This window comes from Podarcis pityusensis, assembly GCF_964106645.2.
Source record: "Podarcis pityusensis genome assembly, chromosome: 3".
Classification (NCBI taxonomy): Eukaryota; Metazoa; Chordata; class Lepidosauria; order Squamata; family Lacertidae; genus Podarcis; species Podarcis pityusensis.
Window position 1 is genome coordinate 75,067,435 of NC_138026.1, and position 288,358 is coordinate 75,355,792.

At 43.1% G+C, this 288,358-nt stretch overlaps 7 protein-coding genes and 3 long non-coding RNA genes across 18 annotated transcripts; 6 read left to right on the forward strand and 4 right to left on the reverse strand.

Moving 5' to 3' along the window:
- Positions 1–14,948: 14,948 nt before the first annotated feature.
- Positions 14,949–33,458, reverse strand: URB2 (URB2 ribosome biogenesis homolog). Of its 2 annotated transcripts, none has more exons than XM_080997635.1 (10): positions 33,326–33,458; positions 32,184–32,320; positions 31,085–31,261; positions 26,405–29,768; positions 23,158–23,318; positions 22,037–22,147; positions 20,415–20,648; positions 19,837–19,927; positions 18,935–19,074; positions 14,949–15,464 (listed from the first exon to the last, which is right to left on the reverse strand). In XM_080997635.1, the coding sequence occupies exons 2-10, from the start codon at positions 32,307–32,309 to the stop codon at positions 15,267–15,269; spliced, it is 4,602 nt and encodes a 1,533-aa protein (XP_080853761.1). In that variant the 5' UTR covers positions 32,310–32,320; positions 33,326–33,458; the 3' UTR covers positions 14,949–15,266. The 2 variants fall into 2 exon arrangements, with proteins under 2 accessions (XP_080853761.1, XP_080853760.1); XM_080997634.1 differs by lacking the exon at positions 33,326–33,458 and adding an exon at positions 33,188–33,314.
- A 219-nt stretch (positions 33,459–33,677) lies between these two features.
- Positions 33,678–45,741, forward strand: TAF5L (TATA-box binding protein associated factor 5 like). Of its 2 annotated transcripts, XM_080997731.1 has the most exons (6): positions 33,719–33,832; positions 35,217–35,324; positions 36,065–36,209; positions 39,395–39,499; positions 40,248–40,972; positions 43,777–45,741. In XM_080997731.1, the coding sequence occupies exons 3-6, from the start codon at positions 36,068–36,070 to the stop codon at positions 44,575–44,577; spliced, it is 1,773 nt and encodes a 590-aa protein (XP_080853857.1). In that variant the 5' UTR covers positions 33,719–33,832; positions 35,217–35,324; positions 36,065–36,067; the 3' UTR covers positions 44,578–45,741. The 2 variants fall into 2 exon arrangements, with proteins under 2 accessions (XP_080853858.1, XP_080853857.1); XM_080997732.1 differs by lacking the exon at positions 35,217–35,324 and having other exon boundaries at positions 33,678–33,832.
- On the reverse strand, positions 44,444–52,663 carry LOC308472703. Its single transcript, XR_013983645.1, has 3 exons — positions 52,274–52,663; positions 45,810–45,924; positions 44,444–44,578 (listed from the first exon to the last, which is right to left on the reverse strand). It is a non-coding gene; the product is annotated as an uncharacterized lncRNA (long non-coding RNA).
- A 396-nt stretch (positions 52,664–53,059) lies between these two features.
- ABCB10 (ATP binding cassette subfamily B member 10) lies at positions 53,060–68,270 on the forward strand (the record flags this gene model as incomplete). Of its 2 annotated transcripts, none has more annotated exons than XM_080997707.1 (13): positions 53,060–53,429; positions 55,079–55,279; positions 56,147–56,349; positions 56,911–57,045; positions 58,281–58,427; positions 59,672–59,807; positions 60,644–60,739; positions 61,944–62,153; positions 62,532–62,611; positions 62,895–63,075; positions 64,174–64,217; positions 65,166–65,200; positions 65,840–68,270. In XM_080997707.1, 13 exons carry the CDS (start codon positions 53,060–53,062, stop codon positions 66,099–66,101), a joined length of 2,100 nt encoding a protein of 699 aa, XP_080853833.1. In that variant the 3' UTR covers positions 66,102–68,270. The 2 variants fall into 2 exon arrangements, with proteins under 2 accessions (XP_080853833.1, XP_080853834.1); XM_080997708.1 differs by lacking the exon at positions 53,060–53,429 and adding an exon at positions 53,487–53,950.
- Positions 68,271–71,727: 3,457 nt separating this feature from the next.
- Positions 71,728–98,399, forward strand: NUP133 (nucleoporin 133). Of its 2 annotated transcripts, none has more exons than XM_080997652.1 (26): positions 71,728–71,976; positions 73,042–73,160; positions 74,210–74,313; positions 75,054–75,161; positions 75,865–75,996; positions 76,255–76,425; positions 76,810–76,965; positions 77,044–77,114; positions 77,589–77,736; positions 78,144–78,288; positions 78,812–78,969; positions 79,148–79,239; positions 81,447–81,610; positions 81,725–81,816; positions 81,899–82,123; positions 82,711–82,833; positions 83,333–83,432; positions 84,742–84,984; positions 85,978–86,111; positions 86,894–87,052; positions 88,493–88,628; positions 89,546–89,664; positions 92,131–92,211; positions 93,707–93,771; positions 97,755–97,843; positions 98,167–98,399. In XM_080997652.1, exons 1-26 carry the CDS (start codon positions 71,804–71,806, stop codon positions 98,301–98,303), a joined length of 3,444 nt encoding a protein of 1,147 aa, XP_080853778.1. In that variant the 5' UTR covers positions 71,728–71,803; the 3' UTR covers positions 98,304–98,399. The 2 variants fall into 2 exon arrangements, with proteins under 2 accessions (XP_080853778.1, XP_080853779.1); XM_080997653.1 differs by having other exon boundaries at positions 81,728–81,816.
- Positions 98,400–106,671: 8,272 nt separating this feature from the next.
- On the forward strand, positions 106,672–112,615 carry ACTA1 (actin alpha 1, skeletal muscle). The gene is made up of 7 exons (XM_080997787.1): positions 106,672–106,831; positions 108,709–108,849; positions 109,577–109,901; positions 110,533–110,694; positions 111,158–111,349; positions 111,473–111,654; positions 112,171–112,615. The coding sequence occupies exons 2-7, from the start codon at positions 108,721–108,723 to the stop codon at positions 112,312–112,314; spliced, it is 1,134 nt and encodes a 377-aa protein (XP_080853913.1). The 5' UTR covers positions 106,672–106,831; positions 108,709–108,720; the 3' UTR covers positions 112,315–112,615.
- A 13,787-nt stretch (positions 112,616–126,402) lies between these two features.
- CCSAP (centriole, cilia and spindle associated protein) lies at positions 126,403–145,660 on the forward strand. 2 transcript variants are annotated; one of them, XR_013984087.1, is made up of 4 exons: positions 126,403–127,941; positions 132,252–132,538; positions 133,980–134,105; positions 135,206–135,334. XR_013984087.1 is itself a non-coding variant. In XM_080998887.1 (3 exons), the coding sequence occupies exons 1-3, from the start codon at positions 127,599–127,601 to the stop codon at positions 135,377–135,379; spliced, it is 804 nt and encodes a 267-aa protein (XP_080855013.1). In that variant the 5' UTR covers positions 126,813–127,598; the 3' UTR covers positions 135,380–145,660. The 2 variants fall into 2 exon arrangements, 1 of the variants encoding a protein (XP_080855013.1); XM_080998887.1 differs by lacking the exon at positions 133,980–134,105 and having other exon boundaries at positions 126,813–127,941; positions 135,206–145,660.
- On the reverse strand, positions 142,109–157,453 carry RAB4A (RAB4A, member RAS oncogene family). The gene is made up of 8 exons (XM_080998888.1): positions 157,198–157,453; positions 152,204–152,284; positions 151,021–151,135; positions 150,593–150,655; positions 149,265–149,419; positions 147,597–147,692; positions 146,610–146,764; positions 142,109–146,053 (listed from the first exon to the last, which is right to left on the reverse strand). Exons 1-7 carry the CDS (start codon positions 157,226–157,228, stop codon positions 146,649–146,651), a joined length of 657 nt encoding a protein of 218 aa, XP_080855014.1. The 5' UTR covers positions 157,229–157,453; the 3' UTR covers positions 142,109–146,053; positions 146,610–146,648.
- Positions 157,454–254,359: 96,906 nt separating this feature from the next.
- LOC308472709 lies at positions 254,360–262,066 on the reverse strand. Its single transcript, XR_013983653.1, has 4 exons — positions 261,979–262,066; positions 256,565–256,692; positions 255,418–255,460; positions 254,360–254,565 (listed from the first exon to the last, which is right to left on the reverse strand). It is a non-coding gene; the product is annotated as an uncharacterized lncRNA (long non-coding RNA).
- A 12-nt stretch (positions 262,067–262,078) lies between these two features.
- On the forward strand, positions 262,079–277,139 carry LOC308472690. Of its 4 annotated transcripts, none has more exons than XR_013983614.1 (5): positions 262,079–262,126; positions 262,628–262,719; positions 264,286–264,382; positions 275,203–275,292; positions 276,948–277,139. It is a non-coding gene; the product is annotated as an uncharacterized lncRNA (long non-coding RNA). The 4 variants fall into 4 exon arrangements; XR_013983615.1 differs by having other exon boundaries at positions 262,085–262,354; XR_013983616.1 differs by lacking the exons at positions 262,079–262,126; positions 262,628–262,719 and adding exons at positions 263,175–263,330; positions 274,591–274,777.
- The last annotated feature ends 11,219 nt before the right edge of the window (positions 277,140–288,358 follow it).

Here is a 288,358-nt window from a genome sequence, read left to right on the forward strand (position 1 = left end):
CCAGCTGCAAGCAAACATATTTAAAATGGATAATGAGGTAAAGGAACAGAGAGCTGTAGCATTCGTTCAAAAAACATGATGTAATTTTTGAACCTCTGGCACACACACACACACACACTACTCACCCCCCCCCCAGCATTTGTCAACTACAGTTCTACAAAAAGTTGTGGGTCTAATTAACAAAGTAGACCACAAAGATCTGGAGCCCAAATTCATGCTCCATTTATAAATTCTCAGTCTGGGTAGACTTGAGCAAGCAACGCTCCCTCAGCCTCAGTTGCCCTCTTGTAAATTGGCTGTACTCATAGGGCTTTTGTGGGAATACAGTGGTTTCTCGGGTTACAGACGCTTCAGGTTACAAACTCCGCTAACCCGGAAGTAGTACCTCAGGTTGAGAACTTCACCTCAGGATGAGAATGGAAATCATGCACTGGTGGTGCGCCGGAGGATTGAATGTGAATTCGGACATTGTACAGTGGGCTCATTTCTACACAAACTTACACATCCCAGTCCATCCCCTGTCTAGGCATGCAAGAAGAATGAATAGAGTTCAAGGGCACATTCTAACCAGGCAATTCTGCCCCATTATCAACTACTACCCCCCTTTAGATTTTTCTTTTAATACATAGCTTTCAAAGCAAACAGCACTTTTCTGTCAGTCTTCCAGTTATTTGAACTTTTTCTTTCTCTTTGGAGCAGGCCTTAAGCCTCTCCTTGTAAAAGACTTTTTGGCAGCCGAGTCTCTAATCAAAACCGCACATGTGCTGCAATCAGCCCGAAAAAACTGATTAATTTATATATGTGCTTATGCCGAGCTGGCAACAGTTCAGTGAGTGTCTGATCCTGCCTCTCTTTTTCTCCCCTCCAACGTTTCATAAAACAGTTTTATCCTATGCTTAGAAAGGGAAGGGGGAGCCATACTGTACATAATAGGAAATTCAGGAGAACAGCCAGGCAATTGCCATCATAAAATAAGATGGCCCACTAGGATATAATACAATGGACTGATGGGATGTGGAAATTCCTGCTTTTACTGCATGTGTCTTCATCTGTTTTATTATTGAGAACATTTCTAGTCAGAGGCAAGTTGCCTCAGTATTTCACTGGTGTGGTTTCCCTCCCTCTACGCTTCTTAATGGTATTTTTTGCCCTTCCTTTGGACAAAGTAGTAGAAGAGAAACTGCTGATACCAAAGCTCTTGCTGTTTCCATATTTAAAAGATATGAATCTCAAAAGAATAGGATTAAGATATGCTTTCAACGCTACATCTAAATATTTGATTGTTATTATCTGTTTCTCTGTATCCTGCTTTTTTTTCACTGACAGGGACTCAAGGCAGCTTATAGATTATAAGGGTGGGGGGCAAACATTTAAAAAAAAACATTTGAACATTACTGGAATTAAAACAGTATCTAAATATAAAAGATGTGTTAAAAGTTTGCTCAACCGAGACAGGCAGTCTCCCCTCCTCCCTGGGCCTGGCTCCAACCCACCCCCCTCTTATGGGGTGTCCCTCCATGGGCATAGCCAGGCTTCATGTTAGGGGGGGCAGAACCTCAGTCAAGTATTTTTATTGATTTATTTGATTTGGGGGGGGCAGCTGCCTCCCCTGCCCCCCTTGGCTACACCCATGTGTCCCTCCTCCCCGCCAGGGCTCTCTCGGGCTTCTCCCGCCTGCTTAGCAATGCAACATATGGATTTTCTTTCTGACTTGGATGGATGTCACCAAAAGAGCACATCACAAAGGCAATTTCATTTCACTCTGCAGCTTGACAGCAACAAAATGCAGCATTTATGTAGTGCACATCATGCCCCGGAATGCTCCTTATGCATTCTCTCTGTGATCTTAACAGCAGCCCAGAAAGGAGAGATTGGACCCCCAAATGGCAACTGCATTTTAATTCTTTGATTATTAGGAATATGTGTTCCTCCCACCCCAGCCAGGTCGTGAAAAGGTTCCAGGGCAGGATAAGCGAAGAATAAAATTGCAGCCGCCTCTAAAATATGAAAGAATAAAAATGCCAGTGCAAACAAAAGCAATGCAGGTTCCCTGCTGTGATTGAACCCATTTTCTTGACATAGAAAGCTGTCTTATATGGAGTCAGACCATTCGTCTGTCTAGCTCAGTGTTTCCCAGGTTTGAGACAGAAGTCCTTCTCAGCCCTAACTGGTGATGCCAGGGAACGAACCAGGGACCTTTTGCACGTAAGGGCAGATGATCTGTCACTGAGCTAAGGCTTTTCAGCACCGCGTTCTGTGTTTTCCTGCCACCTGCCTGCGTCATGGGCCGCTTGTGGTGGGGGATAATGCCACAAAACCGCAAGACGTATGCTAGAGACATGATGGGGGGAAGGGGAGCCAATATGGTGGCAGGTGCATGCTTAGAATAATGGCTTATTGGGCTCTTACTATTCCCATTTTGCAGATGGAAAAACCGAGGAGGAAAAAAATAGACGTTTGTCTCAGACCACCTGGCAAGCTGGTGGTTGAGGTAAACATTGAAAAGGGGGTGGCACAGTCAAGCTGTAGGGATGTGAAGCTGATCACAGGACTGACTGAATCAAAATAAAGACTAATGCCATATACAGTAACTGAAACTTTTCAAGAAAGTCCAGCCCAGCCCTGCCCTGCCCACTCCTGGCATCAGTGCCCAAAATTCCTGTTCTAGAAGGAAAATATCTGTGTGCTCTCTGAGTGCCATCTTTGTTTGTATGTTAGTGTTTCTTTTCTGATGAGATGCTAATGCCTGCTGATTCGACCTTTGCACTCCGTGTGCTCCTAGTTCCTACAATGCTATGAAAGCTCTACTGTCTGCAGGGCGATTCTTGGAGCAGGCAGGCCTTGACTGTCTGCCAGGGCATTCATTGCTCTTGCTCATTCCACAGCTGGTTTTCTTTCTCAGGCAAGCCAAGGAGTGGAGGGAGAGAGAAGGAAGGGCCTTCATCTTTACAATCTGTCCGCCTTGCTGGCTTAGCACCAGATAGCTTCAGTCTCTCTGCAGAACACAGCGGGCTTATCTGCAGCGGTGCCTCTCTTTTGCCTCGCTGTTGATCGCAGGCTCTGGCATGAACACATTTCTCCTGTGATCCCTAACCTGGTGCCTTCCTGCTCCCATCGGCTCCAGCCAGGATGACCAATGGTCGGGGTGGTGGTGCAATGGGTCAATGCGTTTGGCTGTTAACCAGAAGGTTGGTGGTTCGAGCCCACCGAGGGACAACTGCAAGCAGGATTCTTGCATTGCAGAGAGTTGGGCTAGATGACCCTCGAGGTCATTTCCAAATCTACAATTCTGAAACTGTAGTCCTGTCTGTAGCATTGACCCAAGGCTTTGCCTGGACTTTGGAAAAGAGTATGACTCAGTTTAAAGCACCTCAGAGGCTGCCTGATTCAGCTCAGGATCCAAAATTGAACTCTGATTCAGAAAAAAACAAAGTTGCATGCCTCCTATTTCCCTACTATTCCCCCATCCCCTTTTAATGACAGCTGTGTACATGCCATCCATTTAGGGCAAATGACTTCACCCAAAAACCCCTGGGAACTGTAGTTTGTTAAGGGAGCTGGGGCATGTAGCTATGTGAGGGGTAAACTACAGTTCCCATGATTCTGTGCACCTCCACTTAAGAGGGAGCACATTTGTTTCTGTGCTACGGTCAGCTAGATGTCTTGGATATGCCCTGGCTGTTGAATGTCTCTCTACTTGAGTTGGATAGCAGCCTTTTAGCACCAGATTATGTGTACACAGGAAATTGACTAAGCCCATGTGAATTAGAGATCTCAGTGGAAACATGATCACTGATTTAAATGTAGCCAAGACTGTTTGGCCAGATAAAAGTATTTCTGTCTCATGTGAATAATGCTGTTGCACACAAACCAGTCTCTGAGGGTTGAGAGGTTTCAGGAGTTCCAGTGCAGAAACTGGGTGGGTTTCCTTTGAATGAGGTCACGGGAGGCTTGCTGGTGTTTATGATAAAAACTTCCTTTGTTTTACCAATATATAGAGGCAGGTCATGCAGTTTAAGTCCAACAGGTGTCCCGAATGTACATCAGATTTCCAGGGGGACATAAGGTCAGCCTCCCAAATGTTCTTAGCTTCCAGAGTCTAAAGCTCAGGCTTTCTGTGTGTCTCCCAAACCTGCCATTCTGTTGTTCTTTGAATCCAGACACCCAGATTATATCCTCTCCAGTCAGGGGGAAGAAAGACAAACCAGCCTCTTCCAGAATGAATCTCTGGCCAATTCCTTAGGCCAACCATTCAGACCCATCGATGCCTTTCCACTCTCTCAAAAAGGGGGGAATGAGCCAAAACCCTGGGTTCTAGAACTCTCGGCTTCTCTTTAGCCATCTTCCCTACCCATTCCTATGGCAGAGGTGGGGAATCTCCAGCCCACTGGCCAAATTAGGCCAGGCAGGGGTCTCAGTTGTCCCATAAGGCTGTTTCCTCAAACCGCTTTTACTTCCTCACACCTACAGGGCTGGCTCAAGACCTTTTGCTGCCTGAGGCAAAGGACAAGATGGCCCCTGCCATGCCATGTACAGAAACTGAGTGGAATGCCAGTTGAATCTTGCAGCAGGCTAGTTTAAGGGGGCATATGGCAGGCCTGTGGTACACATAGCTTTGATCACCAGAATGGAATATCCAGGGGCTCAAGAGAAGGGAAGGGAGGGGAATGCTGCTGCTGCTGCCGCCTTCCAGCATCTGTTGCCTGAGGCAATTGCCCCACTCTTCCTAATGGTAGAGCCAGCCATACCCACCTGACATCTGCAGTGTCAAGTGAATGGCAGGTAGAGATATGGCTGCAAAGGAGCGATTGGGAGCCTTAAAGCACACTCCCAACTGTTCCTTAGAAAGTGATGCTTGCTGTCAGCACCAGTCAGCTGAATGGTGCTGACAGCAAGCCCTGGTGGGATCAGCTGCACTATGGCATTTGCAATCCACAACCACATTTTTCTTGCAGTCGTGTGGCAACCCTGTGTGGACTTAATGAACCTCCTGTTTTCACTGATTGCTTGTAGGGGTGGCAGCGTTGACAGGCATCTGGCAAACCGCCATGCATCACTGGTGAAGTACTTTCTGTCTGGAAAGTCACAAACTGTTGAGGCCTATTTTATAGCGGGCAACGGGATCGGCTCTCCTGATTTCTGCGACCAGGAGGACTCGGCTCTATGGTGTCAATATCCCAGCTTGAACTACCCGCAGTTGCTTCATACCACCAGTAGTAGTGCTATTGAGTACAGGTAGTGGGAAATATGCCTGTTTGGCAGTACTCACAGTTCAACTTTTGACAGTGTCTGACAACCCCTGACTAGTAGGAGAACACCATGGCAGGTTATTATATCGTGAAAAGCTAGGCAGTAAATATTGATTTTCAGATTTGGCTTGTAATTAAGAACCTTGATAATAAAACCTTGCATTTAATAGCATCTTCCAACCCACAAGAGCCTGAATGTTATAGAGTGTAAACAGCAATCACTTCACCCGTCATTAAATAAACAAATGCAGTTACCTTTGTCATCACAGGCGGATGCCTAACAGTAATGCTCAGAGTGAGGAACAAATACACCACTTCACAGACCAACAAAGACCTCTGCAGGCACAAACATCGTACAAATAGCAGGTGATCGGCTTTCATTTACATTTTGTGCTTCTTTGGCAGGTAGTCAAAACATTACAAATAAACTTGTCCAAGGAGAGGGGAGACAAAAATCCAAATAATACGAAATACAGAAAACTGGAAAGATGTGTGAACTTCAAAAAACAAACAAACCCTGAAGCTCACAGCTTAAATTTGAACACATGAACTATGCTATGGTTTGGTTGCACCCAGACTATGGTTACCAGTTTTTTTTTCAATGAATCCAAGGACACTGTTGTTGTTGTTGTTGTTGTTGTTGTTTTTGTTTTTGTGTGTTTTTTTGAAGCTGAGTAGCAACAGGGAGTCAGTAGTGGGGTTGGTGATGCAAAAGACCCTGGGCCGAAGCACACATGCATATTGTATAAAGGTGCAAAGCCCTTCTTACGCACCCTGTGAAACATAAATGCACAGTTTTCTAAAAAAACTTGGCAATGGCACACTGCCCGCCCATGACTCCCGAGCCTTCCCCCTTTGTTTTGACAGATCAGGGGAGGCTTGGGAGTCACGGGCAGGTGGACGTTGCCCAGGAGGGGCCAGCCTGGTAGTGCAGTTGGCTCTGGCTGGCTTCAGGAGATGCTCGCTGCCGTGGCGCAGGAAAAATGGCGCAGGAAAAATGGCGGGCACCACGACAGCAAGCAGTGCTAACAGGCTGGCTCTGGGCTGCTGAGGCTGCTGCCACATTTCCTGGGGACAGATTTGCAAATCCAAGGACTGCCCCCAGGAACCGGGAACCCTAACCCAGATGGCAGCAGCCTTCCACACCTGCCCCTTGTATGATTTACTGAGCTCCAAATATAGCAAAGTTATATAGGGAGTTGTGCACATGAATAGCTGGACAGGGTGCATTTGCAGGATCAAACATCACCCATGATAACATCCTGGCCCTCTAGGTCTCTGGTTAAGGAGCTCTTGGAAGGACAGTAGCCAAAAAAAATCACCGTATGCTAATGGAATCAAGGCAACATGCTACCGGCTAGTCCTGAAACCCACCCACCAAGAGTCAAGCACCCGTGTAATGAGGAAAAGAGCACTCCTTTTGTTCACCTGGAAATTCCTGCTTTTAGTTGCCAACATGTAATTCTGTGAAGGAATAGGAATCTAACCACCCTCAGCACCTTTAAACTACAGCTCCCAAGAATCTTTGGGAGAAGCTATGGCCGTTTAAAGTGTCGTGATACTGCTTTAAATATATAGTGCAGGTGGGACCTTAATCTAGGAGAAAACCCCACAGAGTAGGGTTGGATTTGCTTCTGAACATGCATAGGATTAATGGGGTTGGATGACAGAAGGGTAACAAGGGCAGCCCAGGAACTTCTCCGACAGCAGCCGATTGCCATTTGTCTTCGCCTCTTCCTGTCAGCTCCTGCTCCTCTTTGCAACTCAGCTATTAAATTTAGAAATAAATTTATTCATTTGATTGCTCATCAGAGATGCCCACAGGAGAGAAAAAATGTGTTCAGCTTAATAAACCTTGTTAGCAGGAAGGAAGGAGGGAGCGTTTAATTAATGTCATTAATGTTTGTAAGCACTTTGAAGATTAAAAAGGCCACAAGAGCCAAGGGTGAAATTCTGGCCTTAGAAGTTGATGGAAGCCAGCAGCAGAGCTTGCTTTTAATTTATGGTGATGTTCCTTAAGACTCACTCCTCAGGGTGAAGGAATGTCTAAACCGGCGGTGTCTTCAACAGCAGGGGGGAGGGTTGATTTGGGGCTGTTGCTTTCTTTTAAAAAAAGAAGTAGTAGTTAATTAATAAATAAATATTATCTGGTTTTGGTGTCCAGGTGATAAGACTTCACAAGTAGCCCAAGAATTTAGACTTTTGAGGGTTGCCAGTGGTGTTGTCAAGCAGAAATGGGCAAATTACAAAGTCACATGACAACTATTCAGAAGTTTCTTATGTTAACCCATTTCTCTTGATGAAACTCTGAATTATGTTACTGCACCACCCAATCAAGCAGCCTGTGGCGTATCTCCTCTGGGTTCATTCTCTTTATTGCTTTTTGCAGATGTTTTATGTGGTTTTCGTCCGCACATTTCCTTTTGGATGAGGGATCTAAATGGACAGTGCTGTCTGCCTTCCTCAAGCAGTTTCCTCTCCCAAAGCAAGCAGCATCTACTGGGGAATCCCACAAAGCTTCTGGACCTGTTTATCTTGGCAGGTTAGATGGAACATCTTCCAGGCAACTGATGCCAACTGATTGTGAATCATGGTCAATAAGCAGCAGAGTAGGCAAAAGACGATGACTGCTGTTTCAGAGCAAAGTGGTATGGAGGTTTTGCGGAATTCACATGGTTCTCTTTTATTAGGAGACTGCATAATAGCCTTTGCATGCCTCATGCTGGAGTCTGGTTGTAGAGTACGCCTAAACAAAAACCCCACACATGCGAGAAGAAAAATACCTTGTGCAGACATGATCCAAAAATAGACGGAGGTGTAAAGACCTGATATGCCCCAAAGCAGCAGCAAAAGAACTTGTTTTAAAACTGAGAAAGAAAACAAATGGGCTTTAAAAATCACTCTGACATTACAGCATGGCTCACCACAATGCAATTGGCGTTGTGTGTGTGTGTGCTTATTCCCTAGGATGCATCCCCGAGAGGCACATACTGTATCTTCTCCTCTCTGTGTTAGGCTATTAAATAATTAGTTGCCAAAGTTGAAAATGTCAGCATATGGAAATTAGCTAATAGCTATTCTCATCTGCATACCTGTCCTCCCTTGGAAACACTCGCACGTTCTGGAAAGGCCTCAGCCAGAGGCTAAGGCAGCTTTAAGTAAGTGGGAAGATGAATGCGCATGTCGAGGAGGGCAAGGAGTCAATGAATGCATTTTAATGAGAAAACGTGAGGTAGGAAACTTGAGAAAGGATGTGTGCTGGGGCCCCTGCTTGGCCATTGCCAACACTCTGGGTGTGGGGAGCTCTGTAAAAGCAATGCAAGTGCAATGGACAGAGGTACTGTGGAACAAGTGTGTACACCCACGAAAACCTGGTGATTCACACCCATATTTCACAAAGTACTGTTTCTGGTAGTTCAAACACCGCACAGTCACTGAAAGCTCTAGCTCATTTACCTTCCGCTGATAACCTTACTAGGCCTATTTAGACGTTCTCCACATTGCCCCATGGCTTGCCATCATTGCCCTGACACCCTCCATATGTTGGGAAGGTGAACTTTTGCAGCAGGAAGCCTTCTCTGCTTCTGAAGGTGCCCTGCACAATTTAGAGCCCTGGAAGATCAGGAAGGATAAATTATGCAGATGCTTTTTATCCCAGAACCTTATGTCCTGAGCCAGGATGTAGCAAGCAAGAGGAAGTTTGGGTGGGTGGAGCCAAGGGAAGGTGCAGTGGGCGTGGCTTGGCAGGATAGGTGGGGTCTTGAGGCATCCTCAGAGGGGTCTGGCTAGCCACTGTGGGGTGCAGTGCTGAACTAGATGGAGACTAGCAGTCTCCCCAGGATATAACTTACACGACAGAGGTGAAGGCTAAAGGACAAATGCCCAACCTGCTTTGGGATAATCTTAGTTGTTTTGTTATTGGGTTGTTGCTTTTCTTTTAATTATATATATTGTTCCTTGAACCGCCCTGAGATCTCCGGGTATAGGGCAGTATATAAATTCAGCAAAACAAAACAAATACTGTACAGGCAGGTCAGGAACAAGCCCTTTGTGTGCTTCAGTGCACAAATCCTAGAGCCTTAATAAAACAAACACCAAATTGCCATCTTGCAGATAAAAACAAAATGGTGGTTGCATGAATCTCCCCCTTAAGATGTCAGTTTGGTATGCTGGGTGCTTGGGATGATAAATCTTCAGGACCCGGTCCAGTGTTGCTCTCAGAAAACAGCACTTTGAATTGGCCCTGAATTTTGTGCACAAGTGCATTTGATACACACATTTGGTTACTTATAACTGCACCTTGTGCAGAGCAGCGGTATACCAGATCAGACAAATTTCACTCCACTCCGTAGGTGAAACCCATCCCCAATGGGCATAGTAGGCAAAGAAATAGATTTCTCTAGTTCATATGATTTGGAAGTCAGCTGCTTGCCTAAACTAGGCATTGGCCATTATCTGCAAATTCTGTTTGCACAGTCACAAAACAATATGGACAGCTCCAGTCAGGTCCCATCTGCGCTATATATTTAAAGGGGAATATAGGTCTCCTAGCAACTCTTGGCAGCCATAACAAACTACAGTTCCTATGATTCCTTGGGAGAAGTCATGACCATTTAAAGAGGCGTGATACTGCCACCTGCCCAGATTTTAACTTGTCTGAATTAATTTTAAGATGTATTTTAATTAATTGATGTCTGTTTTTATGCATATTGGGTTGTTTTTATGATGTTAGCCGCTCTGAGCCCTGCCTCGGCCGGGGAGGGTGGGATACAAATAAAAGTATTATTATTATTATTATTATTATTATTAAATGTATAGTGCAGATGGGGTCTCAAATGAGCCTGGGCTCCCTATATTTTTTTTGCTGAGCAACTGTGCCATGAATTTGTTTTGTATTTTTCCGGTTCAAGTGGCTTGTTTTTCTCTGCTTCCTTGCCCATGGAACACCCACTGTTCATCTGGGTATAAGAATCCAAAATGGGTAACCACTCACATATGTCACTTGAAAACTCCCTCGCAAAACCCATCTCACGTTGCCTTTCTCACTCCAGGGCTGGCTGTATAAGGAGTCAACACACGCTGACAACATGAAAAAGGTCCCCTCCTTCTTCTCCCTCCGTCTGCTCTCCTGTGGACCTAAAAAGGCCACACACACCCCTCCATCAGTGCTACAGGGAAGGAATCTGCAATCCACTAAACTACACAAGATTTTGTGGGTCATGTAGCTTCGCCCTTAAGTGCTGCTTTGGTTTTGGTGTTAAACGTAGCCAGTGAGGAGATCAGGAACCCAGCATGCTGGTTGTGTGAGGGGGGGGGGGTTATATTAAAAAACATTTTGCCTGTACTGTGAGCCTTCTCACAGTACAACTGGTTCTCAACTGGTTAAGCCCAGTTAAAGGCAACTATGGGGTTGAAGCTCTCATCTTGCTTTCAGGCCGAGGGAGCCGGCGTTTGTCCACAGACAGCTTTCCAGGTCATGTGGCCAGCAGGACTAAACTGCTTCTGGTGCAACAAAACACTGTGATGGAAACCAGAGCACCCGGAAACACCGTTTACCTTCCCGCCACAGCAGTACCTATTTATCTACTTGCACTGGTGTGCTTTCGAACTGCTAGGTTGGCAGGAGCTGGGACAGAGCAACGGGAGCTCACCCTGTTGCAGGGATTCGAACCACCGACCTTCTGATTGGCAAGCCCAAGAGGCTCAGTGGTTTAGACCCTTACCTACAGGGATGCAGTCCTCTTCTCCCGCCCCCCTGAAAATCTGTGAAGTGTTTTGAAGCCTTTCAGAGTGGTCTGTGAAAAAGCGCAGATAAGGACTGCGTGTGTTTAACGAGGGGTGAAAATGTTCTTAACGAGGGGTGAAAATGTTCTTCATGGCAACCCAAAGGGACAGACCTTCTCACAGAAATCTGAGAGGAACCCCTTAACAAAGCAGTCTTGTTTTCTGTTTTTATGTTGTTAGCCCTTAGTGAAAGAAAAGTGGATTGTAAACTTTAAAAACAAATAAAAATCCAAAACGTTATCCTCTTCTTGTTGATATGGAGCTGAGGCCAAGATGACAGCAGCTTGCCTAAGGACACTTTGTGAGCTTGTGACACAGGCCAGGTTTCAGCCAGGGATTTTCTGGCTCATACTTGAGGCTCATAGCCATGATTTCCCAGTCACTGCATCTCAGTGAAGAAGGAATTGCCTTTCTCTGCAGAGCAACTTAACCGCAACTTCAAAGAAATCTGCCTGTGAAAGGAATTCTTGAACACTTGAAAGAGTCACATGCCCGCCACCACTCACATGATTTGAAATCCGGGAGGGAAAGCACGGCTGTTTTGCCAGATTTATCCAAATGTATCACACACACCCTTTCAAGGTCCCTTCAAATGGGTATTGTCATTCAGCTGGAATTTTAGGGAATGATTAAACAAAATCAGGTCATCTATCAGTCTCTTGATGTTTTAAGAATAAATGTGTGTGTGCTTTTTTAAGGACAAAAAAAAAAGAAATGTCCTTTGGCGGCTGTAAGGCTGCAGCCGGACAGTGAACTTTTGACAATGGCTCCCTCTTGTGATAAAATTGCTATATTGCAATGGCCACCCAACATGAAGGTTCTACAGAAGAGGAAATATCAGCTGTGTGACTCTTATTTTGTTTCCATTTGCCCTGTGTTGTCCTAGAACAGCTCCTCTATGGCCCTCTGCCAATCTTCTGTAGTTCTCAATTACCCACACAAAGACCAATGTAGGAATTAATTTTCCCTACAAGTCGATGCCAAGAGGACCCAGAATTCGATCACAGAACAGCTAAAGTGACTGTATGCTGCCTCAAGGTAGCCAGCCAACCATATTGCTATGATTAGCAGCACATCACCAAATTAAAAACAGTATCAATGCAACGTGATGAAGACTGCAATGAGGTAGCCCATAACACAAGCTCAGAGTAGACTGGAATGAATGAGTGCTCTCCTGTGTACCCACAAGATGAGAACATACACAGCACCTTCCAGTATGATGGTTCATCCTCAGATGTCTCCCTTATAAAGAGCAGTGTGAAACAGGGCTGTGTTCTCACCCCAACTCTATTTGGCACCTTCTTCTTCCTGTTGCTCTCCATGCCTTCAAGGAGCAATGGGGTTTGTTCAACTTGGCACGTCTCCATGGCAAGACAAACGCAGCGGGTTCTTATCCAAGAGATGCTGTTTTGCAGATGACGCAGCCTCGACACCACACTCCAAGAAAGCTCCACAAAGACTCATCGGCCATTTTGCCCAAGCCTGCATGGAATTCAGCCTTCCCATCAGACTGACAAAGACCAACATCCTGGGCCAGGATGTTGCCAGCACTCTATGCATCAGCACTTGGTGACCACATGCTTGAAGTGGTAGGTGATTTTATCTACCTGGGCTCCATCGTAACCAGCAACTTCTCCATCAACACCGAGCTGGACAAGCGTATTGGCAAGGCAGCTACAACAATGGCTCACATCTCCAAAAGGGTATGGAAAAACATGATGCTAATGATCAGTGCCAAGATAAAAGTCTACCAGGCTTGAAGCATTGAGCACACTGCTTTATGCAAGCAAGTCGTGAGCAACTTGCAGCCACCAAAAATGACACCTTAGTGCCTTCCATATATGCTGCATCAGGAAGATTTTGGGCATTGCATGGCAGCACAGAGTTTCAAACAGAGATGTGTTCTCCCAATCCCACATTCCCAGCATGTTTGCACTCCTATCTCAGTGATGCCTAGACACACTGGCTTGGGTCATGTCCACAGAATGGAAGATGGCAGGATCCCCAAGGATGTGCTCTAAGGGGAGATGGCTTTAAGCACTAGGCCTGTTGGCAGAGCAATTCTTACAAAGATGTCTGCAAACATGACGTGAAGGCTAGCAGCATTAACCCCGCTGTATAGGAATCCCTTGCAGACAACAGCAGTGCCTGGAGGCAGACAGGTCATGTATCCACAGCAGTGACCAGAGGAGTGACCGCTGGGAGAAGCGCAAAGAGAAGGAACGTCATGGTGACGTGTAGCAGCAAAACCAGACACCTTCATCTGCCCCAACTGCAACAAAACTTGTCTCTCCCGCATTAATCTCTGTAGCCACAGCAGGCGCTGTAACTCCCCAACTGTTAGAATTTACCCCCAAAGGCACACTCTTCTGTTGTCTCCTGAGACAGGACTGATGCCAACAATTCCATCTGAAAAGGTCCCAACAAGAAGGTAAGAGCCACCCTTTCTAATGTGCTAGCCTTTCTTGGTTTTATCTAGAAGATAAATAGGGTAAAACATTTTTTTAAATAAGAAAATGGCATTTCTTTCACCTTCAGCCTGCAGTTGTGCAGTCCACTCTAGCACTTCGTGATCTGATCGCTTTGTTTTGCTGTAAGCGTAGAGTGGGCCATGGAGAAAGTGGAAGACCACAAAAACAGTTCCAAGATAAATTAATTGTTGGTATGTATTTGCCTCTTGTCTTTGTCCATGGAGTTTTCTTGGCAGGGCTTGCCGGTTCCTGCTCCAGGTGGATCACATCAAAACTCTCCACTATGACCTGTCCATCCTGGGTGGCCCTGCACAGCATAGCTCATAGCTTCTCTGAGTTATTCAAGCCCCATCACCATGGCAAGGCAGTGAGAGCTGGACCATAAAGAAGGCTGATTGCTGAAGAATTGATGCTTTTGAATTATGGTGCTGGAGGAGACTCTTGAGAGTCCCATGGACTGCAAGAAGATCAAACCTATCCATTCTTAAGGAAATCAGCCCTGAGTGCTCACTGGAAGGACAGATCCTGAAGCTGGGGCTCCAATATTTTGACTACCTCATGAGCAGAGAAGACTCCCTGGAAAAGACCCTGATGTTGGGAAAGATGGAGGGCACAAGGAGAAGGGGACGACAGAGGACGAGATGGTTGGACGGTGTTTTCAAAGCTACCAGCATGAGTTTGACCAAACTGTGGGAGGAAGTGGAAGACAGGAGTGCCTGGCGTGCTCTGGTCCATGGGGTCACGAAGAGTTGGACACGACTAAACGACTAAACAACAAACATATTTGCCTCAGACGTTACACTGTGTAAGGCTATATTTATTTCTCCTTCAGCTGCCCTTTTTCCTTGAACCCTTGGGGTGTGTTACGCTGGTGAGACAGCAACCTCCTGACTCACGTCAGTTCTCTGATTTGTTTATACATTGAGGGGATGACTCAAATGCTGAAGGAGAGGGCAAGCCTTTGTTAAATCCAAGCGTTCTTGACTCGTGTCCTATCCAAGAATAATCAGATATGGAAGCATGAAGAAGATTAGTATCTCTGGTATGCACAGATGGTTAGACTGTGGAGCTGTGTAGAAACATCATTACCATGAATGCTGAGGGATATGCAGAAAGGCTAAGAAAGGTGACTTTCCTACCTGGGAAATTCTGAAGGTGCAGCCACCACAGAGCTATGTTCCCTGGGTAGCACACCAGTCTGAGAGTCCTGTTTATCAGAGAACAACTGCTGCTCACTACAGGCCAGTGGCAAAATTGCATGTAGACAGCAAATAACATCAGAAATATTAAGAGCAGTGTCAAGTGTATTGAAGAGCCACAACTCTTAATTTTTTAAAAAAGAAAGAATTATTAGGTTTATTAATTAATTAAATTAATTAACAAGCTCTCACAATTACAGCACAATGCGGGGAGTGGTTTTCTTGGTCTCAATATAAAAAACATATAAACCAAAAACATGATTTATTTCTACATGAATACCTATTGCCTACAACAAAAGAAGACTGCATTGTGTCTTGAAGGTTCTGACTCCAGCATCTCTTTACCGAGTAAGCAATTTCTTCTTCAAAACATGCTTGCAATCATTAGGAAAGCATACATCTGTCAGTCACCTACGCAGAAGTTGCTATGGGCACCTGTCCAGATGAACACAGCCTCTAGATTTCAGATACTAAGTACACAAACCTTAAGAACAGCAAGTGCTCATCACCTTGAAAGACAGTCCTCTGTGAGATTTCAAAGCGGCAGGTAGACAATAGGTAGCTCATGCTGTGTACTTTTCATCCCCTTGCTTTAGAGCTTTGTGGTAGTGAGAATAATCGTGATACAGTTCCTTGAAAACTTCTCTCACTCCCACTGGTAAGGACGCATTTAAGAACTTGATATCACGCTCCACACAAAGATCTAGGATGTGATAAATCCCCTCAGTTAGATGTTTCTTTACAGCTGGGTGCAAAGTCACCTAGAGGGAACACAATGACTCATTAAAACGTGTTATTAAACACACACAACACTCATAAGTAAAAGCTCTAAGGTAATACAGTAGCTTATTATCTGTCCAGCAGGTTACCTGATGTACAAAAACACAACCTGAAATTTTGTAAGACCTGCTGAAAAACTGAAAAATCTCAACACTAAAATGTAGTACACTTTTATTGTTGCATGTGTTCTTGCCACTGAATTTAAATTTGCTTTTATTCCTTATTGTAAGCCACCCTGACAACTTTGTTACAGGGCAACCTAGCACGTACCTCTCCTATGATACACTTCACTAAGGCAGCCGTCATGTAGCAGTTTGCTTGGCTGACAACAGGTGGCGCTGTGAACTACAGTGGCAGCAGGCCAGGTGAGCCGCGAAGTCACAGCCAGTTGGGGCAGCTTCTCAGCAATAGGCCTGGGTGATATATCGATATATCGCCCAGGACCGTATGAGGAGCAGGCCGTGATGTTGGTTTCACTCAGTGGTATATTTTTTTGAAATCATCCTTCAAATTCAAGACAATATACCCAAAACATGCAGTTCATCAGTATGTAACGAATAATAGAACAAAAATTGAGAACACGGCCGTCCTTTATAGAGAAGACAGTAGATGCAGAAGAGACCATTCACTTCATTAAACCAGCTTTGCTTTACGACGTTACTAGCCCTGAAAGTGATGATGCACATAAACACACACGAACACACTCTTCCTCCACTGTCACCTCCTCAGGCAGGATATGCACTCATCATCTATTATCCTCTTAAGCACTTCTAAGCCTGTCAATCATCAGAACTGGCTATAAAAATCTTCCACACCTGAGCGCTGGCTGTTCCCTTCTAGCCTTCCCCAAAACTGGCACAATCTCTGCACTCAAATGTCACCCTGGAAGCATCTTCCTGCCAAGATTTCTAGCCCCAAGGGGAGATTGTGCTATTTTCTGCCACAGAGAGATCCTCTCCTTTCCTCCCTCCATGCGCCAAAAGCCCAAATTAGCTTCATGCTTCCAGACCTGTCGCACTAAGTTCCTAGAATAATGGAAATTAAACTAGAGGCTGTCATTAAAATCCAGGCTTTCCTTCTCTTCCCCAGGCAAGTAATAAACTCTTTCCTAATGAAGTGAACTTCTAATCGCTGTGACAGTTCATGCAGCTTCAGCACTGCTGCAGAAGTGGAAGCTGCCTTCGAAGAACAAAATGACCAACGCGCATCATCTGAGATGGCCGGGGAATCATTATTACCAAGAAAAACCGTTCATCTTTATATGTACCTGTTATGCCTATCGGTGTGGTTGCTCGAGAGCGATCAGGCAAGATCCCTCACTGGTCTTTTCAAAGGCTTTATTATTGGTGCAAAAACATTTACAATGCAGAACGCCTCTATTCCATGTCCTGCTCAATCACTAGCAGAATCTGAGAGTGGGCGGTCCTTAAACTTTCCCCAGCAGAGCAGTCTCTTGATCCCCAGCCGACGCCTCCCTCTCTGCGCGAAAGCCTACTGCGCAAGGAAGGCTTGGGTAAAGGGGGACCTCCCTCCTCCCCGCTTTGCTCAGGCAAGGTGTCCTGGCACTCCCTTGCATCCTCCAAGCCCTCCAGCTCTTCCTCACTAGAGGCGGGGCTTCCTTCCTCCGCTGAGGAAGTGCTGCTTCCCACGATTTTTGGAGGCTCTCTGTAATCCATCTGCCCTTCCCCCTTCTGCCTCTGAGCCAATGGCAGTTCCTTGACAGTACCTGTTTAATGGGGTTCCAGCAGCCAACAACTGGCCCTTTTTTTGCACCTGAAGCACGACATCCTCCTGAAAAAGCTCCCCCTAAAGCTGGAAAAACTGCAGCAAGCTGCCATGCTGATGCTAAACGTTCGCAGAGCAGACTGTATTTTAAATTGCTGTCACCGCCCTTGGACTTTATGGTGAAAGGCAAGAAAGAAATTGAATAAATGATTACAATGTGCTCCATGGGGGGAGGGGCTGCCCTTAAAACTGTTTCAGGAGCTGCGGCTAGTGGTGAGGTTGCTGAGCAGGGTGACCTAAGATGAGCCTGTGACATGCTTTTTTGGGGAGGAAATAATATTTTCAACAGAATTTTGTTGCATTGCTGTGGACTATCCTGGCAACATTTAATAAGAGCAGTATAGAAATATTTTAAATAAAAATAAATGGGGGAGGGGGAACGGGGGGAAGAGCTTGCTTTCACACAAAATTCAGAATCCTCCTTCATTTCTTATTCCCTGAACTGGAAAAAAGGGTGCTCAAATTAGTATGTAATCTAGGGATGAAACACCTGGTTAATGAACTGTATGTTAAAAGGGATGGGGTTTTTTTGTAGTAGCTTGGACTACTGCAATGTGCTCTACCTTTGAAGGTGACCCGGAAACTACAACTAATCCAGAATGCAGCAGCTACACTGGTGACTGGGAGTGGCTGTCGAGACCATATAACACCGGTCCTGAAAGACCTACATTGGCTCCTGGTACGTTTCCAAGCACAATTTAAAGTGTTGGTGCTGACCTTTAAAGCCCTAAACGGCCTTGGCCCAGTATACCTGAAGGAGTGTCTCCACCCCCATGGCCCAGCTCCGAGGGCCTTCTGGCGGTTCCCTCCCTGCGAGAAGCAAAGTTACAGGGAACCGGCAGAGGGCCTTCTCGGTAGTGGCGCCCGCCCCGTGGAACGCCTTCCCATCAGACGTCAAGGAAATAAACAACCATCCGACTTTTAGAAGACATCTGAAGGCTATAGGGAAGTTTTTAAATGTTTGATGTTTTATCATGTTTTCAATATTCTGCTGTCAGTCGCTCAGAGTGGCTGGGGAAACCCAGCTAGGTAGGTGGGGTATGTATGTATGTATAAATTTTATTTTATTTTATTTTATTTTATTTTGTTAGTTAGTTAGTGAGAGGGGGTGAAGGCAGAGAAAGAAGACAACAGAGCACCTGCCGAGAAGCAGACCCAAAAAACAGCTAGTATATCAGCAACAAAGACACAGGTTCTGACCTCAGGAACAGGCTTCAGCCTTGCAGGGTCCTGATTCCCTTCCCTGCACTGTCTGGTTTGCTGTAACCACACTTTGCCAAGGTCCTGAACCGGTCAAACTATGGTAACTGCACACCATAGTTCACCTCCAAATCAGAATCAGAAACCCCACTTTAAACTGAGGTTTAAGAATGTAAGAAAAGGCCCTGATGGATCAGGCCAAAGGCCCATCTATCCCATCATCCTGTTCTCACGGTGGCAAGCCCTGAGCATAGGCCACCTCCATTAGCGGTGGTACTAGGCAGCCGTCATGGCTGGTGGCTAGTTTCCAAATTCTAATAAAAACCTACCTTAATTGCAAGCATCTCTTAAAGCTCCAGAATATTTTTGCAATCTATTTATGACGTTTGATGCACAAGGAACATATAATCATTATACTCTCCTCTTTTCCATTCTTACAAATAAATAGTAAATAGCTGATTATTACCTTCTGCAGTTCAATTACATACTGGGCCACAATGAAGGAAGATAAGACAGTGAATTCTTCTGTTTTTGCAGCAATGTAAGTATACATCCGCTCCACCAAGTGGGCACACCTCAGTATAACTTCAAATTCATCTGTGATCCCTTGGAAAGCAAAGTTTAAAGTCAGAGTTTTATTTTTTAATCCTTTCGTGATTCTCCCACCCACCCACCCCCGTAAAATACGGGAACAAACCAAAAATCAACCAAACACAACTGTTTCTGCAGCCTGTTATAAAATGTTAACAAAATGAGGGAAATAAGGGGCTGAATAGAAAGTATGCATATGAAAACAATGAGACTGTGTAACAGGAACTCCCTCCTGACCTGTGCAGGACAAATTTTAGTGTGCGGTGAAGGAGAATAGAAAGAAACATGACTTTGCATGTTCACGGAAGGACTTCAGCTGCAGTCCCATACACCAGAGGCAGGCAAGCTTTTTTCCAGTGGAAGGTGATTGACCAATCAGGAAAAGCCAATGAGAGACCAGAGACAAAGGTTGATGTACCATCCCTTCTCTCTATGTTGTGGTCGTTGGGATAGGCTTCTACCCCAAGGAGTGAGGTCTTACTGGTTCTTGGTGTGATCATTGCCTCCACCCACTACCGAATATCATTCACCTTTCCATAAATAAGCACTATCACACAAAGCCACTGCATGACACTAGTTAATTTAGGATGCACACTTTTAGGATGTAAACCCTACTGAGCAAAAATGAGACATATTTTGGAATAAACATTTTCCAGTTTGTGCTGCTAAACTTCGAATCTTGCAAGATGTAGCTGGCTCCACTATGCAAAAGCGTTTTACACACAGGACAGGATCACAGGATAGGAAATAGAATGGGATACAAATAAAATACCAGACCTCTGTCTCCTTTCTGTTTCCCCTCGTGCATAACTGAAATAACCAGTCTATGGAAACTGTTCAAGAAAGATGGAGCTGCTTTGAGCATCACCTGCAAACCAATTAAATACCACACTGAAGCACTGGAACAAAAGGCAATCCGCGTTTTAACTTCAAAACAGATTTATTTGCTAAATTTATCTCCCACCCTTCCATCGCAATATGATCACAGGGCGGGTGACAAGCTACTAGAAAATCAACCATAAAAATATTTAATGGGGCCTAAAACTCACAATCCAGTTTTGGATGCAACATCCCTCCATCTGCCCCTCTCAGTACACAAGCCGGTCACAAAGCTCAAGGGGTGACCTGGGACTAATCACACTCTCTTAGGCGAAGCTACCTCGTAGGTGGTTGCGAGGATAAAATGGGGACGAATGCTATGCATGCCACTTTGATCTCCTTATGGGAAAAGGGGGGCTAGAAATGGAATAAATAAAATCATAATGATGGGAGTTGTTGCCCGGCAACTTCTAGACCTTAGGAAAAAGGATAAAAACACATCAAAATCAACATATGAACTCTGCCCCCTTCGTTACCTTAGGATGACACTGCAGGATGGAAAAGAGAACCTCGTGAATTCCCAGGAAGATGTTCCCATACTCCCTTTGGTCGAGAGGGACAGTCAGAAGAATATTGAACACCAGGGTGACGTGATGCGGGTTAGAGAGAACGCCTTCTCCTTGCCTTAGGAGGGCTGCCACTGTCTCCAGTATAGGTACGACGAGGATGGGTATGCGCTTTGGATCTTGAGATGCCTCTTTCATTTGCATCTGAGTCAAAAAGGAAGGAAAGAAGCAGCAGCTGTAGGAAAGGATGTGTGCCCCTGTTTCTCTACCGTGTCCTTTCCTGGCAAGCTTCTGCTGCCATCAAACAATGAAGCAGAGCTTCCGGAGGCACATGTGGTTTTCTCCAACAGGAGTAACACTGGTATGCGAATGCAGATCCATAGTTCTGTATCCAAGACACCCGAAATCTAATTTTGTAAAAGTTTATGTACGTTTACGGCAGAAGGACGTACCAAGCAATATAGGCAGAAATTGACGGCCCTTCTGTGCTACCATTTCTTTCTAGCTCAATAGAGGTAACTCTGTTTTCTGCACATGCACGCACACACACACACACACACACACACACACACACACACGTCTCAAGGCTGCACATCACCTGCTGGGATACTACATCTCCCTAGCGCTGGATGAGTGATGTTCTGAAATTCGGAAAGATGATGTTTCCCCAGAAGGGACATTTTATTGCTCCTGCAACTTCTGTTTGTACCTGCATCACAGAAACCTATTGAATGACTCTGATGCGGCCAGCAGTTCCCCTCCCCTCTGTACCACTTTGTAAATACTTAACTTTTTCCATTTTTGGTTTATGTTACTGATGGCTATGCACTCCCCTGTTATGGTATCTTAGTTCTGGGGCACTTGAACCATTTTATTTTTTATTTTTTTAAGTGAAAAGGAGGAGGGTTACTATTTTCTGCTGGAATTGCAACTGCTTCATCAATTCATATATATATTCATTGCATACACAATATAATTTCCCCCCTCTCCTCCCTTGACACGTATCCTACCCTGTGCCCAAATCTGCTATGCTCTTGAGGGTTGAGTGGGAGAGTTGTGTGGGGAGAGGGGGTGAAGATTCCTTTGCACAAGGAGAAATCACTGAGCTGACAGAACGTCCCCTTAGTGCTACTTTAACACACTCCAATGTCCGGAGTGGCTTCATATTCTCCCACTGTGTAACCCTAGGTCTGGAACACTCATCCATTCCCCATTTGGAGAAACAATTCCCCCCTCCCTTTATGATTCTTTGGAGGTGGAGTCCTATCACTCCCATGCAGAAGAGTAGAAATCCCAGCCATGTTGCAAAACTAAAGCTTGGAAAGGGCATGGACCCAACAAGTGTAGCTCCTCACTTTCCATCTACTCATGTACACGTCGGGGTGGGGAACCTGTTGCGCTCCAGACACTGCCGAACTCCGGCTCCCATCAGCCCCAGCCAGCTTGGCCAATGATGGGAGTTGGAGTCCAATCGACAACACCAGCTCCCCACCACACACTCCTTGGGAATAAAAGGCACGTGGGGAGTGCATTAGTGTCAGTAGCACAGATAGGCTCCGAAGCACCACAGTTCTGGCTGCAGAGATACTCACAACTAAAGCAGTGATTATCCGGGGACTGGAAAACCAGAACGCTTTCTCTTTCTCTCTGCTTAAAGGGCAGCCAAGCAGCACTTTGACTAGAGTAACAGCCGACAATGCTTCCTGCACAAAATAAAAACAAACATTGCATTTCAAACAGGAGACGTGAAGGTGAAAGGGTGCAACCCCGGGAAAGTTAGGTATAATCACAGTTCCATGGAAATGAATAAAATTTAAGTCCATCAAAATAAGAGTTCAGAGTCTGCGTTATACACTTTTTTCTAGACATGTAAAATATTTTTTAATGTGTCTCTTCCTCAGACCTCCTTTTTCCATTTCCATTTCCCCCTATCTTTCTCCACACAGACACACTGGTTTTCAGGCTTTTCCTTCTGTGGCCACTGAACGCTGTCCTTACTGGGCTCTTTTAGGGCATTATTCCTTTCCCTAAATATATGTTTATTTCTGCAACCCCCACAGGTTACCCCCAACTCTGCCAATACTTTTCTTGTGCATGTGGTTTTAGTAATGCAAGGACAAAGCATTTCAAGAGTTGAGATATTAGCACGTAAACAGAGTAGAATCTGTACTAGAGGTCCAATTCCCCATTTACAGTATTTACAAATGAAAGGCTAAAGCACTTTTGGGAAAGGGCCGTAACTCAATGGGCAGAACATACGTGTCGTCCTCAGCAGGTCCCAGCTTCAATTTCCAGCATCTCCAGAGAAAGCAAACATCAGGCAGTAGATCTGAGAAAAGATCTCAACCTGAGATCTTGGGAGAGCCAGGGCCACACAGAACAGGCAACACTGGTTAAATCAGGAATTGGCCTGCCAGATGTTTGTGAACTACAATCGCTATCATCCCCAATACCAAGGGAAGTTAGAGGAGAGCAACAATATCTGTAAGACCAGAGGTTGTTCCTCATCCTGAGATTAAATAGTTTGATTCTGTAGAAGCCAGCCCAAGATGCCCAAACATGTCAGTTTCAATGCTACACATTCTGATACCTCCTTTCCACATAAGAGTAGTAAAAAAAAGTGCTTGCTGTCATATGGTTGCTATGTAATGGACAACAAACAGTTGTGATGCATATGAGAAGTTTAAAAGAGAAGTAAATAATTTCCCCCTACTTCATGATTTTGTTTCCAAATATTGCGAACATCTAATCCCTCAAGCACCACCCTCAACATGGCACAAAAGTCGTCAGGGGTACAATTCTCCACCAGCTGGGCCATCAGTTCTGTCAGCTGCACTTCCAGATCTCGAATCACTTGGACGGTGACTCCGGGACCTGCAATAATGAAAGACAACACTATCATCCAAACTCCAGGCCTGCTGGAGGCTGCTGGGTTCTGAATCATTTTAAGAACAATTCACAAAATGGGTTTGCATGAATCATAACGCTTTTCTGAACTTCTGCTGAAGTTCTTGGCATCCATCTGTCTCGAGAGACAATGGAGTGCCTCTCTGAGGGTGAAATGAAACTGCTGGAGGATCACTGTGCCTGCTGTGGCTGTAGAGACCCATAACTGCTGCCTCCCACATTGTTTTTGCTGCATTAGCAGCACCAAAATGATCTCTCTGGGACGCAAGCCTGGGCAGTGTATATGGAGGTCCTGGGGTGCTCAGATGGCAAGACTCCCCTCAGCCTCACTGATATGGTCCAAAGGAAAGCAGAACAATACATTTGGCACCAGCTTGGTTGCAGGAGCTGCTGGAAGGAGGAGTACAAGGCACCATCCAACCGTCTTAGGGACTCCACTCTTTATTTATGTAGGGTTTACTCCTTAGCCTTTTCTTTGTATCTTTCATCACACACAAGCTTCCATCAAAGAGAATAAGTGCTTCTAATCACAAGCGGGAGAAGCTTGTGAACCTGGGATTTGGCTGGCACCTATTGAGCCTCCCCTACTCACGGGGAAACCCTGTTTTGGGGATCCAGGGCGACATGGGGTGAGTGGCGCGGTGCTTTGAATCGACTGCTTCTTTCACGGAGTGAAGCTGCATTGCTGTTGCCGGAGAGCGCTGACTTTTTCCTGTGGACAATTGGATTTTAAACAACTACCCGTGAGTAGAACGGAAAATTGGACTTTTAAATACCTTAATTTGGCACTGAAGCGGGAGGTCATAAACAGGAAGTCCGCCTTCCGTTTTTGTAAATAGACTGAAGCAAAGACGTTACTAGCTAAAGTCTTTGAAAGCTTTTGGCAAAGGATTAAATTTCCATCGGTTTAAAATACAAAACCCCCCTTGGAAGCAGGAGAAGAGGGGGAAATTTTGGACCTAGTGAGCCTGCAGGAGAGAGTGAAAAATCAAATTACCACTGCTCTGAACCTGGGAACGGGCTGCCAGATGAAGTTTGGAGAGAGTGCATTGACAGAACGCATTTGACAGCTAGCTAAATAAGAGTAAGATACTGTTTCCATTGTCCTTCTCTGCGTTTAAAAAAGAGGAAAAGTAACTGAAAATTGAAACTATCTTTAATGCTTGAGTTGTGCCTGAAAGAACTGACACAAGTGGAGACTGTTTCCCTCTAGAGGGAGCTTTTGAAACTGTTACAGGAGTGTAACTGGGGGATTTCCAGCTGCAGATAAGGATTCTGAGAACCAGAGATTGACCTTGGACCATTTAAAAATGTTGACAGGAGAGGCCATTGTGACTGTTTTATGTAAGATAAGCTGTTCGCTGGGACAGCTTCACAAGAAGATGGATGACATGACTTTTAAAGTTGATAATTTGGAACAGAAAGTGACTAATTTGAGTCAAAAAGCGAACACCAACACAGAAATAATTCAGGACTTGGTTCAGGAATCCATTTTGGCAGGACAAATGGTGGAGGAGAAGGAGGAGAAGGAGAAAGCTGCTGTTGCTGAACATAAAGTAATACAAGCGGGATCCGTGGCTTTACAGAAGCAAATTGAGGACTATAAGTTGAGGCCTTTTATGATTGAATCTAGGAAAAGTCAGACTTTGAGGAATGGATCCCGGCTTGGATTAAAGAAGGAAAGTTGGAAAGATCCCTCTATGCAGGGATTAACTGACTTTTGGGACATGGACTCGGGCCTGGAGGAGATTGAAGTTTTGGGGGCCTTTGGATTTGGAGGAATCTTGAAATATGCCCTGAAATACTTTATGGACTGTACCTTCAACTATGGAAATTTGGCTGATCTGTTCAGAAGGAAGAAAAGGATTGACAGGTTGGAGTTTCCCCGAGATTTGCTCTTTAGCATTAAAGAAAATGAAGAAGACCTGCAGAAGGGACTTGGAAAAGAGTTAAGAGCCTCGGACATAAGATCACCAGGTTGATGGACTTTATGGAGTTGACGGAAAGGACTGGCAGAATCCGAAACCAGGGAGAGGAGATGGTGGAAGAAGATTGGAAAATTTAAAGTTTATATATAGACATATGGTAAAACTAATGAGTGATAGAAAAATGGTGGAATGATTTTTTATGGCCTTAGCAGAAATGTTATAAGGAGTTAAGCATATATAAGTATTTTAGTTTTAATGGAAAATAAGGTTAAAAAATACGTTATTTACAATATGATAGAAAATGGAGAAAGATGGAAAGGATTTGCTGAAAAAATTAATAGAAGTGGAATACAAAAAGGGAGGTGAGAGGAGGTCGAGGAAACAAGGGAATGAAAGATAGAGTACGGAAAAGGGATGATGTATGTTTTTAAATTGTTTTTGTTTTGTTTTATTTAGGGTTAAGGTTAGGGAGTGGGGTTTGTTTAGTTTAGTTTAATGTCTTTAGTTTTGAGTTTAGGTTGTGTTTTGCATTGTCTATATACTGTACTGTATTGTTTTTTTTTCCTTTTTGCTTTCCTCCTTTGTCTTTTTTTCTGTTTTTCTCTTCCTTTTTGTAATCTATAAAAGTAATAAATATTATTTTTTTAAAAAAAGAGAATAAGTGCTTCTTATGTGGGTAGGATCCCTATTCCTTTCAAAAGCCTGAGGCTAAGGAGAATGGGTGGCCCGGGCTTCTCCTGACACATGACCTTGATTCTGAACTCTCTAAGGGAACATCATCATGATTTTCCTTACCTAGTACAGCAAAGAGATGGGATCTTGCAGAGTGAAGTGGCTCTAAGACAATGCACGACAGCAAGTAAGGCTATGCTATTAAGCAGCAGCTATCATCCAGATAGGGAGCCTGTGGCTCTTTGATGCTGCTGGACTACAATTCCCATCATTACTGACTGTAGACCACAGTGGCTGGAGCTGAGGGGAGTTGTAGTCCATCTACTTTCGGAAGGCTCAAGGTTTCCCATCCCCAAGCTGGATGTCTGTACCAACATTGTAATTCACAGACTCCCTTAAGGCTTCCATGTGTAACAAAGGGTTGAGAGAGTAGGAAGGATAACCCGTTGTTACCTGCAAGTAGTTTTCCGATGGAGTGAAATGCAGCAATGGAAGTTGCTTGTGCAGGATACAGTTCGGGCATGGAACAGAAGGCAGTTAGGAACTGCAGCGCGGAGCGAAGGAACTGGACGTTGCCACCAGCCAAGTCAAGTTCTCTCAAGAGCTGAATGTAGAAACGTTGGTACAATTCGCGGTGAGACAGCTGCTGGCATTTGCTCGGCTGTGCGGGGCTTTTCTGCGCGTTCTCCCCCGTCACCGACTGCGCAAGGAAAGAATCTGCTTTCAGAAGGGTCGTCATGCACGGCAGGAACACCAAAGGCAACGGCTGGCCTTTTGTGTGATTTCTAAGGCAGAGCTGGATGGTTGCTCCCGTCTGCAGCACTGCCTGTTCCAGCAAAACAGGCAGCGTTCCTGAAGCCTGATGGTTCCCCTGCTGCTGGCGGTGCTGGAGGTGCAAAGTCAGAACTTGACACTGTGCTGTTACGGCCACCAAGAGGAGCTGGTCAGCAGCAGGGCTCCAACTCTCAGCATGTTCGCTGCTGGCTGCACACGGCTTGCAAGTGGCTAGGAACGACATGAACTTTTCCAGGTTCAGCTTCACACTTTGCCGCCTCTCGAGAGTGAACTGAAGGTAGTGCTCCAAAAAGACCTGGATCCCACACAGAAATTCATCCCACGGAGCAGCTGCTGAAACGCCGGCCGAAGTCTTGCACGCTGCAAATGCAGAGGAGAGGGCGGCTTCGAGAACATCGCTGGCATGCAGGACCTTGAAGGACGAATTTGCGTTCCTGCCCGTCTGCAGGCAGGCCAGGAGACGGTAGCAGGTTGTCCTGAACTTCAGAGACAAGGCCTCGCTGCAAGCAACGCTTGCCTTGGTGTTGGCAGCCAAAGATAACAGCAAAAGGAAGCACCGTGTGTGGCCCAGAGGAAAGAGGCTGTCCAGATTCAACGCCGAAATTATATCCAGCAAACCCAAAAGCCTATTGAGGTGCTCTTCTTCCAAGGTCACATAATCCCTCCCCTTTGCTGATGATAGTATAACCTGAGCAGCTTTCTCCATTGCTGTCCAGCACATGGAAGGTTCGCTGCTAGGCCCTGTGCTGGCACCGCGACCAGAAGGGTCAAACTCACAGCATGGCACATCTTCTGCAGACAGTTGTTGAAGAGACTGGTTGGCAACGATGCTCGCACAGTGCTGCACTATGTGGCTTAGGAAAGAGGAGTGTATTGCCCGCAGTTCTGGAAGAAGAGGACTATGCAGCAAATCTGTAGACACCTTTCCAACAGCGATTAAGGAGCTGCCGTCACCATCAGGGGCTGCCTGTGTCTGGTTCGCCAACAGTGTTTTCAGGAGCACACCTGCAACGTACCATGTATCACTCATGGATAGATAGGGGGCCAGGATGGGAAGGTTGGAGACTACGAGGTGCCAATGAGCGGTAGGGTAAGTGAGGCTAGTTATTGCGCCTGCATTGCCATCCCAGGGCTCTGACTCTTCTCCATTCGTGCAACATCTTCCAGACTGAAGGATGAAAGCTCCAGCACACTGCAAAGCCTGGTGGGATGCCTCTGTCTGAGAGCTGGATTGCATCAGCATCATCTTCATTTTCTGAAGCACCAGCCATTCTGTACAGTATCTGCTCCCTGAGCAGGAACAGCTTAAGAGCTTTGTGATCTTCTCCCAGCTCTGCGTATCCAAACCAGGGAGGACAGCCGAGAAGTCCCAGTTGCTTACTGTGGAATCAGTAAGAGCCAAGGTTGTTTTGCCTGCCGGGGAGGCATACTTTGGGCAATTTAAACTGAAAAGGGTATTGGCCGCTACCCAAGTGCAAGCAAAGAGGAGAGCAGAGCCACCAACTTTCTCTACCCAAAGCTCCAGCTCCGTTTCTTCTGCCTGGCAATCTGTCAGCAGGTCAAACAAAGTTCGGATCACCTCCCTCTGCATCGTCTCCATCAGATTCTGAGTCCGACGCACAACAGGCAACGGGGTGGAATCATCTAAGCTCCTCATATGGAACAGAACAGAGTGCAGCAATGAGCTCATGGACTGGAGCTTCGAGGCCACGTCAGAGTCTCCTCTGACATCAGGTATAAGGAAAGTCTGGCACTTCTCCAGTATGAGTGCCACAATGTCCAGGATCTGATTGGGTGGCAGATCAAGGAGGCACTCGCAGAGCTTGGCCCGGATGCCTGCAGAAAGAACCGGGAGCCTCAGCTCCTCTGCGGCAGGACGGCAGATGACGGACAAAACCTCTTCAAAGAGCTTTTGGAACTGGCGCAGCTTGGCGTAAGTGTGGAAGAGAGTCGCAACAAGTGTTTCCTGAGCCTTTTTTGTACGCAGCTCAGAGACCTCTGCATCAATCCAAGCAGAGGCCACCAAGTCGTCCAAATCAGGCTCCACAATCAAATGATTTAAGGAGATCAAGGCCTTGAGACACCTGAACCAGGCAGGGATGGCAGGCTGGGAATGACTCACCAGAATCTGTGCCAGCTGGCGGTAAAAGTGAAACTGCACTTCCTTGTGTCGAATCCTATCTGCGGCAACGTTATAGATGCCGTTGCTCAGCACCGAGTTCAAAAGCTGCTCCATGGCCAGGAGTTCCGAGGTCCATTCTGACGGAGAAAACTGGCTGTTCCAAAGATCCTCTTGCAGGTTTGAAATCCTTAGACAGCGATAAAGCCTGGTGAGCATGTGGAAGCAGACAAGGTGGTTTTCAGCCTTATTGTAGGATTCTAGGAACAGCTTAAAGAGCAGAGGCACCGAGTTTGCTACCACTTTCCCATGAAGAGCTGGAGGACAAAAGCTAGCATCTTCTAATCTAGCCTGGATTGTGTTGGCCGGCAGCAGGAGATGTTTCAAACCCCCTTTTCTTACGGCGTGAGGCTCCTTCTCTGGCAGCAACTCTTCACTGTAAGACGGCAAGAGTTCTGGCCGGAAAATACCAGCCACCAGCAGGGCTTCTATGCTGTTCCGGATCTCCTTGCTCTGATGCTGACGCAGATGGCCGTCTTCCGCCTGTGTCCATGCCCCACTAGTGAGCAAATGCCTCAGGAGCAGGCACGGCTGAAGCAGCTGCTTAGTCACTTGCCCAAATACACGGTTCGCATTGGCCTGCTGCCTCTGAATCAGGAGGTACTGCTGGAAGGTCAGCTGGAGGACTTCGAACAACTGGGGTGACACAGCCTCTTCCGATGACAACTGCCAACATGCCAGACAGGACAACTTGCTCAGAAGGTCCACCAGGAGCTCAAATTTTGCAGTGTAAACTATCGAGAGAGGGGGCACAGACAGGATGCCACTACAGCAACTTAGCACAATGCCAATGTCCTTCAAGGTTTTTTGGGCATAAGAGGTGGAAAGCTTTTCATTCATGACCTGGAGCGTAAACAAGAAGCAAAGACAATTCACGGTCAATCTTCTACATGGAAATGATACTCTAATGGTCAATAGCTAGGGGAGCTGAAGGTCAGAAGCTCTCCATCAAGTGTCTTCTTACGTGATGTTTGGTTAGAGTTACAGATATTTACTGCAGCTTATGTATCATGTAATAAATCACCTATTATTATTCTTTGCCCCCCCCCCCGCCATCAGAATTGTTGTCCCTTCCAACAAAAATATTGTTGTCCCTAAGACAAATAATCCACTGAGGCTCCTTGTAAGGCTGGAGCTTAGATCCTGACAAAAGAGGGGCCAGGACCTGCTGACAGCCAAACTAAAGACCCATAACATGTGGATGAGGGGGATACCGTAGTATGCAGTCTTTCTAAAAGTCATATGTGACACTGACTCTAAAAGCTGCATTGTGCTTCTGCAGAATGAAAAAAATCTCTTTTCTAAACGTCATCTAGGCTGTTCTGCAGCATATCCTGTTTCAGTGACCTTTTAGATTAGGTTCTTCAAAAGTGACCAGAAAAGATTTTGTTCTTATAAACATTCTATATTTTAATGTCCTAAATATGTTTGTTCTAAATTGTTCAAAGCAGTATGTTCTCAAAAAATTACAGAGCTAATTTTCCTGCATGATTGCAGAATTTATTGGGCAATAAAAGACTGACAGCACAGTGCTAACCTAGTCAGTGGCAAGTCCTATTGACTTCCCTGGGGCTTACTCCCAAGATTAGTTAGGGCTACAGCCTAAAACTATCTGTTATACAGTTATAATCATAAAACCAGTTATTGGGAGTTAAACCCTATTGTACTGGGAGTTAAATCCCAATGTATTCAGTGGGATTTGCTTCTGAATAAATATACACAAGATGGCCTTGCTTACACATCAAGGTAAGGCTGAATCTTGGCCTAGAGTTTGTGGTTCATAAGGAGAACCTTATGCTAGGTCAAACCTTGTCTTAGCTCAGTACAAAACAGGATTTAAAAAGAACAGGGAGGAACAAAGCAGTTGTGACCTCACTGGAAGCCACACCAAGTTTCTTGCACGCACATGAGGATTATATATACATACAAGCTGCAGCCAATACATATAAACATGGCAGCCTGCACTTTTGCAATATTAGAGGAATACGGCAGTCAGGGTGAGCAACAGCTGCCAACAGTTAGTGGAGGTTACCAGAGAAAATTAGAGGGGAACTTATGACGGAAGAGGTGGGACAGTCAGAAAGGCCCAGCATGGACTATACACTACCCACTGATAAACAGGGTCATACTGTCCTGAACATATCTACACATCAAGTTACCTGTGCAATTGAAAAACGTAGGGTGATTGTCTTTCCATCCTTGAAGAGACTCTGCAGCTTCCTGCTATGAAGGATGTTGTCCAGGTACGTCCAAAGCTTCTCAACAATATCATTGGGCAATTCAAGTTTCTTGTTGGAACAGGAAACCAGGGTATGGCACACCCAATCCAGCAAGACCTGTGTTCACAAATATATTTATACACTAATAATAGCCATTCTACATATTTTAAAGATAATGTGGAGGGAGGGAGGAAAGAAGGGGCGTGAGGACACATAATGCACTGTCCAGATGGGGGAAAATGCCTAGAAACCATGTGTAAGCTACTCTGGAGTTTCATGGAAGTTTCCAAGAGTGCTAACAAGAAGTTCAAGTGCATATGCTCCAGAACTATGGGCAGGATTCACTTAACGAGTCCTGTCAGCAATGACTGGGCAGCAACTTCTGCTTGCGCAATGAGCCTGGTATAAACTCTGAGGGTTCATGGATTTTGATGTCTCAAAGCACTAATCAGGAGCAGTAAAGTTCTTTTCAAGTCCCACTGGTTTCAGTGCAAGAGAATTGAGCACAAGCTTAACTCTCCCACTGAGATCAGAAGGATGTCTAAACTGGGGCTTTTAGGAAATAAAATAGCAATCAAGGTGTGCTAATACTCTGGAAATCCAAATGTAGAATGTACCCCCATTGTGACGTGTAAAAAACATTATTTGGAAAGGCAAGACAGTACAGTTGCTACAAAAACTAGGTGTTACATATTTACTGAAACCCAAATTTCCTTGAGAGAATACACATCTTTACAGTAATGTACCAAAGATGGCATTCTTGTAATAAATCTTATTTGTATGATTGTAAGTTGTTTAAACTGTTTTTAACCCTGAACCTTAGGGTAAAGGGCAGGTAATAACAACAACAGCCTTTTATGAAAAATTGAACAAAATGAAATACCAAAGTATTCCCTGCCACTTCCAGTTAGAGATGGGTATTAGCTAAATATGAAAAAATGCCTTGAATAACATTATCTCTGTTGAACCAAGGCTCTATATACAAAATTAATTTGGAACATTTTTTGTGGGAGGGGGTACATTTATGAAAACACATTACTTGTTCTTTGTTTGGAAGAAAGCACTGGTGAGAAATCCATGCAAACTGAGCCAACTTGAGTTTGTCCTCCCATGATGTCTTTGCACTTTTTAGCTTCAGGTGAATGCCAGAGTAAATTGCAGCCATGAAGACAGTATCTAAAATAAAATAAAAGATTTTGAGAAGGAACACTTGAAGTATGCATTAATTGCGCTACTAGTCCACAATTTATTATTTTATGCAGGTGCACTTCCTTAACACGGGTTCTCTGTATTCATTCTAGTTTGTGCCATCAATGAAGAGTGAGCTAATGTAGGGTTAAGAGTGTGAGTTGTGAACCAGGAAGTTCCTATTTCACATTGCAGCCTTAGATGTCACTAACCGCAACATCTTCCCCAAACATAGCAACTGCTAGCAAGATTGCCTTTCATTCCCCAGGATCACAGAAGCAACACTCCGAACAGGTTATGGGTTGCTTATGGTTCTCAAGGAGCAACTACAAAAGGGTCACCATTAACATCCGGACTTCAATGCAGATCCAGCCCTCACCACCATGATACAACATCCTGCCCGTACCGTATGAAAAATCAAGAAGCAGGCAATGACAGGACTTCCAAGGAAACTTGAAATTTTGGCACCTCTCGTTCAAAATAACATCCTAAATACTTTGACACAGATCCCTCACAACCAAGTGCCACACGTGCTATTAAGGTCGCACGCTTTCTTAACAGTGAAGCCCATTCAGTATAGTCTCAGGCTCGGTATATGAAAGATATTTCACTTGCGATCTGGTCTGGACCTCCTCTCTTCGCTTGCCCCCAACTTCTCCTTTTAAAAATAAGAGTAGCAGTAGCAGCAAAAAAAAGTGTCTCACTAAACTCAACTCCATGAGAATTGCTTATTTAAACAGCCACAGCAACAACGCACGCAGAGGATCGCACCCTCTTGTCCCCGTTCGCTCAGACGCGCATCTTGCGCCGAAAAGCACCACGCGGACGAAAAACTCCCCCTCGCCCGGGACTTACGCGCCGATGGCGACGCTTCTCAAGCGCAGCACCACGCTCTCGCCCTGGCCCCGCCCCCTCTCCCGGTCCCTCCGCGCACGTGCTGCTTCTTCCGGCACATCCTCAGATTCCCCCCCCCTCCTCCTCCTTCGGCATCACCTTTCTCCGAACCAGCGAGTTGCCGGAGCCAGAGAGCGAGAGCGAAAAGAGCTCCGCAGGCGTAACTAGCCGAGCGCCGACAGGGCCAGCCTCCCCATTGGCTGGCAGGCCGCGCCTGCGCGTTCGCCTTCCTCCCCCGGCCCCGCTCTCCTCCTCCTCTGTGTCAGTGCCGTCAGTCATGGAGCGGCTCCTTCGAGCCGCGGCGGCAGCAGCAGGAGCAGCGGCGGCGGCGGCAATAACAGGAGCAAGCCCAGCGCTAGCGGCCTGGGACGCCCAAGGCAGCCTCCTTGGCGGAAGACCCAGCAGCGAGGAGGTGCTGCAGGCGCGCGCGCCGGGGTCCGCACGAGCGGCGGCGGCGGCGTCTCGCGCCACTGGGAGCAAGTGACTGACGGCGCGAGCCCAGGAATTCCGTCTCGTGCCTGCACTGGGAGTCGCTTAAACGCACAGGCACGCGCGCGCGCGCGTACGCAGCGCCTCTCTCTCTCTTCCTCTGCCTGCGATGCTTCAGTGAGTGCTTCTTTCAACCCCCCCTCCCCTCCGACCGGCCCCACTTCCCCGGCATGCAGCAACAAACAGCGGCGGGTGGAGCGGCAGGACGGGCTACGCCAAGTGTGGCGCGCGGAAGGGCCCTCCCTGGGTGGAGGCGTCGCCGTCGTCGTCTTCTCTCCTCTCCCTTCCCTCTCCACCCCCCCCCCATCCCCACGCCGCTTCTGCCTTTCCCATACAGCTGCCGGCAGGAAGACCTTAGGCTCCATCTGCCTCGGTGCATCCTTCCTCCTCAGCTTCCCATTTGCCTCCCTTCTCCCGCCCTGGCAGAAATGGGAAGAGCGGGGTTGGGGCCGAATGCAGCTTGGATGGGGTAAAGTTTGGAGCAAAAGGGGACTTCGAGTTCTTGAAACGCGTGAGGCGTCCTGTATTGAGTTACTCTGAATAGTTTTCGTTTGCTTTACCGTTGTGCCATCGATTGAATATCCGTGCTGTACAGGCTAATGCACAAGGTAGTTTGGTCCATGAGAATTTTAAAAAAGAAAAAGAAATCCCAAATGTTACAAGCTTTCAAGTTCTCCAGAATTTTTCATCAGGCTGGATAAGCAAGATATATCCATCCTTTCCATGCAGAGTTTACAAATGAAATAGCTATGTACTACAGCAATTATCAGCAGCGATTATAGCAGCTATGGTATACTGTATGAGCAAATGTTGTGCCACCTTTGAAAGTACACAATTGAAACATGATTTTAAAAATACAGCTGGTATTATACCATATCTCTGAAGGAGAATGTCAGTCATTGCTGACTTGTCTCTGGTAGTAATCAGATAATTATAACTCGCTTGCATATACACACTTTGGTGGACAAAGATTTTTGTTTTACATTTCCAAAATTGCATGTATTTTTTAGATCCTCAAAGGGAACAGACTGTATTTTCTTAATTATTGCAAATTCAGCCTAAAATCTCTTTTGCCTTTGTAGGGGAGTGCTGAAGGCATAATTATACCTCTCATGGGGTTTCTTCTCCTCCCCTGTCCCCCCATAAGTAATACAATTGGTAGAGTAGTAAATCATTTGTGTGGAACAAAAGTGAACATTAGAACTCTGCAGATGCTACTACCTTAATTGATTTTGCACGAAAAGCTTCAAGGAACCTCTTAATGGTGATGCTTTTAAAATACATTAGGAAGGTCAACTAGTAGTGGTAAAATATGAGTTCTACTGTAAGTTATTTCATTGGAACTTCAAGTTTGTTCAACAATATTTTATGAGCTATTACTTGAAATCAGATTTGCTCCCAATGGGGCTAACAAACCCTCAGCAATTCTGTGTTTTCCTCTTTTACATTAGAACCATGGTCCAAATGTACATATGTAATGCAGATGCCTTTCTGAAATTAGGCAGGTTTGGGTCTGTTGTGCTTCGATGGGATGCTGCCTTGATCTTCCTAAAGAAAATGCAAGATATGCATGTAATAAATCACTCTGAGTGAGCAGAGATTTTAGCAGGTAACAAACACCCAGAATGCTTTTCTATTTCACTTACGCACTTTTTTTTGAGTTTTACTCTGTGCCTTTCAACCATGCTTGAGGCAAAAGTTAAGGTTCTACACTAATGTTCCATTCAACAGGAATGACTGCTTTTATGCACTATTAGATATAAAGGTAGGGCAGAGTGTCAAATAAAATAATGATCTGGAAATAGAAACCTTTAAGCAAGCTGACCTTTGACAGCTAACTAGGAAAAGTGAAACAAAACTGAAATTAAGTTTTCATTTTTCATATGTTTGACAGAGAAAATAGTATTAAGAGTGCACAGTAGAATTTTATAAAATCACATTTGATTATTAACTGCAGTACGCTAATCACTAAGAGGGTTCTATGCAGGATGGCATAGTGCTTCTCCAGTGGGCTTAAGTGTAAAATATTTAAAAACACTGCTGTTGTGCTTGGGGAAAAAAATAGGAAAAGTGAAGGAGAACAGCAGCCATTAGAACCCTGAAGTTGTCACTAATGAAACATGCACCATTTTCACCTAAACCTCTGCAATCCTAAAAGAACCTCAGTCCTTGCAAACTTCTGTGCTTTGATGCTTTATGATCTGAGTGATAAGCTGATATTTCATTGAATAAGTAAGGTGTGCATTTTCTACTGTATCAGCTTTTGGAATGCATAATGAGTGTCAGTTTCCCACAGGTTTTTAATTCAACAACCATGTTTTAAGAAATGTGCTTCCTTTTCTTTTGGAGGTCATGAAACGTGTACGCACAGAACAGATTCAGATGGCAGTTTCCTGCTACCTAAAACGCAGGCAGTATGTAGACTCGGAAGGTCCTCTGAAACAAGGGCTTCGCTTATGCCAGACTGCAGAAGAAATGGCAGCTAATCTAACAGGTACCAACTAAAGTTTCTTAATGAGTTTATTGCAGGTGTCGCCAGCATGGTGCCCTCCAGATATTATTGGATTACAAACCTATCATCCTTAAAATTTGTCCTTGTTGGCGGAGCTGTAGTCAAACAGCATTGGTCAGACACCCTGCTGGCTACTTCTGGTTTATAGTAAAGTGCAAATCTCTAGTTACTAAAGAGTGAAACTTCTAAGCAATCAATTGGGGACAGACTGAAGCATGAATGACTTCATGATACTGTAACACCCACTTGTGTCCAAAGGCTGGGAAGCAAATAAATAAGCAAGCAAGGAGGTGATCTGGCAATTTACCAAATAAGACAAATCAAAATGAAATGTACAGCAGGAATGCTGCCATTTCCAAATATTTTGAAATGATTTGGCTGCCAAATATGTTTGGGAAGTGTTTTTAACGGACATGTTAAAATAAGTAAATTTGGGGTTTTTAAGGAGAACGGCCTTTTCACTGAGATGAAGCTAAATGATTTAGACATTCTCTAGCTCATCTCTGCCAAGACGAGAACTGTAACTGCTAAATAATGAATTCAACTTTTATATATAGAACTCTACAGCCCTGACACTTTTTGTGGTTCTAGATGTTTTACAATAAGCATCAGAGCAATGTGTTATTTTTTGCAGTTTCTTTCGACTAATTGAAAGCCCAGTTAAAGTTAATCAATTCAGGGGAGACCCACAGAGACATAACTGAATTGTTTAGAAGTTATATTTAATACAAATAACTTTAGAAGTACCTAATACCTCAAAGCACAATTGCCCACACAGAATGTAGCATTAAAGCGCTAAGGCTGCAATTCTATAACAATGTTCCATAGAACTCAGTGGGGCCTGCTTCTGAGCAGACCAGCGTATGATTGCACTGTTGGTCTGGTAATTCAGGATTCTGACATTCTATAGAAGTAGGTTCTCATACTGCTTCCTTCTTGGGAGTTACGCTGAACTGTGTATTACGTTTCCATGAAAGAAATGCCCAACCACCTGCTTCTACATCACATGAGGCTTGGACATGTGCCTTTGGAATCACTATTAGCATATGTGTTCATCCAGAAAATCCATTTACTTCATTTGTTTCCTGTGCATCTAGTGAAATAAATCGCAAAAACTGTAAATCTGGACACTGTTTTTCTTGAAGCAATTTGAGGATTTGGTACAAATCAGAGGGTCAAATAAGGACAATCGTTTCTTGTTTAACACACACACACAAAGATTGCTTTGTTAATAGGCCTATATTCTCCTAAATATTATAGAATTGTGGCAAAGAGTGGGAGCTATATGAATGCTACCTTCTTGCACTAAATCATGTTCTATAGTTAAGTTCCAGAACCAGCTTTTGATGCACTTTATTCATTGCATTTGTTTTCCAGGTCTTAGGCCAAAACTGTAACAAATACAGAAGCATTAATGCAGGGGTGAGGAGCCTGTGACCCTCCAAATGGGATTCCAGCTCCCATCAACCCTAGCCAATATGTCCCAACATCAGGGATCATGGGGGTTGTAGTTCAGTAGCATGTGGAAGGCCCCATGTTCTCCTCCACTGAATTTTTGTATTCATGAGGGAAATTAAAGGGATAGATGAAAAAGGAATGTGGGTGATATAGAAGCAAAAGACCTAACTTCAGCTAAAAAAGAAGTACACAGACAGTTGGATAATTCTGATCACATGGACAGAGTTACTTATTACCTTATTTCTAGCGAATTATTGAATACAGTGGTACCTCCAGTTGTGAATGGGATCCGTTCCGGAGGTCCGACCGTACCCAGAGGAATTCACAACCGGAGGTGCCGCTTACGTGTGTGGCGCGTAGAGCGCTTCTGTACATGCGCACATGGCGAAACCCGGAAAAATACTTTCAGGTTTGCCGCGTTCGCATCCTGAAAGATACGCAAACAGAGGTGTGCGTATCTATTTACCTCTAGGAGGAGGGGCTGTCTCTCTGTTTTAACTCATGAAAGAACGAGTTTTTAAAACTAAGACAGTCTTTTAAATCTCATTTATTATTTTACTTACAAGGTAAATTCTGTCAGGCCATGCAAAATGTTGGCTGTATTGATGCGAATTGTAAAATACTAACTGATTTAATGAATAAAATTCTCAGATTCTAAAATGTAGTGCCAAGTTACTTGTAGCAGGCTCACTGGTAATACGCTTTGAGTCTTTTCCATTCTTGCCAGCTTTTAAGTAGCTTTGCCTCAAAAGTTCGCTTCAGAATCCTTTAGATCGCTAGAATGACTTAACAGTGAAATCAATAACTACTCCAGACTTTTAGAGCTTAAGTGACTTGTGGTGGTTCTGAGAACTTGATTGCTGAGAACTTGAATACGCTGAGAAAAGGTGCAAGTGTGAGGGAAACATCACAATTATGAGAAGTATTCTGTGCTGGATTTTTATTTTTTTATTTTTTAAAAAGTAGGAAGGTCTGATTCATGCCAGTCGGTGGCTTTGTATGTTTGATTTCTCCATAATCAAAAACTTTCTCTTCACTGGACTTATGAGTGAACAAAGTCTGAAATAAAGTGTTTTTTTGAAGTGATGCCAGGTGATACAAAATCTCTGTGGCATTGGTTTGTGATTTCACCTACAGGTAATGAATTCACTCCTGTCGCAGCAAAATGCAAGTAGAATGGCAACATATTCACTTGTATCCCCATTTCCAGTGTGTGATTTAAAAGGGAAGATATTTGTCTAGAAATGCCTTTGTCACAAGCATAAAATATTTGAGCAGCTGTAGCCCTATTGCTTGTGGTATTGAGATGAACAAGTGGTTCATCTCCATCATTCACTGATGGAGGAATAATACTTAACATAATAAAAGCCTGCTGGATAAAACCAATAACCCATCTAGTCCAGCATTCTGTTCTCGCACTGGCCAACAAGATGTCTATGGGAGGGAGGGAGGCAAGCAGTACTAGACTGCTTCAGTGACTTCACAAATCTTGTCTTGAATGTAAAAGTTAATATATGTGCAGCAAGTGTAGGATTACTTTTGATCATCTAGCACAAACATTTTATTTGCTCTAATGATGTTGGTGATTTGGCACTTTTTAAAAACTTATCTGTCAATTGTGTGTTTCAATGTAAGAACAAGGGTGTGTTGTGTTGCAGCTTCCAGTGCTTTATAGAAACTATTTTTAAAACCTTTGTTTGTTCCCTTAGTTCAGTCTGAATCAGGTAGTGCCAACATTATCTCTGCTGCACCCTGCCTAGCAGAGCCACAACAATATGAAGTACAGTTTGGGCGATTACGCAACTTTCTTACAGGTGAGTTTCATAAACATATGTGCCATATCTCCCCTGACCCTCACTGGGTCTTTTCAAATGGCTTTTGCGTCATCATTTGTGAAGCTACAAATTCTGCATCCTTGGTGCATGTAACAATGGGAGAGAGGCTCCCATTTTGTACATATAGTGCCTGAAGTTCACTCTCATGAATGGGTTATGCTGGCCCTGATGGTTATTCCTGAATAGAGTCAGAAAATGGTCCCAGGAAGGCGGCCGAATGGGGTATGGTAGTTTTACATTTGACATGGAATAATATATTCAGATGTACTCTTGAAATTACCATTGGGATTCACTTTGGCCAAAAAGCAGAAAACAAGCAAGCCAATACAAAAAAGAAGGAGAACATAGCATGTTATGGTACTTCCCAAACTGCTGGTCTGTGTGTTTTCCTCCACTCCCAGGTCAACACCATGTCCCTAAATGTGTGTGTTCCTAAATGATGCATTAACAGAAATGGGCTAGTTGTATTCTAAAGCTCTTCTTTGATGGAGAGCCCCATGCCTAATTAAGAATGAAGTATGGCTTAGCAAAACAAATGCGGGTTTTTAGGACTTTCAGAGCAGCTGGATATCCTTTCATGAGGTGAAAATTGCACTGAATGGCATGCAATGTGCATTTTTAAAACACAGAAAGAGAAGCCACAAGTGCCTTTAGAATATGTTTTATCTTGCTTTCATAAAAATATCTGCTGAGAAAGTGAACCCTCTCTCTCTTTCCATATGTTTAGATTCAGATTCCCAGCACAGCCATGAAGTGATGCCTCTTCTGTATCCCCTCTTTGTCTACCTCCATCTTAACATGGTCCAAAATGGCCTGAAGAGCACAGTGGACAGCTTCTATAGTCGCTTTCATGGGATGTTCTTGCAGAATGCCAGCCAAAAAGAGATCATTGAGCAGCTACAGACCACACTAACCATGCAAGACATCCTATCCAACTTCCAGCTCCGGGCATTTCTAGACAACAAATATGTCATCCGCCTTCAAGAAGACAGCTACAACTTCCTCCTTCGCTACCTCCAGAGTGACGATAACAATGCTCTTTGCAAAGTCCTCTCCTTGCACATTCACTTAGATGTGCAGCCAGCCAAGAGGATGGACTACCAGCTGTATGGTAGTGGTGGCTCTTCACGCAGTGAGAGCAATGGCCTGGAGCCCACCGACATGCCTGCTTCCATCCTGCAAAACGAGGCAGCCCTGGACATCCTGCAGGATAGCATTAAAAGAGTCAAAGATGGACCGCCCTCACTCACCACCATCTGTTTCTATGCGTTCTATAACACTGAACAGTTGCTGAACACTGCAGAGATCTCGCCAGATAGCAAGCTGCTTGCAGCTGGCTTTGACAATTCCTGTGTAAAGCTGTGGAGCTTGCGGTCCAAGAAGCTGAAATCTGAGCCCCATCTGGTAGACGTCTCCCGAATCCACCTGGCTTGTGATATCTTGGATGAGGAGGTCAGAGTATCTTGCTATCAGTATACATTTGGGTGGAGTTGGTTTATGTTCTTATTGCAATGATTTTTGCTGTAGCCTCCAGCCAGGAAAAAAAACACACCACCACCTTCTGCCCATCAGCTGTAACTGCTAGGTGAAAGTGATAAGGAGCAACAACTTTTGCTGGGTAAAGATTCAGGCAAGGGTTAGTCGCTGTTCTTTGTTCTGATTGCAGTGTGACAGATCAGTCCTTCGTTGCTTCTTACCGTTAGAATAAACATGTATTTACATCTTTGCTAGGAATTTCCAGGGCCTTCCTATGGACAGCTGCTTTATCCTTAATGCACATACATTAATGCACCCTGACTTCCAAGGTGTGTAATCATGGGGTTCAAACTGCATGAGGCAAGGAGAAAACTGTATGTAAGTGCATATAAGCCTCTAATGATAGTAAATGGATGCTGTAAGTGATAGGGCAAGGATAAACCACATTTTTCTGTTTCCTGCCAGCAGGTCAAAAGGTGGAGTGACCCGGCTTTTTACCTTTGGCTTTCTATAGCCATTTGTTGTTGTTTTTAAAAAAACAGTTATCTCCCATTGCTCCCAGGCAGAGGAATGTGAACTGTGGCCCACTCGATACCTTGGCTTAATGCAGATTGTGAACCCCATGTGTATGCTTTAATTACCGTTTTCTCCAACAACTGCTGTCCTACAGTTTCTCCTCTCTAAATCCAGAGATTCTCTGTGCAATTGATGTAGCATTTGGATTTTCAAAGCATAGGAGTCTCTAAATCTATGAAAGGGGAAAAGTGTGGGACAGCCGTAGTTTGGAGGAGAACACCACATGGACAAAGGGCAAGTAAATTCTACTCACTGTAGATGCATTGCAGTTAATAGACCTATGTTGGCAGTGTCCATTAATTTCAGTGGTTTTACTCTGAGGATGACTAGCTTTGGGTACAACCCCCAGTTTTCCTCACTTCTTGGAACATGTTAGCAGAATAGAAGGGCTTTGAATCCAATAATAATAATGATGATGATGATGATGATAATTTATTTATACCCCACCCATCTGACTGGGTTTCCCCATCCGCTCTTGGCGGCTATAGGTTCACATCTTCTACCAGCATGTCTGTGTGCTGTTTCAACATAAAAAACAAATGGGTTGGGGGACTGCTTAATGTAAGCAGAGATAGGAGGCTTGTTCAGTTAGATTTCTCTCTCCAAGAGTAGTTCCCCCAGTCCACTGCTGGAGTCAAAAATCTATATGATTCTGTGGCCCCTGAGAAACCCTCCCAAATATTATATGCTACTGGGCTTCTAGTTGGTATAACAATGTGTTAATATTCTGTAGTACAGTACAGGCAACCCCCAGTTAGCACAGGGATTGCATTCCAAGTCATCATGTGCAATAGCGGAGCACGCATAAGTCCGCTACACCCCACTCCATCCTCTTTTCTGGCCACTTCCGGGTCGCTGTGATGCATTTCTGCACAGTTGTTTGCACTCAAAAAGTTGTTTTTGCAACCTAGTTTGAATAGGGATTGTGTGTGTGTGAGAGAGAGAGAGAGAGAGAGATTTTCCCCTTTTGATCAGTAAGGAGTACATTTCTAAAATTATAATTAGAATGCAGTGCCTGCAGTCAAGACAAGACTTTACCATTTTTAACAGTTTTATCGTCTTGCACCTTTCTAATTTTTAAATGATACAGCGCTATAAAATAACTAACAATAGTATTATAAATTTAAACCATTAACTCTGAAGCTAAGAAAATAACTGAGCCACAGTAACTATAGAAGACAGTTACACTCAATGTTCGGTGATATGTAGTTTTTCCACCAGTTGTACAGTATCTACTGTTTTGAAAAATCACTGAAAGTAAAGGGATCTTTTATTTCACCCTGACTGCTGCAAAGAAACATCAAGTAAATAACATTTTTCTGCCATAGTATTTCCAGCCTGAATCTACAGGCAAAGATACGGGACTATTGCCATTCTGAATGTAATTTAATGCCTATTCATCCAGCTGCTAATCTAATCCAGAAGCAGAATATTAGTTGCTTACTGCTTTTTGTACACAGTTCTCAGTGAATATCAGCTGCAGCTTTTGTGGATGGAGTAAGAAGGCTGCAGCAATCGGAGATGTCTCCTGGAAAAGTTTTAAAAACATTTTTAGAGCAACAGCGCTGGTGGTAAAACTACTATAACCACTGATTTTAGGTGCTTCTGCAGTTGTTCACGGAGTTGAGGACCCCATTAATACCTAAAGGGAGGTTTCAGATCCTAGACTGCTTGTATAAAAAGCAGGACTGCAAGCCTTCCATTGTCCATTAAAATATTAATTGGGTCTTATCTGGTCCTGTTCCTGCTTTTCTGCAGACTGGGAACAGTGTAGAGCAGTCCCAGCAAATTTGCCACTTTTAGTTAGTGTTGTTAACTACTAAGACGATTGTGGTGGGTCGTGGCAGAATTGGCAGGGACCAGCAGCCAATGGTTCACAGAGTGGCACTGCTGTTGATTTTAACTGGTATCTTTTGCCGTCTATACCATCTTGCAATAAGTTTGCCCTTCATTACTTGCAATAGAATATTTACCATATTGGCTAAATTGGTAGTCCTAAACATCTAAATATTGCAATTCCAATTTGTTTCCTATTCTATAGTTTGCTGCTGCCCTTAAAGCTGGTGAAGCCTTGGGGGTCCCAGAAATTTTCCCTCTGTTGACTTGTATGTTCTTATTGCTACTCTTGAGTGTAGATCTCAAATGTTCACCGATATGTCCTCTGAAGAGATGGACAAACTTGACTTCTTTATTCTTCCTTGCAGGGTGAAGATGATGATAATAACGTGGGAACAGAAATGAAGATACTAAGAGGGCACTGCGGACCAGTGTATAGCACAAGGTTTCTGTCGGACAGTTCAGGACTGCTGTCATGTTCCGAAGACACATCCATCCGATACTGGGACCTTGGATGTTTCACAAACACTGTGTTGTACCAAGGGCACGCCTACCCTGTGTGGGATCTGGACATTAGTCCTTGTAGCTTGTACTTTGCCAGCGGCTCCCATGACCGCACAGGAAGACTCTGGTCATTTGATCGGACGTACCCACTGAGGATATATGCAGGCCATTTGGCAGACGTGGACTGCATTAAGTTTCACCCCAATTCTAACTACTTGGCAACAGGATCCACAGATAAAACAGTGCGTCTCTGGAGCACACAGCAAGGAAACACAGTGCGCCTGTTTACTGGTCACCGGGGTCCTGTGTTGTCGCTTGCGTTTTCTCCAAATGGTAAGTATTTGGCTTCAGCAGGTGAAGACCAGCGGTTAAAGCTGTGGGACCTGGCATCTGGCACGCTTTACAAAGAACTAAGAGGGCACACGGATAATATCACCAGCCTTACTTTCAGTCCGGACAGTAGCTTGATTGCTTCTGCATCAATGGATAATTCTGTTCGGGTTTGGGATATTCGAAACACTTACTGCAATGCTCCCGTTGATGGTTCTTCCAGTGAACTGGTAGGTGTATATACTGGACAGATAAATAATGTACTGAGTGTACAGTTCATGGCCTGTAACCTCCTTTTAGTGACCGGAATTGCACAAGAGAATCAGGAACATTAACCTTTTTAAAAAAAATAAGAAAAAAAATGGGTGTGTTGTTGAAATCCAGAGTCTATTATAAACTAAGATTATATATAATTGACTGTGAAAAAAAATGTTTTCTTTCCCATTGGTGGACATGTCCAGAATGATGGAAATACTGTACTTGAAGATGTCTTGTATTGTTGCAAAAAAAAAAAAAAAAAAAGATAGGAAGGGGAGAACAACAGGAGAACTTCACTGCAAGGGCAGGAAGCTATTTGGGGTGGGTGGGAACCAACTACACATAATATTTTTTTGAAGGGATAGCCAAAACTCAGTCCAAGCAACTCAGATCATTGACTTGAATGTGTTGCAATTAATGGGCATGTCCTGCTTAACTGTTACCGGGAGTTTATATGTCTGTCTTTTAGCTATTCAGCTCCATCTACTTACTTCCCCACCGAAGTTTCTGTGGCACAAGAATTTTTGCCATCATCTTGGAAAGAAAAATGTATTTTGTTATAGGGTTGCTCCCAAACATAAGTAACATTAAAATAATGTTTAAAATAACATTGAGGCAGGTTTCCAGCTTGCTAATATAAAAGGCATAGTATTTTTATTTTTATCGTTGAATTATAAAAATGTGATTTGAATGTGACGGTGGCTGCAAAAAGATGCAATTTGGATTTGGTATCTTCCATTAGATATAATGTTTTTAGCTCTTTCTTCATCAGAAATTTGTGGGTTTCCCCCCCAAATCTGGTTGCACTGTGATGGTGATTCACAATACTAGATGGCTGGGGTGATAACTACTAGCTTGCCTTCCGAAAAGAACTAGCAAAATATGGCTGACTTTATAGTAGCATGTTTGGACTCCTAATAGAAAGGGACACATTGCACCTCACCAAAAATACTTTCTGCAGATAAATATGGGCAAAGGTGTGCAGACGATGTGAAAAAAATAGTATTACTAAATTATTAATTGTGAGAAGATGCAGCTTTGCCAACTTCCAATGTTTTCCACTGATTACTGAACTATTAAGTTGTTTCATGAAGTTTTCATACAAGTGTGTGAGCATGCAAAACCTGGGGTTGGAGAAAGCATACTCTTAAATTTTGTCATTCTAAGAAGACTGAATATTTCTGCTTTCCGGAAAGAGATTTTGTATTTTTGTTTTTTTCTATTAAAGCATTTAGTTTAAAGAGGTTTAGTATCTCTGCGTGGAACTGAATGGGTTTTAGACTTCCATAAACAGATAAAAAGTTTTTACCTTGTGGGTTGCACCTGTCTGCTGCATGAGCCAGGCAGGTGAGCTCTCCTGCAGGTGCATGATACTGATGTTCTCAGTCCCCTGAGTTTTTACAGAAGCAGTGTCTGTCTACGGGCTCAAGCATAATTTAAATAGCAGGTAAGTGGTACTCTTAACACATGAATGTGTTAGAGCCAGACATTTCAGTCCCCTTTCTTAGAATGTTAAAACCAAGTTCTCAGTGGACACCAAAAAAATAGGTACTTGAGTTAAAATTTCAGCCTAGAGTGTTTCTGTTCTAAATCAAATTTTGATCAAATGGTCTACATTTATTGTAATTTCTTATATAAACATTTATGTACCACCTTTCTAATGCCTATGCCCTACTCAGGGCAGTTTACAAGAATTTACAAATGCAGTACCACAAGAAAAAAAATACTTACTGTTAAAATATGGGGAAAAACCAGAAGCGGAAACCTGATAAAACACAACCTTTTAACTTGGTGATGTGCAAACACACAGGCCTAATCCAAGCTGTGGCCCCTCTATTTCCAGGCATACCCACCCCACTTGGTTAGGGGAGCAGTCTTCCTTTTTGTGGCACATGGAATGGGGAGGTCAGAGTGCCATAGCAGGGATAAAAATTACCCAAGTCTCAACCATAGCAGATCACCCAGCTCTTAACTGTAAGGTTGGTTAGCAGTATGTTGGTGTTTGCTTTCCTGTTTGGCACTGAGAAGCAAGCTGGTTCAAATCTTGCAAGCCGCTACTAACGTTTTAAAAATAATTCCTTTGGTTGCTGGCTTTAAGAAAAGAAACAACAATATAAATTGCATCACATTATTTCTAACTTCTAATAGAAAGGATCAGGCAAAAGTTACTGGGTAGTATCCAACTGCTGCTCCTCTAACAGCAGGCTTCTATCAACAAAAAGAGGAGGGAGGCCATCTTCAGCAATGCCCTCCCCTATCAGATCCCTACAACCCCCTGTAAATCTGCTCTGGAAAGTTAGACTACCGTTTGTGACATTTCCAAATTATGTTAAAATATTTTCAGTACAATACAAATCTTTATTAAGGTCATAGACAGTCATTTAAAATCTGAAAAGCGTTTTGGAAAGCTAAAAGGTATTAAAACAGAAGGTAAATATAAAAAGCTATAAGAATTTAAAAGAGTCTAAAAGAAGGGATAGGAGCATTGAGTGGGTGTGGAGGAGCATAAAAGGTTTTTATATAAAAGACAATCAATCTACAGAGCACTCTGATATGTTCATTAAATCTGGTTTGTGGCACAGGTCATCCTCCGACAAGTTTTGAGCGCTGCTGTGCAACATCGTATGTTGTAGCAAGATTGGTATCTGAGAGCAGCAGGGAGGTATAGAATTGCCCTGTGTGCCCTGGGTACAGTGGTACCTCGCAAGACGAAAAGAATCCGTTCCGCGGGTTTTTTCGTCTTGCGAAGCAAGCCCATTAGCGGTTTAGCGGATTAGCGCTACAGTATTAGCGGCTTAGCGGGCTTAGCGGATCAGCTGATAAGCGGCTTAGCGATCAGCTGTTAAGCGGCTTAAGGATCAGCTGATAAGCGGCTTAACGATCAGCTGATAAGCGGCTTAGCCGATCAGCTGATAAGCGGTTTAGCGGCTTGGGAAAAAGGGGGGGGAAAGGAAAAAAACCCCGCAGGAACTCGCAAGACATTTTCGTCTTGCGAAGCAAGCACATAGGAAATTCGTTTTGCGAAGCACCTCCAAAACGGAAAACCCTTTCGTCTAGCGGGTTTTCCGTCTTGCGAGGCATTCGTCTTGCGGGGCACCACTGTACTTACGAATGTCTCTGTAATGCAGGCACTGGAGGACATGCTCTACTGCAGGCATACGCAAACTCGGCCCTCCAGATGGTTTGAGACTACAATTCCCATCATCCTTGACCAGTGGTCCTGTTAACTAGGGGTCATGGGAGTTGTAGTCCCAAAACATCTGGAGGACCGAGGTTGCCTATGCCTGCTCTACCGTTTCTATTTGTCCTGAGTCACGGGTATTGTCTCTCCGGGTAGTCAGTCTTCTTGAAGTTTAAAATTGGGGGTCGTTTTATACACAGAATGTTTAAAATATTTATTTCTTAATTTTGGGCTCAAAAAATAGGGGTCGTCTTATACATGGGGGCACCTTATACACAGAAAAATATGGTATTTTCTTCCCCACCCACCTCTCTCTCACACACAAATATTATATGTTCGTCACATTCAAGATATACCTTTTTTGGATACTGAGCTTCATGTTCTGTTTCTTGGAGAAAACATTCTCAAACTATTTAGGGCCTAATTTGACCCCGTTGCAGCTGGGTTGCTAATGCTGTTTTTTTAAAAGGCACATAAAATGGCTGCCATTGTATTGGATGTCACATTGCTTGTACTGAGCCAAGCTCTAAAACTGTACTGTTACGGAACTCCTGTGTGATGGTGTCATTAAATGCATAAATAATCTCTGCCAGGGTCTGTCCCACCAGACTACTCTTCAGCTGCAATTAAAAAAATGTTTTTGGATAGAAGCCACACATAGTAGGAATGGCTGTCAGCTTACTCACAAACTAATAGCCCTCCAGGTACAGAAACTCCTCAGTAGTTGAGGGTGAACATATTTATACTGATAAGAAATGTTTAAGCCAAGTCTCTATGCCAATTATGATTTCCCATCATGCTGATCGCCTGTTTTACATAGAGTTCTACATGCATATCCCTTGGTTGCATGCGAAGATTTGTGGAGCAAGGTAAGCATTTTTCAACAGGCTTTGTAGGTGGGAAATTGATTTCCTTTCCCTTTTAGTTATCACATGTAAAAAATTATGTATTGGTTGATCCATTAGGAAAAAACCTGGCATTTTCAGGTACTGAACAGTTTGTGGTCTACCTAAGACTTTCAAGCAAAAGAAGAAAGCAATTCTAAGCTAAGGGGCTTTATAACTGTTCTTAAATCTGTATAATGTACTATGCTTTATACATACACAAAATCTGCTGTTGTAGCTGGCATAGGTTGACAGTTGCACAATTTTATTACCTTCGTACCAATTTACAACAACCAAGCCTTGGGACCAAACTCCATTCAATACTGTGTAAGTCATGCATCTTTGCATAATCTGTTTTAATATATTGTAGAGTTTATATTTTTTTAAAAACACACTAAAATTTTTAATTGCAATATGGGTGGGGGGAGGTGTTGGTGTCCTTACAGTAGATTGAAAGTAGGGTTGTTAACCAACTATAATTTTACAGCCACTGCCAAGTCTTTGCCATCTAGTTTTCCTGATTAGAAGGTGCAACACACACCCCAAAACAGAAAGTCAAGCTGTTAATTGCAAATGTGCTTTTATAGGGCTTGATTTATTATGCATGTTGCGTACCAAGTTATGCAACTGCTTTCAGAATGACAGTATGTGCTGTTACCACTGATAATATGAAAGCCAAGCCAGGCCATAACAAGAATCTTCCTGGCTTCCCAAAGCATACATTCACCTTCAGGAGAATGTCCTCTGTGACACTGGTCTTCATCTGGTGGGTCAGAACACATTAGTGGGTTGCAGCTTGACCTAAGGTGGGTTGCAACTGGAGCCCTACCACTGTACAAATATATGGGTTTAAAGTGGGTCGTGGATCCGTAAAGGTTGAAGATACCTGCTTTGTTTGCTTTGGATGCAAGACTCTGTCACGGGTGACCCTAAGCATATTGTGAAATGCACACCTCTAGTTCCTTCATTTCTACCCACATTGGCTATTATTGGCATGGGGGCATCATGCTTGAACATGTCTTATGTCCAAACATAATTTTGGCACTACTCTTAAGATGGAAGATTATGACAGTGATTTGTTGGCACATATAAATGCTGATGCAGCAAAGCAAATTATCAGGATAACGTGTTTTTTAAAACCCCTTTAAAAAAATGATGGACACAACTGAGTAGCCCCCTGATGGGCTTCATAAATGGGTTGTTGCCAGTGCTTTTTTCTGGGGGATACGCAGGGGTACGCATACCCCTAAACATTTTGTGAATCTTTGTACTTTTGTCCATTTACTGTATTTATGTTTCCTGATCTGAACTATAAAATGGTGGTTTTCTTGAGTCAAAATGAGAGTACCCCTAAACATTTTTTAGGGGAAAAAGCACTGGTTGTTGCTACATGATTCTCTTCACAAAGGAGCATGTCAGCAGGACCTCTGTTTTGAAACACCTGTTCTCCTTGGAGTAAAACTCTATATATGCTCAGAAGACAAACAGCATATTGAAATAATTTATGGAGTCCAGAAAATATCATCCTTAAAACCATAGAAGGGAAAAGCTGCTAGAATTGTATTCAAATATATATCTCAATTATAATAGACTGGCGGGGAATTTTTAATCAGTGGAACCTAATCTAGTGCTTTCTTCCACAGGCCTTACTCTTTATTACTATGATATTGGCAATATTTCAGAAAGAAAAGGGAAATGTGCCAGATTTTTGGTTTGTCCCTTCCGGTCCAGATGCTTTGAATTAAGACCTCCCATTTCCAGCTTCAAGAGGGTTGTGATTTCTTTATTTGAATTATCAGTTGGCTGCATCTTACTCTTCCAAAGGGGGAAGTACACACAAAAATGCACTAACAAGGGGTAAAGGCTCTAAGAGCATTTCTGTTTCCTGATTCTAGTTGAATGAATTTTCCACGCATGGAATGAGAGTGGTGCAGGCATACAGAGGAACATATATAAAATTCAAAGAAAACAGGCAGGATTAGAAGTGCACCTTTGCTGCGGTGTTTTGAAATAATCATGCCTTCTGCCTCCCCACACAAAAAAAAGGACAATGCTGCTTAACACTAGTATTTATCAGAAATAAATAATGGTGCATGCAAGGAATGCAATCATTTTTTAATTTTTATATAAAGTTAGGCTCTGTGGTTCTCTATTTGTCTTTGAAATTTAATTATTGTCTTCTCTACAATGAACCCAGTTTATACACTGGAAATCTTTTCTGATCCTAATAGCTCCAAGACATAGCCTTAGAAATGTTCGTTCTGGGAACTTGCTGGTAGAGATCAGAGAAGACTGGGAATTTTATAAAGGAGGGGCTAGCCTAAAACAGAGGCTGTATAAAATCTTCAAAATATGACAGCCCAGCTGTCTCGAACAGAGCGGCCATTTAGTTAGCATCCTGTTTCTAACAGTAACTAGACAGACGTTTCTGAAAAGTTCACAAAAGCAGGGCATGAAGGTTAACTTGAGCCTGATGTATGCTTCTCTTTAATTGCTTTCCATCTTTTAAATTGCCTAGGGGCTGGCTGGAACGGAGGAGTTGTACTGTAGTCCAAAACATCTGGAGGGGACCAGGTTGGTGAAACCTGCCCAAAGCTTTAGGTTCAGAAGTAGGCCCAGATGCCCATTTCATACTTTGACAGGAGGCTCTTGTACTCTGAGGGATGCAATCCTCTGCATACCTTGCTTCCCAATAAACATGGATAAAAATGGACTGTCAAAATGGCAATTAAATTTCTGTGACTCGCCAGCCTTAAGTACTGAACTGAGGAAGAACTGAATAAGGGCCTGGATAAGAAAAGACTGAGAGGAGATATGATAGCCATCTTCAAATATCTAAAGGGCTGTCTCATGGAAGATGTAGCAAGCTTGTTTTCTCCTGCTCTAGAGTTTAGGACCTGAACCAATGGATTCAGGTTACAAGAAAGGAGATGCTGACTAAACATCAGGAAGAATTTTCTGACTGTAAGAGCTGTTCGACAGTGGAACCAACTCCCCCAGGTGGTGATACTCTCCTTCCTTGGAGGTGTTTAAGTAGGGGTTGGATGGGCATCTGTCGTGGATGCTTTAGTTGAGATTCCTGCATTGCAGGGTGTTGGACTACAAGGCCCTCAGGGTCCCTTGCAACTTTACAATTCTATGAATCTTCTGTATTGATCTGAATTTATCAGCCAGTTCTTAGGTTGCAGGCATCAGAACACTGAACAAGTTACATACAGTGGTACCTCAGTTCTTGAACGTCTCTGTTGACAAATGTTTCGTAACCCAACCAAACGCCGAAAACCCGGAAATAAATGCTTCTGTTTTTGAACTCGCCTTGGAAGTCGAACAGCTTCCGCTGCATGTTTTTCAATTTTCTCAGTTGAATTGAGGCTTCCGCATTGAGTTTTCAGTTCTCGAACGTTTTGGAACTCGAACGGTCTTCCGAAACCGATTACGTTCGAGAACCAAGGTACCACTGTACCAAATAGAGATAATTTTATTTACCACATTTATATCTCGCTTTTTCTGCAAGGAATTCAAGGCAGCGTACATGGATCTATCATCCGCTTATGCACCTGCTTGGTGTTTTCACAACAAACCTACCAAGTAGGGTAGGCTTAGTAGTACTGTAGTGGTTGGCCCAAGAGCCAAATGGCTGAGTTGAAGATCTGAGCCAAAATGACAGGACATTCCTAAAAAGGAACCTCATCTTAGACGCAGACTTACCTGGAAGTTGTACACAGTGACTGGAAACTCCTTGGCTTTTACAACCTATGTATGCTTACTGGGTTCACTGGAAAGTAGAGATAGGAACACAAAATACATAATAAAAACAAGAAAAAAATCGGAAACCAATAAACCCTCCTACCCTCCTGTTGTGTAAAAAACAACCACCGTGCAGATCAGTTTTATTCCCTGGACTCTCTCACTCCCAAGTGTACATAGGCTTGCAGCCACAAGTCCAAAACCTGGTCTAGTGTAGTTCCGGGGAGAGCAGCACCCTGCACATGTTCCAATAAGCTTTTTGGGGGAGGGGGGGAAAGCCACTTAGCGTGTTTCAGGAACCTTAAATGAAAACCTGGCAGAGTGATAGTGTGTTGTTGTTTTTTCCCCGTTTTCTTTAACAGCGTGGTGATCATGGGGCGCGGGAGGCGGGCTTCTCAGCGAGGCTCCCTGTCTTCCCGGCACAGGCTGGACGAGCGGCGGCGGCGGCCTCTAAGCCCTGGTCCGGGCCGCGAGCGGTAGAGGGCGCCGCCGGACGCCGCGATCGCTCGGGCGGGTCGCTTCTGCCGGCTGGGGATGGTCGGAGGCCGCCTCAGCTGAGAGCCTTATCAGCGCCCAGCAGAAGCAGGCGGGGCCGGGCTGGGCCCCGTTTAGGCGGGCCGCGCTCGATGGGGCAGCGCCGGCGGCGCAGCCTGTGAGGAGGCGCTGCTTTGCTCTCTCCCGCCGGGCGCCGCAGCAAGGAAGCAGCAACAGCAAGCAGCCGCCACCTCCGCGCGGCCCATTTGCTCCATGGCAGGCTTGCTTCCCCGCCTCCCTCTGCTGCTGCTGTGGCGCCAGCAGCGGCGCCGGCGCCTGCATTGCTGGCCCTGGACTCCGGCTCCTCTCAGAGGCGCAGCGGCGGCCGGTGGCGGCGGCGGCGGGTGGGCCGCGTCGCCCTCGGCGGGCAGGTGGCGGGACGCTGCTGTTCCTTCGTCCGGCTCCCTGCCCTCGGCTCCCAGCTCCGCCGCGTCCTCGTGGGCGGCCTCGGCGGGGACCTCACGGAAGAAGGCGGGCGAGCCCCCGGGAGCCGCGCTTCCCCCGGCTGCCGGGCCCGCCGCCGAGGTCTCGGACGCCAAGAGGCTCCTGGCCTTGGCATATCCCGAGCGCTGGAGACTGACAGGTACCTCCTCCTCCTCTGCCGCCCCGGGACCGTCTCCCTGCTCGCCTCCCGGGAGGGCTCTGGGGCGCCAAGGGCGCTCCTTGCTACTACCATGCCCTGCCAAGCTTCGTTGGCTCTTCCTTTTCTCTCTGTTTTCTCTTTTCCTCCCACTTCATTGGCCTCCACCCACTAAATGGCTGAGAGTTGAGAAAATGCTTTCCCCCCCATGAGGTCGTTCTCTTCTACCCCCCTGGTTGCACCTTTGCTGCACCCCACAAATGCCCACCATAAAGAACTGACTCTATGCAGCATTTTATCTCTCCCAAACGCCGGACTTCTGGCGCTTAATCTTTCTTCCCCGCTCCACAGGTGCTACAGTTATGTTCTCTTTCCCTTTCTGACACATCCACAAGGATGTGGTGGTAAATTTTGATGTGCAAGAGCTCATCGTGACAACCCCTCTAGCCATGCACCCAGGGAGAGTCCAGAAATGCAGGAAGCTGGGTCGATCCACTTCTCTATTAGCTGGCCATCCTACAACAGTGAGCTGTCCTCATTCTCTTTCTTCCACCATGGCTGCATATGCATGATGCCTTTAGAGCGCATGCAAAGCACGGTCTGTTCCTCAAAGGTTCCAGATGCTGTAGTTTGGGACGCTTTGCAAAGGGAGGTGGGGAACTCTGAGGGGTAAACGACAGTGCTCAGTATTCCTTGAGGGAAAGAATGTGTTCTGAAGATGCTTTAAAAGTATAGTGTGCCATGGGATGAACATCTGAATACAGTACTGCATTACTTTTAGTGGAACATACTTCTGTGTGTCCATATTCTGTTCCAAGTGGTGATGCAAAAGTGCATGCTACAAAAATTGGATCAATGCAGAAATTTTGCCATGTATTACAAGTGGGCAATGTACTATGCAATATGCTGTAGGAAGGCAGAGAATGTCGGCCTTGTTGTCTAGGCAGCGTCACTGTATTGCCTCTCCCCACCTTCAGTGTGAGCAGCACTGGATTTAGGGTGGTGCGGGCAGTTCCCCAGCACAGGGTGCCAAGCCGAGGGGGAACAATAGCAGCAGCAACAACCACCACCACCTATATTTATACAGGTACCTACTCAAAATTGAGGGGGCGCAAAATGTTGTCCTTGCTCAGGGTGCCATATTACCAAAGTCTGGCCATGAGTGTCAGTGCAACGTAATATTGTGTAGCCTGAGTGATTATATCGTGCAGTGACATGTTGTTACATGTTATCCTGGACTGGCTGTGGTCCATCAGGGTTAACTATGAGGAAACCCTTTCAAAGGCCACTTTATCTTAATTTATATCTGCTGTACAGATTCCCTTTAAATTAGGCACTGTGAAATGCACCTGATGTTAAGCTGATGTCTCATATAAGTATTTCACAAAGTATCCATGTTTATTGTGGACAGAATGCTTCTGAGTACTAGTTTTTGGAAACTCCAGGAGATGGGAGGCCACAGTGAGAACAGGATGCTAGATTAGATGAACAATTGGTCTGATCCAACAGGGCACTTCTTATGTTCTTAATACTAAGAATTCTCCAGTTAGACTGCTAAAATATAAGAAGCTGAAGTATTTTATAAAATGTTAATTTTATAATCCTTGCATCATTTCCCCCCCATTTATTAAACGGCTTATATTTTCCCCTAGCTGCTGTTGGCTTTCTGACAGTTTCCAGTGTCATCACAATGTCTGCCCCTTTTTTCTTGGGGAAAGTAATTGATGTCATCTACACAAATCCCACTGGTGAACTTGCTGACAACCTAACCAACCTCTGTGCCTTGCTGAGTGGAATATTTTTATGTGGTGCTGCTGCCAATGCAATCCGTGTCTACCTCATGCAGATTGCAGGTAATTGGAATGAATACCTAAAATGATCTTCTGGTAGATCAAGAACAAGTGGCTGAAAGAAGCTCCAGACTAATAGTTGCATATTTAAAAGCCAGTGGTTAGGGATGGTGGGAGTTGTAAGCCACAAACATTTGGAGGGCCACAGATTCCCCACCCTTTGGTCTCTGGGTTCCTTTCCTATTATACAAACTGAAAATGTATATGCTCCAGGGTATGAAAACAGCTGTTGGACAGCATCCAGTCTGGAAGCCTGCTACCCTCCACTGGAAGGGGTTAGGAACAGTCGGAGGTCTCCCTCCCCTGGGTTCATCCAAGCCAGCCCAAAGGATTGGTGGTTTGGAAGCAGCCAATGTAAGGCCCCCAAACAGGGCATTGTAGGGTGGAAGCAGAGCAGGGCCATTGATGGATCCACAGACTTTCTGTTGGTGCCAATAAAGGTTTTGCCCAACCCAACTACAGTATAGGTTTTGGAGATTTCCCCCTGTGTGGGTCAGTAGAACTACCTTTGCTTTTCACAATGTACAGTACTCTGAAATGCACAATTAAATTTCTTTGGAACATTGTAATAGTATGAATTGCCTTTCTCTGCCTAATGATAAGCTTCTTCTCCTAAGTTATGCAGAAACTACTCCATCTTCTAAATGAATATTAATTTTTGATCCAAATATTTAACAGTAGCAAACAATACAACCCATATCCTCCATTCTCCCTATATGCACACACACAAGCACACCATTCTGTCCAAGCACATTTTCTTCTCATTATACAAGATCTGTTGCAAAATGACTTGCAATTGGTGAAGTTGCTAATTTGTTTTTTATACGTGAAATCTTTTCAGTGAATTGTCATACTTCTTGACCCTCCTAGGACAAAGAATTGTGAAACGGCTGAGAGCAACAATGTTTTCCTCTCTCATGAAACAAGAAGTAGCTTTTTTTGACAAAACCAGCACTGGAGAGCTGATTAATCGCTTATCTTCAGACACTGCACTCTTGGGTCGTTCAGTCACGGAAAACCTTTCTGATGGGCTAAGAGCTGGCGCTCAGGCTTCAGTTGCAGTTGGGATGATGGTATGTGCCTCTTGTTTCTTTCTCTGTCTCTCTGTTTATTTCTCTGTCTCTCTGTGTGTGTATTCTGCCGGCTCAGAGTGTTTAGGATGAGGTTGCAAAGATCAGGAGTCCACCTGTGAAGCTGTTTTGTTTGATACAGGACACATATACTGTACTAAGAATGCCTTTAAATATATCTGGTGATATATTTTTTGTTTGTTAGGCAATTCTACCTTCTATTGTGACTTGTGATGCAAATGGATCATACAACTTGGGTGGGGTTTGAGTCATTTGTCTGTAGTGAGTGATAACAGTGCAGTACGGCTCCAAATGTATCCCTGAACAGCAGGGATTGAAATCTTTCCCTTCAGTTGTTCCCCATCTTGCTTGTGAATAATCTATATTTCTTTTTGGAGTGGACAGAATTCATTTGTTGCTGTAGTAGAGTGCAGTTAAATGGGGGGGGGGGCAAAATGTTAAAAGGAAATCTCATTGTGTTAACATGTCTTTAATTTATAGATTTAGCAGAGTCTATTTAACTGTACTAAAATATTGATTCAAGGTTACTTCTTTTCCTTCTAGTTTTTTGTGTCTCCCAAACTTGCCACATTTGTTCTGAGTGTGGTGCCACCTCTGGCTTTTGTGGCTGTTATTTATGGAAGATATTTACGAAAACTGACTAGAATGACACAGGATTCCCTTGCAGAATCAACACAGGTCAGTTACGACATGTTAAAATAAAAATACTGAAAGTCAGTGTTGAGGTTATATCACTCTGAACTTTGCCATTATTCAGCCATTTCCCACTCGTTCTCAGCTGTCTCCTGATAAAGGTTCAGTTAAGGAAAATGAGGTAACATCAGGCATGGATTGTGGAAGATGAAGCAACAGGGATGTTGCAAGCTTTCTATTCCCCTTTTTAACTGAGAGTGAAGTCCTTTTTTCTTATTATGGCATACAACAGTTTTCTATGTAACTTTTCTTTGTAGGTGTCATGGTAGGGTTTGTGTATATTGCCTCGTAACAACAAGGTTAAGAAAATGAAAGCCTGCATCAACATTTTGTGTGGGTGGATCTGCACTGAGCTTGTGTTGTTGGCCTGTTTCAGATGCCATGTTAAACTATAGTTGAAAATAAAGGATGGCTTAATAAGAACAAGCAGCATGCTGGGGGATACTGCTCAGTAGTGCCTGCTTGGCTCATTTGACACCTATACTTGTGGCTTGTTTGGAGAGAAACTATCAGTGCTGATTCACACATAATGCAAAACCAGCCTCTGGTTTGCTTCCTTTGTGGGATGGCAAAGACAGAAGCAGGGGAGGAGCAAAGCAGACACTATTGAGCAGGGGGCATCAGCTCACTGCTTGTTCTTGTTAACCTATTTTAAACTACAGCTTAATATGAACTAGGCCATTGTATAACTGCCCTCTGTGGCCTGTGCTACAGTGCTTTTCCCCCCAGCCCCATGTGGTACTGGGGCTTAGCCTTAGATCATGTTCCAGCTCCCTTTTACACAGGAACACGAAGAGGCAAAAGTTCAGGTATGTCTTTTAAACCATGGCATCACATGTGAAATACTTCTAGCATACGTCTAGTACCTTAGTCTAGTACTTAAAAGCAATTAGAGCAATGGTTCCCAACCTTTTTTTGGCCATGCCCCACCTAAGCATCTCTAAAATCCTGATGCACCCCCGCCCCCACGACATAGAATTCTTACTATTCAAAAAGTGAACTTCTATTCATGTGGAGGAAGTCTAAAAGGCCATTCACTGTTAATAATTCATTATTGAATTGCCCCCCCTTAAAAATCAAATTGCCCCCCTGTGGGCCGTGTAGCTCATGTTGGGAACCACGGAATTAGAGGGATCACATTTACTATTATTTTGGTTTGGGGCACTTGAAATTCAAGCCTCCTGGTTTATATCTATATATATTTTAAATGTTAACTGCAGTTAGCAGAAGAACGGATTGGAAATTTGAGAACAGTTCGAGCTTTTGGGCAAGAATTGAAAGAAATGGAGAAATACAGGAGCAAAGTTGACCATGTGTTACAGTTAGCCAAAAAGGAAGCGTTAGCTCGAGCAGGATTCTTTGGAGCAGTAAGTATATGAAGAAGGTGAGGAATCCAAAATGTTTCTGTAATGTCTCTGGGTTTCTCTTGAATATTAAACTGCTACTTTGATATAGGCACCTTCATTCTCAGATTTTCCATCTGTAAATAGCGTATCACAACACCCCTACAGAAAATTATTTGCACATCTAGCTGGGAGTTGCACCTCAGGCCATGTATCACTTTTTTTGTTTTGTTCTGTTCTGTTTACAGAAGGTTTCCTTGTTAGCAGTAACTGTGACCAAGGCACTTTTTGGAGACCTCGGCCACTAACTGCTCCAGAGAATTTCCAATTTATCCTGATTTTAATAGGAACATTGGTGGGGGGAGAGTGGATATCAGAGCTCATTCAGTGGAAATTCAGGATATATACTGCATGAGTATGGCAGCATTTCCCCTTTAAACTACCTTTCTGCCTGTCGTGAGCTTCCTTGTTCGTGTAATGTAAACAGGGACTACAGATATACAGTATTTCCTAAGAAAATTGGTTGAAGACATTTACATGGTTTATGTTTTCCTATCTGATAAGAGAAGACGTAGTCCCAGGGTGGGTAGAGCAGGCAATGGATTGGATCATAAGAAACTGCCTTGTGAGCCAGACAATTGGTCCATCTAACTCTGTGCTTCCTGCACTGACTGGCAGCAGCTCTCCAGGATTTCAGGCAGGAGCTTTTCTGAGGCTTGTCAGGAGACATGTTGGACCTTTTCTGTGCAAGGTAGATGCTCTGCCACTGATCTGTGGTCTCACCAAACTCTTCCTGCAACAGGTCCCAACAACCTCAAAAAGAATAGACCTAGGACTGCAGCGGGGGGGGGGGGGAGGGACAGGGAATCCTTTGCATGAATGGAAGTGCCTTCTGCCAGCACAGGGGCTCCTTTGGCTCAAAGTTAATATTTATTTGGCTTGCTTTGGAGACCGTCTGAAAAGTTTGGAAGTACTGAAGATAATAGCTGCATTCCTAAAGATGCACTCCAAACATAATAGACTTCATGTACTGAATGTTGTACTGACTGTTGCGTGTCCAATTGATTCTCTTAGAAGAATGTGATGAAAGAATTTATGTCTTCACTTTTTTAATTTTGGCAATATGGGTACCGTAGATGCTCCCCCCCCCAATACAATAAATTACTTTAAGATTTTAGATAAATGTTCTCAAACATGAGAGAATTTTAGAAGATGCCGCTATGAAGGTTTGGATTATCTTGGAAGATACGTTACTTTTTCTTTTTCAGACTGGGCTATCTGGGAATTTGATTGTGCTCTCTGTTCTGTACAAAGGAGGATTACTGATGGGCAGTGCCCACATGACTATTGGTGAACTGTCTTCTTTCTTAATGTACGCCTTCTGGGTTGGCATAAGCATTGGAGGTATGGATCATAAAATATATGCTTAAAAATAATGAGTTAGAAATATTATAGGCAAGCTTCAGTTTAGAAGTAGAGACATGATAAGTGTTTATAAAATCATTCATGGTGTTAAGGAAGTGGGTAGAGAATAGTGTTTATCCCTCACCATACCAGAACTTGGGGTTATCCAATGGAACTTATTGGCAGGAAATTCAAGAAAGACAAAGGAAAGCACTTATTTCCATATCACACAAGTAATTTATGGAATTTTGCTGCCACAAAACATGGTGATGGCCACCAGTTGAGACAAATCCATGGAGAATGTGTCTGTCAAGGACTACTAGTCATGTTAACTATATGCAACCTCCATGATCAGACAGAGTATGTTACGAAACACCAACTGTTGGGGAATAGCAAGAATTGCTCTCACGTCTTTCTAGATGGACGCTCGGCCTGATCCAGCAGGGTGATTCTTTTGAAAAGTCCTTTAAAGTATTCTTTAAAGTATACTTTACTTAAAAGGAAAAAATAGTTTTCCAGTGCTGGTGTACCATATTCAAAAGACAGGGAAAGGCAGTTCCCTCGCAGAATGACTGCTCTCTGCCAAAAACACCCTAGTCTTAAGATTTCAATTTTATTTAAGTGTACTGTACATGCTAGCTATTTAAAATCTCCTGTTTAGAAGCAGGTTGGCAGAGTTTATTCTGTCAAACATGCAAAACTTGTTTTTCAGGCTGAGCAGCCATGAAGCAGTTAGAATAAGGATTTAGGCATGGAGGTTATGCCACTCTATTTCAAGACAAACTACCTGTCCTACATGTTCCTGTTTGTACATAACAATACTTTTTCTTGTTTAGGTTTAAGCTCTTTCTATTCTGAGCTTATGAAAGGATTAGGTGCAGGAGGGCGTCTGTGGGAACTTATGGATCGAAAGCCACAACTTCCTTTTAATGGTAGGTTCTCTGTTTCATAAATGTTTAAGCTGTGGTGTGAGCTCTCTAACCCGGAACACCATCTTACAGCTGAAGTTCCCATCAGGGCTGGTTTTCAGGCATATATATAGATGACCCGCGGGTCTCTTGCAACTCTATAATTCTGTGACTTGCCCAGAGATGTTGCTGATTACCTTTAGCCTGACTCTGTATGCTCCTTTTTCCCTTGGTGTGTTTGTTCCATTTAGTGGGGGACTGAAATTCCCTCCACATTTTTTCAGAGCTATTTGAACCCCACCTCTAAAAAAAGGGTGGGTTTTCAGTTGCTTTCAGGGAGAGGCAAGAGCAATTCCTGCAAATGTATTAATATGTGTGAGTTTTCCTTACTCTAAGACAAGGTATCTGTGGTTTGTCTTCTGTGTTTCACACTTTTAAAAAAAGCCTTACTGGCTTCTGACTGCAGCCTGCAAAACTTCTAAATTTTCTAGCCATGTTTTCTCTTCCTGCCTGTGCCACATCCCCATAGAAACAACACTATGTGTTTCCATAGGGATCTGGCACAGATGGGAAGAGGATATACTATAGGAAAACATGCAAAAGTCTTGCCAACTGTGATCAGTGAGACCCTTTTCAAAAAGGTAAAAAAACAGAAAATCCTTAGCTATGTTGTGTTTATAGTAAGGGAAGCCACCCACACACAAAATTTGAAGGCATTTTCCCCACCCATGCCTTATGTGTATATTGTCTCTCATCCCTCCAAATATATGAGAAGAATGAACCAAACATATCAGCCCAGCTCTTCTGTTCCTATTGTGTGACCCATTCTCTGTCTTTGGTGCTGCTATTGGTGCTGCTATTCCCTTGGGAGAAAGTGGGAATAACTACCTAGTCCAGCTAGGCCATAAGCAGAATAAGCCACTGGGGATTTTCAGAATGTGCAAATGCTAAGGTACTTAATTCCCAGAGAGGAACACAGCTAAGGCTCATGCCCAATTCCTCTGATCAGACTGGTCCAGGTTGCCTTATAGATAACATTTAAAAATGAGCAAATCTGCAGAACTCTAAGAAGAATCACAGTAGATAACCTGTGCCCCTTATTTTGATTTTTTTGATGGCGCGACTGAATGTAATGCACATAGCTGCATCTTACTTGGACAAATTTTGGGTTCCTCTTTTGTCATAAATGTGTTTATATTACTGCAATTTTAATTTTATTTTTTTTTAGAGGGAATGGTATTAAACCAGGATGCTTTCAAAGGTGCTCTGGAGTTCAGAAATATCCAGTTTGCATATCCAGCTCGTCCAGAAGCATTGGTTTTTCAGGACTTTACCCTTAGCATCCCATCGGGCTCTGTGATGGCATTGGTCGGCCCAAGTGGCTCTGGCAAATCGACTGTTGTCTCTCTCCTGCTAAGGCTTTATGATCCAATCTCAGGTAAGAATGAGGGTGTACTAGGTCAGCAATTGTGTTGGATGCAGTTTTGCATTCAGAATACAATGTGCAGAGTTTGCTTTGCTTCAGCAAGGTGGCGGCCTCCTGGGTCTTCAGACTATTACAAATTATTAAGATCCAGAGCAACCTTATCCAAGACTTCCAAAGCATAGGCAAATAAATGTGATTTTAGTAGGTGACAGGAAGAGACAGTTCCAGTCAGGATACAATTGCCAAGAAGACCATGCATACAGTAACCTCTGTGGCACTTCACTTCTGTGGCACTTAAGCATTCTCTCTGCTATTATTTCTCATTCTCCTGAGCCTCCTATTTCTCCCTCTGTTCCTAGAATATTATCTAACAACCATCTCTTGTTCAAGGAAGCATCACTGTCGATGGTGTTGATGTTCGCCAGTTAAATCCACTCTGGTTCAGGAATAGAATTGGAACAGTAAGTCAGGTAAGAAGAGAAGCAGTGATTCTTTGTATATTTATCCTAATTGTTGCACTCCTTGTGAAAGGTAGATTCTTGTTGCAATGCTCCATTTTAAGCTTTGGACAAAAGTTTGAGAACACTTCCTTCTATATTCCTATAGAATATAGGAATACGTCCTTCTATATTCCTATAGAGGGAATAGATGCACTGCTGTACAAAATGTTTAACCACTGCAATTGGTTGCAAATATTAAGACTTCGGATATTAAAAAAAATCTCATATAATAATGTTGTATTTTACACGTTAGGAACCAGTTCTTTTCTCATGCTCTATTGCTGAAAACATTGCCTATGGTGCAGAGGACCCTTCTACAGTAACTACTGAAGAAATTGAGAGAGTTGCTGAGATAGCAAATGCTGCTAGTTTTATCCAAAACTTTCCAAACGGATTCCACACTTTAGTGGGGGAGAAAGGTGTTCTTCTTTCAGGTATGACTTCAAACTTTTCAAAATGCGTTGTGTAATATATGTGCTTTTAAAATATAATTTTAATTTTGTTAATATCCCAGGGAGGAGCAAAGAGGCCATGATCTCCTCTCCATGGGTCCACATGCTTACACATTTGCACTGACTGATAATTTGGCTTAGCGTGACAAACAAGGCCACTGTCTGTACTTTATGCATTCTATTTCTCTCTGACCTGACTGTTTACAAGTCTCCCTTTATCCAACCTGCAACTTAGGACAGCACTATATTATAAACAAAGAAATAAATTATTCTTACAGCAGGATAGCTTAGTTGGTTAGAGCATAGTGCTGATAGTGCCAAGGTTACAGGTTCAATCCCCTTAAAGGACAGCTGCATGTTTCTTCAAAGCAGGGGGTTGGACTAGATGATCCTCAGGATCCCTTCCAACTCTATGATTCTACGATTCATTTACATTAAATGATGAAGTGAACTCTAGTCCCCAAAACTTACGCTTTTATAAATTTTTTAATCTCTAAGGCAGTGATGGCCAAACTTGGCCCTCCAGCTGTTTTGGAACTACAACTCCCATCATCCCTAGCTAACAGGACCAGTGGTGAGGTATGATGGGAATTGTAGTCCCAAAACAGCTGGAGGGCCAAGTTTGGCCATCACTGCTGTAAGGCATAGGTAGGCAATCTAAGGCCCAGGGGCCGGATCTGGCCCAATCGCCTTCTAAATCCGACCCACGGGTGGTCTGGGAATCAGCGTGTTTTTACATGAGTAGAATGTGTGCTTTTATTTAAAATGCATCTCTGGGTTATTTGTGGAATTCGTTCATCCCCCCCCCCCTTCAAAATATAGTCTGAGCCCCCACAAGGGCTGAGGGACAGTGGACCAGCCCCCTGCTGAAAAAGTTTGCTGACCCCTTCTCTAAGGTGTCACAAGACTGTTGTTTTTGCTGCAACTCACTCATACAGCTACTCCTCTGGAAAGCTTTAAAATGTAGTTCTTCTTGCGGAATTAGTGGAGAGCAATTAATCCTCCTGCGTTTAACTAAGAATTTTCATAAAGAGAAAAAAACAGAAAAAAAATATATTTTAATGTTACATTTTTTAACAGGTGGGCAGAAGCAACGGATTGCAATTGCTCGAGCTCTTCTCAAGGTAAGACAGAAACCAATTGGCTTTTCTCATATCCATATCTTGAAAGAAGAACAAGCGAAAACTTATGTGTCAAATAGACTTTTCTTAACTGAGGTACTAGGAATAGGAAATGTGTTACAGTTGTGGAATTATATGATGCTTACTATAGAGTCAAATTGTCCGGCGCTACTTTTCCATCTGAAACCTGCTCTACAGGTTTGTCTGGAATAGATTGCTCTTCCAGGAGCAGCATTTTCTCTCTGGGAAGATAATAATTTTGATTAGGGTGTCAAAGGTGTAGTACCTTTGCTTAGCACTTTAAGAGGGTTAGCTTGCAGGTTACTTTAGAATAATGTAAAATGCCTTCCTGTTTGTTGGTGATAGCTCTTAATTTAGTTAGATACAAACTCCAGTCCCTACATAAAAATTAAAAAAAAGTTTGAGAAAAGGACTTTTATAGCAGAATCTTTTTTTTCTAGTATGTGATAAAACATTTTTGTTGTTTTAGTACTGAGTACTAATACATTGCCATTTTTGCAATTGTGCTTTAGAGGAATCTTAATAATCTAGTAGTGCATATTAAAAGCTACCATGTTTACTCCAGTTCATCCTTATACGTAAATATGTATTGTTTATGTCAGCTCTGCAAGGAATTTCAAATTTTTGCACAGAATGACATTGGCATGCTGCTCTTCTGAATGTGTTTGCTTCTTCCATATATTCTTCATGTAACTGAAGCAGCAAACTTAGCTGCTTCATATCTATGCTTATGTAGCAATTCCACCAGAAACCAGTGATAAGTTCATTGTTAATAAAGGTGACCTCATAGTTGCTTTCCACTTGTATAGAGGAAGAGAGATCTGAAGTATTCTCCCTAATGTTCCAGTTATTTTTCCATTGTATGTACATTAACGCAACCTTCAACTAAAAAAACTGTCAAAGTAAAACCAAGTTCATTTTGTTCTGTAGAATCCAAAAATTCTTCTTCTTGATGAAGCAACAAGGTAAGTAAAACATTTCCCCCCAGAAGTGATCATTTCTTCTCTACTACTGACCTTTTAATACTTCTATACTACTCACCTTATGCCAGAGCAGGCCATGTATTTTTCCTCAAAGCAGTTTGGAAGGAACTATGACTTGATGTTTCCAACAGTTTCTGACCACATCTGTGGAATGCTTCAGCAAGTCCAGGCCAGGAGATCCCAAAAATCAGCGCAGGATAAGCTGTGCTCATTTGTACAATGAGAGGAGCTGTCTTTCTTTCTGGGACGCTTCCTTCTCTCCTACTGGGAAGCTCCCATTCGGATGTGCTCCTTGCATTTTGAAACTTGATTAAAAATAAATTTGATTAAAAATGAACACATTTAATTAAATTTCAGTAGGAACTGATCTGTCAAAAGGTGCTTTGTGTTGCTGAAGACAAAATGGGTTAAGATGATCTTTTCCAATAAATAATGGGATATTATTTTGCCCACAGAATGTGGACTTTGTGAAATAACAATATTTTAAGTGTATTTGTGGCAGATTTTTAAATGAAATGAAAACAAGTTGGTTAGACAACTAGTCTGTACTAAAGTAATAGCTCTCAGAGTGTAGTGGGGGAATATATCACATCTTTTTCCTTCAATCTATTCCTGAATTAGTGCTTTGGATGCTGAAAATGAATATGTTGTCCAAGAAGCACTAGATCGGCTCATGGAAGGGAGAACTGTCCTCATTATTGCTCATCGTCTGTCCACCATTCAGAATGCTAATTCTGTTGCAGTTCTTGACCAAGGTAGAATTATTGAGTGTGGAAAGCACGAAACACTGCTTGCAAACCCAGATGGACTTTTCAGCAAACTAATGAAGAAACAGTCTTTTATCCAGTCTCCTGAAAGTTTTGCATTAAATGTGAAATCCTGAAAGAAAAATATTTTTTAAAATTATGAAAGAGTATCGAAATGTATCACATTTCCAAGAATTTTAAATTATGTTTCAGTTTATGTACAATAAATGTTATATATATTTTTTCAGCGTGTTTCAAATATTTTAAAACTTGATTGTGCTAAACTTTTTATTCAGAACTAATAACTATATTCTGAAGATACCCAATACTGAGCTGTTTTCAGGTTGTAAATTCTTTGTATTTTGATTGATGACTATCATATGGATGTTCATTGCTTTTAAGTTATGGCATGGCAGCACACAGATTTTTCCATTGTTGGAAATTAAAACGACATTTAGTTCTGAATTTTTTTTAAGTTATGGGGTTGGAAACAGAGATCCATTCATTGAACAAAGTGGATCAGAGCAGAGGGAGTTTCACCAGTTCCCTGTTCCCACCATTGACCCTTGCATCCTCCAAATTTGTTCCGGGGAGTTGGAGAACCCTCTGGTACAGCATAAGATGTAGCACAGGAAGCTGAAGGGGGAATCATAGAAAAGCTGCTACTAGTTGGGCTGGAAGACAGAAACCTATGACAGAGATGGGGGAATTGTGGCTTTCCATATGTTGTTGGACTAAAATTCCTGTCATCCCTAGCCATTGGTCATCCTGGCTAGAACTGATAGGGGTCAAAAGCCCAACAAATGGGGAAGGCAGAAATTCCATCCTAACCTGTTCAAGTGTTTGTTTGTTTTTTAGAATATTTGCCCTACTGACAGGATTTAGACATGTTCTTGAGTGTATCTAAAACTTTCACTCTTCCCAATTGGATAATATTTTTTTAATTAAATCCTGAGGCTAGTAACTGATTAGCCTCTGTCTTCAGTTCTGTCCTGATGCCAACAGGACATTGGATGACAATTTAAACTGCCTTTGTAATCTCTCCTCCACTTTAGGATTGCACTCTAAAAATCATTCTGTCACTTGCTTAAAAAGCAGAACAAGCCGCATTTAAAACCCAGTGTACATTATCTGTTCCAAAGTGCCCCACCCCCATAAAAAAAAACATTCAAAATAGTCCAGGGCAGGGAAGCATTCACCTGGCACCAAAAAAGTCCGGGGTGGGAAGAGTATTCACTTGGCCCAAAAGTATCTTAATGTAGGCTCATTTCATATAAGGCAGCTTCATTTGTTCATATGTTTATAAAGATATGTTTAAGTCACACAGAATAAAACTGTATAAATAAATAAAACCAGTTTACTGTGCATGGGATTGCAGTCATAGCCACTTTACTATTACCCACCATCTATTATATTGAATCAAAACTGGAAATATGTCATGAAATATAAAATGGGTATAACTTAGCAAACATGTTTATGCTTAGGTGTGTGTTAAATATTGGAAACTTTCATGAGGTAAACTATATTTACTCGGTTGTAAACCTTATTGAATTCCATGGGGCTTATTCCCAGGTAAATGGGATTAGGCTTGCAGCCTTAGATTGTCAAAGTAAAGAGAACAAAATTAATAATACTATGCATTCTAAAAACTACAAAAAAATAAACAAAAGCATAGGAATTGACTTCTTTGATTTTTAACTGTATTTATTATTAAAATAGACAGGAGTGCCTGGCGTGCTCTGGTCCATGGGGTTACGAAGAGTCGGACACGACTAAACAACAACATTATTAAAATACTAGTAAACAGTCCTTTTTCTAACTTTGCAAATTTTATCAGATTACATAAAACTGTATACATCACACACTGGTGAAACATAATTGAACTTTCACTTAACTCACTTCTTGGTTTAGAACTTAATGCATTGCTGCATATTTCAACTTTTGAAAAGGAGCATTTTTAACAAACCTTTAGTCTAATGTAAGAGCCTTTGACAAAGTTCTACGTAATACTGAAAGTGAATTCCACTGCAGCTTTGTAGAATAGTTTATAAGTAAATGTATTTGGAACTGCTGCCTTTCTGATCAGCTACACAATATTTTAAAGCTTCTTCAAGATGAGAGATTTATTTATTCTTGTTAGAGCATTTCGTAACATACATCTGTAACGTGACAACAGGGAAGTTTTTCAATAATTTCTCATGGATTTAATGCTACAGGTTACCATGTTGCAATGCTTCTCTTTTAACTGCTGATAAGTGAGCTCTGTGTCCAGCTTTCATGCCAAATATTGTCCCCATTCTTACTGATACTACAGTAATGGTTTGCTTCTTTTTCATAGGAATTGTCTTGTTTGTTTCAAAAAATCTTATGGGAACCAAATTGTTGGTCTCACCTGAAAGGTGATTTAGATCAGTGTTCCCCAACCTTGGGCCTCCAGCTGTTTTTGGACTACAACTCCCATCATCCCTTGCTAGCAAGACCGGTGGTCAAGGATGATGGGAATTGTAGTCCAAAAACAGCTGGAGGCCCAAGGTTGGGGAACACCGATTTAGATCATGGGTAGGCAAACTAAGGCCCAGGGGCTGGATCTGGCCCAATCGCCTTCTAAATCCGGCCCACAGACAGTCTGGGAATCAGCGTGTTTTTATATGAGTAGAATATGTCCTTTTATTTAAAATGCATCTCTGGGTTATGTGTGGGGCCTGCCTGGTGTTTTTACATGAGTAGAATGTGTGCTTTTATTTAAAATGCATCTCTGGGTCATTTGTGGGGCATAGGAATTCATTAATCCCCCCCCCAAAAAAATATAGTTTGGCCCCCCCCCCACAAGTTCTGAGGGACAGTGGATTGGCCCCCTGCTGGAAAAGTTTGCTGACCACTGATTTAGATGGATGTCAAGTCATCACATGAGTTCATTGTCACCTAGTGTCCAAGGCAGGAAATGTTCAGAGTTGAGAACTATGCAGCTACTTCATGTCCTCACTCAGTCCATTTTCTTCCTTCATCCGAGGTGGACCTCTCAGAACTGTACATATGAACAAAGCAAGTTGAAAATCTAAAAATCCTCTTTCTATATTAAACAGATGTCATTTCATTTCCATGTTGGGAACAGACATGGTAGGGGAGATAATGAAGGGCACCCAGGACTAGCTATATAGCACCTATAAAAGTTTCCATCTCCATATATTTTTGCACCTTATTCAGCTTTATTGGAAACATTATTCCCTCAGAACAGCACTTGTGGTGCCTTCTCCAGGGCCTGTGCCACACACTTGCTGTGGGTTAATTTTGTTATAACCCATTAGTTGGGATTGTCATCTACAGCAGTGTGTGCCTGTCTAATAGTTTTTCACATGTATGTACTGTACAAACGTACAGTGCCTTCTACTGTCTGTAATAGGAAAATGAGATGATCTAGAAGCATTTTGGCCTATGGAAAAAAGATTGGGGAAATCAAACCATATTTAGAAGCCATGGTTATCTGCTTTTGAACATGGATACATATTGATCAAAGTACTTCACATAACATGCATTTGCACAGGTATCTCTGAGACCAGACCTGACCTTTTTCTGTATTTGAGTTCTTGAGATGATTTTATATTGCAGTTTGCAAATAACACTATAAAATCCAACAGTGCTTATTAGGACAACATAGAAGTCTCACAATGTCTTTACTACATTGGCATATAAATAGCAATTAATTCTCACAAATTGAAATACTGCAAGGAGCGAATAATGCTGTCAATTTCAAATCAGCAAACTATAAATTATTACAAAATCTTACTATTATTACTATATTCGAAATCTAAATGACAAGCTATTGTACATAGGCTGCTGCAATGTTTCATAATGACTACACCAACTTCTAAATCGTTTACCTTCAAATGTCCTTAGGAGTAGTGTGCATTGTATGATGTTGCTTACTAGCTTTGTAACTTTGAAGTTCATTTCATGCAAGTTTTAACAATGGAGCACAAGAGCACAGCCTCCTAGAACTGCAAACAACTATATAGCTATTACTATCTGTAATTCAGGGGTCTCTGGATGTAACAGTTTTATAATTAAGTAAAGCATTTGACAGTTTAGAGTCTAAAACATGTTTGTCTATCTTCTGTATACCTGACTTCAAGTAAAAAAAAGTTTTTTTCTACATTCTTTGATATTTATTTTTCAACACTATCTGCTTGTCAGTAATATTTTCTATTATGGATTAAAATACATTGATAAACCATGAGCTGTGGTTTTATGTAACTTACCTTTCTTTTTAATGATACCATGCATTTTTGGATCATTATTTTTATTGCTTATTTATATCCTCCTCTCAGGGCAGAACTACACATTTCCAAGGGGCTGCCAAAGATTTGTGTGGCTCCACCCCAGCTCCACATCACTTAACTTTCTTCCATTAAGCAAACCCAGTTTATGACATTACAGGGTACAGGATGTGATACAACATGCCACGGGAGTGAACCCAATAGAGAAATGCCATTTTTTTGGTAACATCACAATGTCTTCCATACTTTGAAGTTTTATCCAGAATGTCAAATTAGGAGTGCTTTTATTTTAAAAAGAAAACAGAGGCACTAGCACAGGCCCTTACAATGCTATTCTAGAGTGAATCTGCTACCTCTCTCTAAGTCACCAACTTTTCTTCACCCCTTCTTCCTTGATTCTTTGTCTTCCCTCTTCTGCAATCTTTTAACTTTTCCTTATTGAAGGGAAGTTCCGTCTCTGCACATGACTGTGGCATTCTGGGAAGTCTTGCTTCTAAGCTTTTCTCTGCTTCTGAACATACTGTACAACCAGTTCTAAATACCAAGACATTCCCTCATTTCCCTAGGATGGTCAGTTCATCTTAAATTCATGAAAACATTATACTCTGACTGACCTGTTCTTAATGCATCGTTGACCACATCTACGGAACACGATTATTGTATTCTTTCATGTTATGATCAATCATTAGTAATTGTTTTAGTCTTGCTATATCAATCATTAGTTATAATTTAATTAGGAGGTTTCATGCCTGTCTAGTTCTGTGCTCCCTTTCCCAGCCTTTAATCTATTGGTGATTAATGCCTATATGCAACCCTTGCCTTGTACTTGTGTTAACCAATCAGCAACAAGTTGCTTTGTGTTTGTATCAACCAATCAGCAACTAGCGCACCTGTGGCAATGTTGTAATATTCAATAAAAGAGTCTTCTCGGGGCTGGCTCCAGAGATGCCTCCCATATGACACTTGCTACTTGTCTGTCGTTACTTCAACCCAACATATTTATTTATTTAATAAATTCTGTACAAGGCTTGATTGTAAAATAAATACAGTAAAATCAAGGGGGGGAATCATAACTATAAAACATACACAAGTAAAAATGCTAAAATAGTTTAAAATTACCCGTTTCAACCCCCACCCGCTAAATGCACCCACATTCCTCTGATTTGCCTTGCTACTTGCCATGCAAACTTAAGTCTTAGAATGAAGATGTGGGGCATAAAACTTTTAAATAAAGTGATAAGCACAGCACTGAGAGAACAGGCGTTTAAAAATATTCTCGAGTCCCCGCCCGCGAATAAACGCTTTTCATACTACCCACGTGATTCCTCCCTCCGCTTTCTCCCATACGTAAATAACGGAACTTCCCGCCTTTCTGAGCCAATCAGGACGCGAAGAAAAAAAGGGCTCTTCAGCCAATCCCCTTCGTTGTGGGGGCATGGATGACGCAAATCCGACGCGCCAGCAAGCCAAGTCAAACGGGGGCGCCCGCAGCGCGCGAGTTCCTTGAGCGCTGCCGCAGCCGCTGTGTTTTGCGAAGCCTTCGGGCTCTTCTTGCCGAGCTCGCGATGTTCCCTTCAACCCCCGGCTCGCCTCACACGGCGGCGGGCGGCGGGTCGGGCCGGAGAGGCCTCCGGAGTGGAAGCCGGAAGGGCCAGCAGGCCTTCGCGACCTCGTCCCTCAGTTCCCCGGCTTTATTCTCGCCGGTGGCCAGGAGGAGCGTCAGTTCTCTGTCTGCGCGGTGAGTGAGGAGGCCGGGCCCGCCCTGCTCAGCCCGGCCGCGGTAGGGAGCCTTCCCTTCCCTGGTCAGGACATTGGCTGCCCGTCTCGCGCGTTGGTTTTCCTCTTGAAGGGCGCCTCGCTGTTTTGTGGGAGGGATTTAAGCGCATCCCGGGACTATGTTTGCTGAGCTGGAGGTGGAAAAAAAGGCTGTGTCGCCCTAAGGCAGCAAATCCACTGTTAAAAAAGAACTTGACTTTGTACCAGTGAAGAGGAAATTCACTGCAAATTATGGGATGAACAAATGACTTGATTGGAAGAGATATAAACAAATTGGGATGGAAGCAAGACGAATGCTTAAGTGTCATATAACTGCCGTCTATTAAATTGCATTGGGGATAAACTGCAGTACACCCTACCGTAACTGCCAGAGGGCTGAAAAGCCCTCTCCCAATTCTATCCATGGTCCAGAAAGTAGGAGAAGAACTGCTGTGGCATAGTGCCCCTGGTTCCCATGCCACAGAGCCAGTTCAGGAGGCTGCCATGGTCAGTGGTATCAGATGCCACAGAGAGGGCAGGAAGTAGGTTGCACTCTTGCTGTTCCGCTCTCTGTGAAAGTTATCTATCGGTGGGGGGTGTAACCAAGGCCAGCTCTTGTGCCATGACCATGCCTGGAAACAGACTGGAATGGATCTAAATAATCTGTCATCCAAGAATGCCTGCAGGTGCGCCATCACAGCTTTCTACATCACCTGCCCCAAGGAGCCGGCTTTTGCGATTGTTTAGTAGTTATTCCAATCCACAGGGTCCAAGGCCAGTTTCTTTAGGAGTGGTTGTGCCACCATCTTTTTCAAGGCACCAGGCACCACTCCCTTGCACAAAAGAAACAATGCAGAAGTGAAGTAAAATGTGGAAGCTGCTATAAACTGAAGAAACATTTGGTTGAATAGCTTTAAAAAGGTACACATTTGTTCAAACAATTACAAGAAAATGAAAAACATAACATGGTATTGGATTAATGCAATTTACTCAGTTGAAACTGAAATATTGGGAATGTTTATGACATTACATACATCTTTTTGCTTAGAGGTACACCCACAAAAGTTGTACATCATCCATCAGGAAGTGAAACCATCAACTATGACGTGAAAAGCTTTGGTTCACCTCTGCCAGTAAAGGTTATGGAGGCATTGAGAATGGCTGATGGTAAGTAGTTTAATTCCTTCTAATGTTCCTAGACTAGATAAATGTTTCAGTCAGCATGCAGTTAAGTTTGAAATATAAAGATGCAAATTAGCCCTTGTACTCATACATGAGATATTGCTTATTCCAGACAAGCAATTGATGGTATGGGGTAATGGCTTAACAAACCAAAGATGCGAAATTTAGCCTGCCTTAGATGGGTTTACACTCCCACTTAATGGGAGGGGAATCAAAGTTTGAGGGTGTTCTTAGATCCATCATTGTGCAGATGGCTTCAGAAATATGTCATGCCTTTTCTAACTTCAGTCAGTGTGCAAGCTTCATTCTGCCTGGAGAGAAATAGTCTGCCCAAAGTTGTCCATGTTCTGATAACATCTATGTCAGGTTAATGTAATGCACTGAACATGGGGCTGCCTTTTAAAAACATCCAGAAGCAATGGGTTCAGAATACAGTTGCCAGAGTGGTACCTGACTGATCACCCACACATAAGGGAAGAACAGACTCAGGGAAACCCCGGGGTATGTAGATATTAAAAATTTAGAAAGAAAGGGGGGAACCCCAAAAAGAGAACTTCTCAATGGCCATGAAATGCAAGTTGACTGTGGGGATGGAACAGAAACCCAGGTGATGTGTGAGAGGAAGCATTCATTGAGTTGGAAAACTGAAAATCAGCTGTTTTATTTTTATTTCAGCTGCTGATTTAATTAGCCTTGTTTATTGTTTTATATGCTGATGTTTTTATTTATTATTAGTTTTTATTGTAAAGTTCTTTGGAACTGCTTTGCAAAAGGTGGGGTAAAAATCACCTAAATACATGTAGGTCATCTGCTAGCATTATTGCTTTTTATTTAACGTTACCCACAAACTGTAAAGGGCCTATTCTATCAAGTCATCATAATGGTAATGGTTTTAAGTAGGCTATGTCCCCAAACAACACTGGGTAAAGTAGGTGCCATTCAATAAAATGTATAGGGCTTCAAATGTACACTTGGGTATCTTATTCTGCTATGCGTCAGGTATGATAAATTTAAAACTTTGTTCATTCTTGTAGCTGAGGACCATTTGAATGTGCATCTAGATGAAAGTGGATGGGCTTGGCTAGTCTACAGAGACAGACTGATTATTTGGAAGATTGGCCAATCTCCGGTTGCTAAGGTAAGATAATAGTACATCAAATATAGAATTGTAGATTTTTGTTGTAATGTACATCTTCAAAATAAAGTGTCGTAGCAAATGAGCAACCTCAAAACAGTGACATTGCTATGAGCCTCATCAACTTAGGGTACTTCTGTGTTGCCACATTTAAAGTCCTCTCTGCAAAAAGTTAAGACCTTACATGAGTTGGTATCTCTGCTAAAGTAAAAACTAGTGTTCACCTTAATAAGTTTCTTATTTTCTGTTGTCTCACTGAGTCTTTAAGTAGCCTCAAAAGACTGTTTTGAGTTCAGTGGAGCTTCCAGGTAAGTGTGGTTAGGATTGGAGCCCTAATATTTTGTCAGAAGCTAGCAATATACTCTAGTGGTGATATTTCCTGCTTTCAACCATTTACCCATGAGTACAGTCAAATCTACATTTCATATGCCATCTCATATGCTGTATACGAGAACTAGGCCTTAGTGCAACTTTGATGTGTTGGTGATGCAGGAGGAAGTACAAAGCACGTGGCTTCTTTTTCGCATGCTTTTCCATTGCATCCAAAACAGAACATTTGTGCTAGCTCATGAATGCAAAAACTGCATTTCAGCTGTGGCAGAAATTTCCACTTCCTGTTACTTCTGCACCATTGCTGTTTCCAAAGTGCCTTTAGTGGACACTGAACTGTTAATATAGACCATTATTCATTTTGTTCAAGAAACTCATAAAAGAAGCATCATAAAAATGTGTGTTTTTTGCAGTTGTCTGCATGTAAGGAACTTCAGTTACCACCTAGCGACTATCTGTGGAATTCAAGCTTAGTGGCAATATCGTCTCTTAATGCCTCTGGTGAAGCACCTTCTTTACAGGTGAGAAACTTAACATTTATTTTGGGAATATCATTTAGGAAAGTAATGAATCCCATCTTTTGTTACAGGATCACAAGTGATGTGGAGCATATTTTAAGTTCATTTGTAACAATCAATGGATGCCAATTTCAAGTACAATATTAGGCAAACTTTGCAGTTTCAAGCTTTTTAAAAAAGCTAAAAAAAAATGAAATACAAGTAAAATGAACATGGTAAATTAAATTATTGTCTTAGGCATGCAATGCAAACTGAAAAATTTCCTATGCAAATTAGACTAATTTACAGAAGAAAGTTTTTCAATTCAGTATTTCCAGAAAACCGACATAGCTGGAGATCATGTAGAAATTACACTCATGATGTAATCCAATGTTCAGTTTGCTAGAGCTGATAGTATTACTTTTACAAATGGATCTTGTTTACAATTTACTTATGAATGAATAAATAGAAAATTAGCCTGTAGCTTGTACTGCATAAATTGTATCAGCCTGTTTATCTTACTACACTGCACTACAGATTTTAAAAAGGTTGAAATAACTTTACATTCTTCAACAGCCTCACAAATGAGTTTTTGTTCCTTCACACAATTAGTTTCTAGAGCTGCTTGTCTAGAAACCATGACATGAGAAGCTTGAAACTGGTGTAAATTTGTTGCTCAGTTTCTGAATAAATACTTAACCATTTTTTTATTTGCTGTGTTTGCAAGTCTCTGTCAATCATGGTTGCCACCTGTGAAGGATTAATACGCTATTGGCCCAGCTTTGTTCATGAAAGCTCTTTTACTGAGACCCATACGGACTTTGGAGGTGCTCTCTGCAGTTTTCTAACAGCTGTAAAGGTAAAATAGAAACTTAAGTATGAGCATGCATTTTATGGGGCATTGTTAACAACTCTGGGAAATCTGGATTGTGTCCTGTCACTGACTATTGTCCATAAGTGATGAAATGCCTTTTTTTCTCACCGTGTGTATGTAAAACAGAATAAAATGTTGCTCTGAGTTGGATTAGCAAGTCTGTATTCTCTTTCTAAAAACTGAATAATAATGCAGTAGCAACAAAAAGCTGGCAGGATTAAATTGGGGTTTCTTTTCTTTTAGGGTGGAAGCTTTATTTTATCATCTTCAAGGAGCCATTTTATTCGACTGACACCAGACGGTAGTGGCAAGATTTATCAGCATGGCCTACCACAAGGACAAGGCATGTTTTCTGGAATAGGCCGAAGAGTTTCTTCTCTGCTGGGAATCTTATCTCCCAGCAATGATGTAGCAGTAAGTCTTTAAAATAGTTTAAACTTAATTATGATGCTGTATTTGGATTTTTTAGTTTCTTTCATATGAGGGAAGCATCTTACAACATCAGCTTTAAAAAGTAATAGAATTACAAAAAGTATCCAATATCTGACCATGATACTGATGGACTTTAGTCTTATCAGTTAGCGCTTGTGTCTTCCAGAACTGGTTTTTTATCTAGCTTGAAATTCTCACATTTGTGAAACACTAAAGCCAATCTGACCAATCTCAGCAAAGCGCAGAGAAACTTGTTTTTAGTTTTTGAGATGTGGCGTTAAACAGTTCTGTTTTATTCTTTAAAACTTTAAATAGAGAACTTTATTGTATCAAACACTAATCCCCTATAATTTATGTTCAATGCAGCTTTCTAGTGTTCTTTGGGACAAAAACGGTTCACGTTTTTATGCTTTGACCAGCTTAAATCTTTACAAATGGGAAATAGATGATACTACAGAGCGTCAAGTTGTCAGCTGGGATGTAAACAGAATACTTAAAGAAAACATCATGGAATCAATATGGGTAAGAGGCAGTACATTTGGAATGTAAAACAAGTGTTTGCTTTCTTGCTAGCATATTTAATAACTATTATTTGCACAGGGTTCTGAAAGCAACTATGAAGAAATTAAAGGAGATGTCAATGTGCAGTATTTGGATTTGCAGCAAAATCGGTGAGTTCTTATGAGAAAGTGAGGAACCTATTATGAACTAGCGTATACATTGTCCTTTTGTGTCAGGGTCAGTTATTTCAAGCTGCAGAACTGTTACGAGAATCGACATTTTAGAAAATACTTAATTTATTCTTGGTTTTTAAGTCTAGCATGAGTTGTCCTTGTTTTAGAAGTTCTCCACACAGAATAAGATGCCAATTTTTGTAATTTAATCACGGATCTTCTGTGAAATGCTGTGGTTTCTCCTCCCTTCAAAAACCAAGGAATATGCAAAGGCTTAGCATATAAATGTAATGAATTTGCTTACATGCAGCATGTAAAAAGATGTGTGTGTACATATTCTTAAGATACTATTTTCTAAGAAAAGCAAAGTGAATGCTGTCAGATAATTAGTAAACTTTGTTTTGCTTCTTGGTATTTCTGATCACAGTTTTGCAAGGCAAATGCTTATCTCTTTTGTCTTCCAATAAATAGTGATGGATTGGTGATTTTAGCTGCAGCCTGGCATCTTGGTGACAGTCCATGCCTCATCTACTATACTTTAATAACAGTAGAGGATAATGGTTACCCCACATGTGATAATGTTATTGTGGAAGTCACCCAGTATAATCCACCATTTCAGGTAACTGACCTTATGCATTACAGGGTTTTTTGTGCCTTATTAGCTATTAGGGCTTGATCCTAAACACACTGTTGGAAATACATCATGCTGACTGTGTTCACCTGTTGCATTAAGGGGGGAAAGGTGGGTATAAAATAAGAACAACAACAACCATCATTTATTTTATACATGAACACTTATGTTAGCAGCCTAGAGGCGGATATCAGCCTAAACATATTATACTATTATGGAAAACTATGTGGAGTTGGCAACACCAACCACAAATGTGTCACTTTCAGCCTGTTTTCCCTGCCCCTTTGGGATCAAGCCGTTAGGCTTCATACAAACGCATAGGTGTCATGCTAACAGGTTGAGGGTAATATGCTTTTATAAATGTCGGTGTTAACCCTTAATGAAACATATTTCAGCCTGAAGAACTGATGTGTCGTTTAGTAGTCCCAAATTTCTCCAGCCATGCTGCCTGTCTTTACACAGAAGAGGAGGTATTTGCTTGCTCAACAGGAACGGGAAGAATTTCTTTGCCCCAGGAGAAAATGATATTCAGTATTCAAGGTCAGAACCTAAAGAAGCCGGAGCTCTTAATAAGCCAATGAGGGTGTTTATAGTGTCTCTCCAGAATGATTATACTTTTAAAATTTACTGTATTTACTTTTTATGGAAATGGTCATAGATATAGCAGTGGTATAGATATAGCAGTGATTATTCATCTTGCCATTGACTCACAGTACAATCCTATACATGTCTACTCGGAAATAAGTCCCATTGAGATCAATTGGCCTTACTTCCAGGTAAGTGTGTATAGAATTGAAGTCTCAATGACTTAAGCAGTAACAGGCCTAACAGTGAAATCTCAGATTTAAGAACAATCCCAATTGTGTTATGTAGAGTTATTATTGTAGGCATAGGAAATAAACTCTGTCTTGTTACTTTTTCACTTGATAACTCTGAAAACCAGGCCTTACAGCCTTTTAACTTGTGCTTATAACATAGCTTAGCAAATCAAACTTAAGCCCACAGTTTGACATTCATTAATGGTGTTGAAGTTGTATTGTGTTGTGTTTATTTCCTACCTTAGGTGATAGAATTTTAGGAGCAGGTTCCTGTGCTGGACTTCCAATTTTTTTCACTAGAAAAAGTGGGCTCGTGGCCATACATTCCAGGGAAAACATTACTGTGCTTCCTGAAGATATTGAGGATTCTTTAGCCTCATCTGTAGCTGAGACAAATGATGAGGTAAGGAGGGAAAGCATTGTCTTAATTATCTTAACAGTAAAGATGTATATTCCTGCACTGGATTTTCTTAGATAATTTAGTTATTTCAAAGTTAGCATTTTTACTATTTCAAACTACTTTTTTGTGGAAGCATTATTCCTCCCTTTACATTTTTCTCTCTTTTTCAATTTTATTTTAGAGCATTGCATTTGATGCTGCTTCCAGGATGGATATTATAGCGCAAGAGGATAAGACCAAAATGTTAAAATCTGCTTTCTTACAGTTTTGCAGGTATAAAATTATGTCATGTTTAATATACAGTATATTTCATTCTGGGAGCATTGTGGGTTTGTAAAACTAAAGAGAAATATTAACATTTTAGCATTACCTTTTATAGAGGATGAAAGCCAACATAATACAAATAGGTATGCCCTGGGTTTTCTTCCTCTCTTCCCTGCAGCCATTTGTGCACTTTCAAAATCTGTAAAAATAGATGGCTTTATGTTCTATGAGATAACAAACAATTGGGTTTTGCAGACTATCAAAAGATCTTGTGCTCCTTTCTGTCCAAGTAGTCTGTAATCCCTCCTGTTGCTTGGAAGCCCTCTCCCTTTGCTGGTCCTTCAATTTGTTTCTTGTCTTCCTTCATTTGGAGCAGAATCCATTTGTTCCTCCTTCAGTGTGCTAATCTTCTCCTTTTAAACCACCTCCCAGCATTAAGCATATCACGGTGGTTAGATGATTACTGCCCACCCCTGCTTCAACCACAAGACAAATTACACCACCGTCCTCCTCTTCCATCACGGCACAAGTTCACAGGAAGCAGATGGAGCACTACCAGCTGAAGCTGTGACTGGGGTTAATCTCCTTTCATGCACCCCTCCAGTAAAGACAGTCACAGCTCCGCTCCTTACATCACCTATGGCAGCTTCTGCCTGTTCCCTATCCGATGTCAATATCATTCTCCCACAGTAGTGCTGCAGTACCAGATGTGGTCCCCCAGAGGGCAGAAGATAACCATGAAATACTTAGAGAACTTGAAGAAAAAGGCAATATTTTGAATACAGCATTAGCATCTACAACCTGCTGCTGTGGATCCAGTTGATTGGTCTTAGGTACCTCTCATCTAGTGCCCTGCTCAGCAGTTTTTCCTGTTTTGTGTTGGAAGCTGCATTTGTCCTCAAGATTGAAGAGGCTGTTGTGGCAGATACAGCTAAAGAGCTAGTTCCCAATAAGCAGTTTTAAGAGTCTCTAGGACCCTCTCCTGCTCTTGAGGGCCATCCTTTAAGTGAAACCCCGAAGTGTTTGGGTTTTTTTTTTAAAATAAGTCAGTCCACCCCAGATTCTGTGATTTCTCAGCACCATCTGTAGAGGAATCTTCTGACCCTATTAGCTCACTAGTAAGCACTTTCATAGAAAAAACACTATTGCATGTACCCTACCCTCAGCCTGTGCAAAGTTGACAGCGTGATAGATTACCCCTTTGCCTTAGAGACCAGCCACCAGACCAAGAGAACGTCTAAAGGTTCCTGATCCAGAGGGCAAAAGCTGTGAATGCCCTCATAACATCATGGCCTCCAGGCCTCGTGTATACATGCCCTCCAACTCCCCTACTGTCACACGTCCTTCATAAAATTCAGTTGGACAGGGTTTAGGTAGTCCTAGCGGCTCTCTGCTGCTGCAGCCAGCCTTGGTTTTCCAAAATTCTCTAGCTGGTAGAGTATCCACCGTAGTTCCTGCCACTGAAGCCAGACCTACTCTCACAGAGACCCCTATTGCAGCCAGGCCTGACCCGCCTCTAGCTGACTGTTTGAAAACTGAACAGAGCGTTTTCCTGAGGGCAGGTTTCCCACCAGAAGTGGCTGCATGGTCCTCAGCAAGCACTTTCGTACACCGTTTCGAACAACTTAGACCTGCTTGCATCAGTAGTAGCTGCTTTAGGGAAGATGAGTGCTGCGGCACATGCTCCCATTTCACCATGCAGCCACCTGATCGCACCCACAAGACAGCAGTTTTGATGCATTCCACTTGACTCACATCCCATGCCCAAGGTAGCCCAGAACCACAGTCTTTATTATGAATGTGGCTTCCAGTTGAGCATTAGCAGGTTCCAATGCCACCCACTTAGCTGTCTGCACATACCAATCACCTGAAGGTTTTTTTGGTCTTGAGCATCCAGTTTCAGTGCACACACAGCTAGCCTTGGCTATGTTTCCGTCTGCCCCTCCCCAGCTCCAGTCCTTTTATGGATGTTCTTCCTGATTCCTGATGTCGTCGTACAGTAGCTTAGCCACAGAACAGAACTGAAGGGCAAGCAGAAGGGGCTTTCTTGAATATGGGCAGGAGGGATGCAATCACAAGCTTCCTGTCTTCCAAGCAGTTGGAGGGATTATGACCCACTTGGACACCCTCAGATGTGCAGTTAAAAGCAACATTCCCAGTCAGGACCAGTGTTCCATTCTAAGAGTCAACTCACCAAGTGTTTCCCTTCATTTCAGTAACAATATGAAAGGTGCACAAATCATCGTTGCTGAGCTCTTTCCACAGCATGGAGATGCATACCCTGACGCAGACCTGGACAGAGCTGTGTTTCAAATTAGTGAGAATTTGGTGGATGATTATCCTACATCTGACCCACGATGGGCTGAATCAGTACCTGAAGGTGAGAAGTCTCATGTGTAAAATGGACATTCTGACTGTACAGCCTTAAGAAAGTAAGACTGTAAGTTATACTAACTTTTAAACCCCTTTCCTTGTCACTTTTTTTGTACTAAAGCAGCTAGTTTTCCAAATTCTTCCATCATTCTTCTTCATCAGCTGGAAAATAAGACAAAGGCCCATTCTCTATTCATTGACTTTCTTCGTCAGGTAGGTACCTAATGTTCTTGTGTAAATGTGGCAATATAGGATGTGGCACGAGTATTTTTATGTACAATTCTCTCTATCCAAGGTGGGTCTATTTGGTCGCCTGGGCAATCTCCCAGTACGGGGCATACCAATGGCAACTCGGTGGTTACTCTGTGAACATGCAGAAAAGTTAGCGGCAGCTATTGCTCTCAAGAACCATCACTACAGATTGCCAGATGTGGTCAATGCTGCAATAGAGACTGCTTTGATGAAAAGAGAAGACGACGTTCCGTCAAGTCTAACTCCTGCAGATGTTTTCTTCAGAGAGGTGATATAAAGAAATAATTTATCTACAACCACATCTATCATTCTCTGTGTGAATAGCATTTCCTAATAAAATGCATGAGAATCCATGTAACATTCTATATTTCTTCTTTTAGATCCATACTTTGGGACGGGGGTGGGAACATGAATACTTTTCCTTTAGGAAAGTGCCTAATGAAAATCTCCCATGCTTATAGATCCATTCTAAGAATGAAAATTAAATGGCAGAAAAGCTATTTATAAGGTTCGCGGAGCAATCTAAGCTCCCAGCTGAGAGCAGATGCTCTACCACCACACCTGAAGCCTTGCTGCTCACACATGGCAGGAGGAGAGGTTTTGTTTTTCCAGCTCCAGGCTAGCGCTTCTAGTGCCTGTGGTAGCTTCCTATGGTAGCTAGTAGATCATCATATCCCCAGCCTTCAGCATCAGGGTGTTTGGTAGGGTGTTTGGTTGGGTGTATGAATGCGCTTTTAACGTGCTAAGTGAAACACTTAAACTGCTCAGTGCATAAAATATCAGGCTGAATCATTGCTTTTATACCTGATCAGCAGTGTTAATTGTCAGTGTTCCTTCTTCTTTTCTGTTTTTCAGGTGTCACAGATAGATACCATTTTTGAATGCTTACTGGAAAAGGAGAAGCAAGTCTTGAAGGATATGTCAGTTCAATCTGAGGAATGGTCTGAAATAGTCGTCAATGTAAACAATATCATAAAGGTATTACATTTCAAAAATTAAGTAACGGTAAAAAGTCCACGACCTAGAAAACTGGACGTAATGCACCCAGCTAAATGTTTTAAAGCCCCATTTGATTTCATAGCTTAAATCCTTCCAGTTCCAATAAATTAAATTCGAAAAGGGGATCATACATTAATTTAGAGTTTTAATAAGAAGTGGGAGGTTGGACAGTTTTAGATCACAGGCTGCAGTAAAACGAAAATGAAGGACAATATTGTTGATTTCCCAAAATCTCTTCCCATCAGATGAAAACAGAAAATTGCAGTAGCAGTAAAATAACTGGTTATTCTCACTACCTGTTGGAAACTACCCAGAATAAAGGAGGGGAAGATACAGTGTGACTTGGAATCATAATACAGGATACAGAAATGTAAAATGTAATAATACTAAAAAATGATGAGTGCTAATATATAGATGAAACTCCCCCAAAATCCTATGTTTGGTAACGTCCTATGTTTTCTGTGTCAATATTCTCTAGGATATGCTGCAAGCTGCTATCCAAGACCGCCAGTCCAAAGCTGCTTTATATAAAATAAGAGAGCCTCCCGAAATGGAACCAGAATATGTTCCATGGACAGGTGAGAATAGAGAAAATCTTATATGAATGGTTTTGTAACACAGTATTTCTCTTTCTACATAAAATCCACTGAAGAGTACTTTATTAGCCTTTCAAATTGTTGCCCTTGCTCTTAAATTTCTAACTCAATAGTGCCATGTTTCATAAATACCTCACTGGTTTTCTTGAACATAAATGTTACATTTTTAGTGTTTAAATATTTCTGTTTATTATATCCTCATCCTGAATGTCTGGGCTAACATGCTTGCCTGCTTATCATCATTATGGCTTATGTAAGGCCATTACTGCTGTCTGTGCATTCAAACATAAGCATTTATTTACTGGTGCAGATAACATTAGGAGGCTAGTAGTGCTGTTAACTTTTAAGATGGTTGCCCTGGAAACTGATGTCAAAACTTACTTGAATTAAATTGTGATTTTTTTTTAATGGCATTTCGAAATAAATGTGATTTCTCAGCCACAATTTAAATTTGCACCTTGTTTTCTTCCTGGAGAGATCAGACAGGAAAGGACAGATGAGAGCTGAGTTAACCTGAGGCACAGTCTCTCTCCTACTCGGTACAACACTTGTTCCTGTGAACAAGCCCTAAGCTTATTATAGACTTACATTCCTGCCTGCAATAACTTGAAATCTACACTTTCGTAAAAATTGCAAGCAACATCACAGTACAGGTGGCTTTGCAGGGGAAATATCTGATACATTCCCTTGTGCTTTTAAGTTGTTTTGCGCATCATAGAATTAAGAGCCTACATGGAAGTTATAACAAATGCTTTCCAATGCATGTGCACATGTATCGTCAAGTAAATCTATGTACCGGATGGCTGTAACATTTTGCTTGGAAATCCCTTCCATGTAGAATTTTGTAATGCAGGCAGTGACCCTGAGAGACTTTTAGAAACCATGGTTTTAAAGCTGTAAAGGAAAGAAGCCTGTGTATTAGGTTTTGGTGTAAAGAACAGGATTTTATCCTATTGTTTCAAAAGTTTTCAGATTATTTCATGAGGGGAAAGGTAGGCATGAGGGCATACTTGACACTGAGCTCAAGCAGTTGTCTTTTCTTCTCAGCCATAGCCTTGGCTCTGCTAGGATTGTTAATGTGGACGCTTTTCTTTTTCTGCTGTGCAGTGCTGCTGTTCCACTAAAAGACTTAGGCGGGGGGTTGCTGCTTTGCTATGGAAAGTAGATACGTTTACTTTTTAACGGCCTTTTGTGTCTAACTTCCCCTTGGTATACTATCATATGTCATTTTTCAAATTCCATATGCCAAATATAATAATGCCTTAATATTTCATTTTCCGGTCTTCTCAAGCATCCGTTGGTGTGCGAACGACTATAATACAGCAACATGAAATCATTCTGAAGAAGGTCTATCCTCAGGTTAATAGTAAGCTTCGTAGCATAGTGACAGAACAGCTGGTGGCACTTCTAGATTGCTTTCTGGATGGTTACGTTTCTCAGCTTAAATCTGTGGACCGGCCAGAGTACCAAGAACGCTATAACAGTCTGGAAATGGAATACATGCAGAAAAGATCTGAACTGTTGTCACCACTACGTAAGTGCTGCGGTTATTATACAGGGTGCCATTTAAGTCTCTGCCATGGGTATAGGAAAGCAGGGGAAGAAGGAAATGCTCTTCTCCTTTCTTTTCTTCTTTTCAATAATGTTTGCCTATTTTTAGCTTTCAACAACATTTCACATTGTGCAGTTTGGTTCTTAGTTTTTCGATTCTAGGCAATGTTGAGTTGCTTTTTCTTAAGGGGAAGATAATTTGCAAGGAATTATTAATGAATGAACGAACAAACGAACGACCGAACGTGTGCTTGTATTATTGTCAGAACCTAATCCTTTGCTTAGGAGTTCCTCCCTGGCACCTTCTCCATGCTAGAGTTTGGCTTGATAGGAATTACAGTCAGGCCCCCTCTGCCCTAACATTAACTTTTCCCTTACTCCTCAGTTATAAGGAACTTTGAAGCCCCCCTGCCAACAGCTGTGTCTCCCCAGGTTGTTCCTTGTCTGTCTTATCAGGCTCCACTGCAGGCAGGAGAAATGGTGTGTTTTGTCTAACTGCAGGCTTGCTTCCCAGCCATTCTCCAGCAGCAAGCTCTGCTTACTGAGGACTTGATCCTGCATCCATGCAGGTGGGAAACACAGCGGGCAACACGGTGGTCCCTGGTGGTTCAAAGCTCTTCTGTAGGAGAAAAATTGTATTGTCCTACTACTCCATTATTTGTTGCTGGGGAGAATGCAGTACCCACCTTCACTCACAGGAACCAAATCCTATTGGTTGAATCAAATTGTCCCCCCACTGACTCTTTGATGTAGCATAGTCTTTCAACTTAATAATATAGAGCCTATGATCTTTCTAATGGCATGTGGAGTATACCCCTTGCAAATTGCTCTAACTTCTTTATAGTTTTTGAAAACAATTATCTAGCGGCAAAATGCCCTTGAAAGCCACACTCATTGATTTTTTTTTAAAAAAAAAGTCTTCACAAAATGGCCATGTTTTTATTGTGGGTGTTTTTCCTTGTTTGTTTTTGTTCAGTTTCTCTTGGACAGTACCAGCTGGCTGCCGCTCTAGCAGAAAAATACTGTGACTTTGACATATTGGTACAATTGTGTGAGCAGACTGATAACCAGACCAGATTGCAACGTTACATGACACAGTTTGCTGATCAGGTAATGTTCTTTATTTACTCCAAACAACAGGCTGTTAAGTAAGTGTATATTGTAGGAGAAACCTCAGACTTGCTGTCAGGTTATTTTTCAGAATTATGTCAGTACAGATTTCTTTTTCTGTTAAGCAGCTATCTTATTACACATACAGATAGTGACTATCCAAGAGCCTCATAAGTTACAGAGAAAATAACCAAGCTTAGCCATTAGGTGGCTGCATCATGCAACAGATGCTAGGGGAGAATTGAGTTGTTGGAGAACAGAACTCTGGGTGCTCCATGACTTATGTGTTGCAGTGAGTTTCATCTGTCAATCTGCTCAACTTTGGTATATGGAATGGTGAAGGGGACCCCATTGTAAACAGCTATTTCTTCACTGATGTGTGAAACAAGTGATAGAACTTTTATAAATCTTTTCTATGCTGAAATGTTAAAACTTGTCCCATTTGGTAAAAATGTTTACATTTTTAGATTATTATTTTTAACACAAGTTGCCAGTGTGGTGTAGTGGTTAAGAGTGGTAGTCTCGTAATCTGGGGAACCGGGTTCGCGTCTCCGCTCCTCCACATGCAACTGCTGGGTGACCTTGGGCCAGTCACACTTCTTTGAAGTCTCTCAGCCCCACTCACCTCACAGAGTGTTTGTTGTGGGGGAGGAAGGGAAAGGAGAATGTTGGCCGCTTTGAGACTCCTTAAAAAAAGGGAGTGAAAGGCGGGATATCAAATCCAAACTCTTCTTCTTCTTCTTGCAGTCTTGCAAGCTTGACCACATTCTTGCTACTTTTAGAATTTTTCAGATTTCCTCTTCCGTTGGTATTTGGAAAAAGGAAAACGGGGAAAGCTGTTATCACAGCCCATTGCTCAGCACGGCCAGTTGGCCAGCTTCTTACAAGCTCATGAGCAACTCAGCTGGCTACACGACATCAACAGCAATGATTTTGAAAAGGTAAGGCTTTATTAAAAAAAGCAAAGTATTTGTAATGGGTAGTTGCTCTGTCCTCGGTAGAGACCCCTTGCAGAGCTAGAGAATGTGACTGACTGTACACAGGTACCCCACTTTGTTAATCTAAGGAACAAGTGGAGACCTCTGTGTATTTGAACCTATCATTTTAGTGGGATTCTGCAAGCAGAACAGCTTTTCCTGACTTGGTGCAAGTTACATGCACAACAAAAGAAAACTGAAAACCAGCAGTGTGCCTCTGATAGTGCATAGCTTTGTTCAGCATCTCGTACGAAGACCTGCACCGCTTCCCACAATGTGTGCTAGCACAATGCATTGCATATCCTTTTGCCTTCTGCTGTGTTGTGCTGAGTTTTCCAATAGTTTTTCCACAACAGTTTGTAGAACAACACTGTTATCAGAGTTTTATTCTGTTCCTGTGTATCTCTGGCTCTTACCCCATGTAAAGTAAAAATAATATGCATAGGAGGCAATTCTGTTCTTTGAAATCTTGACACAGAGGTAATTTGTAATCTCATCAAATATTTCTAGAACTTAATTGACCTAGCATTCTGTAGTTTTCTTTCTTCACTGAGGTTATTCTGATAGCTTTGTAAATATTAAGCTGTTGGGTCCAAGTTAGACAAATGAATGTCTTTGTTTTGTTTTATTTGTTAAAAAGTGCAAAATATAACTTAACTTTTTTTTAAAAAAAGTTTCCCAGCCTAAATACTGGACAAGTTATAAAATCAGATATTTTAGCAAGCAACTGTTTTTGTAATATCTTTCCTCTTTTCCTTTTTCTTATTCTGGTAGATCCAGTCACTATTTTAGTGAGTTTCTCTTCTTTCTTAGCATTATAATTTCAGGAGGCGACCATTTCTTACAGGGTTTCTAATCCTGGCCCCCATGAGAGCCAGTGGAATGAGCATCAACCTGCCCCATTACACCCCCATTCTGCCTTCTTCCTGGTCCAAAAGGACTCACACATTGGTGATTGCATATCAATTGGATGTGCCTAAAATGGTCACCACCATTCACAATACTGGGGTGTGAATTCTCTTTAGAGCTTTGTTTGAAGAAACATAATAGAAATATTTACCTGAAATCAATGTATTCCTAAAATACCATTTTTTCATAATAGACTTGCTTTGATACCATTTCTATTTTCAGTGACTTTTAACGTGTGTCCTGTAGTGCAGCTGTTTAACATCTTCCCTATCTTGCCTTTTGCATATTGTTATTCTCAGAGTTATATAAAATTGTTCACTGTAGAAGAAAATTCTCCTTGGCCATATCAGAATTTGAACATGTTTATGAAATAATAACAATATATAATCATCATGCAAATTACTAATGTCCCTGTTATGTGTGTGTGTGTAAATAAACTTACATGTTGAGCTTTATGTCACTTGAAATATTAAAAGTATTTTTTGTCAATGTTAGGCTAACCGAACACTGCAGAATTTAGCAAATACAGAAACTCGGTACTTTGCAAAGAAGAAAACTCTTCTTGGCCTGTGTAAACTGTCTCTACTGGCTTCTGATGTATCAGAAGTGATGCAGAATGAGAAAATTGAAGGTACTATTTTTTCCATTGTAAAGTTTAAAGTAAGTTTTCTTTATATGGAGATACCCCTTAATTTATTAGATCTACAAGGTCAGTTGTGATCCCAGCAGTATGGTGGTTGAGACACCAATGACAGAGCTTTAGTTTCCAAAGCAGTTTGTCAGTTCCCCACTGAAATTCTTGGCTGCCACACACAACAAATTAATACAGGTATCTATGAACAATTACTGTTGTGGTTGGAATGTAAAAGTTTTCCATCTTTCTGATGTTGCTCCAGTAAGGTGTGCAGCACTTGAAGTAAGGGGTTAATTCAGTGGGTGATGATGCTTAGCTAGTAGATGACACCACCTTGTAATGTAACTATAATGTGTATATTTGCTTTTTAAACAACATTGAGAATGATCACTAGGATATTAAGGAAGTTTCCATAGAACTTTGGTGCGGAAATGTGGGGGGGAAGCAGGTCCGCTATCATGAAAACGTGTCATTTTTGCTGCCTGCTTTCAACATGATTATCAATAACTTGGGAGGTAGCACATGGCAAGGGCTGTCATTTACAAGTCTTTCTGAATACATGGACAGAATTCCCTCCCTTGGGATCTTGTAGGTAGACTTCCCACCACTTTTAGGGATGGTGGTGGTGGCCTTTATGTTCTATGCTAAAGGTCAGAAAATAAAAGCTTCTTGTCAAAATCCTCCCTCCAACCAGCCATCCAGTTGTTTGCCAAGAAGTGAAGGGAATTTGTAGCAAGTGGTCTGTCTGGCTACTAAACATACTGGCAGGTTACAGGTGGAGGTAGAGTTACTGGTCTTCAGGCTCACTGAAAACCTTGAGCATGATGGAATATTCATAATTAGGTAAATAATACTTTCTTTGTACTCGGGAATTATAGTCATTTGTGCTATGCTTTTTATTTCATGTATACAAGAAATTACTGAACAAGAGCGTTTTCTGCTACACCAAGAGACTCTACCTGAGCAGCTGCTGGATGAGAAAAAAATTAATCTCAATGAAATGCCAGTGTTAAGTGCTCCACAGCTGATTGAGGTATGTACTATTAAGTGTCCTACCGGTATTGAATTTCTGAGCTACTCTGTCGAAAGACTCTTCTCTAATGTGGTTTTGTTTTCCTGAATAATATTGGGTAAAATGACTGGATGAAAATGGGTCATGCCTTGATCCCCTGACCCCAGCAGACAACTCGGTAGCCCCATGGCATCACTGTGGCATCACAATTGACGGGTGAATTGCCACGCTCACCGGTCAAAATCACTTGTGCTTACAGTGCTCTTTGCAGCAGTCTTTCTTCAGCGCTGTGTGATGGAGCAGTCTTTCAGAGCCGATGTCTCCATAAAGCAGACATCAGCTCTGGCAGGGACTGCTCCATTGTGCAGCAGTGAAGGAAAAAAACTTGTCTGGAGCTTTCACTGCCTGCTCAAGGCTGAGCTTTTTTAGAGATTGAAGGAATCAGTGGAGGTGGGCTGTCCGAGAAGGTCCTGTCTATCACGTGACATCACCAGTGATGGCAGTTGATGGGCATGGTTTGGAGAAATTGGGCTCTTGGCTCAAATTGGACCCCCTGGCAGGCCCAGATTGGCCCATGTGCTGGAACTTCCACACCCCAGGGAAGGAGGGATGGCTAGAAAATTTGTGTGATAGATACCGAGTGCCCTGCCTTGCTTGAGTAGAAGTGCTTTCTGCTGCCACAGAGTCACTTGGATACAACCCAATGAAGCTGCCCTGAGTCTGTCGTCACTGCTTTGTATTACAAATCTTAGTGACCTTGCCAACACAATCAAAATAAATTCAGGAAATTTTGGCAGGGAGTCTGCTGTGCAGTTTGTGTCAAAAGAGTTAATCTTCAGTGCAAACATACCTCATAGGTTTGCTGTGATAAAATGGGGAGCAAACCATGTATAATGCTCTCAGCTCCTTGGATGAATGGTGGTGTTTGGGTTAAATAATTTTGTGCCTCAAATACCAGGAACGTATCCTGTTTCAGATGAGTTGGCTGTACTCTTCCATAGACGTTGTCCTTCCATATCCTGGATATGCCACCATATCCAGATGCCTTATGCAGTGGGTTTTGATTATACACACAGTTCATGGGTTATTAGAGCACTAATCTGTGCTTGCTTTGTGGCAAGATCTGTGACTAGGAATGTTCAACAAATCCACTTGCACTTTCTTGATGATAGTCGGAGATTGGGACACCATTGAGCCAAGCTTATAAACAGTTTCTTGGTAAATACACTTTTTAGTCCTTTGAATGAAGGAAACTAGAAGGATAGACAGGTGTGGCAAATTGTGTGCATGTTTTTATGAATGAAAACCCCTAGTAAAAGCATTACATATATAAGGGCTTTTTTCCTTTTCTGCCTCTGCATTCTTCGAAGTCCATCCTGGGAGGCAAACAGGAGTCCAAATGTTTTTGTGTTTAGGCATTACAGAAGAAGTCTCTGTAAGCAGAAAGGGGGGAGGAGTTTCTTTAACAGCTGTGCTAAAGCCAGGCAGCTCTGATGCCCCCTAATAATCTTCCAGCCTGGATCACTGCCAGACCCTGCTTTTAATTTCTTCTATCAGCAAGGCCTTTCCTTTCTGACCCTGGTGTCATTCAAGTTTAGGAATTTTTTATTTTTTTTTAAAGAAACAGCTATAATCTGAACAAAGCTGCTCATTGTGCTGAACCATAGCTTAACTTGTGTGACTGCAACTATACTTCTGGATCTTAATTCAAACAGTCCCACAACTTACAGACATTTAGCTTGTGTACATCCAGCTTTATGTTCTTGGCAAATAATAAAAATAAATAGAAAGGGGGCGGGGGGCGGGGGAGTCTTTGGCAATCCCACCCACCATTGCACCCATTGTTTTGTGATTATAAGCAATTTTGGCTTTAGGTGTGATCCCCAGAATGTAACCCCCATGTCAGTTGAGGGCTTACTCTATTAAAGTAAATATGTATGTGTCCTTTGCAGGTATTTATCTTTCCAGAATATTGCAGATGATTTTTTATTTTTATTTTTTGCACATAAGAAGCTGCCTTGTACTGAATTAGACCCTTGGTCCATCTAGCTCAGTGTTGCTTTCAGACAGAAGTCTTTCCCAGCCCTGCCTGGAAATGCTGGGACTGGACCTTGAGCCTCCTGCAGCCCAAACAGATGCTTTGCCACTGAGCTCTTCTATAACAGAGTACTTATTTGTGGAACTATGTTCCTACCACAATAGGCTAGGAATGCCGAAGCCTTAAATGGTTTGTAAATTTGAGCCTATCATATAGCAACCTTATAGGCAGTGTAATCTTTCCATTGTAATATTGGTGGAATGCCTTTCTAAAACCCCGACTCTCTTCCTTACTATAAAAATGCCTACAGCTGAATGAAGGCATATTTCAGTCAACAGTCACATGAGTTAGAATCCAGGGTGGTCTTCCCACAAGGAGTTCTTAACAAGATCAATTACACTGTTTTGGGGTCTAAAAATAATGTTGTCCTTCCATCTTTCATACAATAGTTGTACATATCCCCTGAGAACAGAAGGGCTAATGAATATGACTTCAAGAAGGCACTCGATCTGCTGGAGTATATTGATGAGGTATGAAAATGAGTGAGTTTTGGTGATCTCTGAACCAGGATGTTTTTCAGTCTAACTGAAGTTCCCTCTCCCATCTGTAAAAAAATAAATAAACATAACCTCTTATTTCTCAGCTACCAAAATACTCAAGTCCCATCTAATACCAACTGCTTGACTTCGTGGCCATCTTTAAAAAAAATAATGGAGGGCTAAACCTGTGAAAACATAAAAACTGAAACTGAAGACTATGACTCAGTTTTAGTGATGCCATCAGTCAAATATCGGGACGCAGGTGGCGCTGTGGCTTAAACCACAGAGCCTAGGACTTGCCAATCAGAAGGTCGGTGGTTCGAATCCCCACAACGGGGTGAGCTCCTGTGCTCGGTCCCTGCTCCTGCCAACCTAGCAGTTTGAAAGCACATCAAAGTGCAAGTAGATAAATAGGTACGCTCCGGCGGGAAGGTAAACGGCGTTTCCGTGCACTGCTCTGGTTCGCCAGAAGCAGCTTAGTCATGCTGGCCACATGACCCGGAAGCTGTACGCCGGCTCCCTTCGCCAATAAAGCGAGATGAGCGCTGCAACCCCAGAGTCGACCACGACTGGGCCCTTTACCTTTACAGTCAAATATCAGTTCATATCAGTATGGGAAATTGATCATTTCCCACCTGCCTTCTTTTTAGTTATTGATGTCGCTACCCCAACTGGTATCCTTGTCGGGATCTAGATTCATGATATAGCAATGTCCCAGGACCTCTTCTCAGTCCTCCACCTGCCCCTGTGTTAGGTTTTATTTTCTTAATATTTCTATTAAAATATATCTAACCCATTCTGTATCACTTGATCCCAGCCAAATTGACACTTTCCCTCTCACAAAAACTGAACTGCAAACTGTTAAGTGCTCTGGGTCACATTCTGTGGCATCAGATCAGGTCTGCTCATTTCCCTAAGAACAATAATATACTGATCACCTTAAAGGAGCTTACATGTATGATTACATATCTGTATGGACATTGTGGGTTCATGCAAAACTGAGAACCTCTCTGAAGGTCCCGTTGTTCTTTCTGATCTGTTCTTGTTTAGAAAGCACATGGCTTTGCATCTTCTTGCTTGCCCTCTTCATCCTGCCACAGTTTTCCCAGTCTGGTATTTCTGTCTGTGGCCAAGAGGAAAAACGTTTTTTATTCTTGTTCTTAAGAGACTCTTGTGCAAAGTCTCTATATGCTTGGCTATGCTGGAATAAAAGGCATATTTTAATAAATAAAAGGCCTAAATAAAGTCTTTTTTTATATAGATTCCCCTCCTTTCCCCATAAAGTCATAATCCATTTTCAGACATACTTCAAAAAGCTATTTTCTGGCCCATACCCTTGAAAATTGTCCCTCTTTCTTACTTCTGGTCATGTTTTTAGCTTGTGAACTATTGAATTTGGACATAATCACAATGCATAATGTGTGTTTCTCTAAAATCTCCAATGCAATTTAATATTTCTTTTCTTTCTTTTTTCCTTTGAATGAAGGATGAGGAAGTGGACATAAATGATCTTAAACTTAAAATACTTTGCAAAGCTCTTTTAAGAGATAGGTAAGCAAGCTATTTATTTGTTTGTTTAAAGCATTTTTGTCCCCACTTTTTGGCTGTAAAGAATGCCGCTCACATAAACTCAGTAACAAAGACAGTTCCTACATGTAGGCTTACAGTCTAAAAGACATAACACAAAAGGAAAATGTGATGACAGAGGAAGGGGAAAATAAGCAAACTCAGGTCTTAAATTTACAACAACTATTTTATAACAATCAAACCAGCTTGAATGGAAACAATCAGGGAGAGGAGAAAAATAGAACTCAAATAGAAGAGCTGATGGAGTGGTCCTTCTTCCTATCTCTCCCTTTTTTCTGTAGCCATTGTATAAAAACTTGTTAGTACACTTAATATTCTGTTAAAATTTGTAGTTTTCCCAGCTGCTTATACCAGATTGAATATTTTCTTTGAAACATGTTTATGTCACACTTCACCATATCAGATTTCAGGGTGTTGTACAGCAGGGGAGGGCAGACCTGAGGCTTGCAGGATCTACTTTGTGTGTTACTGGAACCCTGAGATCCACCGTGTAAAAGACATGAGCTTAGAATTGAAGAACACATTGTCTCTAAGCAGCTGTTGAGGACAGGGATTTGTTTTGAGTATTAGAAGTGAGGCTGAGCTCACAATCTTTCCATACAAAAATCTATTCCTAGTTACGAAGTTTTTTCCCCCCCAGGGGGTTATTTTGTTGTGTTATTGTTAAACAGGTTGGAGTCAAAAATCCTTGCTGATCTATTGCAGATCACCCAGAGATCTACCAGAAAATTCTGGTCCACCTTCTGCCCACCCCTGGTGTACAGCATAAAATATTTTTTAAAGTGCAAAAACAAGCTAGCAGATAAAACTTTAAAGTGACTACAATATTATTGGTTAAATCAGTAAATCATAGCAGTGTGAGTGCCAGGCAAAATTCTTAAGGGAGAGCATTCCACAACCAGGGCATCACTGCAAAGAATGCCGAGACTTGATGATGATCTGATGTCTAATTGAGGAGGTGCATGTCAAAGGGTCTTGGCAAATGATGATAAAGAACTGGCAAGTTAATATGGGGTGTGGTGCCTCTCAAATTATACTACAGTGGTACCTCGGGTTACATATGCTTCAGGTTACAGACTCCACTAACCCAGAAATCGTGCTTCAGGTTAAGAACTTTGCTTCAGGATGAGAACAGAAATCGTGCTCCGGTGGTGCGGCAGCAGCAGGAGGCCCCATTAACTAAAGTGGTGCTTCAGATTAAGAACAGTTTCAGGTTAAGAACGGACCTCCGGAATGAATTAAGTACTTAACCTGAGGTACCACTGTAGTAGGTTGTATAGCTATGGGGAAGATGCACTTTAGACAGAACTGTGCTCTATTGAAAACACATCCATAATAGGTTGTCTGTGTAGGCTCATGATTTGTGTCTCTCCAAACAAATTTTGTCCTTACGTTTTAGGCCATAGTTTGTTTCCCAGCAGGAAGCAGAAAGCCTGCAACTTCAGTAGCATGCAAGAGCACACTACACATTCACAGTAAACCATAGTTTAATATGATGTGTGAACCTGGTCATCCTCAGTAGCCCTCAGAGAAGCTAATAATTCCCCTCCTGTTACAGATGGGGGGCTAAATTAAGATTACCTCAGGATACCCAACAGGTTTTGGCAGGGCTGAGACTTGAACTGTGGGCAACTAGAATCTTTTAACTATTATGCCAAGCCAGCTTTTTTTGGTTCTCTGGCCAACGGCACAGCAATGGTACATTTCTTTTACACTTCAGATGATCACTGATTGCATTTTCTTCATGGTAATACGCTACATCACGGGTAGTAAACCTTTCCCAGCCCTAGAGCCACTTTCCATCATGGGGGAATCTGGAGGAACCACAAGCCAGTAGTGGGCGGGGTCAAATATCTTTCTCCATTGACAGCTTGCTTGTGTTCCATACTACATGCTTCGAAATGGGCTTCTTTCTCGAAGGGCACAACATGGAAACACAGCAGGCTTCCGATAGAGAGATTTATTTCTCCCTCAGCAGCAGGCCCCTTTTTCTCGCAACTCAGCCATCACTGATCACTTGGGCACCAGGGGTGAGAACTTGGGTTTTGTGACCTGCCACACCTCACTACTTAGCTGGGCAAGGCATGGGAGGAGAGGCCAGTGGGCCAAAGAGAGTGCCCCGGGAGGCTGTGTGTGGCCTATTCTACATGTTCCATTTAAGGAATTGCCTGCAGTTACAATAGCATTTGAACTAAACGTTATTGGCTCTAAATCAAGAGATAGTTGAAGGTGTGTGTTTTTGTATTTGTGTCAGAAGGTGTTTAGAACATGCCTGTTTGCAGGTTGTTCCAGACAGCCCCTATGACAAATGAAAACCCCCATATTCCACCTTTTAATTTTCAAAAACCAGTCAATACTCGGTCTCTAAAGCATAAATGATGGAATAATTCAACACTGTGTTTCAAACTTGCTTAGCTGGCTAAATCCCTAAGTCCTTGCAAGACTGAGCTGCTGTTTCTACCTTCAGACATTTGAGTGAATATCTGAGGTACACTTATTCCGAACACTAAAGAAATCTGTGGACCCCTTTGAAGCCCAGTCTGTGCAGGTTTACTCAGAAGTCAGTTCTCTTTAGCTTCATGGAATGTTTAGGATTTTGGAGTTAATTATTTCTCCTATACTGAGAACAATTTAAGGATTCACTGAGCAGGGATCACTATGCACAAATAGTATATAAACTCTGAGCGAACAAAGTTAAATATAAATCTGTCAAGGTTTGATATCCAAGTTGGCAGCCGAAACATTTGTTGGAAACTGATCTTCATTTGAATAGCATGTTTAGCATTTCAATAGATATGCCCAATTGATTGAGCTTTAGATAAAATAGCTGTGCAAGAATCATCCTTATTCATGAGAACATGTCATCTTGAGTTTTGGTGCATCTTCAAATCATTGCATTGGACACTTTGAACTACCTGTTCTTCAGGAATGTGCATAATTGTGCATAATCCTTTATGCATCCCTGCTTCATAGCTATATATGGCAACTGAATTCTTGGGTAGTACCCTGAGGCTTGTGGGGAACACTTGGTGACTTCCTAATATGGTAGTGGACTGTGTTTCTCTCTTACATTTTGTGCCCTCCTCATGAAGATGAAGTAGCGAATAGAAATGCAAAGGAAGTTGTAGGGAAATAGATTCTTTTCCCAGCATGCTTAGTTGTTTAACACATCCATTTTCACCTACCTAGGAAATTCTTATTGTAAATGGTAGCGGCAAGGGAAATTAAGGAAGGTCTTCTTTCTGCAAAGGTTTTGACAATGTTTTAAAAGATGCATTACTGAAAGACATGCTAAATGGATTTATTGATTGTATTGAAATGGAACGCTAAACATGATTTCAGAGTTCTCTTGGTCCAGCATCCTGCAAATGAGACACTTCTGAAAACCTGCTTATAGGGCAAATGTAAGGCTGATAGTTGAGTTAATGTGCTAATAGGACATTTCCTCTGTTGACAATGTTTTGGGGCATGGATGCTGTTTGTATAATGCAACAACTCTGAATCGGAAGGTATATTGAAATAAAAAAGCTGATTGTGCAAACTGCACACCATTTCTAATACTTGATAAGTCTCTTTCTGTGGCATAGGCCACTCTGAAAAATTGTTTGCTAATCCCACTACAGGGTACAGCCCAGTACTAACACCTCTATGTATATATCCTGCAGTGTTTGGAAGTGCAGCTTATTAGTTGTAACAAAAATTTTATCCATAGTGAGGCACATATAATTATTATTTTTTACTTTAATCTTTGTCAAGTAGCATATACATTTTAGCATTCTTAATACTGTACGGCCTTGAAAGATGTGAAATTGAGTAAAGGATACACAATAACTGCAAATAATCAAAATACACACAAAGTGACACTGGGGATTCTGATTTAATACCGTACATATTTGTTTTTTTAAATATATATTCTATTTGTACTAACTTTTATTTTTTGGTTACAGTTGGTGTAGTTCAGAAGGCAAAGATGATCCAATTGAAGCATCTAAAGACAGCATATTTGTGAAAATTCTACAAAAACTGTTCAAAGAAGGTAGATATTGTTGTGTGAAATATGCTCAGAAATAAGTTTTTGTGAGTTCGCTGCTTACATATATTTACATCAAATGGCATTAATATCATTAGTAGTCAAGATATAAACATAGCAGGCAAAATTGAAATAAGGCATGGTTGCTAAGGGCAGAAGGGAATTGCCAAATGTAGTTTGAAAATAAAACTTACCCACTGATGATAGTGCTTGGAAAAATTATCACTGTATCCCAGGCCTAGACAAATTATTCTGAAATGTAGGTACGTATTTCAATGATCACTCAACATTTACAGTTTACAGTAGCTAATAACTTCTTTCTGTTTTAGGAATTCAGCTCAGTGAATATCTACCTGGGGTAAAAGACTTAATGCAAGCAGATGAACTTGAACACTTAACATGCAAACCGTACTTAGAATTTGTACTTAAAGCAAATTACGAACTTTATGTCTATAGGCAGACCTGAGAGAATTCTGAATTTTAGAAAGACCATTTCTAAAGAATGAAATTTTTGTACACTGTTTAAATTTTTTTGCAATAAAATCTTTATGTTAAGTAAGAACATGTCCGTCTTTAAAATAGTAAAGAATTCATTGAGTATCTGGAAGGTTTGGTGGCCTTTCCATCTGACAAAGGCAAAAACTTACAAAGCTTAAGATAAGCTTTAAAACAGGGTTTGGAACAGACATCTTCTCTTGCTTCAGTAATCCAACTTCTGACTTATGCTCTGCTTCTGTAAGTAAATGAATATAATCCATCCAATTTTCAATCTTATCCTGAAGAATGCTTTTTATTCAGTTACAAACACACTGCAGGTCCACAGACATTTTATACATAAATAATGAAAGTTTTGGTGCTCACCACATAGCGGTATCACGTTCTACTACCATCTAGGTAATGGCACGGAGACTAGAAAGCTGTTCTCTGCCTGCCTCTCTTGGAAGAGTCTCTTCTCTGTTTGATACCAGGCTGTTTTGAGTTGCTGGGTTGCTGTACAATCCACAGAATTTATACATTCTAATGCTTAAAAGCGTAGATTGCTAACTTTATTAGTCTTAGTGGCTTTAATCTGACAAATGTCATGGGAGAATCTTTCTTACAGACTGCTAAGCATGCACAGATTGACTGCAAAGCAAGTTGCCTCCCCTCACATTTTACTTTATGCCTTGGCTAAATGCCTATTAGAAGAACTCGATCCAACAGCTGAGAAGGTCATAAGTTAAATCAGTTGAAGAGACTCCAATTTCTAGTTTTAAAAGCCCTGCTATCATTCCATGGCTTCCCTTCTTGCTGTGCTAATACGGCGCTAAGAGTGGAGGAGCTGAATGTGTTCGGAAAAATAGACTTATCTGGACATGTTCAAACCAATGTAGAAAATAAATGCATTAGCACCACTGGAAATAGATCCAAAGTTCTGCATAGCAGAGAGGGGCTCAGTGTACTTGATAGCAATAATTAAGCAGAGTATCATGGGTATTTATCTAGAGAATAATGGAGTTAAAAATATAATGGACTTAAAATGGATAGTGATAAAATGAAGCCGTTTCTCTCCCTAGACTTTACTGCTTGGCTTTGTGTCTAGTAATATGGACTGAAGGTTCTGCTAGAATTTCCCTCCTGTTGTCTCTAAAACCCACTTAGCTTGCTTTGTTGTATTTAACACTGACAAGTGCTGCTTAATCCTCATCTGCTGGAAATTCTGTTACTGCTGTCTGAAGACCTCGGAGTCAATTGGAGGTTCCCCCATCCCATGTCGCTGTTTATTGACCAAAATACATTTGGTGAGAGTATGTTGTTCATAGAGTTTTCGTAAGAGATATACAGCCCCATCCTCTGCAAATTTACTCAAAAGCAAGTCTCACATGAGCTTACTCCCATGAAGGTGTGCATAGGGTTACAGTCTTCACAAGTGTGAAATCAGGAAGAGTAATTCCATTATGTTTTAGTGCATCACTGTACAATGACCTGTTGATGTTGATACCCAGGGGGGAGTCACCTTGCTTAAAGACCGCAGGGCTAGGGAGTGGATTTTGTTTGAGAGTTTGGCTTCTGTAAGCATGGGTTTGCAGCCTTCCCATATGAATCTAGTGAATGGCAATTGCAAGAAGTCACTATGTGATGATAAAATGGGTCATCTGAATATACCCACAGAATACCTTTGGAAGATTTAACAATAATATGAATTCCTTTTACTGGAGATTATATGTATTTCTTCAATGTCAATCCACTGATATTACAAAAAAGGGCAACATTTGCAGCACATTATTACTGATTAGCTCTACTGAATTGGGGAAATTCATTTCTACAGGATGTTTCAATCGATAAGTTCTTTAGCTGAGTGGAAAAGTTGGATTAGTATGTGAGATAACTATCAAACGTGGCAGTTTGTTTTAATATTGCACCTTACAAATGACTCTTCTGAAAACATCCTATGATTTAAAGCAATAGGCAAGGGTGTAAAGTTGTTACTTTCATCTAGACAGACTTGAGAACCTACAGCAATTTCTCCTATGGAGATCGGCTTTACTCTTACACCAGCTCTCGTTGCTGGAATTTGACCTGCCTTGTCTCTGTTATAGCTGAGTACTAACAAAATATTAGTTTAATCCTTCATGCCTATCTTCCTACATCCTAATCCCTAAGAATGTTTACAACAGAAATGACCACTTGCTTGGAGAGAGCAGAAAAAATGATGTTTAGTCATTTTTTGCATTTAGTTTATATACTGTTGGTATGGATATTTGTAAAAGGACATGCATCATAAGCCAATATTGTGTCAGAAGTTTGCATAACTCTGAAGATCACAAAGTCTGCTTTTATGTTCTGTAGCTTGGTTGGTATGATCAACGTGAACAATCTGAGAGCAGTTAACAAATTATAATATAGGCAACTCCCCATTTATGCAAGGGTTATGTTCCAAGGCACCGCACATTTAAGTGAAATAGTGTATATTTGAAATGCCATTGGAAAAGCCTGCAAACACCCCATCCCTTTTTGTGATGTTTTTTGGTCACTTCCAGGTTCAGTCCAATCAATGCACATATGCACGGCCATGCACATATTGAAAGCATGTAAATGGGAGGTTGCCTGTAATCCTATATGTTAATAGCAACCTCATTTTCTGAGTGTGGATCCCTGTCCAGTAAAATGTCATCACCCATGCTGAAGAAAGGCATATCAGTCAGCTTGGGGAAATCCCATGGCTTGCCAAAATATATAAAAAATAAGGGACTCAATAAAGCTCTGATCTGAGCATGGACAGTAGCCACAGGATGCTGGCTGACTTGTGGGAAATGAATGGGACAGGGAATGGGGTATCCGAGAAGAGGCACGGCTGGAACCCTAGACAGCAACACTTTCCACTGCAACAGATTCCACTTGTGGCAGGTTCCACATGTTCATTCATTCTTAAGGTCTTGGGGGGGCATAATAAGAGGCTGTATAGAATATAGAACTGAGAACCTCCCTGCAAGTTTAATATCTTAAGATTAGAATTCAATACACAACAGGGGATTTATGCCTCATGTTAAGCTTGGGCTATCCCACATCATGAATCCAAAACTCCAGGGGAGTTGCATCTGTAAGACACCTCAGCAGTGTGCTCTGGGTGCAAGACACTTGCAGGTGTTGCCAAGAACACCCAAAACATGCATAAATGAACAAAATTGGGATTGTGCACCCCAAACTTAGCTTTCGGTCACCCCTGCACCATACATCTACATGTCCAGCAGAGTAGAAGAGGAGGCAGCATATGAACCAATGCACAAGCCACTCTCAAGCATAGTTCTGTAGAAATTAATAATGCGCCAGTCTGAGCTGCCCAAATGTGTCTGCTTGAAGTTTGAGCATGCATGCACTGACATGTATTATGACAAACTTGTAAGACTAGATACGTTCAGAACAAGGTAACTATAATCTCTTAACAACTGAAATTTAGAGGTTTCTTGTGAGATTCGCATTAATGCTGTTAATATAAAGTAAGTTTGCACAGAATGCTGGTTGGGATGTTTCAAATAACTATATCAAAACATACAGTAAAGAGTTCCACCAGGCTGCAGATTTATACCCACTCTCTAGAGAATAGATCCCATTTAATTCAGTGGGTATAAAAATATTCTGAGTAGATATATATTGGATGGCACTGTTAGTAATTTAACAAATTTTTGACACACAGACTATGTGATTGCTGCAGGTTTTATCACCTATTCCCTACTCTCGAGATATAGATGCTTCCAAAAATCATGTTCTGGAATGATATGTAATAAAACGCATGGGAAAAATTTACTGCTTTTAGTGGTATGGCTCAAGAACTGTGGATTGTATCCAAGTCATCCTGTTCCCACCAGGACTTGTTCCCACCATGAGATTTCCCCTCCCCCTTCTCTCACTGCGCACTCTAATATGCTCCATAGGATCAAGGGAACTCCCCAAAACAGATTTGGGAAGCACACGGGGATTGGAGGGAGGAAGTTCCAGCACCAGCAAAAAGACTTTGTAGGATACAACCCTATTTAAACGTTTCCAGATGTGAACATTTAGAAACAAGTGTCTATTTTACACACAGATTAACACAACTGAAGTGCAGTGGATCACAGTGGAATGCAATTCAGATACATAATCCAACCTAATTAGTATATATTGTTGTTTAAAGCAGTTTGGGGTATTATATGGGACCTATACACAGATGGCCTCACTTTCTAACTGGAACTACAAATAAAGTGTTGGGTTTTTTATAGAGAATGAATGTCTTCAGTAAGGTTGAAGGGGATGAAGGTCCAAAGTCCCGTACTTCCTTCACTTTGAAAATGCAAAAGTATATATATGCAAAAGCATATATGTGCATTTCCGTTCTAAAAGACACATGGGAAATCCTGAATTACTATTATTTTGCCTAACACAAGCACAACTAACCATGCAGTGTGCACATATCAAATTAGGCCATGGCATAATTTCAATGTGAGATTATGGTGTCTTTACATCTTTCATATGGGGGTGGGGGACTGCAGGGACAGGGTCCAATGCAGCCCTCCAAGTTTCTCTATCTGGTCTTTCCCCCCCCCCCCATGCCCTCCCCACTAAGACCCTGTCCCTCAGATGTCCTGCTTGGCACTCTCGAGTGTTTTTGCCTTGAACTCCAATAACACTTTTTGCTTGCCTGCATGGAGAACAGAGGTGTATGTGTGTGTGCAGAGATTAGCCTACTGTATAAAAGTAAAATTTACACTGATTGCTCCACCCTCATTTGTCCCTAGCCCCACCCACCACTGCCATGTGGCATTTGGGACATGGAACATGCCCAGGAGGGAATGTAGTCCTTGAGCTGAAAAACATTCCTCACCCCTAAATATATGCGTTTTTTTACATGTACGAGTCCAAATGTACAAAACTGGGTGCATGCCGTGAGAGTGGGTCTTTGTCCTATTGCTGTTGTGAATGCCTATAGTTTAGCCAGTAATGAAAACATGCTACCAGTGTCACCAAATTGCAGCAAGGGACATAATGGTGTGTCATCTGCAATCATGCAGATTGCACTGAGCAGGCAGTAGGACTATAGGATCTCCAAGGTGCCTTACAACTCTTAAAAGGCTATGATTCCATAACCAATTTCCTAGTGAGTCTTTATGATTGTGAAAACAAGTTTAAACAGGCAAGTGCACAACGGCTGATGAAATCTCCAGTTGGATGTGCTGCAGGGGGAGCTTAGAAGTTGCAATGGAGGAATGGGACTAGGCTTCAGTGTTCCATATTGCTCCTTACCTTCACTTGTTGCCTATAACCTGCCAACCTCTGCTATAAAGACGCTGTTAACCTCTCAGCAAAACTCTGATTGCTGCAACACGTTATACTTGGGGCTTCCTTTGAAAAGCGTTCAGAAACTACAGCTAGTGCAGAATTCAGCAGCCAATTGTTGACTGGAACCAGGTGGTCAAAGCATACAGCACAGTTCTAGTCCGACTGCATTGGTTGTCAGTTTGGGACCCCGATATCTTAAGGACTGCATCTCTCCATCGGAACCTACCCAGATCCTGCCAATACCATCAGAGGTCCTTTTCTGTGTGCCCAACCTCTCCCCTACCACAAGGTGTGGTAGGTGGCAAGGCAAGATTTTTTCTGTACATGTATATAAAGCAAAACTCAATAAAAATTATTTAAAAAGAATGGGCTTGTCCAGTGTTGTCGCCATTTGTAGAATGCTTTTACCCGGGAAACATGCCTGGCTTTGGCATTGTCAACTTTCAGACGCTAGGCAAAGCATTGTTCACCTAGGCTTTTAAGTTGTTAAATAGGATCATACTAGAGTCTGATTTAGCGGTTTTATTTGGCAGGGTAGACTCTGTCACAGCAGTATTGTTGGATGAATAGTTTTTACATAAAATGTGCACTTTTGTTGCATTTTCTTGATATATTTTTTTAAATGTTTGTTAATCCTGTTGCTTTGAGTCACTCTTTGTGTAGAAAGTGACAAATAAATGCTGGTGATGATTGTAATATTCCCATGGTTAGCAAGAGCTGGATAAATTAGACAAATACATTTGTTTTCACATAATTTAAAGTTACAGTATTGACTTGGTTCAGTCCTGCCTGCAAAGTTCTTGAAAATAATCAGCGTCTATTCGAAGGGCTGCAAGTATAGCTGTTACTTCCTCTTACTTTTGGCAGGGTGTTTGTACTGTCCTCCTAAGGTATCTGTTCAGTCCAGTCCTCTCCATAAGTGGCTGGTGCCCTGGCTCATCCTAAAGCGGACTGGACTTCCACCCTTTCTCCAATCCCAAAACTGCCATTAACCACCTCCATGACCATAACTAGATATGAATCTCTTTAGATTTTTTTTTTTAAGTCAGTGTACCCAAGCGGTATAAATAGCCTAAAGTGCGGCAGGGCCCATGGTGTATGGTAACTGTTCAGTGTAGTCTGGCAGCTAGCCAGACCCTTAGATATTTATCATCCTCTATATATAAAACTGATTTTGCACAGCATTTTGAATTGTAGAGAAAAAGGTTAGGAGCTCCCCTACCCCAATAACAAATTCCTTTGACGTCTCTCCTGATTTGTTTCAGAGCTGATCTTGTACAAGGCTTTCAATAAGCCTTTCTCATACAATCTTGCATGGAAATAGACTTCACTGTGCTCCAGTCTACCCGACAGCCGCATTTAACTGACATATATCTTGAGAACTGGTGTTGCCAGCCAGAAAGGAGAGGCCTAGGTTATCAGCCCAGTTCAGCCATGATTGTCTAGGGCACACCCTAATTCCTCACGTAAAACTGTTCTTCACATGTAAACGTTGGTAAATATTGATTTAGTTCACACAGCTGGAGCTTAATAAATTGTTAATTAGTACAGATTAGACATGACAATCTATACAAAAGATCACATTTCAATATCCACACAGTCCAGTGAGGAGAGTTGTAAAATGGTTTTAAACTTGTTCCCTTCAATGTATACTGTATATTGTATTTTGTGAACTACGCTGAGCTTTAGCAACCGATTAACACCTTGAACCAGCCTAATTAATATGTTTTTCCTGTGATACCTCCCTGATCCTAATACTTAGAAGCAAATCATTGATTTCAGTTAAAAAAAAAAATCTGATGTCTTTGTTAGTAACGTGGCATTGTTTGCCACTGCAAACACAAGAGGTACAGTAATTCTGGGGTAGACAGAGCAGATCAAGAGATTTTCTGTATGTGCCCTAATCCAATTTTAAACACTTTCCTGTACAATAAACCCATTTGCTTCCATTCCTGCTCCCAATGTGATCTTAGCTTCCTATACTGGAAGAATGCGAGTTCATGAAATGTGCCCTACATCGGATTAAAATTAACCCACAACAAAAGCATGTGATCTTATGAATGAGCCCTAGACCACAATAATTGATCCTGAATGAAGGGATATGATACAAGAGCTCTAAAAAGTAACATTAGTTTGAGATAAAAGGGTGTGCTTGTTTATGTGGTTTTGGACAGGAGAGTTAGTGGCCGGATTTAAGAAAACGAAAAAACCAAAGTTACGCTCCTTAAGGCTGTAATCCTACCACACTAACCAGGGAATGAGTTCCTTCCGAGTAAGCATGCACAGGTTGACCCCAGCCTTATTCACACCTTGCACCGAGCACAGGTACAAGCGTATGTGAAAGAGTGTACACGTGAACAAGTCGGTACAACTGTTTGCGTATGCAGGTTACACACTCACTGAATGCAACCGTGAACACCCTTACAGTAAAAAGTACTTGAGTTTAGCACGGGTCCAAACCTTGTTTTTATCTTGGGCGCCCCGAGCAGCTAAGGCGGCCCTGCTCCGAGTCCTGGCCCGCCCTGACTTACCTGGGAGTAAAGCCTATTGAACAAAGGAGGCCTGTTTGCTGGCCAGTTCCCCTTCCCGCTCCGCAGGCGGGGCGAGGCTGAGCGAGGGGGGTCCCAGAGCCGCCGCTGGCCAGCTCCTTCCCGGCGCGGCCGAGAGGGAAACGCGGCGGGCGGGACAGGCGCGTAGGCCGCAGCCTCGCCTCCCCTCCCGCCCTCAGCCCCGGGCTGTTTCCTTCCTCCCCATTTTCCTTCCTTCCTCCCCTCCTTCCCGGGGCCTGCCTGCCCGGGCACCCCCCTCCCCGAGCCGGGGGCTTCTTTCTCCTTTCAGGGCATGGCGGCTCGGGGGACTATTTGGGACAGGAGCCCTCCTGGCCCGGGGGGCGGAGGAGGTCCCGGCCGGCAGACACTCCTTATACGGCCCGGCCCGTGTTACCTGGGCGCGGGCCAGGCGCTCCTTCTTTGGGCAGCCCCGCGGCAGCGCAAGGGGCCTGGGGGGCTCCGGCCAGGCCGCCCGGGCTCGCTCGGTGCCCGACACCCAAATATGGAGACATTCCTGTGGGTCGGCGGCAAGGGAGGGAAGAGCCCGGCCGGGAGCCTATATAAAACCCACCGGGCTTCCTCGCAAGCCCACCGAGCTGTAAGAGCTGGGAGAAGCAGCAACCGGAGCTAAGAGCCAGGAACCAACCCGAAGGTGAGGAGCGGGCGGGCAAGGGGGATGGATCCGGGCAGGACCACATGATGTGGGGGGAACTCCCAGCCACGCGGCCCGGGGGATACCCGGGAGAGGGAAGGTGGAGACATCGCAAAGCCAGCCCGGAAAGGAGGGAGCCTTCCAACTCCTCTCCGGTGCAAAGCAGAAATGGGCAACAGGGAGCAGAAAACAGCTGCATCCAGCCTTCTCCGCCTGGCGTTCTTCAATTGCCACTGCTATTTTTTTTTAAAAAAAGTTTTTTTACATTAAATTATAAAAGAGATCCTGCCTGCATCCAGCCTTAGTTTAAACCAACCCGGGAGCAAGCTTTCAATTTATGCATAATCTCTCACTTGGCTTAGGCTGCTACTGAGAGTTGTGAAGATTCTGACACACACGCTCATATTGTAAGATGGAATTATCCGTAGTCTGCAGAGTCCCACGGCAAGGATCTCTGAGATGCGGGCTCAGGGTTTGACTCTGCCACCCACGGAACTCTTGTGACTTTCAACAAGTCGCTGCTGGCCACTTGGAGGGGACTCTGAAGGAGAGGGGAGGCTAGAACTGACAGCTGACAAGTTATAAATTGCCTGGGATGAACAAATCCACTTCTCACTTGGAACATAACTGGTTCCATTGGTATTTATCATTAAATTAGAAGGCATTGCCTTGGCTTTGAAGGATCCAGCCCTTTTATTACCGTGTTTTATATTACTGAATGAATGGTAATTTTACTGAGTGTTAGGCACAGGGTGTTGAGCTACAAAGGACAGGAACCATTTTATTTGAAGGATGATTCTGGGTTATTCTTTTTTCATCCTTTGCTTCCCTAATTCCTGAAGGTTTCATACACAGAGAAAGGGCTCACCCAGTTGGAAGCCTCTGTTACACCAAGCCGGATTCTGTAGGGTGTAACTAGTCCTGAAGAAAGTCAGGGGTCCCCTTGTCCCCAGGACAAAGGACAATCCATCATTTGCAGCACTACAGCTCAGAGTGGTTAGTGCTGCCTGGAAGTACAGGTATGGCCAGAAGGTTTCTCAAGGAAGCAAGCCTTCAAGCTTTTCCTTGCAAACCGTATATTCCACAAGGGAAAATATCCCCTATTTTGTGAGCTGTTGCACGCTGTGTCGTGCTGTTCAGATTGTGTGGCAAGGTTTGGGTTATCTCCATTGAGATGTAAAATGGACCAACCTTATTCAACTTTGTCACTCTCTGAAAGTGCTAGTCACTTTAGACATGTGTCAAAAGTTTGGGGGTGATGCCTTTGCTAAAGCTCTTCAGCATACTTCTAATTCCAGGTACAAGAGCATAATACCTTGTATATTAGCATCTTAATATGGGGATCTAGAAGTGGGTGGCCTGCACATGTTTTAAGAGGGAGTTTGATTTAAATTTTATTTTTCAAAGTGTACAGCTCCAACCCTAACCACATTTACTATAGACCAAGTACCACTGAATTCAGTAGAGCTTCCTTATTCAAAATGTGTTGGGTTGCATTGTAAAGCCTAACCTATTACTCTGGAAGTCACTGGAGACAAATGGGACTTCATCCTAAGTAAATGTGATTCAGTTTCTCGACCCCAATAAGTTCATCTAACTGTGCTGAAGATTCAGCTGTTACTTGGTGTTTTAGTTTGCAGATCTTTATTAACAATAAAGTAAGCAGGTAGAAGGGGAACAGAAAATAATCTACTTTGTGGCCAGCGTAAGAACTGCTTTCTCCAGATTGATGGCCTATACTCCCCCACCATGGGGGAGACCCCCCTGTCAGACTTCCATAGATAAGAATTCTGCCTGTAGCCTCTAAGCTTTTGTGAGTGGATGCCTGCTGCCTGGTTGCCTCTTGTGAACTCTTCTTGCTTCTGCTTCATCTCTAGAAAGCCGACACCATGTGTGATGAGGATGAGACCACCGCGCTCGTATGCGACAACGGCTCCGGCCTGGTGAAGGCTGGCTTCGCCGGGGATGATGCCCCCAGGGCTGTGTTCCCCTCCATTGTTGGCCGCCCACGTCATCAGGTATTTTAGCCTCTTCTGCCAGCCATGCCCCTCTCCAGCTATAGGCAGGTTGAGACATGGCGACATCTGTTAGAAAAATTCCCATTCTACTGGACCCTGAGTGGGACTGAGGAAATAATATATATGTGAGATGGGCCACAGCATATCTCTTTTATCTCTTTTCCTTCCCCCACTCCCAATTGGACTTCCTAGGATTAGAAAGATTAAGTCTACAATTCTGTTAATTCTCACTTGGGTGCATGTACCACAGAATTCTACAGAATACAAACGTCAATAGAGCTGTGGCATTCAGTTTGTGGACTTCCCAGGGGCATAAGTCTTTTGAAATAGGGATATCAACAAAATGATTGCCCTAGTAAGCATTTTTTATTTGAAATGTGGGGTGTGTCCATCATAGCCTATGAGCTTATACTATCTCTGAAACAGAATAGGAATACATTAAGGGGAAATCAGCTGTTCTTAGCAGTCTGTTACAATGTTCCCTATTTTCCTAAGAAAAGGATAGAGTTTTGTTTGTTGGTCCCCTAAATATATTCTATACAGCTGCTGCTGGGTGTTTCCTTCCTGCACCTTGTACTTTATTCTCTGTTGTGAAGAAAAGGTCTTAGGGCCTTGGTAGGAATAGCTTATAGCTCTTTGCTTAGTGTAGAGGACAGCAATTAGGTTGTCATGATCCACTTCCTCAGCCCTAAGAAGATGCTGAGAGCTTTTCCCACTTCCTTCCTAGGGTGTCATGGTGGGTATGGGTCAAAAAGACTCCTACGTAGGGGATGAAGCTCAGAGCAAGAGAGGTATCCTGACCCTGAAGTACCCCATTGAGCATGGCATCATCACCAACTGGGATGACATGGAGAAGATCTGGCATCACACCTTCTACAATGAGCTCCGTGTGGCCCCTGAGGAGCACCCCACCCTGCTCACTGAGGCCCCCCTGAACCCAAAGGCCAACCGTGAAAAGATGACCCAAATCATGTTTGAGACCTTCAACGTCCCTGCCATGTATGTGGCTATCCAGGCTGTGCTGTCCCTCTACGCTTCTGGCCGTACCACTGGTGAGTGACAGGACCAGAAATGGAGAAGAGAAAAGGAAGGATGTCCAGGGAACACTGCTAGTGCAAGCAGAGGACGAGAGAGAGAGACAGCTACTTGTAGTCCAACTACGATAGGGAGTGCCCAGTCACTGATGTGGGTTTAGGTACACAGGAGACTGCCTTGTGCTGAATCAGGCCACTGGCTGTTCTCGGTTAGTATCATCTGTGAGAACAAGATGCTGGACCAGATGGGCCTTTGGCCTGATCCAGCAGAGCTCTCTTGATGTTCTTACATAGACTGGCATCAGGATAACAGTCATTGTACAGTAGTCTGCTGCTACAGTAGTCTGCTGCTGAGTCTCCTACATGCCTTTACTGGCACTAAGACCGTCAAGAAAAGAAAGAAACTAGCCACTGGCATGAACAGTTCAGTGATGGAGGCCCCCTACACACCTAGCCATTAGTTAGGATGCTCACTAAGGAGGGAGAACACTTGTCTGCTAGCACTGCCTGTGATGCCTGGCAATCTCTCATCTAGATGTCAGCAAGGTCCCATTCCTCCCTTGCCTGTGTGTCCCGTATCAACCTGACGCAGCAAGCAGGTGTTACAGCCTCCTTTGCTAACTTTCACACCCATTTCTTGTTTCCATAGGTATTGTGCTGGACTCCGGCGATGGTGTCACCCACAACGTGCCCATCTATGAGGGTTATGCTCTGCCCCATGCCATCATGCGTTTGGACCTGGCTGGCCGGGACCTCACTGACTACCTGATGAAGATCCTGACTGAGAGAGGCTACTCTTTTGTCACCACCGGTAAGGAGCGCAGCCTCTCCAGCCCTCAACCTTTGCGCCAGCGTTTGACTTACATCTCCTCGCCCTGATTTAGAACCATCAATGCCCTTTGCTCCGACAGGCCCTTGGCTCCTTAATACACTAGCAGAGGCCTTTGAGTAATTTCTAGGAAGCCAAGCTTTGCTTCTGGTCATCAAGTAGAGGATGAGCATGGAGGCTGATGCCAGGCTCTGATGCCAGGCTTTAAAATCCGCAGCCAGCCCATCTCATGTTATTGGCCTCATTCATAAAAAGTGTAGACTAGACTTTCTAGCCCACATTCTCCCTCTAGTGGCAGATTTTTAAATGTTTGAAAACTGAGCTTCAGTTTGATGTACAAGGTGCTGTGCCCGTAATTTTATTATGTGCCTATTGGCTGTTCTCCCCTCCTGGGCAGGATTCTCCTTTGGCAGGCTGCTAAATTCTTTCTCTTCTCTCTTGCTAGCTGAGCGTGAGATTGTCCGTGACATCAAGGAAAAGCTGTGCTACGTGGCTCTGGACTTTGAGAATGAGATGGCTACCGCTGCCTCCTCCTCCTCCCTGGAAAAGAGCTATGAATTGCCTGATGGGCAGGTCATCACCATTGGCAATGAACGTTTCCGTTGCCCAGAAACCCTTTTCCAGCCATCTTTCATTGGTATGTATCTCTCTGTTGAGTGTCCTCACCACTGACCTCTCTTCTATGAAGAATTCTTTGTGTGCCTGTGGTGCGAGTGGCTTCCTTCACTTTTCTGTTCCTTCACCTTCCCTATGCCACCAGGTATGGAATCCGCTGGTATTCATGAGACAACCTACAACAGCATCATGAAGTGCGATATTGACATCAGAAAGGACCTGTACGCCAACAATGTCATGTCTGGTGGTACCACCATGTATCCCGGTATTGCTGACCGCATGCAGAAGGAAATCACCGCTCTGGCTCCCAGCACAATGAAGATCAAGGTGGGCTTAATTCCATGCATTACTGAATCACAACTCGTATGCATTAGGCATACAGGAGAGGGAGACCTAATGCTTAGGGCAATTGCATGCTTTTAGTCATAGTGCTTTCGAAGGCATCTCCATGCAAGAACATGAGAAATAGGAGAACAGAATATAATCACCTTGAGAGGGCCGCTCTTGCGTGGCTCACCCTGTTCTCTGCTTGTACAATCATTACAATACAAACGATGCCACCTAATTAACTGGGTAACTTTAATACAGTATTAGAGGTGTTGCTAGGAGCTACAACTGGGAATGTGGAGGGCCATGCCTTATTGTATGAGGACTGGATTAGTATTCCTGTATAACTTCAGGTGTAGACCTCTTCCCAGTACCCAAATGGTGGGAGGTGGTGCCACTGCTTATAAAGGATGCTGCTGTCTAGGACACCTTTTGCAGAGTTCTTCTGTCATTATCTAGGGACTCCTGTATCCCTCCCCCCGCTTGCCAACTGAATCATTCCTTTTCTTCTTGCAGATCATTGCCCCACCTGAGCGTAAGTACTCCGTCTGGATCGGTGGCTCCATCCTGGCTTCCCTGTCCACCTTCCAACAGATGTGGATCACAAAACAGGAATATGATGAAGCCGGCCCATCCATTGTCCACCGTAAATGCTTCTAAACATGTTTACAAAAAAAAAGGATCATTATTATTACTTGGTTACTACTCTCAGGATGACGACATTGTGAGTTGCAGGCTGTTGAACACCTGCAACAGCCACCTCAACGTTCTATTTTGTAACAATGTCTTTGTTGCTGTTGCTGCAGACGCCATGTGACACTGAGTGTATGTAAAGTGTACATAAAATTAATTTATTTTACCTCATTTTGTTATTTTTCAAACCAAGCCCTGTGGAAGGAAACCAAAAACAAAAAAATACTTCAAGAAGCATTAAATCATCAGTCATTCTGTCATGCCCCAATGCAGCTGGCTTTGTGTGATTTATTGCTCTCAAATGCTGTGGGTTGTGCTATATCAAGCCTTCTGGCTTTTTTTCTTTCAAGTAGTTGCAATACATAAATGGGATGGGGAGGTGCTTTAAAAAGGGAACCCACGTGATAATGTTTTGGGATTCTATAAAGAGACTTTGATTTCCAGAAATCCACACACACAGGTTTCTGTGAAGAGGGTGTGCTATTATAGATGGCTCGGTCAGACTGAGTGATTAACCCCAGGTCACCCATTGATAGCTAAGCAGGGATTTTAATTCATAATCAAATCTAATGCTCTCAGTCTGTACCACACTGGCTCTCGGGACTGTTGGTGGAAAGAGGAAATTCTTTCTAAATAAGAAAAATAATTTCAGTTGCATTCTTGTGTTTCTAAAGAAATCTAGTTTCTGCCCTCACAATCAAGTTTTACAAAGATGCATAACATTCATAACAGACCCAGTTGTTTCCTTGCATTGTACAAACTCCTTAACGAGATAAAAGTTGTTTTCCTGCAGAATTCAGAGGCACTGTTTAAGGATATCCACAACTGCCTTATTGCTAATTCAGGCTAATGGCCCATATTCTTGCCTATCTGTATTGCTGGAGAGTTTCCACCAAAGATCTGTCCAATAGTCCTGCTATGCGAGATCCTTTAACTAGAGATGCCTGGAATTAAACCTGAGATATTACATATGCAAAACATGTGCTGTGCCACTCAGCTATGGCTCCTTCAATTACTGGGTGTCAAACCTAACTGAGCCAAGGACCTAAAATACCCCAGAGGGCAGGACAGATTAGCACAGCACACTTGGTGTGCAAAGAGACTTGCAGCTCCCAGCTGTTCTTTTCTTTACCATTCCCTCTAAAGGAATTGCATTAGATTCTCGCTAATGTTTGTTGGGCTACCATACAGTTGGAAAGAGTCTGAAGGTCATCTGGTCCATTTTACTTCAACCAAAAGCCTGCCACATCCCAAAGGCTCAGAGCAGGTTACAGTGTGGTATCATAAGACCATTTCCTGTTTGGAAGACCTGCAGTCTAAAGGAGTTTAAAACGGAAATCACTTGCACTTTTGGCTTTACTAAAGGGGAACTCCTTCCTTCCCTGACAGCCCAGCCCTCCATTTCCATCATTCCCATTCTCTGGATTCTTAGAAGCATTTCCATCCTCCCCAAGGCAGCACAAACTTGCCTGTCCTTTGTACCTTTTCATCTCACCCATCTACCTACCTCGCTCTTGCACACACACCCCACTTGGAAAAGCCTGGTATAATCTAAACCTGTCTTGGCTTCCCAAATCACATCCCATACGTGGATCTGTGACTATGGACGTGGATCCATAGATGGCTGGGGCCCATCACTACCTTTAGCATCTTCCAAGCAGGTAAAACAGGCTTTGAAGCATCCACAAGGAAGCACAAGGAAGACTTGTGGAGCCTTCGCAGAAATCCTGCTCCCATCTTCCTTCCAGGGCAAGTGGGCAGTCCTTGCATGGTGATGGGATCCTTGGCAGCTTAGCCCCACTGTATGTCAAATCAGAGAGCAGGTGCAGACCAGAGGCCCCTTGCCAGAGGAGACTAACACAAGGACACATTCAGTAAAACAAGCTCAGATCATCAGGCTTGGTAATGAATCAAGCCAGCTTTCTCAGATGCCTTGCTGGAAATGCTGCAAACGACAGATGTCTCGATGACACAGGGTGAGAAAGCTGATACTTTCGCAAGGCTGCACGCCTTTTGCTCTCTTCAGCAACAGTGGGAGCAGTTGCAGAAGCTGGATGGGATTCTTCCCGTAGAAGCCCCACACAGAACTTCGGGAGAAAGAAACGAGAACAAAAGCCAAGCTCTTCTGCAATTCATAGAATTGTAGAGAGTTGGAAGGGACCCATCTGTTCCATACCCCTGCAAAGCCCCTCCATCGAAACTCATGCAGGAGATGTTTCTAGTGACTTGCATCCTTTATTCTGGGGGTGGGTGTGAAATATGTAGATCTAGCCCATGGGTCCTCCTCATCTGACCTACTTTCTCCAACCCATGGCAATTTAGCTTAAACAACAGCTTCCCATTGGAGCCAGCAGGAATTTTAATGGGGGAGTGGAGCTCAAGAGGAACCCTCCAGTGCTGAAAATAGAATGAAAAAAATAAAAACTCTCCTGGTGGCTTCAACGTGAGGCTGTTTTCAAGCCCAGTTGCGTCAGAGGGGAACATTTGGGAGAGGGAGGGTCACAGCTGGGGAGAAAGTTTATGCATTCTTGGGAAGCAACGTACAGTGTAAACCGATGCCAGTGACAGATAATGGAATGTGATTCTATTAACCGGGCAACACGTACGTCAGACAAGCTGACCTTGGCAAACTGGAAGGGAGCAGAACTGAGGAATTTGGTGCTTCACAATGTTACCAGGAGGCAATATCACCTGAGCAAAGCTGCTCCTTCTGAACTGGTTTCTCGGCACACTCAGAGTAAAGCCTCAAGTTCTCCTCAGGTGCCAAAAGGTCTTGGGCCAGCCCTGTATGGGGATAATACAGGGCAATTGTAAGGATTGCAAGAAGAAAATGTATGGGAAGTGCTTTGAACACTTGAAAGCTCTATACAAATATAACGATAATGCCTGCTGTTACTATTACTACCATTCCTGAGTTTTACTAGGAATTCTCCTATATCACAGGGCTGATATGAGCGCCTAATGTTTCTTCCTAGGCTTCAGAGAATTTATAGGCTGAACTTGGTGAAGACCTATTTATCCAGCTTGGAACAAAACAAATGTTTTCAATTGTTTCTGGGGATGTGCAGAGAGTGGGCACCTGTTGTATGTTGACAGGCCTGCTATTCCACAGAACAGGGGCAGCCCTGCTTCTGAGATCTTTGGAACACTCAGGAGAAACCCTCCCGCAGACCGCAGGGCTCTTCTCTAAAGTATTCCAAGAGTGCTTTGCAAATATATGCCACCGGCTTCCCGTCAACATGCGGAATGCTTATTTCACAAGTCAGATATAGCAAGGCGGCAGGGCTTTAAAAATAGAGAGGCCTGGCTTGCAGACCATAAAATGCAGCTCCCAAGGAAAGCTGCCCGGGAGGTTCTTGCTTGCCTGCCGCCTGCTTTCAAAATTTCATTGTGCAAATCTTCACATTATCCAGATAGTTGCCGTACATCCAGCGCACGTGTAAATCCATCCTATTTCAGGGAGCAGCGTCTTCAGAATCAGACCCTGCTTGCCCCTCTCGGTTTGGCTTGCCCCCTTCTTGTGGCCCCAGACTTCCTTGAAGTCAACCTGTGCTTATTGGTGGACCATAGAACTGCATAATCTTCCTGCTATTCCTATCGCCCTTCCTGAGTCTGGAGGGCATTGCTGGTTGAAGGGATATATATGGAAAGGAAGGAAGGTGCCTTCAGCCCAGTGCTTTTCTCCTTGAAAAAAAAAACGGTGCTGGTACTCACCATGAAGTTGTTACAGTGAGTTCCACACTTTTAACCAGCACTTTGCTTCTGGGGGGGGGGGAGGTGCCAGTACTGCATCCCCCAGAAAAAAAGCACTGCTGGTACTTATTGGGATGGTAGCATGGAATGCTAACAGTGGCTGGAGCCAGAGCGAAAGACAGGCAAGTGAAGTAGTTCTTGGTGGGGGGTTTTTGTCCCCATGCTCCTCCCTGCTGTGTTCTACAAGGAAAATCTGGAGACTAAGAAGGAGCCACCCCTTGGACTGGTTGTGTGTAAGAAGGCAGGCAGGTTGGGGGTGCTTGAGGTTGAACGGATCAGCTTCCACTGTGTGCAACATCTATGGAAGGTCCACAGGTCAGTGGCAGAATGGCCTACTTGTATTCAGAAGGCCCTGAGTTCAGATTCTGACACCTCCAATTGAAATGATCAGAGTTGGCTTCATCAGGACCAGGAGGAGCAAATTGCATCGCCTGTCACAAAATCCATTTAGAAACAAACCAGAGCCCATGCTGAGCCAGTGTACACACAACGAATGAATTCAGCGTAGCACTAAGGAGATTGTTCTGTCAACATAAGAATTCCGCTTGACTGGCAAAACCATCTCCCTTTTCCTCTCTCCTGCACACTGTTCTGGGGGTTCCCACAACCTTCCAGAGCAGATCGGGGGGGGGGGGGCGGCGTGCGGCTGCACCAGGAGAGGAGAGTGAGGGGAAGCTCCATTGTGCTAGGAACAGTCCTTGAGCTAACATTCACTAATGGAACTGAGTAGCTGAATCTGGCCCTATACCTTTAAAGTCTAGTCGAAAGACACTGCCCACCTCAGAGAATTCTGGGCCCTGGGCACACTCCTCTCTTGTTTGCCGAGGCAGTTTGTTCAGGGTTGCTGGGAATTGTAGCTCTATGGGGGATAAGCTACAGTGCCCAGAATTCTTTGCAGGGGAAGAATGTTTCTTGAATGTGCTTTAAAGTTATAGTGCGTATATGCAGCCTGAGTCTCCAGGATAGGGAAACAGCCTCTATGGAAACCAATAGGTTGTAAGTTGAAATCTAAGGCTCTTCTGGGATATTAGCTCGAATAAAAAGGAATTTACCACATACAAAGGCTCTAAGCTCCTGAACTTTCTGCTGGGCCACTGTTTAGCTGGAGGTCTCAAGTCTTCTTTGCACAAGGGAATTCTATATGAAAATCACTTCCCCCTCCTGGAGCGACCACCAAGCTGTTACTGTGTTGATGAGAATCTGAGTGTTGAGAACGTTTCTGTGGCTTAAAACCTTTCAACAACAAAAAAAGATACCTGAGGATTACCAGAAGTTCTCCGTTACATGAAGACCTTTGGCAACATTGCAGTTCATACTGGATTACCATAAGGCTCTGTAGGTTATAGAGGCAGCCTCAAAACTTTTATTTCAGAGTAGTTTAAATATAGTAGCCAAGATATTTGCCTTAAACTAGGACATTAGCCTTCATAGTAGATTGCTCTTTCAGGGCCAAACTAGATGATAATTTTGTACACCACCCCCGTTTCCAACTGGGGCACTATTTCAAGGGTTCCAGGCGCTTACCAAGAATTTGTGTTTCTTTTGGAATGAGGGGCAGCGGAGACTGTGGTGTCTTTATGATATATGGTTTATTTACACATATATACAACTTGAGCCTACAATGGAGGGGCTCATGGCATTAACACCCCAAGATGGCCTTGCTTCTCCCATAGCTACAACCTTGGATTCAAGCAGAAATCAGGCATGGCTCTGTCTCTCGCTCTGGCTTCCCAGCCTGCATCTTTGCTTCTAGCTTCTAGCTCACACACCTTAACTCTGCCCTTTGTCTTTCTAAGTACCAGCAAGTTTTGGGGGAGGAGGGGAGCATTTGTCTTCTGGCTACATCCTTTGTTTCTTAGGTACCTTTGTTAACCATACTAAGGCCATTAACTCATCAGGAAGCTAACCGGGCTATTCCAAGAATTGAATCTGTGCTGGATCCAGGAATTTGTAGGGGGTTCAGGCATACAGCCCACCCACCCCCATTTATAACAATATGTTAGTTCATCTGATGCAGCTACTTGGGGCAGAAAAATGTATTGGCCGAACCAAAGAGTCTGTGTACATGTTCATGCAAGGCAAGGAAGAAAGCAGGTATGTGCCATTGCTAATGCCTGATGATGTATACTTGTTTGATTCAGTTGCCAGTTTTAGCCCTGGCGGAGTTATATCAGAAAAGTGTACATTGCTGTTTGAGGTGCCTAACCCATGAAGCTGAAAGGTTTGCACTCTTCCCAGTAACAAAACAACATTTCAGCCACTCCACTTGGATTAACAACAGCAAAGGTTGTTTTTATCATCATCAAGCCCCACCTCCAAGATAAATTGGGGTGGTGGCCATAGCTAGAAGGGGGCTGGACACCAGGTGAAGGAATACAATGGGAACATTTACTGGGAATCTGTCTTCACTGTGAGCTACCATTAGCGCTTTTCTATTTTGGGAATACAGAGTGAGCTTCATAGGGGGGTGTCCCATACGTGACAGCTGATCAGACAGAGACGCTGAGTGGGGGATGCCATTTAGCATTACAGAGCACTGAGGCCGCAAGCCCAGAAGGGAACAGATGTGCCACATTTGTGGTCATCGCTGATGAATGGCTGGATGTTATACAGACCAAAAAGAACCAGACTGCAAGGTTGCCTGTGCTGGAAAAGGGCAGGGATGACTTAACTCCAAAGAGTGATCCATGTTCCTTTTAACTGCGGCAGTGCCTGCTTTTTCTGACTCTACACTTCCGAGGGTTTGAAGTTTTGGCTTATGGCAGAAGACCTTACAGGCCATAGTCACATTAATAAGAAGAGCTTGCTGCATCAGGCCAATGGCCCATCTGGTCCAGCCTTCTTAAATAAATAAGAACCTCTGCTTTCAAGTTGTACCGGAATGGAGAGGAAAGCAGGTGCTGGTGGAAGGATCCTTGGGTTCAACTGACATCACGGTCACCAGAAAGGAAATGGGTATGGTGATTAGAATGTTGGAGGACAAGTGGAGTGAAGCCATGAAGCTGGGATTGGGACTGCCCATAAAGGTACCCTAAGGCCCTTTTGCTAGGCCACAACAGTGTGCTATGCAATGCCAGAATTATGCTCCAGCGTTCTTTGCGACCATTTGAGTGATCCTCAGTTGCATCTGCTGGACTGCATGCTTCTCCACTGGCACACCTACAAACATGGCCACTTGGGGAAGGCTTGTATTGTCCGGCCAGGGCTTGGATGTGATGCTAATTGGGTGTAGTCATTGGACTAGGTTGGGAGACTCGGATTCAGGTCTGCACTTGGTCATTCAGATATCATACTCAGGTCATTGGCAACAGCCTTTAAAAACAAAAAACAAAAACTTACCAGCTTTTCCACAGACTGGGCAAATCCTGATTAACTGGTGAAAAAATATATATACTGGCATTTTGATGCAAATAAAGTCCCATAGATGCTGGAGAAAACAGAAGCAGTACTGAACCCACAATACATATTCATTTGGAAGGATTCCTAGTAAATAAGCTGTTCTTGATACTGACCAAAAGAGCAATATGATGAAACAACAATAGACTGGGAGAAAATGTTCCATATTGTTTGAACTCCATTTCAGTGGGGAAATTCAGAGTCAAGGGGCAATTCAGGGACAACAGTAATGCAGAGTGGACTGCTACAGAAACTATGAACCCCACTAATACTTTTATTCCTAGCTGTCATAGTACAAGTGGGAGCTGCAACAATGTTTTGCAGTGTCGAACTCTTCTGTTCAAGGTTCCACCCCCTTCCATTCCATCTCCTCCCTCCCAGTTTTTAATCCTTCGCATACCCTCCAACAGACCATCAGCATTCTATGCCCATTGAGCATTCTGTCCCAATCATCTGCTTGTGGAAAAGATATCCAAAGTAGATAGAGTAAAAATACAAGGGGAGGGGGCTCCAATTTTCACCAGAGGGGTTGGACACAATTTCAGGGCCTAACAGTTGGTCATCTGCAGATGATCCAGACAGAACTCAAGGACTATTCTTAGAACAGCACCGGTTTAGACAGGTGGCACATTATATTTCCTTTGAAATCAATTGAACATTCAAGTTTAATAGTACAGTGGATGTGGGTGGCACTGTGGGTTAAACCACAGAGCCTAGGGCTTGCCGATCAGAAGGTCAGTGGTTTGGGGGACTTCCGGGGTGGCGCCATCGGCAATGGTGGACTCCCTCTGAACCGGAGGGACCAGCTCCGCGCGAAACGGGTCTTTTCCGCTGCAGCGAAGCGGGGACCCTTTTAGAAATCACAGGCGGATGAAGCCTGTGACCGTGGGACTCGGCGGGTACCCTTAGCGCCCCCCCAACCCGCAAAGGAACCCACTAACGGGCTCCAAAGCGAAGAGGGGGAAGTGGCGCGGTGCTGTGAGTCAATTGCTTTTTCCGTGGAGCGAAGCCGCATAGCCGTTGCCGGAGAGCGCTGCCTTTTTCCTGGGACAATTTGGCATCTAAAATAATCACCCGTGAGTACTTAAACATTGAACAATTGGACTTCAAATAAGAACTGGTGATTAGAAAGGAATTGGACTTAAAAATTTACCTTAATTTGGTACTGAAACGGGAAGGTCTAAACAGGAAGTCAGCCTTCCGTTTCCTTGTAGTCAGAAGAAAGCAAAGACAACGTAAACTAGAGCTTAGAAAATCACTTTCAAAGGATTGGTTTTCACCATTTAAAATCGTTGAACCCCCCTTCGGTAGCAGGAGAAGAAGGGGGATCTTTTTTTTGGACTGTTTAAACCTGCAGAAGTGAGTTTAAAGTAAAGTAACTTTCCACCGTCCTGATCCTGGAGCGGGGTGTCAGAGTTGACATTTGAAGCTCATTGACCAGAGACAAATGTTTTTGACAGATAGTTAAAAGAAGAGTAACATTGTGATTCCACTGTTTCCTTTCGCATTTTAAAGGAACAAATATTGACAAAATATCTTTAAAAAAAAGAAACTTTGTTGCTATTGTCCTTAAAAGAAAGAACAACCAGAAGTTCTCCCCCTAGAGGGGGACTGTGAAACTGTAACTAATTCTAGGGAGCTTGCAGCTGCCACAGATTACAACCGTGGGAAAGGACTTGTGACCTTGCAGGACAATGTTTTCAGAAGCACTGTTGGGTGCTTTCTGTAAAATAAATGCCCTATTGGATCAGTTAAGCCAGAAGACGGATTTGATGACTAATGCGGCCAGAACATTTGAACAGGTAGTGGGAAACTATATGGAGCCCACCCAGGAACTTAAACAGGAGTGTGCCATGACAGAACAGTTGAGAGAAGAGGATGTTGCTGAATCTTGGGCGCCAGAAAGGGAGGAACCTTTGGCCCTGCAGGAAAATGAGCCTTTGGATCTGACAAATGAACTTGGAAAAAACCAGATTTGGAAAGATAAAGTTTGGATTGATTTGGAAATGGGGGGTTGGACTGACCCCCCTATGCAGAGATGTTTGGACTTTCCGAGTCTGGCAATGGGCCGTCAGATGTTTGGAGCTGTGGGGGCTCTCAATTTTGGAGGGAATTTGAAACATGTCTTAAAATACCACATGGAGTCTAATCTGGACTATGGGAAAGGGGCTGATTTGTTGAAAAGGGTCAAAAACACGACTAAGCTGGAGTTCCCACGAGTGAAAGGAAAATATGAAGAAGAGCTGCGGAAGGGACATGGAAGAGACTTGAAGGCCTCGGATATAAGATCACCAGGTTAATGTGCCAGACTAATGGGATAAAAAGGACTGACAAACCCGGGACCAGGAGGAAGGGACGCTGGAAGAAGATTGGATTGTTCTTATTTCTTTTTTCTATCATTAGGAATGTTTTATAAAATTGATGAATGTTAGAAAAATGTTGAAATGAAATTACTTGGCTCTTGTAAAAATGTTTAAAGAATTAGGTAAAAAGGTAATGGTTATGAGAAGTTGGTAAAAATAAGATTTAAGTTTTAAGCTTTAAGGTTTTTATAAGATAAGATGATAATAGAGTAAGGTAATGTAATGACAGAATACTATGAATTATGGAAAGGATTTGCTGTGACAACTATTAATCAAGATACAAGAAAAGGGAGGAGGAGGAGGTCATAGAAAGAAGGTAATGAAAGTGGAGAATTTGAAAATGATGGTTTTATTTTTTTTTCTTTTTCTTTTTCTGTTTTGTCTTTTTTCTTTGTAATTTTTTAAAAAAACTCTTTTTTCAATAAATATCATTAAAAAAAAAAAAAAGGAGGTCAGTGGTTTGAATCCCCACGATGGGGTGCGCTCCTGTTGCTCGGTCCCAGCTCCTGCCAACCTAGCAGTTCGAAAGCAGGAAGTGCAAGTAGATAAATAGGGACCGCTCCGGCAGTAAGGTAAATGGCGTTTCTATGCGCTACTCTGGTTCGCCAGAAGCGGCTTTATCATGCTGGCCACTTGACCCGGAAGCTGTACGACGGCTCCCATGGCCAGTAAAGCGAGATGAGTGTCGCAACCCCAGAGTTGTCCGTGACTGGACCTAATGGTCAGGGGTCCCTTTACCTTTACCTTGGTTTACGAACAGTCCTGTTTACGAACTATCGGTTTACAAACTCCGCAAAACTGGAAGTAGTGTTCCGGTTAGCAAACTTTACCTCAGTCTATGCATGGAAGCTGGACGGTGGAAGGGCACTGGCGACAGCAGACCTCATTAGGGAAAGCACACCTCAGCTTAAGAACAAATTTGGTTTAAGAACGGACTTCAGGAACAGATTAAGTTTGTAAACCAAGGTTCCACTGTATTTAAACTGAACTTGGGTGTACCAAACATCCTTTGAATGCCACCACCCCCATTGCCCTAATAAAGCCAATTTGTTGTCCCTCTTGGAACATATTTCAAATGGGTCATTCAGGAGTCCCTATTTTAGGCCAACCATCCTTCCCTTTCTGACGCTGCCAGAGACGCAGCCTACGGCTGACAAAATCACACTGACACATAAATTTGCACGCCTCCCTCCCACGCGACGCAGCACACAGCCCAGCTGTTGTCATCTCTTATCCCGGAGGATTGCAGACAGGCAGTGTGGGTAATGACTGCAAGGTAGCACAGGCAAATGTATAATCTTAACATGGCTAACTGAGCCTTCCAAGAAATGTGTGACTCTGAGAAATATGATCTCTGTGCTTATTTTCTCCTGCAGAATGATTTCACCTAGGAGGTGGGGTGTTTGGCTCTACGGGTCTAACAAACTGCCATAGTTGGGGAGGGAAAGGAATGGACCTTAACTGTTGTCTCTAAGAGTTCTTTGCCTTCCACTTTTTGCTGTTGCTTCTTTGTGAGGATTCTTCCAATTACTTTGCACATGATTCAAAACAGAGTGGACTGTGGGGGGTGCTGTAAAACAGAAACAAAAGCAGCCTAGCAGGGGAAAGGCCTGATCTGAACTTTGCAAGTCTTCCACTTGTAGGGAACAATTTTTAAAAACAAACAAGCAAACAGATAAAGGAGCCTTCAGAAATGTGGGACTCACCTCCAGCCTGAAGTGGTAACATCCATTGCATCACCTCAGGAGTGCATTATTTCATTCTGTTATTGGTGTTGACCAGGAATTCCACTGGGCCTTCCTGCATAGAAAGGGCTATAAAAGGCTTTCTAATTGGTCCGGAACTTTGCCTGAGCAACCAAGTCTTCCAGGTTCTGGGCAATTCCTAGGTCCACCTCTAACAGCTATCTAGGGCTCATCCTTGACACATACTCAAGCATATTATTCTAATACAAGCTATAATATTACCCTGATGTTATTTTGCCCCAACAAGTCTAGTTATGGATGCTGTTCAGCTTTAGGAGCATTTAAATAAGTTGTAAAAACCTCATATAATTCAACATTTATTCATAACTGGGTTCCTAGTGGGGAAGGGGGGGGAGTGAAGATTTTAGGGAAAGTGCCAAAACATTAGTTGTTATTCAGCTAAAGCTAATCAGAACTATATCCTATTTGAGTTAATGACACAGCTTTGCTGCCACTAACTTAAATCCCACTGCACCTTAAAACAGGATGAGGCAAATTCATGAAGGATAAAGCTATTCATGGCTACTGACCATGATGGTTGTGTTCTGTCTCCACTGTCAGAAGCAGTATCCTGCAAGTCATAAGTGGGGGGAGTGCTGCTGGGCTCAGGTCCTGCTTGAAGATTTCCCACCAGTATCTGGTTGGCTGCTGTTACAGCAGAGTGCTGGCCTAGATGGGCCTCTGGCCTCATCCAGCAGGGCTCCTAAGTCACTAAACACACACACACACACACACACACACACACACAGAGAGAGAGAGAGACACAGTGGTACTTTGGTTCTTGAACTTAATCCATTTGGTGAGTCTGTTCGACTCCCAAAACCTGTTCAAAAACCAAGGTGTGGCTTCTGATAGGCTGCAGGAGCTTCCTGCACTCAATCGGAAGCTGTGGAAGCCGTGTCAGACGTTCGGCTTCCAAAAAACTTTCGCAAACTGGAACACTCACTTCCAGTTTTGCAGTGTTCGAGAGCCAATTTGTTTGACAACTAAGCCGTTCAAGAACCGAGGTACCATTGTACCAGATTTAACAATATCACTGATGCTGCACAATTTCCTGGGGAAACAAAACATATTTTCCTGGTATTGAAACATTGACAAGGTTTTATTCTGGAGGGCCGCAGGTTCCCCAGGAACAGTCTCCATTTGACTGTCTAAAGTACAGCAAGAATCAGAGACCTCACCCACTCCAATTTCAGCTGCATAGCTCTCAAGGCCAGTAGAGTTATTCTTGACAGGGAGGGGCCACAGCCCAGTGGCAGAGCATCTGTCTTGCATGCAGAAGGTCCCAGGTTCAATCCCAGACATCTCCAGGTAGCACTGGGAGAGACTCCTGCCTCCAACCCTGGAGAGTCACTGCCAATCAGTGTAAACAATACTGAACAAGATGGACCAACGGTCTGATTCAGTAGAAGACATCTTCCTCTGTTCCTATGTATTCTGGCACCTGAGACAGAAAAGCTCTTCTCCCTCCACACATACACACTGCCCCTGGCCATCAAAATACAACAGCAGTAAATTAAATAGCAAATAGTTTTCTGCCCTTTCAAGACAGCTGAAGTGGCTGCATCACTCTGCGTAACAGTTGAGCCAGCCCTGCTTAAAATGAGTTGAGTGGCACAGCACACCCCTTGGTAAATGAACAACTGAAATGTCTGCTTCAGCAAACATGGGTTTTTATTATATTCTAATTGCTTCTTAATGCCATTCACGTAGAAGCATCTTGGCACAGTTAATGTTTTGAGTAACTGATGAACTGTTGACTTTGGCTAAGTGAGTCAGTTCATAAACTGCGGAGAGAAAAAACAGATACCTCCAGCTCACGGTTGTTTTGTAATGCTAACCACCAAGCAACACTATACTGTCTTTAATGTAGAAGTCATTATGGGAAGGAAATAAATACTAAAGTCTCAAGGAGACCTCAAGTGGGCAGATTTGGAAATGAACTTGACTACAGCTACTCTATTTGCCCTGGGAGATGGAGATGATGCGAAAACACTTCTGTCTGGGAAACCTGTCCTTGAACGCCACAAAAAAATTCCTGGGGTCTTTTTGCCTACTGAAAGCCAGAGAGCCTATAATAATACATGACAAGATTTCATCACCTCCCATCGGTAAAGAAGTCACGTTTCATCAAAACATGATTTTCCATTCATCTCTTTTGCAGTATCCCCGGAGGAAAAAATGGTTGTGTCCAGATCTTTTCAAATGTCTGTCCTTATACTGATGGTGGTTAATGATACAATTATTTTGGTTGTTATTTATTTTTATTTATTCTCCGTGTTTATTTTTTAAAAAAACCCTGAACATAACCCCCCTTCAATTGAGCTAAATGAAATGCTCAAATTTAAGTTATGTTTATGTTCATTTGTTGTCGATGAAGTTCACCTTGAATGCTAGTATTTTAGTGCATTTCACTCATTTTAGTTGCTAGTCGTAGGTCCCTATCTTCATCTTCAGTTGCAACCAGATCTAAGTAGGAGGAACTGCATTTGCCTCAATTTGTCCTTTATTACCTTTCGTTTGCTCTTTTGTTTATTTGTGTGTTTTTTAATTTTAAATTTGTTATTGATTTATTTAGGGTTGAGCTTTTTTTTAATTGTGCCCAAAGCTGTTCAGCTTATTGGTCCAAACTGAAGGGGGGAAATGCCTTTTTTTGATTGCCACACATCCAGATTTTCCAGGACATTTTCCTGATTTCCACCTGGACACTGCTGCCAACTGTGGTATTCTGTATATGTCCAGAAAAATCTGGATGTATGCCAATCCTGATTTGGTAACAAAAAATGTGCAAACAGAATAAAAAGAAAGAAAACAAAGAGACAAAAATCTAGTGAGATCTCGTTGGAAGCGGCTGCCACTTCTTACTCTCTGGCTGCATTGGCAGGGGTTGCCTACCAAATGCCCATGAAAATCCTAAATTCGGCACCTGAGCACAACAGTGCTCTCCTCCGTTAAAAATATACAATCTTTTCACGTTACCCTTGAGAACACTGAGGAGCACAATCCCGCCAAAATTAAGTATTTTTAAATCTTAGCTGGATATGTGCTTAATTGCTTTCATGCACACTGCTAAGATATGACTGTGATTAAGTGGTATGCAAATTGTTAACTAAAATGTGAAAAATCGACTGTAGACTTGCTCAGTTCTGGCTGATGCCTCGGGATGTTGCTTTGTTTTAAGAAATCTAGGAAGACAGATTCGAAGGGCACAAGATTTAATTACCGCAATTAATTAGCTCCCCAAGGGGCGCAGCATTGGGGGGGTCACCACAGAAAAGGCTCGTCTCCTCCCCACCGATCGGACTTCCTTAAATGAACCTACATTGAGTGCCCCCTTTAACTCCTCAAAGCGACGCTTTCTCGGGCCGTGTAACTCTCAAGAAGCTAGATTTCAAAGGTCTGCGCAACGTTAACTCTGAATTTGGTTAAATTGACCGGTTCACCGACAGCTAGTCTCCAGCAAAGCGTCAGGCACAGGCGAGCAAGCCTTAGGTGGCCCGCACCGTCTGCGATCACGTGCGATGCCCATCTGGGGTACTTTTTTTTATAGCAGCAGCTGCGTTGGTGGGTGACTAAAACCTGGTGACTAATACCACTGCAGAGACGAAAACCAACAACCGGGCAGGTTCAGAGAAAATCCCGAGTCCACTCCCGCCTCCAGGGACAAGGACAGCCGCAGCCCGAGGCTTCCTGGCGCTTCTCCCCAGCCTCCCCACCCGCTAAGCTCAAGACGTCCCCTCGGCCTCGCCGGCGGGGGACCTCCTTCGAATGTTTCCCCGGAGCCTCGAAGGCTCGCTCGTGACGTAGCCGCAGGACGCCCTCCTCCTCGCGTGCCGATTGGCTGAAGCGCGCGGAGGCGGTTGCAGAACGTCGCTGTTTGTGTTTGAACGTTCCAGCGGGAGGGTGGGGCCAGGAGGGCTCCGTCGGGCAGGCGGCCGATTCGCTGCTTGAGCAGGGCGACCCTCCGCCCCCCCCCGCTGGACGGCGCGGCGCGATGGTGCCGTCTCGGTGCGTGAAGAGCGAGTACATGAAGCGCTTCAAGGAGCCCAAGTGGGAGGCGTGCGGCCCCTGCTACCAGGAGCTGCTGCGCTACCGCCTGAGCCGGCGCCTTTTGGAGCAGGCGCACCGGCCCTGGTTTTGGGACGGCTGGGAGCAGGACAGCAGCCAGAGCGGCGGCGGCAGCGGCGGCTCCCCGTCGCCCCCGGGCACGTCCAGCCCGCCGGGTGGCCAGCAAGGAGAAGCAGCAGCGGCGTCTGGCGAATCTGGCCGGGGCGGGGCGGCGGCAGCAGCGGGGGACGCCGACAGATCCTGCCCCGAGGAGCCCTTGCGCGGGTCGGGTATGTTCCTCCGCCGCCGAGGGGAGAGGAAGAGGACGGCCTGCCGGAATGACCTTGAGCCATTCTCCGGGAAGGCGGGCGGAGGGGGGCGCTGGGAGCCGCGGCTGCAGAGATGAGTCGCTGGGGAAGGAGGGAGGGAGATGCGGTGGCCGGATGTCCCTGCTCTGCAATGGAGCTGCCGCTGGATGTAAATACGGGGCGGGGGCGCGCGGAGGAGAAAGCGGCTTTCCTGGATTTTAAATAAATCTTAACAGCTGGGGCTCCGCGTCCGGCTTGGCTCTTGACGCCGCCCTCCCCTCCGCACGCATCGGGAAATGGAGGGTGCCAGGACCGTGCAGGCGCTTCGGCCTCTTGCCGCCGAGTGGCTTCGCAGCTCCTCCTTACGCGTCTGTTGGGGAACGGGCGAAGGCGGCGCTGCCCTGCCGCCATCGAGTGGTTGCTGCCAATACTCGGCCCCTCCGGCGCCAACCCGGGTCCTTCCGGAGGCGAGAGATCTCCGGCTGGATCGTCCCTGCCGAGAAGCGCTTTCGCCCTCGGGCGGCACTTTCCTAGCTTACGAACGAATAGATTGCTACCGGAGCCTCCGCTGACGTAACAGCGGCATTTTGGAAACCCATCTTTGACCAAGTAGAAAGGGACGATTATTTCTCTCCAGCTTTGCTGGCAGGAAAATAGGCCATGCCCACTTGCATTAAGGCTTTCTTTTGAAATGTATTCGTGTAGGGCCAGAGATGGGCCTGGGGCTTTTTGGCCAATGGAGGACCAGAGCGAACAGGGATGATGTGAGTTGTAGGACAGCGGCATCAGGATGGGGCCACAGGTTCCCCATCTCGGACTTACTAAGGATGATTCGACTTCTGCTTTGTGACTTAAATCCACATCCTTATGATAAATAATATCTATCTAGAGAGCAGATGGATGCCAACAACAACAGTATCTAGAGAGCAGTGCAGAAATTATGCTACCCCATAAGGCAGGTGTGGGGAACCTTTGGCCCTCCAGGTGTTCCTGAACTACAGCTCCTTCATCTCCTGGCATTGACTATGCTTGCTGGGGTTGGTGGGAGTTGTAGTTCAGCAACACCTGGAGGACCAAAGGTTCTCCACACTTGCAGTAAGGATGATGCCATTCTTCCAGCCACTCTTTGGTGGTAATAGCATGATGCCCTGTTCTGCGCAGAATTAGGATTGCTTTAAGACCATGGAAATCTTAGGCACGCAGATAAAAATGAGCCTGTTTCCTCTGGGTTTACTTGCAGACTCTAGAATCTATTTTCCGAAAAAGTGAGACAAAGCTTAATGATCTTACTACGAGTGAAGGGTTAGATCTGCATCCCTGACAACACTTCTTCCAGACTAGTACATTATTATTATTATTATTGCTCTTGAGTATTGCTGTTGGCACCAGTGGAGCCAGCTTCAGAGAATGCAGCTTTGATTTCATCCCCAAAGTGTCTTGATCTTTTATAAGCTTTTTGGAATGACCTCACCAATAGCATTTCAATGGCCCAAACTGAAATACCAGCACAGTACTGAGAATACACCCAACTCAGTAGTATTCTGAATAGAATAACCCTAAAAAACACTCTGAAATTCCTTTGGTTTTTTCTGATTTAACAGAAAGTAAAAGTAGCTTCTTTATTTAGTTACAGTATTTATAGCCTACTCATCACTGAATATTTTCAACCCCAGAATAAGGATCAAAGTAATAAAACCATTACCATCTAATATAAACAGGTCCAACAAACAACAAATCAACAGTTCTTTCATAAGGGAAGCAACAATGCTATAATGATAAACATTAAACTTTCCAGTTTAACCAAATGCCTAGGTAAAAAAAGAAGAAGACATTCAAACAGATTAAACAACCAACAATTCCCACCCCATTTTTCATTTCTGGTGGAGATGCTGAGGTAATCCACTTGCTTCCCACCATCTCTCATACAAAGAAGGCTCCACTCTGAGCCAACAGACTCACTTCGTAGATTTTGAACAGCTTCCATCTCATCCAGGCTCTTGCCCTGAGCATGGGTGTAGCCGGGGGGGGGGCATTTGCCCCCCCAAATCAAGTGAATCAATAAGAATAGTTAACTAATTGAGGTTCTGCCCCTGCCCAACATAAATCCTGGCTACACCCATGGCCCTGAGTGGTATGAATTGTTGCCCACAAGGATCTACAGCAAGAAACTCCTCCTACTTGACCATGGAAGCAACAGTGGTTGGGGGAAAAAAGCACAAAAGAAAAAGAGGGTGGCAATAAGGCCCTGCTAGTGTTTCTCTCCCAATCCTGACAAAACTCCTGGGCCTCCAAGCCGGTAAGGCTACTAGGGAGGAATATGCAGGTGAATTTGCTGGCCTCTCACAACTCTGTCCTCCTTACCAGCTGCCGCAAACCACATTCAGGGTCCTCTAGGGAAATTAATGTGCTTCTCTATATAGACTGTGCCCTAGTTCTCAGAATACACTTAATTAGGATATGTTTTACACAGTACACAGCAGCAAACTCAGATTGGCCATTAAGTGCGTTCACACCGGGGGAGCAGCAACTCATGCAGTCTGCTTGATTGTACCTGCACAATTTATGTATACACAAATGGAAGTTTGGTATGTCACACATAGTCTTTTTTCCCTTTCCAGTGAACCTTTGAAAACATAAATTTGTGAAGTGTCCTATGACATTGGTTGCGTCTAGGAATGTTACCTTGCTGACAGCTGGGATCAAATTTTTAAAATGGATTTTCAAATGCTGAGGATATCAAATGTGGGCAGATACCACCTGCAAATTGAAACAAATGTGCATGACTTATATATGGAATATACTATCGGCAGATACAGCGATGGTTGGCAGGATAACTCCATGCAAGTACCCCTGTACAAATTTGCAATACCACTTCAGGTTTGCTAAGATAATCAAACCTTAATCCGAATGACAGCTTGGAGTTTTCTCTGTGCTGTGCTTCCTGGACAGTATTTATTTGGAACTTAAAAGTATTGTCGCAAATGTGACACTAGCATAGATAACCTAGTCTTCTGATGACACACTGGTACCTTGGGGGCAAAGACATTTCCTCTATAGAAGGTTGGTTTTTATTTTTGACATTGATCTCTTTTCCTCCGTTACTTCCCATTGTATGACGAAAATCGGTATCATGCCTTGACAAGCAAGAGTAATGATGAGCAAGAACACTGTGTGCGTATGCACGCACGGTGTGTTCAGCATTTGCAGAGAGTTATTTAGTTGTCAGTGATTCTCACACGGATTCATAGCTGCTTATGTAAGTTGTTGCCATGGCATCTTGCATCTTTAAAATTGCATAAGCTTTCGTTCTCCAGCCAAAAATAAGGCACTAACAAGAGCAGGGACTATTACATGCTAGGTGCAAGAATTGTAATGTAGCCACAAACGGCATCACTGTGCCAGCCAAGCTGGTGCGTGATGGGAGTTGTGCTTTTTAACAACACAGGCTCCATAGCCGCCTTTGACCCGGCCTCTTATATAGGAGAAGGCATTGCACCTTTCGGTAATACTATGCAGCTCTGATCACTGACACCTGTCCACTGCTGCTGTATCTACTGTCTGATTGGAAACCTTAGTAATGGAGGGCTCTTTTTCCTACTTTACATTGCTGACTCTTGTGTGCACCCAGCAAGAGTTGATTTTTAAAATTTTTATTTATTTTTTAATTGAATTTATATACCACCCTATACCTGGGGGTCTCATGGCGGTTCACAGAATAAAATCAAGATATAAAACCACAAAATACATAATAAAAATAAAAACAACCCCATAGCCCCTCCGCAAAAGAACACATTTTAAAAGGGCATAGAATGTAAATCAGATCAACCAAAGGCCTGGTTAAAAAGGAATGTTATTGCCTGGCGCCTAAAGGTGTATAATGAAGGTGCCAGGCGAACTTCCTTGTAGGGAAGTTTTTCCTACAGCGCAGATAAATCAAAGGAGTTATGGTACACTACCAGTCTGCATTGGTTTGCATAAGATGAGCCCTGCTAGATTAGGCCAGTGGCTCATCTAGTCCAGCATCTTCCTCTCACAGTGTCCAATCAGTGCAACAATGGTCTCCCAGCTTGTATTCCCCAGCAACTAGCATGCATAGGCGTTCTGCCTTCCAACAGTGGAGGTAGAACTTAGCTGTCATGACTGGTAGACACGAAGAGCCTTTGTCTCCATTAATTTGTCTTGTCCAGTGGCAGTGGGTGGGGTGCTCATGGCAGCTGCTTTAGCATGCCTCTCGGGTAGGCCGGCCCTGGGAGGTGGGCAGGCTAAACCTAACCCTCCTTCTTTTCTCCCAGAGGATGAAGACCAAGAGAAAGCCGAGGAGAAAACCGAAGTTGAGAGTGGAGGCAAAAAGTCTGCCCCCAAAGGAGCTGGCGGGTCAGCAAGTTGCCCCCAAGGGCAGCCTTCGAGTCGTGGTGCTTTGGGCAGCCGGGGTGACAGAAGACGGGTGAAAAGTCCTCAAAGGATACATGCAGCAAAGGAGTTGAAACACCCATTTGCCTTGTATGGCTGGGGAGAAAAACAGACTGATACTGGGAGCCAGAAAACACACAATGTTTGTGCATCCGCTTCTGTGAATGAAGTAAGGCAACTTGAAATATATACTTATGGGTTGTGTGTCTAAGTCCTTGCCCTCCTGCCTGACTCCTTCCTTCACACTTGTAAGGTCAGCCCAGGTTTGTGTGGTGCCCACAGTGAACTAGGATGTTGCTGTTTCCTCATTCTTTGTCATCCTATGCTGGGCAAAATAACTACTGACATTTAATATGCTATACAGTGGTACCTCGAGTTACAAACGTCTCAGGTTACAAACTCCACTAACCTGGAAGAGTTACCTTGAGTTGAGAACTTTGCCCCAGGATGAGAACGGAAATCGTGTGCCAGCGGCACTGCGGCAAGAAGCCCCATTAGCAAAAGCACGCCTCTAGTTAAGAACAGTTTCAGGTTAAGAACGGACCTCCGGAACGAATTAAGTTTGTAACTAGAGGTACAACTGTAGTTAAGTTGGCTAATGTTGTCTTAACTTCCTGCCCTTCTGCTACTGTGCCTGTGCTCTGGGGCAGCCAACAGATACCAGCAGACTTTTGACTGTGCCATCCCCAAAGGCAGGGAATACTATTGAACCCATCAGCTGCAAAGCGGCCCCTGTGCCAACTCATGAGGTCCCCTCATAAAATATTAAAAATAGTTTAAGCACACTACAAGCAAGAGTATAGGGTGGGTCCTTCTATATATCAGGTATCAAAAGCCAGGATGAAGAGATGTGTCTTCAGCATATGACAAAAATTACACAATGAAGGTGCCAGGCGCACCTCTGTGGGGAGGGAATTCCACAGCTTAGGGGCTGCCCCAGAGGAGGCACTCTCCTAGGCTGCCACCACCTTAAACTTCCAGCGTGGTGATCCCCAGAGAGCCCCCTCTGCTGATCCTAACACCTGAGGGGGTCTGCAGGGAAGGAGGCAGTCTTTCAAAAATAGTCATCAAGGCTACCTGAGCCTCCAGTGACCATGTTGGGTCCAGGAGCATCCCTAAGCTATGGACCTACTCCTTTCAGGGGAGTGCAGCCCTGTCCAGAAGAAACCATCTCCCCAGACTCAAGAAGTGAAAACAACCTATGTGTTTTCATGGCTTCAGTTTCAGTTTACTTGTGTGGGTATGTCAAAATGGAAGGGAAAGGGGTAGTATCTGATGTCAACATGTTCAAAGCTTCGGATAAATGAATGAGGGAAGAGCCTATAGGAATCCATTTGCCACATACAGGCATCTTCATATTCCCCCATAGTAAGTTGCCCTATTGTACTGAGACACCTACTGGACCTTGTGAATGGAATGTTGGCCATTGATCTTCTGCAATTATATTCCTTGGTTGATGGTAATGGGCTGCGACATTGTCACTGGCATCCTATGCTGTAGTTATGAAGTGGAATCTTCTTCCACCTTGTTTACAGATTATATTGGAACATTATTTGCTAACTCTAATTAATACAAAGCTTTTGTTTGTTTGTTTCTGGCTGCCGTTTCAGTGCTGCTGTGGAGGGAATTCCCGATGCTAGAACGGTTGCCCTGTCAGGATATGAGAGAGAATAATCTTTGTAAAACAGCAGGCAGTTAGCATCAAGTGTCCCAAGGCAGAGTGAGCTCAAGTTTAGGTATGGCATAAAAGGTTGAAAGTACTGACGGTAGGCTCCTGGTACTTGAATGACATTGGGAAGCTGTAAGTTCTTGCAAAAGTGCTGCTGATCTGTGAAATGTTAGATTCAGCATAAAGGATATTAATGTAGTTCTGACAGCAGTATGGAAGAAATACAAGAAAGGCAGCTATTGTGTGTGTGTGTGTGTGTGTGTAAAATAATACAGCACGTACTGGTTAAATTTGCATATCTAGATTTAGTCTAGCTTAGTGCATTGAAATCAGTAAATCTAAGCTTGTTTTAAATGGACATCTGTCATTAAGAGTGAATTACTTAAGTCCCAACAGATACTGGCATTTGCTACTGAATAGAAAAAAATGGCGTTTATAATAGAGCCTACACATATTTATGATTGGATGGCTAACATATCTGTACACAGCCTAACATGCCTTTGTACAACCTCTGCAGGTTAGTGGATGGCTAAATCCTTCAGCCTCTCAGGTTAGCAGCTGAGCTTATTGCATTTGTGCTTCATACCCTAACCCAATGCCATGCATATTCACTCACCTATGAAAAGTTGGTGATTCAATATTGGATGTGCACAGCTAATTAGCACGTTTTTTATTTTACTTAACGTGCACCTGACTTTTCAGTTTGAAGAACTTTTCCCAAGTGGCTTACGAATGAAAGCAAGAATAGATACTATCCAATAGTTTAAAAATGGAAGTGGTAAATAGCAGAACAGTGTTAGCATATGGAAAGCCACAATAAACCTTAAAAGCAGCAGTAAATATCAGTCTCCGTTTAGTTAAAAGAGGCAAAATTTTAATGGTTTTTGCCTGGTGCCAAAACCTGACCGTGCCTTGGTTTTCAAACCATTTTGGGAGTTGAACAGACTCCCATAACGGATGAAATTCGAGAACCAAGGTATGACTGTAGCAAGATAATAACTGGCATATCAAATACGGTAACTAGACAAAGTTTTGGGATTCTGGATGCTAGTTGCTTGAAACTACAGGAGGGGAGACTGCTCTTGAGCTCAAATCCTGCTTGCAGGTTTCTCACAGGCATCTAGATGGCCACCAAGAATCATCTAACACTTAAATATCTCTTGTTAGATCCACGAGTCTGCACTGAGAGCGAAGAACAGAAGGCAAGTGGAAAAAAGGAAGCTGTCTCAGAGGCGGATTCATTCAGCGGAAGTAGAACAAGCCTGGAGAGCAAAATCTGCTGCACCAGACAACCCCTGGATGACAGAATACATGAGGTGCTACTCAGCACGAGCACGGTGATTCCACATTTGCCTGGACCTGTCTTTTTTTAAATTCAGAAATAGTGTACGAAAGCAACGGGTGAAGAATTCCAAACCACTTATGCAAGATTTTTAACAAAAGGATTTTTCCAGCAGTTTGATATACTTGTTTATATTTTGGCTACTTATCCCTGCAGGAGAGGGAATAATTGATTCCATACTGGTGGGAACTATGCTTAGCAGTATAGCTTCTTTACAGTTTTTTTTTTTAAAAGAAGAATATTAAGAGATCTTTCTGTTGACCTTGAGCGGAAAAGCTATGGAATGTTGTAGAATGAACTTTTTAAAATGAAAGACCTCAGAAGGGTTATTTTGACAAATATTTAGTCCCTCCTTAATCATTAAAACATATGGACCATAATCCATGGGAAATTTCTTGCCCTGATGTTGCATAGAACTCAAAACTTTTCCCTATAGGGGAGCCATAAGGCTTTACAAATCAGGTCTGTAAAAATTATTTGTAGGTGCCATTGTATTTTCATGTGATTCTAGTTAAGTTGCTATGATTTTCCTCAGACCTGTACAACTTGAGACCTAGCGAGCCAAATGCAGACTTTCTGCCCTCTGTGGATTCAATCCAGTGACTACAAAAACAGGGGACTGTTATCTATCTATCTTGCTGTGAAGGCCAGATGTGCAGGCTCTTGCAGCCAGATGTGTAGAAGATTGTATAATTGGAAATGCTCCATTTTTAGAATTCTGAAAGCTCTCCCCAACTTTTGGTAAATATATAGTGACTTGTTCAGGTTTACATTCCAGTTTTAGGTTTTGTGACCATCTGGAACTGGAGATTTTGGTGCAATAGATTAGTAATGTGACGTGTTTATGTTTTTAGCTTTTTAAATTTGCTATCATGAGCCTGTGGTACCAAATGGCAGGTGTAGACAATCATTAACTATTAGTTATCAGTACTTTGCAGTAAGTAACATGGACTTGGTGACAGTGAACTGGGATGTAGATTTTTTTTAATGCTTTATTTGGGTGGATTAAATATGCTTTGTAAAGAGTTTTGTTAGGTGAGCTTCTGCATAAGTGAAATGTTACGACTATTTCAGCTCTTGAATTGAACCTACCAGACCAAGTTAGTGTATATTCCAGAGGCATGTTCAGGACTCAGGCAAATTTTGCTATACTTCTCAAGTGTATGACATGCCCCTTATCCCCCCCCCCCCGACCACCAAAAAAAGTTGATTTGTGTAATTCAGAGGATGAAGCCATTGGCAATTATGAGAATGTAACAAATCTGTTACAGTTTAAAGTTTGTATCGCATATTGTGAGACTACCTGCCATTTTTGTGTGTGTATCAAACACCGAACTGGTGGTTAATAAGCTGCTTAAAATAGTCTCCTTATATAGTCAAACCTTTGTTCTCAAGGTTTTTTAACGTTTCGGCTCCCAAACGCCGAAAACCCGGAAGTAAATGCTCCGGTTTTCGAAGGTTTTTCGGAAGCCAAATGTCCGACGTGGCTTCCGCTTGAGTGCAAGAAGCTCTTGCAACCAATCGGAAGCTGCGCCTTGTTTGTCGAACATTTCGGAAGTCAAATGGGATTCCAGAATGGATTACATTTGACAACCGAGGTTTGATTGTATTTCAAATTATGTTGGCTCCATTCATGTAGGGGTGGTTTTATGCAGCTGGCATTAGTCTCAATCATTAAGACTTAAATAACTCAAATTTTGGGAAACAGTTATTGGTAGCCTTTCATTCCAAAGGCTACATCAGGTACTCTCCCCAGAAACTCTGTGGTTACTCAGTGTTTGAGTTCTCTCTTCCATGGTTGCTGCAGGTGGCTTTTGGCTCCTTTGACTTCTGCTTTCTTTCCATCTGTAGGCCTGTGGTTGGAACTATGTTTCCTTCAGTCTTTTTTTAATTTAATCCCTTATCTTCACTTTACAAAATTAAAGGACTTCAATTGTACATGGCTTTAACATAATAATACATTTCTCTATCTTTGTTATACAATATTGACTCCCGTCCTGCTTCCAAGGGATACATGAAGGACTTTTTTTCTTGTGTCCTAAAGACCACTTTTCTTAAACAACTGGCAGCTTTTTGAAAATATTTTGGATTCTCTTTTCAAAGGGCTGTTCATGTTGCCATCTTTTAACTTCACAGAATGTGTTCAGCTCAACTTCTTGTAAGCTAACTGACACATGGATGGACGTTGGAAATTTTGAAGACACTGTTGAAACAAGGATACTAAAAGTCTGGGTTTTCAGTCTTCCACAAGGATGTGTTGGGTGGCTTAAGTCACTTATAATTCTGGTAATTTGCAAATGGGGTGTGTGCATATCGCTGTTGCACTTGGAGCATCTGCTTGCTTCTCTGTGTAGTGTGGTTTTTATCTTAACTTTAAGCGATCCCCTCCTCCCCTTCAACTGGGCATTAATGTGGAGTTAGACATGGAGTCTCTTGGATTGCAATCCTAAACATGTTTACTCAGAAGTCTCATAGAGTTCAGTGACACTTCCAGGCAAATGAGCAAAGGATTGCAGGTGCATTTCCTGACAAAAGCCCTGTTCAGCTGTGATAAAAATCCATAAATATAGCATGTGAGTACCACCCTGTCTCTGTCTCCCTCTGTAAATTGAAGGGCAGGTGTGCAAAGCGAGGAACCTGCTTCTACGGGTGAATATTTCCTGTGCATTTTAGAATCCAGGTTTAACAAGATTCTGCATCACTCAAGGAGCCTCCATGCAGGTCCCCCCCCCCCCATTTCTTGCATTATATTTTCAGATAGTCCCACCTGAAGAGGGCTAAAGTTGGCAGGAAATGGCAAAACTACCATCCTCACTAGGAAATAAAGAAGCTTATTTACAGATGTGTTTACTAAAGCTGGAATTGGTGGTGGTGGGACGACAAATTCTGAGCTGTTCCAGTCTTCTAGGTATAAATAATGCTTTTGCTTTTAATTTTAAAATAGGGACATTCTCATGAGAAAGACCCCTCTTTCCTTGTTGGAACTTGAGAAAAGTCCTATTTATGGCCCATCTGTCTTCACAAAACTGGCATAGTATCACTACCAAATGCATGAAACTGAAATGCACAAATGACACTCATTGTTCCAGCACAGAAAAAAAGAAGAAGTATCTACTGTTCCAATTAGACATTTACTTTTGTGAAACATGTTTATGGTGTGACATTGTGCAAAAAAAGGTATGCTTTGTGTATATTTGTACCACCACGTTTCTTGAATCACTATCCAGTAACTTCAACAACAAGCTATTGTTAGCAAGAGTTGACTTCTCTATTTTTAAATATCATGGTTATGCTTTTTCTTTTCTTTTTACTGTTTACCCTCAGGCATCTTGCTTGTACTGAGCCCTCCTTCACTATTACTGGCAGCTATGTCTTCTGTAAGCATGGAGCAGAATGCATATTCAGCCCTGGGATTAGACTTCCCCTAGAATTGACCAAATTTGGTGAGGGTCCCACATCCTCCCTGCCTTTTGAAGCTTTTGGGGTTGGCACAATGGTAGATGTAGTGCTAGACCTGTTGTATGATGGGAAAATGGCTCTGGCTCAACTTCCCTCAGGGTCTTCTCCCACCTTTGAAATGTGTCTCCCCTGCTTGAGCTGCCAGGGCAGACGGGAATATAAGCAATTGAGACCACTCACATTTTAGCCTACTGAAAACTGTCTATACCAGATTGGCATTAAATATGGCTTCTAGATGAGAAAGTTACCTTCTTGATGTGGGAGGCAGCATCACCTGAAGCACAAACTATCTACTAGTTTATGTTTGCATACTCCTGCCTCCTTGAAATATGTTGGTTTGTGACAGGCTAGGAGTACCAAAACGCTGGTGTAATACAAAGAGCAACATATAGCCTAAAGCCATAAAGTGTGAGTAACCAGACCAAGCATGGCAGTCTTTTGAGCACGACTGTTTAAGGCCCAGATACTTGAACAGGTGGGGGCTATAAACTCTTGACTCTGTTCCTGTATGTAGTTCCTATAATGTAAAGTTAAAGGTACAGGGAAGCTGCCACACTTAGCTTTTGTGAGCACTGAAATCACTTTAGATAAAAGCTTGGGGAAAAATAAGCTTGAAGCAATATGTGACTTAGAATGTGTTTTTAAATAGTGTGTTTTTTTTCTAATGTTCTTGTGTTATTTATATTTAATTGTACTTGCCATGACTTTGTACATGTGAATAAAATCAATTTGGGGGGAAAAACATTTTGAAAAAGCAGTTGTTGTGCTTTCTTGATAATGGTGAAATAAGTCTTATGACTCTTATGTAAGTTTTAGGGGCCTTGTGCCTCTGAGTCCTCTCAGTGAGTTGCCACCTTAAGGCTAGTAACTGCAAAAGACTATAGCAGGAATAGGGAACCTCTGACCTAGAGCCCAAATACAGCCCCCAAGGACACTATTTGGCCTCTGACCAGACCTGCTTGTACCTTCCTTGAGTTGTTTTTGGCTGGTTGTAATGTGTCCTTCCACTTTGACAATCCCTCTCTGTTGCCTGTAAGATAGAGAGGGATGCAAAAGAATGTGTAGAAATTAACCGCCTCCCAATCTTTTTTCTCTCTGCATCATGCATAATTTTATTCATCATGTCTCCTCTTCCCCTTTTCGCAAGCTAAAAACTCCCAATTGGCTTTTTGGAACACAAAAACTTTTCTTCATAGGGTTATTGCTGCACCCTTCCTTGATCATTTTGGTTGCCCTTTCCTGAACCTTCCACCATAGGTTTAGAAAACTATGGTATTTATTCCCACAAAATGCACCACCTTGGATGCCTTTAAGAGATTAGTCAAATTTGTGGTGAATAAGGCTATGTTTTACCTCAGGCCTGTGGGTTGAATGTGGCCCTCCAGGCCTCTCTCCCTCTGGCATCCAGAATTCTTCTCAGGCCAGAACCCTCACTGGAACCACAAGTCATTTTGCGTGGCTGAAATGTGTTCTTAAATTCCACTAATTTCTCTTGTTTTGTCTGGATGGGTAATACGGGTTTTGTGTGTGTTGAAAACTAGCCTGCTGTACAAAGGCAAAGGTTACATTGACTCTGGCCACTTTTGCTTCTGGCTCCATCTACCACTGCAGCATGGGCCCTAAAGGTTGCGCAAACTGGAATGTGGCCATTGGGTTGAAAAATATTCCCCACTATGGACACTAATTTTAAGCTGCTTTCAGACACAACTGAGCGACACTAGACATCTAGACACCTCCCTCATACACTTTATCTTTAGTGGTACGCCCCTTTCCAGTCAGCAAAACAGTAAAAGATTGGATGGGCTAAGAAACTCCAAACATACTGGGAAATGCTTAAATGATTACTACATGTAAATAAGAGGTTTTTAGCTTGTCTATGGGTTTTGAAAATCTTAGGGATAAATTGGACTAAGGGGAATGATCCAAGTACTGCTTCAAACAAGTGATCAAGTTAGTAGACTCTTACTTTCTGTTTTGGCATAGAATACCAGCTGTCTGAATAAACATGCCAAATAGGGGCTGTTAAGCCCCCCACCTTGTGGTTGCCAAGGCTTTGTCCCCTAAGCGAGCAGAGAACTGTAGCCTTGATGTAACACTGCATGTATATCTGACCATATATTAATCACCAAGTCTAGCATCCTAACTTACTACTAAGTAGATACAATAGCTTTGAACACCATTTACACTAAGGGCTTATTCACCCTTCTGTTTGGTCCGTGACTTCTAGGCATTGGTCCGAGAGATTTTTCTTTTCTCCCACTGCTTTCCCAGGCAAAACCTGATGTTTACTGCTGAATCAGAGCAAACATCATTTGGGTTTTCTGCGACTTGGCGTTTTTTCCAATTGAGCAGTAAACAGCAGGTTTTCCCTGAGAAAGTGGCAGAACAAAAGGAAAACCTCTCTGATCCATGCCTGGATGTCATGGGCTAAACAGAAGAAATCACAAGTCAAAGGGAAGTGTGTGGATGAGTCCTAAACTTGAGATGGTATGGATTTTTGGTCTACACTTTATGAGGGAGGCAACACTTCTTTCAAAAAGTAACAAGACCTGGGTTACAGTACATAAGTGTTACAATTTCCTTCCCACCTTAACTACTCATGTTTCCTAAAAAATAGATAAATATTTTATTTTTAATGTTACTTCTGTCCCCAAGATGATAAATGGGTGTCTCATAATGTATTCATTACCTAAAAGCAGGGTAAGAACACATTAAAATTTGGGAAACTGGTGATATTTTTTCAGTTCTCCATAGAATATAGCTGGGTCAGCTTTGTAATATTAACAGGAAACATGCACTGGACAGTTGGTTGCTGGATTATTCAGTAAGAAACATAGAAAATCCAATTATTACTGTCCAGAAATAACCTAAGTAAGACTAAAGCTTAAAATCAGGCATTGCACATGAAACCATTTAAAATCACATAAGCTACCTAGCATACATCCATCCATTAAAAATTGTGTGCTTGTTTCCATGGCAATCATGCCACTTTGTTTTAGCAAGTCATGATTAAGATTCCGAGCTTTTAATGTATGGGGGTGTCAAATGCATGTAGATAAATAAGATTATTGATATTGTTAAAAATTCTGAACATCTCCCTTGGCAGGGTTGAGATTTCATAGAGATGCAACAGTGCACATTGGAGATGTTAACAATGCAGGAAATGGTGGATGTATGAAAAGGCTGATCAGCCAGGGAGCATAGCTTTCCACCCCTTCCACCCACACCCTCCCCAAGCCTGCCGTGATTGAAAAGAAACCTACAGTAAATACATTTAAATAAAACCTTTTATTTAGTAACATTTCTCTGGTGACATTAAGCAGCATAGTAAATTCTTTATACAGTATAGAAGTCATGCATTTAAAGTTTAATGTATACTAACACTGTGTAAAAGCACTTTTATTTTTAGAAGCAATTAAATGCCAAGAGCATTTGTCTTGAGGGCTCAACTGTAATAATACTCCTTAAGCTCTTGCAGTTCCAACTTGTGGAACCAAGCCAATACAGGTAGCAATCTAGCACATTTCAACTGCATGAACTACAGTTCCTCCAACTCGTGTTAACAAGGGTGTACAAGAGTACAGCTACAATTTTCAGAGTCTTGAAGTGTGACACTACACACTGCAAGGGATCCCTTAGAAACAGTAATATAGTGAAGGCAAGCCTTTATAGACAACAATCAATGACCTGGGTGTCTCTAATCATTTCCTGAACCAACTTTCCTCCTCGCAAAGCCTAGCTCTAATATTTAAATAAACCCGGTTTTGGGAAACAACCAGGAAGAAGTGTTGGGGGCAATCTGTGGGCACAGGAGGTATGAACTCTCATGAAATTTTCTGCAGAAACAAAAACTTATTCATGCTAATTTGCAGACACAAAATTTGGAAAGGAGCATACAAATATTAGTTTAGAACTGAAGCCGCGGTACAGTTCTGCCTAAGGTAATTTTAGCCCCATAGAAATTTTAAGTTCCAATTGTCTTTCCCTTTATCAAAGATAAGCAAGTTTGTGAAGTGACATTTATTAGCTAAATCTGGAAACAAACAGCAAGACAGAGAGTTTATCGTGCCTGCATTTGCATTGATGTTAAAAACAAAACAAAAAAACAGATCACTGGAGGGAAGTAGAGGAAACAGAACTCCCTCAGAACACACACAACCCAAAACACCTAAATACAAACAGTAAGGCACAAGGCCTTGAGTTCCCCAACCAACTATAAAGGAGGCTAGCGATAGAGAGAGATCAGTTTTTGTGCTGTAGTACTAACTACCAACCATTTACATCAGTCTACGCTAACCTGGCACCTTCCACATATTTTGGACTACAAGTCCCGCTGGTTGAGGCTGATGGAAGGCGTAGTCCAAAACATCAGTCAGGCACCAGGTTGGCCCAGGGTGATCCATGTAAATGAAAGATGTGTGGAAGATGAAAAGGGATTGTGGGGAAGAACTAAATGCAACAGGAAGATGTACAAAAACCTATGGAGTAAATACCTGAGTTTTCACTACATCATTAATCGGTTCACAATTAATAGTAGCATGGCACCTCCTTTTTTCTGCTATTCCCTCCAGTTTGAGAGAGGGCAGCAGTACAGTAGTTACTGGGTAGGGGGTGGGAGGGAGGAGAAAGGGGAGCTTCAAGTATTATGTAGAAGACTAGGAACAAGTTACAAGTTGGACTTTAGGACTTACTGACCAAACTTCTTTGGAATTGTTGACATTAATATATGTAACATTAGAAAAAGTACATAATAAAAACACACACACACCAAATAATATTCTTTGAAAGTACTTCTGAACCATTATAAGACATCCATGCAGTGCACCTCATATACCCATGCTGTGAACCAAATACGTTAATAGATACTGCATGCTAATCACTTTCTTTACTTTGAGTGGATGTTTAACTAGACTTCAAATTGACTTTTCCCCCAGTACAATGCATGGAAGCATGTTATTTTGTTTACATCAGTCTACTTTATTTTTGGGAATTAACTTTTTGATGAATCAACCCCTTCAAGTTAAAGGTTCTCATTTACCTCAAAGGATTACAGTGTCCATTTTGTATGCTAATGAGTAACGTGCTGGCAATCTGTGTCATTTTACTTTCCCTGAATGGTGGGGGGGAGAGGGGAGGGGAGGATGAAAAATGTACTCAAATGCCAACATTAAAATGTGTTTTTCATCTTGGATTAAAATGCATGAGCTGTCTCCCAACCATTATTTATTTACTGAAATGCAGCAACAGGCCTGCAGAGCTGGAGGACCGCCAGTTCCTGGATGAACTTGCCCATCAGTTAAGAGTCGTAGTCATGGGCCCTGCTCTGGGCACCCCTGCCACTGGAGCCTGACCTGTTTATCTCGGCTTATGGCATTCAGTTTACTTTGCTGACCTGTTCAGTTTTTATCATTCAATGTGATGAGCTTTGGCTTGGCAAAGGACTGCTAAAGTCTTATTTACATTATTTTAACTATTTTACCTGCACTGTAATGAAGCTTTGTTACTTTTATTTGCCATTTTGTATTTATTGCAATTGTTTTTGAGTTGTTCTAGACCACTTATTAAATTGCCTTAAATGCAATTTATGAGAGAAAAGCAGCATAAAAACATCAGAGCAGCTATGTTCTAGAAAGGGTGCTTAAACCATGTCTTGTAGATCCTACCTCCAGTTGCTCTGTATAGTTTCTCCTCAAGAATGTGAAACTAGCTGAGACAGGAGGAGCTGGAAGCAGTGATTTTTATCAGAAAAATGTCTCACAGCTCCAATCAAATTCAGTCTCTCCTGCTGCCTGCATTTTGAGTAAATAAACATTCAAAAAAGAGACTGCTCATGTGTCTTGCCAACTTAGGCTCAATCAAATACTTATTTGACAATAATGTCAATGTTTGCCCTCACTGTGTAACATCCTCAGATATGACCAACCAAAAAGTTTTAAGCAATGTACATCCTTAGGTAAAACTAACACAATCTAGCTCAAATAGCTATATTTACACCTCCCATATACCGCTTCAATGTTTCCATATTTCAGAATTATCTGTGTATCAACAGTCATAAATGTCCATGTTCTGGAGTTTTTAGGCATCAAGAACATTTAAGAGGCCAACTCATTTTACTTTTACATATGCACACCTGTCTCTCTTAGGCAAAGTCAAGGTTTCATATTTCCAAATGTCTCTATAGAACTCTCAGTTAGATACCATGAAGGCAGAGGGCAGTGTTTATCTTTGACTAGTTGCTGCCATTTACTGTATTGTGTTTCTAAATTACAGAGTAAAAGAAGCTGACTGCAATGCATTAAGTACTACAGATTTTGAAGCAGTCTATACAACATATGCTACTTTTCATAACAAATTGCTTCTTTTTAAGGAGGATAACCTGAACAGAGTCTTAGGTATAGAAATTACTTTAATTTTAAAAAAAGAAGTCAGATAACGATGATTCACAACTTCAAACACTGTTCTAGAATGGCGAAACAAGTAGGCATTATCTTTTCCCCGAAACATAAAATTTCAGTTACAATTTCAGATGTAGAAAACAAGGATTCCCCAAGGCAAGATCAGACAGCAGTAAGCTCTTAAGATCACAAATGAATTGTATAGCCTACAGTTGTCAAAGTGATTGAAATACATTTAAGAATTGTCAGGAAACAGTTCAGTTATGCTTCAGTAAAAAACCCACAACATATTAGTAAACTTATGGCCTGTTTTTCAAAAAAATAAATCATATACCTTGTAGAATGTGGCAAATAAAACACTGACAATCAATGCCAGTAGCTTTCAATATCAAATCATAAATAAAAGCTATTGTACAAAAAAACAAACCACCAAACATGATAAAGCCTACCAGTTACATTTCAGTTCTTATTTATAAAACAAACAAATGTTAGTGCAACAATATGTCAGTATATCATGCTTTGGAAATTTAATGACCACATTTTATATACACAGGATACAGCAATGTCTTAAACTGGAAGAAATGAGCAAAAATATGCAACAGAAAATTTTTTACATACTGATATTTTACTCTTGTCCACTGAATTACCAAATTTTATTTTTTGCAATCTTGCTGTGCCAAGTGCACGCTTCTGGAAGCCATTTCATAGTACTTTTAAAAAATACCAGATGTGGTATGCTTTACTGAATAAAAAGCAGTTCTAAAACTGCAGTCTTGAAGCCATGGCAGTTGTTTCATTAATCGTCATTTTCAAGGACAGCTGAAAAAATAAGCAGCATTTCGTGTTAAACAACGTAGGCATCCTATGCACACTTTAGGAACAAACTCCATGCAATTTAGTGTGAAACCACAGAATTAATCTATTTTGTTTTTTGAGACAGAAACACAATTAAGCAGTCATACAACAAGGTCATACAACATACACAGATTCTCCACCTTAGTGGATTTTTGTTATGCACTAAGGAAATGTTCTTGAGGAAAGGAGGGCTATAAATGAAATAAAACAATGTTTCTCAAATTAAGAGGTTCGATATAGATTTGAATTTTCATTTCAGTGGAAATCATTACTCGCAACAGGACTGACTTCTGAGTAGGAATCATGATTACAGTTATGCTGTTACAGATTTACATTGTTTTTACAAGGTGGATATCCAAAACATAAATCCTGACAGTAAAACGAACGAACAAACAAGCCCTTGGGACACATAGAAAATTTGAGAAAAACCACCCCACCTGTGGAGCTGATGTATGGATTTTCCCTCCCTCAATAATCAATGTCTAAACAAAGATGCTGATCTCCAACTGCTAACACTTACCTCTTTCCTTGTTCAAATGAATGTTTCAGTTGTCAGTTCCTAACAGCCACATTCTTGGACACTTTGAGCTTGTGCTCTTCGTGGAGATCTCAGCTGTCTCAGGGCAGCATCTCCATACTGAATACCTGAGCCCATCCTTTCCGGATCCAGTTCACCTGATAAAACAAAACACAATTTGTTCTTACAGACGTTGTAATTACATTTAAATTCAAGGCTGTTGTCTTCATGAACATGTAATGTAATAATTTAAATTTTGTTGAATGTAACAATAACAGTAGTCATGAGAAGTTAATAGGGCTTTACACACAAACACATGTACATATGCACACAAATATAATTTGTACTTTTTTTCTTTTACAGAGGGGTGCCTGTTTTATAAGTATTGTTAAGCAAACTTTTAATGGCCCTATCCATTATATCCATTATACAATAATATATTATATGATTATATCCTCCCCTTCCTACTAGTTGGAAGATGTACAGCAGGTTGGAAGCTAGATGTCAGAGGCTGAGAGGCTTCACACACAAGACGCCAGTTCAGAGTTACAATATTATTAATAACCTAAATGTCAGACATCTCTTTCAATAATCACACATTTAGAAAGATGTTACATTTTTACAGCAACCTGTAAAAAAATGCTTTGACAGCATCCCCTACCATTGGGTGATTATCCAATGATATACCCAAGCCCATCAATTTCAACGGGTCTACCCCACTGAAACTGCTGTTAAAAGGGTGCTAGTGGGGTGTTCAATGAAAACCAGTTACACCTCCTTTTGGATTGTGCTCTTCAGGGTCATTTGTACTTGCATTAAGGTATTTGACAAGTTAAGACACAGGTGAGAATTAGGTGACACTTTATGACAATCGAAGAGCACACCTAGTTTGAGCGCAGTTTATCACATGTCAACATTTCACATACTCTAAAGTGTCTAATACTATAGAGCTGAAAATATTTTGAGATCACAAACATGAACTGTGATTACCTGACTCAATTTTATTAAGTATTTTTCTGGCACACTGTACAAAGGCCTCTTCAACATTCTCCCCTGTCAATGCACTTGTTTCCAAGAACATAAGTTCTGAAACAAATATGAACAAAAAAAATTTGCAATCATTATTATTATTTATTGAAATTATGTACCACCCTATACCCGCAAGTCTCAGGGTGGTTCACAGGATAAAATCAGAATATAAAACCACAAAATACAGAATCAAAATAAAAACAACCAACAACCCAATAATAACCCCAACACATTTTAAAAGGGCATAGGATTGATCGATCAATCAATCAATCAATCAATCAATCAATCAGTTTGAAGTGATATCCTGATTCAGTCTTCCCTGATTAGCTGCCCTCCAGATGTTTCAGCAGAACACAACTCCCATCATTCCCAACCACTGGCTCTACTGGCTAAGGCTGAAGGGTGCTGTAGCCCAAAATATATGTAGGGCACCAGGTTGAGGAAGGCTACCCCAAAGAACAGTCAGGAAAAGCTGGTCCAAAGAATGGTCAAAAAGCACCTGTTCCACTTCTGAAGCTAATTGCCAAATCACCTTCTTTGGCAGAGCACTACCTAGAAACTAATACAGTGGTACCTTGGGTTAAGTACTTAATTCGTTCCCGAGGTCTGTTCTTAACCTGAAATTGTTCTTAACCTGAAGCACCACTTTAGCTAATGGGGCCTCCTGCTGCTGCCGTGCCACCGGAGCACGATTTCTGTTCTCATCCTGAAGCAAAGTTCTTAACCTGAGGTACTATTTCTGGGTTAGTGGAGTCTGTAACCTGAAGCGTATGTAACCTGAAGCGTATGTAACCTGAAGCGTATGTAACCCGAGGTACCACTGTAACTACATTCTACCCTGTTTTTGCCACCCGTCCCCTACTGCACTCCTCCCCTAAGCACCTATTCCAAGCAAGAGAAGGGTTCCCAAACCACAGGAGTGACTTTTCAGGTGAGTTTAATATTGTTCTACTGTAATTTATCAAATATTTGACATGAACTCTCTCATATCTATATCTATATCTATATCTGTCTATCTATCTCCTGCCTTTTTGTACCAGCCTCTACAAAGGCAGCTAACAACAAACCAAGATAAAAAACAATTATACAAAATATTATATATATCAAACAAAAATATGCAATGCATTCCTAGATGTATCTGCCCAGAAGCAAGTGCTGTTAAGTTGAATGGTGCTTACTCCTAGATCTAGGATTGCAGTCTAAATTAAGCAACAGTAAACAGATAAGATGTAGCAGAATAACTTCAACCAGAAGAATACCCAAAGCACTGAACAATTCTAAAACAATGCTGTCATAAACTGGTTTCAAGTTCTCAGATAATTGGTATATGCCCAATGGACATATTACCCAATTACAACCACACCAAAATTGGGGGATGTTTCATAAAGAGTTGTCTTCCAACTTCTTCGTCCCATTTTTGGAGACTGAGGGGGTTGCAGAATGGGGCAAAAATGTTCACCCACTCAGAATGACAGAAGCACTGACCTCACTCTGACTTGACTTTACCCTCCATACTAGTAGCTTCCAATACCTGGGTGGGGAGGTCATAATTCCAAATGATGCGGAGTTGTGGTCCAAAATATCTAGAGGGCACCAGGATGGGTCAGATAGGTCAGGAAAAATACTTACCATTTTCTTGAGCAAACCTGGATGCTTCCAAAAAAGTGACTTCCCGATCTCCATCAAGATCCTTTTTGTTCCCACACAGTATTATAACAATATTCTGACTTGCTAGCATCCTCGCATCTGTTAGCCAGTTAGTAAGCGCATTGTAGGTTTCTCGACTGCATCACAAAAGGACAAATTATTAGATGTTAATAATTATACTTCCCCCTTAAAACTATGTTTTAATTATCCTAGCTAACTAGATGATTTACACAACAATAGTTCATGTTCACTTTGATAGAAGATCAACAAAAAAAACATTGCTGTATTTTCTTTTGTCCATTGTAAAATACTACAGAGAAGTTATTGCCCAGCAATAATGGATTCAGAACACCTGCTGTCCTGACAGGTGGTAGGGTGAAGAGCAGGCAGGCAACACCAAAGAGCATGCAGTGTTAGTCCTACATTTGGACTTGTGCCAGTGCACTGTGGACACTGAAAGCAAGGGCAAGTGTAACCAGTGAAACTTGCCCCTTATACAGTTGAACGGAACATTACAACAGACTTGCTTTTTTTGTAGTGTGTGTGTATTTAAGTCTCTACGAAAATCAGTTTTGAGTTAAAGGAACACCACTCTGTTTCTGAGGCATGCACTCTAAGACAACTGAAAGTAAGGGGACCATTTCTATGAAGGAGTCATTGGTATCCAAGAAAGGTGACAGAAAACACTCTCAGGAGTAAACGAAGCATGGTCCCCAGTGTTTCTTCATCCAGAAAAAAATTGATTCCCAAGATGACTAATGGTGATGGTCTCTCACAATCTCAAGAAGTCCTTGATGTGTAAGACTCCGCACAGGACTCAGAAGAGTCCAAGTTGGGCATCATGGCCTACTGTATGTATATACTGCAATCAGCTGCTAGAACCAGATATAAAAGCTTGGGCATAAATAAATTTTAAGGAAACATGGCTTGTGCATGTTGGGGATGGAGAGGAGAGAGATGAACTAGGAAAGAGGCTAGTCTGGCTCCTAAGCCACTGAAGTCAGATTTTGTACTAGATTGAACTTAAAATATTTTTATATATAGGATGGTTTGAAAGGGGTTCTTTACTGTAAAATTAGACCCCCGTTTAAGATACAGCAGCGCAAATGAAATAGGGCTGGGAGCACACTTGTGTGAATTTTGTGTGCGTAACCTCAAGAAGCTATGAAAGCTGAACTTGTCCCATGATAATTGCTCTTATGTGATTAATTTATCTTGGCTGTAAAGGATTACATGTCTACCTAAGGATAACCACAGGAAAAGCAGAATAGTTTATCTGTACTTATATTTATAGCAGTTTTTCCTTTTACCTGGTGATGTCATAAACAAGTAAGGCACCCGCTGCACCTCTGTAGTAGCTTCGGGTTACAGACCTGTGAAGGAAAACATATACCACTATAAGATGACAATAAGCTATGCTCTACACAGTGCTACAATTACGAACAATACGGAAGCTACTGTGTCCGCTTAACAAGGCAGTACAGTCATGATTGAGCCAAAGTTGAGCAGCTTTAAGCCTCATCAGTTTTGAGGGGGCATATATTAAAACTCTCCAGAAGAAATGAATGATTTAACAATACTTACTTTTGCCTACAAGTTCTCCTATAGTCACAATACAACTGGATGTCACAGAACTAGTGAAACAGTAGCCAGTATCCAACAAACTTGCTAACAAAAAAGTCACATGCCACTTTCTTCAACTAACATGCCAACGAATTTCTGTGCTATGAAAATATACCTGAATCGCTCTTGTCCAGCTGTATCCCATATTTGTAGTTTTACATATTTGCCTCCAACATTTATTATCTTTGAACCAAACTCCACTCCTATAGTATGATTTGAGTCATCTTTGACTAGAATAGAAAAGGTGTCTATTAGTATTCAAGTACAGTTTAAAGTACACAAGGATATTATATTAACAGTGACATTTTTATTATTTATCCATAATTTGTTCTATACAGGCAGCAGTGTATTTGTTAACTTAACCAAGGGGAATTTTTATGATAAATTCACACACACACACACACACACTTACTTTTCAACACATATTCAGGGGTATTAGAATATGCTTCTGTGAACACTTTGTGAATATGCTAGACAAGATATGTTAAAATGAAATGCATTATATAGTTGTGTGAATTCATCCAACATTGGATGGTGGGCTATGTGCATATACATATATATACATATATGCATGCACAAATGTGACAATTCCCAAAATTTACTAGTGGCACTAGTCAAGGGAATTTTCTTATTCAAAGGTTGCTTTGCAACAAAAAAATGTCTCCTTCTCAACCACCCCTAAGTTTTGTTAACTAAGATTTATGAGAACATGCTATCAATACCCATGCCTGAAGTTGTGGCTACCATGTTTTCATTTTGTGTAGGATCAAAATTTGTTATCACAGTGACACATAAATGGAATGTGTGAACTGACCAGAAGAGCCTGAAATCTGCCTTGATGGAGTGCCATTGTACTGGCAAGGGGTATTATGTAGAATGGTAATCTATCAAGTCAGCTCTTAGGGCTATCCTGGGCAGTTCACACACCCCATTTATGTATTACTGTGTTAGCAAATTTTGATCCTACACACAATGAAAACATGGTAGGCATGGTATTAAGGAAGATATTGATAGCATGTTCTCTCAAGCCTACATAGAAAGTGATTTGGGATAGATAATACATACCGAGGAGTAAGCTACACTGAGTACAATGGGATTTACTTCCAAGGAAATACATGGATTGCATTGCACATGTCCCTACTTATTCATACTACTGTCTAAGAAATGCCAGATCACTTCTGTCCAAAAAATGCTGTTAGCCAGTTTTTTATAAGGACCAATGTGGACCAGAGTTCTGTTGAGCAACCCCCACAAAAACCCCACCCCTAAGAACCCCACAACATCTGCATTATACTTACATTTCTTCTCAATAAATTGATGAAGCAAACAGGATTTTCCAGTGCCTGCATTTCCAATTACCAAAAACTTAAACAGGAAATCTGAAAATGATAAGACAACCAAATGAGCATCTTCAAATGCAAAAGAAACATGCTATTACTGCTTTTTCCCTTTGTCATAAAAAGAAATCACAAGGACACAGAACAGATAAACTGTCTGGTTGCTATTCAGTGCCTGGCTTGGCAAGATATTGCAACAGAACAAAGGAATAAGTATGGCTATTTGTATTCTACACATGACATATGAATCTGTCTAAGACAAAAATCAGCATTTCAGATTTGAATTTTTCTCCCAGCCTTTGTAGTACTATTTTGGTAATAAAACAAGAGCTGATTTATTCCAACAATCTAGATTCTAAAAGTGTTGAATCAAACATTAAAAAAAACAACAGGGCAGGTTCTCTGTGAGGCATAAGTAGCAAAGGACAAATAACATCAAGTTGGATTTTTCAGATACATACCCAAGTTTGGCATCTCTGAATACCATGATAAAAAACTAACTGAAGTTATAATCCAATTCAGATGAATCTGCAGAAAAAATATCCCTTTCAAGTTTGCAAGGCACAATATGAAAAAGAGTAGGGCAGGGAGAGGAAGGACACAAACTAGCCAAAGCGAAGCACTTTTAAGTGGGAGATTTATGCTTTTAAAACAGCAAACATTTAGTAACACCTATAGCTGTAGCAGGGAACTTTTTTGCAGCCTGAGAAGTGCATTCCCTCCTATGCAGCCATTCAGGGGCCACATGCCAGTGGTGGATGGGGCCAGAGGAAAAACTGGGAGGCACAAGGAATGTGATTTTTACTATTATATAGTAGGTAATGCTCCTGTACCCAAAAACCAGAGGTTTCTACACACGCCCGCATCTTTTGGTCCTCTATCCAGGTAAGTACTGTAAAAGGAATGTGACCTGAGGAGGAGCATACAGTGGGAGAATTTCGATGGCTGGACAGAGGTTTGGAGGGCTGCATTTGGGCCTGCAGCCTGAGGTTCCCAACCCCTGATCTATGGGATCTTCAGATGTTTCACAGTCTGAAGCTATCTGACCACCAAACTTCTCTATTACGTCACATTCAAAACTGGCTTACTCTATACATACAAAGTAAAGTTTCTCTTGCAAATATGAAAAGGCTATCAGCAATGCCTAAGCAGCAATTTCTAAACTTTCCCAACATGCTGAAATCCACCCTGCTAATAATATATTCCTTTTACAACTGGGGTGGGGGGAGGGAATCATAGTGCTATAAAGCACCATAGGCTCATGTGAATCGGATGTTAACCTGAAACTAGCTATTGTTATTCTAAACAACTGTGGGGCAAATTGTTTGCATGTTTTACTTCTGGCACAGTGTAGTGAAAGCAATTCACACGCCAGTTATTTCTTCAGCTTTACTTGCAGCTTCCTTTTTTCTAGATGAAACAAAAAACTAAAAACAAAGCTATGAAAGGCACTTCATTATAGGGCTGATTTTCTCTTTCTTCCTCGCTGACAAAGAAGCTTTGAGCTCCAAGATTTGTTGAGCTGTCTGGCCTCTCACCCTAGAGAAGTCTGTTGTTACTAGGAATGACCGAAGACAAAAATGCAGCCAAGAAGAGACCCACAGTCACTATTATCATAGCCAATCTTGAAACATTAAGGGCTATATAGAGGCAAGAACCTCATAACACAAATGTGAATGCTATGAAATACATGACTATCAAAGCTTTAAGGATGCAATAAATGAGCATTAAAAGTTATTGATTCAGGGTAGCTTTTATTCTTCAGTTGTTTTGAGAAATTAAAAATCCAACCATTACTCTTCCATGTTGTGTTTGGAGTGGACAAAGGCTCTATTATATTGTAAAGGTAAAGGGACCCCTGACCATTAGGTCCAGTCGTGACCAACTCTATGGTTGCGGCGCTCATCTTGCTTTATTGGCCAAGGGAGCCGGCGTACAGTTTCTGGGTCATGTGGCCAGCATGACTAAGCTGCTTCTGGCGAACCAGAGCAGCACACGGGAATGCCGTTTACCTTCCCGCCAGAGCGGTACCTATTTATCTACTTGCACTTTGACGTGCTTTCGAACTGCTAGGTTGGCAGGAGCAGGGACCATGCAACAGGAGCTCACCCCGTTGTGGGGATTCGAACCACCGACTTTCTGATCGGCAAGTCCTAGGCTCTGTGGTTTAACCCACAGCGCCACCCGCGTCTATCTATTTAGTAATTCTCAAAAATATTCCACTCTGTGGGCAATATAACAATTCCCCTAATAATGATAGAATTAGACTAGATGTGATGGTAGATATAAACTGAAAAATCTATCTTTTGTGCATGTACTATGGATCAACAAACAAGAATGGCATCTAAAAGGGAATGTAGTACAGTACTTCATCTCCTGCAGTATTCTTTCACAGATTTTCTTTATTTGGCATAGATGTATTACTGCTTTTATTCCTATGCACCTACAAAAATATTTTCTACCTGGAATATTTTAAAAGGAAAAACAAAGGCAATTACTATGCAAAAAATACGAAAGAAACTAACAATTTAGTAATCTCATCAGGGAAATTAGGGCAGGAAGATCTCAACAAAAAGTCTCAAAGAAAGGGTAAGTAAAAATATATTTTTAATTGCAGGATAGTGAAGCCCAGAAAACAAGTTATTATGCCTGAGATATTCCAAATCATGGAGGCTCAAAATGGAGTATACTCTTCCTGCATCTCTGCCTCTTCTTTTATGCTGCCCTAAGTTTCTTCCCAGAAGCTCTTCAAGTCATCGTTCAATACATAATGATGTTTATGGGATACTGCCAAAAGATAATGGTTTGGTATACAACAACCAGAATTTTTCACTTTATTTTAAGAAAATGGGTTTGATTCAAGCGAAAAAAAGCACCAACAGTAGAAGTGCAAACAAACTGAGTCCCAGCAGCTACTAGAAAGAAACAAGTTCCTCAATTAAAACAAAGGTGCTGCTAATCAGGAAGTTTAACTACGATGTGTAGCAGAAGAGTAGAGTAAGCCTTCTAGCTAAAACCATACATGCTCTTGATAGCATGACCAGGGACCATCTGCTGCTATGTTGCTAGCATACACTACAGCTTGCGTTCAGTAAGGGGGATGCAACCAGTATGTGGGTGCTAACTCAAGAGAGCTCCCTGAACTTGGTGTCTTTATAGATGAAAATGGTATTACTTTGCCTACCCTTGTTTTTTCACTTGCTCACTGGCTTACTCACACATCTGTAGTATGATTTCTTGTAGCATAGAGTTTCTCATAAACTACAGCTGTTAACTCTCCTAGTTTTGCATTATTTAACCCATTTTCCAGATTTGTAGAAATATGTACATTACTTGCTCCTTTATAAACATGCAGCAATTATTCACTTGGCCCTGGTATAATTCTCTTCATTTTTTTCAGGCTGAATAGCATGCGCTGGCTTCTACAATCTGGAGCTCGACACATAAATTCCCACCAGCTCCAGCTAGCACTGTTGGGGTTGTTGGGAGCTGTAGTCCAAAATACCTCTTGAGTGTCTTTGTAAATGAAATTGTATGCATCAGGCATAGGCAAACTCAGCCCTCCAGATGTTTTGGGACTACAACTCCCATGATCCCTAGCTAACAGGACCAGTGGTCAGGGATGAATGGGAACTGTAGTCTCAAAACATCTAGAGGGCTGAGTTTGCCTATGCCTGGTATACATCATACAACAAATATGGAGCACCACTATGTTTAAGCATGTAGTGAAGCATAAGCTAAGCACTGACAAAGATTGAGAACTGTGATCATTTATCAACAGAGTAGACTGACTGCAGTCTTGAGATAAGAGAGCATATGCTGCCTTGGCTCCAGCTTTTGTCCCCAAGTAAAAAACACTGCTTTTAGAGCATTTAATGTAGATTTGTCACATAGGATAGGCCTTCTTCCTCTTTTCAAAATCTGGGTGCAAGCAGATGTTATTAGTTCAGCAACACTGCTTAATGTTTCCCATGAAATTCCTAGTTTTTTTTGTTTATTTATTCCAGTTGCTATCCACACAGAATAAAATCTCCCACTAATGTTACTTTCCCCATAGCAAAAACCATTACCTCTCAGAAGCAGCCCTACATACAGCACCATAACATGGCTCACTATTGCCTCACAGTCTGGCCTAATACAAGTCATGACAGCACCCCTTGAAAAAGGTATGGTAGAAATTTAAGAAATGGGTTCCAAAATGCATGCTTGGCCTTATGTGGGTATCAGGTTAGAAAATGGTTAGAAACTGCTGATCTATAATAGCACAGACATAAAAATGATAGCCTACCGAACAGGGCTGCTGTGAGTGTTATATAAAGAAGAAAACTATACGAAGGGCTTTAATGTGCCAATTACAATAGCCTAGGTTAAGATATACAGTATGTTTAAAAGGCACACGTAATTCAGCCCTTTCTTGAAAAAAGCCAGTGATCCATGCAGCCGAAAAGCCGAGGACCTGTATGCAACACCACTATACTACCTGGTTTCTCCATTCCTCCTTGTCTACACATGGGTACCAAAAACAGGGGGAAACAAGGAGGGAAGGGGCGAATGCGAAGACATCTGCAAGGGCCTCCCCTGTGCAAGGTGTGCGTACCCACAAGCAATACTGGCTCTGTCCTTGCATTGATTTCTTTGATTTTTAATGCTGCGCGGCCGTTCCCCGCCCTGGGCCCCCAGGGGAAGGGCAGGCAACAAATGCTATGAATTCTGCATAAACGGGGGCGAGAGAAGCAATAACGCCGCGCGCGCTTGTGCCATGTCCGTCTCCACCGCATCACGCCGCAGGTCCGAAGCGGGCCCGCGGGCGCCGTGTGCGGAAAGAGAGCGCCCACCTCCCTGAAAACAACCCCTCCCTTCCCTATCTCTACAGGCACAGCCGCCGCCCGCAGCCCCGCTTCACCTCAGAGCCCGAGTACCACCCACCCAGCCCCGCCAGCCCAGCCCCTCCCTACCGTACGTCTCCGACATGGCTGTCTGCGACATTTTCCGAGCGACGCGGCCGCCCCTTTGCCCGCCACCGCCGTTGCCGTCGCCGCTCGGGGGCAACGCAGGACCTCGAGGCACCTCAGGGAGGCCGCAGCCTTGAGAACGGCAAAACACCTCCGGCGGCGGCAGCGGCGGTGGCGCTGCTCCCCCTCCCCTCGGGCGGGGGAAAAGGGGAGGGGTGAGGAGAGGGAGGGGGAAAGCGCCTCGGCCAGCCACCCAGCGGCTCGAGAGCGCGTCTCACGAGGTCTGCGCCTGCGCAGGCGGCGGCTCCGCCCTCTCCGCCCGGCCCTTTGGCGGCGGAGCGGCCCGCAGCTGTGCGCAGGCGCGTCGGCGCGCCAACGGCTCCCTCACCAAAACAAAGCGCACGTGCGCGGCGGGCTTTGAAAGCCGACGTCTCGGCGGACCTCGCGCCTCGCAGTTGGGCCTGGGCGCCTGCTTTTCGTTGGGTTTTCGAGCGGAAGCCTCTGGCTCCATCTTGGTAGCTGGAAACGAGGGACTGTGAAAGGGATATAGGGCTCCCCAGGTTTGGGATATAGCAATGTGTCCTGCTTTGTAGAGGACAGGCCTCTCTATTTTTGAAGGGCTGTCAGGTGACCGTTTGATAAGGTGCCCTCTGTTTGATAAGGAACCACAGGGAGAGCAGGAGCTCTGTAGTCAACAGGAGCACCTGGTCAACAGACTGTAGGTTACCTGGTGTCTTCCCCACTGTGGTGAGGTGTATTGTACTGTTTAAATTACAGTACATTATTGCAACTACATTAAAAAATGCAAATTGGTGTCCCCCTTTTTTCAGTGATTTTCAACTGTCCACCCTACCCAGGTTCGGTTAACCCTTGGAAAACCAGGAACTCCTCAACTTCATTATGCTATACATTACAATAACTTTATTAACCTACATTAGGTGCTGCAAGACTTGGTTGAGTTGAATGTGCTTTTTTTACTACAAGTTTGCTGTTAGTCCTTTGTAGTCCTGAATTTGTGGGGGTTTTCCTTAATTACTGTTTTTTGTTTCTTGATTGGTTGGTTGTTTAGCAATTTGTTTCCTGCCTTTTCACCACAAGAACCCCAAGCCTTCTTAAAAACACAATAAAAACATGCAAAGTGTAAAATCAAGTAAAAAGGGGCATTTCTTTGTTTAATGATCAAACTGTGGAGTTTGCCACCACATGATGTGATGACTATTGACTTGTATGTCTTGAAAAGGGAATTAAGCTAATGGAGAATGAGGCCATCAGTAGTGTGTACCACTGAAGTCTATATGTTCCTTCCAGTGTCAGAGGTAGTATGTCTCAGAATACCAGTTTTTGGGGAATGTATACAGGAGAGTGATATTGCACTCACATATTGCAATAGGTTACTGGGGACAGAACGTTGGGCTGGATGGATATTTTCTGAGAAGTAAACTAGACAGATCAGTATTATTTAAAGGTGTCATGAAGAGCATAAAAAAGCCCTGCTGGATCAGACCAAAGCTCTGGCCTCCAAATCCAGCCTGAAACCACTCATTCTTGCTCTTTTCACTGCTTTGTTTCCTGATTTTGCCTGCACACCAGCCTCCTTGTTACTGAGGGCTCATTCACACTTCTGCTTGTGTCCCAGAGGTTTTCTGCTTGACCTATGCTTTTTAGGCATGGATCTGATAAGTTTCCCCCTTGCCCCACTCCTTTACAAGGTAAAAACCTCTCTTTAGCAAATAGCAATACATCAGAGCAAATGCCAATCCAGGAAAAACCTGAATTGCCATTTGTTCCTGCTGAGTGCTAAAATGTGGTTTTCCTCAGGGGAATGCAGTGGGAAGAGGAAGTGTGGAGAAGTCCTGCCTCCAGCTAACACTGTAATGGTCATTGTAACTTCTTGCCAACACTGTCGCTACTTTTTATTCCTAAATAATGATAATAATAATAATAATAATAATAATTTATTTGTACCCCGCCCATCTGGCTGGGTTTCCCCAGCCACTCTGGGCGGCTTCCATAGAAACCAAAAATACACTAAAATATCACAGATTAAAAACTTCCCTGAACAGGACTGCCTTAAGATGTCTTCTGAATGTCAGGTAGTTATTTATCGCTTTGACATCTGATGGGAGGGCATTCCACAGGGCAGCCGCCACTACCGAGAAGGCCCTCTGCCTGGTTCCCTGTAGCTTTGCTTCTCGCAATGAGGGAACCGCCAGAAGGCCCTCGGCGCTGGACCTCAGTGTCCGGGCAGAACGATGGGGGTGGAGACGCTCCTTCAAGTATACTGGGCCGAGGCCGTTTAGGGCTTTAAAGGTCAACACCAGCACTTTGAATTGTGCTCGGAAACGTACTGGGAGCCAATGTAGGTCTTTCAAGACCGGTGTTATGTGGTCTCGGCGGCCGCCCCCAGTCACCAGTCTAGCTGCTGCATTCTGGATTAGTTGTAGTTTCCAAGTCACCTTCAAAGGTAGCCCCACGTAGAGCGCATTGCAGTAGTCCAAGCGGGAGATAACTAGAGCATGCACCACTCTGGCGAGACAGTCCGCGGGCAGGTAGGGTCTCAGCCTGCGTACCAGGTGGAGTTGGTAGACAGCTGCCCTGGATACAGAATTGACCTGTGCCTCCATGGACAGCTGTGAGTCCAAAATGACTCCCAAGCTGCGCACCTGGTCCTTCAGGGGCACAGTTACCCTATTCAGGACCAGGGAGTCCTCCACACCAGCCTGCCCCCTGTCCCCCAAAAACAGTACTTCTGTCTTGTCAGGATTCAACTTCAATCTGTTAGCCACCATCCATCCTCCAACCGCCTCCAGGCACTCACACAGGACCTTCACCGCCTTCACTGGTTCTGATTTGAAAGAGAGGTAGAGCTGGGTATTATCTGCATATTGATGGACACCCAGTCCAAACCCCCTGATGATCTCTCCCAGCGGCTTCATATAGATGTTAAAAAGCATGGGGGAGAGGACGGAACCCTGAGGCACCCCACAAGTGAGGGCCCAGGGGTCTGAATACTCATCCCCCACCACCACTTTCTGAACACGGCCCAGGAGGAAGGAGCGAAACCACTGTATAACAGTGCCCCCAGCTCCGAGACCCTCTAGATGGTCCAGAAGGATGTTTTAGTCGATTGTATCAAAGGCCGCTGAGAGATCCAGCAGAACTAGGAAACAACTCTCACCTTTGTCCCTAGCTCGCCGGAGATCATCAACCAGCGCGACCAAGGCAGTTTCAGTCCCGTGATGAGGCCTGAATTCCGATTGGAAGGGATCCAAATGGTCCGCATCCTCCAGGTATGCCTGGAGTTGTTCAGCAACCACGCGCTCAATCACCTTGCCCAAGAATGGAAGATTTGAGACTGGGCAATAGTTGGCCATACTGGCCGGGTCTAAAGATGGTTTTTTAAGAAGCGGTTTAATGACCGCCTCTTTCAGCGGATCTGGGAATGTTCCCTCACAGAGGGAAGCATTCACCACCCCGCAGAGCCCATCGCCCAGCCCTTCCCGGCTTGCTTTTATTAGCCAAGATGGGCAAGGATCAAGGAGACAGGTGGTTGGTTTAACGCGTCCAAGCAGCCTGTCCACATCCTCGGGGGTAACGGATTGAAATTGATTCTATGCAACTTGACCAGACAGAGCTCTAGCACTCTCCCGCCCCAGCCCTGCTCCCACGGTGGTGTCTAGCTCCTTCCGAATATGAGTGATTTTATCTGCAAAAAACTTTGCAAAATCGTTGCAGGAGATCTTGGGGTCTTTACAAGGCCCCGGTGGTAAACGTGGTTCCGTTAAATTGTGAACCACCTGAAAGAGTCTCCTGCTACTATTTTCTGCAGATGCAATAGAGGCGGTGAAGAAAGTCTTCTTCGCCGTCGCTATCGCCACTTGGTAGGCTCGACGTTGAGCTCTAACCTGTGTCCGGTCAGATTCGGAGTGAGTTTTCTGCCACCGACGCTCTAGCCGCCTCAGCGATTGTTTCATTGCCCTCAGCTCCGAAGAAAACCACGGGCCTGTCCGGGCTCCATGCAATCAGAGAGGGAGCTTCGGGCCACCAGGGAATCAGCTGAAAGGCCATCAACATGGGATAAAGCATCCCCTACCACTCTCTGGAAACCATTTGGATCCATTAAGTGGCGGGGGCGGACCATCCGAATTGGTCCCACCTCCCTGGAGAGAGGAAGGGTCGCGGAGAAGTCCAGTTGCACCAGGAAGTGATCTGACCATGGCACTTCTTTTGTTTCACTTTTTCTTAGTGTCAGATATACTGTACTTTCATGCCAGTTTTAGCTTTTATCGCCGAAAAATCTTTGGGACCAGCTATGTGAAGGACCACCTATACCCAAATATGCCTACCAAAGCCTTAAGATCAGCATTTGAGGCCTGCTCTGCTATAAGTTGTAAAGATGTGGATGCAGCAAAAGTTAGGCCTGTCAGTGGTGCTGTCAGGGAAGAACTGTTGACCTAGATTTCCAGGGCCTGCAGAATGAGCAGGAGGGACCCCAAATGCAGCAGGACTGACTTACCTGTTTTGAAGCAAGTATTACCACAGCTTACCATCTAAAAAGGACTTTCCCCAGTCCAGAGTCTAAAAAGATGTAACAGCACTGGAGCTTGGAACAAATGCATTACTGAATAGAACTGTGTTCACTGGGAGCAGGGAGATAGTTTGTGAATGTTTTTGCCAGTAATACAGTTTAGTTCCATACCTCCAGCACACCCCATATTTACTAGTATTCCTTGGGAACAGGCTATTTTTAAAGAGAAAGCTTACTCCATATCTCTGACCATCCTGAGGGTGGCACCATACTGCTGCTTCTGAAAGGCACTCAGGAATTCTCATGAAACTTTTGTGTGTGAGTGCTAAACTAGATATTATGAGGGAAACAGAAGAAGATTACTTGTAATGCTAATGTGGGTGGGTGGGGTAAGTTGCTTACATCAGCTGATGCTCCAGCAAATGCTTCCACGCTGGGGGAAATGGCCTCAGTGGGGCAATTGCAGAGAAGAATCGGTGGACCTAGAACAGGGGTTGGCAAGGTTTATCTTGCCTGGGCGGATTGGTCCTGGGGAGATCCCTCTGTGACTTTGGCACCGCAGAAGCAAGTCCCCGTGCCGCACTGCGCTGGTTTAGTGCAGCGCGCGAGCGGGCAGCTTGGTTTGGGGGCTGCTCATGGCCCGGTCAAACGACCTCCACAGGCCGCTTCTGGCCCATGGGCCTTAGGTTGCTGAGCCCTGATCTAGAAGGAATTGGCCATCCCCTTTGCTTCCTCCCTGCTTCAAGTGCTCCCATCCCTACTTTCCTTGCTATCTCAGCCGAGATAGGGTAAGGTTTGGCTCTGGGACCTTACCTTTTGTGGCATCTGCAGAGATTACTATGGTTAGTGCTCTCTGTACACAAGTGACTGAGCAGATTCAGTCCTGTTTCTCACAAACAGATAATGAGATGGCAAACCCATAACACTTTACTGTGTCATTTCAAACAGGAGGCAGTACCTCAATGTAAAACTCCTGACCTGAGTTAAAAATAAAATAAAACCCCCACACATAGAAACATATGGCCTATTGCCACATGTGTTCATCAAACATGCAAAGAACAATTGTATCACATGGGTAATAAGCGTGTAAGCTGGGAAATAGCAGTTTCAGATGTGATTTCAGCTCTGAACTCTGGGTAGCTTGAGGCTATTGTTGCTGCTCCATCTCAGATTCTCTACCCCAATATTGGGATGATAATACTGACCTACCTTACAGGGTTGGTGTAAGAGTTGCTTAGATAATGTGCATGAAGCACTCTGAACACTCTAATGTGATTTATAAACATTGGATGGTATTATTACTACAAATACTATTCCTATTATTATGAGTTTGGCAAGGAGAAAGTAGGCTCTATGCGAGTTTCTGCTAATTCCTGGACCCAGCATGGATTCAGTTGCTGGAATAGCCAGGCCAGGCCAAGCTCGAAATGACTTAAGTATGGGTCATTAAGGGAAAATGGGAGGGCGTCCCTCCCTCACAGAATCATGGAATTGTAGAGTTGGAAGGGACCCCAAAGGTCATCTAGTCCTGCAGTGCAGGAATCTCAGATAAAGCATCCATGACAGATGACCACTCAACCTTTGCTTAAAAACTTCCAAGGATGGAGAGTCCACCACCTCCCAAGGAAGACCGTTCCACTCGCAAATGGCTCTTACTGTCAAAAAGTTCTTCTTGATTTTTAGTCAGAACCTCCTTTCTTGTAACTTGAAGCCATTGGTTCGGGTCCAGAGCTGGAAAAAAACAAGCTTGCTCCATCTTTCATGTGACAGCCCTTGAGATATTTGAAGATGGCTATCATATCTCCTCTCAGTCTCCCCTTTTCCAGACTAAACATACAGTGGTACCTCGCAAGACGAATGCCTCGCAAGACAAAAAACTCGCTAGACGAAAGGGTTTTTTGTTTTTTGAGCTGCTTCGCAAGACGATTTTCGCTATGGGCTTGCTTCGCAAGACGGAAACGTCTTGCAAGTTTGTTTCCTTTTTCTTAACACCGTTAATACAGTTGCGACTTGACTTCGAGGAACAACTCATAGAACGCGGTGTGGTAGCCTTTTTTGAGGTTTTTAAAGACTTTGGTGATTTTTGAAGCTTTTCCAAAACTTTCCCGACACCGTGCTTCGCAAGACGAAAAAAATCGCAAGACGACAAAACTCGCGGAACGAATTAATTTCGTCTTGCGAGGCACCACTGTACTCAGCTCCTTCAACCACTCCTCATATGGCTTGGTTTCCATGCAAAGCTCAGAATAAGACAAAATTAATCTATATCAGAAATATAGCTGATACAGTTTGTATTCACTTTGCCTATTTATTTTAAAAAGTGCAAAAGAAACGTGGGTGCTTCCAGATGGCTATTTGTTGTAGGAGTCATGCTGCTCGTGCATGCATTTTTCCTCAGTGTCCACACAACATTGTGGTATCAAAATGCCAGCCTGTATTTCCACCACCCACCCCAAACTTGGATTTACTCTTTCCTCAAAAAAATCTAGTAATTAAAAAGAAAAACCTATTACCAGTGATTCATTTGCAATAATACCCCCTCCACACACACCCCTTGGCTTGAAATACCCTCTGTCTTATTAAGTAAATTATTTGGCTACACTCGCCCCTGCCATTCATGCCCCCTCCCCGCAATCCTAAACACATTACAGTGATTAGACCTAATGTCTGGCAAGATCTGAATTTTGGCTGGTAGCCATTTTCCACGTAGAATGTTTATGGATACTCTCCCCCCCCCCCCGCCGCCATGGAGCCTCATGTAACGTGCCCTTTGATTCTTTATAAAGCAAAAGATCGGGTTGATAGGAATACACAGCTGTAGCATAAAAACCTAACACAAAGATAGTTATTAAGAAGTAATGTGTTTGCCACGACACACTGTTGTGTAACTCAGGGTTAGGTTCTGTTGACCTTTACACAGGACATCGGCTAATCCACATTAGGGTAACAGGGTGCAAGTTGCTGGCTAAATTTCAACCTTGACAGACTGCATGTTCTTATCAACATTGTAAACGTCATCTATTGCTTTATTTTATGGGAAGGAAGGGAGAGTATCTTTTTTATTGTGGCTTTTGGGGATACCCTTCTGGAAGGTCTATTTTTTCTTTCCCTTACATATGTACGTTTCCCATTCTGAGCCAAATTTTACCCTAGAGCATCTGTTTAGCTTTTAGAATGCTGTCAATCCTCCAGTATCTACTGGCTTCCATGCTTAGTCTAAACCTAAACAAACAGGCTGGGCAGAAGGAATTGTGTGAAGGCAATAAATGAAAATTCAAACTATTTCAACTGTAATCAGTTGTTCATAGTGATAATGGATACATTAGCATAACTCTTTGGGAGAATAGATAGCAATATCTTATGTCAGGGATGGCCAGTTGTTGGCCCAGGGGCCAAACCCAGCCCTGAAACAGTTCTATTGGAATTTTGGTGCTGCACCAAATTTTAATCAACATATAGTGAATAGTTTTTTCATCATTTCATATAGGGGAAAAGGAAAGTTTTTAGATGGTTAGCTTTATCCCACATTTATTATTGCATTTCTCTTTGGGATTTGTATATAATAATATGCCTGAGTTCCATAACTATAAAGGCCTTAAAACTAGATGGTGTTACCTTTATTATGAAACTTGACCATTCAGTTTGTGCAGCAAAATACATTTAGAGTTTTTAGACCACTGATGGGAGAAAAGAGTGGCTCGTTAGTTCCCATTGCCCCTTTCCCCACCCTACCCTGGTAGCATTTGAAATACCAGTTACTCATTTTTTAGCTATACAAAGCACATGGTAAGTTGGCCCCAGTGACTGCTAATATGATAGTTTTCATGTTAGCTGCCTTAAACTGAAAGAAGACATTTATTTTATATTTTTTCTTGATTTGGCAAATCTCATTTATATTTTAATTTTAAGTCCACTGAAGAGGCTTTGAGTGGAGGGCTCTAGCTATTGAAGATGGAGCCTAATCTGAATGTGAGGATTGTGCTTACAACAAATGAGGTGTCATTAGGTTTCAAGGAGAGACATTATTTAAATTAATCTGAACATCTGCAAATGTTGGAGAGCTAATTAGTAACCATAACCAATATTGCAGTTGGGCTTTTTAGCTGCTGTCAGTTATACCTTATCTTCAGAATGAAAACTTATAGCAGGTCAGTTTCAGGCTTGTTTTGAATGCCTGTTTTCTATAAGCTTTGGTTTAGTGCATGGGTCAGCAAACTAAGGCCCAGGGGCCGGATCTGGCCCAGTTGCCTCTGGATCCGACCTGCAGACAGTCTGGGAATTGCCGCATGGATCGGCGTGGGAATTCTAATCGTTTGGGCTGCTCCATTTCCCGCCCCCCCACACCGTGGTGGTGCCTCCTCCCTTCCTTCTCTTGGCTTCTCCCTGCCCTGCCTAGAGGAGGAAGGGGGCTGGGCTTTGTTGAGCAGCCCCTCTCCGGAGCCAGCCCTTTCACGCCCCTCATCGTCCCTCTGCTGCCGCCGCCAGCCCCTGCCACTCGCAAGGCACAGTTATGCAGCCATTAGGGCTCGTCTAGTGCTGAGTAAGTCTATTGGCTTGTGGGAGTTACTCACAGGTAAGTGGGCTTAGGGTTTCAGGAAATATGTTTCTCAGCCCTGCTAACTGAGATTTCATTTAATTAGAGAGGCTGGATTTTAAACTAGGGACCTTGTGCATGTAAAGTACCGGTATATGCTCTACTGCTGCCTCTCAAACTTAATGAAAGTATGCTTTCTTACGCAGTTACCAGGTCTCCTATGCCCCTGCTCCTGAAACTTGTGATTCCAACATACTTCCTATCGCATCACCTATTTCTTTCCACCCGGCACTAAGTAAGTTGAAAGAAGTCACAAAATGTAGCCTTGCTTCTCTTTCAGTGATCCCAATGGTGTAATAATAAAACCTGGAACATTCACTGCTTAGGTCTATTACCTAACTGCGTCAAACTCTGCTGTGTTCCATTCCAAGTTCAGAAGTGTTTGATACATTTATTTCCTTGAATTATATTTTTGTTTTCCTAGGCAAATTTCTTTCCCCTTCATTTTGAATCTTATCCAAGGTGATAAGTGCCTTTTCTTGAGCTCTATGGCAGTTTGAGAGGGTCTTTAGAAAACATAGTTTCCATTTATTTCCCTAGATCTTCACTTGTTTTTCTGGCTAAAAGAAACTGGTTAAGGATCCCATCCACAGGACCTGCTTATTAAACATTCACCCTGATTTGCTTGCACAAAGTTTATGCAGTGGTTAGACCAGCGCTTTTTGTCTAAAAAAATGTTTAGGGGCACACTCACATTTTCCTACTTGTTTTGAAATACTGCCTCTCAATGAGGCCAAACTTAGATTCACAAAATGTTTAGGGGTATGCATACCCCCAGAAAAAAAGCACTGGTTAGACTATGTCTAGTCTTTATTGAGGATGTGGTCTGATTTGTTTACATGGCAATTATATGACAGTGAGCAGTCATCCTGTTTTGCTTGTGGGGTGTTTGCGCATTTTCCCGTTATACACTAATCCCAGTGCATTTCCTCATTGTTTCCCAAACTTTAAAAGTTACTTTTTTAAAGGGAGCTTTAATCCACTTTACATGCAAAAAGCTCCACTTCCTCTCTCAGACAATGTGGAGTTTTTCTGAAGGCTCTATTTTTTCTTCTTCCCAATGTTAAGCTATTTAGTAACTAGTACATTTTTTCCTATAGGTATTTTGAAGCTTGAAGTTAACAATGCTAATTTTTGATCTGAACATTTTTATTTACCTGGTTTATAAGGCACAGGCTAGAAAACCTATTCTTGGAGAGCATCCAAATAGCATGATTATAAAGCTGAAGCCTTGGCAAATACTGAGTAATAAAGAAATGAAAAAAATATTTTCCATATATATGTAGTATCACAGTAGGTGATCAAGTTATTACTCAATAAATATACAGCTGTTTTTAATCAGTGACCCTTCCTTGTAAGTGGAGCGTCATTTGCAGGCACGCCACATTTCTCCAGCAATATGTTGTTGCTAGAAAATGCCACTCTTCCTCAGCTTCCAGATGTGCTGCCTTTGTTTAATGTGTTTGTGTGAACATCATGGGTTAGTGTAGGGGGCATTAGCAAGGGACAACCTGACTGTGCCATTAAACAAAAAATTGAGAGGTTAAGTGATTCCTAGGCACTAGTGCACTCATGTAACCTTTTCAAAATAAAGAGTAGGGAAACAGCTACTCTTGCTGTCTGCTATTTTGTAAATGTGAACCTTTATTATTATTTTTAATTAAAAAAATTAAGCTTTAATCGGTGTAATTTAATGGGCAGGTTAGTCAGTTAATAAGCTTTAGCTGACCATCGAAAGTAAGTTTTATTTTTGGGGTTTGAGATTTATGGTAATGCATTTTTCTTTTTCGTGGCGCTGTCCCTAACCAAGGTACACAATGTGAACTCATAGAACTGGGTGCCCATAACAGAACTGAATTTGTCACTAGTTGTTGGGGGGGGGGGAGTATGTGTGTACAGGTAGTAAAGGCAGAGGCAGCCGGCTATCAAAGGCTTTTGGTGTCACCTTCACAAGCATCATTCCACATATCGCCTCCCATCACTCATTCTCTATCTCCCACTGTTTATTATGCTGTCACTTCTCTTCCCTGCATCCTGCATCTTTCAAGGAGCCACACAAATAGCAACATTATTGAAAACTATTAGTGCTGTGCAGATGCACATTGTGAAGTAGTATTATCCCCCACTAAGGATATGGCTATCATTAATGTGACTGTTTGGTCTCTGGGAATAAAATAGAGGATAAAACTTCCTTCTCAAAGATCCACTGTAAGGCTAAAGATGAAGTAGGGGAGGAAAGTTAGGAAAAGAGTGCCAAATCAGTTGTGTGGGAATGAAGCCATTCCCATCAATGCCAGTTTTGACACTGTGCAGCTGATGCTCATGAGATGAGTAGCAGCAAACTCAAAACACTCAGCATAAAACTAATCTGAGAAATCCGATAATAAATAGTCAGAAGTAGCAGTATCAACACAAGAGGAGGTGAGCGCCATGTGCATTGTGAGAAGGGAATAAGTGATAATACCACTTGAAAAAAAGCTTAGTGTGGATAGGCCAAGTCTCCCATGTTCATATCTCCTTTTGGCCTTGAGAGAAATCATGATGACAAAACAAATTGGTAATGACAAAAGCATGTCCTATCATTACAATAGGCTGATGAATAAATTGCCTGGATTGCTTGGGATGCTAGATGGAGAAAGAAACTGACTGATTTCACATTTGGGAATGAGATCCAAATGAAATTAATGATATCAGTTTAAAATGCCATACTGTGGGGAGGTTCAGCCTTCTCCCCTGGGCATAGTAAAGTCAACATCATGTCCTGATCTCATTTAGAATTGCCCATTCTTCTTTCTAGCAGTATGTCACAGCTGTGCTACTGTGTGCATCTGGTGAAAGTCAAGGTGTTGTGCAGAATTGCAAACTGGGCAAGTTCTGTGAAGTGTTCCTTTTTGGCATACAGTAGCCAAGACAGATGGCTTGTAGATTTTCAATAGCATGCTGGCCTTGCCTAATCTCATCTTGACAGTCTGCTTCCATATCATTTTGTGTCTTGAGAGATAGAATGCAATTTTGAACAAACCCCTGGGCTTTGTACTTCTACATTTGAACTTGTGAGAATTCACTTCTCATGTTGGGGAGATGGTGTTATCTTCAGTAGGATCAGTGCTATTTTTCTAGAAAAAGGGGTTGCTGGAATTCACTATCAACACCTCCCTCAGTCTCTTAGAAAGGCAATGGTGCCCATTTGAGAGGTGCCAGAACTGAGTCTCAGCGAGTTTCAGCTGGGGAAAAACCCTAAGTGGGGTTGCTAGCAGGAAGGTGTGCGACAACATTGGTGATAAATGAATACAAAGAGATTCAGCTTTCTGACATTTCCATGCTCATACACAGCTTATGTCATGTGGTCGGAGGTCTTGTTTCCCAGCATGCATTGCTCTGCTCATGTGATGCACGCCACCAAGGTCAGCCCATCCCATTCCACCACCTGAGGTGAAATGGGAAGGTACCACCCCTGCCTTGCTTATCAGGGTCACACGGCAGTGGCAGGGATAGGGACGCCACCCCATGGGTTTCTGCAGCGGCGTAGCGTGGGTTGTCAGCACCCGGGGCAAGGCAAGTAATTTGCGCCCCCTAACCCGGGGCAAGGCAAGTAATTTGCGCCCCCTAACCCCTAACCTGCCGCCGCTGCCAGCTTCTTCTTGCTGCTGCCTGGTCTGGTCTGGTGTGGTTCTCTCCCGCGCTCAGCGCTGCGCTGGGCGGCCGCTGCACTGTCCCTCCCCCAGATAGTCCCTCGCTCTCTCTCCGCACCGCACGCCTGGCACCCACCCCCTCCACAGTGGGCGGCGACCCAGCGGCTCGGATCGGATTCGCACAGCCAGCACTGCAGTGAGAGAGAGAGAGTGAGCCAGGTAGGGGCAGAGAGCTGCGAGTGCGAGCGCGCCCCCCCAGATGTTGCGCCCGGTGCGGCCGGCCCCCCCCTGCACCCCCCACGCTACGCCACTGGGTTTCTGCCACCCAAGGCAGCTGTTTCAGTCCACCTCATGGGTGTGCTGGCCCTGCACACCACTGCGGCAGCCAATTAGTGAGTGGTAGTAAGGTTTGGAGTACAAAGGCCTGCCTTGTGCCCCCTAACCTAGCCTCTTGTCTTCTGGTGCAGAAGAGGATGGTGTCCCATTGTCATTTTTGAAGTAAGATTCAAGTGCCAGCCCATTTGGGTTCTCTATACGGAATAGAAGGGGGCCATCATCTTGTCCTTGACTTGGATCAGCCCTGACTGTGGGGCTGAGATAGTGATCTCTCAGCCTGACCTACGTTACTGAGTTGTTTTGAGAACTAAAAGGGATGGAGGGGAGTCACACATGCTGCCTTAAGCCAGAAGGGATAGGATAATAAAAATGTAATAAAACAGTGATAAAGTATCCTTTGAGTAGAAAGTATACCAAAACAATTGTGTGCGTGCAATGCACAAGATGAAAAGCCAAAAGAAATTGGTTCTTGGAAACAGAAACATTTAATCTGATTTTGTATATTTCTTGGCCTAAGTTGCTGCTCATCTTTCCCAGCTCCTTAGCTTTCTTTCTGTATCAGTTGTAGTGTGTGTGTTTTTCCCGGTTGATTTTCCAGTTAAATTTATGTTCTATGTTATTATGTTCTATCAGTTATTATGCTATCCAGCCACATTTGCTGAAGAAATGGCACCATTCTTTTAACATTATTTAGTTACTGACATTCCTTTTGGATTGTTCTACTTTGAGCCAAATTGTTTTATTTAAGCTTCGTTATTATCTATTTATCTATTTAATTAATTTATAATCTCACGCTTCCTCTTGATGCAACAAAAAACATCAAATGCTTAGGTAAACAGGAATGTTTTAAAATTTCTCATGGAAGTCTGTAGTGAGGGAGACACATGAACCAACCACACCAATCAAAGTTTTCCACAAGCAGGGAACGGCTGCTGATTAGGCCTTATCACAATTCAGTGTCAACTAGGCACCCACCAGTGGCAGCACCACTGAAAACAAATTTTGTATCTTATCCCTTCCAACTCTACAGTTCTATGACTCTAGAACACCACAACCTCCACTGTCCCTCCATCATTCCAAGGAAATTGAACTTTGGGTTGTTGTTGTTGTTTAGCTGTTTAGTCGTGTCCGACTCTTTGTAACCCCATGGACCAGAGCACGCCAGGCACTCCTGTCTTCCACGAACTTTGGGTAGGTGCCTCTAACCCCTGGAATCTCATACAACTTGTATGAGATCAGGGTGATCAGGGTGGCAGGCAACAACAAAGCTCTAGATGAGATGTGGGGGTTTGGCCTAGACATCACTATGCAGGTTACTGAAGCAAACAGAAGGGACAAGAGTGAGAAAAATCTTTCAGTGTATGGTGTGAATGTGGTCAGTGCCATCTCTTCACATTGGCTGGCAATGCTTCAGAAACTAAAGTGTGCTATCAGAATAAAAATCAGTAATAGAATATATGAAAGGACAGGGGTTAAACATGTTGGGGGGGAAAGGGTGGGGGGAGACATAAGAGATTCTTCAATGTGTGATACAGTGCAAGGGTATGTATAGAACTTGCTCGCAAGTTCTCCTCTTCAAGTAAAAACATGCTAAATCAGGCATATAACTCTTAACTGTCTTGGATTGCAAACTAGCCAGGCTTCCCTACAGGAACTAGCTATCAACTTTGAAATAGAACTGGCCTGGTTGGAATGAATGTTGGAAGAAATGATAAGGAGAGGTTTTATTTGGGGCATGGCATGAAGCAAGGTGGAGTCTGCAGCTGGGAATTATTTTTGATGGTAATCAGAGTAAATTTTTTGATGATAATCAGAGGGACTTTGAATTCCAAAGTCCTTTTGGTTTTTTATTTTTTGCTGTCTCTCTGGAACACACCCAAACCTCCGGCAGTACAGTGGTGCCCCGCAAGACGAATGCCTCGCAAGACGGAAAACTCGCAAAACGAAAGGGTTTTTTGTTTTTTGAGCTGCTTCGCAAGACGATTTTCCCTATGGGCTTGCTTCGCAAGACGGAAACGTCTTGCAAGTTTGTTTCCTTTTTCTTAACACCGTTAATACAGTTGCGACTTGACTTCGAGGAGCAACTCATAGAACGCGGTGTGGTAGCCTTTTTTGAGGTTTTAAAGACTTTGGTGATTTTTGAAGCTTTTCCAAAACTTTCCCGACACCGTGCTTCGCAAGACGAAAAAAATCGCAAGACGACAAAACTCGCGGGATGAATTAATTTAGTCTTGCGAGGCACCACTGTACAAAAATGTCCCTCTCTGATTTATACACATTTTAAAATAACAGTGGTGTCTCTTTTGCACGCTTTCTAGGGTTTGTAAAGAACTACATTTCAGATCAGCTAGCTTTGCAAAAGCAAAAGATGTAACAAGATAGAATCAATTGACAGACTCAAAAACATTGTATCAGAAACACTGTGGGGGCACTCTAGCAAAAGTCAACCCTAGTTATGTACCACTGAAATCAATGGACTTGAGTTAGACATAATTATGGTGACTGAAGTCCTAATCAAAAGAGCATGTCTCACCAAATGCAATGAAACTAAAGCCCTCACTATACACACAGCTGCTACTATGTGGAAATTACAAATCCATGGGCTGATCCCATGTTACAGGGAGCAGTAAATGGTGCAACATGGGCCCTGCTGATATCTTAGTATGCATGGGTAGCTAATACTGTAGGTCCCATTCCATTGCTTTCAGTGGAAAAGCAACCTGTTGACATCAAGACATGTGCTACTGGGGTTTACCTCTGACTGACTCAGCATTCATAGTATTGTACTATAGTCACACCTAAAATGTGATCAACTCATTTTGGAGAAGGAGTTAGGAACGATATGATCAAATACTAAGATGGCAGAGTGGACTGGACCAGGTACAGGATACCGGGGCTTTTGTTCAGGGTTCACATTGAGAGAAAACAGGGTGCCTGCTCAAGGAGGATCAAGAATACACAATTTATACACAATTAGGAAATAATCCCACTGAACTCAGTAGGAATTACCATATATCTGTGTAAATGTTCACAGGAGAGCCAGTGTGGTGTAGTGGTTAAGAGCGGTAGTCTCGTAATCTGGGGAACCGGGTTCGCGTCTCCGCTCCTCCACATGCAGCTGCTGGGTGACCTTGGGCTAGTCACACTTCTCTGAAGTCTCTCAGCCCCACTCACCCCACAGAGTGTTTGTTGTGGGGGAGGAAGGGAAAGGAGAATGTTAGCCGCTTTGAGACTCCTTAAAGGGAGTGAAAGGCGGGATATCAAATCCAAACTCTTCTTCTTCTTCTTCTACTGTTGGTTTCCTTTCAGAATCTAATTGGAGAAGCTGCATCAAGTGGTGTCCATAGGCATTAAGAAGAGGAACTGCAAGAATGAAAACTGCAAGAAGTTGGAAAGAGGAGGTCTCATTAAACTCATTTGAATGCTTCCAAACTTTTTAAGAAAGCATTAGTAATGGAAAGGCTGACACACAAAGTTAATATCAATGGGGGAATTTAAAAAAACACTTTAGAAGTCCAGTGGAACTTTCTGGCATATAAAGGAAAAATAATAACTGCTAATTCATCATAATGAATCTAGCATAAATTGTATACTGGGTGTGTGTGTATGTGTTTCCCATAGGTGATAAAATAATAGCTACAAAGCAGAGAGGTTCATAAAGCGAAACACAGATGAAAAAGAAAAAGAAGTATAGTATGTAACAGCTTCACTTTGAAACAGAAAGCAAATTACACCTGAGCAAGCATCAGGCAGGCAACAGTTTTAGCATAGTCAGTAAGAGAAATGCACGTTGACCATTTTGAAATCAGTAACTTAAAGGGTGTTGAAATGAAATTTCATGTGTTCTCTCTATGTGTGCAGCTGTACATCCCTAGGGCCACTTTTTCATTAATGCTGAACAAATGGCTGTCAGGTGAAATCCTGGAGCGAAGCCTAATAGAGAAAAAAGAATGCTCCATATTTTTTACATGTAATTATTTTACAGTACACTTGCTCATGATGCATCAATGGAAATGAAAAATGGATGATGTAACAGATAAGTTGGAAAAGGCAATAAATCCCAAGTGAAGATGAAGAACAGCATCAATTTCTTTTGCTAATTCTATAAATTCCTTTCAAGTAATGTACTTTAGTTGGTCCAATAAATAGTATCATCTTACCTGTTTTTTTAAAAAATGTTTTTTTTTAATCAATATATCAACTATTGTATAAAATGTCCTAGCAAGGATCATACAAAACTGAATGTGAGAATGCCACAAAGAACATTCAGAGATCATAACAGAAACTGGCAACCTATGTAGTTTTCATCTTCCATTTGCTAAACAGAATGGATACTGTAATTGTTTATACAAATTAATTAGTTCAAACATGTCTTGTGTCTGAACAAAGGTTATATTTTTAAGAGTCTCATTCCTGCACAAACATGTAGATTCTGGCTTTCTTCTGGTTTAACATGGATGTAAATGACTTGTGTGTTTTCCTTGAGTTGTCTTAGCACAAGAGAGACTCAGAGTATGCTGTCAATAGTGACCATTCAGTTGGTTTGCTGGCAAGATAAGACCACCGCATCCACAGAATTGCAACATGGAGGTGGGAGTCCAATACTCAAGCTTTTATCAGCAGGCATTGTGGGGTGACAACAGAAACACTGGATTTGCTAGGTAACGTTTACATTTTCCCCAGTCTTATGAGAAGGTAAAAAAATCCTGCTGCTCAAGATTGTTTCAAATTGTTTTAAACTGCTTGTGTGTTTTGAAATGTAGGGTTTTTCTTTGTTTATAAATTTTAGAATGTGCCCATTTGCAGTGGTTCCGGGCAAGAGGAGGTGTGGTGGGGGTGGGGCAGGCTGGATAAGGGGCAGATGGCACAGGCATTTAATGTTGGTGCCGTGTGCCAGTCCCTTCTCTAATCTGGGGAATTCCAGTTGTCCTATCAGCCGGGCCCTGGGTCTGTGGCTATTGTTGCTGAATACCAGATTGGCTCTGAGTAGGACCTCCATTACCCACGATTATGGGTTGGATGAATTATGGATGAGGAGGCTAATCTGGCCTATATTACTGAGACCTGGGTGAGTGAGCAAGGTACAGTTGCTCTCACCCTGCTGTGCCCACCTGAGTACAGCATCAGGGCAGACTTGTGGGTTGGGGAGGGGAAGAAAATTATCTCCCTCTCTCCCAACTCTCTGTCTAGTTGGGAGGAATCTAGAGTGTGTGTTTACTTTGTGCAGAATTTGGCAGCCAGGTTGTTCATTGGGGCAAGACGGTTTGAGCGTATGTCACCAATCCTAGCCCAGTAGCACTGTCCGCCAATTAGTTTCCGGGCCCAATGCTGTTTTTGGCCTTTATAGCCTTGAACAGCTCACGACTGTAATACCTCAAGGACCACCTCTCCACATTTGAACAGGCTCTGCAATCATAAGCTGAGACCCTTCTTCATATGCCTCCTCCATAAGAAGTCTGGAGGGTGGCAACATGAGAACGGACCTTTCCTGCAGTGGTGCCTGGTGAAATTGTTTCTCTTTAACCAGGCCTTGGGCTGATTAACATTCTATATCCTTTTTAATGTTTTTGTGGGAGGGGGTTATTGGTTTGTTTTATTTTCGTTTTTGATCTTGTTTCTTTTATGTATTTTGTGTTTTCATTTTGTATTTTTGCATTGTGAATCACCCTGTGATCCTTGGATAAGGGATGGTATGCAAATTTAGTAATTATTATTATTATTAATAATAATAATAACCCTCAAGTCCCAAGCAAGTGGCAACAGGTCAAGACATTTATAGTACTTTAGGATTTCTCACCTCTGTGCTTCAAAGAATAACCAAGTGATATAACAAAGCAATGCATTCAAACACATAGCAATACATATTCCATGCCTGTTTCTCTCTTATGGAAAGATGTATGGGTCTGTAGGTCTGATATATTTTAGGGTAGAGGGACACTCCTCATCACAGCATGGCATTTTACTATAGCCATCTTGAGTCCTCTGCAACAGCTGCAACCACTGTGGAGCTGCCAGAACAGCAGGGAATTCTCCCACAAAGTGCCAAAATAATTGTAGAGCTGAGGTGGGCTTATGCAGATGAAGCAGGTTGATTCTCTAAAAAGGAAATAAGTTCCCTGTTCTTGCCGCTAGGTGGCAAAGTCCAACAGGGCTATCAATAAAAGAGTGGAGAAACCCCATCCTTCCCTATTCCATCCTCTTGATCAGTTTGTGGGATTGTTTGTACAGGTGGTTAAAATAATGTTCAGGACCATCTAATCTGAATTTTAGCTAAACAGCGGTGTATCCAATAATTGCAGTTACTTGTTTGCTAAGAGTGAAATCTTGTCCTCAGGATATGCCTCCCGGATAAAGATAGGATTATTCCTAAATGCATTTGTGCTGGTGGAACCTGAATATATGCCAGTATTGGGGACCTGACATTATGAACTAGTGTGGCTGCTGTGGTTCCTCTGTGACCACCAGATTGTGCACAGCATGTGTGTTGGGGTGAGATGATGCCATGGGGTTAATCTGCCATTGCCATTCATGATTGGTTCCTTCTGTGAATGCATGATATGGTAGTAAGGGTGTCCTTGGCAGGCACACTGTGAATAGTGGTGCCAGTTGTGTTGCTATGGATGCTGTGGGAGTGCCTGTCAATGCTACTACATTATCTCTCATTTACTGTACAGTGATATTGTTTTGCTGTCGACATTGCTGTTGAGGGTGTGCAGAACTGTGATTACATTACTGTGACATGTAGCGATCTGGTATAATGGGACCATTGGATCCAGCTCCCCACGTTTCTCCCTCTCCCCTATCACTTCTGAGGGGCAACAGGAATTCAAAAAATGTTTTCAAGCTGTTCACATTACATAGTTTACATATGGTTAGAGATTACAATTTTTTTTTCTTGCAAAAAAAAAAAAATACCTGTAAATTATCTTTGCACAATGCTACTCAAAGCAAGTGATTATATGTTGCTTTATCTGATCTCCCCCCTTGGCCTTTGGTTAATTAAACAATCTACAGCCTTTGGGGGTTGTTTGCTTTGTTTGTTATTATGTTATGTATTTTTGTGTTTTTATATTGAAAACCACCCTATGATTCTTGGATGAAGGGCGGTATAGAAATTTAATAAATAACAATGAGAAGATGCTTTTCAGTTGTTGCCTGACTTACAGAACAGTCTTCTTATAAGTCTCTCAACCAATGATGAAAATTTTGTTCATTACATTTACGTTTTATTCATGTGTTTTAAGGATGGGATACCATAACTGTTGGAGCTAACAAGCTCCCAGCTCTTAGGAGTTCTTAAAAAGCTCTCCAGAGTATCATAAATGGAAATATCACCCTATGAGGGTGCATTCATGTTCTTGCAATGTAATTTTGTGTGTGTTTTTCGATGCATTTTATTGTTTCCTGGATTTTAACGTTATTGGGAATCAGCAGTCTGTTAAAAGCAACTGTAACACACAAATACAGGGAGAAGGAGAGACCTTTGCTGCATATAGTCATCAACAGTGTTGTGCTCTGAGAAATAGCTAAAACATGGGCAAGGTTTCCTAAGCATATTTCAACAGAAAAGGGCAGGAGAAGGGGTGGGGCTTTTATTCTGTCTATGGGCTCATCTGGCCTTTTCCCTCCCCATCCCCCCACCCATTTGCTGAATTTGGGCATTCTTTTTCAATAGGGTAGTTCTCTGAAACAGTGCAATGTGTTTGCTGGTATCAGGCAGTGGGAAGCTCTGCTTTGCAATGACTTCAGCATGCAGCATTGTGTGGGGGGGAGGGAAGGGGTGAAGATGGGAGGGAACTAGGGCAGGCATTCTCTGAACATTAAGTAAAAGCAGCATCCACACCGATTCTGAAGATTTGATGAGTACACTAAGAAATCTCACTGGGTCCCTCTTGGCTTCCAGAAACTGCAGATGCTGCCCAAGGGGAGAGCATGTTTTCAAGTTAATTCATATAGGAAGGTGCATTGTACCAGATCAGACAATTTGTCCAGATGAAGTCTGGAATTGCCCATTCTGACTGGCAACAACTCTTCAGGGTCTCAGGCTGAGGGAGGTCACCTGGTGCCCAGTGGGAGAGATTGAACAGGGACCTTCTTCATACAAATCGGGTGCTATGGTATATCTCTAATTCCAGCACACATGTTAATATACCGCCAGCCTTCAGTGTACCGTTTTGGGCTCGATACAATCAGCTTGGGGTTTTGGAACAGTCTTCATACAGCTTGCAGGCTCACTGACCTTTAGGCTCACTGACCTAGCATGCCAAACACATGAAAACATTCCATCTAGGAATACATTTATTCCATTTATTTCGTACTATTGTATTGGCTTAATTCAGGACCCCTGAATTCAGGATCACGTTTTGGTGGCCCATGCTGACTCTTAGGTACACAGCCATGGGCTAACAGGGTAATGTGACTGCCAACCAGCAAACTGATGGGGGTTTTGTACTTAAAACCAACTACCCCAAAGTGGCCGTTATGGATTAATGCAAAACCTGCTGTGCACAGAATCTGTATCACAGCACAGCTAAAAATCAGCATGCTTTTTTTAATGAGAACTGACTGGTATGGGCTGAGGCAGTTATATGATTGGGCCTTAATCCCTTTACAAAGGGGTAGAGAAGTGGTAGAACAACTCCTTTAACATGGAACATCCCAGGTAAAATCGCTAGCATCTACAGGTAGGAATGGAAAAGACCCATGTTGGAAACTCTGCCAGTCAGTGTTGACAATACCAAGCTAGATGGATAATGGTCTCACCATTATATGGCTATATGGCAGCTTCCTATGTTCCTGTGTGATACAGACCATACAGAAAAAAGCTTTCTTGCTTTACAGTATTAGAATTCTGTTATATCTGTTGTTGCCAGTTCAGCCATCCACGGTACAGTGGTACCTCAGGTTAAGAACTTAATTCATTCCGGAGGTCCGTTCTTAACCTGAAACTGTTCTTAACCTGAGGTACTACTTTAGCTAATGGGGCCTCCCGCTGCCGCTGCGCTGCCGGAGCACGATTTCTGTTCTCATCCTGAAGCAAAGTTCTTAACCCGAGGTACTATTTCTGGGTTAGTAGAGTCTGTAACCTGAAGCGTCTGTAACCTGAGGTACCACTGTAATTACTGTGAATGGACCTCTTCTTATAGTTTGTCTAAAATATTAGTTGGTGGGTTGTTGGGTTTTAACGTAATAATATTCCTTGATAGTTGGGGGGGTGTCTTTCCAGTCTTTGGAATTTAATGCCCACCAGAGCTTAAAGAGAAGGATGTTCCTCCAGCTAACGAAGAAAAGTTGTCTGCTTTCCTCCTTCCTGACTCCAAACAGAGCGAGCTGCTGGTCATGCATTGTTGGGGTGCAATTTCTCTCCTTAGAGATCCGAAGCAGGAGTTTGCAGCAGCGCTGAGTCTCTCTTCACTGTGGTATCCTTGTATGCTTGTAAATAAAACAAGTATTACAAAAGCACTATATGTTTCTAGTTCCCTCTCACCAAAGGAAGTTAACTGGACCAGCACTATCCCTGTAACACCTCGCCACTCAAGGAAGTGGGAAGCATTGTGAGCAGTATCACTGAACAGTGTGCTGTTTACTAGGGGACTAGATTCTACAGGGATGTGATCTGTGGGCATATAAGCAACACCAGCATCTTGCTGGGACTTGGGAAACCAGTGCTCACTCAGAGGTGTGGGGAAGAACAGCTGATCTTGAGTTGGCGGGGAGGGCTTGGGAGCTCTTTGGGGATTCAACGTGCCACATGGACAGATGGGATTGGTGAAAAGAGGCATCTGGCTCCAGGAGTTGGCATGTATGAGAGACAAAGAGCATTAATATTTCACTCGGAATACTCAACATGACTAAGGTTAGCATTAGGTTTCTTTTTTCCTGCTTGGGAATCACTGCAAGTAGCTGAAGAGGGCAGGGCTTTATTATTCCATGATGGCCACTGAAATTAATTTCAAATTAATCTTGGTCTCAAAATTAACCCTAACACTAACGGCATCATCCTAAATATGTTTTCTCAGGCATAAATCCTATCTACTCCAAAGAAAACTCTGTTGTTCAGAAGTGTGCTTGGCATATTCACTTAGGAGTATGTGCTGTTGGACTTCGTGGAACTCTCTTCTGAGTAAACAAGCACAGAATCAAGCTGCACAAAACTCTTAAGTAAATAGGAATAGACTCAAACCTGCTATTTCCAGATCCAGCCAATCAGGAAGCAAACAAACATTAAACGTAACAGCATCCTAAAGATGTCATGCTTGAGCCATAGTATCATAAATGTTGTGTGCATGTGTCTGTTCACTCGCTTTTTCATTTACTGTCCTGATTATTACTAGCCATTAGCTACAAAAGCTGGTGTTATTCATTTGATTTCCTCTTCCAAATCTGTCCTGGCAGCATTTAAAATATTTTATACCCTTTTTAATGTCCCAATTACCTGCTTTTCTGGTTAGTCCTGAAATAGAATGTTTTCTTGGAAGCCCAATTAAAAATTTCCCAGAAATCTGATCTCCGAATTACCTAACTTACCTCTGGAATAAATTGTATTGTCTCTTTTTGTTGCCAATGCCTTTGAACTTCTCTATTTGTGTTCATGACACAAATTGGGGCATTTCTGTGCACCACTAATCCTTTCCTTCTCATTAGAGACACTTAAAAAATATTAGTGACTGTTTCTTAAAAGCGAAAGAATGCACAACAGAGAGAACAAGGTATTAGGATAATTATTTCAAATTTAACATTCACTTAAATGACGTGACTCTGGTGCCAAGCATCAACTTACTTCAGTTCTTGTTGCTAAATCAGCCTGACTGATACTTGGGCAACTGTTTGTTGTTTTCTGCAATGGTTTTCAAAAAACTATGGGGAAGCTAGTATGGAGCTGTCAGTTAAAATGAACCACCAATGACCACATTCTTATCATTAGTAGATTTACTCTTAAAGCAGAAATAGACTTCTTCAGTATTCTAGTAGCTGTTCTTCAGATACAGTAGTTGTCTTGCTGCCAGAGGTGTGTTTTGCCACATTGCTGAAAGTCCTCATGGATAGTATAATAAATTTGTCCAGTTCTGCCATGTAAAAATTCTGAGTCCATGTGGAAAATGAAAGAACACACATGTAAAACCCAAAGTAAGGTAACATGTAAAATATCTCTACCTCCTTTGGAAATAGTTTCTGTTTCCCTACAAATATACTAGCCAGCAAAATCTTGTGCAAAATTTGGTAGAACTGCTGGTGAAATCCAGAGCAGATGGCACTCTTGCTTCCTCACAGCAGTGTTGCTGCTGCTTACTGGGATAGCGTGGGATAGAGCAGCAGTGAGGGTGGGGTTGTGCAGGTATTGGTTCTGCCATATTGCCATATTGGTTTCTGCTGATGCATCTGCACAGCACTGACCTTGCCACCACTTGGTAACCAACTGCTGTCAGGAGGACAGCGGTGTGACACTGTAGCAGCTGTTTGGGGGTAAAATTACCTCCTTGGCCTACATGACCCGCCAGTTAAAAATCCATGATCTTTACCAAGGAAAAGGCAGATCTAAGGTTTGGTTTGGAGGTGCTATTCCCATGTTTCCTGCTTTAGTTTTTCTTTTCTTTTCTGCGTGCTGCTGAGGCTGACTTCCAGCTGCACCTTGCAGAGAGAATCACTTCCAACTGCATAATTAACAGTAGCCCACCTTGTTATCCGTCCCGGCATTCTTTGGACAGATGTCATAATAAATCAGTTATAATTTGCAGTACAGGTACATCTTTATTAAAAATAATAAAGTGGCTGAGCAGGGTGATACACTCTCAGATTGTGCTTTAAACCTGCAACGGAGAAGAGATTTCAAAAAGTGTAAGGCTGATGGATAATGTTGTTATTTAGTTGTTTAGTCGTGTCTGACTCTTCATGACCCCATGGACCAGAGCACGCCAGGCACCCCTGTCTTCCACTGCCTCTCGCAGTTTGGTCAAACTCATGCTGGTAGCTTTGAGAACACTGTCCAACCATCTCGTCCTCTGTCGTCCCCTTCTCCTTGTGCCCTCCATCTTTCCCAACATCAGGGTCTTTTCCAGGGAGTCTTCTCTTCTCATGAGGTGGCCAAAGTATTGGAGCCTCAGCTTCAGGATCTGTCCTTCCAGTGAGCACTCAGGGCTGATTTCCTTAAGAATGGAGAGGTTTGATCTTCTTGCAGTCCATGGGCCTCTCAAGAGTCTCCTCCAGCACCATAATTCAAAAGCATCAATTGTTCGGCGATCAGCCTTCTTTATGGTCCAGCTTTCACTTCCATACATCACTACTGGGAAAACCATGGCTTTAACTATACGGACCTTTGTTGGCAAAATGATGTCTCTGCTTTTTAAGATGCTGTCTAGGTTTGCCATTGCCTTTCTCCCAAGGAGCAGGCGTCTTTTAATTTCGTGGCTGCTGTCACCATCTGCAGTGATCATGAAGCCCAAGAAAGTAAAATCTCTCACTGCCTCCATTTCTTCCCCTTCTATTTGCCAGGAAGTGATGGGCCTAGTGGCCATGATCTTGGGTCTTTTGATGTTGAACTTCAGACCATATTTTGCGCTCTCCTCTTTCACCCTCAATAAAAGGTTCTTTAATAATAGGGGGATAAATATAGGCAGGATGCCCTGCTGCATTTTCAGCAGTAGCATGCCAAGGGCTGAAGGAGAGGCACCCCAGGGAAGTGTCTTTCTATGGCCTATCTCCATTAGAGATGGGTGAATCATTCTGGTTATGGTTTGTGTCACTTTCACATGTATTTATCCATATATCTGTTCATTCTGTTCCTGCATTGAATACTTTTTTTAAAAAAAGTGCATTGCACTTTTTAAAAATCTACATGAACCTTCACATACCAAAAAAATAATACTAGCGAGCAGTTCTTTAAAACCGAAGAAGAAACAACAGAGGGAATCAGGCATTAGGATAATTAATTAAAATTGAAGTAATGTAAGTTTGTGGGGTCTCTGGACTCCCCTTCTAAATCTAGGGTGCCAGACATTGAATTCAACAAGTTAAAGTACAAGCTAGACATCAGCCTGGTAATGGCCTGCTAAATATGAGTTGTTAACTGGGACAAAGGGAGTGGTTCTGTGGCAGAGAGCAAATAGGAGGGGGCCCCTCCCTCAAAGGTTAGTTAGAAAGACAAAAGGAGAGTTTAGGATGGAGTTTTGACAGTGATGTAATAGTCTCTCAAAGTCAGCAAGCTGGAGAGAGGGTCAGAGTCATGTTTTGGAGACTGTTTGATTTCTGTTTGAATCCTGGACTGTGCCTAGGGGAGAAGCAAGACTCCTATGGGCGACAATGCTCTGAACCCCTCCATGGCAGGCTCAGGTTGTATACATGTGTAAATAAACCATATATCATAAAGACACCACAGTCTCCACTCTACCTCATTCCCAAAAGGCAGTGCTTTTTTTCTTAAAAAAATGTTTAGGGATACTATCCTTTTGACTCAAGAAAATCACTATTTTATAGTTCAAATCGGGGGAAATAAATATAATAAATGGACAAAGTACAAAGTACAAAGATTCACAAAATGTTTAGGGGTATGCGTACCGCTGTGTGTCCCCCCCCCCCCCGAAAAAAGTGCTGCCAAAAGGAAACACGAACCCTGGGTGAATGCCTGGACTCTTGCACTGCTGTGGAAGCTGGTGTGGCGTGTCAAAATACTCTCAGATAACTCGGCTCTCACACATCAACATTTCAGATCTTGCTGACATTTTATTTTCTCTCTTGCCGAAAATTTATTTTCTCTCAGAATTCACATTTTACAACCTATTTGATCTGAGCAAAAAGAAAACTGCACCAGAACACTGGGGAGTGCAAAAGCCAGTGGATAACCGAGTTCCAGTCTAATTAGGCAAGAAGTACAGTTCAGGTCAGTTTGTATCAGAATCCACAAAGATCAAATTCCTGGAGCACCTCTAATCTCCATATGTGGGCAGTGGGGATTAGAAGCATTGTAGTCATGTATCTGATCCTTGCTGTTCTCTGTGAAACAAAGGAGTTATTGTCACACTGCAACAAGAAATAAAATGTTCCAGCTCGTTGTTTATCAGTATTGCCAAAGTCTGTTTGCTCTCTAACTCGGTTGAAATCGTTTTGGGTTTTTACGAGAAAATTTGCGTTTAGATGTGGTGAAGGCTAAACCAGAGCCCATCCTTCTGCAACCTGGAACTCTTCGGGTGTTTTGAATGACAAATCCCAGCAGCCCCATCCAAGGCAACCATGATGTCTGGGGCAGGTGGGAATTTCAGTCAACATCTGGAGATCTTCAGACTGGAGAAGGCTGCCTTATAGACACACAGGGTGCCTGGACACAGGAAGCAGAAAATGAGATGATACGACAATATGTTTGCATTCTTGAGAAGCTGGGAAACATTCTGAGTTCAATTATGATTAAATCAATGCACCAATTCTTGGTTATTTTCCATGAAATATGGTGAGATATGTCAGGCCCCCAATTCTCCCTGGGCCCAATTAGTTAGTGGCAATTTTCTTGGTGACTTTCATGCTGTTCACTTCCTTTGGGCATCAGTCTTACAAATAGGCTAGGATTTCTTTCTCTCCTTTCCCTTCTGAAAAAAAAAGCTGTTATTGCACTGGTTACTCAGAGTTTCTGATTTACTAAAAAGCTATGAATCAGAGAGAAATCAAACTAAGATAGACCCCTATTCAACCATCAATATTGCCACAATAAGAAGTGGCCTTTTGAGTTTCATTATATGTGTATGAAAGTACAGTGGTACCTCGGGTTACAGATGCTTCAGGTTACAGACGCTTCAGGTTACAGACTCTGCTAACCCAGAAATAGTACCTCGGGTTAAGGACTCTGCTTCAGGATGAGAACAGAAATCAAGCCGTGGCGGCAGCAGGAGGCCCCATTAGCTAAAGTGGTGCTTCAGGTTAAGAACAGTTTCAGGTTAAGAACGGACCTCCAGAACGAATTAAGTTCTTAACCCGAGGTACCACTGTACTCCCGTTTAGGCCCCATCTGTATCTGTCTTGTGCTGTGTGTGCAGGAGTTCGACAAGAAGTCATGGGATTCTCCATGTTGGACTTGACAGCTGGGCTTTCAAGGTCAACAGTGTGTTGCATGAATATGACTGAAAATGCCACATTACGTGCATGATATAACACTATTTCTTGGGCATATAGTATTTTCCGCAAGTGCTTGAAGGCTTCCCATAGGCATCTGGTTGGCCACTGTGAGAACAGGATGCTGGTCTAGTTGGGCCACCGGTCTGATTCAGTAACCTCTTGTGATGTTCTTCTGGTTCTTAATCCCTCCCCTGGCAGTGATTTTCTCAACCCCACCTCCCCAGCTGCTTCCTCCCCAGCTGCAATCCAAGAGCAGAAATAATCCCCACAGAGAGAAATGGACCTAGCGGGCAGGTAGTTTCATGGGGGGAAGTTTGGGAAAAAGAAAAAAATGGCATTCCTTTCCTGATCTGTCTGTTTTCTGATCTTTTCAGTGAGACTCTGATCTTTTCAGTAAGACTCATACTGTAACATCCAAGGTGTGCTGCCATCTTGTCTATTTGGGGACGCGGGTGGCACTGTGGTCGAAACCACTGAGCCTCTTGGGCTTGCTGATCGGAAGGTCGGCAGTTCGAATCCCCATGACGGGGTGAGCTCCTGTTGCTCTGTCCTAGCTCCTGCCAACCTAGCAGTTCGAAAGCAAACCAGTGCAAGTAGATAAACAGATACTGCTGCGGCGGGAAGGTAAACGGCATTTCCGTGGACTCTGGTTTCCGTCACGGTGTTCTGTTGCGCCAGAAGAGGTTTAGGCCTGCTAGCCACATAACCCAGAAATCTGTCTGTGGACAAACGCTGGCTCCCTTGGCCTGAAAGTGAGATGAGCGCCTCAACCCCATAGTAGTCTTTGATTGGACTTAACTGTCCAGGGGTCCTTTTCCTTTACCGTACCTATTTGGATCTTTGGGCTATCTAGTAGCTACTTGGCTGAACTGAACCTTTAGCTCACTGTTGGTTGGCACCCTTAGCTCTGATAGTGCACCAGCTCCCAGCATGATAGCATTTATTCACTGCATAGCGTGCAAGAGGGTGGCTTAGATCGTATCCCCTTGTTTATCCATGTGCTCAGGTTTGGTTTCAGCAGCTGCCATGTCAGTATGATTATTCCACTGCTCTGCCAGAGGCCTCAGTTATGACCTCAAGGTAAACACTTGCTGTGAGCACAGCTTTGAAAGGTGTTGTGAATTAAAGCTGACACTTTACCTGGAATACTTAACTACAAATTGCCTGTGAAAAATCAGGGAGCCCTCAGAAGAGCCATCATGGCCTTATCTGGCCATTCATTGTGGTTTGTGACGCTTCACTGCTTGATACATGTGTAGTGTGCCGTTCTTGAGAATGGAGTACATGGCCGATTTATGAATCCCCCATGAAAGGGTGAGATTATGGGACCTCGGGTGAACTTTCCACTTCTGGGCTGGATTACTCTCAGCAAAATAACCAGCTCAAGAGGATTCATCATCAGCACACTACCACAGCATTTAAAATGTCCAAGATTACAAAATTGGTACACTTCCACCTTTGCTAGTTAATTGGGGCCAGCTTTACTGTGAAGCAACATGAAGCTCTTTCTTGCTGACACAGAAATTGGGGCTTTAGATCACAGACCTATGGGGCTTGATAATATGATCATAAGTTAATGAGACCCAGTGATTTTCTCTAGTGGTCCTGCTAAATACTCATGAACTGGATCCTTCCCTCTGATGCATCCATTTGGGGCCAAACTGGAAGCTTAAATTGCTTTCATTTGTGTGTGTATTCAAGGGAATGTGGTCTGCTCATAAGGAACTGGATCAGCTAATTTGCCAGGAGCAAAACTGATCGCATACCAATTCCCATCCATAGTGGGAAGATCCCTAATGAAATATACTCAGAGTCGCAAAGTGATTTCATGCTCTTTATTCAGCTCATAGTGGTGAGGAGGAATGAATAATTGTCCCCTCACAGTATCTGCTTTATATACATTATTTACACAATGGGCTGCACATGATTGGCTAATTCTGGAATTCTACTGTAAGCCAATCAGGTTGTGGATTCACTTCTATCTGGAGCAGGATTGGGTGGTTCCTGCCAACCAATCATACTGCTGCATTGTTCTAGGACCAATCAGACTGCTGCATTCTGAATCCTATTGTTCTAGGACCAATCAGACTGCTGCCTTTTGGATCCTATTGTTCTAGGACCAATCAGACTGCTACAGTTTGGATCCTATTCAACTCAGTACATAACACCCCTCCCCTCTAAGTTCCAGTCCTGCCCGGGAGGTCGCATTCATAGTCCTCAAGGTATGCCGGCGGCCTACGTGTGCGTTGTGGCCTGGGGTGTTCCCTGGTCCGGGCTCCGGGTTCTGGCTCGTGTTCCAAGGATGCTGGCTGTGATGCGGCTGTTTGGTCTGGTGCAACCGGCTCGCTCAGTCGTGGTTCTGGTTCCGGTGTCCTTTCGGCCTCACGGGTCCTCTCTGTATTTACTGATTCTGCCTCTCCTGCTGGCCCCTCCTGCTCTATGGGCCTCACTGCCCCGCTGTTCCCTTGGGACTCCTCTGACCTGTCCTCCTCCTGGTTTTCTCCCGGGAATCGTCGCCGTATCTGGTCGCAGTGGCGGCGCCAGCATTGCCCCCCATCCGTTAGCACCTCGTACGACACGGGGCCAGTGACCCTGGTGATTGTGGCGGGTACCCATGCTGGGCCTGCCCCAAAATTCTTTGCGTACACTGGGTCCTGGGCCTCGAAGGTCCGGGGGTTCCTGCCTTCCCCCACCACTACCTCATCCTGAGCTCTATCGGGGTGAAGGCGGTCCAATCTGATTGCAAGGCGCCGACCCATTAGTAGTTCAGCGGGGCTCCGGCCAGTCGTTGAGCTGGGGGTGCTGTGCTGTGCTAGAAGGAATGTGGCAAGGCGGTACTCCCAGTCCCCTTGCGTCATGCGGCGAAGGGTGTCCTTGGTGGTCCGCACCATGCGTTCTGCTTGGCCATTGGTGGCAGGGTGGAACGGCGCCGAACGGATGTGGCGGATGGCGTTCTGCGCTGTGAAGGTTTGGAATTCTCCTGACGTAAATGCAGTCCCGTTGTCTGAGACGAGAGTGTCAGGGAGCCCGTGGGTTGCAAACAGCCTGCGTAGTACCCGGATGGCTGCGGACGTGGAAGTGGACGGTACCAGTGCGACTTCCAGCCATTTGGTGTAGGAGTCCACCACTATGAAGAATGTTTTCCCCTGAAAGGGGCCAGCGAAATCCACATGCAGGCGTGACCATGGTGCTCGGGCGGACTCCCAGGACTGGACTGGGGCCCTTGGGGGATCTGGGCGGGATTCTTGGCAGGCCTGGCAGTGTTTGACCCAGGCCTCTATCTCTCCATCGATCCCCGGCCACCACACATAACTCCTGGCAAGGGCCTTCATTCTTACTACCCCTGGATGTGTCTCGTGTAGGGCTGTGAGGACCCTTTTGCAGAGGGGCTGGGGAACAACGACTCTGCTTCCCCATAACAGGCACCCCTTGTGGGCCGACAGTTCATGTTTGCGGGTTGTGTAGCCGGCGAATTCTGGCCCGGGGCTGCTGCTGGGCCATCCCCTCCACACCCAGTCCAGGACCCGGGAGATGACCCTATCTTTCTTAGAATGGTGTGCAACTTCTTGTGCCTGAATGGGGCGGTCGGGAAGCAGCTCCAGGCTCATAACCTCTTGTGCAGGTGCTGGGTCAGGGCCTGTTTCCGGTAGTGGTAGCCTGCTGAGGGCGTCCGCATGGCCCATCGCCTTCCCAGGTCGGTGAATCAGTGCATACTGGTAGCTGGCAAGGAAAATTGACCACCTGAGGACGCGAGGAGACAGCACTTGGGGGGTCTGCTTTTCGGGGGCAAACAAGCCAAGCAACGGCTTGTGGTCAGTCACCACGGTGAAGGGCCGCCCGTACAAGAAATCATGGAATTTTTTTACTCCCTTTACGATTGCCAGACCCTCCTTGTCGATTTGCGAGTAGTTCCGCTCGGTTGTGTTGAGTGTCTGGGAAAAGTACGCCACCGGTACCTCTCTTCCATCCGGGAGTTGGTGCCCCAGGACAGCTCCAATGCCATAGGGTGAGGCGTCGCATGCTAGCACCACCGGCAGCCTCTCGTCGAAGTGTGCCAAGACCGAGTTTGAGACAAGCAAGTCCTTGACTGCCTGGAATGCGGCCTCCTGGCGCTGGCCCCACACCCAAGGGGCCCGCTTGTCCAGGAGTCTGTGTAGGGGCTCCGCTACCGCCGCCTTGTGGGGAAGGAAGGAATGGTAAAAGTTCAATAGTCCCAAGAAGGCCTGAAGTTCAGTCTTGCTCTTGGGCGCTGGGGCATCACAAATGGCCCGTACCTTGTCCCCAGTCGGGTGGACCCCTTCTGCGTCCACCATAAATCCCAGAAAGTCCACCTGAGGCACTCCTAGTAGACATTTTTCCCGCTTCACCTTGAGACCCGCCGTCTGGAAACGGTGCAGAACGGTGCGGAGGCGGTCCTCAAACTCCTCTGGTGTGGGGCCGGCAATCAACACATCATCGAAGAAGGGGGTGACGCCAGGAATCCCTTTAAGGAGAGAGTCCATTATATTCTGGAATATGCCTGGTGCCACGCTGACACCGAATTGCAGCCGCTTTACCCTGAACGCTCCTCTGTGCGTCACAATCGTCTGTGCCTCTGCTGTGGCCTCATCTACTGGCAGCTGTTGATATGCTTGGGCCAAGTCCAGCTTGCCAAAAATTTTCGACCCAGCCAGGGTGGCAAGGACATGGCTGACCACTGGCACTGGGTATGCGTGGGCCGTGAGGGCCTTGTTTATGGTACATTTGTAGTCTGCGCAGATGCGGACCGAACCATTAGGCTTGACGGGTGTGACGATTGGGGTTTCCCAGGGAGCATTAGGCACCGGCTCCAGCACTCCTTGCTCTACGAGTCGGTCCAATTCCTCGTCTATACGGGGTTTCAAGGCGAACGGGACCCGGCGGGCCTTGAGCCTGACCGGTCGTACTGCGGGGTCAAGCTGTAGCACAATGGGGGGGCCCGTATACTGTCCCAATTTCCCATCGAAAACCCCTGGAAATTCCTTGCATATGGCGTCCACGTCCACTTGTAAGCTAGTGTGGTTCACCCCGGTGACAGCTAGCCCCAGTGGTCCAAACCATGCCAATCCCAGTAAGCTAATGTAGGGGCCCTTGACCACAAGCAAGTCCAGTTGCCGCGTCCGCCCTCGGTATTGCACCCTGAAGGTCCCCACCCCCATTGTGGGGACCTTACGTTTCTGGAAGTCCCGGAGGGTGAATGGGGCCGGCCTGAGTTTGGGACCCCCAGTGGGACACAGTTTCCTTAAGGTCCTTGCCGAGATTATGGATAGAGTTGAACCCGTGTCAAGCTCCATGCGGCATGGGGCCCCCTCTATCTGTACCTCTACATAAATTTTCTCTACGTTGGGGTGGGGCAACTGGTATACCTGGAAGTCCGTGAGCTCCGTCGAGTTGCCTTGGTGCGTTGGGCCCCGGGACCTGGGGCTCTTGGATTGGTCATCTGATGCCTGGTGTCGGGTGGGCCGAGCCCGACACACCCGGGCGATGTGTCCCGATTTTCTGCACTGCCTGCACTCTGCGTTGCGGAAACGGCAGGTCCTCCTCTCGTGACTCTCCCCGCAGCTTGCGCAGTTCCCTCCGTCTCGTCGAGGCAGCTGTGGTCTGTGCGCTGCTTGAGTGCGCTGCTGTACTCGGTGCACCTCCTCCCTGTCGGATCCTGAGTCGTCGGTGAGGTCTTCATGGTGGACCCTCGGTTGGGATGGCAGGCTCGGCCGTGCCTCTTGGGTAGACCTCTCGGCAGCTTCTGTTGCCAGGGCCTCCTCCAGAGCGACCTGGAACGTTAGGTCCTTCTTAGCGTAGAGGCGTCGTTGCAGCTTCTCATCCTTCAGGCCACCGACGAGGCGGTCACGAAGCATGTTCTCCAGCTCTGAGAAGTTGCAGAACCGGGCGGCTTGGCGGAGAGAGGTCACAAACCCAGTTATGGTTTCCCCAGGGGCTTGCCGCTTTGCGTAGAAGGCATTTCGACGAGCCACCACTGAGGGCTGCGGCGAAAAGTGCCCCTTCAGCTGTTCCATTATTGTTTTGTATGGAACAGTAGCGACGTCTTCAGGCGCAAGGAGAGCCCGGGCGATTTCAAACGTCTCCTCTCCGCAGACGCTGAAGAATATCGCCCTCTTCTTGGCGTCTTCTTCGTCGGTGACCCCTTTGGCTTCTAGGAGGAAGGTGAAACGGGAGGCGTACGCTTCCCAGTCTCCAGATGCTGGGTTGAATGGCGAGAAGCTGCTGTTGGCTGCCATTCTGAGTTCCTTGTGCCCCGGAGCTGAAGCCTGGATACACGGTGCGAGGCAGCGGTGCGGCAGTTGGCGGTGCTGCGGTGCTGTGTGTGGCAGTCAGCTCAGCGGGATCCCAGCCTCGTCGCCAGTGAAATATACTCAGAGTCGCAAAGTGATTTCATGCTCTTTATTCAGCTCATAGTGGTGAGGAGGAATGAATAATTGTCCCCTCACAGTATCTGCTTTATATACATTATTTACACAATGGGCTGCACATGATTGGCTAATTCTGGAATTCTACTGTAAGCCAATCAGGTTGTGGATTCACTTCTATCTGGAGCAGGATTGGGTGGTTCCTGCCAACCAATCATACTGCTGCATTGTTCTAGGACCAATCAGACTGCTGCATTCTGAATCCTATTGTTCTAGGACCAATCAGACTGCTGCCTTTTGGATCCTATTGTTCTAGGACCAATCAGACTGCTACAGTTTGGATCCTATTCAACTCAGTACATAACACCTAAGGTGCAAAAATTCAGCTTCTGTTCATAGTAAGCAAGGCCTCAATCTTGAGATTATAGAGACCTTTGAGGTCAGATGACCCAAATAAAAAAAGAGGAACCAAGAGGAAAATATCTACCACATTTCTTTCTCCTGAACCCTGTGTCAACTTTAATATATTCCGTTACTGTAGTTTTATTTCCTGCAAAGCCATGCGCCCGATGAGCTAAGTCTGAACTGTTGGGGCTTACAAATAAGACAAAGTGGACTGCCATATGAGGAATTCAGCTAAATGAAAGTCACGTTAAAAATTAAAATCCTTCTGTAAAATGTCCTTCTTCCTCTTGACATATGCAATAAAAGCACCAGTTTAACTGCTTTCTGTTTCTCATATCTGTTCTCTTTGTGTGTTCTTGGTTAAATCAGACAGATGAATAGTTTCCCTTTCTGCCCATGTAAAACGATCAGGCACATGAACAATTTCCCTTTGCCTGACGCTATACATAAGCATGAATGAACCCTCTTTGAACTCTGGGGGAGTTTTCCCTTCAACTCCAAGTCCGCATCACATTCTTAAACTCAGGGTATAGAGAACACAGCTTGGAATGGCATCCTGTAATTTACACGTTAGTGCAAACTTCAAATAAATCCATTGAGAGTTGCTTCTGCACAAGCCATATTGAAATGAATGGAAGCTTGCACTATTCCATGCTCCTCCAAGAGTTTGCCAGAAAACTCCCATTCATTTCAATATCCTTTGTTGAGCAAAAGAAGGGATTTTTGGTGGTTTTTGATCCAATGTTTTAATATAGTTCTTACAGGACTGTACCATAGAAGCAGCATGATGATTGTTCTTACTTTTTTGTTGTTGCTTTTATTTTTTTGTTACCCGCTTTGGGAATCCATTTTAAGTTGAAATGCAGACTAAAAGTATGCAAAATAAATACATAAAATAGTGGGAATGAAACAAATGTATGAGTGATATAAGGTGGATCCACTGGGAGGTGCGATTGGTTGCCATTGTGTAATGCGCCTAACTGGTTCAAGGTCTCCAGTAGACCAATATCAGGAAATGGCTTATCTCTCTCTCTCTCTTTTATAATATTTTTTATTAATTTTAACATACAAAAATTTTAGACATACCACACAAATTATTTTACATATATCCTGGAAATGGCTTATCTCGCTCTTGGTTCTCTCCCTAGTTCAGAGGTCTTTCCTCTGCCAAGCCAGCTGCATGGATTTTTAACTTCTTATGTTTAGACCTACGGTAGATGTGACATGCATACCGGTAATTACAAAGTATGTAAGAGGCTGCGTTTTTAAAACAGTAACAGGTATTGGGTGGGAAGGTAAACTTTAAGCACTCCCTCCTTATCCATGAGTCCAATTAAAGTAGCTAGTATTAGTCTGGTGTTGGTGGAGAGCTCCCATTAGCACAAGCGGGAGATTTCTAAGGCTAATAGTACTGAGGTAGGGAATTTTCATCAGAATCATAGCTGGGGAGTTAAGCCTCCCCTCCTCACAAATGTTCCTGATGAAAATCACACCCATCCACCACATGTCTGCTATTATGTTTCCCCCCAAACAAACCTGACATGGTTTTTAGTGATGTACTGTTTATTTTGGGCCTCAGAAGTTGCAAATAAAACACTACCCCTTGCAAATGTAATGGAGGGAAGACCCGTCTTCTTCTTTTGAAGGGTTCTTACACTGTCAATAACTATGCAATAAAAATTCAACAGGTGCAGCTCTACGTTTTGAATTTCTGATTTGTAGCTATTGAATGTGTAGCTATTGAAGGCATGAGAACTTTGTGAAAATCTGTTTACTTGCCTGTTCACATCTGGAAAGGAGGCCCAAGGTGTTAATTTCTATCCTGGTTTACTCATCTATATCAGGGGGCGGCAAGGTTTACCTCGCCTGGGCCAGTTCACTCCAGCGGAGATCCCTCCGTGGGCCGGATTACGTGTGCTATTTCTGGCATCTGAATCTGCGCAGACGCGATTTTCGGCGCTGTGGAAGCGAGTCCCCGCGCCATGCTTTGCCAGTTTAGCGCAGCCTGCGAGGACTCGCCAAGCGGGCAGCTCGGTTCGGGGGTGGCTCGGGGGCCGGTTAAACGACCCCCGTGGGCCGCTTGTGGCCCATGGGCCTTAGGTTGCCTACCCCGATCTATATCCCCCAATCTGCAACATGGATTTAAAATGCATCTATAAATGAGGATAATTTTTGTAGACCTACTGAACAAATACTGTAAGAGATAAAAGGGGGGGGGGGGACTTCATGGCCTTGTACAGTGTGGTAGAAAACAATAGCTTCGTTGATATAAAGCTGTCAGGTGACTGAAAGCTTATTCTGTAGCTGCCATCCCTTCACTTCCCCTGCTGTTACTATGGTTTCTTTGCATTCAAAGAGACACTCAGGCAGGAAGGGCCATTTCCTACAGTTGTCAGTTTTCCAGGCTTTTCAACAATGCTTCCATTGTGACATATGGCCTAATTCTGATGCTACTGCATGCCGGACCCAAATTACCTAATGGCTTTTATCCCAGGTAAGATTGAGCGATTGGGGGGAGGTATATATGTTATTAAATGTTGCTTTCCAATCCACCTTAGTTCTGAGGTGACTTTCTAATCAAATCAATTTATCAACCACACTATATCAGCCTGCTGTGCTACAGATTATATTTCTAAGACAGATAAACCCATTATTATTTCAAGCGTATTAAATGCATGCACACACAAGTCTTCTCAGGCCTTATTATTAGGTATTAACAGGGCAGAGAAACATACAAGCAATTCTTTTGGCTCCAAGAAACAGAAATAAATGTATGTATTTATGTATCCGTGGTATATCTTGAAATGGAGCTTGCAGCCTAGAGTTGTCACTCTTTTCCTGAGTTCTGCTGTTAATAGTAGCTTCGCAAACAGCCATTCAGGAGGAGCACAGTTTCTGGAAGTAGTAGTAGTAGTAATAATAATAATAATAATAATAATTATTATTATTATTATTTATACCCTGCCCATCTGGCTGGGTTTGCCCAGCCACTCTGGGCGGCTCCCAACAGAACATTAATTAAAAAGCGACAACATCAAACATTAAAAACTTCCCTAAACAGGGCTGCCTTCAGATGTCTTCTAAAAGTCAAATAGTTGTTTATTTCCTTGACATCTGAAGGGAGGATGTTCCACAGGGAGAGCATCACTTCCAAGAAGGCCCTCTGCCTGGTTCCCTGTAACCTCACTTCTTGCAGTGTGGGAACCGCCAGAAGGCCCTCGGAGCTGGACCTCAGTGTCCGGGTTGAACGATGGGGGTGGAGATGCTCCTTCAGGGCTTTAAAGGTCGGCATCAACACTTTGAATTGTGCTCGGAAATGTACTGGGACCCAATGTAGATCTTTCAGAACTGGTGTTATGTGGTCTCGGCAGCCACTCCCAGTCATCAGTCTAGCTGTTGCATTCTGGAAGGGATACATACTGTGTCTATTAATAATAATAATAATAATAATGCTGCACCCATCTGACTGGGTCATATTGTAAAAACAACAAACACTAAAATCTTTCCTGAACAGGACTACCTTCAGATGTCCTGCTTCATCAGGACAATAATTTCAGCTTGCTAGATGTTTTCCTATCCCCTTCCACTGTTTCAGGCATTCTCCCGATCCCCCTCAAAGCCAATTTTTGGGGGTGCACAAGTGGAGGGGGAAAACCCCATTCCGCAAGTGGAAGACTTTGTATGGTCTTCTACTGGTGTGACTCATTACTTGAATCCTGCCCTTAGTGATGAAGGCAGTAGGCGCTGATGAATTTTTGCATGTTATACTGCTGTTAATTACACAGCACCTCCATCAGTGTCAAGATGTCTTGGCAAATACTAATTGACATCACAAATATTTTAAGCTGTTTTGGTGCTGGTATATTACAGTACAATCCTATTCAAAAGTCTGTTCCACTCAGTTTAATGAGAATTACTCCCAAGTGTGTATATAGAATTACACCATTAGTCTAAAAAACCATTTTGTTTGTTTAATTTAAATTACAGGTGATTCACCCCGCTAAATGGAACTTGGCCCTAATTTCAAATTTCCCACAAGAGAAACTATGGGAAAGTTTCTGTATTATGTCAGTTTACCTAAATGCCACCAACCAATTAAAAGCCAGATGACTACAGGGGTGGCCAACTCCCAAGAGACTGTGATCTACTTACAGAATTAAAAACTGGCAGTGATCTACCCCCATTTTTGGGTGGTTCAGGTCAAAGTTGTTGATTTCTTTTAGGGAGGAGGAAAGCCCCGCTTTTAAGGGGGGGTTGAGGGGGGGAGAGGAACAACCACTCACCAACAAATTGCTGGGGAAACAAACAGCCTCACTCAGTAAACTTCGTCTTCCATTCTGCAGATCGTGCAACAATGGAAGGCAGGGCAAGGGGGCGGGGCGGGAATCAATTTTAGCACCACTAAGGAAGGGGACCCAGCGATCAACCGTGATCTACTAAAACCTCCCGGGGATCTACCAGTAGATCATGATTGACCTGTTGGACACCCCTGAGTTACAGAATATCAATTTGGGTGATAGCCTCAGATTTTGGCATGTCAGATCTTCATATTCCAAACACATTCAGTAGTCATAGCTGAGCAAATGAATGTGTTTTTAAAAATGCTGTGGACTTGTGCAACAGAATTTGTGCAACCCTCCTCCTGTGTGTGCCCTCCCCCCTCCCCAAATTTGCTCACAACAACAAGGACAGAAAAGAGGGACATTCTGTCACAGAAGCAGAAATCCTTACACTGTTACTTGGATACAACCCTATATTTTCTTTTATGGAGTTTTAACATGGCTTCCACCTTTAAAACATTAATAAATTCTGCTTTTCAAACTCCTATCATCATCAAACTGTAAGAACTTATAGTAAGACTTAACTATAAGGATCAGCTGTCTGAACAGAGAACCTCCTTATTTCTATGTTGATGCCCTTGTGGTTATTGTCCACTTTGAGGCTGCAAACAAGGGGCAGAAGTGTCCCCCACAAGTCTCACCATCTTCTGGACAGAACACTGGACAACCCACAAAAATCTTCTGGGCAGGCCTGGGGCTGGGTAAGAGACAGCATGGTCTCATACTTGTGACCTCCTAGCCTTCTCCAAGTATGGCTGCATCCTGACTCCAGTCCTCTCTGAAGAACAATCTTGGCTCAGACTTTGACCTGCCCATGACTTTTTCTCCTGATTGACCTTCTTGGGGATGTGAAAGTGCCCCTTTCCTCCAATCACCTCGTCTCAACCCTGCCAAAACTTGCATTGTAGCTCCCTTCATGCATGACTGCCTACAATCTGGCACTGATGCTAAATATGTCAACCATTGCAAATTATTGCTTTCATTTTAATTTGCAGAACTAAATTCTGCTCCTCGCCACCCCCCCCCCCCAAAGCTGTTCTGGCCTATATGGAATTCTTTGGGAATTATCAACTGAGAGCAGAGATTGGCCTTTTTGTTGTTTCCATAGCAATGGCTCTAGGAACCTGTTTTCAAATTAAATTTCCATGTGAAAACAATGACATAAACTTCAGGGGAAATGTCAAACCTGTAGCAGCCAAAGACTGGTTCAACCATTGTTCACCCTTATATTTATCTAGATCAAGAATGGCATCTTTCCGAGATAGTGAAGGAAGTGAAGGAACAAAATCAACCATTCAAAGGAAGGTCATCTTTATACCACCCTTTAAATAAACAAGTATCTCTTCAACATCAACACCACAAGTTAATCTGCCAAAGCAGGGGCAGGAAACCTGTGGCCTTCCAGATGTTAACAGACTAACATGTATATAATCCCTGATCACTGGCAGTGCTGCCTTGGTCTGTCGGGAATGTCCATCAACATCTGGAAGCCCACAGGTTCCCCATCATTGTGCTAAGACATAGTTTATTTTTGTCATTTTTGTCATTTTTATTGTATTTTGTGTTTAATTGCATTCGTATGCATTGCTGTGCACCACCATGATATTTTATATGCGTGGGCTATTTCTCAATTTTAAATAATAAATAAATATTGAAGGGGGTTCATACGGGGTGAAATGCTTTCTGAGATCTGCCTCAAGAAATTCTCTGTGTACTGTTTTGTAAAATATTGTCAGAGGAAGAGGAAGAATGAAAAATGAAAAAAAAAATCTGAACAGGGACAGTTAATCCCTTCATCTAGCAATCAGTATTGGACTTAAAATGGCAAAAGAGCTTAGAAGTAATTCAAAATTCAATTTCTGTTCATTCCTTTGAAGTCATGACATAACTCTGCATTGCCACATATGGGCTTCACTTATAATACCCTTCCAGTTTGTTTTACTCAGTTATTAAATATCTAAGTTGCCTGACAACAGTTTAGGTCTTTCCCTCCAGGATTTTTTTTAAAAACAAACAAACAAAAGGAGTCAAGCCTTCAGAATAAAAGAAAAAATTGAATAAATACTTTCATTCATTTTATTTTACTTTTTACAACCCAAAATTGTAGTGTTTCTATTGCACTAGATACCATGCAAATATGCACAATGGCACTCGGCAGCTATTTAGTTGCTGCACAAAGAATTTCAGAGTAACTATACAGCTGGGGAACAATTCTACTCTGAAATGTATTGCTTACACATAGCCATTCAGAATGGTGAACAGGGAACATAATATAAATGCATGTTAATTGACTGATAGAAGACTACAGTACTAATAGGCTTCTCCTCCTTAAGGCAGTGCTCTTTGTATTTTCCATAAGGTAAAGCACCTTTTTGTAGGTACATGCCATTTTATTTTTGTTTGCTGAATGAAAGAGGAAGAAGCCCGAAATTATCAACTAGTTCATGCCTGTTTTTTCAGCATTGTACAACAGGACTTGTGGAGAACCAGCTGACATCAGTGTGATTAAGAGAGAGAGAGCCCCCCCCCCACTTTTTTTAGTTATTCCAGATTCCAAATGACATAATGCCGGAAGGAACAATTTATAATTACCTAGCCTGACCTGCTGTGTGTCACAGGTCACGGAATTTGACCCACCAATTTTTGCCTCTGCTTCAACAATTTCAGTAGGAGCAGCAACAAATATTTTGGAGAAGCAAAGTTTTGTTTTGAGGATTCCTGGTGACCCAAACAAGTTATTTTAATGTATTTTTAATCTTCGTTGGAAGCCACCCAGAGTGGCTGGGGAAACCCAGCCAGATGGGTGGGGTACAAAGAATAAATTATTATTATTATTATTTCATCTTATACTGGAAACACTGTTATGTATATATATACTGTTATGTATATATATGCTACAGTGGTACTTCGGTTTTTGCCTGGCACCTAAAGGTGTATAATGAAGGTGCCAGGTGAACTTCCCTCGGGAGAGCATTCCACAGACGGGGAGCCACTGCAGAGAAGGCCTGTTGGCATCCAGTTGGAACCAGTGGCCTAATCAACCCTGCTCTAGGTGATGTTAACAGCTATGGTTTAGTAAAGTAAAGGTAAAGGGACCCCTGACCATTAGGTCCAGTCGTGGCCGACTCTGGGGTTGCGGTGCTCATCTCGCTTTATTGGCTGAGGGAGCCAGCATACAGCTTCCGGGTCATGTGGCCAGCATGACTAAGCCACTTCTGGCGAACCAGAGCAGCACACGGAAACGCCGTTTACCTTCTTGCCGGAGCGGTACCTATTTATCTACTTGCACTGGTGTGCTTTCAAACTGCTAGGTTAGCAGGAGCAGGGACCGAGCAATAGGAGCTCACCCTGTTGCGGGGATTCGAACCACCAACCTTCTGATCAGCAAGTCCTAGGCTCTGTGGTTTAACCCACAGCGATCATTTAATGCACCAGGAAGTGCACAGTGTGCTTGGAATATATGACGCATCCTCCTATCTCAATGAGTTGCACTTTTTTTAAATCTTAGGTATTACCTTTCAAACTTGAGCTTTTTGCACTCTAGTATGTGTGTGTATCCCTGTCTTCCTAATCCATACCAAGCATTCGATGATGAAGGTTATTGGCTATGAAACCTCACTCAACAATGAACTTGTTTTTTAAACTACATAGGATATGCTGCCTCTTCTGAAATGGGTTAAAACTGCTGTTTTTCAGAATTTGTTCTGAAATTTGTTCTCATTGTGAATGAGAATTTGTTCTCATTGTGTCTTTGGCCAATCTACATAGAAAGCCAAATCAGAAAGAAAAAACAACAACATTTAGATGAGTTCTGAAATAAAAGTTAAATGAGGACCTATGTGAATTTATGATGCTTATGGGCCAGTTGTTTAACCTTAATGTTACATTGACATGATATAAATTGTAGTCTTATGTGTTAATAACAGTATGCTGAAGGGTGCAATGGTACAATCCCATCAATGACTTTTAGTTTTTGCTAAAGAGCTTGACGTGATTGGGGATGACTTCAAATCTGTTGTTATAATTAGGAGTTGGCCTTAAGCTGCAGACCTTTCCCCTGAGAGGAGGGGAGTTTGATAGGAATCCAGGAAGCCTTGCATCTCAGCGTGATATTTCCCAAATCCTCTCCTATTCCTACTGTTAGGTTTACACCAAGCGATTCTAAAGGTTAAGACTGAAGCTGCACAGGAACTGCAAAATCAGAGCCAATCAGACAACAGAGGGGAAAAACAAACAAGAGCAAGACAACTGTCCCAGTGCAAATAACCTTATCTGTTGTTTGTTATTTTTCTACTGCCATAATCACCATCACAGGAATCAATTAATGAATACCATAGTAAGAGTTCCCAGAAATACAGTCTCAAATGCCAGGCGCTTGTCAGCATTCCAGTTTTGTGATTAAGAGACTGAAGAAGAGATGTCTCTCCCAGAAGTGTGAAATATTGGAAGACAGAGATATCATCTTTCTTTCATCCATTGACAGAAATGATTAACTGTCCAGGCAGAAAATCCAAGAGAGAAAGAATGGCAGTTAGCAGCACATCTTATCAACAGGAAGGGATACCATAAGGGGTTTTTCAGGCTGGTCAGGAATGATTTATATGTGGTGTGGGTAGGGGAAAGAAATATGTAATATAAAATTAAATTCAAAGTAATGAAATAGTTCAGAGAACGAAAGAGACCAAGACTAATCCTAAACCCACTTACCTGGGAGTAAGCCCTTTGGAACTTGATGAGACTTGCATCTGAGAAGGCAGGTGTAGGGTGGCACAGTGATAATTGTGTGTGTGTGTTAAATTTGACAATTTATATACTACTTAATTTACATTTTATGTACTACTTAATTTACAGTCCTTTCTCAGTAGTGAAGACTCGGTATAATATAATAGAATTAAAAAGAATTAAAATGATAAAATCAGAATTCAATTGAAAAGGCGGCTGGAATAAAAATGGTCTTCAGCAGACACATGAAATTCAACAGGGAGGGTGTGTGTCTGAGCTCAGCTAGAAGGGAGTTGCACAAAATTGGACCCACAACATCTCAGTAAGGTGGACCCCCAAATACCTCAGCAATCAAGTGAGAACTCAAGGGATTAGGTACTCCCTTAATTATCCTGGACCCAAAACTCTCAAGTCACTGGTAGGTTGGCCCTCAAATTCTGTAGGTCTGCCGTCCTTGATGCTGTGACAGGAAAGGCACAAGGAGAGGCTGCGATAGATGAATCAGGACAGCATTTGTAGTTAATATGAAAATTTGCCTCCTTTGTTTTGGCATCTCATACGTTGGCACTGGCAATGTTAAATTACTGGTTTGCGTAGCAGGAGTTGTCAATCACCATATTGATTCCTTTCCTGGAAATATATCAGGCTACTGCAGTTCTTCCTAAGATCCAGGGTTTGCCTGCCATAGACTTGATCGTAACATGACTGTCTACCTTGGTTTCCATTGTTTCCTTTAAAAGTCACTTATTTTAAGAGTGATAATATGTACTTAACAGGTCGTTTGGCCTCCCAGCATTCATAAATATTAGAATATTAAATAACAAAGTGCTAACTGCTTTGTGAGCAGAGTGTGAATTGTTTAGTTAATTATGTCAATAGCTAGATGAAACTGTAATATTTATCATTGATGGGTTGCCTTACTTACATTTATCAGCACATCTGAAAATGGACTAGTCTGGGTTTCTTTTTTAAGCTCAAGTAAATAAATACAGCAAATGCAAGTGTAAATTGCTGATTATAGTCACTGAGGGACCTTAAATAGCTTTGGGGGATCATTAAATGTTGACTGTTCTTTCATGGAAGGTACTAATTATAATTATTATACTATACTGGCTTTATTAATTATACTTGAAGACACATTGCCCCTTGGTTTTCAAGTATGAGAGCACCAATGCTTTCACAGAGACCCTCTTGAGTCTTCAACCTGCCTCCTTAGGGGTAGGTGGATACAACTCCAGTCTCTGTCAGGATTCAAGAACCACAAGATCTTAGTGACTGCCATCTTAAAGAGGAACAAAATCATTGCACATTACTGTTGTTTCATCATGAGGTTGGGGTCTGCCCTCAAACTGGCAGTTCCATATGCTCTTTGAAAAGACTTGCCAATCCCTTTAAGACAGCCTTCACCAAGCTAGTGCCCTTCAGATGTTTTGGATTGCAACTCCTGCCAGCTGCTGACTGGGTTGGCAATGGCTGCTTGCATGGCCATGCTGAAGTGTTATTTACAGAGCAGCAGCATCTTCTTGGCAGTGGGTGACCCAAGTCTAGTCCAAAACTGATGGAATTTAATTGCCTTTTAGCCAGCTCCAAATAGACTCATTTTCTTCTTCATACCCCATTAGAGTAACACCCAAGAACCAAAACAAATAAACAAGTATGCTTTTCTCTTGCCCAACCAATTTAAATATGCCCTCAGTGTTTAAAATAGTCCCCCACTAATTATTCAAGTAGAATGTTAATTGATTAAATTTACCAACTAAAGCTCGCAAGCCCAGTTTTTTGAAGAGCTATTATCCCTCCTATAGATACCATTCACGTTTTTGCATATATGCGTATGTAGAATATGGTATTTGAATAATCTCTTTGGTTATTGGCAGGAAGGGATGAGTAGAGTTCATTTGTGAAACTTTGCAAAACATACCATAAGATTACCCGATATCTCTTGTGAGCAGTGAATACCTTTCCAGTGACCTTTAAGTGATGTAGCTTTTGTAGACTGCTGAGTACTTAATACAAATAATTATTATTACCAAAAAGGAAAGGGAGAAAAGGAAAAAGAATTTTCAGCTGCTGCTTTTTGTGCAGCTCTACAATGTGAATCTGGCTTTAATAGCAATGGCCTTGCATTTGGAATATTATTTCACACTGACATCAGAGTGAATTTTTTTGTATCCACCTACACACCCTCTGTAATCTTACTGATTGAATCCAGCAGTGGGATTTAAATTAAATCATGGCCAGTTGTGGTCCAACTATTTTCCTACTGAGGGCACAGTGAAAACTCATCAGTTTGTTTCTTTCGCTTTGTCCCACAGTAAGGTGCTTGATTAAATTAACAACTGTTCAATATAGTGAAATGCAAGAGACTACGGCTACACACTGAGTGCTGGAATTTCATTGTAGCAGGAGGTCATGTGGACAAACTGCAGCCAGCTTTCTTTTTTTTCCCTTGCCAAAGGGCAAAAATACGTACTGTGTATGATATGACAAGGGCAATCAAAGTTCAAAGCAGAATTTGAGCACCCACAGAATTCAGGAAATCTTTTCCATATAGCACAGCAACCTCTTTGCCCAGATGTATTGTTCATTTTTAGCAGTGCTTCTCAATGTGTATACAACATAGGGACACAGGAAGCTGTCTTATGCTATCAGAACATTGGTCCATATAGCTCAGTATTGTCTATAGAGGTAGCCAGTGTACCCTCTCAGATGTTCCTCATCCATGTTAGCTGGGGCTGGTGGGGCAGACCCATCTGCACCCCATAGTCACCTTTGACTGGACTTAACCGTCCAGTTGTCCTTTGTTGTTGTTGTAATTCAAAAGCATCAATTCTTCGGCGATCAGCCTTCTTTATGGTCCAGCTCTCACTTCCATACATCGCTAATGGGAAAACCATAGCTTTAACTATACCATAGCTTTAACTATATAGTTGTCCTTTACCGTTTTTACCAATGGGGCTAAGGCATGTTCAGGCAGGAGTTTTCCCCAGTTCTACCTGGTGATGCTGAGGATTGAACCAGTGACTTCTTATATGCAGAGCAGGTGCAATAACCCTTCCTAAAAGGACATGCCAATGAGATGAGGTTTTCACTTGGGCTAATCTGCCCAAACCCTGCACTCTTCCAATGCTCATATGAGTCTCCTTGGAAGCCCCCAGTCATATTTTTAAACTGAGAGTAAAAAAAAATTCTGGCTACGTCAGGGATCTAATATTCGTTATTCATGAGGGGGTTTCTATAGAAGTGCCATTGCACCTCTATAATCGAGAACCAAAGAAACACGTGGCTATGGATCAAGAATAATTTGCCGGGTAGCAAGAAGGCTGATCGCCGAAGAATTGATGCTTTTGAATTATGGTGCTGGAGGAGACTCTTGAGAGTCCCATGGACTGCAAGAAGATCAAAGCTCTCCATTCTGAAGGAAATCAGCCCTGAGTGCTCACTGGAAGGACAGATCGTGAAGCTGAGGCTCCAATACTTTGGCCACCTCATGAGAAGAGAAGACTCCCTGGAAAAGACCCTGATGTTGGGAAAGATGGAGGGCACAAGGAGAAGGGGACAACAGAGGATGAGATGATTGGACAGTGTTCTCGAAGCTACCAGCATGAATCTGACCAAACTGTGGGAGGCAGTGGAAGACAGGAGTGCCTGGCGTGCTCTGGTTCCATGGGGTCATGAAGAGTCGGACACGACTAAACAACAACATTCAGGCTACAGAGATGGTAGGAGGTGTGGCACAGCCCTGCAATGTCAGTAGGTCTGCTCCAATAGGAGGTGACCTGAGAAAGCACTCTCTGTGTGCACACGTGTGCAGCAAGTGCTGGAGAAGTATATTCTCAGCACAGAAGGATTGTGACTGTTCCAGCAGAATGCAGTTAAGATTGGTGAATATAATGGAGAGGGGGCAGGGATGACGTCAGGTTTATGTTGTGTGTGCACCCCTTGCCCCCAAAAGGTACTTGCATCCAGCACTGAATGCACATTATCACACAGTGTGCGCATGCATTCAATCCCAACTGCATTTGGAATGCTTAATATAGGTAGACTGTGGTTTGCATTTCACAACAAGCTGCCTAAACCAGGAGTGCAGTGTGCAGTGTGTACTCTACCCATGCAATTCTGTGTGGCCTGTAATTTATCGTAGGAAACCACTCAAAACATACAATTACTTGAGACAGGTGGTAACAAATGTCTTCGCTAACAGGCAGAAACCAAATGATGGCCTCCAGTTTTACTTTAAAAGGAGAGATGAAGAGCAGTTAATAGGCGGAAGAGGTGGTTCTAACAGCGGCATTTTCTGTAAGGAAATGTTGGCATTTGACAAACTAATTGGGTGTTTTGCGAACACAAAGATACGTTTCTTTTTATAAAGTATTGAGTAGATGACCTTTGTAAACACACACGCAGGGAGAATTCGTGATAACAGCAACCAGCTATGCGGGGGAAGACGGAGGTTGTTTGTGTAATTGAAACATTATTATTGCACTGATACTGTTTTCTAATAAATAAATAAATAAACCAAACAAACTTGCAGTGTTATCCAGTTTCTCATTCTGAAGTAGACCTGCATATATGTCTATTTTCAATGGGGATATCAGAATTGGAAAAAATGACTTCAACTTGCATCCCTTTCCTCATCTCCAGGAGGGGAATGAGACCAAAATGTTGCATTTTACGTTCTCCCTTATCTTGCTTCTCAAAATTTAAGATAAGGCTGTTCTCTTCAAAACCCTCCCTCCACCTCTTCATCTTGATTCTGATGGATTAAGAAGGCCTCCTGAACAATCCTGTTCCTGGCAGTGGGATAAGATGCCTTGATCACTGCTTTCCCAGAAGATCTTTCATACTTGTAACCCACAGCAGGAGGCAATTGGAACAACTGATCCTAGGAAAGCACTGTACGGTGGCATAGATTTGTTTTGGTTTCTTAAACAAAATCTACTTTGGGCAGAAGTATTCCAAGCTGTTGGCTTTCCGCAAAGCTGCTGAGGATTGTGGAGCTCTGCATCCCTCTGACTGGGATTTTCTCCAGACTTTCAGATGAGGATATTGGCAGGGAAACCAAACTAGTAGGGAATAACATACAGCAATCCTATTAGTCTGAATTGTCAATAGGGATCTTCTTTCTCATATTCCTGCCTTGAAAGCAAACCAAGCACCATCCTGGTCATCAGACCATAAAACTAGATTAGGAAGGTGGTCCTTTTATATGAGACAGAGCTGCTGAACAGCTGAAGCTGAAAGAGAAAAGGGACGGGGGTTGTGGAGGGACAGTTATGTAAATGTGTGGCATATAACTCAGTTTGGAGACAATAACTAGACGAGGCTCCCAACTTCAACAGCATAACCTGGGGAAACTCGGACAGATGGGCGGGGTATAAATAATAAATTAACAACAACAACAAGCTGTCAAATAAGGAACACATCTTTCACCTCTGTCAAAAGAGTGTATTAAATGTTGTGATTGGTTTTTAAAAAAATCAAATCAAATAAAAAAAATTCAGATTTACCTTGACATTTAGAAGCTATGTGCAATTTTGATGCATTTTTTTACATAGAATCATAGAATTCTTAAGCTGGAAGGGATCTTGAGGATCATCTAGTCCAACCCCCTGCAATGCAGGAATATGCAGCTGCCCCATATGGGGATCGAGCCTGCAACCTTGGCATTAACAGCACCACGCTCTAACCAACTGAGCTATCCATGAATAAGGCCTTAAGAGGTATATTCTGTTTATGGGCATTAGGGAGGACCAATGGGTGCCATGTTGGCTGCAGCTTTCTCAAATGACTCTAAGCAATAAGGACAAGGTGGGACCTGGAATCCACTGCTTAATGCCCAGGTGGCTTCTAAGTAATTTAGACCTCTAATTTTCACTGCAACCCAAAGTCATTTCGGTAGGGTAACACACGTACCTATTTTTCAGGGAAGAAAGGTTGCTCAGAAATACAGCTTCTACCTTGATTTCATATGGTAGCTTCCTATATTGTGACTGCAGATACCTCAGTTTCTACCTGTTGTTTTTATTTAAAAGTGTCTATAATGCACTTCACATCCGTTATCAAAGAGTTGTAACAATTTCCTATGCAGAGATTCCTGCGTGACTTCCCAGTCAGTGTACTCATGGCCAAAAAAGAACAGCCCCATTGCATCTTGCATAATGTGTCTTTCACACACATGGTTCTGTGGAAGAAAAATATGATGGGCAAAGCATCTTTGACTTATTGACAGTGATGCTGAAATGAAGACATTGCTGGCAAGTGATGTAATATAGGACATTTCTGGAAGTGCAGATGAATTGATTCTTAATTCTATAGCTAATGTTACTAGGTCAGGTAGTAGTATGCTATTATTTTTAAATTCAGATTTTATTTTATGTTTTTACAGTTGCCCCGACAGTAATATTGTCAGAGGAGATAAAAGCATCACAGAGGTGGCTTGGAACAGGCCTGTGGAACAGGATTTTATTCCTGAATATGTATCTTTGTTAGATGGTCTGGATAAACTTCTATTAGGAGGAGACGCATCCTTTTAAAATAGTTGGTTGTGGGTCATTTTAGGAAGTGGCTCAAGTGATTTTAGTAATATAATTAATATTAATTATTTTAGTTGCATTGCATTGCATTGCACTGCATTGTACTGTATATGTGGCTTCAGTAACAGAGAATCAATGTGGTGCAGTGGTTACGAGTGCTGGACTAGGGTTCGAATCACCACTCGGCCATGAAGCTCACTGGGTGATCATAGTCACTAACCTACCTCACAGAGATGTTGCAAGGGAAAAAAGGAGGGGGGGAGTGTGTACAACTACCTTGAATTGTTTGGAGAAAAAGAGGGAACTAAATAAATAAATTACACAGAAGTATATACCTGAATAAGGTAAAGGTAAAAGGTAAAGGACCCCTTGATGGTTGAGTCCAGTCAAAGGCGACTATGGGGTGCGGTGCTCATCTTGCTTCAGGCAGAGGGAGCTGGTATTTGTCCACAGGCAACTTTCCAGGTCATGTGGCCAGCATGACTAAACCGCTTCTGGCTCAACAGAACACTGTGACGGAAGCCAGAGCACACAGAAACGCCATTTACCTTCCCGCCACAGCGGTACCTATTTATCTCTTGCACTGGTATGCTTTTGAACTGCTAGGTTGGCAGGAGCTGGGACAGAGCAACAGGAGCTCACTCAGTCGCGGGGATTCGAACCGCCGACCTTCTGATTGGCAAGCTCAAGAGGCTCAGTGGTTTAGACCACAGCACCACCCGTGCCCCACCTGAATAAGCACATGTCTAACACCTGTTGATTTCTATTAGCCATGTGCATTATACAGAGAGAACACTCACCTTCATGTGCTCAGCAGCTGCAAACTGATGCCTCCCCAACTGCACCCCATAATAAAGATGTTGTTCCTCTTTCTGCCATACAAGTTGACAATGGCTGTTTGCATTGGAAGAAATGTCGGTAATCATGTTGCAATTTACAGGAAGACTACTGCTTCTGCCAGAGATGAAATGGCTTCAGACCAGCTCAGTTGCACATAAGCAGAGGAGAGTGCTAGAGCTGGCTATCAGTATGTGCAGCTTAAATAAATATTATTTCATACCTCAAGACAGCAAGGTGCAGTGTGGTGTTGTATTCACCAGAAGGTTTAAATGAGGGCTATTCACAAGGTAGCGTGCTGATGTGAGCAGGGGACCAAAAGTTGGCAGCAGCAGGAGGAGTTTGCATAGGAAAGAGGAGCAAAATGGGTCAAAGAGGGAAAGCTGATGTTTATCCCAAGTGTGTTTGTCATAACACTCTGATGCTAGCCAGGATGGTGTAGAGGTTAGAGAGGGACTGGGGAGGTTCAGGTTCAAATCTTCACCAAGCCATGATGCTCACTGGGAAGACCCTAGGCTGGTATATCTCTCAGCCTACCTACTTCACAGGGTTCTTGTGAGGATAAAATGGAGAGAGGGAAAGAAAGGTGGGATGTAAGGATAAAACTGGAGGGAATGTGAATGTAATAAATATTACAGAATTTGGAAATAAATTCTTATACAGTGGTACCTCAGGTTAAGAACTTAATTCGTTCTGGAGGTCCGTTCTTAAGCTGAAACTGTTCTTAACCTGAAGCACCACTTTAGCTAATGGGGCCTCCTGCTGCTGCCGTGCCGCCGGAGCACGATTTCTGTTCTCATCCTGAGGTAAAGTTCTTATCCCGAGGTATTATTTCTGGGTTAGCGGAGTCTGTAACCTGAAGCGTATGTAACCTGAGGTACCACTGTATAGCCTAGTTATTTCTTTAAAAAATTTCTCCTCAGCTGAACAGGACTAGAAACAGCATTAATTGACTAGAACAGGCTTCCTCAAACTTGGCCCTCCAGATGTTTTTGGCCTACAACTCCCTAGCTAGCAGGAGCAGTGGTCAGGGATGATGGGAATTGTAGTCTCAAAACATCTGAAGGGCCAAGTTTGAGGCAGCCTGGACTAGAAGGACCTAGAAGCCTGAACTTCAGCTGTTGCTTGTGATACAGTCATGATCTGTTTGGAAGACAACACAGGCATTCATTCCAGCCACTTAAGGAACATCAACAACTCTTCATTACAATAAACCCTTTGGCATAATTTGCAGTTCAGTTTACCATAAATTTTCTTTTTCCTATGTTCACAGTATCCTTTGAAGAATGATTCTATGCTTCTATGTGACAATTTCGGCGTCAGCTGTTTTATTTCCTTCTAGCATGCTCTGTTCCACTGAGCTGTAACTACTTGTGCCCCAATCCTACAAAACAGAGCTCATGATGGGAATGTGCTCTTTTGCATTGGTAAAAAAGGATGTTTCTTTTTAACACAGCACACTAAACAAGGGCTGTTTCATGTTTCCTATGCAGAAAACACATTCGTGTAGAAAATAGCATGGAACATTCCGTTTGTCCCCTCTCCCCTCCTCAATACACCTCACAGGGTTGTTGCGAAATTAAAATGGACATGAGGAGAACCATGTACTTGGAGAAAAGGCAAGGTATAAATGAAATAAATAAATAAACACAAATAATATGGGGAGAGTTTTGCATTAAAACCTCTCATCCTGGCTGAGGCAAACTGAGTTTTGTTTAGCGCAGATGAACATAATAATATTTTCCTTTCCTTTTACTCTTCCTTATTCTGTCAGGCAAATGAACCAATAATTTCAGAGGGTGGGTAATGCATTTTTTAAAAAAATCATACAAATAATGTACTTGGGCCTGCAAATGAAATGCCAAATTAGAAGCTTATTTACTTCCCATGATGTGAAGAGCACTTTGATCATTCACACTCTATGCTAGAACAGGCATTTAGTTCACAATTATCTCTAGCTTCCAGGCAAACAGACAAATGGGTATTTATTAGGCTGCATTTTATGTGTCACCTTCCTATATTTCCCTTTGTGATTCTCTGTTCTAAGCTACTCATTCAAATTCCACAAGGGTATAGAAATTTCCTCTCCAAATTTGGGGGTGCTTTTGCTCTGGCTTTCAAATTCTGACTTTTCTATGGTTGGGAGCTAGCTAGACTAATTTGTTCTTCTGAGGCTATTAAGTGGGGTTTCACTCTAGTTTAGGGGCCTCTGCAGATGACCTCCTGAGCATTCATCCCGATTCGCTTGCACAAAGCTCCCTTGGAGGTTGGACTATGCCCAGCCTTTACTGAATATTCATTCTGATTTGCTTGTGGGGTGTTCATACATCTTTCCATTCATCCATCCCACAATTTTCAGTGCATTTCACCATCACTTTCCGAAGCACAAAATTTATTTATTTTCTTTTTAAAAAAACAAAACCCCGGGATTTGGTGCGTATTATAAGATAGCAAAATGGCACCCATCTGGAAGCATCTCTGGTTCTAACCCTAATCCAAATTTCAATATTTAAAAAATTAGAAAATCCCCAGAAAGAAAAACTGGGAAGCAGAGAGTAATTCTATCCCTTTCTCCAGCTGCTACTCTAGCCAGTGTCAGTAGCTATTAACTCCCACCCTGGGCTGATCTCCACATGGAGCAGAATGAGTTGGGAATGAAGGGAATCCAGAGGTGGTAGAGTGAATTGTACCACTTCAGACTGCAGCTAGGGGTATCTCATTTTTAATGCTTCCCTGAGCGCCGCAACCCTAGAGTCAGTCACAACTGGACCTAATGGTCAGGGGTCCCTTTACCTTTTGTTGTTGTTTAGTCGTTTAGTCATGTCCGACTCTTCGTGACCCCATGGACCAGAGCACACCAGGCACTTCTGTCTTCCACTGCCTCCCACAGTTTGGTCAAACTCATGCTGGTAGCTTTGAGAACACTATCCAACCATTTCGTCCTCTGTTGTCCCCTTCTCCTTGTGCCCTCCATCTTTCCCAACATCAGGGTCTTTTCCAGGGAGTCTTCTCTTCTCATGAGGTGGCCAAAGTCTTGGAGCCTCAGCTTCACGATCTGTCCTTCCAGTGAGCACTCAGGGCTGATTTCCTTCAGAATGGAGAGCTTTGATCTTCTTGCAGTCCATGGGACTCTCAAGAGTCTCCTCCAGCACCATAATTCAAAAGCATCAATTCTAAAACCAAGCAAAACCTATCGGCATGTGGGAAACTAGCACAGTAAGAAAAGGACTGCGCTATAAACTTTCACCTCTGCTTTTAATTTCAGAAAGGATTATTTCTCTCTTTGTTTTTATATAACGGAGGATTCCAAATAGCCCTGTTCACCTGCCATCTGAAGCGGTACATCCACTACAGGCTGTTATCATCTCATTCTGCTTGTGTAGAACAGGATTTGTCTTCTGTGAGGCCTTGCAGGAGAGGGTAGGCAGTGGCAGTGGCGCACCTGCTGCAAGCGATTCCTTTAACAGTGTAACAAGAAGCAATGAAGCAGGTGAAGCATTTTCTGGGTCAAGCTTCAGCTGCCCGATTCCTCATGTGAACCCTCAGCCATGGTGGAAGTTGGTTTGACAACTGTAGTCTGTTTCTGTTGACCTTCACACCCGAGCTGAATAAGCTCTGGTCCTCATTCATCAAAATCCAAACAGAAAACATGCTAACAATAGGAGCCATTCCACAGCTGAACAGACTGCCTTGGAAGATGACAGGTTCTCTCCTTTGCTGGAGGTCTATAAGTTGAGGCTGGTTGGCCATCTGTAAGGGGTGTTGTAGTTGTATCCTGCATTCAGAAGTGGGTTGGACTATATGGCCTCCACATTTCCTTCCAACTCTGTGAGACTCTATTACGCTGCCCCTTAGCCTGCCAGAACTGTCAGGTGCTACCTGCAAGCTGACCAAAAAGTCAGGCCTCACCTTCTAGCCTGGTGGCCCTTGTGGGAAATGACTAATTTAGCAGAGAAATATACCTGTCTGGGTTTTGGAGAGTGGGGTAGTCTCTCAGTACAGTGGTACCTCGGGTTACATACGCTTCAGGTTACATACGCTTCAGGTTACAGCCTCTGCTAACCCAGAAATAGTACCTCAGGTTAAGAACTTTGCTTCAGGATGAGAACAGAAATCGTGCTCCGGCGGCAGGAGGCCCCATTAGCTAAAGTGGTGCTTCAGGTTAAGAACAGTTTCAGGTTAAGAACTGACCTCCAGAACGAATTAAGTACTTAACCCGAGGTACCACTGTATTGTTTTATGCTCCCCAGCAAATATCCTCCTGTTAACTCTTGTTATACAAGTTGAACAGCATATTAATGTGTGTAATGGAGAGCCCCCTCCTATGCTTGCTAATCTGTGGTGTTGGTGTATGGCATCTCAAGGCTAATATACGATGCACGTTCCAAGAACCCCAGTGCTGAAAGAGAGCTCTGTTTGCAACCAGGCCGATCTTTTGCAAACACAAAATCATTTTGTTGTGAAACCTGAAGCCAGCGATGAATGACTCACAGTTGGCATCCTCTGCCCTATCAGTAGGCTTTCTCGAGGGGAACAGGGGGCTGATGTTTGATATCATCTCTGGCCTTTTTGCTCCCAGAATGGTAATGAGTAACATTACACTGGAGTCTCTATTGATCACTGCCTTATTTATTCCAGCTTTTACTGGTCACGGCACAAAATCTGCACGCAAACATGCAGATCACATTATTCCCCAGTCACAAAAATGCTCTCTTTCTTTTCATTATGTTCTTCCCCCTTTCCGAGTTGCTGTTGGTTCTCTTAAAATTTATTTCTCAATTAGCCATACATTTTCTACCACAATAAAGAGCACAATGATTTGGTGCTGTCTGTCTAGGAAAATAGAAAAGGCCGATAAGAGAGACCGCAAACCTCCAGGCCAGAGATTCAAAGCAAAACCTGGGTGTATCTTGCTCAGCCTGGACGTCACCAACATAGGTTCATAAGTCTAAAAAAGATCTGCAGGTCACTGAGCTGAACTCCCCACGTTGATCATTCTCCAACCAGCCAATGCTTTATCAGGCTATTCAGCATTTTGCTCTCTTTTTTTTTGAACCTGTCCTTATCCCATAGCTCAGGATAGATGAAAATGTTATTAAAACATAAAATAGAAATAGAAATGCTTACATTGCTTTTTTGAAATATGTTCAAGCTAAGCCCACAGAGGAACGTTCAATGTACATGTAGAACAAATATTGTTTTGTTTCAGTTCCGGCATACATATTTCCAACCTTAGGCTATGTTCACATTCCTGTTTACTGTGCACTCACTGTGTTTCCAGTGCTGGGTTTCTAATCGGTGTTCATGGCGTCGCCCAAAATGCATGTGCATCCCGACTCTGTTGCTTCTCAAAGCAGCTTCATACCAATTGGAGTCCTTAAGCTAATTCATCTCTAGTTGCCATAGTGTGGAAACTTTGCATATCTTTACAGATTGTTCCCTATTGAAGGAGAACTACATGAAAATGATGTACTACAGATGGTACACAACACCAGTGCAGTTAGGGAAAATGTACAAAACTAGTTCCAACATATGTTGGAAGTGTAAGGAAAAGGAGGGAACATGTTATCATATGTGGTGGGATTGTAAAGTAATTTAAAAAATTTGGGAAATGATATACAATGAACTGAAGAAAATGTTCCATTTAACATTTGTTAAAAAACCCGAGGCATTTTTGTTGGGGATTGTAGGGAAAGACCTGCCAAAAAAGTTGAAAAACATCTTCATGTATGTGACAACGGCCGCGAGAGTTCTGGTAGCACAAGGATGGAAGACTGAAGAAATCCCAACTAAAGAATCATGGCAAGAAAAATTGATGGATTATGCAGAACTGGCAAAATTGACACATAAGCTACGGGACAAGGATAACTGTGACTTTAAGGATGAATGGGAACCTTTCACAAAGTATTTGAAGACGCATCAAAGTGAACTGGACTCCTTGGCAGGTTTTGAATAAACATCCACAATTATTATTTTTTTACTGATAATAATTAACTAAACAGTTGGAGGATCTATACAACTCTGTAACATGCAGAAAATAGCATTATTGGAGAAACCAAAGACTGGAACTGAGGGAAGTCGGGGGGTGGGGTGGGGGGATGGGTTTTGTGGGGGGGAGGAAAAATGGGGGGGGGTAAGGATATGTTTTTGGAAAATATGTTTTGTTATAACTTTGAATAAATTTTTTTTTTATAAAAATTGCATATCCACACCCTGTCAATGCCCCCCCGGTGTGAAGAAACAGAAATGAATCTGATACTAATAAAGTGGTGCTGATGTGAACAACTAGATGGAAGGGAGCTGTGAAACATACGCGATGAGGGGGGCAACTTCAGTGCATTCTAAGGCAGTAATGTGAACGCACCCTTAATTGCACTTCTCCTTACACTCTTGTGTCTTTTAGGAGCCATGTCTGGCAGTAACTGACTTGCCTAAGTTCACTCAATACCTATGGCAGATATGGAGCTTGAACCATCATTTCCCAAATCTGTGTCCACGTCGTGGACTAGGGTCATACAGACACAAGAGCCCTGTTTGATTGGACACATGGTTATTCTGTTTCCCATGGTAACTTCCCAGATGCTTTCGGGAAATCCACAAAGAAGAGAAGACTTCAGGTATAGATTATTCAATTACATGTTTGGAGATCCCAGGTATAGACTATTCAGTTAAGTCAGGCATGGCCAAACATGGCCCTCCAGCTGTTTTGAGACTACAATTCCCATCATCCCTGACCACTGGTTCTGTTAGCTAGGGATGATGGGAGTTGTAGTCCCAAAGCAGCTGGAGGGCCAAGTTTGGCCATGCCTGAATTAGGTGCTAGCTTACTACATGCAGGGAGCTTTTGGATACAAAAGTATCCAGAAATATATCTCCACCTTGTTTACAGTCCAAATTTAAACACATGACAGCTCAGTTGGATAGAGCATGAACGCCAAGGTTGCAGGTTCAATCCCCGTATGGGACAACTGCATATTCATTCCTGCATTGCAGGGGCTTGAACTAATTGAGCCTCAGGGTCCCTTCCAACTCTACAATTCTATGTTTCTGCCATCTCAGCTGGCATTTTATTCCATGTCGTTTGCAGAACACTTCTTGGATGACCTACTCCTGCCACTTGGGGCAGTAAGATACAGTGTACTTTCTGGACCCCAAGTCCCTTAGAGATGTTTCCATGGGACATCCGTTGGCTTCATGCTGAACTCCAGGCTTAGCACCTGCCACTTTTTATGTCTTTGGAAGGCCCTGCCTCTCAGTATGACTGGGCAACTCTGCTGGGCTCTTGGTGTACACAGACTTAATGTGGTTTGCAATTGCCAAGCACCTGGCAGTGGACAGACTTCAAAAGAAGGAATATCACAGCTGATCTACCACTGGTGGTTATTTTTATGAGGCCCCAATCATTGCAGAGGAAGAGAACATTTATTAGCTTCAGCTGCTGGCTTCCCAGCCTAGTAGCAATATTGACATATGGTCTCTGCGCGTTCAATTAATGGAGAATTTTTGGTGTTTCTTTAAGCAGTTTGTCAGTGGGATGCCGGTTGCCTTAATCCAGGTACCTTGTTATCTTAATTAAAACTGAAAATCAGCTTTGATCAAATAAAACTTTACTGCATAAGCTGTTTCAATGCACCATTGTCTGGCTCGCTCACTTTGCCACGGATGAAAAGGATTTGTATTTCACACTGGGCAGGAAGTCTCATTTAAATGTTTCCTGGTTTTGATCTCCTTAGGGGGAATTAATTTGTATTCCTGCTTGAAGAAAAAAAATAACAAGGAGCATGGCAATCAGATTATTAAGTCATTTAAACAGACATAATGTGAGCCACTGGGCTAATGGGTTACACACCACGATTCGGATTCTGAGCTGCTGACCCTTTCCCCCCAGGGCGCTGGGCACATGTAGGACAAAAATAACATGAAAGTGAATTTAAGACATCCTTTTAACTCTCTCTTTAATGGATATTACCAAGCACCAGTCTGGAACTTCTGTTGTAATCGAGTCAGCCTGGAGGTAGAAGTACCTATTATGAGGCAGCCACAATTTAGTTCAGAGGAAGCCCACCAGGTGCCCTCCATATGTTGTTGAACTATAATTCCCATCAGCCACAGCCAGTGTGGGCCACAGATTAAGCAGCTTTAATCTACTGTAGATGGCCCAAAGACCTGCTGACTTGATATGAGCAAAAAGGAAAGGTTATGATGGTCAGAAGGGCTGACATGCCAATAATGGGAAGAGGCAAGATTGATGAGGTGCAGTTACTGCTTCCTTGGTAATAATCTGACATGATTTGTCTCATGGCGTTGTCCCCTATTAATGCTCCTTTGTCAAGTTCAAGACTCTGGCCAGGTGTTGCCTCAGGGTAACCCACAATGGTGGCTATATTCACGGAAATCGAACAGGAAACCTGTAACAATCTTTCAGTTTTGCGTTGCACAGTGAAGAACAGTATTAATTCAGGAAACTGAAATATATTGGGAATTACTTGCCAAACAATACTTGCACTTTGTGGCCTTGCCTCTTTTGAACCTTTCCTGATTCAGTATAAGAAGACTTTCATATGGTTATAATTCTGTGTTTGAGAGGAATCTGAGTGCCTGACACACCGATTCTGTACACATGACAATCAAAAGCATAAAGAGACTACGCCATTCACAATAGTCTTCCCTGCTAGTTCCACTAGTAGACCTGGATAAATCATTCAACCTGAAGGATTGTCACACAAAAGACCAATTCTTCCAGTTTCCTACTGGGAAGAACAACATGGGAATAATTTGTTGGAAGTCGCTCAGAGCAGCTGAGGAAACCCAGCCAGATGGGCAGGGTATAAATTTATTATTATTATTATTATTATTATTATTATTATTATTATTATTATTATTTTGTTTAATCTGGAGATGAGTTTCTTGCTGTGCACATGCTCCTGTTTACTCTGCACCTTGTGTGCTGTTTTGGGAACAATGTACACACAGTTTAGCCACAATCCATATACCTTTGGTATCCTATTGTTTCTTTTGAAATACCAGCTTTGATCCAAATTTGGAAAAACAACAGCCTAGCTGTGTCTTAAGCCAGTAATGTGTGCACAGCCTCTGTGTTTGGAACAAAATATGGGGTTAAAAGTTGTGGGAATGCTCAAATGCGGTGCCGAGTTCAATGGACCTGATGAATCAGGCTAACTCCATTATCAAGATTTACTGCCTTCTAGTGAGGCATCTGGCATTTACATAAGACACATCTATCTGTTAGACAATAGCACAGGTTTAATTGATTTATTTTGGCTGAATCCTATGAGCTGATGGATTTTACGGCTTTGTGCAAGAGAGTTTGCTTGCATCTTATCACCAAGTCTTTGGAGGATTTTGCAGTCTATGATGATTTCACAGTTAGTCACGCTCCTGAGTTGAAAGTCATTTTGAGCAGAAAGATCTGGGGTAGAATGAAACAAAACAGAACATTTGTCAAGGGAGAGAAGCTTGGAGCACCATAGTCTCGCCACTGATAGGATGCAGGTATTCTACACGCTGTCAAGGCTGTGCATCACGATTGCAATTTTCAAAAATCGTATTGTTGGGATCGACATAGATTTCATGTCCTTTTGAGTTGTATAATTCATATGATAAATGCGGGATAATATTGAAGTAGGAGCAATCATGTTAGTCTGGTCATCTGTGAAAGTAATGAATTCTTGAATATAATGATCATTCTTGTACTCCATGCCTGTTGAGCATAATGACCATATTGAGTAATCAAGTCATATTAGAATTTTCTCTTTGTAATCTTTCCTCTTTTTTTTGTAGCCTTTTCAACCTTTGAATAATAATAGTCACCATCTTTTCTCACTTCTATTCTTTTTTTGTACTCTTGGATAATAAAATGTTTTGTTTTTTTTTAAAAATGCCTTTAGTAAACAAGGTGTTGTTGTGTGTAATTGCTAAGTAAGAAAGATTTGCTCGGAAAAAAAAGATGCTCTGAGAGATCAATAATATTAAGCATGTGGCATGCACAACTTAAATGTTTCATGGAAAGGGTCAAATTTGAATCCTTGGATCATATGTTAATTTGATGGCTACCTCTCAGCGAGTTGCCTGCCACTACACAAGAAGCCCCATGTGGGGCCAGCTTGTGAGACAGCATGTAAAATTCAAATTGCTTTTTGGTGCCTACTGTAGCTCAGTGGGCATTGTATTTGCCTCCAGGCTAGAAAGCCCTAGATTAAGCTCCTGCCTGGGAACTTGCATATGCCACTTAAAACTACACTTGGAACTGACTGCATAGCTGGGAGCTTTCAATGGTGTTTCTTACAGAGAAGATGACAGGAGCTGGTTTGCAAAAATCAATGAGCTGCAACCTTTTTATTTTTCCTTTCCTCCCCCCTTCTTCTTCTTTTTTGCTGCAAGGCTGTAAGGAGGTTGGAGTTGCCCAGTGTGGGTATGAGGAGGGTGGTCACAGTAGCTTTGGGGTCAGATCCAGCCTTCCTAGAAATTGATTCAATCCATGGCTTTCAGATTCAATCCATTAGGTGTTCCCTTACACGTGTTTCTTTAACAAGAGGAAGCTGAGGGTATTTGTTGTTAATGGCTATTTTTCTCTAAGCCCCATGTAATACTAGTGACCTTGAGTACTACTGGTATTATTTGTTCATATAGGTAAAGGTAAAGGTAAAGGTAAAGGACCACTGGATGGTTAAGTTCAGTCAAAGGCGACTATGGGGTTGTGATGCTCATCTTGCTTTCAGGCTGAGGTAGCCGGCATTGTCCACAGACAGCTTTCTGGGTCATGGGGCCAGCATGACTAAACCACTTCTGGCACAATGGAACACCGTGACAGAAACCAGAGCGCACGGAAACGCCGTTTACCTTTCCACCACCGCGGTACCTATTTATCTACTTGCACTGGCATGCTTTCAAACTGCTAGGTTGGCAGGAGCTGGGACAGAGCAATGGGAGCTCACCCCATCGTGGGGATCTGAACCACTGACCTTCTAATCAGCAAACCCAAGAGGCTCAGTGGTTTAGACCACAGCACCATGTACACACTCTGATCATAGCTACTGTTGGTGGTGGCACACCAGTGCAGATACCAGTTATCAGGCAGGAAGCATCGACTGTTTTACTGATATATGTCATTTAACTCCATATAATCTTAAGACTACCTTGAAGTTTCAATTAGTACAAGATATAGTTGGCAACATTCAGTGGCAGATCTTGGGTCTCAAATTTCAGCAGCACCCTGTGTGCACTGGCAGAGGCAGAGGAGTGCGGGAGGAGTGCACCACCCCGGCAGCGCAATCCCGGTGGGGTGCCCACGCTGGGCGCCATGCCCCCGCAGGCGGCGTGCCACACCTTCAGGACATGCACCATGCCCCTGTGGGCAGCACACCATGCCCCCAGGATGCATGCCACACCCCTGCAGGAGGCATGCCATGCCCCCAGGATGCGTGCTAGCCCCTCCCCACCTGCTCTCCGACCCCCGGTGTCGGAGCATGAAGCTCCGCCACTGCCTGTGTGGTGCCAAAATTGCCCCCGCTTTTCATACTCCATCCTAAATTATACTATAAATCTATAGTTGTTGCATCCCCTGTGGCACCCCAGAGGTTCAGCACCCAGTGTGACCCAACTGGTTGTGCTCTCCTAATTCCACCTCTGTAACATTCTGATGGTTATAGCCAAGTTCATTCATATTTCACCATTAATGCTTGTATGCATTTCTGTGTGCTTAAATATGATTGGCTGGTGTCTGAATTCTAGAGAGTTCTCTAGTAGTTCTACAGTGGTACCTCAGTTTACGAACAGCCCTGTTTACAAACTATTTGGTTTACCAACTCTGCAAAACTGGAAGTAGTATCCTGGTTTGTGAACTTTACCTTGGTCTAAGAACAGAAGCCGAACAGTGGAAGGGCACCGGCGGTGGGAGGCCTCATTAGGGTTAGGGTTTCAGAACATTTTTGGTTTAAGAACGGACTTCTGGAACGGATTAAGTTCGTAAACCAAGGTACCACTGTAATGTGATTAGCTAACCTTGGTCACAAAGGCGGTATCTAGTGAAGGAGAGACTCCATTTTATTTGAAGCAAAATGAGTGTGTTGTAGAATCCACTGTGAACACTGCTAAGTTGAATAGAATGTTGGAGTGCTACTTCTCTGCTTAAATGAAAGAGGCCAAAGCTGCAGGAGAAGGTAAAAATAGGAGTTGCAAGGCATGGCCTAACTGAGGCACAGAAGGCTGAAAATGCTGAGCTCTGGAAAGAGAGGAAAATACAATTGTTCGGAAGTTAGAAGGAGAAACTGTAAGCCCATGCTTGGAGAAGCGTATGATTGTAAATATTATGTTTTGATTCCACTATAAATATAAGTCCCTGCAAGTAAAGTTTTTGAATGTTAAAAGTCTGGACGTTGGTTTAATTTCCAAATAAGGGTGTTAGCCATAAGTTTTTTAGCTATGATTTTGCTACTCTGACTTCAACAAGATCTTCTACTGAACCTCCAGTCCAGCTTTCACCAACCTGGTGCTCTTCAGATGTTTTGGACAGCCATGCTTGCTAGGGCTGATGGGAGTAGTAGACTAAAACTGACCTTTTTCAACAGCCTTTTCTGTTGGAAGTGTATTCCAAGGGAGATGCCCTTCTCAGCATGCAGGGGAAGGAGAAGAGGGATTGTTTCACCCAGCCAACTGAAATGCTTGCTTGTCATAGTGCAACATTGAATTCCATCCATGTGAAGGCAGGCATTGAGAAGATTGGATGAGAGAGGAGAGAAAGGACAGGTAGAGGCTCTAGGGAGACCCGATAAGAAGATATAAGTATTGCAAAATAAGGAAGAAGCGTGAGGAAAGAAGTGAGATGGACAAGAGCTAGATTGAAGAAAGGAGCCGAAATGTAAGTATCACCCCACTGGGATAATACTTGCTTTGACACAACATCAGCTAATGTCCCCGTAAACAAATCCGAATGAATAATCATTAAACCTTAATCTCTCTGCAAATAATTCAGGATAAATGTTCAATAAACAGGTTGTCTGGAATAGCCCTAGGTTGATGGCTGTGTGAAGGTCTTTTCCCTTCAGTTGTTCACTGTGAATCAGGGTGCTGTCCTTTTTATTTTCTCAGCAGTGATGTGAAGGAATAAGCAATGGTCCTAAGAAACAGACAAGTCAGAAAATTTGAAATCCATCGACATCCAGTACTAATGGCCTGCGAGTATTCTGATAAAAGGCTGTGATGGAGGAACATGGGCCTAGTTAAGTCCTTGAATTCTTCTTAAATCCTTTATGGCACAGAATTCTATGGAAATAAGGCTATGGTGGTGGATCCATCACAAAATGAATACAAAAGAAAAACAAATGAATAGGAAAAACTACCCAAAAGCATCTGAAAGGTTTTGCCAAAGAGTGTTCTGCGCAGGAATAATATTTCTGTCAGCAGAGTAGGGGTAGGGAACCTGTGGTCCTCCAGATGTTGTTGGATTACAACTCCCATCATCCCTGATCATTGGCCATGCTGGCTGGGGCTGATGGGAGCTGGAGTCCAACAACATCTGGATGGTCATAGGTTCCCCACCAGAGTAATGATGAAAAAATGTGTGTATATTTACATGCTGACTTGTCCTGTGAGGCCAGTTCTGTATTATCTCACTCTTCTGAGCAAAATGGCAGCTTTCTTGAGTCACCATGCTAGGGAGGCTTCAAGTAGAACTTTACTCTTTCAGTCACAGTGTTGAGTGTAGTTCTTTATGCACCCCCTTTCTGTGTTCTGAATAGGTGGCATTCTTGTTGGTGTATTATAAATCTCAAAGGGCAAGCTGGCTAAAAAAGATCAATGTAAAAAGCATTAAAATGTTCCTGAGGGGTTGGGGCGAACCATACTAATAAATGGCAGCACCATGAAAGGCTTGGGGAGGAAGGGAGGAAGCCATTTCGGAATAATCAAAAGAAGCTGGGATACGGCTTAGAAATAACAAACAGATGTCATTAGGTAGGAAACAAGGCATTATTTAGCTCATAGAATTCATGTACCAGTCCTGGTTTAGCACAAGGTGCCTATAAACCACCAGTGCACTCTCATAAACCTGTGTGACCCATGTAGAGCCCACATGTGTTGAGTGAACCAATTAAATTGTTATAAATCAAGCCTGTCCGGGCCAATGTGGCAAAGAAGTCTCGGTGCTGCTGCGGTTAGGAGAACAAAGTGATTTTAAAGGCAACAGTTTCACCACAACAAACTTCACTTTTCCTAATGGGGCCATGGCTTAAAAGTGCTTACACATGTGTGGAGAAAGGCACAGTGTACACAAGGTTGGCAGGCGGCTTTGCAAAGGCGGGATTTTGAGGAAATGGGAAACAAGCTTCAGTCATTGCATAAAGTTGGAAGCAACCGTCTTTATCTCACTCCTTAGTTTTTGTAATACTAATTTTAAAAGTCATAATCCAACACAGGTGTGCCTCAGGCAATTAATTTCAGTTAGCTTAAGGATGCCAGATTCAGTTTGGATTGTGGTCAATGGCCCTCATCCAGTTTAAGTTCCCTGCCTGAAAACTAGTGACAGTCTGGAAGGTGTTTATGACTGTGATCTTAGTATACATGCCCACAATGGAAGATCCAGCGTGTTGTTGTTGTTGTTGTTGGTGGTGGTGGTGGTGGTTTTACTTCCCATTATTACTTACATGATCCATAGCACATCAAGATTCCTTGTTTTCTCCAGCATCTGCCTTCACTTCCAACCTCTGGGGTAGGTCACCATTATGCACATTTTGTAGACCCTGGTAACAAAACTGAAGCTCAGATGTTGTTGTTGTTTAGTCGTTTAGTCGTGTCCGACTCTTCGTGACCCCATGGACCAGAGCACGCCAGGCACTCCTGTCTTCCACTGCCTCCTGCAGTTTGGTCAAACTCATGCTGGTAGCTTTGAGAACACTGTCCAACCATCTCGTCCTCTGCCGTCCCCTTCTCCTTGTGCCCTCCATCGTTCCCAACATCAGGGTCTTTTCCAGGGAGTCTTCTCTTCTCATGAGGTGGCCAAAGTATTGGAGCCTCAGCTTCATGATCTGTCCTTCCAGTGAGCACTCAGGGCTGATTTCCTTCAGAATGGATAGGTTTGATCTTCTTGCAGTCCGTGGGACTCTCAAGAGTCTCCTCCAGCACCATAATTCAAAAGCATCAATTTTTCGGCGATCAGCTCAGATGTGGTGCCACAAAATCCATTAATGACCAGGAATCTGAGGTTTCACACAGTTGAGCTTGACCACAGCAGTTCAGGCATTGGGAATTCATTGTTGGATCATTATAGCAATGCTCTCTGCCCAAGGCTTCCTTTCTGCTTGATCCCGAAGCTGCAATTTGTACAGAATGCTGTCGCATGGTTGCCAGGAATGCCAACTTGGCCCTGCGACCGTGGGTGCCTGGGGCTGTGGGTGCCATGCAGTGTGCATGGTCATGGCACCCAAATTTGTGGGTGCCTGGCTCCTTCATGGTGAATTTTGTGGGTGCCTCAGGGAGTTAGCACTTATGATGGTTTCTATGACAGAGTACAAAACTCTGTCAGCATATAACAGCTGTGCTCAGAGAACTGCACTGGTTGCTGATTTGTTACCAGGCCATGTTCGAGGTGTTACTATTGGTGTATAAAGCCCTTAGTGGCCTGGGGCCAGTTTACTTGTAAACCACTTGGAGGTTTTACTGTAATCAAGCAGTATTTAAATATTGTTAAACAAATAAATAACGTTTTGTGGTATTTGTGCAATCAGAGGCTGCAAATACAGGACTGTGGAAATAACCGCTGAGTGTGTGTGTGTGTGTGTGTGTGTGTGTGTGTGTGTATCAAATGTCAACTTTAGATTTAAGTTATAGACATGGGAAATGCAAAAGCTGACTTAAGTCTCATTGTGAGAAAACATCCTCAACTTTAGGCATTCTCCACCAGACCACCATGTCAGTTCAGCTCTATGGAAATACCACTTCCAAATGTCTGATTAGTCAGAAATTAAGGATATCTTCTTCCAGGCTGTTCTGATTAAAGAAGTTGTATTGTATTGTCATGAGATGTGCATGAAACCTTTGAGTCAGGCCCTTAAGCGACGTACACCCACAGCACTAACTTGGGAAGGGAACAACCAAAACATTTTCCTCTCCAGCTTTGGACCGCTGCCCAGTTTAAGGCAACTGCTTATCTGAAGCTGTGGTGTAAAATCATATAGTTGTGTCAGTGTTAAGACTAATTCCTTTTGCATTGCAGCTATGGTATCCACAGTGTTTGTTCAGCTGCAAAGATGGCTGCCGTGTGAGAGGCAAAGACTGTGCTCTAGATGCCATTGGCACCCTGTGCTCCTTCCTGGATGGCATGCTCCATGTTTTGCTCTGACTTTACCCGGCTGATTTCCTTAGGGGATAGGAAAGAGCAACAGGGAAACTCTGGGAATTGTAGCTTAAGGGTGCTGGCAATTGTAGCTCTGTGAGGGGTAAATGACAATTCCCAGGATTCTTGCGGGAGGAGCCATGTGCTTCAGATGTGGCCACAATGTCTGTGACGTGGCGTTGTTCTGGGACATTGTGGAAAGTTAAAATGGCGGCTTCCAGTCACCCAGCACATTTTGTTTAATGGGAGGCTCAAGGAAAGTGACAGCAGTGGGCACTACTTGGGCTTCAGGGGCTCTGTCAATAGCCTGAGGATGCCGGGGCTACTAATGGGAGAAAAATGACTAGATCCTTCACACATGCTTCATCTTGGAACAAACAAACAAAACCACCCCAAATTGCAGGCGAGCCCAGTTTCCAGTCATGCAAAGAAAAAGTGAGGCATTAATGAGGCCCCCCACCTGCTACCTCAGAGTTATGTGGGAAAACCAAGAGATGATAAATGGAACCGACAGCTCCAGAGGAAACCTTGACATCCGTGAAAGTTTGAGGAAACAGAAGAAACAAAAGCTCGCAATTAGTAGCCCATGACAGGTCCAACGTCCCTCCTTCTATTAATGCAATTAGAGTCAATGTCGTGAGAGTGCTGGCGAATGCTGGAACTCGAGGCTTCCATTTTATACCTTCCTCTTTCAGCGAACCTCTAAGCTGAGATCTTTCTCAAATCTGCATCTGTAATGGAATTGTTTTGAAAAACATTTTATTGTTTTATCACTTGCTGTTTGCTGCCACAGGCTCCTTTGGGAGGAAGGGAGCTGGGTGTAAATTTATTTATCAAATAAAACAAATAATAAACACCAAGCAGTTTGTTACTGTCTTACTGCTCCGTTTGACAGCAGGTAAAGGCCAAATGTATGAAAAGTATGGCAGCATCGAAGTCTCTTGTATAACAAAGTGAGGAAGGCTACACACCATTTTAAGTGATTGATGGAGAAGATAGCACAGAGAAAAGAGGAGAAAATGGAGCCAGGTTAACAGGTGATGAATATACTTGAAATATACACTTGGGAGTGAGGTGTGGTCCCTTCCAACCCTACAATTCTATGATCTATGATTAAGGGGTTTATTTCTTAAAAATCAATAGTTTGATTTTTCAATCAAAAGCATGATCAATAGTCATGCTTGGCTTTAGATTCAAGAATAAGGCTGCAATTCTAATCACTCTTGCTAGGAAGTAAGCCCCACTGAAATCAGTGTAGGGATGGGCAAATCCGTAAAGGTTGGGTTTTCTCAGTTTCTTGTTTTTCCAATCTTCAGTTCTTCACATTTCTGCATCAGTTTGCAATTTTTTAAAAAAATGGGGGGGGGGAACCTCATGAAAATTTGTCAGTGTTTTAGTGCAAATTCTTCCTAATACATGCATATTTCCCTTAATATGATGCATTTTTGTATGTTGTTTTCAGTTATATATGCATCTTTATGCATAGCTTGTTTTTCATATATGCATTTTTAAAACACATTACTTGGCTGGAGAACAGCGCTACAAAATTCAGAGAACTGCAAATTTTGAAGGATATTTCAGTTGTCACATTCCTTTGGAAAGTGTGAATTAGGTAGGCTCACTTTTGAGTGCAAACTGGATTGGTCTTCTCCCCCATCCCTACATCAGTTTAATTTACTTTTGAGTATATGTGTTTAGGATGACACAGGAAGGTCTAGCAAGAACAGAATTAATGCAGTCTCACATATACTGGCATTTATTGGAAATACAATTTGGAATCACACAGTTTTCATTGGATCATACCCTGTATTTTTTAAAATATAAATTTATTATTAATGCCTCTCTTCCACAAGATGGATTTTGTAGCAGATTGCCTGTTAATTTTATTTATTTGCAAAGCATTTATTTATGTGTGCATACAGACAACTATGACAGCTTTCACAGGGTATTTTAAAGGTACTCACCTTTCTCTTCCTGACCCTCTTTCCCACCCAGTCACAAATGATCTACAATCATTGACAGTTCTTTTCCATAAACAATAAAATGCTTTTTTTAAACACAAACACACATTGTCACTAGGTAACACCAATGTCTATAGTATGCTCTTTTATTTATTTTTTTAAAGCAAGAGATTAAATGCAAGGAAAATAGTTAACAGCTCCATAAATCTTTCACTGTCTGCATCATAAATTTCAGCTGTTTATGTTCTTATCAGTTCCAAAGAATAGCATGATTCATTGCCAGTGTTTTACTGAGATTTTGCTTACAGGGGAAAAGTTGTCCAGATTTTTTTTAAAAAAATATTCACTTAAAGATGGTCCTGTTCACACCATACATTTAAAGCATATTTAAAGCATGTTACTTCCCCCAAAGAATCCTCAGAACTATCGTTTATTAATGGTGCTGGGAATTATAGCTCTCTGAGGGGTAAATGACAGTTCCCAGGATTATGTGGAGGAAGCCAGTGGTGTAAGTGTGCTTTGAATGCAGTGTGTCATTGGGAACAATGTCCTTTTGGGGCACAATCCATGGGCTAGGTTTTCTGTGCAATCCCTGCTGAAATTAAGGAGACGACAGCATCCTAGTACAGCTCCTGTTCATTTGAAAGGAATTTATGCAGGAGAATTCCTTGCTGTTTTATGACCCTGGTCTTTTTTACAATGGTCCATAAGTGGTGCCATATTAGAATCAGTGGCTTCCCATCTAATAGTGTACAGCACTGCCCATACACAAGGGGTAGGCAATGTAGGGCCATGCAGATGTTGAGGACCACAACTCCCATTGCCCTTGAACTTTAGTCATGCCAGTTAGGGCTGATGGGAGCTGGAGTCCATCCCAAAACATCTGGAAGGCACATGTTGATTGCCCCTGCCATATATTAAGGATTGGAATTGCTTGGGTGACAACTATGGCCACGGAAGGTAGTCTCACAAAAGCCACCATCCCTCAGCCTTGGTTTTCCATTTGTAATATGGGAATAATAATAATCCTGGGCTGCCTTGTCTGAGCTTCAAAAGGTATTGTAATTTCTGAATCAGGCATAGAAGGGAAACCCACAGTATATAAAATGACAAAATACAACAAAAAGGCAATTAAAAGCAAAGTGGAACAACAACAACAAAAGATGACAAAGAGGAAATTTTTAATCTGCTTGAAAAGCTATTTTTTAAAGAGTAGCTGCACTAAAGCCTCTTAAAAGCGTGTGCAAACAGGACTGTCTTCAGCTGACATCTGAAAACCATCAAATGCATGGAGAGTACTTTGGCCATGTTGTAAAACATGCAATATAATTGCTGTGCTATTGTTGCTATGCTACTGCTCTGCTGGACTGAGGCTAGTACAGGTACAGTGATAAAAACTGGTTTATCTTTTTATGATTGGGAAAGCCCCAAGGAGTGTCTCCGTGGATCCAGAGATGAACACTTTCCTACTTCCACATGTAAAGATCCCTTTTCCGACAGTATCGTATTGGATTCACTCTCAGGCTCTGCACAATGCCAAGTATCCACCTAGCTTCTGCATTTGTTTAGGAAATCCCTTTGTTTTTAATATAGAGTTTATGATGGCAAAGGCTTCTCTGAAATAGGTTTGAGTGGGCTGGCTGCATGTAGATTGCCACAATAGAGACTGTTTACAGCCCAATCCTAACCACGTCTACTGAGATGTAAGTTCTACTGGATTCAGCCAGCCTTAGTTCCAGGTAAATGGTGTTAGGATTGCAATGCCAGTGGCTTGAAACAGTGGAGCACAGAACCTCTGAGCAAGTACTAACACTGAATTGTGGAGCAAGGACCAAATACAGCACTTGAAGCACAGTACAGTGGTACCTCGGGTTACATACGCTTCAGGTTACAGACTCCGCTAACCCAGAAATATTACCTCATGTTAAGAACTTTGCTTCAGGATGAGAACAGAAATCGTGCTCCGGCGGCGCAACGGCAGCAGGAGGCCCCATTAGCTAAAGTGGTGCTTCAGGTTAAGAACAGTTTCAGGTTAAGAACAGACCTCCAGAACAAATTAAGTTCTTAACCCGAGGTACCACTGTACTGGGGTGGGGAGGATTTTCTTTGCAATCACAGTTAAAACTCCCCATGGTATGTTTGTCAGGGATGCATTTAGTGTCGCATGCAGTTAGGCCCTAAATCTGCAGCCAATTCTTATGAAGTTACCACAATATTCCAAGTTTTATCGCCTTTCTAAAAATTGCAAATTGCTGTATACGCCACTGATGTGTTTACTGTAATTGTTAAGAAGATATAATCTATCTATTTTGTATTCTGCATTGTCTGTGACTCTGATTTATTTGCATAGAAATGTGCATACCGAGCTACTTTAACTCATTTAAGCAGGATTAGTTCTGTATCTGAAGATCAGCATTGACACAGGGCCAGGTTACACACACACACACACACACACACACACACACTGTTTCCATGTGGCAGAGATAATTGGAAATGAAATATTTATTCATAAATGCAGCCAAAGGCTACAACAATAACATAAAACGAAGCACAAATATCCAAATGAAACCACATACTGTAATATCAAAATCAAGCAAATCTTACATCCCTTTCAGCAAATCAGAAATTTGAGCACTGAGGCCATCATCATATGAGTGAATATCATTCTCTTGCCCACCAAAAGCACATCCTATTGCATGTACTTTTAGCATACTCATCTTCTGAATGTGCATCCTTAGTTAGCCAAAACAACACCACTCACACACTAGGAGGAAGTGCAAAAAAAATCTTGAGAAAGCGAGTCCCAGAGGATGGAGGAAACTTCCCCAAACTGTGAAAATAGTTAGTTCCCTGGTCAAGAGAAAGTAGACGTGAGAGAGAAAGAGCAGAATTTTATAGAGATATTCCTAAACAACTTTTGGATCTCAGAGCCACATATACAGACCTAGCAAGACTACTGAGAGGAAACGCGATTCCGTATAGGTGGGAGTTCCCCCAAGGTTTATCTTTTAATTTTAAAGGAAAGAAAGTTAAAATTAAAACAACAGAAGATAACCAGAAGTTCCTGCACGACCACGGAGAAGACCTTCAGAAGGGAGCAGTAGCCTCTTGGCCACCGCCACTGCCTGGAATAGCACCGATACCTACACCCTCGGGTTCAGAAGAAAAGGAAGACACCCCACTACAGGAACAACAGATTGATTCAGAATGTCTCTGCAGCTGTACAGTTGGAACATAAATGGCGGGAATTCCCCGGAAAAAAGACGAAGGATTTTCCATATTCTGAAAAAAGAACAATTGGATATTATTTGCTTGCAGGAAACGCATGTGACTAGACTCCACAGGAAAGTGCTAATCAACAAAAGACTAGGCCAAGAATTTATTTCATCAGATAGAGTTAAAAAAAGAGGCGTGGTAATCTACGCAAAGGAGAACTTGTCACCGAAATTTTTATTTAAAGATGAGCAAGGAAGAATTTTGGCAATTGAAATACAAACACAGGGAGAAAAATTTTTGATCTTAGGAATTTATGCACCAAATGAGGGGAAATCGGAATTTTACAAGAAGCTGCATGAGATAATGCTGGACTATCTGGACTATACCAACATCATAATGATGGGCGATATGAATGGGGTGGTTTCTACTCACATGGATAAGTCACAAAATCAAAATTTAACCAAAGACGGCAGACTACCTAAAACCTTTTTCGAACTAACTGACAACATGGACTTGATTGACATTTGGAGGACAAGGAACCCCTTAGGTAAAGAAGGAACATTCTTTTCTGAGGCCCACCTGTCATGGACAAGAATCGACCAAATATGGACAACTAGAGGACTGGCACCCAAGATCAGAAAAGTGGAAATCTGCCCAAAGACTTGCTCCGACCATAATGCTTTGAAAGTGGAATTGAGACTTACTCCAACCGGTTCTTTCAGATGGAAAATGAATGACACCCTATTAAGAGATCAGGAGATTGTGAAGAAGGCCCAAAAAACTTTAAAGGATTATTTTGAAATCAATTTGAACACTTCGGTGGAAAAGAGAACAATCTGGGACGCAAGTAAAGCAGTAATGAGAGGGTTTCTGATACAACAGAACACAATCAAGAAAAAACTTTGGAATGGAAAAAAGGACAGGATATTAGAAAAGATAAGAGAAGGAGAGAAAAAACTGAGACTAAAACCAAAATCAAAAGAGGTTTTAAGAGAAATCAAATTCCACCAAGCTCAATATGCGAAATTGATAAACCAAGAAGTGGAATGGAAAATTAAACAAATGAAACAAAGATCATTTGAATCGGCGAATAAATGTGGAAAACTGCTAGCATGGCAGTTGAAAAAGAGACAAAAACTGAACTTTGTTACTAATCTAGAGGTGGAAGGGAGAAACATTCAGAAACCAGAAGAAATTAGAAAGTGTTTCCAGAAATACTTCAAAAAACTTTATACACAAGGGCCTCAGGAAGTGTCTGAGATAGACCAATTTTTAAAAGTTAATGGTCTACCAAAACTATCTCAGGAGAAGAGGACAATCTTGAATTATAGAATAACACAACAGGAAATTGAGGGTGCCATTCAGAATATGCAACTAGGCAAATCTCCAGGCCCAGATGGACTTACCTCCAAGTACTATAAGACACTAAAAGACTATTTGATACAACCACTAATGGAGGTTTGTAACCAGATTATGGAGGGGAGGAGGGCACCGGAAACGTGGAAAGAAGCCTTCATCACATTGATACCTAAACTGGAATCTGAAAAGACTCAGCTTAAGAACTACCGTCCCATCTCACTCCTAAATGTGGATTACAAAATTTTTGCTGATATTTTGGCAAGTAGACTTAAAAAAATACTTAATGAAGTAATTCACAAGGACCAGGCAGGCTTTCTCCCAGGGAGACATCTGTTTGATAATACCAGGAACATTATTGATATTTTGGAACTTTTACAAACTAATATCAATACGAAAGCTGTGTTAATTTTTATTGACGCGGAGAAGGCCTTTGATAACATTTCTTGGATGTTTATGAAGAGAAACTTGGAAGGGATGGGAGTGGGACGGGGGTTTGAAAATGGAATAGAAGCAATTTATTCTGAGCAAAAAGCTAAACTGATAGTGAACAATGTGGTGACAGATGAGTTCAAAATTGAAAAAGGGACACGACAAGGGTGCCCCCTATCCCCTCTTTTATTTATTTCAGTCCTGGAGGTGCTATTGAACATGATTAGGGAGGACCGGTCGATACAAGGAATACAGGTCGGAGCGAAACAATATAAACTGAAAGCTTTTGCAGATGATTTGGTTTTAACATTACAGGAGCCAGAATCTAGTACAAAAAGAGTATTAGAACTGATTCATGAGTTTGGTCGGGTGGCGGGATTTAAGTTGAATAAGCAAAAAACCAAGGTTTTGGGAAAAAACTTGACATCTTCAGAAATAGATGGGTTTCAGAAGGAGACAGAACTAAGTGTGGTAAAAAAAGTGAAATACCTAGGGGTTCACTTGTCTGCTAAAAATTTGAATTTATTTAAAGACAATTATGAAAAATGTTGGTCGGAAATCAAAAAAGATTTGGAAATTTGGTCAAGATTGAAACTTTCCTTGTTGGGTCGAATTGCAGCTATAAAAATGAATGTATTGCCGAAAATGTTATTTTTGTTTCAAACCCTACAGATTGTGGACAGAGTGGAATGTTTTGGAAAGTGGCAGAAGGATATATCCAAGTTTGTTTGGCAGGGCAAAAAGCCCCGGATAAAGTTTAAAATACTAACCGATTCGAAAGAAAGAGGGGGGTTTGCCCTGCCGGACCTGAGATTACATTATGAAGCGGCGGCCTTCTGCTGGATGAAAGATTGGTTACTTCTTGAGAACACTGATGTCTTAGATCTGGAAGGGTTTGATAATGCTTTTGGTTGGCATGCATATTTGTGGTACGACAAGGTAAAGGTTCATAAAATGTTCAAAAATCATATTGTTAGAAAATCAATATTTATGGTCTGGACAAAATACAAGGACTTATTAGAAGGTAAGACTCCGAGGTGGCTTTCACCAGCAGAGGCCAAGGCCCGGAAAAAACCTAATATGGAGGTTGGTTGGCCGAAATACGGGGAAATTATAGAAAAAGTAGGAGAAACTTGGAAGCTGCAGAGTTATGAAAAATTAAAGAATAAGGTGCAAAATTGGCTTCACTATGCTCAAATTCAAGAGGTTTTTAAGTTGGACAAAAAAACAGGTTTCCAGGTGGAAAAATCGAAACTAGAGACAGAATTGTTGGAACCAAAGACCAAGGTACTTTCGAGAATGTATAACTTGCTGCTTAAATGGAACACTCAGGATGAGACAGTCAAATCAGCAATGATAAAATGGGCTCAGGACATTGGGTACAACATTATGTTTGAAGACTGGGAAGGTTATGGACCACTGGCGTGAAATTCACGGCATGTAATGCCTTGAAAGAGAATATTATGAAAATGATATACAGGTGGTACATGACCCCAGTCAAGTTGGCTAAGATATATCATTTGTCTGATAATAAATGTTGGAAATGTAAGGAGGCTGAAGGGACATTCTTTCACCTCTGGTGGACTTGCCCAAAAGTGAAGGCCTTCTGGGAAAGGATCTATAATGAGTTAAAAAAGGTGTTTAAGTACACCTTTCCCAAGAAACCAGAGGCCTTCCTACTGGGCATTGTCGGCCAGAAGGTGTTAAAGAAGGATAGAACCTTTTTTATGTATGCAACTACAGCAGCAAGAATTCTCATCGCAAAATACTGGAAGACTCAAGATTTACCCACACTGGAAGAGTGGCAGACGCAATTGATGGACTACATGGAACTGGCCGAAATGACTGCCAGGATCCGAGATTTGGGAGAAGAAGCAATGGAGGAGGATTGGAAAAAATTTAAAGATTATTTACAAAAATTTTATAAGTTATATGAATGTTAAGAATTCGCATGATTAGGGAAATTCAGCTCCAGCAATAAGATTAAGGTATGGAAAATTAAGTTATATTAATGAAAGGACTAATGTTTAAAAGAATATTATATATGTTATTAGTGTAATTGACAATAAGTATTTTAAACGTAAACTACAAGTATTTGAAAGAACAAAAGAATGCACGAAATAAGGTTATAATTTGCTGAAAAATTTTATTGTAAAGAACGCACGGTGAGGGAGACGTGGGGAAGTCCGGTTGGTTATGGAAAAATGCTTTGAAAAGATGATTTCTTTTTTTTTTCTTTTTTCTCTTCTGTTATTTCTTTGCATATCTGACTTTGTATTTCTATCTGGAAAAAATGTAATAAAAAATTTAAAAAAAAAAAAAAAAAGAGAAAGTAGACGTGACTAATTGATGCATGGCCATGAATGTGTGCATCACAATGACCCCGGAAGTGGCTGGAAAAGGGGTGGGGCAGGGGTGGAATGGTCTTACATGTGCTCCGTTGACACGCTTGGGGTGAGGAATGCAACCCCTGCACAAAACTGTTGTTGCCTGTTCTTGCAAAGAAAACTTATTGTGGATGTGAGAGGAGAGAGGAAGCTAGTGTGGGCCTGGAGGTTAGGAGTAAGCATGGCTTCCTGTCTTCTGTACTTACATAAAGCTGTTGCTGAGAGGCAGTGTGGTGTAGTGGTTAAGAGCGGTAGTCTTGTAATCTGGGGAACTGGGTTCGCGTCTCAGCTCCTCCACATGCAGCTGCTGGGTGACCTTGGGCCAGTCACACTTCTCTGAAGTCTCTCAGCCCCACTCACCTCACAGAGTGTTTGTTGTGGGGGAGGAAGGGAAAGGAGAATGTTAGCTGCTTTGAGACTCCTTCAGGTAGTGATAAGGCAGGATATCAAATATAAACTCCTTCTTCTTCTTCTTCTTCTTCTTCTTCTTCTTCTTCTTCTTCTTCTTCTTCTTCTTCTTCTTCTTCTTCTTCTGTTTGAGCTTACCTGATTTGCCTGGAGTCTGTTCTTAAGAAAGGCAGCCCTGCTGGGCAGCAACATGCAAACAACTTAATGAGGACTGAGCATCCCCAGGGGGACAAGATGCCGACTGACTTAGGGAGAGAGGACAGAATGGAGGGGAGGTTCATAGAATGGAGTATTCTGAGGGGAACGTGACCAGCTTGCTGAAATCCTGAATATGCACACCCTGCGCTTGTTGCTACTGTAATTCAGAGCCAGCATCTCTTTATGGCCATTTCCATGAAGGTGCCATGGTTGAGCCAAAGGGGTATGTTTTGCCAAATCCTTTTCAAGATCTACAGGCTGTGTTTCTGGCATGATGCACACTTAACTTCCTCTGCTCTTAGCATACTATCCTCTGGATGACAGATGCTAAGTAGGCAGCCAAGCCCCTTCCAGCCTTCTAAGATATAAAGGAGGAATTCACATGAAATACTGCCTGCATGAACTGTTGCTCTCCTGGCTGTTACGTGCGTTTCTTCAGCACTCTCCTAAACTGAGTTCTGAAAACATGCCTGTCTGGTTTCGTGGGCTTGGCTTATTCCATTCCTAATCTTAGTTCTGCTTTCCCGAGGACTAATAAAGGCTCTTGATGCAGTTGAGATGCTTCAAACTCGCAGATTTCGTAACTTTTCATGTGACATTTTTTTACCCTCTAGTTTTCCAAAGAGTCATAAAATGATATAAATACGCGTGTTACATACATACCTTGCAGCCGTAAAAGCAGCAACTGAAATGTGATGCATGGGGATGTCCTGGAAAATTGCACAGAGAAATGATATAATGCAAAATGTTTAAAAGGACATGTTGTTGAGATATGCTGTGCCAGTATTCTAGTGTGGAGATTGCTAACTTAGGGCCTGTGGTGTCATGGTGCCCACAAAAACCTTCATCGGTGTCTCCAGGAGGGACCTAGAATCTGAGCTTTCTTTCTTTTCTTTTTTAAATAAATCTCAAGCCCTCCTAGAAAGAAAGTTATGGAGCAAAATGTGCAGGTTTTCTGTGAAATGAGCTAACCTGTCTGCTCCAGTGCTCTTAGCCACTGAATGAAGTCAGAGTTGTGAAAGTTTGGACACTGGACAGTAGGGATCCCTGGGGTTCCTCCTTCTCTTGGCAGCCACCATTTTGTGACTGGTGCCCTTGGCACCTTCCCAAAATTCCATATATTCTCTTTTTTTTTTTTAAGAATAATTTTTTATTAACCGACCAATCACATCAAATCAAACCAAATTACATAAATTCCAAATTACACAGCCGAATTTTAAATTTTTGTTGGGGGTACCCATATTTCAAGTTCCGAAGGGATCCAATCAACTTCTTGCTTCTTACTGCTGTTTTAATGTCCACAAATCTAACCTTATGATGTTCACAGTACTATCCAGTCCTTTCTTATTATTTTTCCACATCTCTTGTTGTTATTTTCATATATTTTTCCTTTCTCTTTGTGACCTCTGATAGTCTCCGCAAGCTGGTTAGAACAGTTTGTAATCCTGCGTGGATATTATTTTTTTTATCCAGTAGCCATATCCAGATGTTTTCCATATAACATCACTCCCATACATCAAAACAGTCTTAGCGTCATTAATCTTGACCAATCTGCCTCCTTTCTCAAAACCTCTGAGGAGATTCACTAGGAATGCAGTCTGAAAACAAATCCGTTCTTCCTCCCGGCTGTAAATCCTTTGGCAAGATGGCGACTCCGAATTAATTGCTGCGCCATTCCCAAAAGCTCTTATTGCTTCTTGGTCTCCATAAAGCATACTTTTGGTTAAAGTTTATCTCCACACAGACCTTAATCATCCTGCTTGGGTCAGTTTAACCGACGGTTCTAATGAGGAGGGGTTCTTGTAAATCACATAGAAGGAAAGTAAAAAAGGTCCCCCCCCATTCAGCCCCATTGTCAACATACCCCGCCTTTGGTGTATCTTCATCGTAAAATTGTTTCTCCAGCCCGTCGTCTTCTTTCGCAGAGGTCACTTAAATTAGCAGACTTCACTCCCCTTCTTCACTTGAAATATGTGCATTTGCTTCTTTTGTAATTAATTATTCCAAATTGCTGCAACTAGTGCGCGATCAGAGACAGCGTCCAGGAGAGCCGATGTCCACACGGGGGCATTCTGCCTAGGGCCCTCACCCCCTTCTTTCAAATTAGGGGGTGATTTATGGGCACAGCAGGCAAGGGCAGTGTTCCCCATTCCCTTGGGGCAACAAGGGAGGCTGCCTACTCCCATAACAGCCTCTTAATTACCCCGTGTGGGTCGGAGAGATGGTATTGTCGGCCATCTTCCAATGCGCCCCCTAGTGGCCCCCCATATATTCTCTAGTGTTTGCTTTGCTTTTACTTTTTTTCTTTCTTGAGCTTTCTGGGGCACAATTCTGACATACTTGAGACTTACAAACTTCTACGGCCAACATGCTGGTTGCATGTTCACAATGCAGAGAAACAAATCAGAAGAGGCTCTCGCTGAACTCCATGTGCCAAATGAAATAGCAGAAGTTTGCCAAGATTTATTCTTTATTCCTCAGCTTTGGAGCTTCCTTCAGAATCACCCGTTCTTGGGGTTCACTCCTCAGTGTTGGAGGTTCAAAGGCACCCAGATCAGAGTGTCTTTCTGAAAAGAAATGTAAGAGTATTCCCATTTAATGAAAGCAATTTGTAGTTAAGCACAAAGAAGGGAGTGACACAACCAGCATGATGAAGTGCTACAGACAAATGGCAGCCTCCTATTTAAACTTTATGTTTATTGGATGCATTTTTTAAAATAGAATTTTTTACAAGAACCAAAAGTTAGGTTCCAATCAATATAGTAGAATGAAAAAATATGCAACAAAACATTGTTGTAACATCTCATGCAAAAGCAAAGAAACGAGAAAAAATACATTCTGATCTAATACTAACTTTTAATTCTCGAGTCTGAGGGAAAGCTTTCATTCCCCTGCAATACTTATATCTATATTTATATCTGTACAGTATGTTTTTATTTTCTACCTGTTTTTGTTTGTTTCTATTTTCAAACATTCTCATCCTGCATTTTGATGGCACCTGCAGATAATATCCCATGCAATAGTCTCCATACGCACAATACATTTAAAGCACATTCAAAGCACCTCAAAGAATTCAGTGGTTTGTAAAGGGTGCTGGGAATTGCAACTGTGAGGGGTAACCTACAGTGCCTGGAATTCTTTGAGGGCAGAAATGTGATATGAATGTCCTTCAGAGATGTATAGTGTGTACAGGAATCAGCTTCGTACGTTAGGAAAAGTTATGTACACATTACTACTTACTCCACATCCAGTGCGCTCCCACTGCTAGTTTTTGAAGCTGAATACACATGACACCAGCCACAATCTGTAGCGATCCTATAGCTTCTTGACTACTGTTTCAGGTGGTTATTTTTCTCAAACCAGCTTCAAACTAACTAGAAAACTGAAGCCACATTCACTTCGTACTTAAGCCATTTGAGAAAGCTGTCACACATGCACAGGTGCAGATAATGGCTTCATGAACAGGAGTTAGGGGACAGAGAAACCAAAAAGTTCACGCATGTGAGGTGAAGACATCCTTACCTCCTTCCTGATGTGCATGACATTGCGCAAATGTGGCTTGAAGCACAGTGGAGAAAAACAACCTTGCTGTGATTTAAGCTAATGTGTACATACCCTAAGTATAATTTTTAACAATTTATGGATTTGCTTAAGGTCAGTTTTTAGCACAATGTGTGATACCAAAAGAAAAACAAAGTTCTACAATGTCCTTTTCCAGAGTCGTCTGTACATGTGTGAACAATAACAACCACAGCTCTCAAAAATATGTGTGTTCTTTGACGTAGTCTTCTCATTTCTGACTGGCACCCCTAAGGTACGCAAAATAAGCACCGAGGGAGGATGACAGACGTATACAAGCTGTGCTGGGCACATTGTCACATAGAGAAGCTGCTAATAAAACACTGACATCAAGTTGGCAATGGCAGTTTGGGGTTGTTTCTTTTCATTATTATTTACACGGCACTACACAAGAACCAGCTGGCGTGTGAGGAAACCTTGAAGTTTCCCAAGTGAATTTCCAATATTATTTTATTCTGCAATATTTGCAATTATCCTCCGCCGCCATAAAACATATAATATGCCTGTTTCTATTGGAAGTCAATTTATATATGGAGTCTGCAGGAGAAATAAATGTGTATAAGCCAGTGCTTCCCCCCAGGGGGTGCTCAAGGGTACACAGTGCCAGCACCTCTTTCTGTTGTTGTTAAAAAATGTGGTATTTACTGTGACTTCATGGTGAGTACTGGCACCTCTTTTTCTAGAAAAAAAGCACTGAAGATAACCATTTCACATATGCAAATGAAAAGGTCACCTGGGCCTTTGCCTTCTCGATTCTTTTTACGTGGTCAGACGTAAGATCATAAAAAGTAGATGTGACAACTTCATAGACAGGTAGTGTAGGATACTTTCTTTAAAGGGAAAGGAAGACATGACTTGGCTCTACATAATAAAGGAAGCCCTCTGCTACCTTTTCAGGGAGCAAGGTCAGTACCAAGTCAGCATCTGTGATCATGGATGGGGGGCCGTCTTAAGCATATCCGGCGCCATGGTGCAAAGATCCCTCCAGTGCCCCACCCCCCATTTCCCAGAGTTGCCAACCTTTTTTAGGGAGGACGGCACTGCCGGTGATGCACCCAGCTTTGCGGGGCTGAAGGAGGGGGGCAGTGGCTGGAGGGCAGCTCCTCCGGCGGGGAAGAGGTGGAGGTGGCAGCTCCCGGCTCAGCTGGCCACTTCGTGCCGTGGTGGCCATGGCAGGCGGAGGCTCTGGGCGCGGAGCTGCTTCGGCACGGCATGGCGGAGGCAGGCGAGGGTGGCGAGCTGATGCCGGGAGGTGCTGCGTCCAGTCTCTGCCTCTTCCCTGGCGTCTTCCAGAACTTGTCACCCTGGTGCCCTGCGCCACTAGCCTCTATGGGTAAGATGCCCCTGCATGGATGAAGGGGCCACATGGCAAGTATCAGAGACTTGGGTGTGTGTGATCTAACTGAGCTGTGTCCACCCAGATACTTGGTGCAGCCCCAGGCCAGGCTGGAGGAGTGGGGGTGTCATTTTCCATAGGAGTTCCACCTAATTTACCAGGAAACCTTTTAATCTTGGGGCAAATTTAGTGAGCTTGCACTTGGTATTGGACAAACAGACAGGGGGTGATGCTGCTGTACTGACCACCATGCTGCCCAATGGTCTTGTTGATGGAGATGGCTGAAGTGGTCTCTGGTGTGGTGTTGGAGGACCCCAGGACAATAGTTCTGGGGGCCTTTAATGCTGTTTGTTTGTTGCATTTATATCCCACCTTTCTCTCCATGGAGCTCAAGGTGGCTTACATAGTTCTTCTGTTCCTCATTTAATCCCCACAACAACCCTGTGAGGTAGGTTAGACTGAGAGGTAGTGACTGGCCCAAGCTTCATGGCCTAGTGGGGATTTGAACCCTGGTCTCCCAGGTCCTACTTCAAACCTCTGACTATTGCACCAACACCATTCATGCAGAGGCTGCTGTTGGTCTGGTCTGGGACTTCATGGCAACAATGGGGCAGTCTTTATTTGGCCCAGAACACCCAACAACAACAACAACAACAGCAATAATAATTTATTTATACCCCACCCTTCCTGGTTCAGAAAACCAGGCTCAGGGCAGCTAACAACAAATTTAAAACACTTAATTGATGCAACAAAAAACAGCATAAAATACAGTATAAAACATGAATAACAATAAATTCAGAAGTCAGGGGAGAGGGTTGTAGCCAATGCTCTGTAAGAGGAACTCTGCTAGTACAATGGGATTTCGCCTTCCTCTCCTTCCATCACATGTCCCCCAATTCTGCTCTGGTTGGTCCCCAGACCTCCCAGAGCTGTTATTGAGAGCATGCAGGAGGCTGCAGTGGATAGGAGAGGGGTGAATTTCATGCTGCAAATGGACATCTCTCGTACTAACATTGGATCCCACCTGCACTCTTGATGTAGTCTCAATGGGGATCTACCTAATGTGGCCAATCCCAGCTGATTGTCAGGGCTGTGATTTGCAGCACTGACAATCAGCTGATAGTTGGGGCTTCGAAGCAACTTATTTGGTTTGGCTAGCAGAAAAAGTAGAGACTGCTGTAATTCACTTAAAAGAAAATGGTTCTGTTTGTAACTTCTGTGAGCAGCGGATATTGTTATAAAATGAAATGATGTGTTTTCGTTTAGATTTCTTACTTTCTTCATGTTTGTTTTGTGCTTTACTTTTTCTTTTCTTTGCATATATTGGTTAAACCAGTGAAATACGTCAAAACAACAGTTGTTGTAAGCTGTGACTTCTATAGCCAGAGCCAAGTTGCAAAGAAGTTCTCTGCTCAGAGAGCCAACAGAAAGAGGCCACAGCTGGGGGTTAGCTTGGCTTTCTTGAATGAGTGTTTATGAATGAAGAGGGCTGGGAGGAAGGAACCAGTCCCAACTGCATCTCATTTAAAGTGGTCACTTAGTCTAGGTGCACATTAATGGCTTAAAAACGCAGTGAGGTGGTTTGCCGCCTGCTGAGTTTCACATTGTATTTGCATGTTGCTGTACACACCAGAGAGAGGGCAGGAATGCCTCTTATGTGTGTTACCTACTTGGTTTCCCTGCCCCTACAACCCACCCCCCAAACTCCTGCACATGAAGTTGTTATCTGTGCATGTGTTGTCACCTGCATATGGCTGTCTCAAGTGTACACACCTCAGCTTAACTGCAAAGTGAATGTGGCTTAACTTTTTCCTCCCTGAGTGAAACTGCTCTGAGGGCAAATGCATAAAACATAGGGTTGCCATTTTTCAAAGAGTGAAAACCAGGACACCCTGAAAATTGTTAAGCTGTGGCAGCCCTATACAACAGCACTATTTCTCATGAAAACATAGGATATTTCAGCATTCTAGGTAACAGCATTTGTACACAGATTCAAAAGCCAGCCACAGTAAATGGCAATGTATACAGAGCCTTAAATACTAGCTAAGAAGACTTTATAGCATGGCTTTCCTCTGAATAACTTGAAACAATTGATTCTTGTTTTTTCCTAAGTTCTCTATAAGCCACCTCGAGTCCCTGTTAGGGTAAAAAGGTGATGGTGATGGTGATGGTGATGATGATGATGATGATAATAATATAGTTGACATGTAATTCAATTTTGATCAGCTGTATTACTTTTTATTACTCGAGCACCAATAACATGCTGGAGAGAAGCTGTTGAGCAGCTACAGGATATGGGAGGAGGAGCTTAGTCTTCTAGAAGTGCCTCACTGCTTTGGGGAAACTTGGCTTTTATTAATTAAAGAAATAATACTTGCTTTAAAAATGCAATTATTATCAAACAGAAAATCTTTAGATTTCCTTTTATTAGTTATTTCCAGAAAGGCAAGTGTTAGCAAGTGGGTACACAAGGATTTACATATCTCTGAGTTTCACCTACTTAAAAATCAAATAGTACTCCACGGTTGTAATGCTAGAAGATAACGCTGTAATTTCCTTTGTAATTGTTATTAACTCTGCCTAACAGAGTTTCATTTTCACATGGTTTCACCACATACAAATATTATGAGGTATATTTTGATCACAGCTTCAGATAGAATTTGAAAACAATTTCTTCCCCTGTTTTACAAAGGTTAAGCGTTTAGTTGTCCTTAAAGATTCCTTTCAAACAAACAGAGAAAGCTGATATGCAAATGAAAATGTTTTATATCCTTCTGCCCATACCGTCTTGCTCCATACTTGCTCATTCACTTGCTCATGTAAACAAATATGAAACAAAAAATGCAAAAATTCATACACACAATCACATCACGTTTTCCAGTTCTGTACATTTAGGCATAGTTGTTTAAGCAGTAATTTAGCCAACCTATTGTTTATTATTATTATTATTATTATTATTATTATTAATGAAATTTCTATACCAGTCTTCATCTGAAGATCACATATAAAAACATTAAATTTCTAATAGTGCAATCCTAAATAAGTCTACTAAGAAATAAACCCTATGTCATTCAGTGGGGCTTACTTGGGTAACTATGCATAAGAGTTCAGTCTAAAGGGTCTAGCCCCAGGATATGTCAAGGAGTGCCTGTGAGCCTTACTGATCACCTCTAAAGCTATCAAATTAAACTAGCTCTCTTTGGAGGTTGTATTGTCAGCCACAGGGAGCATTTTCTACTAGTGGAGACCTCATTACTGAAATCCCTTCGCAGGGACCCCCCTCAGGCTTGCTGACTGTCAGCAGTTGACAATGTGGTCAAACCTTCCTGCTCTGAGGGCTTTGGATGTGGAGGGCTAAATGCTTTGCGACCTTTTTGCTTCTGTTTTACTTTGAAGAACTTGCTCCATTTTCGAAATAAAAAAATTCCTTCCTGTAGCACCTTAAAGACCAACTAAGTTAGTTCTTGGTATAAGCTTTCGTGTGCATGCACACTTCTTCAGATACACATCTTCAGTGTATCTGAAGAAGTGTGCATGCACACGAAAGCTTATACCAAGAACTAACTTAGTTGGTCTTTAAGGTGCTACAGGAAGGAATTTTTTTATTTCGACTATGGCAGACCAACACGGCTACCCATCTGTAACTTGCTCCATTTTAAATGTCTTGTTTTTCTTTTCTTTTTCGGACCTCATGGTCGTTTAACGTATTTTTCAGTTGCTCTCTTTTTCTGTTTCTGTTTAAGGTATTATTTTTTTTCCTGGGTGAAGGAGAGGACTCGAAGCACCTCTCCACCCCATGTACTTTTCATTTTGTATGTTCTGACGAAAGGAATGAGGAGGTCTGTATGCATCTTCCACACATCCATCCAGCCCTCCAGATGTGATCAGCATCTGGATCTCTGCTAGCAAGTTGCAGTGCACAGAGAAGGAGAGAGGGAAGGGGATGCCTGAAGGAGGCGTGTGCAGACGTTCCGTTCCCCATAAGGGCCAGGAACACACTGAGTTGGGGAGACAGAAGATTCCTTTAGTCAGTGTTGTGGGCCCAAGCCTATGGAACTCAAGGGCTGACTGAGATTTAGGCCACATTCAGGCCATACATTTAAAAGTTGAAACAGTCATGGCTTCCCTCAAAGAATTATGGGATCTGCAGTTCGTTAAGGGTGCTGAGCGTTATTAGCAGACCCCTCTTCCCCTCCCAGCGCGAACATTCCCAGAGTGGTTTAACAACCAGTCCCTTTTCACAGGGAACTCTGGGAATTGGGAGCAATGGGAGCAGGGGGAAGCACATGAGATACAGGGCTGGCATTCCCCTCCCCGCCATTCCAAGCTCATGTCAGGGGAACAGGAAGGCTTATGATACCAGAGCGAACCACCTTCTCCACCCTCCCAAGCACTTTAGGATTGCAACGTTAATGACATTATTGTTTTGTGTATTGTTTGTAAACCGGGGGGGGGGGGGCTTTGTTTGGGCTGAAAAGTAGTGTAGAGGTTTTATTTTTTTATTTCATAAAATTGATACACCACTTGATTGTCAAAACAAAATGACGCCTCAAAAGGGTTTACAAAAGATAATTTACAAAAGAAAGATTTACAACCTTACTTTAAAACATACAGAAGTTATAATACAGTGGTACCTCGGGTTAAGTACTTAATTCGTTCCAGAGGTCCGTTCTTAACCTGATACTGTTCTTAACCTGAGGCACCACTTTAGCTAATGGGGCCTCCCGCTGCTGCCACGCCGCCAGAGCACGATTTCTGTTCTCATCCTGAAGCAAAGTTCTTAACCCAAGGTACTATTTCTGGGTTAGCGGAGTCCGTAACCTGAAGCGTCTGTAACCTGAAGCGTATGTAACCCGAGGTACCACTGTACCGAAACAGGCATGTTCCTATAAATGTTCTTATAAATAAATTCTAGGACGCACAGAGTCATTACTCCACACAAACAAAGGCATGTGCTATAGTCTGTGGCTGCCATTGTGCGGAAAGAGTAGTAACTGTAGGCAAGCTGGTTTTCAGGTACTGTCTGGGGCCAATGGGAGAGGTAATTTATAAGCCACCTTGAGTTCCATAGGAGCAAAAGGCAGATAATTAATTAATTAGCAAGCACCTGGAGGGCACAAGCTTGGTGAAGGCTGATGTAACACTTGATAAGGCTCCATGGAACCCCCAGGGTTTGGCAGAGCAGTCGGAACCCCACGTACTAACAATATACAGATAAGATATAAAAGTACTCCTCCCTTGGACATAAGCTTGGCACAGGCCTCGAAACAAGGAACAGAATATTTTTTACTTTCTCTTTTTTTGTCTGCGTATCGGGAAGATAAATTGATCTGCTGGATCTGTTTATCTCGCTCACTTCCAAGACTGATAAAAAGAAGAAAATATACAAAACTATCAAAAACCTTTGTATAAAAGTTAAGAAGTGGTAAGAGCACCATGTCTCAACTTCCCTCTTCAGCTCAAAGTGCCCTTCAGGTGCACATGTGGTACAAGCTAACAAGCTTCCATTTCCTCTTGTCAGCTCCAAGATGAAAGCAGGAGATGGAGCCATTTCAAGCTTCTGCCCTCCTCCAGCTCTGAGCTGTTAAAAGTGGGGGGACCTGTGTTTCCAACCCCAAGCTCAGAGTTGGAAATAGGAGCAGATTTTCAGGATAGCAAATTGTTTTTATACGCAACAATGCCAGCAAGAATATTATTGGCACAGAAATGGAAGCAAGAAGAATTACCGACGAAAGAAGAGTGGCAAATGAAATTAATGGAATATGCATAATTAGATAAAATGACAGGAAGGATCCAAAACCTGCGGGACCAGAGATTCTTAGAGGACTGGAGTAAATATCTGAACTATTTGAAAAGCAATTGTAATACAGTTCTTAACCTGAAACTGTTCTTAACCTGAAGCACCACTTTAGCTAATGGGGCCTTCTGCTGTTGTCGTGCCGCCGGAGCACGATTTCTGTTCTCATCCTGAAGCAAAGTTCTTAATCCGAGGTACTATTTCTGGGTTAGCAGAGTCTGTAACCTGAAGCGTATGTAACCTGAAGTGTATGTAACCCAAGGTACCACTGTAAACAGATTACGGTAGTAGATCTGCAAGAAGTTTTGTACAAAATATTGCAGTGAAGACTATGATGCGAGTTATTAGTTAAGGATGATTTAAAGTAATAGAGAAATTAAGAAATGTAAACTAAGTGATAAAGATTGAAAAATCTTCAGAGGCGGTTGATGGAAGTCCAAAATATTGTATAAGATAAGAAAATATGTTAAATGATTGTTGGAAATGATATGTATGTATATACGGTATATATATGTGTGTATTTGTTGTTGTTTAGTTGTTTAGTCGTGTCCGACTCTTCGTGACCCCATGGACCAGAGCACGCCAGGCACTTCTGTCTTCCACTGCCTCCCGCAGTTTGGTCAAACTCATGCTGGTAGCTTCGAGAACACTATCCAACCATCTCATCCTCTGTCATCCCCTTCTCCTTGTCCCCTTCATGGATCACTGCCTTGCCGTGGCGAAGGGGCTTGAATAACTCAGAGAAGCTATGAACTATGCCGAGCAGGGCACCCAAGATGAACAGGTCATAGTGGAGAGTTTTGACCAAACGTGATCCACCTGGAAGAGGAACCGGCAAACCACTCCAGTATCCCTGCCAAGAAAACTCCATGGACAAAGACAACAGGCGTGTGTGTGTGTGTGTGTGTGTGTGTGAATATATATATATGGAAATAGGAGCAGATTTTCTCCACAGTTCCACCACAGTTCAAGAAGGACACTGACAAACTGGAACGTGTCCAGAGGAGGGCAACCAAAATGGTCAAAGGCCTGGAAACGATGCCTTATGAGGAACGGCTAAGGGAGCTGGGCATGTTTAGCCTGGAGAAGAGGAGGTTAAGGGGTGATATGATAGCCATGTTCAAATATATAAAAGGATGTCACATAGAGGAGGGAGAAAGGTTGTTTTCTGCTGCTCCAGAGAAGCGGACACGGAGCAATGGATCCAAACTACAAGAAAGAAGATTCCACCTAAACATTAGGAAGAACTTCCTGACAGTAAGAGCTGTTCGACAGTGGAATTTGCTGCCAAGGAGTGTGGTGGAGTCTCCTTCTTTGGAGGTCTTTAAGCAGAGGCTTGACAACCATAAGTCAGGAGTGCTCTGATGGTGTTTCCTGCTTGGCAGGGGGTTGGACTCGATGGCCCTTGTGGTCTCTTCCAACTCTTCTATGATTCTATGATTCTATGATTCTCCTGACCTCATACAGTGTTTGAAACCTAGTAGGTGGTAAAAGACTGCACCCTGCCATCGAAAGACTGCTTTTTTTAACTGGCAACAACAACCTTTCGTCAGCTAAGCACTGAGTGTCAAGATAGCTTCGGTAAACATCTTGCTTCTGCAGTCTATAATACACAGGCAGTACGAGACCCGTGAGCAGGCAAACACATCAAGCTGTCTCATGGTTTGACAAAGAATGCCATCATGAGAAATCTCTTCTGAGACAAGCATTTCAGCTATTTCAATCCAGGAAGAACCCGAGCCACTTAAAATAATATCTAAACATGAAAGAACATCTTTCAGAGCTCTTCCATAAGAAAAAGAAATCCTTCTACGAAGGCCATTGGCATCATCTGCTCAGGGCAATTCAAGCAAAGGACAGCAAGGATTTCTGGAGGATAGTTTCTGGTGCCCTTCAAGAAGGTAGAAACCAAACAACCACCATCATTCCTGCCTCTAGCTGGTTCAATCACATAGCCAGTTCAGACATGGCGGGAAAAGGCATGTCTTCGGCACCTTGGCGGATTGTTGGACTGTATTTATTTTTCCAGTGTTTCAAGATCAGGTTTCCCAAAATCGGGAAATTGCTGTTCTGATTTGATATGATTGGGAGGAGCATAAATATGAAAAAAATGTTATGAATCTAAAATTCATCCAGGTCTATAGTTAAACAAATGTTTCAGAAACATTAATAATTTTAAAACTGCCAGACATGTTTTGACTCTTCAGCAACTTTGCAATCTTGGAGAGTTTCATAAATTCATAATTCCAACGTGGGCCTTCTCAGTGATAGCATCCACCCTCTGGAATGCCCTCCCTCAGGTGATTTGTGAGGCAGAGACAGGAATGACCTTTAAACACTTCTTTAAAATATACAGTATATGTTTATCAAAGCTTTCTTGGACTCTGGCTCTTAATTTTTTTCTTTTATATTTTGTACACTGCTCAGTTTTACTTCGAATATACAGCTGCATTTTGAAACGAACGGTTTCTAGAATGTGGCAAACCCAGGCACAGATAGATTTTCCATGGAAGAGAGACCCATGGCATTCTAAGAAGCATGCAGTGTACATTTTTATATATCTCATCGTATGTGATGGCAGAATCTTGATGATCTTCCATTCATGTTAACATTTGTATATAGGTGCACGCAAATATTTAGAGATTTTCTCTCACACTTGCTGTGTGTGTGTGGATAGATAATGTGTGTGTGATGGATAGTTTGTGAGATAAATTTCACAGAATTCCCTTATGCTGCCTTCTATCATTTAATAGAATTTTGCTTTGCTCTGCAAGTTACGCACATGCAATTTTGTAACTTGAAGGGGGCACATGATCACCTTTAAGGTTTAATTGAAAGATTTACTGTCCAGGTTAAAAATCAAGTTTTCACCTCTCAGTGATCAGCTAGTTATACATTTGAGCTGAACTCCTCCCCAACCCCATTTCAATAAACAATCAACTGCGCATTCACTTGATTATGAGCTGCTGATGCAGCATTGTTAAGTCTCAGCCCTTTGTGTGGATTTTGGCAGAAACAGCAGTATTTTCCAGCTCATCGTGCAAATTGACTTGCCAAGAAACTCAGTGATCTCTTGGGGGCACCGCTATCTGAAATCAGCAGCAAACACTGAATGAAACCCAAAAACATGCTCAGTGCCGATTACATAGTCACTCACTATGTGGTTTCTCCCTCTATTGAGTGACGCCTCTGTAGCACATACAAATCCACAGATCTTTGTCATCCAGCAAGACACACCTCTGGACTAAACCAGTCAAATTTCATATGTTATCATCTCATGTGCATCACATGTGAGATTTTCAACATGTAAATAAGCCCTTCGCAGTTCAGGCCACCACAACAGTGAGGTTCTGGGTTAGCTAACTGAACTGACTCAGCGGTTATATTCAGAAGTAATGTTCAAGTAGGTTTTTACAATGTCCTGTGCCAATAAATAAAACAAAACAAGTTACATTGCTTTGAACCAATAGTCAATTTGCTTCATCTGCAGGAACTTTCACATGAACTGCATTCCAGACTCACATACTTCTTGAGAGTCACATGTGAAAATGCTCTTGGTTACTATGCCTCAGCCCATGAGGCATGAGTGCAAGGCTGTGAATGATAACCAATTTATCTCACTTGCAAGCTAGCAGTATTATCACTGTGAATAGTTATTAATCATTTCTTAAGTGGTTTTACCAATCTGATCTTATTTTATCCAACTGCATTTCTGCTACATCAAAAGTGCATCTAAATGCAGTAGCTGGGGACTCAGCTATACAGCCACAAATAAAACATTTTAAATGTATTGTAAAGCGCAGTATACAAATGTGACAATAGATGGCAACAGTGAGCTATGCAAAATTTGATGTATTTTTCAAAATGTTTTTTATGTGTGTGTGTAGATTCTACCTGGGAGGAAAGGTGAAACGTATCAGTCCATTTCTGATCTGTGTCCATTTCATACCTGTTCATTCACAAGTCCATTTCGTCTGGGTTTCCACATAAATCACTGGAATATATTTTTTTTAAAATGCCACAAGAAAATTCATATTTTCATTTACAGAACACATTTAAGACTGCATTTTATCTCAATGTTCACATCTCTAAACAATATTTTATCCTAAAATACACATTTTAAGGCACTTTGGTGCTTTTTTTAAGCCAAGATCTATATTGCCAAAATCAGGGAAGTGTGAAATTTGAAGGGCAATTTGGTCTCAATCCACACCTTAGTCCAGGAGGTGTGGATCATGTCAGTTCACATCAGAATTCACAGCAATCCAAGGTCTCGAAGTGATGCTGTTGGCTAGGTCTTTGGAAACACAATGAAGCCTTCGTATAATAGAAAGATGATTGCATCTAAACCCAAAGTGGGAGTTTGACTCTGCTTGAAACTACTGGAGAATGAAAGATGCTAGCAGAGGAATAAAAGTAAAGATGATTCCATTGAGGTATTAACCTTGTCCATATACACATGCGCGTGCACACAATGAATGTTTCTCCTCCTGACAAGACTCGCCGTCCCTCCCTTTTACATTCCAGAGTTATTACGTACCCTGCAGAAATGAAGAACTATTTATGCCCCGGGCATAGATAAATTCAAAAAGCATTTGCAATAATACAGAATGCTTAGACAAGCAACATTTTTCCCCTGCTTATGGAGCCTGGAAGCAAATTCCCACTGGCTTGCATAGATCAGGTCAAGAAAAATGGTGCGAGGGAGATGGCCAGGGTGTCATTGCTTGGCCAGGATTTGAACCTGGGTCTCTCACCCACAGATGTCCAGACTCAAATCAGAAGGAAAATATTTCTGTATTAGCTAGCCAGTGATCTGTGGTTTTTAGTTTTTATGTGATTTTAAAAAATTGTATAGTAAACAGCTTTGATATTTTTTATGACATTGCAGGATATAAGTGTTTTTTTTAATCAACCAGTCAATTAATGGGCCTGATACCCCTGTTGTGTATGTACATTAGCGCTACAGAGAATCCCTTTGCTTTCATTCTCCTTTTTTCCATTTCACAGTTACCTCATTTCTATTTTCTAGACCATTTTCTAGGTTGTGTTGTTGGCTGGACCTGAACCAAAGGAGAAGCAGGTGTTTGCTTATAAAGCAGGGTTATCCCTGGAGTTAGGATACACAATGCCTTAGGGGTGTTGCCTCACTCTAAATAAGATCTGCGGGGTGCTGGGGCAGGTGAAATGTGCTGATTATGTAAATCCACATATTTTAATATGTGCAATGAATACTTAAATTTGTTCTCCCCCCCCCCCTTCCATGCTCAGATGCTGTTTTATACTGATTTCCCAGCATGCGTTTATCTGCCAAACTTGGCTTCCTAATAAGATCCTGCTCATCTCAGGGGTCTTTGGCAAGTAGTTGATATTGTTAGGCCGTGAGCTCAGCCAGAGGCAGTGTGCGTATCTAATCTTTTAATACAATAAACTGGTTTCTTTATGGATTATGTCAAATGTACTAAACGCAAACTTGTTTATTGTTTGACTGTGTAATGAGGCATCTGGGGCTTTGTACAACTTCAAAATATTAATAAACATGATTGCCTCTAAATAATAGATCAAACTAAAAGTGTTTTGACTCAAATAAACACAGGCAAGATAATGCCTGGAATTTAAAGACTTCCATTGATGACAAAAGCAAAAATGGGACTTGTCTATGCTCTGAGTTCACTTCTGGTCACCTACATAGATGTCAGTAACCTCATGTGAAAACATTTCTGCACAGACACTGCCAACCTCCATAGACCAAGGACTAAATTTCCATAAGACTTGTGCAGCATTTATTTTTTCCCCAAATCCACAAAGACAAAGACTAGGTCTGGCAAAAGGGCTGATTCTCACCCCTCCTTCCTGCTTAGTCAGAACAATAACAGCCCATAAGCTCCCATTTTTTGTGCACAGGACACGCCTAGTCTCTCATGTCGCCTTCCCATTGGTTGGGCTCTCTCAAGCTGTCGGTCATCTGCCCTCCTGCTACCCAAGATAAGGATAGAATGATGTATAATAGCTTTGTCCGCAGCTAAACCTTTTTAAGACCCTTCAGGTCCACCATGTGTGGAAAGTTTAGCCCAGGGGTCAGCAAACTTTTTCAGCAGGGGGCCGGTCCACTGTCCCTCGGACCTTGTGGTGGGCCGGACTATTTTTTTTTGGGGGGGGGGAATGAACAAATTCCTACGCCCCACAAATAACCCAGAGATGCATTTTAAATAAAAGCACACATTCTACTCATGTAAAAACACGCTGATTCCTGGACTATCCGTGGGCCGGATTTAGAAGGCGATTGGGCCGGATCTGGCCCCCGGGCCTTAGGTTGCCTGCCCATGGTTTAGCCCCTCATTTAGGCACTTTTTTGTTTGTTCCCCCCCCCCACACATACCTTCCTTCCTCGCTTAAACAAATAAAAGAAAACCTTTCTAATTCAGACCCTAGAGGATGGTTCCAGAACACCCTCAGGAACATATCCCAAGAGCCAGGCTCTTCAGATCATACATTACAAGGGTTTGGCAAGCAAGAGATCAAGGCAAGATGAGCTGAGTCTTTCTTCCAGCGATGTCCAGAGAGTAAGCTGGCAGTTTTCCAGTTTCCAAGTTAATCTCCTAAGAGGCTGTGAACTTCCCTGCATCTCACTAGCTAGGAAGGCAGTGGCAAAAATCCCTAAAGGTCAGAGCCTTCAGAGGGTTGGTGGGCTCCATGACACTTTCCTTTTTTACCCAAGGGGAATGAACATATCACACACATTTGGCATTTCCAATATGTGGGGTGAGTAATAAAACAAAACAATATGGACTGAGTGCAACTGCCACTTCTCTGAAACTTTGGTATGCTGTGTACTATATCTTCATGAAAAATTAACTCCTAGTGGGCACTGTTGATTGTACAGTGGTGCCCCGCAAGACGAATGCCTTGCAAGACAAAAAACTCGCTAGACGAAAGGGTTTTTTGTTTTTTGAGCTGCTTCGCAAGACGATTTTCCCTATGGGCTTGCTTCGCAAGACGGAAACGTCTTGCAAGTTTGTTTCCTTTTTCTTAACACCGTTAATACAGTTGCGACTTGACTTCGAGGAGCAACTCATAGAACGCGGTGTGGTAGCCTTTTTTGAGGTTTTTAAAGACTTTGGTGATTTTTGAAGCTTTTCCAAAACTTTCCCAACACCGTGCTTCGCAAGACGAAAAAAATCGCAAGACGACAAAACTCGCGGAACGAATTAATTTCGTCTTGCGAGGCACCACTGTAGATGGTAATGAATTCACTACACTTTTTACAGGCTTGACTGCAAAAAATCATGTAATTTAAAAAGATCATGAGACAGTGAGGCGCTGAACCAAATGAACTTTTTGGAGAGGGATTTGATTTTTCTGATCTTGTTCCCAGTTGCTAAAATGTGCTGCTCCACACACCATTCAACACTGTCTGCTGGTAGGTAGCAGGTACATTAGTACTGTATTGAATATGCTACCAATGTATTTGAAGCTGAGGTTGCTTTTTCCCATCCTAGAAGAGTTACAAAACTATCACTGTCTGTCTTTCGTAGCTGGGAATAAATGAGAGGCAGTCTAAATTTTGTAAAGTTCATGCATCTTTTATGAGTTGGTACTGAATCAGTTAAGTGGCAGGCAGCTATACTGACAGTGGCCAGGTGCAGGGAAGCACAATTTGAGCCACCTTAAAATGAATGATTGCTGAAGGTCTGAGAGAGAACAAAAAGTGCCTCCAGTATTTTGCAGGAGAGCTTCAAGCACATACCAGAAATTTAGGTTTGCGCAATTCAAGCGGATTAGTGCAACAAATCCACTTTAAAAAAAGAAACAGACTTTGCAGGAAATGTAACAAACAGTGTGGGAGGAATGAACGATTTAACACCCTGCAAGCAAATCAGGACGAATGCTAATCGTTGCAGAACTGCACCACCAACAAATAATAACAAGTGCTCCATAAAAATGGGATACATTCTTACCTCTGTGTATACTTTGTGCAAGCGAATCAGGACAAATGCTCAATAAATTGATCATCTGGAGCAGCAATAAATAAATGAAGTTGGTGGCGCATGGAACTACACTGAATGACTAGAGAACTGCATTGAAAAATTCAACGAGAAGTGTGAATTTTGATGGGTGGCTATGTTTCGCTTTGAGTATTGTTTCGGAAAATGCACATTGACTATGTTTGTTGAAGGGCAGATTATCTTATGGTGAAAGACAGATAATAAATCAAGATAATAATGATAAATCCGAACTGAAATGAATGTCTCCTCTGTGTGTGCCTGGACAGCTCAGTTGGTCAGAGTGTGGTGCTGATAATGCCAAGGTTGCAGGTTCGATCCCCGTATGGGACAGCTGCATATTCCTGCATTGCAGGCAGTTAGACTAGATGATCCTCAGGGTCCCTTCCAACTCTACAATTCAATGATCCCTAATACTGAATGGCTGCGATTCTCCAGGGTTGCAGTCAGGAGTTTTTCCTAGCCTTGTCTGGACTGAACCTGGAACCTTTTCTTGGCGAAACATACTCTGCCATTGAACTCCAGTCCCTCCCTTTCAGAAGGCAAAGCCTTGGGAAAATGTGAACCAATTTTGGAAGCTAAGCGAAAAGTACAGCTGAAAACATAATAATATTAAAAGCTTGTATGGTCCCAGCTTTTAAATCTGCTACTGAAACTCAACAAGTCCGGCCTGCATTCTGTCTCCCCACCCCCCACTGTAATGAGTGTGATACCTTAACGCAAAAGTTGAAAGTCTCCATGGTCTGGATCCAATCTATTTGTTTGTTCTTTGTGGAAGAACAGCTTTGGTTCAGAGATTTCCAGCTGGTAAAACTTTCACTCTGTAAATTCAGTGTGAAACAAATGGGCTCCTTGCAACAGTGCCTTTGGAGAACTTTCAAAGAAGCCGACACATGTCAGATGTATCCAATTAGCAGGGGGCTGTGACAGCATGTTGAAGCCTGGAGTCGAGAGAGGGAGAGAGAACCCCAAGAAGAGGCTGCGTGAATCACTGCGAGGTGATACGTCGGAGTTCTACAGCGCAAACATAATGTCTACTCAGATGCAAATCCCACTGAGCTCAGGCAAAAGTGGTCATAATTTTACTTTGGCATCAACTTCATTAACAACTACCATTCCTCAGTTTTATTAATAAAGTCCATTTTCTACCTAGAAGTAATTCAGTCTGACATAGTAACTCCATTGGCACTTGGCTGGAGAACTGCACTTCAAAATTCAGAGAGATGTAAATCTTGAAGGATAACTCTGTTTTGGTCTGCATATAGTTTCATAAAGCCTGAGTTAGGCAGGCTTGCCTTTAAAAGTGTGTTGCATCAGATGTCTCCCCCATCCCTACTGGTTGCATGTGTAAAAGTCCCCTGCTCAATTCTTACTAGCATATTCAAACCAACCAGGTTACTGATACTTAATGTTGTCTCTGTTACTCTGTCATGTGATTCCCTCCTCTTACATCACCTTTGACTTCCCTTTGAAGCACACTTGGCAGGGAACAGACAGCCAATGGGTACAGGTTTTCTTTTTACAAGCTCTTGGTACTAAAATGTGTCAGTTATTATTGGTTAAATAAAGAAGAATTTGCTGGATCCCTAGATACAAACATGGGGCAGAATACTCTCCAGTAAGAGAGAGCCCTAACAGAGGTTTTAAACACAAAACATGCAGCAAAGCATGGGAATAGAGGCTGTTAGACCTTTAAAATATCCTATTTTAGTTTGCTTACAGTGCTTCCCCTTTCTACCCTAGAATAGACAACACAGTTTGGTAAGTTAACATGGTGGGGTTTTTTTACTTACAAACTTTCCAAATGTCAGATTCATGTGTTTTTCCATGCAGCAGCTAGAAAACACAGGCAGAAATTTTGGGTTACAAAATATGGTAAAACGTTTTCAAGCACATGGTCTGAGCTTGAAGCAATCAAGCTCAGGTGTCTGGTTGGGTTCATGTCGTGGAGAAACTTAACTTCCTTCCAACTTGAGGGGGCCTGACCTAGTTAAGTCTAGGAGGAAAGTAGTGATGCTGTATAATAAGCTCCATATAAAGTTTGTGCCAGCAAGTCAGGATTAACGTTCAATAAGCAGGTCATCTGGGAGGGCATTAAGGGAAGAAGCTGTTGTCATTGTCATAATTGTCATATTGTTTGTTGTGCTTTAAGGAACAAGTGCTACCCAGTTAACATAGAAAATGCTCTTAAGCAATGCAAGCCTCTTTTATTTCAGGCTGAAGTGTTGAGAGCAAGATAAAATAGAGTGGATTATGTGTGCCAACAGTTCAGTGTCTGTTTACAATGTTGTTCTTTGGGATGAGCTCCATGTAATCCAAAAAACTGCTAGGAGGGCTGCCCAGCCCAAACCAATCCTGATTGGAGGGGGCTTAAGAATCCGGCCTCAGCAAGACTCTGTCTTAATAAAGTTGTGGATAGATGTGCAAGAATTGGCCTAGCAAATGGCCTAATGAGTAGACAGATCAAATAAATAGCGGCACAAATGCTGCTTCAGTCATAATAAACCAGATCATTTCAGAGAAAACTAGAATAGTTCCTGTTAGCTTATGAACGAAAAGACGGGCATATAAAAAAAAAAGCTATTAATTTGCTGTAGTTCCTCAGATAGATTTAAACCGGATGCTTCTTCCCCGAGTTAAATTCTCTCTTCACCATCATACCTTGCAGCTGTCTGATAATTAAGTCAGAGACAAAGAATCAAAGTCTGGGAGATTTTGGAAAGGATGAACATAGGGGTTTTAAAGTTTTAGATGAGTCTTAGTTTAGGAAAACAATAAAACCCAAAATGTTTTAATGAAAGATCAGCTTTAACATCCGTAATCTGGCCAGACAACAGCAGGATGAGGAGAATGTTTGATGTAAAATCAAGGTCGTGCCCTGAAAATCAGAGACAGGCCTTGAGAGGGGTGTGTGTGAGCCATTAAAAAGGAAACAGAAACCTGAGAAGGGCACTACAGAGCTGCCAAGGCCTCTGCTCTGTCTCTCTTTTCTGTGAACATTCGAGTCCCTGTTTTTTCAGCATCCTGGTGTTGTCAGAGGAAAGACGATTCCAGAATGCAGAGGAAATCTAGGAGATTAATTTAAAAGTTTTGTTTGATCATGAATCTAGTTGCAGAGAGGAAGTTTGTTAATATATTTAAAAGTGCAACCCTAAGAGCAGATGAAATTATTGTCCCATAATAAGAACGCTTCAAATTGCTCCAGAGCAGGTAAAAAGCAGAATGGCAGTCATTTGCAGTTCCCCTGCCTGCTTTCACCTCAGAACAGGCACAAGAGCATCTGGGAAGGAGAGGACAAAGAATATTTGGCCTTGAGGTGGCCTCTGAAGTGAGCCATATCTCTGGACCTCACAGACCTCTGGCCCCAAAGACATGTGCAACTCTCACCCAGCATTCCAAGGAAAGGGCCAGAACAGGAGTGAAAACAGTGTGGGATTTTGTGTTAGTGTATCACACTCATTACATGGGGGCAGGGGGAGAGAATGCAAGCAGGGGAGAGATTGAAAGGGGGATGGGGAATACAAGCTTTTAATATTATTACATGCCGCTCCAATTTCCATGAGCGGTACGAGATTCCAGGGGTTGTAGGCAGTTGACCAGGGTTTGTGTTCCCTTCTGGGACAATGAGGCACAGCAGAGACTGTGGTGTCTTTATGATATAAGGTTTTATTTATGTATATATACAACCTGCACCTAGATGGAGAGATTGCAGAGCGTTCAAATCCTATGAGGGTCTGGCTCTGTTGTGCCTCCTTGTCTTCACTATTTAAGAAACATGAGATCTCACAGTTCTAGCTTGTCTGTCAGAAACCTCTGGGCCCATGTGCTGCTACCTTCAGACCCCAGAATGCCCATCAGGCAGCCCGTTAGATCTTCCTAGGCAGGAAGGTGTATAAAGGGGCTTTTTCCTGTTGTAGTTGAGCTTAGCTTAAGCAGCAAGTTCTTTCTGAGCTCAGGCGTGTTCCTGTACCTTGGTTATTCATGGCATGCTCCTGGTATTTGGCTTCTGTTTTCTCCTTCAATCTTACTTATACTTTAGTTCTGACTGCTTCTCAGCTTCTCTAACAGCCCAGACTACTGCCCCTGGCCCAACCCTGACACCCCCTGTCCCAAACCCAAGACCATCCAGGAGCCTTCTCACCTTCTGATCGGACCACACAATCTGGTTTCATGTGCTACCATCAGAAGACAATTGTACCGTACATCTATAGTTTAAGGTGGCTTGAGCAAACTAGCCAAGCAACACACCAAAGGGCCAAGGCAACAATTTTTAAACAAAATTCCTACACACAAAATATTGCATTTAATTCATTCCCTGAAGCCCTGAGATTGAGTTCCTAATGTGTGACAATACCCATGGAATATGAGATTAGGCATGCCATTGGGAATGGGGAGGGGGGAGGCACAAACTCATAGCAATTACTAAGCTGCATCTGCATATTACATATTTAATTGAAATTATAAATTGATAATTTATAATGAAAGGCTGCCAAACTGTAACCTTAATGAGACCAACCATAGAAACAACTCAACATAATGGTTTAAAACCAGAGGGCAACTTTTGCTAGATTATGCCTTTGCAATAGCAGTAAATCATAGCTCTGCCATTAATATTCTTTAAAAGTGGCGAAAGGATGAAATCAATCACAACCTAGATTAAATCTCATAAAAGTTTATGAATGCAAAGGAAAAGATGTTGCAAGGAATATTTATTAAATCCAAACAAGACTGAGGTGGGACTGATATTCAGTTATTAAATATGAAAATTTGCGTTTTCGTGGTTCTTCAATGGTTTCGGTACAAGCACATCCAACTACCCAAATAAGCACCATGACTTTACATGTAACAAGGAAGTGGATGGTTGAAATATAGTAACTGTACTAGGAAGCTCACGTGCAGTGATCTAAGCCACTTTTATTGAAGGAAATATATTGATTTTTGCACTGGTTCTTTTGACATGGCATTAAAGAATATGGCAGATGCATATGATGTGGCAACAGCTCCAAAAACCCAAAGACCCACAGTGACAATAGTAACTAAGATTTCTGGAATGCAAGCATTCAGCCCGTTGGCTCTGCCAAAACTAGCTCTTTTGTACATTGAGGCTTACCAACAAACCATTCCCAAGCTTTACTACACTGTTTACTTCCCCCCACTTGGATTAGCAAAGCATCCATCAGCATGAAAGGGTTATTTACATTCCCCATAGAAAAGAATGACATCTGTTCATATCATTAACAACTAGATCTCTTGTATTCACTGATGGTTAGGAGAAAGGGAAGTGAAGAGTCAGGACTTTGTCATCAATCTAGAGTTCTCCATGGACTGAATCGGTCCAGCCCTACTATTAGGCAGAGTGACACAGCTGATTTGGGCTGCAGGCGCTGGTAGGTTAGAGAGCAGTGGTGAGGTGCTTGAGGGCAGCAGTGGTGGAGTTAGCTGCATGGGCGCCTGGAGCGGCAACCATGCCGTGCACCTGGGGGGGCAGGGCAAGCTGCGTGGGGGGGTGATCCATCATGTGCGGTGGTGGCAGTGGGACCATCCACCGCACATGGTGGTGGCGGCAGGGCGAGCCCCTTGTGGTGTGCCTTTTTGTCACCCCCCCCCCCATGGATGACACCTGGGGCCAACCGCCCCCCCCGCCCCCCCTTCCTATGCCCCTGGAGGGCAAAGCTTGGTGTGCCATGCAGCTTACTCCACAAGTATTGCCAGACATTAGGAAATCAATCTCATGTTGGCTTATTTGTTAGGGTTTGGTAACGATGTCTCAGTGGCGTAGGAAAAGAAGAAGAAGAAGAAGAAGAAGAAGAAGAAGAAGAAGAAGAAGAAGAAGATTTTTTTATTTATACCCCACCCATCTGGCTGAGGAAAACTAGGTGCTGTTTTCACACTGTTTTTGCCATTTTTGTGCTATTTTAGGGCCATTTTTGCCCCTTTTCGTGCCACTTCTAGGTTTGTGGTGATGTGTGTGCGCGTAGTCATGCATGCCTTGAACGCACGTAAATGGGGAGTTGCCTGTACTGCAAATTGTGAATCTGGGTGGTTTTTCCAATGGCAGCTGCCAGTGGTTCCAAACAAAGATTTAAAAAATCCATGGAGAGAGGGGACAACCCTGTCTAGGGGAAAAGCGGAGAAGAAGCCATTATGCTGTATTTTGGATCTGGGCATGAAATACAAAGTGCGCACCCAGTGCACAAGCTCCCAGGGTATACAAAATGCTGGAATGTAGATAAAAGATGGGACCGTGGACCCTGTCTGCTCCACATCCAGAGAAAGGAGAGCAGAAGTTGATGTACTGGACCTATTCAGCCCAGTCAATTACAAGATGAAGATTATCAGCCACCTGTCGGTGACATACAAATCCGACCTGGTTTGGGTGGCTCAGCGTACCTATCTGTCTGCCACAACCGCTGCAAGGATCTTAGCGTCAGACTAGATATTGATATTGACTATTCAGCTTTTCCCCACAGAGATTCATGCTAAATCCCCTATTAGCATAATGCATAAACATGAGTCAAACAGAGAGCCTGTATTTACATTCATTTATCCAGAATTCATAAATGTTTTACACCAGCTTTCTTGCTGCAGTTAAATATTAAGTGCTTATATCAAGGTCAACCCTTCCTAGGGCAAGAAACTGAAGCAGAAGAGTTATAGATATGAGAATATTATACAGAGGGTTAATTAACACTTGAATCTGGGTCAAAAATGGCATACTTGATCCTCCAACCAATAGTTTAAATGTGCTGAAACATTGTTTGCCAGGGAGCTGGGATTTTTCTGATCCTATTGAAATGTAACCAGAAGGAAACAAATGGCTCGGTGCAACATTCAGTGGAGCAGTCAGAGATCAAATATCCATGTTCTTTGGGGAAGATTTCGAAGCAACTGAGGAGCAACATGTTTCACTTCAATCTGGGATGACTCTGCCATGGATCCAAGGCAATCTATGGCAAATAATTAAGCAACTTTGAGAAAGTTTATATTATATCCAGATCCTCATGACCTTCTGTGTTGTTACTGCACAATTCCCCAACCTATATTCCACTCTCAACTTCTGCTTTCTTTTAATAGGAGGAACCGTGACAGCGAGGAGCTAGATTTCGGGGGAGACATGGGGCCGCCTCCAAGAGTTGCATCCCTATACAGACATTTTATTCCCTCTGTTAGAGATTTGGGGTAAACCCTGGAAATTAATAAATGCTAGGATTTTGTGTTCTTTGTGATATGAAGAGAGAATATAAGCTGCAAGGGGATTCCTGGCTGCCTTACGCAAACCAGTCTGGCTGGCTGAGGGAAGCGTAGAGCTGTTAGCATTACAATAGAGAGCCATTGAGGGTCATCAACAACTCCCTGTCCCAGGTGTGACCAGAGATAGGATATTTGGACGGTTGCCAGGGTAACTGCTCTGGGGGAGGGCAGGGGGCTTCTGGGAAGAAGAAAGAGAAAGAAAGGGGCAGATCCACCTTGGCGAGGGTGAAGGAAGGACTGCCTGCAGTGCTCTGGGCCATGCTGTAAGATCTGGACCCCCTTCAAGCAGTGGCGGAGCTTCATGCTCCGGCACCGGGGGAGGCGGAGAGCAGGCGGGGGCAGGGGTGGCGCACGTCCTGGGGCGTGGTGCCCAGCGTAGGCAGGGGGGCAGCCGCAATGGCACCCCACTGGAATCGCGCTGCCAGGGGTGGTGCGCTCCCCCTGCACTCCTCTTCCTCCACCAGTGCCTCCAAGCAGACCGAGGGTGTAAATAGGCAAATATTTCTTAAAGCAGGACAGCCTCCGCCGTGTCTTCTATTCTCAAAGGGGACACAGACCCTGTGGGGGTGTCTGAGATCCCATGCGCTCTTGCCATGGCTTGGCAGAGAGAGGGACAGGCGCCAGGCTTTTGTAACACCTCTCTCTGTAACATAGATACCATTACTTAGGTATGCTCTGCACCATGTTCTTGGCAGAATAATGGTACATTGGTGGTGGATTTTTCTTATTTTCTTATTAGTTGTGTTGCAGTCATTCCCCAATACTACCACACTATTGCTGCCTGGAGGGACTATTGTGCAGCAGCAGCAACAACAACAAAAGCGGGACAACCTCCTTCCCACAGCACATTTATGGTATGAAAAGTTATAGGATTTCAACAGGAAATTACAGAATATACACTGCTGTGCGTGTTTTGGAAATGAAGCAGTATGACCACGCCAAAACCTTTGCAGATGCAAGTAGTATCGAAAGTGAGATTGTGAATGTATGACTGCCCCAGTCACATCAACAGCACAAATCATCATGAATGCACACTAAAAAGGACATTTGGAAGTGCAATTACTCTAAGGTATGATACCATGACATGGAACATTTCTCCATACCTTTTCCGCGTGATTAGTTGCCACTGACAGACATGGAGAAACCGCATTGTGACATCACAATGTGACACTTCAGGTAAATTCTGCAGCATGTAGGTGCGAAGGAGGATCTGAACATTAGGGTGCTGTTTTCTGCAGCAGCTCTTGCCATGTATTTAAACATTTATAGGCTATTTTTCTATTTAAAATAGTTGATGTAACCATTTCTTAAATAAACAGGAGCATTGAGAAGAAGACTTGAGTGGATCCATACAGCATTTGACACACTCACTTATTTACTATTTATTGTCTATATTTGTAAACTGCTGTTGAACCACAAAAGTGGCTTTCAGAACCAGATTTATAGTAAAAGAAAACCAGAACAACCATCAGACACATGGTAAATCATCAAGTGACTCTATCCAGTTTGGAAACCTAGAGTGTTTATAGCTCTTCTGCTTGGGCCAATATTAGAAGCTTTCACAGATGCACATTGTGGTGTCTTGTATGAAAAAACAACAAAGTATAATAATAGTGGTGGTGATAGCTAGTGTGATTATTTTTTTATCTGCACTACATATTTTCAAGTGTTCGATGCACTTTGCCTAGATTATTTGAAGAAGCTTTTAGCAATCCTGTATGGTAGGTCAGTGTTGTTCCTTTCATTCTGCAGACAGTTTTCAAAAGAATGGTGAGTTCATGAATAAGTTGAGATTTGGGCTCCCTGTTGCATCTTAACCCACCAGAATAAGAGATGCAAAATAGGTAAGATGCACTAGTCTAAAACAAGCCATTGCCTAACCTAAACCACAGCATCATACGTGAAATAGATATTTAAATGTGAAAAGCATGAATACTTGAAATGAAGAAGGGGGATATAGATGTGTCTCTGTTGCCTTAAAAAGATATACAGTGCAACAAAAGTGAGGACCCCCTCACGCCAAAACACAGCACATCTAAATGTTGAATCTTTATTTCTTTTAATCTCCTCAAAGAAGAACCAGTAGGGTTTGAAATGCACTGGAATAATAAATATCTCTTTTGTCTGCCCCATTGCTTTTTGCTCCTATTTCTAGTTTAAAAAAAGATATACCAGGAAAGGCCAGCCAATGAGCTTGACATCTGCTCTGAGAGGGGGCTGTGAAAGGGTTTTAAGAGTCATGATGGGGGACCATCTACGAAATCTCACTGTGATTAAAGGTAAGGGCCAGCAGCACACATTAAGGCATGGGAAGGTCATGTCGTGCTTAACCGGCCTGCTGGAATTCTTTGAAGATACTCCTGCCCTGACAGATAAGGGGAGTTTAGTGGATTTAGAATATTTTGATTACCCAGAAGCATCAGACAGGATTCCAGGCTGGAGATTAATGACTATGGTAAAAAAAAAAAGAAAAAAGGAGGGGAAGGAGGGGGAGAAACTGAGTAAGAGGTAGCACAGTCCGCAGTGTGAAAGAAACAAGAATTGAAGGCTAGATGGAAAAATTGGTTCAGACAGAGAGGGACAGAATGCAATTGTAAGAAACACAGAGGCGGCTTTTGCAACTGTTGCACTATTGTTAAATAAAATGTCCATTTGGTGAAAAAGGAAGGTCTTTTGAGTTCAGAGAGATTTCCATTTTATATTTGTTATTTGTTATTTATTCCTCGGAGCTGTTTTTAATCATTCCCAACTAAATGCAAAAAATACAGTCAAACCTCAGTTCCTGAATGGCTCCGTGTTGGAACGTTTCGGCTTCCGAATGCCGAAAACCCAGAAGTAAATGTCCAGTTTTCAAACGTTTTTTGGAAGCCAGACGTCTGACACGGCTTCCACTCAGTTGCCCCTGTAGGAAACTTAACAGAGCCATGCCTTCAGCAGATGCCCTCACCTCCCTAGGAAAGTGCACCTGTTCCCATCGTTACTAACTTCCAGGAGGAATTTGAAAATAGTCTTGTTTACTCAGATATTTGGTGGCTGAAGAATGCTGCTCCTGGCAACCCAGAGATCATTGGATGGAATGACATTTTAACTGTAACAGCTTTTAGAATGTTTTTAATTGTAATTGTTTTTAGAATGCAATGGTTTAACCATCTTAGAATGTTTTTGATTTGGAATTTTGTATCTGTTTGCTGCCCTGAGCCCCTTCAGGAGAAGGAGAAAGATATAAATTCAGTAAATAAATAGAATATGAGGTTATTGTTGTTATTTTTATTAGATATTGTTGTTGTTGTTAGTTAGTTAGTTGCTTTTCTTACAAAGTAACCCAAAGGCACTCACTTTAAAACAGGTATGTCAATCATGTAAGTGGCTGCTTAGCTAATAATCTACCTGTACTTGTGTTTGGCTTTTAGCTGAAGCGTGCCCAGCTGTCCAACTTTACAGAGGAGATCTCTCTGTTTGGAGGGCTATCAGAGGGACCACCTCTGTTTGTTGGCTTTAAAGGTAAAGGTAAAGGGACCCCTGACCATTAGGTCCAGTCGCAGATGACTCTGGGGTTGCGGCGCTCAATTCGCTTTATTGGCCGAGTGAGCAACTTCCGGGTCATGTGGCCAGCATGACTAAGCCGCTTCTGGCGAACCAGAGCAGCGCACAGAAATGCTGTTTACCTTCCCGCCAGAGTGGTACCTATTTATCTACTTGCACTTCGATGTGCTTTCAAACTGCTAGGTTGGCAGGAGCAGGGACCGAGCAACAGGAGCTCACCCCATCACGGGGATTCGAACCGCCGACCTTCTGATCGGCAAGCCCTAGGCTTTGTGGTTTAACCCACAGTGCCACCCGCGTCCCAAGTCGGCTTTAAAGATAGACCCCCCCCTAAAAAGGACAACCAAGGGTCTTGACCCATCAACACAAAGCAGCTGCAAAGCAGACACAGAGGTGATTTAGTCAGAGTTTTCCCCAGTATGGTGAGATGTACTGTAAATTGTAGTAATTGCTTCTAAATTTGCATCAACACATACGCATTTTCACTTGTAAATTTTGTGCAAATTCACATCCTCTTTTGCCCTCCTTTATTGGTGATGCCTTTCCTCAATGCATAAGTGCCTCCCTATCTATTTGTAAATGAATGTAAAATAGCTTCCATGGGGAAAAGAAAGCCCCTCAAGAGAGAATAAAAATATTTCCTGAGCAATCTCATCCTCTTTGCAGCCTTGCCCTCCTGAGCTCAAATATTTTTAATATAGGCTGGTGCTCTCTTTTCCTGACACATGTCTTGCTTGTCAAATCTGTCGATTTAAAACTTCTGGTGCACTTGAATATCCAAGACCCAAAAGTTACTCATCTTGTCGCCTTGACGGATCTCTGTATCTCTCCTTCCTCTCTTGCTCCAACTACCTTAATTGCCTGACAGGAGGCCCATTACGCTGTAATTCACTGTTTGAGGCGAATGAAAAGGCTAATTTTCTCCCACAGGCCTTCATTATCTCTCCTAGACCTACAGGAAAAACTCTGCAAAGCATAATTATCATTCATTTCCAGATGATTTTGCCTGAATGCACTCTCCTTTCTTAACAATATAGTCTCTTTCTCCTGACTCTGGCTTATCAGAAGTAATAACAGAGAAATAAGAGAGGACATGGATTGCTCTGAAATGCATTATGTGTGTCAACCAACTATCAAAGGCACAAAGCAGCAAGGTACATATAGAAGGAAGGAGCTGGGATTTAAGAGGCCACAGAGTTGGTGAGGTTTTGTTCTCCTTTTCCCCACACAGTGGGAAGTTCAGAGCAGCCCTTGCAGGATCAGTTTCTCCCAGAGAAAAGAGTCTGGGAGACCTATGGGATGTTCTTACCCATATTCATGAGAATCTTAAATCTGCTTTGACAAAACATAATATGGAGTTCTCTCCACTGTAAGCCGACCCTCCATGTTCTTCTGTTTAAAGCACTGAATATCTCCTTTTTTTTTCAAATTAGGGTAACTGCTTCACTAAGCCCCAGGCACAAGTTATAGCCAATTCAAACACAAAGGTCATGCACAATACAGGAATAACGCTTTGTTGCAGGCCACTAGCTTGCTCAGGTGGTTAAAAAAATAATAATCCCAGGGCAACACTATTAGGTTTGGTTTTCTTTAGACGAGAGCGCTCTGAGACTTAGGACATTAAAAAAAATATTTATTTGCTTTATTTACAAGCTTATATACAAATAGAGCACAAGCAGATGCAATGTGGCACTCCTGTGAGGAAGCAGACTTGCAGCATAAGAACATAAGGACATACGAAGGCAGACATAGGAAGGAGAGCTGGGGGGGGGCGGAATCACATCCAGCAACCAATGCACCCCTTTGGTTTCAGATAGTACGTGGGTGGACAAGTCTAAACAGCCAGGGACACATAATTTCATGGCCCTCTAACAGCTATGTGGCTCATTTACCAGAAGTAATGTATTTAGCATTAACTCTGGAAGTGTATACTCGATTCTGACCAAACTAGGAAGGTGAGACCTCAGACGCTCCTCAAGATCTCATGCAATTTTTGTGAGATCTTGCCTGAAATTGGCACCACTGGCACATAGCTATCAACCTTCCCTTTTTCTGTGGGAAATTCCCTTATTCCAGCTGTAATGGTTCTAGGAGTTGCTCGTGCGTAAGCCAGTGCAAACACCTGGCTGGGTTGCCTGAGTGAACCTTTTCTGTCCGGACAGCCACTCACCCGTGGCTGTCTCAGTCGCTGGCAGAATCCGTCAGTGGGCATTTCTTAAACTTCTTCCAGCAAAGAAGCTCTTTGACGCCTAGTCTCCTCCTACTCTCTCTGCACGAAAGCCTTCTGCGCAAGGAGGGTGTAGGCAGCGGAGGACCTCTACTCTCCCCGCTGGTCTCCGGCAAGGAGTCATGGGACCGCCTCGCCGCTTCCCCCATCTGCCCCCCTTCTCCACTGGTGCTACGCTGATTCTCTTCCCCAGAAGATGGGCTGCCTCTCCCACTCCCAGGATGCTCTCCGGAATCCCCCTGGATTTTGCTTTCTCCCTCTGGCACTGATGGCAGTTCCCTGACATCCACCTCCTCCTCAGGACCCCCACTCCCACCCCTGGCGCAGTTTTCCGGTACAACCTCCTCTCTCTCCTCGGTCGACGATGCGGGGAATCCCCTGAAGGAACTGTCATCATCTTCTGAGGATTCAAAACCAGCCTCCCATCTGCTCGGACCTCTTCCCGCTGGTTGAACCTCCCAGTCTGATCCTTCTCCCTCGGACACCTCCCCTCCCTCCTCTTCGGAGGCAGGAAAACCCACAAAGTCCCCTTCATCAGCTGTGGGTCCAAATTCTTCCTCCCAGAATCTAGCTAATGGTTTGGGCTTCTCCGGGAACAAACAGTGGAATTCTTCGACCAGATACCCGTCAGTGATTGATTCAGCAGGGACCCAAGTGTTTTCAGACCTGGGTTCCCCCTCCCAGGTTACCAAGTACTCTACCTGACGACCTCGCCACCTCGAATCGAGTATTTCCGTGGCTTCGTTACAGTGTTCCCTCTCCCCTACCCGCGGGTGGGTGGTAACCCCTCCCCCCGTCCCGGGAATTCCCGCCCCTCCCTGTAAGGTGAAAGTAGGGACCTATGGAACACTGGATGTATCTTCATGCTATCAGGCAACTTGAGTTTAAATGCCACGGGGTTAACCTGCTGTAATACCTCAAACGGCCCCAGCCGCCTAGGCTGCAACTTCTTGCACCCTCCCTTTAGGGGTAACCCTTGGGACGACAACCACACCCGGTCCCCCACCTGTATGACCTCCCCCTCCCGACGGTGCCTGTCTGCCTGCCTCTTGTAAACTTCCTTGGCCCGCTCCAAGTTCAGCCTGAGTTGCTGGTGTAAGGCCTCCATTTCCTCCACAAATTGCTCAGCCGCAGGTACACTCCATCCTTCCTCCCCCCGCCCCGGGAAGGCACTGGGGTGACACCCATAATTGGCCATGAAAGGGCTCATTCCCGTGGACACACGTTCAGCGTTATTGTACGCAAATTCAGCCAAAGCTAATTTCTCTACCCAATCATTCTGTCTCTCGCTGACATAGCAGCGCAGGTACTGCTGGAGTATACCGTTCGCTCTTTCAGCTTGTCCGTTGGTTTCAGGATGCCTCTCCATCGAGAAGCTCACCTCGACCTGTAGCAAGCTCATGAGTCTCCACCAGAACCGGGAAGTAAATTGTTTCCCGCGATCTGAGATTACCCTCAATGGAACTCCATGCAGTCTAAAAATGTGATCCACAAACAGCCTGGCTGTCTCCTCTGCCATTGCTGCATGTGAGCAAGCTACGAAATGGCACATTTTAGTCAGTAGATCGACCACTACCATGACCGCTGTCTTTCCCCTTGACTTGGGCAGATCTGTCATAAAATCAATGGACACCACCTCCCAGGGCCTTTCCGGTGTCGGTAAGGGTTCCAGTAGACCCGCGGGGGCCGCCCTTTCCCCCTTTGCCCTCTGGCATCGGTTGCACCCTCGTACATATTCTCGTACGTCTTCCCTCACCTTTGGCCACCAGAACTGCCTGGTGACAAGTAGCATGGTCTTGTGCTGTCCAAAGTGCCCAGCTGTTGGGTTGTCATGGAGTTGTCTAAGTACCTTCCCCCTCAAAGTCTCCCCTGGTACATACAGCGCCCCCTTATAATACAGTAGTCCTTCCTTTTCGTCCCTGAGTTCCCTGATTTTTGTCTGAGCAAACTCATTGTCTCTGGTGAGCCCTGCCAGTTCTCGTTTCCCAACCAACGCTCCCCCCCACACCCACCGGTCCTCGGGGAACACATGCCTGGTCTCTGGTGGCTCCTCTCCTTCCATGTACTCCGGTTTCCGGGAGAGAGCATCTGCCCTTACGTTTTCCTCTCCCGGCACGTATCGGATCTCGAAGAAAAACTTGGCAAACTCCTGAGACCATCTGATCTGAGCAGTAAGCTGACCCAAAGGTGACCGACCGCTGATGCCATGACACCACTGGGTCATGTATTGCCAGCCAGCTCATTCCCAGTATTATCGGGTGTCCTGCCAGCGTGGCCACGTGAAAGGCAATAGTTTCCGTGTGCCTGGAGACACTCATTCGCATTGGCGGGGTCTGGTGTGTCACTTCCCCTCCCAGGAGTTCCCTGCCATCGATGGTGGTCACCTGCAAGGGAAAATCTAGTGGCAACAGGTGGAGCTGGTGCTCCAGAGCGAAGTCTCTGCTGAAGAAATTACACGAGCTGCCAGAATCAAGCAGCCCCTCCACTTTGACAGGGTGCCCATTTGGGAGTTCTAGCACCACCTCTATGGCTATAGCTGCCTTGGGAGGGTCAGGCTGGGGCACTTCTATTGGTTGCTGGCCTGGCTGCTGCCCCTGCTGGTTGGCAGCCAGGCATTGTTGTTTCCCTGCACCGGCTCTTCCTCCCCCTTATCGTCGTGGCCTGCAGCCCCCATCATCCCTTGCCAGGCTTTTCGTTGAGGGCAGACCTTTGCAAAATGTCCCGGTCGCTGACAGAGGAAACACTTCTTGGTAATTTTCCACTCCTTTTTCCGACCTTCCCCATCGTTTGAAACTTCGCGCGCGCGCACTCCATCAATTTCCATTGGCTCCGCCGCCTGGGAAGGCTCCCTTGGCATCTCCAGAATGCGGTTGTCATGGAAACGTCCCGCCCTTATCTCCCGCTTCTCCTGAGCCCGCGCTTCCTGGCGTACACCGATCGCAAGCACAGCCTTTGTGAGTTCATCCATCGACCGCGGGCGGGGCGCTCGGGACAACTCGTCTTTCACTTCGGGGGTCAAACCCGCTTCAAACAACATTTGTACTGGTTCAGAGTCCAGATCCCACCCAAGCTTGTGGACTAACATCGCAAAACGTGACCAGTAGTTTCTGACGGACAGGCTCCCCTGCTTGCACCCCATCAGCTCCCTGCGTATCATGCTTTGCTCAATCTCGCTGGAGAACATCGCATCCATTGCGAGGTAGAATTTCTTAAGATCTTTCAAAGCGTCATTCCCCGTTGCCACCCTCTCCCCGTCATCCGCAAAGTCATTTTTCTGCAACTCCAAAGCGTACTGAATTTCCGTTCGGAAGGCATTGTAGTCTTGGGGCTTTCCACCAAACTTGTGTACCAGCCCCGGGACCTTCCTCCCTATGGGGGTGGCTCTGACCTGTGCATCCTGAGCCCGTCTCTCCTCCAGCCGCGCAGACAGGATAGCGACATGCGTCTCCAGGTCTCGGTTCCTCTCGACCAGACCTCGCACCATGGCTTCTTGCTCTGTCTCTCCGGCCGGCCCTGTTTGGCTCATCGTGCTGTCTCTCCGGTGCTGCACACAAGCAACGTCAGAGACTGACAGATTGCTATAATGGTTCTAGGGGTTGCTCGTGCGTAAGCCGGTGCTTATCTCCCCGGCTGAATGCAAACACCTGGCTGGGTTGCCTGAGTGAACCTTTTCTGTCCGGACAGCCACTCACCCGTGGCTGTCTCAATCGCTAGCAGAATCCGTCAGTGGGCGTTTCTTAAACTTCTTCCAGCAAAGAAGCTCTTTGACGCCTAGTCTCCTCCTACTCTCTCTGCGCGAAAGCCTTCTGCGCAAGGAGGGCATAGGCAGCGGAGGACCTCTACTCTCCCCGCTGGTCCCCGGCAAGGAGTCATGGGATCGCCTCGCCGCTTCCCCCATCTGCCCCCCTTCTCCACTGGTGCTACGCTGATTCTCTTCCCCAGAAGATGGGCTGCCTCTCCCACTCCCGGGACACTCTCCGGAATCCCCCTGGATTTTGCTTTCTCCCTCTGGCACTGATGGCAGTTCCCTGACACCAGCACTGTTTCCCGCTGCTTCCCGCTGCTATCCCGGATTGTTAGATATCCCGTAAACTGTTCCCGGGACAGGTGAGGCTGCTGATCCCTTATTTTTGAGGCTGCTGATCCCTTATTTTCAAATCTGAAGGTTGACAGCTATGCACTGGCAGAGGTAGCAGGGCAGGCGGGGTGCCTGCAGACTGACCCTTCTTCCTAAGACCACCTAGTGAATTTATGGCTGAAATAACTCATGTGCCAAGCCACGACAGTGCACCAACTCATCCAAATCATCACAAAACTGCTGCAAAAGAGAGTTTGGCCTTATGGCAGAGGTCATCACCAACATGGTGCCCATAGGTAATGGCACCCTTGAGATTTTCCCCTGGTGCCCAGGAAGCCTCTGAACCTCCCTGCCACACACTCAGTGCCCACTTGGTCATGAAGTGATTCCATGTTTCTCCCTTGAAATGTACATAGAGCTGAAAGAAGAAGTTTGAAGGAGAACATGCGTTTAAAGAAGATTGGAAAATGTTTACTGAATATATGGCGGGGGGGGGGAATTGTGTACACTTGAAAATGCTGGCAGCATTAAGATAAATTCAACAGTGTAAATAAGTTTTGATGGATGCACTAATGGAATACTGAATGGTTTAGTTTATGTAAAATATGCAGGGATTTATGGTATGCAGAATGAACCATGGAAAGAGGAGAAAGGAAATCACTGATATTTTAAGAATGTTTAAATGAGGTATTCAAAATTGTAAAACAGAAAATTTAATAAAATTGTTCTTTCCCAATTCCTCTTTCAATTCCAGGTGCTTTTCAAGGCTCACAATAATTCTGTTGGATCGTAATTTTACCCAGGTCTTTTGAAAAAGCAAAGTCTCACTCTTTCTGTCTCTCAGTGAGGTGGGGAGGCTGATCTGGGGAAGCGGCCGAGAAGTGACTGCAGGGGGTGGCACCAAGACTACCCTCTCAACAATTCAAAAGCTCCTGTGGGCCTAAACGGTTTGCCCATCCCTGCCTTACAGCATTGTGCTTGAAAGCACATCACCGTGATAAACCCATAAACCACAGATGAATCAGAACGCACAGTCCTTGAGATAATGTGTTCTGGATCCAACTGGAGTTGCGAAACCTCCCATTGACATCAGTGGATCTGGGATTGATCTGGCTGCAGCTCGTGTTAGGGAGGATGACATGATGAGCCCCACAGATTTCCCAGAATAATCTCACATCTGACTCTTGTAAAGCACTCTTCACAAACACAGCCGAGCCAAATGCACATAGCTGCAGCGTGATGCAGACATCCATTTATTTATTAACGTGCTTTTATTTTTGCTCGTTTTGCAAAAGCAAGAGCCGAATGTCGCTGCTCACATCTAACAAATTCAGAGGCTCCTTCCGAAGCAGCAGCTGTGTTTATTAGTACAAGGCACGGCATAAAAGTGACACAGAGCCCAACCATTTCCTAATTGCTTTGTTGGGCTCTTCCCCTCCCCTCCTGTTAGCAGATCCTCTCTGCTCTGTTCCATTCAGTCACTTTGGTGTGCCAAGTAAAACCAACATGAAGACTGTCAACATCAAGTGTCTCTTGTTTTTATGTGCCAAGAAGCCCCCAAAAACAACTGCAGGAAATGGAAGGTAAATTCACAATGTAAAGCATGCAGCGAGAAATGTATCACTTTTTAAAATGGGTTTTTCAATTGCCATAAGATGTGCCCAGCCGAGAAGATACGCATCTGCCTGGTTCAAATTCAGATCATCCAGCCCACTGCTATCTTCTCTGATAGGCGGAAGAGGCCTTTCCCAGGGCTACTAACCGAGCACCAAAGTAATCATTGTACACAGACAAATATATAGTGGTACCTTGGTTCTCGAACGTAATCCGTTCCAGAAGACCGCCGGCTTCCGAAATGTTCAAAAACCAAGGCACAACTTCTCATTGGTTGCAAGAGTTTCTTGCGCTCAGCAGAAGCCGCGTTGCACATTTGAATTTGGAAAAATGTTCGAAAACAGAAGCATTTACTTCTGGGTTTTTGGCGTTCGAGAACCGAAACATTTGACAACAGAGGTGTTCGGGAACTGAGGTACCACTGTATTCTTAGGTATTCAGATAACACAACATACAGGGGCAAATGCAACCTCCAAGTCTTTCCATCTGGCTTTTGGGACTCTCCCCAGGCCATACTCCCTCCACAGCTGCCACCCCTTCTCCCCACTCCCCTCACCCATCCTACTTCATGCCCAGATGGGAATGGGACCCTTGGGTGGAAAAACATTTCCCACCTCTATTCATCTTAAAGGCTAACAAATCATGTTATGGTGTAAGCCAGATTAGCTAACATGGCAGCCTCCAGATGTTACTGGACTCCAGCTCACATCAGGCTTGGCCAGCCTGGCCAATGATGAAGTATCGGATTTTTAGCCTGCCCTTCCTCCTGAAGGAGCCCAGGGTGGCAGACACAACAATGACAAAACATTCATTTTTAAGTCTATAAGTAGTTTAAAGGTAAAGGGACCCCTGACCATTAGGTCCAGTCGCGGACAACTCTGAGGTTGCGGCGCTCATCTTGCTTTATTGGTGAAGGGAGCCGGCGTACAGCTTCCGGGTCATGTGGCCAGCATGATTAAGCCGCTTCTGGCAAACCAGAGCAGCGCACGGAAACACCGTTTACCTTCCCGCCAGAGCGGTACCTATTTATCTACTTGCACTTTGACGTGCTTTTGAACTGCTAGGTTGGCAGGAGCAGGGACCGAGTAATAGGAGCTCACCCCGTCTCGGGGATTCGAACCGCCGACCTTCCGATTGGCAAGTCCTAGGCTCTGTGGTTTAACCCACAGCGCCACCCGCATCCCATACGTCAGGGGAGGAATGTATAATTCTAATCCATGGTGCAGTGGAGGGGGAACACAAAGGATCGCAGCTCTGCAGCCTCGATGATGTCATCTGCAGAAGCACCAGGGTCACTGATGGACCTTCCTGACTCTGGCAAGTGAATGAGGTGTTAATGAGGCTTCCAAGTTTGCTTGTGATAGATTGCAGCAGCATGAGGAAGACGGAGAATGAGGAAAATAGTCAGAGACAGGCCTTCACCTTTCCTTTGAATGGGGTTGTGACTGCATGCTAGAACTTTAAATGGTAACATTTCTTTGCAATATCGTATGCATTTCTAATCAAAAGTGAAAGGTTGCATTTCAGCAGGCTGGAGACCTCTTGTTACAGCTCAGTGTGTTTTACAAGCTGGGCCTATGCAGTCAGAAGTCAGTGGGTTGTAATAAATTGGGTATTATACAGATTCAGTCATTCTGACTCAAGGAATGAGTTGAGTAGCTCGGCAGCTGTATCTTTTTTATATATAATTTTTATTAAATTTCATTATATTTTAGAAAATTCACTTAAACAACCTTCAAATATCAAAGACCTCTTCTCTTTCCATGGTTCATTTTGCACAACATAAATCCCTGCATATTTTATATAAACTAAACCATTCAGTATTCCATTTACTGTTACATCCATCAAAACTTATTTACACTGTTGAATTTATCTTAATGCTGCCCACGTTTTCAAATATACACAATTTTCCTCCATGTATTCAATAAACATTTTCCAATCTTCTTTAAATGTATGTTCTTCTTGTTCTCTTATTCTATAAATTAGACCTGCAAGCTGTGCATATTCCATCAGTTTATGTTGCCATTCTTCTTTAGTTTTCCATTTTTGGTCTTACAAAACATGAGCTGCAGTTGTGGCATACTGTACATAAATAACCTTTTTTGACACCTGGGCACTTGGCAGCTGTATCCAGTCCTATTTAGGATCCACTCTGCTCACCCCAAAAAGGGGGAGGGGCTAGAAAAGGTGCCCCAAACATAGTCTGCCAAAGAAGTGCATATACACAACATTTACCCTTTTACGTTTTTACAGCTGCCTGCATTTTTGGACTCTACTTGAGGATATGTCTATGAACTCTTATTGGGATTGTGGCTATGGGGACTGTCGTGAATGATATACTCCTGCACTTCAAAATTTAAAACTACATTGCTGATTGCAGCACCCTATCCTACAGCATCTTGGACTAACTGGGTTAGATTCATCAGCATCAGCACCTTTGGTATAAAGCTCCTTATAAAGTACCAAGAAATTGCATTGGATGATTTGAATCTGTTTGGTGTTGCATGGGCAGATGTTCTGGGCACTGCAATTGGTGAGGTTGAGAGCAATATGTGCCTGAAGGTATATATTCATTCAGAAAAGCGGCCCTTGCTTCCTGGAGGCATGGACTATGACATCAAAGGTAGGATCACAGAGAGCGAGAGACAGGTTTCAGACTAAGAAGCCCTGTATCATGCTAGTGGTGAATTAGCAAATATAAATCAGAGATTAAAATTGAAAGCTCTTTTACATAGCCCAGGAGACAGTTTGTCAGAAAACTTCTACCACAAGGTTGTGGATGACAAGGCTTATACATATATAAAAAGATGCAAGTGACAGTCTTTGAATTTTTTTGCGCTTTTAACTTTTTTTATTCATCAACAGCACAACAGTACAGCTTCATCTAAATTCAAACACAGACAAAGAAAACAAAAGCAAACTGAAAACTCAAGAGAAAAAGAATGCGCAACTCAGGTGAGGTTGTAGCCTATTGCAACTTAAAAACTATTGCAGATGTATTGTGGAAAAAGTGCATTGGACTGTAAAAAAATTTGCATAGGAAGGCACTGTTCGCTACAGATAGTAGCTGGAATTTTAATGCCTCATTGTGGCTTACGATGTGGGCGTGTCTAGTAGTAAGTCATTTTTGGTATGATGTTTCCGGCATCAATTATGTATTGTCAAAATCCTTGATATTGGCAAATGTTCATGCACTTATAAATTGCATTCATTCATGTAGTATGGGGATTAATGCTAGGATAACAAAGGTGGATTTTGTGAGCCCTTATGGCTACTAAGAGACTGAAAGGATACATACCCATTGTCTGTTACGCAATGGTCTGAGGACATCACTTCCCTGCCACATTTGAACATACAGTGGTACCTCAGGTTACGGACGCTTCAGGTTACAGACTCTGCTGACCCAGAAATAGTACCTCAGGTTAAGTACTTTGCTTCAGGATGAGAACAGAAATCGTGTGGCGGCAGCAGTGGGAGACCCCATTAGCTAAAGTGGTACCTCAGGTTAAGAACAGTTTCAGGTTAAGAACAGACCTCCGGAACGAATTAAGTTCTTAACCAGAAGTACCACTGTATTTTGTATAGTCACCAAGAACACAAGCCAACACAAAGAGGTACTGAAAAAACTGCTTTAAAGCAGCCAAAAATGGCAGTCCAAGGTTTATGCTTACATCTCACTGTAACATCAACTGAATAAAATCTGTTGATGGCGTCGTCCGTGAGTGGAGAAAGTGCATTGGAATAGGATAGAGTTTGCTATAACTATTCCCATGGGGCATTGTTTCCTGGGCTAAGTCAACATGAAATGATCAAATGGAGACTTAATAAAATATTGTGCTCATACTTCTACATAGTTCAATATCATACTTTTTTCTATTCAGGAAGTCACACACTGTATCACTATCAAGGCAATGATATGCAGGTGGCTCTTTTATAGAACAGAACACGGCACATGCTCAAATGTCTTTCTCTGGACTCTTGACATCCATGGTGTGAAAGATAAATGCAGTCTCCATGAGACAATAAAAATGGCTTTTCTGAAATGTATTTACTTCTAGCTTGGAACTCAAAAGGCCTGGACCTTTGAGGTTTGAATTCAAATCCCAGTTCAGACCAGAGGATGAGATGCTCTAAAAGTGGTTTACTCCCTCACCCCTCTTAATAGTTCCCCCCCCCCTTTTAAAGTTTGCATTACAATAAGAATGATGAAAAAAGGCTTGCAGAAATCCAACCATTGCTTTCCTTTGTGCATCACCTTCACACTTCAAGAGACAGGGTGAGAGATGCCTTCATTTCTTCGGTGCATTATTGAGTGGAAACAACTCCTGCAGAAAACACCCTGCAGAAAAGGTGAATTCTCTTCTAGGTCAGGGATAGCCAATGTGGTACCACCCTCCAGATGTTGCTGGACTCCCAACTCCATCAGCCTTTGTCCGCATGGCCAGTCATCAGGGTTCATGGATGGTGTAGTTCAGCAGCATCTGGAGGGCACCATGTTGGCTACCCCTGTTCTAGCCACTGAAAGAATGCTGTCCACATTTATTTGTGCCAATGCACTTTGCCTGCTCCTTGTATACAATGTCTTTCTCTACATAACTTATTTTTCCAAGCATCTCAGAGAACGAAGGAAACTGCCAGCTCTGGAGCCCAGTAGGAGGAAGGAGTCTCCCAGGATCTCCCTGTTGGTCCAGCTGGGGGTGTCGACTACAATTACAAAAACGAGGAACCAGATGCCTCACCAGAGGTGTTCATGGCTTCCATGCTGAAGATTTTCAAACAGGTTCTAAAAAACCATTTTCTACCTTGTTTTTCATAAAGGCTTTTTCTACAAAGCTCGGTAACTCTGCTTGGTTATTTTATTAGTCGACGTCACTGATTTAATTAGCCATTTCAAAAATGATTAATGCTGCAAACTTTGTTAACTTTGATTGTTTTGAATCATTGCGCTGTATTGTGCTTTTATGATACTGTGAGTAGCTTTAAGTGGGCTATGCCCCAAGAGACGGCATGTAAGTACTTTTATAAACAAATACATAAAATCTTATTCATCTCTTGTGATTTTTTTTAACCTGTGTAGCTACAATATTAGGAATGAAGCATGTTATGCACATAAGATAATTAAAGTTAACAGCCCCCATCATGAGATACTTCATTTAACATTCACCGTAATTACGCTAGTCATAAAAAATGTCATTAGGCATTAATGCGGATGTCATCCACCCTTCCACAGGAACCCCACCATAGTTCAGTAATAATTAATGCTCCATTAACACCTTAAATGTTTCATTATTTATTCATTTAACATTAACATTAATGAGGCTGTGTTAAGCAAACATGTTCCAGCAATTATCACGCACAACATCCTGCTTGAGGACTGGCTGAACAGGAAAAAGGAAATGATGTAAACCGATGGTTCCCAACTGGTGCTTTAAGCCTCACCAGGAAGTTGCTGTAGGTGAACCCCTCACAAGCGCACAATAAAATGGGGGAAGTCCTGTGGCATATTTAAAGCTAGCTGATTTGTGTGTCGAAACAAAATTAAAAAATTCCTTCCAGTAGCACCCTAGAGACCAACTAAGTTTGTTATTGGTATGAGCTTCCGTGTGCATGCACACTTCTTCAGATACGGCAGACCAACACGGCTACCTTCCTGTAACTGATTTGCGTGTGTTTTTCGTCTTATTTTTATTTTTCAACACAAGAGTACAGAAAGTCACCAGAGAGATGCTTCCACAATAATTTCCAGTACAATTCTACATAGGTATACAGGCTGATTTGCATGGTTGGACACATATCAGATGCACCTAAAACGATGACTGCCTGTATTTATTTAATTAATATATAATTTAGGAGGAGCATATTTCTTTTTTTAGGTACAGGTAAGGAGTGAAGGGTGATAGATCGATAGAGTAGGGATCAGCAGGAATGGAAGCATCTGTAAATTTCATTTCTCTGAGTTTCTCATTTTTCTAATCTGAAATTCATTCTCCTAATTTCTGCAGCAATGTGTAATTTAAAAAAAATCCTCATAGAAGTTCTTCAGCATTTTAGTATGTATTTCCTTAATAAATACGTTTTGTAAGTGGTTTTGACTAATCTACACATTTTCTCCTAATAAAATGAATTCTTGTATGTATGTTTTCATTAATACATTCATTTTCATGCAAATTTTCCCTTAATGTTTTAAGGAAAACTGCATCACAAAATGCAGTGGCTCCCCATTTGTGGAAAGCACTCCTCAGGGAGGTTCACCTGGCACCTTCATTAAGGTGCTGGATGTTTATCTGTCATGGATGCTATAGCTGAGATTCCTGCATTGCAGGGGGTTGGACTAGATGACCCTTGGGGTCCCTTCCGACTCTACAATTTTATGATTCTATGGCAGAGTGAATTCTAGTATCTGCTGCCTGAGCCAGCTTCCTTACTTTGAGTAACAGTGGCATCCATGCTGACAGTCACACATAGCTCTGTAGAAAAGATTTTAGAATGTTATTTCAGACTCTGCTGCCAACACACCCTCTTTTCAAATATTTGGTTACTATCGCCCTAAAATGCAAGCCTGTAGAATCAGACCGTGTTGATCTTGCTGATGCAAAGCAAACATGTTTCACAGCTTCACATCTAAAAGCATTTGTGTAATTAGAATCTCTTGTCTGAGCTGACACAATCAGCCATTTCAAGATTTCAATCACCCTGAGGCTGGGAGCCAGGATGAAGCTGCATGACCAAATGAACCCCACTTCTGTGTGACCCTCGCCTACGCAAAGGGAGAAACTGAAGCGAACGGAACAAACGGCGAATGGAAAGATCAGGCGTTTGCTAGATGTGGAATGGAATTCAATGGGCCCCTCCATATGGCCTGTGTACTGAGCACTCGTCCTGATTTGCTTGCACAAAGCTTACAAGGCGGTTAGATTATATCCCATATTTATTGAGCATTTGTTCTTCCTTCTGGGCATAGAATCATAAAATTGGAAGGTACCATGAGGGTCATCTAGTCCAACCCTTTGTAATGTAGGAAACTTTTGCCCAACATAAAACTCAAACCCATGCCCCTGAAATTAAGAGTCTCGTGCTCAGGGGTCAGCAAGCTTTTTCAGCCGTGGGCCGGTCCACCATCCCTCAGACCGCCTGGTGGGCCGGACTATATTTTTTTGGGGGGGGGGAAATGAACGAATTCCTATGCCCCACAAATAACCCAGAGATGCATTTTAAATAAAAGCACACATTCTACTCATGTAAAAACACGCTGATTCCTGGACTGTCCGCAGGCCGGACTGAGAAGGTGATTGGGCCGCATTCGGCTCCTGGGCCTTAGGTTGCCTACCCCTGCTCATGCTCTACTGACTGAGTTATTGACATGACAATGACTATTCTTCCTGCATTCATCCTGATTTGCTTGTGGGGTATTTATACATCTTCTCGTTAGTCATACATTCAAGTTCTTTTAAAAAGCAGATTTGTTTTACTTAGAATCATAGAATCATAGAGTTGGAAGAGACCACAAGGGCCATCGAGTCCAACCCCCTGCCAAGCAGGAAACACCATCAGAGCACTCCTGACATATGGTTGTCAAGCCTCTGCTTAAAGACCTCCAAAGAAGGAGACTCCACCACACTCCTTGGCAGCAAATTCCACTGTCGAACAGCTCTTACTGTCAGGAAGTTCTTCCTAATGTTTAGGTGGAATCTTCTTTCTTGTAGTTTGGATCCATTGCTCCGTGTCCGCTTCTCTGGAGCAGCAGAAAACAACCTTTCTCCCTCCTCTATGTGACATCCTTTTATATATTTGAACATGGCTATCATTTCACCCCTTAACCTCCTCTTCTCCAGGCTAAACATGCCCAGCTCCCTTAGCCGTTCCTCATAAGGCATCGTTTCCAGGCCTTTGACCATTTTGGTTGCCCTCCTCTGGACACGTTCCAGTTTGTCAGTGTCCTTCTTGAGTGTCCTACTTGAGTGACAGAGCCCTTTAACCCACTGCACAAGCCTAAAGTTCCATTAGGTATGATTGTAATTTACAGTGCACTCCTAAAGATGTCTTCTCGGAAGTAAGTGCTATTTAAGGTAAGGGGGGGAGGTCAGGATCACAACTGTACTTAGGAGTAACACAGTAAGCATACATAGGATTTCGCTGTCAGTAGCAGCTTCTAAAGAGCCGAGGGGGTTAGTCTTCTTTTCTTAAGGAGGGAGAGAGAGATTTATATTGGCAATATTGCCACTTGTGAATTAAAGAGATGGTTAAATAGTGACATAAGAAAGTGCTTTGTTATAGTATCAAAGCTTCTCAAGGGAGGTGACAGCTGAACTACAATTAAACTACCTTCTATTCACATGCCCTCCAGCTGGCAGTGAGAAAATATAAGAAAACCTAGGGAGAGATTTTTAGTGATGCTTTTGCATCAACAATTACATAAAAGGTCAAGAACACATCTTTTTCTTTTTCTTTAAGGACTGAACCCACAAAAATGCATTCATTGTTAGCTTTGAGGGTGCATATTTCTTGCCAATATAGAAATCTGTAGGTTTTGCAATATTTATGGATCAAAATAGTTTGCTATATAGGAAACACTTTCCCTCTGACTAAAGTATTAAGCTAACATATTTTCACTCACACTTGTTTTGGTAATGTAGTTTGCGTCTAAATATAAAACCAGCAGTTCGTTCCATTATTTATGTGTGAAAACAATTTTCTAGGTAGGAAATGCTTAGCTTTCTGCTACAAACAGCTGCCCATTGCAATAGATTTCACATTTCAAATAAACTAAGCCTGCTGAGATAATGCTCTCTTAGCCACACCTGCTAAGGCTTGGAAAGAATAAATAATCCACAAGTTTTTCATGCATATTAATGATCTGGTCCGCTTTCACAACATGTTTTAAAAATAATTTCGCTGCATATAATACTTAAATAGCTTATTCATGAAAGAACTGCTTTGTTATTTGGGGAGAGTGTGTTAAATATTGAAAGTAAAGAGAAAGCGAATTATCTCTGTAAAACTAAGTACATATTCTAAAGTCACAAACACACCATATTTAAAGCCCTGTCATACCCCTTTAACAGTCGTGGCTCCCCTCTCCTAAATTCAGGGATTGCAGTTTGTGAAAGGTGCTGACCTCCCAGACCTACAATTCCCAGTGCCTTTAACAAACTATAGTTCACAGGACACTCCATTACAATTAAAACGGTATAAAAGTGCTTTATCGTGTGCATATGACCTAAGAAACAAAGGGCTGATACAGAAAATGGCAACCCCATGTAAAGTTCTCTCTTTTCTCCATAACGTATGACATCATATCCTGATGTCATGATGCTGAATGTTTCTCAACCTATGCTATTAGCAACCAATAACAGAAGAGGAGCAATATGCAGTGTACTGATGTTATGGCACATGCGCAGTTGTATTAAATCAGGGGTTATTAGAGAAGCAAGACTCCTTTGAAGTGCTAATGCTTGAGTCCCTATATCATAGGCTTAGCTTGTATATATGTGTAAATAAACCATATATCATAAAGACACCACAGTCTCCACTGTTCCTCATTCCAAGGAAACCGAATTGTGGGTAAATGCCCCTGGAATCTCAGAGACTGGAGTGGCACACAACTGTTGGGGGGGGGGGAGAGTGAGTGAGAGAGAATCACATTTATCCAAAACATGGATTATAAGGTTCAAGTTCAAGTTCAACTTTAAAAGTTCAAACCAAGCTTTTAAACATTTAAACACACCAGCAAGATAAAGTCTGAAAGAGATGGAAATTAAGATGATTCACTTCCTATAAGGCACTTTGGTCACAAAAGACCACTCCAGCTTTCTCCCCTTATCTAAATGAAGTGCCGTTATTGCTGGGAACATCCTTTCTCGTTTTTGTCATCATGCTCAAAAACATATTTCATAAATAGCTCTTTAATCCGAAGTGGTGATTAGTTTTTTACATGCCAGACAAGGGCATTAAAAAAAATATGTTCTAAGGCACGGAAAAAGGAAAGTGGGATTGTTCACGTTTCACATTAAATTTGATTTCCAGTCTGCGTGTGTGCATACAGGCACACAGGCACACTCACGTAAAGCAAATTGCTTTTTCTGCAACTGCAGAGGACCCCCAAAGCCAATAGGGCCATTAATGCAAATCTGTGATGATGAAGATGGAAGAGAAAGTCTGCCTTTTACAGTTAACCCTCCCTAGGTTCTCTGAGAAAATACTCAAGTGGAGCAGGTGAGGGAGACTTGTTCTGCAATGGCTTTTCAAAGCCGTCTTGCTTTTATCCTTCCCTTGGAATCGACATCAAGTGGAAATCCAGCACAAACAGAAAAAAGGGCTCGGCAAACGATCCCCACACAAGTTTATTCAATTAGGTATTAAATGCTTGGAGCAATGTTTCATTTTGCCAACAGCTGCATACAATCATTTGTGGTTTTGAGGCCAGAATAATTGGCATGTTATGAGCTCCCCCCACTCCGCTTTTGGCGTCCAGCTGCAAGTACACAGATTGACTGGAATAGAAGCTTCACTCTGGATCTAGAATCAGACCTCGGAGCAATGTGAACACACCCTCGGACGTGCCAGCAAAAGACTCGGTGATCAGTTCTGGAGGGCTTTCATTCCTCTGAAGCTGCTGCTTCAAATGAACAAAAACCCGTAAAATGGTCATCTCCATTGTGGGAAAAGCTACCATAAAATCATAGAGTTGTGGAGTTGGAAGGGACCCCAAGGGTCATTGAGTCCAATGGATTGGATCCCAACTTCCTGCAATGCAGGAACCTCAACTAAAGCATCCATGGCAGATGACCATCCAACCTCTGCTTAAAAACCTCCAAGGAAGGAGATTCTACCACCTCCACTGTTGAACAGCTCTTACATGGATTTTCCATATTGGTGTTCTTCACACTGGGCTAATTAGTTTTTTAAAATTAATTTCAGTGTTTGCAATATTATCATATTATGATTTATAGCAGTGGTTCCCAATTAGGGTTCCCAATTAAAGGGCTTCCAATTTCAGACGTCCTGACATAGCTGCTGATATATCGAAGTGTTGAACACCAGATATCGCTCAGCCCTAGTCTGTTTTTTTAGTATACCTAAAATGCGGTTGGAGCTGTGGGTTACACCACTGAGCCTCTGGGCTTGCCGATCAGAAGTTCAGTGGTTCGAATCCCAGTGACAGGGTGAGCTCCCATTGTCTGGTCCCTGCTGCTGCCCACCTAGCAGTTCGAAAGCACATCAAGTGCAAGTAGATAAATAGGTACTGCTCCAGCGGGAAGGTAAATGGCGTTTCCGTGCACTGCTCTGGTTTGCCAGAAGCGGCTTAGTCATGCTGATCACATGACCCGGAAGTGTTATTATTATTATTTTATTTTATTTTATTTTATTTTATTTTATTTTATTTATTCCATTTCTATACTGCTTTATATTTTTAAGAAAAATCTCAAAGCGGTTTACAGCATATAATATAATATTAATATAATATAATATAATATAATATAATACCAGAAGACTTGAACCGCACCAGCATTCCACTTGTTCTCAACAGCCTCGCCTAGACTTTGAAGTATATTCCATTTTACATTATTTCAGTTTGTGTTTGATCAGAACACCAATACCTGAAGGAAGACTGCTTGTGTTGAAATGCTCAGAGATGAATTTTTAAATGAGCTCAGGTTAATAAAAGGTATCCCTTCACCTCCTCTGCATCTCTCATGCTGTGAGACAAACATGACTACAAAATACCCTGACTGTGAGATCTCTGCAGGGAAGATATTACATTACCGAGATCTGTGGGAAATTACGCAGAAGGGGGCCTCAAGTCTCAAGGGTGACTGGGCACTGAGCAAGGAACTCGACATCAGATAAATTTTCCAAAGTGCCAAGGACTCGTCTTTAGGGAGGCATCAATGACTTTTGCACTCTCTCAGGCCTCTATGCACACTTGGAAGAGCACTGCTACACATTCTCCCCTCCATTTGTCTTAAGGGAAATAATTATTTTTCTATGAAAGCAAAGGAAGAGTCCACAAGCAGGAAGGAATTTGGGAGACAAGGATGCATTTGCCACCTCCCTGGATGCGGGAGAAAATGGCTTGAGAGGGGCAAGTACCTATCTGTGTTCATTTGCCCAGTCATTGAACTTCCTCCTCCTCTTCAGAAATCAATAGAGAGGTTGAATAAGTGTGAGTGAGTGGTTGTGCATTGTGTGCAGTATTGTTCTTTTTCTAGAAAAAGAGGTGCAGAAACTCCCACCTCTTTTTGAAGGACAACCCTAAGTTGTTAAGCTTCTTTCAAGAGGACGCCCAAAGTTGTTGAGCTTTTTATAGTGTTTCTGATGTTCTTTTGTCACCGAACAAGCTGTTCAAAAGCTCTGTGAAAATTTAAAGCATGATCTGTAAGCCTACACAGGGTCTTCCCTATACAGTGGCACCTCGGGTTAAGTACTTAATTCGTTCCGGAGGTCCGTTCTTAACCTGAAACTGTTCTTAACCTGAAGCACCACTTTAGCTAATGGGGCCTCCCGGTGCCGCCGCGCGATTTCTGTTCTCATCCTGAAGCAAATTTCTTAACCTGAAGCATTATTTCTGGGTTAGTGGAGTCTGTAACCTGAAGCGTATGTAACCTGAGGTACCACTGTATGAATTTTCTGGTGCAGGAGAGCCTATAGGTTCTCATCCACAAGGTTTATTTGCTGATTTTGCTTTTTTATTTAGTTTGCTCTGCATTGTCTACCTCCTGCCCTCTCTATACCCACATTTTCTAGTCCTTGTTCTGATTTTTAAAATATGCAGACGGCAAATTTGGCAACGTAGATTTGAAATGTGCATATTTTATTGTCAGTTTATTTCTACTCCATTTGAAAAAATCCAGTGTGCTGAGTTTAGATCTTCAGGTGCTGGGCCTGAAGAGATGACAGCTTGGAGGGCTAAATTATGCAAGAATACATTGGTTCAAGTCTCATGAATGGCTCGTTGCTGTTGCGTTGACAGAAGTCAAGTTTAATGGAGGAACATAAAAGAACTGCCCTTAGGACCCAAGGCAGACTCTCTCCTTGCCCTTCCATCAGGGTGACACAGATGTGATCGGCAGGACAGAAGACTCCGAAATCAAATCAGGTACAGCACATCCATCATTTTGACACAGCCACACAATAGCAATGAGCTGCTATGCTAATACAAGAAATAGCCATTTCGATGAGAAAATAAAACGGACCTGTTTAGTCTTTTCTCAGCTCAGGGGCCACCCTTGGGGGTACATAGGTCATCCAGTAATGGCCAGTATTGCCATCATTGCTCTGTTCTGATTCTTCAGTTCATTTAGCTCAATTTATACAGTACACTTGCATTGAAAATTAAGAGCATATGGGCACCATTCCGTGTGAGAAACTGATTGTGGGAAGCTGTGCCCACATAGTTACAAGTGTGGTTGTGGGCGATTTTAACCACCCCATTCATCTCTCTAAAAGCAGGGATAACTTAAATCAGTGTAATCCCGCAATAATCTTGCATGGTGAGTGTCACTTTACACATGCAGCTTCCTGCATGGAATGTATGTACAAATTTATATTTGACCACATGCTGAAGTGGCCAGTGTGATGTAGTGGATATGGTACTGAACCAGGGACACAGGAGTCTCTCCAGACTGGTGTTTTATGGGGGGGGGGGGTTTCCACAACATATTCTTGGTGCAATCATAGTGCACTGGGGGTGGATTTATCCTGCTTTAGTTTCTTCTGCATCGCTTCCCCAATTCTTCGGCATTGCTGCTGTCCGGAGGAGTCACAGAGCAACAAAAGCAGGACAGAAATAAACCAGAACATGTATGGTATAAAAAGTTCCTGGATTTCAGCAGGAAGCCTGCACTGACTGGAAATGAGGCAGTGTGGGCCACCTCAAACCTTTTGCAGCCACAAACCATATTGAAAGTGTGTGACTGTCCCAAAAGAATCGTGATCACAAATTATTATGGATGTATACTAAAAAGGACCTCTGGAGGGGTTGTTGTTGTTTAGTCATTTAGTTGTGTCCGACTCTTCATGACCCCGTGGACCAGAGCACGCCAGGCACTCCTGTCTTCCACTGCCTCCCGCAGTTTGGTCAGACTCATGTTTGTAGCTTCAAGAACACTATCCAACCATCTCGTCCTCTGCCGTCCCCTTCTCCTTGTGCCCTCCATCTTTCCCAACATCAGGGTCTTTTCCAGGGAGTCTTGTCTTCTCATGAGGTGGCCAAAGTATTGGAGCCTCAGCTTCACGATCTGTCCTTCCACTGAGCACTCAGGGCTGATTTCCTTCAGAATGGATCTTCTTGCAGTCCATGGGACTCTCAAGAGTCTCCTCCAGCACCATAGAGGAGGGATACTAGGTTTTAGTGCTCTGCTAAGTGATATTGCTGAACAAATCCCTGAAACAATCCCTATCTATCAAGCTAAGTTGTACAAAAGTAGAGCACATGGAGATGCAAGGTGGCGTTCCTACCAGGTATTAGACCTGCTGCGTAACATAAAAACATGGGATTGGAAGACTCTCTCCCATGAGCTCCTCAAAGAGAAGCTCTATCCCACCCTTCCCCAACCTGAGATTATCCAGAGGTTGGGGGTGCAGCTGATGGGAGTTGTAGTCTAAAACATCTGGAGGACATCAGGCTGGTCTAGAGAAGCCCAGTGAAAGTGACTAGTGTTGTCCTTCTGCAGTCATTTGAACGGAAGAATCTGGCAAATTGGTTTTAAAATATGGCTGGTGATAGGCATGTTGCTATCACTGAACAGGGACAGTCACTACTGCACAGAGACCAGATTTAGTCTGGCATTAGTAAAACATGAACAATAATCAAGCGCCCATTTGTTGTCTTCTCAAAGCACACACAGCCTGCCTGCTGTGTTTGCTCTTTTTACAAAGTCCACGTAACTCTCTGCATCTTTTCTGGAAACAAATCCTTCAGTGAGCATTTTCTTTTTCCATACAGGAAAAGAATATAGGCACACCAACAATAAATGGCAGCCAAGCTTGAAATAATACACCACGTCCCACATGTTTCCGCTGAAAGAAAAGCATCTATTTGTTTGAAAATCTGTGCAGATATTTGTAATTAAATAGCAATAAAATGATGCATGCTTACTTGCAAAGATCTTGAATTTCAAGAAGACTTCCTATAATGTAACCAGTTGTTATTGAAATTATCATGGCCCGTTTCTGAACTCACATTGGCTGGACACAAGTACATTTTGGCTGTTGATATCATACATGCATAAATATGTCATATGAACTGTGCTTAATAGGAACTTCTTATTTTCAACAGGAGCTGCAAATATGAATAGGATGTGAACTGTGTCTAATAGGAGCTTCATATGACAAATCTGCTCCTGCAGCTCTTAGAGTTAAGAGCGAGCAAATTACACAGTGAGCAAATTACAGATAAACTGGGATGCTGAACTATAAGGAAATGCACTTGAAGTTGGTGCAGAATAGAGAAGGGGAGATCAAACGATCTGGGACCAAGGATCCTCAGGAATCACTAGGTCACATGTGAATGTGTTTGGCAACTTTACTCCTTCCAGTCCCACAACTGACCAAGAGACAGTTGATTTAATCAACTGTGCTTTAATCCACAGGAGATGAGCACACCTGTGTGAACTGGCGCACACAGATGAACCCATGTGTTCATCAGAGGAATAGAGAGGACATCTCTGAAGCTGTTCTCAGGTCCCCTCCACCCCCAGTAGGTGGAGAAATTTACATTCATCTGCATTAGCCTTTGCCAACCTGGTGCCCTCCAGATGGTTTGAACTACAACTCCCGTCAGTTCATGTCAGCACACCCATAGGCCAGGACACCTGGAAGGTACAGGTCGGCGGAGGTTGAGGCTGACTTAGGTCAATTATCTCACTGTTGCTTCCCTGGCTTAGTTTAAATGCAAATAGTGGGTTGTTGGGGAGATCACAGTTCTGCTATATTCCCACTGGAATGGAGGTTTTCATTTGCTGGCAGAGTTTCATATCGCAAATTTCATACTGCGAGTGGTTTTTTTTTTACTGCTTCTTAC

What these genes read in the sequence shown, in the direction of transcription:
- CCSAP (XM_080998887.1), top strand. Translation starts at nt 127,599, where the DNA reads ATGGTGCCGTCTCGGTGCGTGAAGAGCGAGTACATGAAGCGCTTCAAG. An exon ending in GGAGCCCTTGCGCGGGTCGG is followed by an intron (nt 127,942 to 132,251) that starts GTATGTTCCTCC and finishes CTTTTCTCCCAG; the next exon opens with AGGATGAAGACCAAGAGAAA. An exon ending in CATCCGCTTCTGTGAATGAA is followed by an intron (nt 132,539 to 135,205) that starts GTAAGGCAACTT and finishes ATCTCTTGTTAG; the next exon opens with ATCCACGAGTCTGCACTGAG.
- RAB4A (XM_080998888.1), bottom strand. Translation starts at nt 157,228, where the DNA reads ATGTCGCAGACAGCCATGTCGGAGACGTACG. An exon ending in AGCCATGTCGGAGACGTACG is followed by an intron (nt 152,285 to 157,197) that starts GTAGGGAGGGGC and finishes TATCATTTTCAG; the next exon opens with ATTTCCTGTTTAAGTTTTTG. An exon ending in CAGGTTTGCTCAAGAAAATG is followed by an intron (nt 147,693 to 149,264) that starts GTAAGTATTTTT and finishes TATTTGTTTCAG; the next exon opens with AACTTATGTTCTTGGAAACA.
- ACTA1 (XM_080997787.1), top strand. Translation starts at nt 108,721, where the DNA reads ATGTGTGATGAGGATGAGACCACCGCGCTCGTATGCGACAACGGCTCC. An exon ending in TTGGCCGCCCACGTCATCAG is followed by an intron (nt 108,850 to 109,576) that starts GTATTTTAGCCT and finishes CTTCCTTCCTAG; the next exon opens with GGTGTCATGGTGGGTATGGG. An exon ending in CTACTCTTTTGTCACCACCG is followed by an intron (nt 110,695 to 111,157) that starts GTAAGGAGCGCA and finishes CTCTCTTGCTAG; the next exon opens with CTGAGCGTGAGATTGTCCGT.
- TAF5L (XM_080997732.1), top strand. Translation starts at nt 36,068, where the DNA reads ATGAAACGTGTACGCACAGAACAGATTCAGATGGCAGTTTCCTGCTAC. An exon ending in ATTACGCAACTTTCTTACAG is followed by an intron (nt 39,500 to 40,247) that starts GTGAGTTTCATA and finishes CCATATGTTTAG; the next exon opens with ATTCAGATTCCCAGCACAGC. An exon ending in GTGATATCTTGGATGAGGAG is followed by an intron (nt 40,973 to 43,776) that starts GTCAGAGTATCT and finishes TCTTCCTTGCAG; the next exon opens with GGTGAAGATGATGATAATAA.
- NUP133 (XM_080997652.1), top strand. Translation starts at nt 71,804, where the DNA reads ATGTTCCCTTCAACCCCCGGCTCGCCTCACACGGCGGCGGGCGGCGGG. An exon ending in TAGCTGAGACAAATGATGAG is followed by an intron (nt 78,970 to 79,147) that starts GTAAGGAGGGAA and finishes ATTTTATTTTAG; the next exon opens with AGCATTGCATTTGATGCTGC. An exon ending in TCATTGACTTTCTTCGTCAG is followed by an intron (nt 81,817 to 81,898) that starts GTAGGTACCTAA and finishes TCTCTATCCAAG; the next exon opens with GTGGGTCTATTTGGTCGCCT.
- URB2 (XM_080997635.1), bottom strand. Translation starts at nt 32,309, where the DNA reads ATGGCTGCAATTTACTCTGGCATTCACCTGAAGCTAAAAAGTGCAAAG. An exon ending in TTCTTCCAAACAAAGAACAA is followed by an intron (nt 31,262 to 32,183) that starts GTAATGTGTTTT and finishes TTGTGAACACAG; the next exon opens with GTCTTGCTGGATTGGGTGTG. An exon ending in GGATAATCACTGCTTTAGTT is followed by an intron (nt 20,649 to 22,036) that starts GTGAGTATCTCT and finishes TTTTTGACTCAG; the next exon opens with ATGCAAATGAAAGAGGCATC.